Source organism: Silurus meridionalis, chromosome 27, assembly GCF_014805685.1.
Source record: "Silurus meridionalis isolate SWU-2019-XX chromosome 27, ASM1480568v1, whole genome shotgun sequence".
Taxonomy (NCBI): domain Eukaryota; kingdom Metazoa; phylum Chordata; class Actinopteri; order Siluriformes; family Siluridae; genus Silurus; species Silurus meridionalis.
The window spans coordinates 11,066,634-11,354,991 of NC_060910.1; the positions used below are offsets into that span (position 1 = coordinate 11,066,634).

The window sequence follows — 288,358 nt, forward strand, 5'->3', positions numbered from 1 at the left end:
AGATGCTAATAAATGATGTTTGAAGAACTGAGAAATTTACAGTCGGAATGACACAATATAGGCACCCCCTAAAACACGCATGGGCTATTTCAGAATTTTCACACTTTAATGAAAAGGGAATGCATGTTTAATAAAAGAGATTTTCCTTTCTTTGTACAATGTGGCAAAAAGATTAAAAAAAAGTTTTATATTATTTTTTCTTCTGAGACAAAAAGTCTTTTTATGGTGCAAGATATGACAATAACAACCATTATACAAGTCAGTGAACGTCAAAAGATATTTTAAAATGTGTTTAAATGTTATTGTGGGTGTCACTGAATCTGGAAGTAGCTTGACCATAATCTTCCTTTCTTGCAACTTGGATCGGAAATCATTTTTCCATTAGTCAGTATGCCAGTGGGATGTCCCTATGTGTTCTACACTGAGACAGCACACTATAAATGTTTCTTACTTTCATTGTTCCCAGTCCAGTCAGTCACGTCTACTGCTTGCAGCTGAGACCAGAAAGTGAAAGTTTTAACCATGAGCCGATTCATTCTGTTGCTTATGCTTGTGTGTTGGATGTGTACTTCATTGTGCATGGGTACGTCAGGCATCTTACTTTTATTTAATTATTTATTTATTTGTTTGTTTGATTGATATAACTTTGAAGATGTATACTGAAACATATTCCAACCTCAGTGTGTGCCAATTTTTATGAATTTCTGAGCTACAAATAGCATTAGAACACAGAAAGTAAATTAATAAAATGTATCTGGGATTGCTATTTTTTCCACTGCAAAATTAGAATAAAAATGAGAAAATGTACTGTACTAACAAGACGTTCTTTCTCTGTGCTTCAGCGTTCCGAATGGAGAGGTCAGAGCGCTGTCTCTGTAAGAAACTCTACAGGATCCACCCGAAAAAAATCTTTGAATGGAAACTGTATTCTCCTAGTGCTTCATGCAAAGCTTATGAGATTGTGTAAGTTGGTCCAAAACCTGATCTGTCATTTTACTACAAGTGTAGAAAAACCTGAAAGTCTGATTTATGCCTATTTTGTCCTTCTACAGGGTGACGACAAACGCTGGTCGGAAAATGTGTCTCCATCCAGACTCGAAATTATGGAAAGTCATAATAAAAGGAGAGCGTGGACCAATATAACGCCTAAAAGCAAGACTCTGGGTGTCAATGTCTAAGCCCAACATTTAAAAAAATGGTCAACACTGCTGAATTTGATTATATATAAGAATTTGCCCTTATAATACTGCTATGTGTTTATGTTTATATGTATGGTTGAATGTAATGTGCTTGTTCGTGGCAGCTACACAGTTAAAATATTCACAAAACAATATAGCATGGAAACCACCCAGAGCCCCAAACAGCCCAGATAAGTTACATAACTATGCAGATCTCATCATACAGCTGTTGTGTCTGGAATAATCAGTATGTAATTACATAATTGTGGACAACATTTAAACGCAACATTATCCTTTGTCTAAATGCATACCAGCGTTTTTTTTATATGTATAATTACATATATAACATATGTATTTTTAAATGTTATATGTGTTGTGTTAATAAAATTAAAAAAAAACTAAGAAAACTTGTCATCATGAGCATCATTTAGAAATATGAGCAGTCTGAATTGATTTTACTACTCATCTCGAATATTATTCAAACAAAAAAGCTGCATTCCATTAGACGTGGGTCTGATAGTAAAGCATGTGACTATGAGTAGACTGTTACAAAAGGTGCATGAGTTCAGAGTTTACAGTGGCATTGTAAAATACAGTAAGGGAAATCCCAGCTACCCTGCTGCAACGAATGCTATGAATCAGTGGGTTTTGTGCCTGACCTTAGCTTTGATTTGCTTCCACAAGAGAATAAGGGAGCTGTTGTTTTTCAGTAACAGAAACTAAACTGTTCAAGTCAAGTCAAGAGGCTTTTATTGTCATTTCTACTATACACAGTGGTACACAGTACACAGTAAAAATGAGACAATGTTTCTCCAGAACCCTGGTGCTACACTAAACAACAACAAACAAAACAACATAGAGCTACAACACAAGCTACATAAAGTGCATCGAGTGCAACCTGGTGCAAACAGTGCAGACAGACAGTGCAGACAGACGACATAAGACAAGACATAAAACCCTATATAGTGCCGACCAGTAAACCTACTGTATACTTGATTATACAGTACTGTACAAGAAAACTGTAAAAAACTATACAAAATAAAAAAATAAAAAAAACTATCCCAGAAGTGAGTATAAACAGTACAATGTAGTGCAAAATAATACAGCAGCAGTCGAAGGTGCAAAAAACAGCATGTAAACAGTATAATACAATGATAATGATAAATGTGCAAAACAGCAGTTGAGAGTATGATACAGTTGAGAATAATAAATAAATAAATGAATGGTGGTGGATTGGATTGAGATGAGTGATGAGTGTGTTAAGTGTTAAGTCCAGGAAAAATTTTACAGTTCGTTACACACATTTGAGTGCGTGTGTGTGTGTGTGTGTGTGAGAGTTCCGTTTCATTTCTGTGCATTAAGAAGCCTGATGGCTTGTGGAAAGAAACTGTTGCACAGTCTTGTTGTGGCGGCCGAATGCTTGAACCGTTTTCCTGATGGTAGGAGTGTAAAAAGTGTGTGTGAGGGGTGTGTGTGATCGTCCACAATGCTGTGTGCTTTGCGGATGCAGCGTGTAGTGTAAATGTCCATGATAGAGGGGAGAGAGATTCCGATGATCTTCTCAGCTGTCCTCACTATCCTCTGTAGGGACTTGCGGTCCGAGACGGTGCAGTTCCCAAACCAGGCAGTGATGCAGCTGCTCAGGATGCTCTCAATGGTCCCTCTGTAGAACATGGACAGGATGGGGGGAGGGAGGTGGGTTTTCCTCAGCCTTCTCAGAAAGTAGAGACGCTGCTGGGCTTTCTTGGTGATGGAGCTGGTGTTAAGTGACCAGGTGAGGTTGTCTGCCAGATGAACACCAAGGAATTTGGTGCTCTTGACGATCTCCACTGAGGATCCATCAATAATCAGTGGAGATTGGTCGCTCTGTGCTCTCCTGAAGTCCACAACCATCTCTTTAGTTTTGTCCACGTTCAGAGACAGGTTGTTTGCTCCACACCAGGCAGTTAGCAGTTGCACCTCTTCTCTATATGCTGACTCGTCGTTCTTGCTGATTAGACCCACCACGGTCGTGTCATCAGCGAACTTGATTATGTGGTTCGAGCTGTGCATTGCTATACAGTCGTGAGTCAGCAGAGTGCACAGCAGTGGGCTGAGCACACAGCCCTGGGGGGCCCCAGTGCTTAGTGTGGTGGTGCTGGAGATGCTGTTCCCGATGCTGACTGACTGAGGTCTCTCAGTCAGGAAGTCCAGGATCCAATTACAGAGGGAGGTGTTCAGGCCCAGAAGGTTCAACTTCTCGATCAGGTGCTGAGGAATGATTGTGTTGAATGCTGAGCTGAAGTCAATGAACAGCATTCGTACATACGAGTCCTTGTTATCCAGGTGGGTGAGTGCCAGATGAAGGGTTGTGGAGATAGCATCGTCCGTGGAACGGTTTAGACGATACGCAAACTGCATGGGGTCCAGGGAGGGTGGAAGCTGTGTCTTAATGTGCCTCATGACGAGCCTCTCGAAGCACTTCATCACGATGGGTGTGAGCGACGGGACGATAGTCATTGAGGCAGGAGACAGAAGACTTCTTCGGCACGGGAACAATGGTCGTTGTCTTGAGGCACGTGGGAACAACGTTGCTGCTCAGGGAGATGTTGAAGATGTCAGTGAGGACATCTGCTAGCTGTTCTGCACATTCCCTGAGCACTCTGCCAGAAATGTTGTCTGGTCCAGCAGACTTCCGTGGGTTAACTCTGCATAGAGTTTTCCTCACTTCAGCTGTGGTTAGACAGAGCACCTGGTCAGTGGGAGGAGGGATGGTCTTCCTCGCCACCACGTTGTTCTGCACCTCGAACCGGGCGTAGAAGTCGTTCAGCACATCTGGGAGGGAGGGGTCACGGTCACAAGCAGGTGATGTGGTCTTGTAGTTCGTGATCACCTGGATGCCCTGCCACATGCGCCGAGTGTCTCCACTGTCCTGGAAGTGGTTGTGGATCTCAGCTATCAGTGCTGCGGAAAACCATTTTTAATGAGGTCTAGAAATGTACCAACATATAAAGTATGCATGTATTGTTCCACAATAAAAGAGTACAATACAAAAAGAATAACATTTTATTTAGTGATGGTATTCATGTTATTAGAGTATTTTTAATTAATTAATAGGGACAAACCAAGCATGAAAGACAGAATTTATAACAAGGTTATAAAGGTTTAAAACACGCACAACACAGGACACTTGTTCTAGAGCTCATTAATCTGGAAACCAGAACACACTGTAAGAAAAAATGATGCGGACAACGAAGATCGTAATGAAGAAGGAAGTTTATAATAGCGTAGCAGTGACAAAATACATGAAGCACTTTGGGGTCAGAAAGAACCCAGAGCAAACTCTGCCCAGATATTGTATATTGTTCTTTCATTTGAAGTGTAGATATCGTTTAGCTTTTAAATTTAAATGAAGTGTAGGAAATGAGTAAAGGAACACATGGCTGGGCGATCGAGCCGGAGGTAACTGTTGTTTTCACCTTTGCTGGTGCCAGTCCCCCAGAAGGTCAGGCTAGGTTATTGTTTAAATGATAATGATGGTCTCAGACTTGATGGTTTGCTGCCTCTCCCAGACTGATTAAATTAAGACCATGATTAAGACTGATACAACTGAAACTCTTTATCAAACTACATAACTACATTTGATCAAATTTAAGCCGTTTTGCAGGTGAGCTATATTTGATATAGCATGGGGTGGAATCTGAGTTGAGGAAGACTGTAATTCTTACAACACCTAAGTGCTTGGCTTCTCATCCCTTCAGCTCATTTATTTAATGGATCAGCAGTGTTATAAAATGTTGCAATAAGGTTAGACTGTAGTCATGCTGCAAACATATTCTTTGGGTTTTGTGGGCAATATTGAAATATCTGTAGTAAATCTTTGTCTAAATAATTTTGGAGCTTTAGAATGGGTGGTTTTGAATAAATGAACTTTGCCATCATGATCAGATGCCTCACTTTCATGATCAAACTACTACTACTACTACTACTACTACTACTACTACTACTACTACTACTACTACTACTACTACTACTACTACTACTACCACTACCACCACTACCACCACCACTACTACTACCACCACTACCACCACTACCACCACCACCACCACCACTCCACCACCACCACCTCACCACCACCACTCACCACCACCACCACCACCACCACCACCACCACCACCTCACCACCACCACTCACCACCACCACCACCACCACCACCACCACCACCACCACCACCACCACTCCACCACCACCACCACCACCACCACCACCACCACTCCCACCACTCCACCACCACCCACCACCACCACCACCACCACCACCACTCCACCACCACCACCACCACCACCACCACCACTCCACCACCACCACCACCACCACTCCACCACCACCACCACCACCACCACCACCACCACCACCACCACCACCACCACCACCACCACCACCACCACCACTCACCACCACCACCACCACCACCACCACCACCACCACCACCACCACCACCACTCCACCACCACCCACCACCACCACCACCACCACCACCACCACCACCACCACCACCACCACCACCACCACCACCACCACCACCACCACCACCACCACTCCACCACTCCACCACCACCACCACCACCACCACCACCACTCCACCACCACCACCACCACCACCACCACCACCACCACCACCACCACCACCACCACCACCACCACTCCACCACCACCCACCACCACCACCACTCCCACCACTCCACCACCACCACCACCACCACCACCACCACACCACCACCACCACCACCACCACCACCACCACCAATAATAACTACAAAATTGATTTAAAAAGAAATCACATCCAGGTTTATACCTGTGTTCAAATGCACAATGGCCTGTTCTGAATGTATATATTATATATATATACATCTATAATGTATATATTTATAAATTTGTAGATTACAGACTGTTTCTGAGGACAAAAGAATTTCAGTATTTTAGTCCACGAGACTGTGCTACTTGAACAGAAGATGGTGCTGTTTAACTACACAAATAGTTTTCTTATGAAAGTAAAAGAAGTGGAAAGGGGAACTGGTTGAGTTCAACGAGTTGATGACTTTTTGCCCAAAACTTATTTGAATGGTGCACAGTTCCCAATTCTGCATTAACACTAGAATTGTTGCACTTTTTAAGATTCTAAAACACTTTATAACCAAATTGTAAATGTGAAGAATAGAACCTCAGGGCTGTAAACAGTCCACAAACCAAATGCAAATGCATCTCTATAAATGGATATAGTAGTGCAATAATGCTGCAGAGCTGTAAATGTATAACACCCGCAAACACGTTACAGTCAACAGAGTAACGTCTGAGGGTCCTATGCGGCTGAGTTTTTGTTAAAGCACCGTCTTAGTAGGTTATTTTTTAGCCGCATTATTGTCTAATCTCACCCCCACACAATCAAAAATAGAAAGCTAATTAACTGTGAGGGTGAAATTTTTATTTGCATTGTTTACTGCGAAAAAAGTGTGTCACAAAAGTGTATTAGGTTTAAGGTGGGCTATTGAAAACAATGGACCTGTAATTTAATCAGATGTTTCTTTTTTCAGGTCACACTTTTAAGGTTTTTATCTGACTAATCTTCACAATTAACAAGTAACTGAAGCATGATTTTTTTATGGTATTATCCAATGTGTTCTTTAAATGTTAACAATTTGTTCTTGTCAAAAAACTGCCACAAATCAGTTAATGTTTAACATGTACTATATGTACCAAATATTGCGACACCTGACTTTTCCAGCCATATGTGACGCTGTATGACAATTCCCTGTATGAACAGCTTTTGGTATGAATTGGCAAGAAGACTGCACCCCAGGACTCACCATACAACATCACCTGACTTTACAACACCCTTATGACTAAATGAGCACAAATCTCTACACAACCACACTCCAAAATCTACCGGAACATCATTCCAGAAGAGTGGATCTTATTAAAAAACAAATAGGGAATAATTGTGGAATGGGATGCTCAAAAACGCACATACAAATCTTATCCATAACATCTGTCCATATAGTAGATAAAGCCCATTATCTAAAGGGCATCCCAGAGGATAACAAAACTTATTCTGATAATTGATTAGTCAGATGTTTATTTTTTATTTCTTCTTCTTCTTCTTCTTCTTCTTCTACTTCTTCTTCTTTTTCGATTAATCAGAGTGCATGGGGGATTTCTCCTTTAACTAATTCATTAATGCTGAGTTTCTCTTTTCTGTAAAAAAATTTAATAAAATAAACAAACAAACAAACAAATAAATAAAGAAAGAAAGAAAGAAATAAAACAGCACTTGAGTATGCAAGGTGAAGCAATTTGTGTAAATCAGAATTTGTATTGTATTTCGCAGATGGCAAGTTGACAACCAGGCTAAAAAACCTATATTAAAATATAATACAACATTGTTTTACAGTTTCTGTTTAATAAATACACAAATATTTTGTTCATTTGTAAAGATATAAGCATTTATAATAAATTATTATTTAATTGTGTATAATAATTAAATGAATAAATCACATTAAAAAGAAGCATGTGAAGGTAGTAAAGCCGCAGTAAATCAGGTTTTTACATAGAGAAGTTACTGTTGTAGTAGAAAAAATGCTATCAAAAGGGAATGGAACGGAGAAAAGCAGCAAGCTACCAGACTTGATAAAAAAAAAAGGGGAAGAAATGCATTGGTGTACAAATGCATAAGCATTCAGTCGAAACTACAACAGTGACCAAAAATGTGATCGATAACTGCTGCTGTTATTTGCTGCTTTTAGATGTAGTGTTTGTTCACGCGGTTTTAATTGAATCCATCACTATGCTCTGCTTTACATAACTTCCGGGTACAGTTTTCTTAGTTTCCATGAGTTGGGTTTTACATAAAATGTTCTAATGGCTTGGATGACTCGGGACACACACTTTTCCTGCTGTCGGTTCACCCTGTACTGTCTAGCATTTTTGCACGTGGTTGTGTTCTCTTAGCGTTCTCGGAGCGTTCAAACCATTCACTCTTGCTTAATATTGCTATACTTGAAATAAAAAATGCTGAGAAACTGCCTTTAGTTGCTCATTCTTTTGAAATGACAAAACAAAAAACATAGGGGTGCAATGATTTTTGATGCATCTGAGCTGGTGTGTAATGTCTAATCAAACTTAAAACCCTGCTGCAAATTATAATTATAGGATTGACTCACTGCAGCTCAGGAAAATCAGTGTGATTCAATAATCATGTTTTCAGTTTTGATGCTTAGTAACTTCCCCCTTCTGACAAGACAAAAGTACGTCTACCATGGCTACAGGCAGGTAGAAGAAATCTGCAACAAGACTTCATGGCCTTTTGAGTGCATAAATGTACAAATGTTAACATTTATTTTTATTGAAAATCCCTCCCTTAGCATGAAACAGCTAAACACACTCTTGGCACCGTGTCTTAGAGTTTCTCCAAATATTTAGCTAAAATACTTGGCCATGCCTCTTGTAAAACCTCTTGATCCAGTTCATCCCAGATCAGATCAATAGGATTTAGGTGCAGTCACTGGGCAGGCTATTTCATGATAGATAACACTCCAGACAACTGTTCTAATATTTACAGAGCTTGGATAATTTGGATCATTCTCTTGCTATTTGGTGAAGTTGGTCATCATTAGCAGCAGTTCAGACGAAATTGCATGGTGCTGAAGTATGGAATGGTAGCCATGTTGAGTCAGTATTCCTTTTACCTGCTATACCGTCTCTGCTATTAAAAAACAACCCCAAACCATAAAGCTTCCACCTCCATGTTTGACTGTAGGTGTGAGGCAGTCTGCTAACATCAGCCAAAAATGTCCAATTTGGACTCATCTGTCTACAAAACTTTCTCCAGAAATTCACTGTCCATTTCTTTCTTAGTTTCTTGCATATAAACTAAAAAAACATGCATATGTATCAACAAAACCAATAAAGAATTAGGTATGCATGTCCAAAGTAACACTAATAGCTTTGAAACTAATTTGGATTCATTTCTGAGCTCCCATTCATGAATAAATATTACCCTAAATGCATTTATTCCACAATTAAATTCACATGCCATTTTGCACAATTTATCGAATTCTCAGATCCAAAAACCATAAAACTCATCGGCTAATTGTAGCCATAAGATACATACAACATCTATATCCTTATAATACAGTTCTTTTGAATTAGCCTTTTAAGCTGCACTGGAGATTCCTCTTACTGAACTGGGTCAACTACAATCCATGCTACACACTTGATATGATAAACTACATACTATCAATTATAATGGTATGCAGCTAAAATAAATAGTGTTGCTCTATGCGTAAAAGTGTAGCAGGCAACTGCATAATAAGAGATTTACAGTTATAAGCCTATTTTATTAAATGCATTAGACTTTACTATTCTCATAACGGGGTAAGTGATAGAGTTTACACCTTTTTTCATCCATAATTTTCATTTAGATTCAGATCTCCTCACTGATGTGACGTCACCCAACGCTTTTCTGAGTGGATGAGCGAGGGAACTTCTCTCGGTGGGTGCACATTCCGAGTCCCGACCAGGTTAATTCACCGTGACATGATATAATAATTGAAGCAACCATGCAAATAAGCAGTTAATAAATAAATAGAAATTACTATCATTTTTTTTTTTTTTGGACGCCCCGTGCCACTGCCAAGCAGCAATCAAAACAATTTAAAAACTGGACGCACGCTCTAACCTGATTGGTGACTTGCTGTGTAATTGACCATTTAAGTTTTTATCCGCTCATAAATAAAAAGGAACGCTGATTTTGCGAAATGTAGTGGAGTAAAAAGTACAATATTTCACTTTGAAATGTATAGAAGTGAAAGTAAAAGTAAAAAAAAAAGTGAAAAAAACCCAAACGAAAGCACTTGAGTAAAGTACAAATATGCGAAAAAATTACTTAATTGCATTTACTTCGTTACTGTCCACCACTGTATTATTTGAATTTTTATGCAGAGTAGGTTGCCAATTATTTGTTTCTAAAAATGACATTCATGAACACCACACTTTGTGTAAATGCTGAAATAAAGAGAAATTTAAATAAACTCATCTGTATTCAGCTTGATATATGAGGCTCGTTGTTTTTCTAAAACATGGAATGTTCCTACAAAATGTAACACAAAAACATTTTTTTTTAACAAAACTATACTATTCGCAGCATGTGACTTAAGACAGTAAATGTCACAATGCACTTTACATCAAAGGATATATACTCATAGACTTTTTAGTTTTTTACATTTGCAATCCTATAAATTGTTCCCCCGCAATGGTTAGACCACGTCTTTTCACCGTGCAGTACCTTCCACCCACACTTTCCCCTCTCAATACACTCCTTTCCATAGAAATTCTTCCAATAACATGCTTTCATTGCATTTTTTTAGTCAACGTCACTTCATTTTTTACTTAAAATAATGCATTATTACAACTGTATTAGAGGGAAAAAAAAAGAAAAGAAAAATGTAATCTTATTAAAAAATCTAATTTATATATATATATATATATATATATATATATATATATATATATATATATATATATATATATACATACTAATGAATTTTGAATTAATTCATGCACACATAAACTCGGGGCAATTAAGCACAGCCAATTCGACATTGAATTTTTTATTTTTAAGAGATATTGGAAACTGTAGAACCCAAAGGGAACCTACAGAGACACAGGAAATAAGTTTTAAGAAACTCCATGCAATCAGTTCATGATCAGCCCTGAATACTGTGAAGTGACATTTTCTATTTTAACACTGTTTTATATTTAGAGAGATAACAGTAAGCCCAAACAGACACAAATCTCTTTGTTCATTTCTAAGTAAAGAAAAAAGGCGATTTCCTCTTTCCACATTTTTGTAATGTGTTGCAAATCGGCTGACAAATGCAAGTAAGCAGAAAGCTCTAAATGTGCATTTACAGCATGTTTGCCTTAGCTCATGTGCCAAGCTTTAAATTTTAGTATATTAAGTAGAGCACTGCTAGAAAAATATGTGCATTTCACTAGACCTTTCTTTGCCACATGGGTGACAATTACATAACATACAGTTATTATTGTTAAAATAGTTGACAACAAAATTGAGTATACCCTAAGTGAACATGTCAAAACTGTGTCCAAAGTGTGAATATTGTGTGTGAGCACCATTGTTATCCAGCACTGCCTTAATCCTCCTGGGCATGGAATTCACCAGAGCTGCACAGGTTGTTGCTGGGATCCTCTTCCACTTCCACACTGGATGTTAGATACATGGTGCTTCCTCATCTTCCTGCTTGAGGATGTTCCACAGGTGCTCAATAGGGTTCAGGTCTGAAAACATACTTGGCCATTCCATTACCTTCAAGCAAACAAAAACATAAACATGATGAATAGGACACGTGGCTTTTCATGTTTATACGACCTACACCTGTTATCACTTAGGGGGTACTAACTTTTCTTGTCAGTTATTTTGACAATAATTGCTGTATGTTGTTATTTTCAGAGGACAGTAAATCTGTACTGCTGTTTAAGCTGCATATTGACTACTCTAAAATATATCCAAGTATAATTTTTATGGTATGTCCATAGAAGAAATACTACAGTATGTGTGTATATATATATATATATATATATATATATATATATATATATACAGGAGTGCAGAATTATTAGGCAAGTTGTATTTTGAGGATTAATTTTATTTGAGGATTTAATTTGAACAACAACCATGTTCTCAATGAACACAAAAAACTCATTAATATCAAAGCTGAATATTTTTGGAAGTAGTTTTAGTTTTAGCTATTTTAGGGGGATATCTGTGTGTGCAGGTGACTATTACTGTGCATAATTATTAGGCAACTTAACAAAAAACAAATTCATACCCATTTCAATTATTTATTTTTACCAGTGAAACCAATATAACATCTCAACATTCACAAATATACATTTCTGACATTCAAAAACCAAACAAAAACAAATCAGTGACCAATATAGCCACCTTTCTTTGCAAGGACACTCAAAAGCCTGCCATCCATGGATTCTGTCAGTGTTTTGATCTGTTCACCATCAACAGTGCATAATATCATCCAAAGATTCAGAGAATCTGGAAAAATCTCTGTGCGTAAGGGTCAAGGCCGGAAAATCATACTGGATGCCCATGATCTTCGGGCCCTTAGACGGCACTGCATCACATACAGGAATGCTACTGTAATGGAAATTACCACATGGGTTTAGAAATACTTTCAGGAATCATTGTTGGTGAACACAATCCACTGTGCCATTCGCCCTTGCCGGCTAAAACTCTATAGGTCAAAATGAAGCGCAGGCGTTTTCTCTGGGCCAAGGCTCATTTAAAATGGACTGTGGCAAAGTGGAAAACTGTTCTGTGGTCAGACGAATCAAAATTTGAAGTTGTTTTTGGAAAACTGGGACGCCATGTTATCCGGATTAAAGAGGATAAGGACAACCCAAGTTCTCTGATGGTATGGGGTTGCATGTGTGCCTGTGGCATGGGCAGCTTACACATCTGGAAGAGCACCATCAATGCTGAATGGTATATCTAAGAACAACATGTGCTCCCATCCAGACGTCGTCTCTTTCAGGGAAGACCTTGCATTTTCCAACCTGACAATGCCAGACCACATACTGCATCAATTACAACATCATGGCTGTGTAGAAGAAGGATCCGGGTACTGAAATGGCCAGCCTGCAGTCCAGATCTTTCACCCATAGAAAACATTTGGCGCATCATAAAGAGGAAGATGCGACAAAGAAGACCTAAGACAGTTGAGCAACTAGAAGCCTGTATTAGACAAGAATGGGACAACATTCCTATTCCTAAACTTGAGCAACTTGTCTCCTCAGTCCCCAGACGTTTGCAGACTGTTATAAAAAGAAGAGGGGATGCCACACAGTGGTAAACATGGCCTTGTCCCAACTTTTTTGAGATGTGTTGATGCCATGAATGTTAAAATCAACTTATTTTTTCCTTAAAATTGTAAATTTTCTCAGTTTAAACATTTGATATGTCATCTATGTTGTATTCAGAATAAAATATTGAAATTTGAAACTTCCACATCATTGCATTCTGATTTTATTCACAATTTGTTCAGTGTCCTATTTTTTTTGTATTATATATATATATATATATACAGGGAGTGCAGAATTATTAGGCAAGTTGTATTTTTGAGGATTAATTTAATTTGAGGATTTAATTTGAACAACAACCATGTTCTCAATGAACACAAAAAACTCATTAATATCAAAGCTGAATATTTTTGGAAGTAGTTTTTAGTTTTAGCTATTTTAGGGGGATATCTGTGTGTGCAGGTGACTATTACTGTGCATAATTATTAGGCAACTTAACAAAAAACAAATTCATACCCATTTCAATTATTTATTTTTACCAGTGAAACCAATATAACATCTCAACATTCACAAATATACATTTCTGACATTCAAAAACCAAACAAAAACAAATCAGTGACCAATATAGCCACCTTTCTTTGCAAGGACACTCAAAAGCCTGCCATCCATGGATTCTGTCAGTGTTTTGATCTGTTCACCATCAACATTGCGTGCAGCAGCAACCACAGCCTCCCAGACACTGTTCAGAGAGGTGTACTGTTTTCCCTCCTTGTAAATCGCACATTTGATGATGGACCACAGGTTCTCAATGGGGTTCAGATCAGGTGAACAAGGAGGCCATATCATTAGATTTTCTTCTTTTATACCCTTTCTTGCCAGCCACGCTGTGGAGTACTTGGGCGTGTGTGATGGAGCATTGTCCTGCATGAAAATCATGTTTTCTTGAAGGATGCAGACTTCTTCCTGTACCACTGCTTGAAGAAGGTGTCTTCCAGAAACTGGCAGTAGGACTGGGAGTTCAGCTTGACTCCATCCTCAACCCGAAAAGGCCCCACAAGCTCATCTTTGATGATACCAGCCCAAACCAGTACTCCACCTCCACCTTGCTGGCGTCTGAGTCGGACTGGAGCTCTCTGCCCTTTACCAATCCAGCCACGGGCCCATCCATCTGGCCCATCAAGACTCACTCTCATTTCATCAGTCCATAAAACCTTAGAAAAATCAGTCTTGAGATATTTCTTGGCCCAGTCTTGACGTTTCAGCTTGTGTGTCTTGTTCAGTGGTGGTCGACTTTCTGCCTTTCTTACCTTGGCCATGTCTCTGAGTATTGCACACCTTGTGCTTTTGGGCACTCAGTGATGTTGCAGCTCTGAAATATGGCCAAACTGGTGGCAAGTGGCATCTTGGCAGCTGCACGCTTGACTTTTCTCAGTTCACGGGCAGTTATTTTGCGCCTTGGTTTTCCACACGCTTCTTGCGACCCTGTCGACTATTTTGAATGAAACGCTTGATTGTTCGATGATCACGCTTCAGAAGCTTGGCTATTTTAAGACTGCTGCATCCCTCTGCAATATATCTCACTATTTTTGACTTTTCTGAGCCTGTCAAGTCCTTCTTTTGACCCATTTGCCAAAGGAAAGGAAGTTGCCTAATAATTATGCACACCTGATATAGGGTGTTGATGTCATTAGACCACACCCTTCTCATTACAGAGATGCACATCACCTAATATGCTTAATTGGTAGTAGGCTTTCCAGCCTATACAGCTTGAGTAAGACAACATGCATAACGAGGATGATGTGGTCAAAATACTCATTGCCTAATAATTCTGCACTCCTGTATATATATATATATATATATATATATATATATATATATATATATATATATATATATATAGAGAGAGAGAGAGAGAGAGAGAGAGAGAGAGAGAGAGAGAGAGAATTAAGTCAGTTCAAACTTATTTCCAAATGTGTTTAAATATCAGTTTTGTTGCATCTGTGTTGTAATTGTTTTGTAAAGTGTCCAATGCACGCTTCTGAGATTATTGTAATATACAAACCCGATTCCAAAAAAGTTGGAACACTGTACAAATTTTGAATAAAAAGGAAGGCAATAATTTACAAATCTCATAGACTTATATTTTATTCACAATAGAATATAGATAAAATATTAAATGCTGAAAGTGAGACATTTTGAAATGTCATGCCAAATATTGCCTCATTTTGGATTTCACGAGAGCTACACATTTCAAAAAAGTTTGGACAGGTAGCAAAAAGAGGCCGGAAAAGTTAAATGTACATATAAGGAACAGCTGGAGGACCAATTTGCAACTTATTAGGTCAATTGGCAATATGACTGGGTATAATGATCCTGTGTGCAATATTACCTGCAATACGTGCGTAACCATTTACTAGTGGTCTCTTTTTTTTCCTTATTTGTATTTATACATTGTGTTGTGTATATACTGTATACTATAGTATATCTCTATTCTTTTATATATTTGCATTTATTTTTCTTTGCTGCTGTAACAGAGAAATTTCCACTGTGGGACGAATAAAGGTATATCTTATTTAGCTTATAAAAAGATCCTCTCAAAGGGGTTCAGATCAGGTGAACAAGGAGGCCATATCATTAGATTTTCTTCTTTTATACCCTTTCTTGCCAGCCACGCTGTGGAGTACTTGGGCGTGTGTGATGGAGCATTGTCCTGCATGAAAATCATGTTTTCTTGAAGGATGCAGACTTCTTCCTGTACCACTGCTTGAAGAAGGTGTCTTCCAGAAACTGGCAGTAGGACTGGGAGTTCAGCTTGACTCCATCCTCAACCCGAAAAGGCCCCACAAGCTCATCTTTGATGATACCAGCCCAAACCAGTACTCCACCTCCACCTTGCTGGCGTCTGAGTCGGACTGGAGCTCTCTGCCCTTTACCAATCCAGCCACGGGCCCATCCATCTGGCCCATCAAGACTCACTCTCATTTCATCAGTCCATAAAACCTTAGAAAAATCAGTCTTGAGATATTTCTTGGCCCAGTCTTGACGTTTCAGCTTGTGTGTCTTGTTCAGTGGTGGTCGACTTTCTGCCTTTCTTACCTTGGCCATGTCTCTGAGTATTGCACACCTTGTGCTTTTGGGCACTCAGTGATGTTGCAGCTCTGAAATATGGCCAAACTGGTGGCAAGTGGCATCTTGGCAGCTGCACGCTTGACTTTTCTCAGTTCACGGGCAGTTATTTTGCGCCTTGGTTTTCCACACGCTTCTTGCGACCCTGTCGACTATTTTGAATGAAACGCTTGATTGTTCGATGATCACGCTTCAGAAGCTTGGCTATTTTAAGACTGCTGCATCCCTCTGCAATATATCTCACTATTTTGACTTTTCTGAGCCTGTCAAGTCCTTCTTTTGACCCATTTGCCAAAGGAAAGGAAGTTGCCTAATAATTATGCACACCTGATATAGGGTGTTGATGTCATTAGACCACACCTTCTCATTACAGAGATGCACATCACCTAATATGCTTAATTGGTAGTAGGCTTTCCAGCCTATACAGCTTGGAGTAAGACAACATGCATAACGAGGATGATGTGGTCAAAATACTCATTTGCCTAATAATTCTGCACTCCTGTATATATATATATATATATATATATATATATATATATATATATATATATATATATATATATATAGAGAGAGAGAGAGAGAGAGAGAGAGAGAGAGAGAGAGAGAGAGAATTAAGTCAGTTCAAACTTATTTCCAAATGTGTTTAAATATCAGTTTTGTTGCATCTGTGTTGTAATTGTTTTGTAAAGTGTCCAATGCACGCTTCTGAGATTATTGTAATATACAAACCCGATTCCAAAAAAGTTGGAACACTGTACAAATTTTGAATAAAAAGGAAGGCAATAATTTACAAATCTCATAGACTTATATTTTATTCACAATAGAATATAGATAAAATATTAAATGCTGAAAGTGAGACATTTTGAAATGTCATGCCAAATATTGCCTCATTTTGGATTTCACGAGAGCTACACATTTCAAAAAAGTTTGGACAGGTAGCAAAAAGAGGCCGGAAAAGTTAAATGTACATATAAGGAACAGCTGGAGGACCAATTTGCAACTTATTAGGTCAATTGGCAATATGACTGGGTATAATGATCCTGTGTGCAATATTACCTGCAATACGTGCGTAACCATTTACTAGTGGTCTCTTTTTTTTCCTTATTTGTATTTATACATTGTGTTGTGTATATACTGTATACTATAGTATATCTCTATTCTTTTATATATTTGCATTTATTTTTTCTTTGCTGCTGTAACAGAGAAATTTCCCCACTGTGGGACGAATAAAGGTATATCTTATTTAGCTTATAAAAAGATCCTCTCAAAGTGGCGGTGTCTCTCAGAAGTCAAGATGGGCAGAGGATAACAAATTCCCCTAATGCTGCGGCAAAAAATAGTGGCGCAATATCAGAAAGGAGTTTCTCAGAGAAAAATTGCAAAGAGTTTGAAGTTATCATCATCTACAGTGCATAATATCATCCAAAGATTCAGAGAATCTGGAAAAATCTCTGTGCGTAAGGGTCAAGGCCGGAAAATCATACTGGATGCCCATGATCTTCGGGCCCTTAGACGGCACTGCATCACATACAGGAATGCTACTGTAATGGAAATTACCACATGGGTTTAGAAATACTTTCAGGAATCATTGTTGGTGAACACAATCCACTGTGCCATTCGCCCTTGCCGGCTAAAACTCTATAGGTCAAAAATGAAGCGCAGGCGTTTTCTCTGGGCCAAGGCTCATTTAAAATGGACTGTGGCAAAGTGGAAAACTGTTCTGTGGTCGGACGAATCTAAATTTGAAGTTGTTTTTGGAAAACTGGGACGCCATGTTATCCGGATTAAAGAGGATAAGGACAACCCAAGTTCTCTGATGGTATGGGGTTGCATGTGTGCCTGTGGCATGGGCAGCTTACACATCTGGAAGAGCACCATCAATGCTGAATGGTATATCTAAGAACAACATGTGCTCCCATCCAGACGTCGTCTCTTTCAGGGAAGACCTTGCATTTTCCAACCTGACAATGCCAAACCACATACTGCATCAGTTACAACATCATGGCTGTGTAGAAGAAGGATCCGGGTACTGAAATGGCCAGCCTGCAGTCCAGTTCTTTCACCCATAGAAAACATTTAGCGCATCATAAAGAGGAAGATGCGACAAATAAGACCTAAGACAGTTGAGCAACTAGAAGCCTGTATTAGACAAGAATGGGACAACATTCCTATTCCTAAACTTGAGCAACTTGTCTCCTCAGTCCCCAGACGTTTGCAGACTGTTGTAAAAAGAAGAGGGGATGCCAGAAAGTGGTAAACATGGCCTTGTCCCAACTTTTTTGAGACGTGTTGATGCCATGAATTTTAAAATCAACTTATTTTTTCCTTAAAATTGTAAATTTTCTCAGTTTAAACATTTGATATGTCATCTATGTTGTATTCAGAATAAAATATTGAAATTTGAAACTTCCACATCATTGCATTCTGATTTTATTCACAATTTGTTCAGTGTCCTATTTTTTGTATTATATATATATATATATATATATATATATATATATATATATATATATATATATATATATATATATATATATATATAATACAATATATATGTTGCAAGTCTGGAAAATTAGAAACAGGGAAATTCACTTCTATAATCCTTTTGTTTTCACAAGTAATGCTATGATAATAATTATATAATGTTAAATTTAACACATTATTTGGTTGAAGATTAATAAAAGCTTTGTTGTTTCGCAACTTTATACTTCAAGGCTTAAGTTCAGCACTTTAAGTGTTTGCTTTTTTTTTTGCCTCATCCTAATAAAATAGACGGATCAGCATAGTTGGCATCTTTATCTTCCTTATTCTAAAGACAATATAGGAAAAGGCACTTCTTACAAGAGCCCCACCTTTGTAACATGTTGAAACATTATTTGAAAATAATCTTGAATTTCTCTGTGCACAATTTTTGAAGCTTTTTCTTTCGTTACATGCTTCTATGTAAAAGAAGAAAAAGTGCAAACACTGCAACAGGAAGCCAGCCTAAACACAAAACATGAAAAAAAAAACAAATGGGTGTCCTATGAATGCTCATATCTGAACCCTAACCACAAATTTGTGGTAAATATTTTTAACACCTTGTTAACAATTTGAAAATTGTAGACGTATACAGAAATATTGATTTATAAAAAAAATTAGATGATAAAGACATTATTCCTAGAACCTACTGCATTGCATTGATAAACAGCATAAAACTTATCCTTCAGTTATTAGAAATACTTGCATGTAATTAGGAATACTTGCATTTATGGAAAGGAGTGTATTGAGAGGGGAAAGTGTGGGTGGAATGAACTGCACGGTGAAAAGACGTGGTCTAACCATTGCGGGGGAACAATTTATAGGATTGCAAATTTAAAAAACACAACAGTCTATGAGTAAATATCCCTTTGAGGTAAAGTGCATTGCAAGTCATGTCAATCATCTGGAAAAATAAATAAATGTTTCAAAATGCTGAATGGGACATTAAGGACTGTGTTAAGCCTAGTCAGCAAAATCTTTTCCAAAACAAAAAAACCCCAGATATACAGTATATACCTGCCCCTGTCTGTGCCTGCCCCCTTTTCCAGTCAGAGGCTCCCTATTTGGTCTTTCCTCTATAATTAACAGTAATTTGCATTACTTCCTTTTTTGAGCATTTTATAAACCGAGCAAAGCAGCTTGTTCGTCCCAGATCCAGTCTTCTGACACCTGAGACATCATGCCACTCAGTGCCCACCTTCTGCTGGCTGTAACTGCCATCTTCTGCTTTGCCAGCATATATGGTAAGAGACTATTATGCATTTATTTATTCTCATTTGTTTAGTGGATTAGCGATTGCTTGACAACAATTATGAGCAATGGTTTTATAATTCATCTGCAACATTAATAATGTAATTCTGACAGATTTATAGTCATTTGTTATTACATTAAGTGATTGATGATTGCAATGAAATGCTACTTTTTGACGTTTGGAAGACTTCTGCAACTGTGCCTTTTATTGTCTTATGTTTTGTACTTCTTTTTGTAGCTATACCAATGGGAATGACCAGCGGTCACCAGTGCCGCTGTCTAACCACCACAGACGTCGAAATTAACCAACGATGGCTCCAGAAAATGGAGATCGTGCCTGCCGGGCCGCACTGCCGCAACACTGAAATTATGTGAGTCAAGAGTAATTTTATAGGGCATACTTTGGAAACACTGTTTACAATACTTCCAATGTTGCATATCAGTGGACTGATATATTTAATATTACAGAATATGATTTTGAACATAGTCAATTTCAGTCAAATGTTGTGGTGCTATGGGTTTTTTTTTTATACCTTTTACTATATAGTACATGCCAATCTAGTGGTGTACTATTCGGGCTAGCTTAACTAGCATTAGAGTAGCTAGCTTGAGAATTACAATTAATGCTAGGTATAATTGATGACTTAAGCAAAACTTAAGCAAAACTTAACCAAAGTACACCAGTCTATTTCAAAACAAGTGTGTTGGACGTTTATTTGTGTTTATCTAAATTCATTGAATTTTAGCATTCATAGCTTTTTAAAACATTTTTTTTTATCTATTTCCAGAATCACGCTGAAGGACAAAAAAATGGTGTGTGTGGTCCCAGAGTCTCAGTGGGTCCAAAACATCATCAAAAAATTATATAAAGGGTAAATATTTGATACTGGAAATAATTCTGTCAAAAGGTTTGCCAGTATTGTTCAGATACTTAGCAAACATCATACAAGCTTCGGCTCCCATTCAGTTCAAAGTAAAGGCAATCAATCATGTTTCTTACTATTTTAAGCAAAAACATTGATTGATTGATTGATTGATTGATTGATTGATTGATTGATTGATTGCAAATTATGGCAGGAGTCTCAAGGATGAAGTTCTTCACAGTAAAGTCTTCAGGATGGGGCAAATTTTTGGTTCCTCAATAACATGACATTTCTTTTGTTTTATTAACTTCAAAATTTTTGAAGAAAATATACTTTTTACTGCTGTTAAAGCATAGGTGATACAATAAACCAACTTGTATCATGGACATTACAACATTTTACACTTTATATAGCAAACAGTATACAATGTCATTATTTAATAAAATAATAAATGCTAGCTATGGCAACTTGCTGTGGTATAAGAGGTATAAAAAATATAGGATGCACTGCTATCGTGTCAGACTACAGGTTTCATGTGATAGACATTCAGTGGTGTAACCAGGGACCAGTGTATAAGTGACTTTTTCCCTTGTTGTTCAGTAGCTAATGTGAGTTTCTTTTTTACGCAACAGCAAAGGTGTGAAGAAATGAGAAACGCCGCCTGCGCAGCCTGAAGATGAAAGTGAATTGTACAATTTCTCTTTACTCAAAATGAAAGCAAGCTGAGAATCTGATTAAGTATGATTAAGTTGAAACTGATGAAACCTGCTTTTGCATTTTAAAATACAGCTACACTGCTTAAAATGGTTTTGATTTGATGTAATTAATAAAAAACTATTTGAAAAAATTTGAGTGACTACTGAATATGTTTTAAGACAGATGCAAACATATTGGGTCTCTGTTTATGAGAAAAAGTATTAAACTATACATCATTATAGCTTCCATGTAAATCACAAGCACATTGAAAAAAAAAAAAAAAGAAGTATGCACTTATCTCCAATCTATAACTGAGTAAAGAATTTTAGAGAAAATGCAAACATGGATAGACATCCTTTTATAGTACAATCTCTTTATATAAAATAAATAACTTAAAATTTGAGATATATTTAGTCTTGTGTATTAGTATTTTATCACAAAAAAGGATAAAAAAATAGGTGCAAGTGAACAATATTGATATAAATAAGATGTGAAGCTACCAAAGTATAAAATACATCATGCACATTAAAGATTCAGCACAGTGTATATGCAGTGGACTGTTCATAGACTTTGGTTCTTTTATTAATAAAAGCTACAGGAACTTTGTTCTTTTTGCATCTCATTGCTTTGTAAAGTGCCTTTAAAACCGCACATAATACCACATAAAAAATTCATTAAGCAAACACTACACTTTTTTCTCTCAGTGGTACAATATTACTTTGTGCTCAGTTGCTGCTGTTTGTTTATTGTACTGTTTCAACTGAGCCGTCTGGGCATTCTGGTGCTATTTCATATGGCCCAAGTTGTAAAGATTGGTTGATGATCTCATCTTAAATATAAAATACACACTATTGGTGAAAGTTTGCGGACACCTGGTCATAAATATATGTTTTCTGAGCATCGCATTCCACATTTAGTCCCAATTTGCTCTTATATTACCTCCACTTTTCTGAGATGTTCCACTAGGTTTTGAAGTGTGCTTGTGGAGATTTGGACCCATTGTGCTTAAACAGTTTTAGTAAAGTCAGGTACTGATGAGGGTTTGGTGAGGAGGTCTGCATTCCAAATCATCCCAAATGTGTTCAATAGAGTTGAGATCTATTCTCTACATCAGGAGATCTTCCACTCCAACCCATGTAAATCATATCTTCATGGAGTTACTTTGTGCACACGGGTATTGTCATGTTGGAACAGGTTTGGGTTTTCGAGTTAAAGTGAAGGGGAAATTTCATGTACTGCATCCAAAGACGCCCTGTACAATTGTGTGCCTTCAGCTTTGCGATAACATTTTGGAAAAGAGCCACATATGGATGGGAAAGTCAGGTGTCCCAATTCTTTTTTACATAGAGTGTACCTCGATGATCAGAGCCAAAAAAATGCTTTTATTGTTAAAATGATTTCCACTTTCCACTGGTACTTGCTACTGGGAATTTAGCGATAAAGGTTTGTGGACACCTGACCAATAAAATTTGTATGTGCATTTTGAACACTTCATTCCACATTTACTGTGATAATAACGTGCATTTTTGTGGAAGATGTTCCTCTAGATTTTGGATGGTAGATTTGTTTTCATTTAGAAGCAAGGGCATTAATAAAGTAAGGTATTGAGGATGAGGCCTGAGGTGCAGTCAGCATTCCATTAGATCCCAAAAGTGAACAATAGAGTTAATGTCAGATTTATATAGCAGGCGACTTAAGAACTTACAATCCAATCCATGTAAAGCATATATTAAATGGTGGTGTGGTGGGTCATCTCTTATCCCAGAGATCCCTGATGTCTGTGTTACCTTCTGGTTCCCCCTTTTAGCTAAGCTGCCATAGCGAGCCTTGCCGGAGTCCCAACTGCACAGTGACATTAACTTTCATACAACAATAAGTACACATAATAATCTATATCCTTCTCTTCCTGTCACCCCTCTTCTCTCTCTCTCTTGGTTGAGTTAAACATGCTCCTGAGGTTCCAGTGACCACTGTTCCTGCCCCTCTTCCCTCCGCGGATCTTCCCACTTCGTCCAGGCCTGCCTCTGGATAGTGTCCTCTTCATTTGGAGGCCACTCTGTGCAGCTGGACACGGTTTTTCATCAACACCTTGGGTGGTTCCATGAAATTCCGGAGTAAGAACGGGCGCTTTAGATATGGATTTGGACTGTAGTTAATGTCAACAGTCTCCTACACTGACTCAGGACTACAGTTTGCTTCTGATCACCAGAAGTCTGGTTCCTCTCAAGGTTTCTTCCTTATGCCATCCCGGGGAGTTTTTCCTTGCCACAGTCGCCACCGGCTCGCTCATCAGGGACAAACTTACACTTATAAAGAACATGTTCAATTTTTATCACCACATTATCTGTGTAAAGCTGCTTTGAGTCAATGTTCATTGTTAAAAGCGCTATACAAATAAAAATGAATTGAACTGAAAATATCTTCAGGGAGCTCAAATTGGACACAGAAACATTGTCATGCTGGAACAGGTTTGGATCTCCTAGTTCAATGCTACTGTATCCAGAGGCATCCTGTACAATTGTGTGCCTCCAACTTTGTGGTAAGAGTTTGGTGAAGAACCACATATAGCTGGAAATGTCAGGAATATACTTACACTTGTCTATCTAGTGTATAATGGAGTTGACAAACTATATCAGGCTTACCTAAAAAAAAAAAAAAAGACTACATCTTTTCCACACTATAATCATAAACTAACGTGACCACAGTATAGGTTTGGTGACAGACAGCTGTTTTTTACTATTTCAGAATCTGCAGGTTTCCTGGCAGTTTGACACACAGCTGTATAAAGTTTTCAGAGAATAACGTGAAAAACAAAAACCATCCAGTGAGCAGAAGAGCTTGTTTGTGTGAGATTTCAGTTTGAGCTGACAGAAATGCTACAGTAACTCTTTACAATTGTGGTGACTAGAAAAGCATCTCAGAGCTCAAGTCATCAAAGCTTGAGGTAGATGAGCTTTAACAAGAGATAATTAGAATCGCTTTTTTTTGCCTTTATCTTTGATTGGAAACAAACTCAGTGCTCAGAGCCTAGGTGTAGATCCTAAAAAAGATTTGGCCAATGGTCAGACTGTATAAAGGAAAAAAACAATTATTGGTAAAACAGAAACTTAAAAAAAAATATTTTCAGTTACTTCCTATAACTAAATCTATAGACGTTCTTAGAAATGCACAGGGACAGTTTATGGGAAACACAAAAACACACACAGAAAGACATAGAGCAGCTAGGTTAAAATCAGTAGGGCTGAGTTCCTTTTTAATGGTGTCCATTTAGGACATCACAAAAGATTTTGCATAATTTCTGACATTGCAAATATAGGAATCTCTCATCTTGCTTTGTCCCGTTTCAGGCACGTATCTACCATAATCAAAGACAGAGATAGATGGGGGATTTTTGTAAAGTACCGGATGCTACACCAACAGAACATACAATAATGCCATTTTTGTTTTTTTGATTGTTTTGCATAAATTCTTTTACAAACGGCATTTCTTCTATTCCAATGGATAAAACACAAGAGGACATATAAAACATGATTCCTGACAAAAATAGAAAACACGTTGCACACTCTTTTAGTGGGATGTTTTGCTACGTAAAAGACATTTCCATCTTTAAATATATATGTGACAAACACGAACACTGAATCAGTGTAGCATATTTGATCTCAGAACAGACATTCAAGTCATCGACATGGACATGAGAGCTGCTTTTGGATTCAGTCGTTGGTATCAAATGTAGAACCCCAACCCTAATTTTAGTATCAAGCTTTTTTTCTTCTTCTATAATGCTGGAAAATGTACCAGTACAATTCTGTGCAAGGGTTAAAAAAGGAGTGATTGGGGGAATTTTCACTCCTAAGTGACGTCTGTAGAAACTTTGGGATATGTCTGTTAGCGGAGGGTGTTCTTCTTCCATCACTACCTGTGGATGGGTAGGTGCAATCCGTTGAGGGACGATAAGGGAGGGTGGTACTCCAGCTGAGCCAAGAGAGAGAAGTGATCGGAGGGGATGTGCGGATGGGGGCATCCGATGATGCAATTATCCACCAACCATTGGGTGTCCAGAGGACCAAGCAGGCCCAGCACATTCATGTGGGTCTTGGAGAAGAAAATATAATCGATCACACCCTGGAACGAAAGAAGTGATGGCTGTTAAAGAATCGGTTAATGCATTTTTATTTTTATATTATTTATTCATTTATTGAATTATTTGCGAATACCGCTTTCATTATACTACTCAAGTACTGATGGTGTGTGAAAAAGAAGAACTCTACAATACAGTGGTACAGATGCAAATAAATAAATAAATAAACAATGGTGACGGGATAAAAAAATTTGACATCACCAAATTGAGCTAATTGGACAAAAACAACTGGCAAACAGGCTAAAACACTTTTAACCCTTTTTTACACGATATGGATTAATAGCATATCAGCATTCTGGAAGGATTTTACAAGGATTTCTTTGGAAACATCTTAAGGAGCTATCACAGATTCTTCCTACCGTCCGTCCTACCAACATGCAGCGTAAATACGAGAAGTTGCTATAGCACACATCAACAATCAATGCTGGAGAAAATGTTTGCAAGGCAAGCAAAATCAACACATCAGAACTACCAATGTGGTTAAGGTTGAATTAATCACTGTGGTAGATCTGATCAAAATGCAACAAAGCATTTGAGGTTTGCCAGTAGTTGTGTGTGGGGAGCAGGTTTGTGTGTTTGTGCGCGATTTTAGAAACAAGTAGAAACAATATATATCAGTACTTAATAATCATAAGCATAACAAAACAATAAACAGTAGCAAATGAACAATATCAATAGTTAGAAAGACAGCAACTATTTTCAGAAGTTACATTCTTCACTTTTAACACCTTATTTATAAGCTATTTAACTTTGGTAAAGCCGGGAATCGAACTCGCGGCCAGTACGCTAACGACGTCATAACGAATAGCTCACGCATAGCACAAAAAACGAAACATTTCCTAGCGTACTCAATGTTGTCAAAAGGCACAAACAATTTTTGAACGTACATAATGAAAACAATGACACGTCATGACACGCTTAAAATAAAGAGGACAAATAAACAATTATAATCACGCCACCAGATAATATATTTGGTTGGCCCACATAAGCCATATTACTATACAACTTCCCGAAACATAATTACGGTTATAACCCGTAAACAACACGTTAAATATGATCAAAAGCAAATTTTTAGATGCACGCATTGTTGCATTTTGATCAGATGTACCACAGTGATTAATTTTACCTGAACCACATTGGTCACTTCATAACATGAACATTTACCCAGTTTAATGTTCTTGATGAATAGCTACTATTGGTCCTTAACAGCAAGGGATTCTGATGCAAGGCATTGAAAACATATTATAGCCATGAAATCAAAGCCAATCTAACCTAATAGACTTGTGTATGAAGACCTGTATGCTTTACATGGCATTATTTCAATGAGCAAACATAAACAGAACTAAATGATATCCCTGACTGATTAATACTAAGTAGTTTACTCACTTTGGTATGAAAATCAGTATTAAAGAGTACCATGTACTTGTCCTATAATAACATAGATTTAATACTCAAGACAGTATGGAGGACACGGCTTTGAGATTTCAGTGCTGGAGACCCAGAGTCTAGCTCAGGTTTCAGATTTCAGCAGATACTGTATGTATGAGGGTAGAAACCATACTAGAGACCTACAACTCAAGACCAGAATTGGGAAGCCCTGATATATAACACGGCCCTTCACCTTAAAGTCATAGGTGTAATTAGTGTAAGGCATCAGATTGCTCTCATAAGCGCTTTTCAGCTGGAAACTGTGAGTGATGCTGCCGTCCGGTTTGCCGTTCTTGCCGTTGCAGCTGAAGTTGTTCAGGCATTCGCTGTAACGTAGCTCTTTGAAGTCTTTGTGATTTTCGGCGACCCCGCCGTTGCTCAGGTATTCCACCACACCTTCAAAAGCATCACAAGTAACGCATTACAGCGCAATCAAAAGCTAAAATGAATCCAGTTAAGCAACAAGAGGCAATTTTTAAACAAAAAATATTTTAAAAAATTAAATCCAGTTCTAGTTTCATTACAAAAGGAACATGAAATAGAGAAGCACCACAATTTAGAGCAGTTAGTTACACTAGTGGTTTTTATTGTGGTTTGGTTTAGTCAAGTGGGGTCTAAATAAGGCTTGGAAATGTCCCAATATCCAGTAACACATGCCCTTATGTAATACTAAACACCACAAATTGCTATATATATATGGCAAAAGGAAGATTTATAGTCTAATGTACTTTTGTAATTTACTGAAACATGCTGCCTTGCAATAGCTACTCAAATAAAAAAAACTTTTTGTGGTGCAGGAGGTAAACTGGCCTTTCCTTGCCTATGTAAGATCATCTCACATCTATTTTGATCATACCAGAGTCTGGGAGTGAGTTAAGGTCAGCACACAGGACAATAGGAATGGAGCTGGAGTCGGAGCTGGCTGAGGTAGACCCAGTGGAGCTTAATGCACTCTCTACGATGCTCTTCAGCTCTGACAGGAACATGACGGTCTGGATGAGTTTGACGTCCGAGTACTCGGGGTCCCAGTGCATATGAGCGTTAGCCACCAATAGAAGCTGCTTGTCTGTGGGTGCTTTCGAACCTGCAGTACAAAATTAGTACAATATCCTTAAAAAGCACATGGACAACATGAAGTGTTCGAAATCTGTTAAAGGAAACTCCTCATTGACTACAATACTCTTTACATCAGGAGATTCCAGAGCAATCACATTTCCTCCTCCTTCTATCAAGAAGGAGATACAGGAACATACGCACCAGAACCAGTAGGTTAAGGGACAGCTTTTTTCCATCCACCATCACCCTACTGAACTCTACACTACACCATTAGATCACTGTATAAACACTGTATATAACTTCTGTACAATTAAACATTCAATGTACATATTACATACTGTATTTCTTTTATACTCCTCTTTCTCTACACATATTGTGCTTTACGTACTTCTGCTTTTTACTCAATGCCACTATCTCTAATCCATACAACACAGCAGGTCTTACCACAGTCCTGTAAACTTTCCCTTTCACTCTTGCATTCTCTTCTATCACAAATCACTCCTGCTATCACTCTTCTCCACCCACTCCACCCTGCCTGCACTCTTTTCTTCACTTCTCTAACACACTCTACATTACTTTGCATTGTTGATCCCCTAGGTACCTGAACTCCTTCACCTTCTCCACCTCTTCTCCCTGCAACCGCACCACTCCACTGCCCTCCCTCTCATTCACACACATGTACTCTGTCTTACTCCTACTGACTTTCATTCCCCTTTTCTCCAGCGCATATCTCCATCTCTAAAGGCTCTTCTCAATCTGCTCCCTACTCTCAACACAAAACACAATATAATCCGCAAACATCACAGTCCAGGGAGACTCCTGTCTGACCTCGTCAGTCAACCTGTCCATCACCACTGCAAACAGGAAAGGGCTCAGAGCCGATTCTTGATGCAGTCCAACCTTCACCTTGAAACAGTCTGACGTTCCTACTGCACACTTCACTGCTGTCACACTGTCCTCATACATGTACTGCACCACCATCACATACTTCTCTGACACGCCTGACTTTCTTATACAATACCACAACTCCTCTCTCGGCATACTGTTGTACGCTTTCTCTAAATCCACAAACACACAATGCAACTCCTTCTGTCCTTCTCTATTCTTCTCCATCAACATTCTCAAAGCAAATAATGCATCTGTGTTGCTCTTCTTCAGCATGAAACCATACTACTGCTCACAGATGGTCACATTTTCTCTCAGCCTGGCTTTCATTTCTCTTTCCCATAACTTCATGATGTGACTGATCAACTTAATTCCCCTGTAGTTACTGCAGGTCTGCACATCTCTCTTATTCTTAAGGATCGGTACCAGCACACTCCTCCTCCATTCCTCAGGCATCCTTTCACCTTCCAAAATCCTGTTAAACAATCTGGTTAAAAACTCCACTGCTATCTCTCCTAATCATCTCCACGCTTCTACTGGTATGTCATCTGGTCCAACTGACTTTCCACTCTTCATCCTCTTAATCACTGCTCTCACTTCCTCCATACTAATCCTATCCACTTCCTGCTTCACCATCTCCACACCATCCAACCTTCTCTCTCTCTCTCTCTCTCTCTCTCTCTCTCTCTCTCTCTCATTTTCCTTATTCATCAGCTGCTCAAAATACTCCTTCCATCTTCTTAACACACTCTCCTCACTAGTCAACACATTTCCATCTCCATCCTTTATTGCTCTAACTTGCAGCACATCCTTCCCAGCTCGGTCCCTCTGCCTGGCCAATCTGTATAAATACTTTTCTCCTCCCTTAGTGTCCAACTTCTCATACAGCTGCTCATATGCCTTTTCCCTGGCTTTCGCCACATCCCTCTTCACCTGCTGCCGCATCTCCTTGTACTTCTGCCTACTTTTCACATCACTCTCTCAATCCCAATTATGTTTTGCCAACCTCTTTCTCCTTATGCTCTCATTTCACCACCATGTTTCTTTGTCTTCCTTTCTATTTCCAGATGTCACACTAAGGACCTTTCTAGCTGCCTCCATTATCACTTCTGCAGTAGTTGCCCAATCATCCAGCACCTCTTCACCACCACCGAGCCCCTGTCTGACCTCTTCCCTGAATCTCACACTACAGTCTTCCTCCTTCAGTTTCCACCATCTTATTCTTTTTTTTAGTCTTCACTCTCCTCCTCTTCTTCTTCACCTCCAAAACCATCCTACAAACCACCATCCGATGCTGTCTAGCTACACTGTCCACCATCAACACCTTACAGTCTCCAATCTCCTTCAGGTTGCATCTCCTACATAGAACATAGTCCCCCTGTGTGCACCTTCCTCCACTCTTATACGTCACCCTATGATTCTCCATCTTCTTAAAATAAGTGTTTCATCACTGCCATTTCCATCCTTTTAGCAAAATCTTCCACCATCTGCCATTCCACATTCCTCTCCTTAAAGCCATACCTACCCATCAACTCCTCATCACCAATGTTCTCTTCACCTACATGCCCATTGAAATCTGCCCCAATCACCAATCGTTAATTCTTATGTATTACATCTACCACTTCATCTAATTTATTCCAGAATTCTTTCTTCACCTCCATCTCACAACCCACTTGTGGAGCATAAGCACTGATGACATTTATCATCATCCCTTCAACTTCCAGCTTCACGTTCATCACCCTATCAGTAACTCTCTTCACCTCCACTACACTCTTCCTTCAGAATCACCCCTACACCATTTCTCTTTCCATCCACACCATGAAAGAACAGTTTAAACAAACCTCCAATTTTCTTGGCCTTACTCCCTTTCCACTTTATCTCCTGAACACACAACATATCTACCTTTCTCCTCTCCATCATATCAGCTACCTCTCTCCCTTTACCAGTCATAGTACCAACATTTAAAGTACCACCCCGAACCTCCACTCTCCTACACTTCTCATTTACATTTACATTTACGGCATTTGGCAGACGCCCTTATCCAGAGCGACTTACAACTGAGCAGGGGAGGGTTTTAGGACTTTTGCTCAAGGGCCCAGCAGTGGCAGCTTGGTGGTGGTGGGATTTGAACCTGTGGTCTTCTGATCCAAAGCCCAATGCCTTAACCACTGAGCTACCACCTCCCCGGTTACTGATAATAAGTACAAAAAGCAATTTGGACATTTTCAAAAGGACAGACAGACAGACAGACTTCTCCTTTTCCTGCCATCTCTGTAGATGTCTTCCTCCTCTCTTTCAAAGTGTGACAAACATGCAAAAAATACAAAATCACGCTACACCACTGTATATACCTTACTGTACATTCTGCCTAAAATTTTACATAATTTTATATAATATATATATAGTGGACTTATTTAATTAGCTTGCACAGTTTTTAATGTCATAACCTTATAACCTTCTACTTGTACTTCTCAACAATGTCCTCACATCTCTGCACTTCTATAGATTCTGTCTGTCTGTCTGTCTGTCCTTTTGAAAATGTCCAAATTGCTTTTTGTACTTATTATCAGTAACTGGAAAGCATTTACTTAACATTAAAATGTTTTAACCATGTCCATAAGAGACTAAACACCTTGTCTTTATAATTCTTCTCATTTTCACATCAATGACATTTTTCTTCTCTGTTCTGGAATGAACCGGTGGTGGAATGAACTTCCCCTAGATGTCCGTACAGCGGAGTCCCTGGCTATCTTTACGCAAGGGTTGAAGACCTACCTCTTCCTGAAACACTTAAATTAGCACTTTCCAAGTTTGCTTACTGAAAATCATGAGTTATAGTCTGATTTATATTAAGTTTGTAATCTAGTGTACCAGTGTATGTTTAATCATCGCTAGAGACTCAAAGCACTTTTGTACGTCACTCTGGACAAGGACGTCTGCTAAATGCCGCAAATGTAAATGTTTTATTAATTTTTTTATTTGTGAGAAAAAAATTGATATTATTCATCATGATGATGATGGTGCAGATGAAAGCACCATAGTCTCATTTGTGAGGGTGACACATTCCTCAATATCAGAACTGATCATGAGTAATTATCATAATGGGAACTGCTGTGTGTCAGCCTATAAAAGAGTAAAAAAAAAGCATACATAAAGAACTACTTTCACCACATTTCTGATCAAACTGAAGTACCACATTGATACTAGATTGAGGCAGATGATTTCACCAAAGAACTTGATTCTTTCCTGAAACCAAAAGTTCCACTAATAAACCAAGCTGTCAACCGTAATGCTGGTCTACAGACAACAGTTATTTCCTGTGTGGTCACATTATTATAGCGATCTGATGAATCTGATGTGAATGTCAACACTGATTAGCAGAGGAGGTGCTATAAGTGGTTCCTCTGTGGTTCTAAAGCAGGATGATTACCAGAAGTTACACAAAGTGTTAAATGACTCAGTAATGCCTGAGACAAACGGAGCATGTTCACACCTCTTCATCTGATGCTGATCAAGTGTGTGAAACCCGCTTTAAAATGTACAGTTGTCATATATATATGTGTGTAATGACCTAAAAAAACAAAAACAACTTATCAAACAAAAACAAAAAAGAATTCTCCCTCCTCTCCTCTTTTACATTTACAATTAATTTCATTTGAACACAGGTTCAACATGGTTTGAGTTATGAGGGACAAGTAAAATGGGGACTTTTGAGTTTCTAAAATAAAAGAACAAATTTCAAGGAGTGGAAACTGCTTTTCTTTTTCTGACATACTCCCCTTCTACATTTATACACTTATCTTAGAGTTGAACTAACTGGAAAGATTCGGCATAGAAAGATTTGTCGGAAAGTCTGAACCATCTTAGGTAAGCCTAAGGACATGTTGTGCCATCTTGATTAAAGGTCTCTGGAATGGCCTGCGACATGTGCGCCACCTATCGCTAATAGGACACACTAGCCATGTGACCATCACTCTGCTGAACATCTATTAAGGGGAACTCGACTGAACATCTTTGAGATGGAACTCAAAATGCACACTAGGCCTCTACAATAGGGTTTCAGAATTCCAGGAATTTTTAAGACTAGAAACTTTCTAGGGGAATTAACGGGAATATATGAGAATTAACAGGAATTAATGGGAATAAACTGTGAATTTACAAAAATGCCAATAAGAGGGAACTTGAAGATAGTTCTAAAAAACCAAACAATTAAACCATGTCCCCTACTTGCACTCTCCAAAACATAAAACAGATAATGCACACAAAATAATGTCAGAACATGTCCATCATAGCGAGAATTCACATAAATTACATAAATATTACATAGATTTATGTTTAAAACTTCCTTGTGCTGTTTGAGCAATTGTGCAACAAAATTATTAAAACAATTAAATCAAAGTAAAGAAAAAAAAAAAATCTGTATTAGTTTGCATGCATGTCAGCTTATAACCGTACAAAACGTTTATATTTATGTATATGACTGTATGATACATATTATATAAATGTCCCTAAATTTCTAACTAATTCACCTAAAATTCCTGTAATTTCCCATTAATTCCTGGTAAGTTTTCAACTATTTCCAAAATTCACCAGCTGAAGTTCTCACCCCTTTGTGACCCTACTCCGCACCTGACACCAGTGCCTGACCTCAGTAATGCTCCTGTAGCTAAATGAGCACAGATCCCCAATCATCTAGTGACAAAATGCAGTTATAATAACCAAGCAAAGACTAATCTATAATGGGATGTTCAACAAGCACCCATCAGTGTGACTGGTCATGTGTCCACATACTTTTGCTATATAGTGTATGTGGTTAGATTTAGCAAACATTATCCTATTCATCATATAATCAAATAGACAGCGACCACCCCTAACTAAGGTCAACGACACAGAGGTCTGAGGCCTGCTGATGTTACCTACTAATGAAAGCTTTAATAAGAAATGCTGAATTTGTTATTTACTGCCATCTACTGGGAAATAAAACAACTACAATATTAGCAGATGCCACGGAACAAAAAATGGAAAATAACCGTCCATAAATTCACTACATCCTGACAGTTCTTTGTGACCAATAGTCTCTATATAAAAGATTTATTTTAAGTCTTATTTATACAGCCATTATCAATTTGAACAACCACTAATTAGACACTTTAGTTCAATGTCTTTTTCTAAAACTGCTCAATTACTGAACTTATAACCTGGTATTTGGTAAATCCCAGATCAACAGTTATAGAAAGATTCAGTCCAGCCAGTCAGTCACCAACAGTCATGCCACTGATGTAAACATTATCCAAAGCTGGATTTTATACACTGCATAATAACTAATAACATATCTAAACTCCTAATAACGTTCTGGGTGAATTTCTTACTCTATTCCTGCCTGGTTTAAACTGCATGACCCTTTTGTAGGTCTTGATTAAAATCGTTCCACGAGTTATATGCGTACCTCCAAACAGCTCTTTCTTCACCTCTAACAGCACGGCTACTCCGATGTTGTCTTTGGTCATCACCCGATTCAGCATGACCTCTGAGCCTTCCGAGTTGGCCATGGCCACTTGATTAAACTCCACTGTGTGTTTCTGAACCAGTGCAAATCTAAAAATGACCAATTTAAAGAGAAAAAATAAATAAAAGCACTGACATTTCCCCCATAATAATAACAATATAATAACAGCAAAAACATGGACTCACTTTTCTGTTTTGAAGAACACAGCACAGCCGTCCACATGCTTCCTTTCCTGCTCGGACACGAGTTTGGCACGAGACTTCGGACAAAAATACCCGTCATATCCACGCTCCTTTAGAGTTTCCAAAAAAAATGTGTAGTACTGCTCTGTTTCCACCTCCTGCACAAAACCAAATGATTATGCGCAAAAGCTCAGATGCTTCGAGAATAAGGCATAACTACTATATTTGGACAAAAGTTTGTAGACACCAGACCAGGAGATGTTCCAAAATATGTTTGGAGTGTGATTGTGGAGATTTGTGCTCATTTAGCCACAAGGGTTTTAGTAAAGGCAGGTACTGATGTAGTGTGAGAAGGTCTGGGGTGCAGTCAGGGGTTCCAATTCATCCCAATGGTGTTTAATAGGGTTGAGAGATCAGAGAATTACAGCAGGACACTCGGGATCTTCCACGTCAACTCATGTAAAGCATGTTTTCATAGAATTCACTTTGTGCACAGGGTCATTGTCATGCTGAAACAGGTTTGGGTCTCCTAGTTCAAGTGAAGGAAAAATTCAAATGCACATCCAAACATGTCCTGTACAATTGTGTGTCCAACTTTTGGTAACAGTTTGGGGACGAACCACATATGGCTGAAACTGTCAGGTGTCCCAATCCTTTTTGTCCATATCATGTATATGAAAATATTTATTTTACAGCAAATTATTTAAAATTTTTCATGGGCTTTATCTCCACCGAAGCCCATGCCTATAAACTTTAAAATGCAACTTGATTGCCTCGTTGCACTTAAGGGATGCAGAGGAAAAAACTTTTGTCTCATGAATAAAAATAATAACTTGTGTAAAAAAAAAAAAAAAAAAAACACGAATCACTACAACAGTCTCTTAGAAACTGTGTGCTTTAATAATTGTAATTATTAGTTATGGGATATACCGTGATTTCCGGACTATAATGCGCACCCACTGAATTTGACAAAGATTTTTATTTTGAACATAAATAAGCCGCACCTGAGTCTACACTGAAACTAATTAACTTTACACAGGCTTCAATAAAAGTCAGTGTCTGTTACATGGTGTAACGCGTGAAATATGTTGTGGCTTCTTTAAGAGCAGAGCGGCATTTCGGGAATTGCCTGCCTCAACATTTTTCCGGTATTACTGCATGTGTGCAAGACCGAGGAATATGTCCTTTTTATTTTCTGATGCTCATTTCTAAGTTTCTTTGACTAACCCGTAACACTGTTGCCAAGAAAAATAAAAAAGCACGAGTTTTGGAAACCTGTCTGTGCTTATATGATTTTATTTGCAACTGGAGTTAGCGAGCTCTCCCTTCACCCAGACTCAACGCGTTACAACGGCTTGTATCTAAACAGTAGCCTACCAAGAAAGTCATTGTTCACTGTCTTCCTCCTTCCTTTCATAACTATTTCTCTCGGGAGTTTATCTTTTGGCATCGTCGTGCGCTTGAAGTTTGTGAAACCGGGAAAAACCCATGGAAAATTAACAAATAAGCCGCTTCGTTGTTTAAGCCACGGGGTTCAAAACGTGGGAAAAAAGTAGCGGCTTATAGTCCGAAAAATACGGTATACAGCTGTTTTTTTTTTTTTTATGCCGGCTCCTGGCTCACATACCTGCAAACTGATGATGTCAGCATCACAGCTGGTGATCTCCTCCATGATGCCTTTCTTCCTATACTCCCAGTTAAGAGCCCAGGAAGGACAGTAGCCGTACAGCTGCCTTGTTGCATATTTATCACAAAGCACGTTGTAGCACATAACAGTGAAAACAGCTGGAGAAGAAAAATTCAGAATATGATTTTCTTTTCTTCATCATTTAAAAAACGTGTAAATAAAGTAATCACAAGAAATAAAGCACAATAATACAAGACACAAGGAAAAAAACAGTGATGTAGACATGCCCCTGTTATTATAGATTAAAAATTAAACATATACATCAGCATTTACTAAAGTCCAGTTAAACCGTAATTGGATGATCATAAGCAACACAAAAATCCCATCATATTGTGCTTATTAAGATAATAGAATGCAATAAATACTATAAATAACGTTATATATTGTCAATCTACTGTATGGTGCTATTGCTTATCTACTTCACACTATTATACCCAAATCAAGCCACATATGGTGAAATCTTTTGAAAATTTGAGCTATTTAATATTTTATATTTATGACATTTACATGTTCTATTGCTCTTCACTACGATGTTACACCCTCTGTAGTAAACAGGTACATGCACAGGAAGTCATTTGGAAATCAAGTATGTTGGAGGAGCGCAAACAAACAAACAAACTGCAAATAAAGAATTTCATACAAGGGAGAATTAAATTAGAGAGCAATTAGCGTAAGTACAAAGACGAAAGCATTGGGGTACTTTGGTTAGGTTGATAACAAAATTACAGTTTCTATTAAAAGTTTGGAAACACCTAATCTTTTTTTTGAGACACGAGTATCTGCAAGAGTGAAAGGGAACGTTTATAGGACTGTGGTGAGACCTGCGATGTTGTATGGATTAGAGACAGTGGCATTGAGTAAAAGACAGGAAGTGGAGCTGGAGGTAGCAGAGCTGAAGATGTTAAGGTTTTCGTTGGGAGTGATGGGGATGGACAGGATTAGAAATGAGTTTATTAGAGGGACTGCGCATGTAGGGTGTTATGGAGACAAAGCAAGGGGGGTGAGATTGAGATGGTTTGAACATGTGCAGAGGAGGGACACGGGGTATATCGGTAGAAGAATGCTGAGGATGGAGCCACAAGAAAGAAAGAAAAGAGGAAGAACAAAGAGGAGTTTTATGGATGTGGTGAGGGAAGACATGCAGGTAGTTGGTTTGAAAGAGGCAGATGTAGAGGACAGGGGTTATGGAGATGTATGATCCGTTGTGGCGACCCCTAATGGGAGAAGCTGGAAGAAGAAGAAGAAGAAGAAGAAGAATGTCCCTTTTGTTGATATATAACAAATTAGGTAACACACAAGAACTGGACAGTAAATAAAATTTCTGTGGACAGATGAGAGCAAATTGGACATTTTTGCCTCTGAGAGATGAACTTATATAAGACAGAGATAAGGAGATAAGACTCTTACACCTACAGTCAAACATGAAGATGGAGGTTTAATGTTTTCGGGTTGTTTTGGAGCAGGGAAGGTTGGAGACATATTCCGGGTAAAATAAATACTGAACCAACTGGACTGTGGTTACTTCATCATACAGCAAGACAATGATCTGAAGCATACATCCCAGTTCTATAAGTGTTATTTAGAGAACAAACAGTCATTTTGTGTGTTATATATCATGGTATGGCCTTCCCAGTCACTGCGCCAAAATCCTACTGAACTGCTCTGGGATGAACTGGATCGCAAGAAACTAGTGAAGAACATAACTGGTAAGTTTTACAAGAGGCATAGCAAAGTATGACAAACAAACTGTCAACTATCATGCAAGAGGAGAATTTTTCACCGAAAATAAAGTATAGCATCTGTACATTTATATATGTTTTATCAATGTAAAGCTTCATACTGTTAAGTTACATCTCTTACAGTGATAAAACACGGGGTGTTTCCAAACTTTTTTACAAGCAGTGAACATTTAAAAATTTTAAATTAAGTTTAATAAAAATTAACTTTTATTATCTTAAAGGTTTTATGATATTAATCTGGTTTATCTAAAGCGCTTTAGTAAACACACTCGTATAATGACTCTGGCACTAAAAAGTCTTATTGCAGGTTAAATAATATTAAACGCTCACGAAACAAATGCGAAATGTATTTAACGATTTACAGCTAAGAAGCTAACTGTTGTGCTTCTGTTGTTGAACTGGTGCTGGTATAAAAAGGAAAACAATTTCACATAGCATCTAAATACTAACTAATCCATTAGACTTTTTGGATTTTTAATGGATGATTTTAATAAAATACATACTGAAAATGTCTAATTCAGTATTAATGAGACTGTATTTCCCCTGTTTGTTTGGTTTTTTTTTAAAGTGTGCTATAGGTCCTCCCAACAGAGTTTTTTTAGGCTGATGATATTCCAAGTTTGCGATCTAGTGGATCAGTGTTGATACGTCGCTCTGGATAAGGGCGTCTACAAAATGGCATAAATGTAAATGTAAATGCAAATGTACAATGTCAATACAAATGTCAGCAAAGTTATTGTTGAGGAACATATGAAAGAGCTGGCAGAATGTACCTGTGGGCATCGTTTGGTCTCGTTCCCTCAGTGTGATCCAAGGTCTTTGAGGGAGTTGTTCTGGGTGGACTGATTTAAAAAGAAATAAAACCACACACACACACACACCAAAAAGTAAGTATTATTCATGCATAATTATGACTAAATGACCACTTAAAAGATCTGCCCATTGTTAAGTATGTAAACTCATCAACAGAGACATCACCTGCAAGATTGTCTAGCATGTAATTCAATAATTTTCTTGTTCCATCAGGCTCCTGGTAGAGGTTGAGTATATCCTGGGACAGTGGGTTACCTGGGATTATTAAACATCACATTAAAAAATTTGTAAAATGATTAAAGCTGCACATAAGCTTTAATAATATATACAGTGGAACCCCGATGTACGAGATTAATTCGTTCCTGAAAAACGCTTGTTTTCCTATATTATCGTACTCGCATGTTAATTTTCCCATAAGAATTAATGTAAAAGCAATTAAACCGTTCCCCGACCTCGGGCGATCGCTAATTTCAGCCCTTTAGAAAATGTTTTATGCTCAATTTAACACACAAATATACTTGTGACAAAGTATAAACATAAAAAATAATAAATTATAAACAAAGAAATAAATAACTTTTTGTTCTTTATTATTGTACTTACTGTTAAACCACACATGCCATATTGCAGACAAAGATCTCGTGCTTTCCTACAATTTCTTTCTTTATTTCTTTTTATAACCTTCTTTCCAGCACTATCACTACTCTTCTTGGGAACCCATGATGCTAAATTTATAGTGAAATAAAAATAAACACTATAAATAAAAGACAAAAAGCACAATATTCACACAAGAGAACGACAAGAACACACTCGGGACGAGGTCTATGAAGCGAGTGGGCATGAAGCGTGGGGACGGAGGTGACGAGCGACGTGCAGAATGCGTGACTGGAACCAAAGGCGTCAAAAGAAATGCTTGTCTTCACAAAATACTAGTAACTAGTAATACTAATACTAGATTTTTACTAGTAAAACTGCTCGTACACCGATATTCTCATACTAAAAGGCACTCGTACGCGGGGGTTCCACTGTATAGTTTCTAGGTGAAATAGGAAAAGACCTGCCTTTGAGGCCGAGAGTTTGTAAGCGAAACAGTCGCCCAAGTTCGTAAGGCAAAACCCGTAAACAGTTGTTGTTCAAAAGTAATTCCCTGTGGAAATCATGAAAAGAGCTTTATAACATACACAAGAAAGAATTCATCAGGAATCCAATGGTTTTTTTGACTGTATCATTAATTCAGACCATGTTCCCAAACCCATTGACTGTTATAAATATATCAATATAACTGAATTAAACCGCTGTTTTTTTTAGATGTTTTTTTTTTTGGACAGTGACTATAACTGTTATGCTTATATGACATATAAATGGCATACAGTAATCATAACATGTTCATGCACGGCCTTTAATATAAAGCTGTCTCTGGAAGGTACTCGACAAGAGACAGTCTAAATACTGTGATAAGTCGCTCTATCAATCATTAGAGATTAAGCTGTTTGTACTGTATTTGGTTTACTGGCAGATTAAATAGCAAACTTACTGTGACTATTTTTCAGTCTGAACAAGTCCTTTCTGTACATAAATACAATCCTAAACATCCCCTTAATATATGCATGATATTTGCTAGTATAATATAAAAAGTATACAAAAAATATTTAATATCCTTTCATTATTTCATTTCAGCATCATTTCCTACTGGTCCAGCATTCAGGAGATGTGAGCACATGTCGTAAATAATTGATATAATATATCCCAAATCAACTAAATGATAGAATGTTGATTATGCTAAAAACTAAACTCCACGATCTGCTTGTACCTGAGAGACACCATGTTGCCAAGTTCAGCTGGCAGGCTGCGTAGTTTGTTAGAAGACAGGTTTAGATAGACCAGGTGAGGGAGCTTGGCGATTTCAGGTGGAAGTCGGCTGAGGTTGTTGTTGTTGATGTGCAGCGCGGTCAGATGGGTAAGTGTCCATAGCGAGCTGCTCAGGTTTCTCACACGCCCTGTGCAAAATCATTAATGGAAGAATTGAACTTTAACAGAGGTGAACTTTAACAGGCTATAAATAAAAAATGAAGAATATTCTGACATAACAGAAATGTAAGTCGTTTTATCAATTCAGTACAAGTTAGATTTTACATATCTAACAAATGGACTCGAATAGAAAACAAAAAACAGCAGAAGGACTAACCGGTAATCTCTAACTCGGCCCAGTACGACTTCTTCCCACTGGCTGCCTCCTCTGCTGACATGATAGTGTACAGCCTGCGTGGGTCTGGAGGCTCATATTTCTCCTTTGGCATACCTGTTAATCTGAACAACGAAAAGAACATAAAACCTGTGCCATGTGCACACATAATCCATACAAGCTTTTGCTTAAGTCTGCAATCAGACAATAGATAAGACAAACTATGTGTTTCTAAGAAAGTTCATTATACATATTAATGTTTAGTCTCAGCCTTGGATGCTTCAGACCCAGGCCACAGATATGACTGACTCTAGGCATTTACGTGTATACAAAACTTTGAACATTTGTTTAAACAAAATACCGGTGTGGCGGGGTGACGTTACAATAGAATAATTTCACAATATAGAACTACATATTGAACATTCTGCCTTCAAGTGCTGGTTAGATCAACAGTAAAAGAGTTGGAAAAATGGAGAGCTATCCAGGTTAATGCAAGTAAATTATGGGGTGCCACAAGGTTCAGTTCTAGGACCCCTGTTTTTCACAATATACATTCTTCCCTTGGGAAATATTATTAGAAGGCATGGGATTAGCTTCCACTGTTTCACATTTAGCTCCTAAACTTTGGAATAGTTTTCCTGACAGTGTTCGTGGCTCAGACACACTCTCCAAGTTTAAGTGCAGATTAAAGACGTATCTTTTTAGCAAAGCCTACACATAACATACGTCACATATCATAACCTTATGCTCCAATACATCTGATTAAATGCACTTTATCAACTTGTGCTTGTTAATATTATGAACAGCAGCTACGCCCATTCCTCTCCATTGCTTCTCTTTCTCTCCCCGTCTTGAGGCATCCTGAGGTTGCTCCAGCCCCAGTCACGTCCCACCTTATGAAGATTGTGGCCCTTTAAAGAATTAGATGCCAACCTCGCAAACATACCAAACCATCTAGAGATGTACCAGTGCCAATTGGATCCCACTTCATGTGGAGTTTGGACACTAGACCTCCTTGAGTGTTTAAAGGCTCTGGCATAGAGAAGCTGGTGTTGGATCTGTGATGATCGCAAATGTGGAGCTATTTTATGAGTTGATCAGTAGCTCCTGGTTCTATAATCTCAAATGACTGCATAAGACTGTAGAAAGAACATTACTCATAATATTACATTAAAGTGCTCATGGTAGTTCTCACTCTCTGGTGTTTTGTATTGTTTTTAGATTTATAATCACACTCTTGATGTCACCCAAATAAGGATGGGTTCCCCTTTTGAGTCTGGTTCCTCTCAAGGTTTTTTCTTCATAATATCTAAGGGAGTTTTTCCTTGCAACAGTCACATTGGCTGCTCATCAGTAATAAATACACATCATTCACCTTAACTGTTAAATTCTGTAAAGCTGCTTTGAGACAATGTCTGTTGTGAAACGCACTATAGAAATAAACTTGACTTGACTTATAAATACAATCCAAATAAATAAATTTTCCATTACACTGTTCATTATGTAAACCTTTCAACAGCTGGGATTTTGTTAATTCGATCTCGAAAGTGTGTTTATGTACTTGTGCATTACATGCATGAACAAGCAACCTTCTTGGTAATTTACAATTGGGTATTCTGAATTTTCCGAGAAGATGGTATAAAAGTGGAATGTAATATTACGTAAAATGAGAATAAGTTAATGCATGTTCGGACACCAAAAACTTTACAAACTTTTTGCTGGCAGTAAGGTAATAATTCACATCTTGCTAGGAAATCAGAACGGGCTCAAAATACACATAATCCCACACTCAAGTCAGGTTTCATCTTATAAACTGAGGTCTGACATCTGAAAAGCATTGAGGAAAAAAAAAAGTACTTGCATGCATCTAAATGTAGTAATGTATTATATGTGTAATAAAAATGTACTAGGCACAGCAGACAAATAACTTGCAGTCGTATCTCTGTATTTGCAATTAGTTAAGCAGCAGGCTGCTGCTACGCTACAACTGTCCAACTGGTCGGTATGCAAGAAACTACAAACAACACTTCTAAACACTGCAAGTAATTGCCTCATTTGGGAGCAGGGGAAGCTCATAAAGCAGTTTGAGCAATATGAGCTCATTTACTATGCGGCTCTCCAGGAGTCGTTGCATAGCAGAACAAAAAATAGACGCACTTTGACCAGTGCAATCACAGGAGGCAAAATCCACGCTCAGCTTTAGGCCATGTCAAACCTTTCCCCAACAGACTCGTATCATCTGTACACACTGTAACCTGATTGGCCGGATACACACACTGGGCACTAATGCTGGACGACAGCTGAAACCTGATCGCAGGAGTTTCAACAGGTCAGGGGGCTTAAAAACAAGCCCATGTAAAGAGTTATATATAGATTATATATATATATATATATAATATCAACATATAAACTACATATTACTATCAGTAGTCCTTCGCTTACTCTTAGAATCCTATATATGGGTTTGTGGTCTGTTTTTAACAGATGGTCAGCTTTTACCATTGCACATATGCTTTAAATACATTCAGCTACTAAACCTTTAAGATCCACCACATTGTCAGTGGTAAATGTTCCTCAATTTCTAAAACAGGGATGTGATTGTGGATCTGCAAGGCTCTGGAACAAACACACTTATTTCTCTTTGTTATTTGTCAAAATATATGCCATATGTTCATAGCCTTTGGGAATGGCTAAGTGTAGCTCATATGTGTTTGTATGATTTATCTGGTTATTTTTTGTTTTTTTTGATCAAATGCCAAAGTGATTGCCAAGCTGATAGGACTATGTTGACCAGCTGATAAAGTGCTGGAAGAATTTAAAAAAGCAGTTTTGTATTACTGCTGTGAATGCAGGTTATGTTAAATAAATATAATACGACAGTAATAAAGGCTCAAATATGGACTTATCAACAAAAAAAGGTGCAACAAATGATTTATCCCCTTCACTTGAAACAAATAACCTATTTGACTAGTACAGTATTATTTACGAACACAATCAATCAAGGTGTGACCTGAGGAAAAGTGGATTGAGTAGCTGAGAATTCCAGTTTCGCCATTAAGGAGATATTTATAAACCGCAATGGATAAGGATGTCTGCTAGAATGGCATAATTGTAAATGAAAACTGACGTCTGTTTGGAAACGCTTGGTTTCCTATTATCCTGGGGCAGAGCTTCATAAAAAAACGGGGGAGAATCGTTATAATGTTAGATCAACTCCAAGCTGTATGAGGTTCGAGAGCAAAAAACTGAAACACTAATCGTAGCTAATACACCTTTAAAATTATTACTATCTAATTATTAACTAACTACCCTCTGGCAAAAAAATGGTTAAACTGTTGAGCAGCTCGGCCTGTATTTTTTTAATTAAAGCTGGAGGTTTCAGCATGGACAGTTTGACCCACTTGGTATATATTTTGGCAAAAGATAACTTATAACTATGATGGATTTTTCAGGAAAAAATAGAAAGTTGCACTGGAACACACACATTAATCATACAAAGACAATGTAAAGGCTATTTCTCTCTCTCTCTCTCTCTCTCTCTCTCGCTCTATATATATACACACACACTGTATATTACATTCATGGATAAATGTTTGAGGAACCCTGACCATTAAGGTTTGTATGTGCTTTCTGAACATACCATTCCAATGTGAGTCCTCAATTTGCTCCTATAAGAACCTCCACTCTTCTGGGAAGATGTTCCACTAGATTTCGGAGTGTAGTTGTGGAGATTTGTGCTCATTCATGGTGTTAATAAAGTCATGTACTGATGTAGAGTGAGGAGGTCTGGGGTGCAGTGAGCGTTCACGTTCATCCCGAAGATGTTTAATAGGATTGGAGTTCAGAGCTCTATAGCAGGCCATTCAAGATCTTTCAACCCATGTAAACCATATGTTCATGAAGCTGGCTTTGTGCACAGGAGCAGTGTCATAGGTTTGAGGCTTCTACTTCCACTGAAGGAATACTAAATAATGCCATGCAACCAGAGTCTTAAGACTTTTGTGCATATAGAGTCTATGTGAAATTTAAGGGCATGTGCTTAGAAGTTATAAGTGAAATACTTTAAAAAGGAAAGTGGAAGTGAAGACAAAAAGTTTTTTGAGGTTATTTGGTCACCAGCCGAGGCGGGACAGGTGAACTCATACACAGACAGGCTGTTGTACAGGCGAATAAACCCCCAAAACGATACGTTTCTATTTATTTTTTAATATTAAATAACCCGAGAGCATTGCCCAGGTCTCTTCCTGCTGTCTGGTGGTTACAGGACACTTGTACCGTTAGCTAGCACGGCTAAGTCTCTCCTAGGGATCAGTTAGGCAGAGTGACAGCTGCAGGACAGCACACAGCAAACACAAACAGCGTCCTGGAGCTCAGCACTATATGTGTACCTGCATTGGGGAGATGGAAACGCAGAAGCTGAGCTGAGATCTTTCCAGACATGCAGCCGAAGCTCGTCTTCTCCGCTCTTCAGGCTCCTACCCAGACAGCTGGAAGGACAACAATCATGGCTTCGGCTCGACTCGCGTCACTTTTTTTCCCACCGCATCTCGCGTTACGCCCTCGGATTGACTGATGCTTTGTGTAAACACGGAGCGACATTTACCATTGGGTAAAAATCACTCAAGAATGCGCTTTCAACCAATCGTAGCGCGGAAGGCGGGGTCTTCCGGAATGCGGGTGTGTTAAAATAACTCGCTGCATTCCCAGGTTCTGAAATAGCCACTGGGAAAAGTTAGTAAACAGGCAGCACTGTGTTTAATGAAGAAATTAAATCCTACACAATATTATGCAGAATGTTGATGGAAATGGTTGATAGTCCATTTATCTAAATCTTCGAGTTGAGTATATTGAAAATATTATACAACATTATATAATTAATTTCTTTTTGAATGACGCTGTTGCCATAAATAAAGGAAATAGTTTTTTCTTTCATATACTATACTTTTTTCTCGTCTTTTATGCTAATAACAGACATCTTGTGACATTTATCCAAAGTTAAATATCTAAGTTTGTTATATATTTTGTAGTACCGGAACTATTAAACAGCTTATTTTGCGCACACACGGAACGTTAAAACAGCGGCACCGGTAAACATGGCAGCCTCCGCGAGGAGTTTAATGAGAGGTCAGGTTTATAGATTTCTTTCTGTTGTCAATGATATTGGAAACACTTTGTATTTGCACATTTCGTGTCTAATTTAAGAATGAACGCGCCGTTCATCATATCATATATTTCCACATTTATTTATATATATGTTGTTTTGTTTATTACAAGCACATGATCCAGAACCACGAGCTGTCTGACATGCTGCATCCCTACAACGTTTTTTTAATTAATTTTATAATAAATATTGAATGTTTGGTTTTAACAGTGTTGGCTGGGTGTCAGAGACAGATCCTCGTCTCCAGCGCTGCATCTTCTCTATGTCCGTCTCAGAATGCAGCAAGAAGTCATTCTGTGAGGACCTACGCTGCAGCAGCCAAGTGAGCATTCTTTATAGCAGTGTATTTAATAGAATAAAGGGGATTAGAGGGGAAAGCGGAGAGCAGTTATATGTTTCAGTTTGTAAGAACTAAATATACACCAGCCAGGCATAACATTATAGCTGGTGAAGGGAATAACACTAATTATCTCTTTATCATGGCACCTGTTAGTGTGTGGGATATTATTAAGCAGCAAGTGAACATTTCGTCCTCAAAGTTGACGTGTTAGAGGCAGGAAAAATGGGCAAGAGTAAGGATTTGAGAGAGTTTAACAACGGACAAATTGTGATGTCTAGATGACTGGGTCAGAGCATCTCCAAAACCGCAGCTCTTGTGGGATGTTCCCGGTCTGCAGTGGTCAGTGTCTATTAAAAGTGGTCCAAGAAAGGAACAGTGGTGAACCGGCAACAGGGTCGTGGGCAGCCGAGGCTCATTAATGCATGTGGGGAGCGAAGACTGGTCCGTGTGGTTTGATCCAAAAGATGAGCTTCTGTAGCTCAAATTGCTGTAAAAGTTAATGGTGTTATTGCTCGATGGATCAGGACTGTTTTAGCAGCAAAAGGGGGGCCAACACAATATTAAGCAGGTGGTCATCACGTTCAAGCCCCAGTATCGCCAAGCTGCCACCCTTGAGCAATTCTCTTTACTCCCTGTGCTCCAGGGGCACCGTATCATGGCTGACCCTGCATTCTGACTCCGCGCTCTGACCCGTTTAAGCAAGCTGGGATATGCGAAGAAAGAATGTAATGCTGTAATGTATATGTGACAAATAATATTTTTCTGTTCTATTCTATACCTGAATGGTGGTCATAAAGTTACACCTAGTTAGTGTATACATTTTTCTTTCTTATATTTTGTAAAATATAACTGTTTTGTTGTTTGGAAATTTGGACTCGTTCCTTGTTCACTTTTTCCATATTCACTTCACTACGCTTGATGATTTATTTTCTCTCTGCCCATCAGGAGCCGTGTTACTAGGTGATAGCAATGAGAATCGCAGTCACAAGCTTCTAACTTGTACTTTTTTTTAATTTACCAATTTTTGGCATGCATGAAACAAATTGTGGACCTTTTTTTTTTTGCAGGGCGTCTAAGAGGGAAAGAAAAGTCGAAAAGGGGGCGGTGAAGGAAGTAAAGCAAGAAGAGAAGAAGAAAGAGAAACAGAAAATCGACGACACGGGTCGTCATAAGCCGTACGGCCTGACAGCCTGGGAGCCCATCGATGACGTGTATGTAGCGAGACATTATCCCAAACCGGTGTATGATGCGGGTGTTGCTGTGGACATGTTGAAGAGCTTTCCGAAGCTGGATTTTACCCCTGAAGATCAGCCTCTTTTTATTAATCTGAAGCTGGATATGAAACTAGAGAAAAAGGTACACAACACACAATTTGTTCTTTGAACTGGTTCTTTACACAGTAACACAATTCTTTACACATTTATCACATTACCAGACTGGGGGATGCTGAAGGGAGAATGTTTAAAAATATTTTGATGTGATTAGGTGCTTGGGTGATGTGGTAATGTGATGAAATGCTAGAATGTGACAGGAATCATGATCAAGTGAAAAAAAGGGTTTTTAACATAATGGAAAGTTTAAATGTTTTTTTTTTTTTTTTTTTATCCTCAAACAGGCTCTCAGTACAGTAGCATTTTTGTTTCTAAAAAAACTGTTCTTTCCCTTTCCAGAAATCTTTTTGTTACTGTTGAATTATGCATATAAAATAGAATAGAAAAAGAGACTATGTATGTTTTAAAAATACGTTTTATATCCTATTCAAACACCTAAAATGTGGATGTTTTGCAGCTTTATGGAGACACACTGAAGCCCTGTAGCATTCTACCAAAACAAACTCCCCCAACATATTATACATAATCTGATTGTTACAAAAATAACTCCTTTTTTTCTTTTCTTTCAGAAAAAAGTGGACCCCTTTGTTAGCACGGTTCATTTACCTCATCCATTTAAAGCCGATGCGAACAAAGTCGTCGTCTTCACAGAGGTGAGTATCTGCTTGTGTCTGTGCTCTCTGTTCAGCTGAGTGTGATTTTAAATGGGATTGTAAGTGTCCTGATTGTAACAGGGTTCTGTTGTGTATCTGATGGTCAGGTTTTTTTTTTTATGGTTTGTTGTTTTAGGATCCAGAGGAAGCCAGAGTGGCTATAGAGCATGGAGCAGATACAGTGGGAGGAGCTGAACTTATTGAAAAGGTGTGACATGCAAACATTAAAAGTAAAACCTCAAACAAGTTAATCATTTCTCTTTTTAAGAATGTATTAGCTGCTCCAGGAGGGTCTGTAAATCCATCAGTCCACACTTCAATCCATGTTTTAGTCAAATGTTTTTTTTCCAGTCCAAGCTTCAGTTGATGTCAAACAAACAATCAATTAATTATTAAAAAAAAAAAACAATAAACAAGATAATGTGATTACCACCAACTAAATATACATAAACTGCAGCTTTTTTCTTGGGAGTTCTCATAAAAAAGAAATCTGCCTTTTAAACTGCCTTAATTTAAAAAATGTTTATCTTAACTCAAAGAAAAAAAAAAATCATTGTATCAATAAGTTTTGTAGGTTGCATTGTAAAAAGAGTTTATACAGAAGCAGCTTTTGAATGATGGATAGCACTGAGGAAGCTCTTCATTAACACAGTTTTCAGTGTGTTTAAACTTTATTTGTATTTGGTGGTGGCGTTTATGTTTGACAGATATAATACCGAGGAATAATGAATGCAATTATTAACTGCAGAAAAAAACGTATACTGAATTTCAGGTGATATTTCAGTCTGTAGCGGTACTGCTGCTACTGTAGAAACATACACTCACTGGCATTTTACTACATAGCGGTCTTTAACATGGACGATTAATAGAATATTGACTGTGGAAGTAGGAAGAAATGATCAGAAATGTCTTAAATATCTTAAAAATAAAATAGGAAAATGGCCTGTAGTGCTACAATTATATCGTAATTAAACTTCGCTTTGAATGGGAGCTTGTAATCTTTTATATGGACAGTGTACAGATAAGGTAGTGTGAGACAAAGCTATTAAAAATGTCCTCATTCACTTGGATACACTGGTAAACAAATGCTTTAGTGAGCTACTACGTAGCAATAAGCGCTTTATATGGATTTTTAAAAGAATATCATACTCGAGTATCTCATCATTAATTCACACACCACTGCACATGAACACTTTAAGGACAATCACTGAATCACTTGAATTTGTACTTTCAGTATCTGCCATACTCATTCATGTATATACATATAGTTTCATATTTTATACAGTTTATACTTTTTATTTATCTACATTTTTTTTGTTTATTTTTATCCTTAATTCTATTCCTTTTTATGTTTAAATGCTGGACAGTCGTAAAAAGCGTTTTACTGCATGTGGTACTCTGTATGTATGTGTATGTGACAATACAATTTTATTTGATTAAGTTTAGAAACATTATAATCATCAAAATGTACCTTAGACGTGTTGATAAATTACCAGGAGAAGGAATGTGGGATTGCAGTGTTATTAAGTTACTGATCATGTTATAATGACATGGTAATTGTGCACAAAAAGTGGTTTTGAAATGCACTCGTTTATCTTATACAGATGCAATGTTTTCTTTTAAAATATTAATTCCAGCAAGAAGCAGCATTTTATCCAATGCTACTGTAACAGTTTAGCATATCCTCTATTTCCTTCTGATGCATGTTCTAAGCATCGTATAGGCACCTCGTCTCTGTGGAATGGCATTCAAGGGCAGTATTAAATATTTAAGCATAACATTATGAACGAAACGAATTGGAGACACCAAACCGAAGCGACGAAATAGAAACAGCTGTTGATGCCAAACCGATGTCTGGGTTTGTTTCTTGGTAGATTTTGGAAGACGAAATCACCGCAGATTTTTACCTGGCTGTCCCTGACATCGTCCCGAAGCTCCTGCCTTTAAAAAACAAACTGAGGAAGAAATTCCCGAAGAGCAAACGAGGTCAGTGTGTTTCATCCTCTTTTCTGTTGAATGTAAATAAAATGATATCAGATTCTCATTTCCAATGATTCAAATGAGTAAATGATGGTTTGTTTGTATTCGGTTCAGGGTCAGTCGGGGTGAATATTCCTAAGATGCTGCAGTTGTTCAAGAGCGGATACGAGTACATGGTGGAGAGGGAAGCCTACGTCATCACTCAAGTCGGAACGGTAAACCTAAACTTTATAACATAGCAATGTAACCCTAACCCGTAACCCTACTCACATTTTTATAGTATAATCAATTCAGGTCATCTAATAATTAATAATATATAAAGGCTTTCAGGCGTTTGAACATGTAGTAATAGTTACACTCGAACCGAAGCAGGAACCTTAATTATAAATTTAATGTATAACACTTTATTTCACTGAAATGAATGAAAAGGATTTTTTTTCCAAACAGCTGGACATGCCAAAGGAGCACATCCTAGAAAATATGCGGGTCATAATTCAGGACGTCGCCTCCCATAAGCCGGCAGAATTCGGTGAGTTTATCGTGACGGACATTTTGACGGACTTTCCTACAATTAACACTTTTATGAGCAAGAAATGAACATCAAGTAGGTCACACGTCCGACACTATGCAGTTTTTTTTCTTCTATCTATTAATGGAAATGGATCTGGAAAAAAGAAATGCTTTAAAGCAGGACAGCTGGCTGCTTCACACTGATGACTAAATGAAATTAGTTCATTAAAAAAGTACATTATTTTTATATTCATCTGACTCATTTCTAGTCCTGAAATGTGTTTGTAAAGTTCTCTGATGCTGCGGTTAACTCTTCTATAGTAACCGTTGTAACTATAGTTACCGTTCTGTGAGGAATTTTACATGGCGAGCGGAGTGATCGACTTCTGGAGCGTCTCTTATCCAATCATATGAGTGGACGTGCTGTATTAATACTGTTTATGACTTATGAGTTGTGGTATTGTGATGAAACGTATGATCCATTGTGTCGGGGGAAGTGGGAGCTCAGTGGTTTACCCTCAGTGCTACAGGGGCACTGTATCATTGCTGACCCTGTGCTTTGACCCCTGGCTCCTAACATCACTGGGATGTCCAAAGAAAGACTTTCACTGTGCTGTTAAGTACCTGTACATGTGACAAGTATACAGCTTCTGTGTGTTTGTTCAGAGGTGATGCTCCTGTTAATGGTTTTGATGTTATGATTATCTGTTTCTTTAGGCTCCATAATCGAGAGAGCCCTCACAAACAGCATGACGAGCGAGGCTTTACGCATCAAATATCAACCGTTTATACAGCAAGAGGTGAAGGAGGCGTGATTACAGCACCCAGTGTGTGTATATTTCATTGTGTAATGACATGTAATAAAGATTCTCCGAATATGCAACAGTCTGGTGTGTAGGTTTTGTCAATCAGATGTAGGGTTTGATCCTGAGCTTTAGTTCTTCTGTATGTTCTCCTCATGTCTGAATGGATTTCCTCAGGGTTGGACATTTATATCTTTGTCATCCAAATTACTTTCCGATTTAATGACATTGTAGTACCTTCAGTCAGCACCAGGTGGCTTTCTTACGTCACTTGCTGCATCATAACCTGCAAGTATTTAACTGCTCTAATTGACTAGCAAAAGCACTTATTCATAATAACATAATCACAATTGAGTTATTTAATAATTACTTAATTTTTTTTTTACAAATGGGCCTGTGTAAACATTTAAAATGTGTTTATAGATCTTAGCATACAGTACATTTTGGGGATGTTTGTTACATTACAGATAGGTTTATATAAAATAGGTTTATATAAAAAAAAAGTGAATACAACACACACACACACACACACACACACACACACACACAAAAGAGCTTCAACAGCCATGATACTGCATGTTCCTCTCCATAGGTGGCAGAAATGGTCACAAACTCTCATCTTCCTCTCTAGATATTAAGGCACATCAATAGCATATGCTACTATTTTGTGTGAAATTTATGATTGTGTCAAACTCCTACCATCTTTGTATTAATTTGTCTTAGAGCTAGTGCCTGATTCCCTGTCAATGTTGCCAGGTCCATGGATTTCCAGCACTTTCCTACACTTGTGCTTTAGATTAATATACACCAATTCCATAGAATTCACTAATCTGATTTGTAGGAAGCTGTTGATTCATTTTAAAGCAGCTCTGACTGAAATTGCAGGCAAAATAATATAATTCTATAGCAAATACATACACGGACGTGTATGTTAGAAATTTCATATAAAGAGATTTTCAGAAGCTGTGGTGGTCAACAATTATAGCTCTAAAACTAGTGACAGTGCTATGAGAAATTTACTGATTTTTTTTCTGACACGAGAAAATCTTCATGACTAAAGAACAAAAATAATTGATACATTCATTAACAATTATTTACTCAATGTACACCTTGCAGTCTTACAATAACGCTTGAATTGCTATTAATTCTACTAGAGTGATTTGTTGTACATATATTTACATAGTAAAAAATTAAATATGTATTTGCTCTTCTGGTGGACGTGAAAGGCTTTCTATATTTATACAGTTTGATGGCCAATTTTGGCATTTTATTAATTTATTTTTTTTTAACATTTAGTGCCAATTGTTCTTTATTAAACTATGGTCTACTTGCCTCAGTCTGGTACTTGTAGTATATTATTTTGTATCCTATGATACTAGCAATATAATAATAATAATGTTTATACCCATTAATACACTTCCCAACCAATTCATAACATCTATACCAGGGGTGTCTTTCCAACCAAGCAAGTCCACACCAAATTCTAATGGTTTTCATTTTCAGTGGGTGTGTCCATTGGTTGGTTGAAATAAAAACCTGCACCCACTTCCCCTTTGTGGAAAAGATCTGGCACCCCTGATCTTTACAATGTTGGCACTTTTATTTAAAAGAATGCAGATTAAGGGTTTAATTATCTATTGTTGCCCATTGTGTACCTGTGTACTCCCACCCTCATCAACGTTATATTCTTCACATATGCACTGGTATGCTATTAGATCTTGGTGAAATAACTATATCCTGGAATGCTGCTTTATTTATGTCATATGATATGTATATTAGATTGAACACTGGAACCTCAATCTGGGTATTAAGGAAACTATTGAGGGTTTGGTGGATTTATCACGAGGATCTCAGATCCTTTCTCTTGGGAGGTTTGTAGATTAGAAAAAGAGTAGAAAATCCTGAATGATCACCAAATCACTGCCTGGATGACTGAATCTTCACAATAGTGAAAATATTTATGATTATTTATATTGATGCGAATTTTTTTAATAGAGCAGGCGAGTTCAACAGGAACGGGTGCACGAGTGCGCGCGCACGCAATAAACTGGAAATGCATATATGGGAAACACTTTGCACGCGCACACGCAGACAGAGTGGTCTTTAGTGAAAACTTGAATGAGCTTGGATGCAAGCTATAGTGCACTGACTGGTGCACCGGGAGAAGGGGGAAAGGGGGAAGGGGGCGTCCCAATCCTTCATCAATCCTCAACTTCACCTAGGCAGTGTTCAGGGGTCTGAGTCCTCAGCGCGAGCCTTCTCTCTCTCTCTCTCTCTCTCTCTCTCTCTCTCTCTCACACACACACACACACACACACACACACTATAATTAACCAGACTAGCGAGCCTTTTCACTTTGGCTTCACAACCTTAAATCAGACTGGACTTCATTTCCAAGTAGGAACCGAAGTTGTGTGGATAAGTGGCTCGCACCGGAGCGCGCGCCTCGACTTTCACCTTCTCCTTCTTATAGGATTCTTGCAAGCGAGCTTCCTTCTCGAGTCCTGCGTCTGGGGCACACCTCTGGAGACTACGATGTTGCACGACAGTTTGGATACATCCTCCAGCTAGATACTATTTTGTGGTTGTTTTTATCTTTGTTATTTTTTCTTCTTATATTTAATGATTGAACATTTCCGAAAGTCCTAACCATGGACCTTGTGTGGATCGTCCTGATCGCGTGCACTACATTTAGTGCAGGAACCGAAGGTTTGTGTCAAAGTTCGTTTTGCTTCTTCTGTATTACATGCAACGCTTCTACAACGTCGATATCAACAACAACAAAATCGGTGTGTTTGTAAATTTCGAGGTTGTGCACGTGTGCGGTGAGTGCGCGCGCTGTGACGAATACGTGAGCCGGGTCTCTCAAACTACCGCAACATTTTCTAGTGACACCAAACCCCCCCTTTTTTTTTAGAAACCCCGAATGCATTAATCTGACATAAAATGCACGTATTCGAAGTGTGAAAAAAATGAAAGTGTGCTTTATGTGTGTGGCTTTGTTTCCCTAATGAAAAGTAGAGCACGTGCAAAACACACGTTTGCACCCAGTTCAAATCAAACAACGACTTAATCCCATGATTTCTTTTTTACTTTATAACATGCAACATTGGATCAGTTCATGACTCCATTCTACCCTAGAGCTGTGTGCATTCACACTGAAGAAGAGCACTGTATGGTATAGACACTTTTGGGATTTCTTACAGTCTTTAATCAGATTTATAAATAATGCTCCATGATATTACACGCAAGCTTTAAAAAGAACCAAAACTCTTGTGCTTGGTGACTCATGCATGCTAATTTTGATTATTTGCTTTGTTTGCACAGAAAGATGTTGCCACTGCATGTATTTCCTGATTCACTGTCCTGTATATCTTCATCAACAATAGACTAAAGTGTTCCTTTAACCCGAGCAATCTTTCTTTTCTGTCGTTCACTAATAATCTTTACATTTTGATTTGTGTCTGGCAACCTGTGTAGATTTGCTCAAGAAAAGGATGGAATGGGTTGGAAATGTGCTTCAGCATCTACATTCAGTCTTATTATATTTATACACTGCAGTGTTCAGTCACCTGATAAAAAAACATTTAGAAGCTTTAATAGGTTTGTTCATGCTGCCCATATCTGTATGCAAAATAATCAGTTTACAAAAATCCCTTTCAGATAAACATGGCATCCTGTAACAAGACAGCAACTCCATACATTCGGCAAAATGAACAGAAAAATGGCTTGAAAATAACTATTACTTTGATAATCGATAATTGTAAAGAAGAATGGGGAGAGTGTCATAAAGAAAGTGAAATGCAATCTGTTAATATATACTATTTGTTATTGCAGTAATACCCGGTTTATCCCGGTGTTAAACGGACGCCACCCAAAAAATGCTATTTTATATATACAGTGCTGTACTGTATTAACATTTTACTCCATTTTATAATTATTAATTATATTTGTATTAATAAATTTCATTATTCCAACATAAAACTTCATAAAAACAATTCCTTATACATTTTTTGGTCTATGGTGCTATCTGAGAAAGGCCGGGAAAATCAGAGAAACAAATTAGTTATATGGGAAATGCAATTCCACGATTGTAAAGCGGGGGATTACTGTAGTTGTATTGCTTACCTTGTCTACCTTAGGGGAAATTGAACTATTAATTGGTCTATAAGTAGCTGGTAAAATTGCTCTGTATCGTCAATTGTCATAGGGAGAATATTACCCTGTTGTAACCATGCGCCATTTATTTGAGGCGAATCCTAGTGTTTATTTAGGAAAGCATGTTTTTTAAGTTGCCTATAAAGCTTATTATGTCACTAATTGACATGTTGCTTTTTTCCCCCACCCCAACACCCCATGTCCTTACTCATCTTTAGGAGCATGCGTCCACCAAGGAGTCCTGGTTGGGGTATGTATGTGTTAGTTATTGTCTTTGTCGGAATCAGACTGCTGTATCTGGTTTAAGCATGTTCCTGCAATTATCTGAACTTCCAGCTGTAATTGTGTTCGATTTACACAATCTGAACTTGGCCGTGTTAATAATTCAGGAGATGTGCATTATCAGGGCACCGCCTCTGACAGCTGCGGGCTGATAATGTATCAACGAGAAGAGGCCGAATATCAGTGCAGATGAACAGAAGTGCCTCGTGAATAATGAATGCAGGCAGACTTTATGAATGTTAATGGGACAGGGAAATAAGCGGGATTCTATTTCGTGATAAATGGATTACTGTCTCATTGAGAGGCATCTCATTGTGCGCAGGATATTTCTAAATTCTTGTAATTAAAAGTTTGTGACCAGAAGTCTGGTTGGATCTTGAAGCAAGATAACAACTCATCTGACGCCTAAACTCAGCTTTTTAAATATGGCTCATAGCTGAGTGGCAAACTGTGGTCAAGGTTATACCATAAGTATGATGCCACTTCTGGGGAAAAAAAGAGTTTCTTTTTAAATCCCTGAAATATTAACCTCTGTAAGAACTCTACAACATGGTTTCCTAGAGGAATCCCTTTAGAATACATGGATGTCTCATCTAATTATGTTGTAGACCAAAGAAATCTGACTGGTTGTAAGATCTCGAAGATCTTAAACACCTTTTCTTCCTGTGCATTTTTTAAACATGGCTTTGGGATGAATGATAAAATCAAGATCGTAGCACAGACTCAGATCCAATTTTTGGAAGAAAAGGTTCTAACCCTAGATTTAGCATTCTAAAGTTAGAGATTTCTTTTTTTGTAATCCTTAATCCAGAATTGTGGAATTAGTTTGCATATATTTAATAACTAAGTGGAATCTTCAATTTTGACAAATGGTGGTCAAGTCCCAGGCATTTAAAAAAAAAAATTAGTTTAAATGCCATGGTTTTTTTTTTTTTTTCTTCTTTTGAGTAAACATTCCATTTATCATACTGTAGTTCAAAATATGTACCTCTAGAGAACCCATGAGCCTGGTGAAATCCCTGTACCACTGTTTGGTTTTCAAGTTGGAGAACTTTAGTAAGATCAAACTCGTGAGGAACCATTAAAGACAATGTTTGAGACATTTAAACATCTTTTCTAAGTAATATGTTTGTCTGAGAACTGTTTTTGTGGCTTTCTGAGCAGTATAGAACAAAAAAGGAAAAAAAGGAATTGCTTTTGAGCTGCCTTCCTTACTCGTGTTTTGCTTGAAATTTTACTCACCACCTGTTTTTTACTCTGAAATTTACACTACTGGTAACAACTGCTGTTATTCTGACATGGTTTTTAAAATTCTCAGAGTTACTACCCAATTTTCCACAGCTTGTAATGGTGGGCCATGACTAATCCCAGACTATGAAGCTTTGAAATACTAGCAATTAGATTGAAGGTAAATATACAGCAGCAGATTCACTCCTGTGTTGGCTTTCTGTTAACCGATAGCTTTGAGAACCAGTGGTATGCGTCTATAGTGTGCTACAGCTAGTCTCTGACCTGAGAAGAGGGAGGGTTTGTGGAGAAAGAAAGAGGCACGGAGGGGTAGGATGATAGAGGTGGACAGGTGGAGACATGCTCATACTCATTCAGGAAGAGGCCCTTTTCCAGTTCAAAGAGAAAGGCTGCTTAAACACCTGGGGAAGAAGTCAGTTTATACCTATAGAAATAAGGACACTGGCAAGACCAAAGACCTTCAGTTCACCATCAAGTCATTATTGTAGTCTCTGGAACATTGGCACTGATAAAGACTGATAACGAGCAGACATGTTTAAGAGAAGTATTTGCTGAAGAAACTTAACTTCATGTATTGACTGGGCCTAGTACACCATAGCAGAGGTATTCCTACATAGAGAAAGACTATAAATATCTCCTAGTGAAGCAGTACTTGCCCTTTCTGTAATACAACGTACACTGCAGTACAGTACACCGCAACCAAATATAACACTTGTGCCTCGGGGCACAAATTCCTGGCATTGCAAATAGTCATCCTTGAAGAAATCAAAATCTAGGGCACTTGGCAAATAGAACTGTCTAAACAGAGACCTCTGGAAATGACACATGAGTATTTTTTTTATTGGTAAGTTTGTGGTAATTTGGGGCAACCTTTCCAACCTGTCAGGAATTTCACGTTTCTTCTCAGACTTCCTGGAAATTAAAGGGATAGTTTGCAGTTCAGTAGCTTCAGGCAGGCGCATGGGCTTTCAAATGACATGATCTGCTTTTAACTAAAAAACAAACTTAAGATTAAACTTTCTCCAAAAGTTATCAATAATATTAGTGAATGTTCTTGTTTTTTGTGCCACAAGAGAATGAAAATATGGTCAGTAGACAATGAAACTCCAAAAGATGCAGTTGGTTTTGTAGTAGTTTAGTAGATATATTTATTGAGTCTGATCATTTAGGAAGAAGTGTAGTCCAAAAATGTAGTACAGCCAAATTTAACATTATTGTGTGACAAAGTGACAAATCAAGGTACCTTCAGCAGGTCATTTACATTACTATTAATTCCAAACAATTTAAAGTGGTATTTTAGTTAACCCTAAAAACTGTCTGACTTGTACATTTAATTGGGAAAACTGTATCGAATGTAGTAGTAGTACTTTTTAGTTATATTCTCAGTTTAACTTAACTCTTCCTGTTGTAAATTACTTCATGGTTAATCCAGTTCAGCTGTTAAAATCCCATTCTGGACCAGCAGTGAATGCCTCACAGCATTGATGTACCTGATGACTATCCAACCCATTGCACGGATACTTTCTGTAGAGAAAATTAAGGGGTGTTTGACTTACCCTGTGATCATTTCCCACGACTCTGACATCCCAAAGAGTCGTAAAACTGCTTCAACTTATATAGTTACAAGCCCAGTAGCTCAGCATTAGCAAACACCAACTTTGTCTAATAGACTACAAACAAATCAGACAGACATCTTTTCTCTGTCTGTTTGCCCAGAGGCCCTCTGGTTTTGTCTTGTAGTCCATTCTCGGTGTTAAGCCCACAGCCCTTAGCCAGAAATGTTTACACTCTGTCTTTTGGGATGAATAGATTTCCAATTCTGTTTGTGCTTTGTTAGGAGACAAGTCAACATTTTGAGTTTGATTGCATGAAATTCATTGGTATTTGTTTGAACACTAAATAGAATAGATTACACATTCGGATATGCGAGATACTCATATATACAAGGTCCATACACATAAATACATAATATACTGTGAATATAATACTTAATTTAATTGCAATTCTTTGTATCTTTTTATGAATTCTGGTAACATTATCACAAAGAATGATGGATGTGGGCCAAAGTGAAAGACCCGATGTAGCATGTCCTTGAGAAGATTACAGCAAACAATGCTGATGTATTCAACAAGAATTCCTGAGACCAACACTGAAGACTGCCTTAAGCAGCACTTGAACATAATTTTTAGCTTGTGTGCTTCAATCCATTTCATAGGATATCGGATTCTCAGCTTCCTTGTCACGTGTCAAGCCTTTTGTAAAACGAGAAGCAAGCTACGAAAACGGAGAACCGAAGCATCTGCAAAGAATATCTGCTGCCAAAAGTTAACTCAAATGCCACTCAGTGATCCATCATACAGGTGGATGTTTTTATTGTTCTGAGGTTTTTTCCCCCAAATTCAGCAGTATTCACAATCTTACCTTCTGCTTCATTATGAACCATACATGATGGATAGCCTCATCAATCAGGAAACATATTCAGATATATAGTTCTGAACATAGTATGATGGTTGGGTGAAAAAAAACAACTATTGTTTTTTGCTTAGGTACATTTTGGAGATTCCCCAAGTGTAGCTCGCCGTCATTAATCACTTTGAGTTGGCATATGGTTTCCTCTGTGAATACCACAAAGATAGATGATGTCAGAGTGGCGTGTGGCAGTTTCGGGAAGATCAAGATCCAGACCAGGCCTGTCTTTTCTTTCCTTTGTGACTTAATTTATGGTCTTTATTCATGTTCCTCCTTGTTCGTAAAACAAAACAGAACGATCCTTGTTTGGCTTGACTTGAGAAAGAGAAGCAATAACTTCATACCTTAGTTAAGCATACTAAGCATACCCCATAGGAGGTTTTTTGGGGTTGTCTTACTGAAGTATTGGTGAAGGTAATGAAAGATTGTCTAAGCCTGCTCAGATCATCATTTAAGCTTATTGTGTCCTCATCTTCGGTGTTTTCTTAGCATTTTAATATTGTAGAGTGGAGTAAAGCAAAGTGCAGAGTGATTCCTACTTTTGTCTCGTGTCTGTGCCCTGTAGTCATGTTTCAGCTCGTGTTTTTTTAAAACAAATAGCCTGTCTTAAGACACAGAAGGCTCAACTCATCAACCTTTTCATTATCACTGAAGATTCACTGGCAGAATGTTAGGATGTAAATCTGTGAACGAAGCCATCATAGCCAGTTTAACATAACGAAACGAGCCATCCACAGTCAAATTTCAGTGATTTGTATTGGAATCAGCTGCTTCATTGTATTAGTCTCATCTGGGCAGAAAGTAAAACAGGTTTCATATTAAGAACAAATACCATGAATTCTTCAGCATGCGTAGAAAGATTGCACTTGCTTGTGTTTTAGGAATCTTTAGAGAACACTGCACCTCCACAGTGTTTACTCGTTTGCTTCTTTTTGACTTATCATATGCTGCAGGACTCTCGCATTTATTGTGTACATTTTTAACCATTACTGATACATGACTAGAGCACTTAGTGTGTTACTGATTTTCGTGGATAAGATCTGCCACATTTTACGCAAACAATTCCCTGATTTCCCAACACTGTATCTTTTTGAAAACTGAATGAACTTCACCTTAACTTGATTGAGATTGAAATTATATGCATTGCAATAAAACTGAGTATATCGTAGTCCCTCTCAAGTCCTCTAATTAAGACAAAATTCCTTTGCTGGGGGAATATTTGATGCAACGCTTCCTAATCACAATGCACTATTTGGAAACTATGTGAAATTTGACCATGATACAAGTGTAACCTCCCCCTTTCAAGGATACCAGTCACAGGGAGTGAGAATGGAACCGCTTTAAGGCATTAGGGAGTGAATAAAGCACAATGGAAGTGCAGGGTTAAGTGAGAATTCCGGAGGTGAGTGACCCCATGCCATTATTGAACCTCCCACGCTGCTTTTGTGTGTGTGTGTGTGTGTGTGTGTGTGTGTGTGTGTGTGTGTCTGTGTCTGTGTCTGTGTCTGTGTGTAATTTTTTCAGATCAGGCATAGTCATTGAATGCATCATTTTAATCTTTTGTAAATTTTGTCTCTTGATTTAAAAATCTGATGCAAATTTTAGCACTGGAATGTACAGTAAGTGTGGCTTTGGAGCACAAACAGAGTGATTGAGAATTCAGTTGCATTAAATGTTTTAACCTTCCAAAATTCTCCCACACCCTCATTTGGCTTTATGTCGCTGCCTGCATCAGATTTAAAACACTGATGCTAGTCTACAAAGGCAAGAGACCAGCACCCCTCTATCGCTCAGCATTTATCTCATCCCATACTGCACCATACTCCGCTCTGATACTGGCCCTTCTGTGTCTCGGGGCACAAGGAAGACATGCTTCAAGACTCTTTTCTGTTCTGGCACAGGTGGTGAACAAACTTCCACTTGCTGTCTAAACAGCTGACTCACTAGCAGGCTTCAAACCTTCAAGACCTTCCTCTTTCAAAAGTACTCAAATTAGCACATACATTTTGTTGCTTTTTTTAACTATATTTTTTACCAAAAAAGTTTTTGGATGGATGCAAATTTTAGTCTTTTTCCTAATTAACCAGTATTATAATATATTTATTGATAGAGATTCAAATCACTACTCATCACTTTCACTAATCACTTTCATGCATGCGCAAAACAAATCTTATTTTCGGTACAGAGTGAGTATGTTTTCAAGTTTAATAATAATAATAATAAAATAATTTGCTTAAAGTCCAGAACAAACTTGCGTTCCGCCACTTAGTTAAACCCTGAGTTCCTACAGGAACGTATTATGTTCCTCTCGTAAAAAGGATTGCATTCGGTACACGTGTATATTATAAAAATATACACCAACCACGCATAGCATAATGACATTATATCATTATGGCCCGTGAGTGAATAACACTGATTATCTCTTTATCATGGCACCTATTAGTGGTTGGGATATAGCCAGCATAGAATATATATATATATATATATATATATATATATATATATATATATATATATATATATATATATATATATATATATATATATTTGCTAAATTATATTAAAATGTTGTTTGCTTGGTTATGCATAACTATTAAATTTGCCTCTATGCTGTTAATCCATAATTAACTTTTGAACAACTGTGGAATGAAGTTGAGTTTATCCTTATTTGAACTGACTGTGATAAAGTCTCAGCAAGGATTATTTTAGCCGAGCTTTAGGGTCTTCTGTAATCTCAGTTTGTTGATGTGCTTAGATGTAATAATAGCAAACAATTACTCCTTCCCTATTCTCAACAACTTTTGTGTCAATGCGTATACATTTGCTTTATCCTAAGTTCTTAGAATCTGAATCAGCAAAGCTAGCTTCCGTTTGTGGCAACCACACGTTGCCCTTAAGCATTATAGGTGCAGCAAGACATGAATCATTGATCTCAGCAGCCCAGGTCTGACCTAAATAGTGAACTTCAGCTCCAGAGCTGTGTCTTGCATTGGCTGTGTTACCTTTCTTGTAGTTCTGTTGGTCGGCTGTCTGTAGGAAGACTACTTGCAGAAAAATAACTTTACAGCCAGACTATAATGTCACAATTGGATTATACAAGAAAATATTAAATGTTGGTAAATTACACATTACAGGTGTAGCTGTAATATATCTATATTATAGATAATAAAATACACCAAAAAGCAGTCATATGATGTATTTAATCTGGAATGATCTGTACATGCATTTTTAACTCGCTGAACTACACTCCAAACTATTACCACATTGAAGTCCCCCCCCTATCCCTCAGTTTTACAAAATGTAGAATGTCTTGAGTATGTTAATAGGGAAATAAATCTGTCAGTCTGTGTTCAAAATTTTTAAATATTATATTTTTATAAGTACAGAATATTTGAGATTTTGAGTAGGGATGTCACAAAATAGTGGAGAGAGAAAAATGCTGATTTGCAGGCCTAAAAAGATTGATTAGGCCCAGTACAGGTATAGCCTACATACATTTTATGAGTACTATTACTAATCAACATATGCAACAACAAAACCCTTATAAGTGCTTATAAAGTGCTTATAATAAAGATTACATATACTTTGTCTAGGGTACATGGAATGCACGACATTTTTGTGTGTGTGACTCTGACACTCTTTGGCAACATTAATGAAATGTCCAGAAATCTTATCCTATAAGGGGGATAGTACATTTTTTTGACTTATACCAAGGTTGCTTCACTCTTATTAATGCATTTTTGGACAAGAGGATCCCTGCTACCGGAATAAGATATGCTTTTTTAGCCTAAGTATAAAAATAATATATACTTTTTTCCACTGTAACATGATTTTAGGTCAAGAATAATGTTTCATGTCAGACCTACACATGCGGCTAGTTTTTTCCCCCAGTGTCTGTCAGTCTATGGCACAATGCCTCCCGGATGGCTCTCAGCTGAAAATAATGTCCTTGTTCTTTGGCCTGTCTGTCTACAGCCCTAGGTCTAGCGCTGGCTAATGTCCAGGAACCGAGCGATAGCTGATGATTCACACACAGGCAGCGGTGTGAGGCTGGCAGCACTTAGCCTCAGTGAGCTCTCCCTGTTGTTATCTTTTGTACTGTCTCCTTACCGCCTCCTCTGTCATCCGCCTCGGCATCAAAAGAATGCTACAATTAGCCTTCATCAGGTTCCGGTGTATTACAGATGTAACAAACAGATTGTTACAAAGGTGAAACACCTGGAAAGTTGCTGCAAGGTACAAACTATAATTTCCAAGGAAAGAGCTGAGAGCGGAGGAAAATGGTAGAAAGGAAAGGCGGCAGAAGTCTGTCCTTCAAGGGTTTTTCATAAGCAAGCACCCATCTGTCATTAGGTCAGGCTCTGTAGTCATTTCCCAGGCATGCTGGGGGAAAATTGTTGCTGACAAACTGCTATGAGGACTCGTTTCTTTGGTGTAGAAGGTGTATACTTACACACAGACCTGTAAACTTAAGTTCTTGAATGTAGAGATATTTTTTTTAAGGTTATTAATATACAAACTAGGAATAAAAATTTGTGTTAATACCATGTCTGAGCTAGGAATTGCAAAAAAAACACAGATGCCTCCATGCTCCATTTTTGTTAGCAACACACTGGCCATATAAATGTTGATTGTCATGTAGTGAAGTTTCCTCCTCGAAATATTTTAACAAGATAATATGTAAATATGTTGAATAATGCAAAGCACATTCTTATATACACAGCAAAACTTACTTATTTTACTGTTTATGTTAATTTAAATGCTGAACTCAAGGTTGAAGAGACCTTTTTGAAGGTTGAGGTGTGTTTTTTTTTTCGTGTTTGTTTGTTTGTTTTGTTTGATTTTTTTTTATTTTGTTCTATTTCCTAGCAATATAGATATAATTAAAACAGTGATTGTTATCAATGGATTAATCACACTCAATTTAATGAATTTAGTGATTTTTTTTATTCATGCGTGCTGTATGTCTGACTATTCACCACACATGAAAGTTAAAATCTCCCACTCACAACTTTTTTCTTGCGTCCTGTTGGATCTTAGTCATGATGTGCTTTTCTACTGTCAACCAGATGCACTGTGTACCTTTCTGGCAGTCAAGAAAAACTTTTTTTTTAAGTTCAGTATAATGTATTTGTATGTGGACAGTTTATTTCACTTTATTCTGTGAAGCAAAAAGAAAACAAAACACCACATTGTTCATTCTATATTTTGAGAAGGTGTTGATTAATTTTCTCTAACAGCGTAAGCAGTTTTACACACTGCAAGGCAACATTTTTTCCCCACCACAGTTGTATTGATTTAAAAAATGCAAACTGGTTGGCTTTCTGCGCTTAATCGAGAGAGAAATGGATTGGGACATCAGCAGGAGTTTCTGCTTATGAGATTTTGTGAATTTCTACACAATCTATACAGTGCCAAAAGGATCCACTCATGAATTGTTTTACATTCAGTCCAGCTTTATGGGATTTGACAGGAGAACTTTATTATTTTGTCATTAGGTCAAGAATAATGAACACAATGAAAGCACTAGACGAATAAAAATAAAATTCAACTGAATGTTTAGTCTTTTTTTGAGGACATCCACAGACTCAGCTGTTTGGACAGCCAGGGGAAGTTTCTTTCTACCACCTAGGTGCCAGGACAGAGTAAAGCCTTGACGCTATTTTTGCTTCTCTAGGTGTTCTTTTACAATTGAACTTTCCTGCAGTCCGTTAACGGCAATTAATTGCGACATGTTTAAGTGTAAACGTGAACCAGAGTTACAATAGCTGTGTGATGGGACGTTCAAGGCTATTGTAAATATGTACGTCCTGGTAATACAGCATTTGCAAGTGTGAATGACACACAGCCCAGCATGACTGATGAAGGTATGCCAGTGACCTTCCCATTTTTTTGGATGTGAAAACACTACAGAGGTGTTTAAAGAGAACAGCTGTGAGGAGACAGGGTGGGGGCATTTTATCACACGCCTCAGGCAGTTTTCACGCCTCTGAGTCCCATTTAAGAAGCAGTAACGTATTTACCCTAGACGAGATCTGACTTGAAATGATAGAAGTGTGGATTCGGTTCATGTTCATTTGGTCAATTATTTCTCAAGAAGATTAAAAACTATATATTTTTTATTTTGGTTGAAGCTCAATGAGAAATAAACCAGCCGAGCTCAAACTCTCACCGTGCATTTTCAGTGTGCAGGATTAAGCTCCATTTAAAGAGATTTCATTTTTATTATATTTGTATACGAATACCACTGTCATTCCTTGGCATCACATTGATCCTTTATGTCAGGCCTAAAATCCAGACAGTCATTTCACTCCCTGCCCCAGATAGACACCATGACAAAACCAGATTAAGGATTTCTCCAGTCTATGTCTCAAATGGACCCCCCCTGCTTTGCCCTTCCAGGAGGACAAAGAGCTCATTCTATTATCATCCATTAACATTATCATTCCACTATCTCTTTTCTTGTCCCCTGTAAATTAGGGAGTGGTGGAATAGGGGGGAACAAATTCATGTTGATACTCAACAGGGGATCTTGTCCTGATTCTTTTCATTGAATGTTTTGTGTCAACAGAGTAAATTAGAAATGTCACCTTTTGTGAGAAGTTCGCAGCCTTACTCAGAGACAAGCACATAACTCTTTCTTTTCCTGGCTTTTGTGATCAGATTAGGCTGATGAATCATGAGCTTGGTTGAATCTTAGAATATTTTTGGCTATTTGGAAGGCTTATATGTAAACTGTTGTAAATTATGCAATTCGTTGTTTATAAACAGGGTAATTAAGGGGTCAAACTCTGTCTTGGTATTGTTTTTTTATTAACTTATTTTTACGAGGCTGGACAGCCAAAGACGTTCGTTTTGAAATGATTAACTGTCCGTTGTAGCCTCAGATTTCTGTTTCTGGCTGATAAGAGGGCAACCTGATTTGGTTCTGTGCTGTCATAGTCAATCCACCACAAGGTATAATGTGATTTATATTCTGAAATGCTTTTCTGCTCACCATGATTTTATAGAGTCGTTTTACCAACCTATGGGAAAGAACAAACAGTGGTAGTTTTTTGTTGTTTTTATAGTTGCTGTGCATTAACATACCAGAAGATCAGCAGTTTCTGAAACACCAGTCATGCAAATGATCAAAATCACAAAGTTAAAATTTCCCGCATTCTGATGTTCGACACGAACATTTTGACTTAGCGAGGTATTACACTGTTGCCATATTTCTGTTGTTGCTGCTGCTTCATTGAGCTCTGTTATTAATAAAAGGCCATTGCCAACATTGTATTAATGTCTTTTGTAGTTATGCTAAGTTAGTTTGGCTCTAACCTTTGCTATAAAGAGAGACCTATTTAACAGTACAGTTTTGGTAAACATAAAAAAAAGTAATTAGTGGAGAAATCCCCATTTGAAAAACAAAAACTTCTCAGAAGAGCTGAGCTCATTAATACAAAACAGAAAGGTTTAGTTTCAAGGCTGGTTTCCAGGAAGATAATCCAAGTTTGCATGTGCCAGTTTTTTTTATTTTTATATATAAACAATCTAACAGTAATATTGTTGTCAGAGATTGTCCCTTTTCTTGCCAAGAGCAGTATGCCAGCTCGTGGAGAGTTAGCCGGCTTGCAGTGCTACCAGACTTCAGCATTCTATTTCATTATCATGTCATTATCATTGTTATGTCTCCACCCGTCTTATCACTAGTCTATTTGTCTATTCATTTACAGATGTTTCTACACTAATTTTATTAACGTGTGATTAATGCAACTCACATTTCTTTTGGACCATTTTTACAAAAAAATTTTAATAAATAAGTATAAAAGAGGAAAAATTAAAAACTTCAACACAACACACATTTATTTACAACGTCCTTTCTTTACACAGATATATATAAAAAAACTCCAATGAAAAGTCATTTTTAATCACCAAACATTGCGCTAATGATGCACTAATTCACAAATTAAGCACCAAAATCTGCCATGATGCACACATCCGGCATTTAAAACCGTCCGTGTGGAAACATAGCAAAAGTTCCATTTGGTGTCCAGATGATTTACGTAATTGGAAACACCATAATTACTTTAAAACATTTAAAATTGATATTTTGTGTCCTTGCTCTATTTTAGGTTTGGTTGCACTAATAATAAACATATATTTGCATAAAGCATCCATATTTGTCCATGCCCATGATTAAAGCAGCGGTCCCCAACCTTTTTTGCACCAGCATAAAAACTGGTATTTTCTAAATATAATAATAAATGTGAATCCACTGTGTTGTTTTTTGTTCATTTTGTTTGCTTGGGGGTTTCAATTTAGCGGTAATATATTATGTGTTAGCGGCCGGACCCCCTTTAAGAAGGTAGCGGATGGAGGTAAGACATGGGACCGAGGCATCATGACATGCATCAAGAATGAGTCATAGACAGATGTTGCGGAAAGAATCCGGTAATTTTCCAAAATAAAACCGTTCAGAATCAGATAATAAATAAAACAGAAATAATGTAAGTTATGTATTCTTTCTACGCGGCCCGGAGATTAGAGTATTAAAAACTTGAAAAGTATTAATTTAAGATACATTTAGAACAGATACAAATGTGATTAAGTTGCGATTAATACATTAATCACGAGTAATTAACTCATGACAATCATTTAATATATATAGTTATATATACACACACACACACACATGCCATAATTACTTCGTTGTTATTTAATTATAAAAGTAAAAAGTAAAATTTACTAAGAAACTTGATAGAATGTGATTGAGGCTTGATAAAATTTCTGTTTTGCAAAATTCTTTTTAGCGGACTTGGACAAAATTAGTAGCATATGGTTTAATGAGTGAGAGAGTGAGGGAGAGTTTTTGAGAGACAGTTTTGTCAACAGTTGGTATTCAAAAATTGGTATTTAATAATTGGCCAAAACAAGAATCCCTACATAAAAATTATATCCATAATCTTGCTGCATCCACTGAATCCCACACTATTGGATCTACAAGTGTTCCATTCTGAGCATTTAAATAACCATGACTGTAGTGTGTTTTCAGATTAGTCTAATTTGCAGATTAGGCACTTGTGGGAAAAAGTGGGTCGAGGGAAACTGCCCAAAACGGGCATACGTAAAAGGATACGTATGGGATAGATGAGACAAGAGTACTGTAAACCTCCAATATATCTAACAGAAAGAAATGTTTGGAGGTGAGATGTGTGTGAAATCCTTCTACAGTGTGTTTGGCTGGTATGCAAGAAGCAATTGTTGAGATCGTGAAAGAAAATTCTCCCATTCAGCCATACTTTATGTGCACTGTTTTCTAGCCTTTCTTGTCAAGACTCAAATCGATAAAGGATGTATGTGTCAAAAAATGTGGGTTGCAATACCTAGGTCCATCAAAAAGCATGTCATTTAATGCAATTCTTTAGATTTTACTGTAATAGATGAAGCCCAGAGCTCGCAGTGACTTGCTGATCAGGAGGAGAAATGAGAAGGGAATGAGATATTAGGAGATTTTTTATGGTTAGGATTGCCAAACTGTGAACAAATTCGACCTGAGTTCTGAGTTTCAAGCATTCCATAGTTTACTGCATTTAATGTTTAGCCAGAAGCAGTATTGGGTTTGGGGTAGTAAGTAAGGAGGGAAAAACACATGATGACCCATGCTTTTATAGGAACATAATCTATCCAGGGTGGTGGGATACAGCCAGATGTAAAACAGAAATTAATTAATTTTACTTTTCCTTTATTTTTCTCTTCACACAACAGTCCAAGGTTTAATTTTTAATTTGTTAATTAATGCCACATTGCATCCTTTAACCGTTTGTTTACATTAAATGTTGTGTGAGACAAAATACTGCTATCACTTACATCATAGCCGGTATAAAGGCTTTCCTTTCCAGACACACCAGATCATTAATTAATCAATAGAAAGTACTCAAGAGTCAAGACTCAATATGTGAATGTTAAATACGTCTATTCACAGAAAGCTGCACCATATCAATGATTATACTGTTTTTTGTTGTAAAATTGTATTGACATTGTGTACAGAGCCAGTAAATTGCTGCTAGCATTTTTTGGCAAAGTGCAAATAAACATAGAAAATAAAGTTAAACATAATAGTTATATAAATGTGTAGGTTTGTGGTAGTGGTAGTGAGATCAGCTCAGTGCAAACAACACTGTGTGCAAATATTAGGATGCATTGTACAGGGTAATCATATATATATATATATATATATATATATATATATATATATATATATATATATATATATATATATATATATATATATATGTATGTATGTATGTATGTATGACTAGGTGACTGTACATAGATCATGTCTTAATTTGGACAAGTTTGAGAATAAGGTCTTAGGCAGGTAATAGTACAGAAATACAGAAATAGTATCCAGAATGCAAACAGCATTAATAATATACTTTTTTTTTTTTTTTACATGGGCCAAATGTGGCTGATTATGTTTAGATTAAGTTGCGTATCGTCCATAGAAGTCTCTGTAAACAGGTGTTACTATAGAAACAACACTTTCTTAGAACAAGGTAACTGATAGAAACTATGATTAATGTTACAGCCAAAAATAATGTCAGTACTGCTTTTAGAACATTAATCCACATCTAACAGAGCAGCAGTGGCTCAGTGGGTAATGCTGTGGGCTACTGATCAGAAGGTCTGGGATTCAAGCCCCAAAACTATGAAACTCCAAAATATCTGCTCCAGGGGTATGGTACCATGACTGACCCTGTGCTCTGAACCCAACTTCGTTCATTTGTGGTGATATGCAGCAAATAATTATTTGGGCTTAATGCATATGTGACAAATAAATGCTGTTTCACTGGTGTAAATGGCGACATGAGAGACACTTTGTAGCATTATATTTAATACACACATTTATCTGGGTTGAACAAATGCAATGAGTACATCATCTATTATCTATATATAGCACAGGAATGAAGTTTACTTAAAACATTATTGTTTTTAATATACTTTTAAAGGCTTGTTCAAGAATTGGCAAAATCATATAAAGGCTCACAGTGAGGTTAATCAAAGTTGATAGGATAATTGATAAACAGTTATGTATCATTGTTATAAGCCATTTGGCAAGTGTTTACACTCATACTAGAAAGAATGAGACAATTCTTGTTGGTGCTTACTGAAACACTGGCGCTAATCCAGCATACCATCTGCACCTCTTGTGTTTATTCCAGCCAATACACACTGCTTTTAGCCCTGGCATAAATAAAAGCATCAGTTGAGAGGTTAATATCATGTTTCAGACATACACACCATTTTGGTAAATGAGTCATTCTTGAAGAAGAACAGAGTCAAAGGAAATAAAAACAGCTAAGCAACCAAGGCTAGGCTTGGCTGCTAGCTTTGTGAAGTGATGCCAGGGCCTATCTGGCAACTGTTTTGTCTGACCAGGCTTAGTGAGAGGCCTGAGGTTTTTTTGGAGTAAAGCCACAGAGCATCGTAGTGTGAACCCAGGGATTTAAGTAATGCCTGGCACTTCAACATGCCAGGTGACTGCTTCGCTGGCGCTTATAATTGACGCCATGCTCGACTGGCTCTTGAACTTTTGAACTCTGGAACAGGGTCACAGATTGGACCTCGAGCCTTACCATCCTTAACTTATCCCAAAAAAACAATGATTTACATGGTGAAATCCTGAACCTTTTCTCTTTGTAGTGAATAAATAGATAAGCAGGAAGTCACAACAGTGATTTAGTGCCAACATTGTCCAATGTAAATTTCTAATTATGGGCATCTTTCTGGGACAACTAGAACAATTTTTGTTATTAACATTCTATAAATACGCCGCACCTGTCTATAAGCCGCAGGTGTCTACATTGAAACTATTGAACTTTACACAGGCTTTTACGAAAGTCAGTGTCTGTTACACAGCTTGTATCTAAACAGTAGCCTACCAAGAAAGTCATTGTTCACTGTCTTCCTCCTTCCTTTCACAACTATTTCTCTTGAAAGTTTTTCTTTTGGCATTTTCGTGCGTTTAAAAATCACCATCGGTGAATCTTTTCTCCCGATGCCGTGCAGCTCAGAACACAGGTGAAGTGCCTTTTTTCATGCTCGGTTGTTTTCAGCGTGACGAATGATTCGCATTTCCTGTTGCCAGTCCGAGTGAGCGGCAGGTCAAACGTCAGAGGAACATCATCCATATTTATGATGTGGTGCGGCCCGATTCAGTGGGAGCGCATCTGATTTAATATAAATAGTTTCATTGGTTCACCTGAACCCGTTTGGCAATTTCATTGGTCTAATGTTATGGGGCTCAGTTTTTTGTTTTGAAGCTTGTGAAACCGGGAAAAACCCAGGAAAAATCTATAAATTAGCCGATTCGTTGTTTAAGCCGCGGGGTTCAAAGTGTGGGGAAAAAAGTAGTGGCTTATAGTCCGGAAAATACGGTAGGCTATTTACAGTTTCGTTTTTGTTTTGTGTTTTTCACATTCTTAATTCTAATGGCAAGATATACATTATGTGGATAAACGTTTAATAAAACACGAGACCCTCATAGCCACATTTGGACCACATTTGGATTTGGAAGTTCAGCTGAAGAGAAATTGTAATGCTACAATGTACAAAGACATTTGTACGTATCAGGACAAAAACAAATGCATTTTGTCAAGACCCTGGATTTTTTTCTCCAAACGGCAACAAATTCTTGTATTGTCCTAAGTTTTACACTTAAAAAAAAAATTATATGAAATCATACTGAGCAGCAGACACAAAAGGCCTGACTATGAGCTGTTTAATTTATATCGCAAACCTTTCAATTAGATAGACCTCAAGGGGAGACTTTGAAGGGTTTTCCTTTTAGATCTCGGGCACATGAGCTCTTTGCTTTGGTCCTGATATAAAATAATAATAGAAAAGGCTTCAATTAGAATTAGTTTTCAATTAGTTTTATTAAAATTTTCACATACTGGTGGGATGGTTCGGTGTCCACAGACTTAAATTAGCTTAAATCTAATAACATAATTCAGAAAAGTGACAGCTATTGTCTTTTATCAATCTTTTACTGCCTAGAAACCTAAGATTCATATATTTCATTCTAACAGAAACGGAACCTGTCCTTTTACTCTTGTAGCCCATCTGCCTCAAGGGTCAGCATGCTACAGTTGTAAAGAGTAGTTACTAATATATGAAGTAGCTTTTTGGTATTGCATTCAGCAATGTGTTGTGCTCTGCATTTAACAGGAAACACCTCAATATGTTCAGGTAAACCTAACAAACCTACATAAAATAACTTTATTCAATCTGTGAATGTTTACCCATATTAAGCAGTGAAGAAATGACAGATGGCATTATGAATTATTTACTAGTGCTTTTAAAATTCAGCTAGAATTGTTGCTTAGAGCAACTCCCTACACAGACCCTCATCTTTCCCACAGTGAGCTGTTAGGGAGTTGAGCCCATGGTGACATAAACAGACAGCGAGAGGTAGCACATAATTGCAGATAATGTCCAGAACCTGTCCTCCTCTCCTCTCCTCTCCTCTCCTCTCCTCTCTCTCTCTCTCTCTCTCTCTCTCTCTCTCTCTCCCTCTCCTCTCTCCTCTATCTCCATCTTTGTTTGCATAGGCAGTTTAGTGTGCACTTAACTCAGTGGGGGAGGTGAAGCAGAAGGTCAGGAATCTCGCCTGCATTAACATGACTCAGTGCACTTAAAACACACTGCAATTAAAAGCGAGGGATTTGGGTTTTAGGAGATTGCATTCCTGCAACACCGCCTCTGAAAAGAGGACCCTCATCACTCCCCTTATTGGAGACAGAGTCTAAAAACATAAAACTATTAACAGCAAAGCAAAGAGCTCATGTGCCCGACATCTAAAAGGAAAAACCTTCAAAGTGTCCCCTTGAGGTCTATCTAATTGAAAGGTTTGCGATATAAATTAAAAAGCTCATAGTCAGACCTTTTGTGTCTGCTGTTCAGTATGATTTAATATAAAAATTTTTGTAAAAGTGTTAAACTTAGGACAATACAAGAATTAGTTACTTTTTTGAGAAGAAAAATGTCGGGTCTTAACAAAATGCATTTGTTTTTGTCCTGATATAAAATAATAATATTATCAATATGAAATATGTTTAAATAAAAAAATATATAAACATATATAAAAATTTTAATATTTTAAAAATTATATAAATACATATATAATATTAGGTAAAATATAAATGTAATTATTGAGGTCTTTAATACTCCTCCTCTTCATCCTCCTACTATTAGAAGTAATATACTATTACTACTATAATGATAATAGAAACCACAGCAAAGTGTCTTACTTTAATATCCATTAATATCTAAAGTAAGTTACAAGAAGAGACTCCTTCCCGAACCAGTTCATTTAATGTCTCCTTGCAGAAAGCTTCATTTTATTACACTTAGAAAACAACACATTTAATGTTAATAATAAAAAGAAATCTTAGCTTTTGGCATGAATGCCATACTAGTCCTTGTGAAGCAGTTGTTACTATGGTGGCACATCAATTAAAACCTGTGATTTGCCGTGTCGTCTGCACTACTGACAGAGCAGTAACACCTCCTGACTAATCCGATTCATCAACATCAGTGTGATATAACTAGGTGCTCATTCACCTGCCAAAGAGCTTCAAACAGCACCACATTAAATGAACAGGACAGGGTACAAAGATGCTATACACTGAAACTGTCATGACCTCGATTTATGTGAAAATGATTCACAATTTGTAAATGTGGAACCAGTTTAAATTGTTACTAGGACGTAGCATTACTCATTTTAGAGAAGAAAAGATCATTCTTGCTTTTCTGCCAAATGTTTGAGAGTAAACTCACATCTAGGATTTTAACATCCACAGTATTTCAGTTGTTATTAATCATAATGATTCTTAGCCTTGGGTGATTTGTGTTAGGTGTGATGTCTGTTGTAGTTAATGCAGACCAGCGTTTAACATTCCCATTGGTCCAAATTTTTTTTAAACGTTTCATTCTATATGATAATTATGATGTGTAGAAATATTACAGTACTATGCTATTTTGTACATATAGGACAACCCTACTTTATGATTTTAAAGATAGAAACTTAAAATAACTTTTATATGCTGTACTAAGGAGTATTTTATTGTTTTGGAACAAAAAACGTGGAACAGTGTGCACTGTAGGCTAAACTATTCAGCTATTTAAAAAGAGATATTGCGTTAAAATAAATGTTACATTCATTAACTGAATATTATTGTCAATATGGTACTTAGTATTTTGTGCTTTTCAACGATCAATTATTCAAAGTGAGTTATTTAAGCATAAGCTGTACCTATGACCATGAAACCTTTATCTCAAGTTCTCTCTGTTTTGTATCCCTGCCCTTTGGCCATGTTCTCATTGTTTAATTCATGAGAGTTTAGTTAAGCAAAAAAAAAAAAAAAATATATATATATATATATATATATATATATATATATATATATATATATATATATATATATATATATATATATTTATAACATTAATTACATTATTACTAATTAATTACATAATGGTATGATATTACATAAGGGATAGTATGTATTTAGGAAATTTGAAGTAGTTATATATTAATGTTATGTTATGTTGGTATACACAGATACATTTTCCCAACTGGCATTCTTTACAATAAATATCTTTAAATCTGTATCTGAGTCTTACTCTTTATCTTATGTCTATAAGTTTTACACACAGTTTTCTCACAGATAATTCTCCCTCCCCCAAATAGTCCCTGATATCTATTCAAATCATACACTCAGTCTTCATTAATATTCATTAGTATGCTATTAGTCTCAGGAAAAAAGAGACTCATTAGTTGTTTTGCATATCCATATAGGCTTTTTAGATGTCAATATTTCGTAACCTGTTGCTGTTTCAAGCATGCTGATTCACTGTTAATTGCAATGAACCCATAACCAAAAACATGCCAAAAAGTGGTTAAACTGCTTCTAGGTATGTGGGTGTGGATTTATGTGTGAATACAGTGCCAATACGCTGGTATCCCATCACCAATTTTCGACTTGAAGCCTAGTGTTCCTGGGGTAATAGAGTCATATTGACCTTTTTTTCCAGCCCTCTCAATTCTGTCTTGAGAGAAATGGCCTGTTTTGTGCTGTTTGGCCATTTGAAGAACAAATAAAAAAAAGTTTTTATTTGCTGCCCTGCATCAGGAATGGATTTCCTTCAGGGTCTCATCACTTTTCGTTGTGAGTTTGTGTTACAACCCACATTGACTGCTGAGCCATGCAGTATGCAATGTACCCAAATCAGCACTAGTGTACTTCATAACGTCTTTATATGATGGAGTTATTGTCTTTTAGATTAACAAAAAGTAGTTTGGAAAGCACCCTGTATGGGTGATTGTGCTGTAATGGGCTTGTCACAGCAAATTATTTAGTGCTGTATGTTAATGTCCCAATCACAGTGGGTTACTTAAAGATTTGTGACACTAATTTGCACTAAACTGTGCATTTCTGAAACTAAAATTTGCCTTATTTTTTTTTAAAGATCTCGCAATGTTCCTTTTTAAATAACGATCATTTGTTTTGCAATTATCCGAACCATGAACTAAGAAAACTACACATTTCAGAGTGCTGATTCTGGTGTACAAAACATAAAAATGTCTCTCTAAACAACCAAATGTCATTGAAAGAATTCACAGAAAATGCTTTTATGTGTTATTATAATAACATTTTTCTATCTAAGGGTGAAACTTACAATCAGTTTAGAAAATAAGCTTTCTTTAGTTGCCAATTTTGAATAATAGTAAAATCCTGAATGAAATTGTATGCAGGTACTTTATAGATATAATGAAAACTGTGATATTGGTGAGAATCCACTGTTTGGTACTATACCGGTCGAGTTTTTATATAGCAGAAAAGTATTTAAATGATATAGCGCTATCTTTATGGGGGCGCGAATAGCTCACTAGCGATATCATGTGTGCAGCTTAAATATAAGCCAATCCACAGAGACTGCAGCACAGCCACCAGCAGTCATAGCACTGCATCAACAAGAGAAATGAAGCCAGCACTGAATGAAAAAACTACCTATTGTTATTCATTGTGTGTGTGTGTGTGTGTGTGTGAGAGACTTTCACCCCTCTGAACTGATTTGAAGTTTTGGAATTGACTTTGTAAAAACATTTTGCACTTCAACCCAGGGAAAGTTGTGGGTATTTAAAGGGCAAAAGTTTTCACCCCCATGGTAACAGAGTAAAAAAGGCATAGTACAATACAAATTATTAGTGTTGTCAATATTAACACATTAACGCAAAATCATTTTAACTGCTCTACTTTTATTAACGTGCGATTAATGCAACACACGCAACGCAAGTTTTTCACAACGTCCTCTCTTTACTCAGATATAAATAAAAAAATAATAATAAACTACACCGAAAAATCATTTTTAATCACTAAACATTTGTTTTACTGATGCGATAAGTCTCAAATCAAACACCAAAATCAGCCATGGTGCACACATCCGGCAATTAAAACCGTCCGTGTGGAAACATTGGAAAAAGTTTTGTTTTGTGTCCTGATGATTTGTGTAATTTAAAAAAACATTATAACTTTAAAATATTTACAAGTATATTTGGTAACATTTTATTTCAAGGATCAGAAATTAGCCAGTAATTATTGACTATTAATTGCTTTTGTTAATGACTTAATTATGCTATTACATAATGTATGCTATTACAACCTATACAACATGTTCCCTGTTCTAAAATGAACATTTGTTGGTTTCAAATAATTAACAAATGCTGTGCATACAATAAGAAAAGAGAAATGAAATACTGCATTGAAGAACTCAGTCTTTATTGTTTTATAGTTCAACAAGGAAACAGACATCTTGTTATCACAGTTAATTTGCAATTTACAATTTACATATATTTTTAAATGTAACAATTTTAAATAAAATAATTCAAAGTTAAAGTACTTCTTTAGGTCAATTGTAACAAGTATGCACATAGAACAGGAAACACATTTTATATTTATTTCATACATATAAGCTACACATTCACACAGTGAACTGGGAACTTATAAAGTGTGTATTTTGACCTATACAAGCTACTAGTACATTATATTCCTACGTAACAAGGTCATCATTATGACAGAAACAAGTGTCAAGGGGCTATAAGACAAAAAATAAAAGAGTAACCAATAAAGGCTTTATAAATCGTTTGTAATAGCATACACATCCTTAACAATAATTAACAAAAGCAGTTATTAATCATTAATTACTGGCTCATTTCTGATCCCTTAAGTAAAGTGTTACCAAATATTTAGTATTCATGCTCTAGGTTGAGTTTGGTTTCACTAATAATAAACATACAGTTGCATAAAGCATCAAGATTTGTCCATGCCAATGTTGATTAGAGTAGTAATGTATTAATTTAAGGTACGTTCACAACAGATAAAAATGTGTGATTAATTTGCGATTAAATATATGAATTGATTGACAGACCTACACATTATATGACACAATCTTTAATAATTAGGAAAAAAATATTTTGAAAAATGGTTCCCTTATTGTGAAAGGAAACCTATATATGTCTTGTCAATCCCATTTATTTAACTCATTATATATATTGTCTTAAGGTTATGCAAACATTTGCACCATTAAGTGCACAGGGGTGTATCTTTGTGTGTGTTGGGCATATTTAATATCTTCACTTGGAATGATTTTCTTGTAATATACAGTTACAACAAAATTAAAATAGACAACACGTTTTGAGTATGGCGCTAGTGGCAGCTGTATGACTTGAAAGCCGGAACTCTAAAATAATCTTTAGCTCGTGTGGTTAAAGGAGCATCAGAGGCTTTACTAAATATGGATGGTGCTGAATTAAATACAGTGTAACACATGCTTTAGCCATTTATGAAGTGCTGGAAATACTTTTAAAACTTGCTAGTTGTATCAATGATATTAAAATGATTTTTGCTTTATGATGTAATGGAATTTATTATGATTTTAGTATTTCATGACTGCATGAGTTGGCTTTTAGTTAGCTTTTTAGACTATACTGATACGTTTGAGGTTGACCTTTTTGGAAATAGATGGAATAAGCGATCACAGAGGTGGACAAGTATTCAATTTACTAATTTAGAAGAATAAATTAAAGTACAAGCTCCAGCAACATGACTAGAAATGCTGTTCTAGGAAAATAATAAATTTATGGGAATGAATAATAATCCAAATAATCTAACATGGGAATTTGATGATCCTGTTGTGTTGTTATGGCGATTTGCCAACAGAAGCAATTATTATAATTTTTTTTACTTTTTGTCCACTGTGCATTCATTATTAAAATCTTTTCTACAGAAATGAAAATATGTAAGAACAATTTCATTAACAGAAACCTGTGAAGTGCTTTGCATTCAGCATCAACAGTAGATTTCTTTGCATCTCCTGTCAATCCCACCGTTATAGAAAACAAATACATTTTGCTTTGGTTTAAAAGAAAACAAATGCTGGCAGCATTTAAATGATAACACAATTACACTTTTGGAAAACAGAATCCTTTGCAAGCCATGCATTTCAAAACAGTGGCACAGCCGTGCATTATACATTACAATTTCATACAACACTTTGATAGAAAAGATAAGTACATTCTATCAGACTCTAAATAATGTTTAGTAAAAAAGCTTAGTATGGTTTAGCAAATATACTGAGTATAGACATCAACATTATACTTTTAATATATTGTTTAGCTAGCTAGCTAGCTAGCTAGCTAGCTAGCTAGATAGATAGATAGATAGATAGATAGATAGATAGATAGATAGATAGATAGATAGATAGATAGATAGTATACTTGGAACGCAAGTATATTTTTTTGTGAATGGCTAGTATGGTACAAGCAAAGCGTCAGAAACCTGTATAACATAAACTCAGGAGCCCTTTCTATCCTATCACCAAGATGGATTGAAGTAATCAGACCCAAGCAGCACCATGTTCCTGTAGTTACCTGTAATGGGCTGTAATGGGGAAATTACAGCAGTATTCAGAGCCAGTTGGCTTGTATTCAAATGGTTTGACTCCTTCTGTCATTGCGTTATTATTTACAGATTACATACTGCAAATTAGCCAGCCAGCTTCTTTCTGTGTAGTCACCATGCCTGGCATGTTGTCAATACAAATTACTGCTGAAATGAACCCGAAGATTGATCTTCGAAGCCCCAAACAGGGCAGTATATGGTGTTTAAAATCGCTTGAAAAGCACGGGTTATCCACAAACTTCCAGTTCATGCCTCTTTAAAGGGAAAACCAGCCCTACACTCTACCACATTTACTCTGCATTTCATTAAGACATTATAGATCGATCTGCTTCAGGACATTGTATTTTTTTGGCAAATGTGTGGTTCAGGATTGTGAGCTCAAGATTTCAACAGGCAGCAGCTGAGTTTCAGCAGGATTCAGGGTGATTTATTGCTTTCTCACATTCCACAGCCTCGTAGAAAAAGATTAAAGAGGCAAACTTGACATAGGTAACAGTTTTTACAGACTAAGTGCTTTCTTTTTAGCCATAACTCTATGGATTTGAACATTCAGGAGATGGCGATCTCATTTATTCTGACACAAGTCGAACATCTATCTGAAGACCATGCATTTATGATCAACAGACCTGTCTGCATTCTGAGTTATTCAGTAATTGCATACTCCTAACTTACACACCAGCACATGCACTGGCTATCGTGTTTAACCTCTTATTGTCTCAATTGCCTAATATATCAGTCCTTGTTCATAAAACACTAATCCTATGGCAAAATCAAGAGTTTGAAAGACGAAATTTCATTTATGATTATAGGAAAGGTCACTGCATGTTAATAGCTTAAAAGCTTACTACCTTAACGTGAGACAGCAGGGTAATAATTTATTTTAATGCACTGTAATTATCTTTACAATGGTAATGGACTCAACTGGATTGTAAGGAATCAATTTAGGCTTTAATTTTGCTTTTGTCTCTACAATGGAAACGATTTGAAATGGCTGTAGTCAATTTTTGTTAAAAAAGATCATTTAAGAGATTAGAATCTTTCTTTAGCTACCAGTCGTTTATACACAAAGTTTTAACATGGCATCTTGTGGGTTATGACTTATTCTGGCTATAGATTACAAATGATTTCAACATAGCTCAAATCAGTGGATTTATTATATCTAAGTCATTTATTTAAGCTTAGAAAAGTCAGTATATATTAAAAAAAAAATTACATATTTTCACTTATTTAAAATAACAAGAACACAAATCTTCCAGAGGAAATTGGTGTGACCTTTAGGTGTCAGTTAGCCGGGTTTGTTGCAGCTTCACAAATACGAAGTAGAAGAATTAAAAGGCCCTTTTTCCAAATCCAACATTAATATGCTAATAGTAATACACTAAAATGATTAGTGGATATTAGTTTAAACCCAAATACCAAAGACCTGTATTTGTTTATCAAAAGAGCTTGAAAGATTTGTACACTGGAAGTTTATTCTTATACAAAACTAAATTCCTTTGTTTATATTATTTAGGAAGAAAAAATAATTATATTTTATCAAAAAATCAAATTTATAGTTTATAGTCTTTTATATCTACTGTAATTTCATGTTTATGATAAAAAGGTTTTACATCTGACCTATTAAATGACTTTTAGGATTAACCTATGTACACTGTATGGACCTGATTTCTTTCTTGGCATATATGGTTCTTCCCTGAACTGTCACCACAAAGTTGAAGGTACACAATTATATAGGATGTCTTTGGATGTGATAGTATAATTTCATTTTTACTTCACTTAAACTAGGAGACCCAAACCTGCTCCGGCATGACAATGTCCCTGTACACAAAGCAAGCTCAATAAAAAAAAAATTCTTTGCATGGTTTGGAGTGGTAGATAAATAGGAACGACTGCACCCCAGGCCTCCTCACCCTACATCAGTACCTGACTTTACTAACAGCCCTTTTGGCTAAATGAGCACAAATTTCCACACACTCCAACATCTAGTGGAACATCTTCACAGAAAAGTGGAGATTATTATAACAGCAGATGGGGACTATATGCATATGGGGATGTTTAAAAAGCAAATACAGATCTTATGACCAGTTGTCCATAAGATTGTTGTCAATATAGTATATACATCGACCAGGCATAACATTATGATTATCACATTATGACCGGTAAAGTGAATAACACTGATTATTTCTTCATCATGGCACCTGTTAGTGTGTGGGATATATTAAACATTTTGTCGTCAAATTTGACGTGTTAGAAGCAGGAAAAATGGGCGAGTGAAGAGTTTTGAGTAAGTTTGACAAGGACCAAATTGTGATGGCTAGACAACTGGGTCAGAGCATCTCTAAGATGTTCCAAGAAGGAAAACAGTGATGAACCGGCGACAGAAACATGAACGGCCAAGGCTCACTGATGCACGTAGGGAGTGAAGGCTGGCCCGATCCAACAGACGAGCTCCTGTAGCTCAATTTGCTGAAGAAGTTAATGGTGTTAATGCCTGATGGATCAGGACTGTTTTGGCAGCAAAAAGGGACCATCACAATATTAGGCATGTGGTCATAATGTTAAGCCTGATCGGTGTATACTGTTGAGAAACAACTTTTTGGATTTAGATTTTTATGTACTAATCCGATCTTGTGCATTATTTACAAATTTAATGGGCAGTGGAAATTTTATTTGAATTTGCTGGAGCTAATTGGATATTATAGTTGAGCACAGCCGGTCCTATAATATATGAGGTATATTAATCATGCATGGCTTGTTTAAGGAGATAATCTAAACTTATTTATTAACCGAAATGCTGTATGTCACCTACTGTAAAGCGTATGGAAGTTAAACAGTGCAAACTTTCCATTGTGAGCATTCTTGTGTTACAATAACTGTTCGCTCGAGGCGGCTTTTGCTTTAAATCCACATCGTTCATATTTACATTTTGATTCAGAGAGTCAGCTGGCTCTGCCCACTTCAAGCACATCACAGCACCTGCACTCACTCAATTGTTTTGAATAATTTAGCATCTTTTCCTTGTTCCCACATGAGTCTTGTGGATAACAGTCTCCATAGAGAATTCAGTTTAACAAAGTAAAGGTCCGGGTGTGTATGAGAGGTAAAGAAAAATAAAGAAGTTTCTTTTTCTGCTCGTCTATTAAGTTTTACTGCATGAATTATTCACTCGAATGCCTACATTCTGTTGTTAGCACACTCATCTGTTCACATCATGACTCTTAGTTTAGTCCAATTCATCAAACAACTGCAGCTTTGCACTCTGCACTAATTGTGAATGTTTGGAATGTTTATACATTAAAAAAGTTCTGGTGCAATTGGACAGACTGTGTGTTGAGAGCTTACTCAACACACAAAGTCTGTCCAATTGCACCAGAACTTTGTTAATGTATAAATATTAGAGAAACAGGAAGCAAGATGGAGTACAGATGAAAAAAAAGGCGTACACAAGAAGTTAGTAGGCCACACTCGATCTTTATTCTTCTTGTGTACGCCTTTTTTTCCTCCGATGCTCCGTCTTGCTTCCTGTTTCTCCATTTACTTAATCAACACAGTTTGGGATCTAAGTGAATGTAGATGCCTGTGTTGCAGTGTAGCAATGTTTGTTATTTAAAGGCATGATATTAATGCCTACTTCTATATTTAAAGGTTGGCCTATAGTTATAGTTGGTGGTTTTCCAAGGCATTTACAAGGGAATCTCCCGAGTTGATGCCAAGTTCAAGACAGAAATATGGTGCTAAAAATTTTGCTGTGAGTTCATCTTACCATCATTTTTGGAATGCATTACAAACGTAATATTAGACATGTATTTGAATCAGCGAGCCAGTGTGATATATTTTTTTTGGCTGCATCCATTTCAGCTGTTCCGCATCAATTTATTGGGTGGGAAGAAAAATGCCTCTGTGGAATTGTAGTTTCGGTTGGAAACATTAGTCTTAATTTCTGGTCAATTAGTCTGCCAGGCTCTCACAGAGACACCGTGTTTCATTCTCAGCAAGAAAACAGATTGCATTTATGTTTGCATTTACTTATTTGGCAGATAGTTTATCCAGTGTGACGCAGTGAGGCCAAATACAATCCAAACAAAGAGCTGCTGAAGTAATGCAAGTACTGCCAGGCTCGGCCTCCACTGACTGACTAGAAGCAAGCACAGGAGAGTTGTAACAAAAGATGATAGTTGAAGGAGGAGCTACTGCCCAGGAGTGATACAAATACTAGCTTCAAACAAAGCTCTACATTTTCAGCAAGTAAAAGTCAACATGTCAAAGTAAACCAACCTTTAATAGAAAGGCAAGTCATCAGTCACATCGACAGCTAACAGCAAGAAGAAAGAAATCCATCCTGTAACAGTAGTTCATTTATATGGTTTCGTTTGTTTTTGTGTTGTTTTTTGTTTGACTAAAATGTTCTTTAGGGTTGTACTATAACACAAAGCAGGATTTCTCAAGGCTTTTTGAGACTCATTTAATTGTAAATTTCAAAGACCCCCCTCAAAACAAATATAATTTAACAAACATAACTAAAATGTGCAATAATATTTTGTCTAAATATTAGTGCCCTAGGAATTTCTTTATTGCTGGGTTTTCCAACAGAACACAGTAATTTCAAGTTCCATTGTTGATTGAGACTATTTTCTATAAAATGTTTTCTATAAATTAACTATAAAAAGTTAACCTGATCTCTGCTGTTGAAAAAATAAGAAGGAAAGACTAATTACAGATTACAGTTGTCTGTTCACGTTCAGAGCTGTTCATTAGGGGAAGGGCAGCTTACAATGGGGCTAGCACAAGATACAAACATTTCACCAAATGGCAAAAATTCCTTGTGAATGTAGCCTTAAGGATACACCTACGTGCAAACACACACACACACACACACACACACACACACACACACACACAAACACACACACACACATTCAGAGGGATATAGTTAAGTTAAGTTTTGAAGTACCATTTCTGAACCATTACATCACCAGGCATCACTCATCAGTTTGTATAGTGAGGGGAAATGCAACATACAAAAAGTGCTGAAGACCAAAAAATACGTAAAATTCTTCATTATGATCTTAAATTCTATGTAGAGGAAGAAGCTTACAACTTTTAATAAATTGGAGATTTTAGCATCCCTATTTAAAATGTATCTTTCCTCAAGATATATTTGAAAACAGTATACCTTTAAAAATTTAAATGTTTCAATTGTAAATGTACCAAAATATACCCTATTTAATAAATGCACCTTTTTAAGCTTAATTAGGAAAAAGGATAATGTACTTTCAAGAAATTCAAAAAATTGTGAGCACCACTCCAGTGTAAATGCCACATTTTACCACCTAACAGTCTATGTATCTAATGTCCATCAGCTTTCTGAAGCCCATAGTAAGCACTTACTTTCCCAGAAATTTGCATATAATCATTGTAGGTTAGCATTGTGGTGATATACATTAAAGAGAAACCAATTTAAAGTACAAACACTGAATACATTTGAATGTTTTAATCTGTACAATGTAACTGACTGACTTCCTGCTGTGATAAAAACATGACACATTTGTATTTTTAGGTTATTGAACTCATGTATTGACACATTTAGGCAAATAAATTCAGGCAGTGATAATGAAAATTTGTTGTTCACTTTCCTTGTGAACTAAGGCATATACATGTCACCAAAGGGGTTAGATATGCTAGTGTCATCTGCCCCAATTCTGTCATCTAGCTGTCCTCGTTCGCCCTCGACTTGCTGTGTATGGTCACAGCTTCCAGTCCTTCTTAACTCACATTGTATATTGATTGACTCTTACCATGATTGTTTTGACCTGTTGCTTGTTTCCCTTCTTCGAAATGAGAATGTTTGTGGTATTCGTGTTTCCCTTTTTTTTTCTCGTGTTTATAAAATTTGACAAGTTTGAAGTCTTAATTTTTACACCGGCTATGTTCTTAGAATATATCTCATGCATCAATGGGTATTGTACCAGCTGTATATGGTGGAAATAACAATAAAATCCAATTGACCCTTGTCAGCTTTTTAAAAGATTTTTCCACATGAACATTTTATTTATTTTTGAATGCTTTATATACAATGTATTAAAATTGCGATGCACTGTGTATTCTGACATCTTTGTATCAGAACCACCACTTCTTCAGCAATTTGATCTACAGTAGCTCGTCGGTAGGATCGGACCACACGGGTCGGTCTTCACTGCCCCCTGCATCAATGAGGCTTTTCAAACTCGATTAAATCCTTATGCTTCTCCATTTTTCCTGCTTCAAACACATTAACTTTAAGAACAAAATTTTTACTTGCTGCCTAATATATCCCACCCAACAACAGATGTCATTATGAAGAGATAATTAGTGCTATTTACTTTTTCACGGTTCTTGGTTTTTAAGACACGGTTCAGTTCAATTTCAGTACAGTTATGGGAAGAAATGCAAAAACAATTACTTGTCATTTTTTATTAATGGCATTTAATTTTTATTAAGATTTGTAAACAATTGAAAAATTTTTCATTGAATTCCTGCTTGGTTAAATAATATATAAACTAATAGTTTATAATATTTAATAAAAAATACAATTAATTAATTAAATGAATGCAATACACTTTATTTATTATATTGTTTATCGATTAAATTGGCACAAATGAAATGGATTACATGAAATTATAAATGAAAAGACCCCATGTTAATCCCAAAGTTGTTAGACCCGATTTGGGTAATACAGATGTACATATAAGTGTGTGTGAGAGTGTGTGTGTGTGTGTGTGTGTGTGTGTGTGTGTTTTTCATTTAATATTAAATTTTCTAAAAAATATATTTTACTTAACTGTTCTATTTATTTCAGCAGACCAACAAATGTATTCATTCCTTCCATCCTTCATTCATTCACTCCCTCGATATGTGGAATTGTCAGTATTTTCTATTGTTAAGAGAAATTCTTGAAGCTGGACACAAAACACTAAAGAATCCATATCGCTAGACTGTTGTAAAAACTAAATCTGAGTTTCACAATGCTCTAAAATCGTATTTCAGCGCACTAAAAATCCAGTATTTCCAGTATGGAATGAGTGGCCACAGTGAAACTGTGCTAACTCTAGTTTCTTTTTATGCCCTTGGCATTGTTGTGAATGTTTTCAGGTTTAATATTAATAAAAAAAATAGTATTTGTGCTCAAAGTGCAAGTTGGAGACTAAACAAACCTTCGGTCTGTCACTTAATAAATTCATGAGGGAAAATAGATGTTCCGCACATAAAAAGGACTGCCTTGGGTACTTATGTGCACTGTACCATTACAAACCTAATATATATAAAGAGAGAAAGTGAGAGCTAATGATTTGTTCTTTTCTGTGAATGTTTTTTTTATAATCTAGTCTTCATAATTGTCTCTTTTCTAATCGACAGCTGATCGTCTGTACTAATAGTACAGACGATCTGAAATGTAGTAAATGTAGTAATTCACGTTCAGCTCTCAGATTGGTCAGCATATCTAGTGAATTAGAGTGAACAGAGTTTTATCCTTTTTATAGAACATGTACCCAGTTGTGACGTTGTTGAACTGGACAACTCATGGTAACTAGATAGTGACTAAGGCATGGTGGGAGGTGTTTGTTTGTTTTTCTGTGTATTTGTGTTTCTAACTCGCTAAAATTGGATGAGGGTGAATCATTCAGCATCTGCCTGCCCTCGTGCGTGTATATTTATCTGGCTAGTGCCTGATATATCTTAGCAGGCTGGAAATCAAAATACACAGAACAGATAATAGTGTTATATTGAAGTGTATTATTATTTAGCTGAAGTTTAATAGACTTTTTATTTTAAGCAATTATTATTAAGACAAGTGAAAAAAATTGCAACTGGTCATGATGCAGATTTGGATTTTCACCCTAAAATCCCTCAAAAAGATGTCATTTCTTTCTTGAAATTGATTTCTCAAAGGTGCTCCTGCAGCCAAACTGGAACATGGTCTGAATATATATTATGGCGTGACCTATGCCAGCGGTGCTCCCTCTCGCTTAACTTAAACATGTCATCTAGACAGAAAGCAGATAAAGCAAAGGCTGTGTGTTTATCCAGGACATAGAGAAGAGTAAAGCCTAGTTTCACCAGTGATGTATTTTAACATATTAATACAGACAAAGCCTCAAATCGTTTCTTGCATTGACTCTTACATTGCGGATCGCTAACCCCATGAACATGTGGCTTATGATTCAGTTATTCAAAAATCATGTTATTTATTATCTTCTAGGAATGATTACACTATAGTACAATGAATAGGAAAGCGTGGACTGCCTGAGTTTAAAGAGTTAAACATTACTTCATACATTGGCAAGTTTAAAGTCTGTACTAAATATTATAAGAGCATTGAAGATTTTTCTGTCAGTTTTTTATTCCCTCTTCTGAGCTAATCAAACAGTAATATTGCTGCTGTGTAGCAGGTTGACAGGAGGAGTGTTGGTCAGGGAAATCATGTTTTCCTCTTTAGACTGATAGAGACTAGCAGCTGGCAGAAAAAGAGCATTAATTACATTTAATTTCCTCATCACTATCTTGCCAAAGAGTACTTTTGATCCTAGTGGAATCTATTTGGAACTCAATTTGAAACAGAATCCGGTTGAAACACTCTTAATTTATAGTGATATAGTGATTGTGGTGACAGCTTTTCACTAAAACATTTGCTGTGATCTGAAATGTACCAGGCATGCTAGAAACAAATGCTGGAGTTATTTCTTTTCCTGACAGTAAGTCTAATTTTGTCACTCGATCTCTGGCGCCACAGTAAGGTCATGGATGTCAACTAAATGTAGACCAGCAGCCTAAGCGGTTATGTTTAGCGCATGTTTTTTTTTTTTTTTAAGGCTCCTCTCCAATGTATGTTAGCTATGTCTGAAATGACAGTTAGATATGCTGGCTCAGCAAAAATACTGGATAGAAAACCTTTTTTCAGGTTTTATGGAATAATAAGATCGATTCTATTTTGTTTTTGAACCCTACAAAATAATTTGTAATAGGCACATCGTAATTTTACCGTAATTTCCGGACTATTAAGCGCACCCATAAATAAGCGGCACCCACTGAATTTGACAAAGATTTTTATTTTGAACATAAATAAGCCTCACCTGTCTATAAGCCGCTGTCTATACTGAAACTAATGAACTTTACACAGGCTTTAACAAAAGACAGTGTCTGTTACACGGTGTAACGGGTGAAATATGTTGTGGCTCCTTTAAGAGCAGAGCGGCATTTTGGGAATAGCCTGGAAGTTTTTCTCCCGATGCAGTGCAGCTCAGAACACAGGTGAGGTGCGTTTTTTCGTTTCCGTTCGGAAATTTCATTGGTCTAATGTTGCTCAGTTTTTTGGCTTGAAGCTTGTGAAACCGGGAAAACCCCAGGAAAAATCCATAAATTAGCCGCTTCGTTGTTTAAGCCGCGGGGTTCAAAACGTGGGGAAAAAAGTAGCAGCTTATAGTCCGAAAAATACGGTAAATTGAGAAACTGTGAGTGTAAGTAAGGCATAGTAATGCTAAATAGTTTTGCTGTTCTGACTCCTTTTTCAAATCAAATTTAAATTTATTGGACCCAGTGATTGTTTAATTAATTAGAAATTTGAGATTAGAACATGCTATTTATTTTATTTACCTGATGATCACTGAACTGCAAATAACAGTGTATTTGTTTTATGGCTAGGGTTCTTCATAATCATAATTTGTCTTATATATAACACACACAAACACATGCGCACACACACACACACACACACACACACACACACACACACACACACACACACACCTACACACTCCATTAGCTTTTAGTTACGGTATATGTTGCACACACAGAAAACAGCAAAACAGCTAGCTAAGTGGCGGCTCTGTCATAACAGAAAGCAGCCATTTAATATTTATTCACGATACAGACCTCTCATTCATATATAAAAAAGGTGTAACGGTACACAAAATTCACAGTTTTCCAGATAACTCATTTGTTTGGCAGATTTTCCCAGTCTCTCACAGACCAAAACACTTATAGGGAATTGTTTTTATGGAGTTTTATGTAGAAATAGTGCAATTTATTGATAAAAATATAATTATTCATTATAAAATGAAGTTAACACAGTATAGTACTGTATACATAATATAGCATTTTTGGGTGGCATCCGTTTATCGCGGTTTTACATTTATCGCAGTCTGTTTTGGAACGTAACCACCACGATAAAAGGGGATTACTGTATTTTATAAAAAGAATATATTTTATTTTTTATAAAATATTCTAAAATATTATTTTGTATATTATTTAACCAATCAGACATTTTATTTAAAATAGTTTTAAAAATGTAAACTGTTGATATGCACAAATGGTAATAATAATTATCTGTGACAAGCAATTTTATTTTTTGAATTTCTTCCCCCTTCCCCCGACTTAAAAACCGAGGTACGTAGCGAAATGTGAATTTTATGTACCGTTAAACAATATACAATATTCCCTTCATCCGAACAATGAGACCAAACCTGTTCCAGTTTGACAATGTCCCTGTGCACAAAGCAAGCTCCTTTAGGATATGATTTACATGTGTTGGAGTGGAAGTGTGTCTTTTAATATTGTAGTATGTAATAAACAATTCATTTGACACCTATAGTCAACTGTATTTGTGTTAAGTAAACCAGCCATTAATGCATATTAGGAAGTGCAATATTTTGGGGTGAATATAACCTGTAATTACCACCCCTAGCAATGCCTCTGGCCTTGAGATGTTGTCAAACAATACAAATGTGAAGCCAGACTTCTTTCTCTGTAGTTCTTTATATACTTGTGACGAAAAGCAAATGAGTGTCTGTCATTAGTCTCTTAAGTTCTAGCAACTTGCTACCACTTTACCAAATGCCATTCTAAATTTTATTAGCAGTGCTGAATTCCCCAAGGGAAAGCATTCTTCTGTTCTCCATGGACTCCGTTTTACTTGTGCAGCACAGATGGTGCCTCTGTTTCAAATGAGATTCATTACTGTGTCCCATACAGTTTATATTAAACCAAGCGACTCAATTTTACCTGCACAGTTTTGGGAATTACCCATCGTTCTGCCTTCAAACTGTGCTAAAACATCTGTACACAGGTGTTCATACGTGATGCTAAAACGAGAATGTTCATCAAAAAAAGTCTACCCAGGATGGTTATCATTGCTTTGTCATCTAAAAAGAAAGAAATTATTTATAATCGGTGGGATTCTGCAAACTCACATATATCTTAATTGCCATATAAATATGAACAGTAAACAAAATTTGTTTTTAAGATTAATGTCTCATAACGTAGTGTTTTTGGAGCATTGAAATGCTGTCATTAATTTTATTAGATCAGTACCACTTACACAGCAAACAAATGCAATAACAACATAAAATGTACATCAGATCCTCGCTGGCTTTTTTCCACTGGGCTTTTGAAGAGTCTGTGTTCTGTAAGTGTCTGTCTAATTTGGTTGCTGTCAGTGATCTGTTCACATTATTCTCTAATCTTAATACCATTATAAGCATTCAGACAATGCACAAGTAATGGTTCTTTTTTTTTTTTTTTTGCTAAAGTTTGGCATTGGCTATCTTTTGACTTTCTGATGTCAGAAGCACTAATGGTGCGGAATACTGATACGGGTAATAATATGATAACTGTCAGACTTCCCACTGGGAGGACTTTCCATATCACCTTCAGCACACTGCTGCTTTTCAACTTACTGAGTGTCAACATGTCACGACGGACCATTTCCTCCACCATCAAACTACCATATCATGCATTTTGCTTTCTTTCAATCCTCTTTCATATGTTTTCTTTTTAACCCCTTTAACACCATGAAGTGTCTACAGCTCCAGACTTTCATTTCTCACTCTTGAAACACAAACAATTTCTGTGTAATATTACATGCTTTTACACTGTAGATAATGAATAATTCATTATGGTTATTAAAGATTATGTATCTCCTCGGGTCCTCATATCACCACTTGAAAATTTATCCTGAATATGCAATATTGTATTAATTAAAGAACATCATACATTTTTTTTAACCATTTATCAATTCATAAAATGTTCTGAAAGAATCCAATTAACAGTTTAAAGTCCAGGTAGATAAATAAATTAAAAGCAAACAATCCAAAAACGGAGGCATAAATATAAACATTGAACAGCCAGGGGTAGGTGAACAGTGTATATATCAATAAGAGGAGGGCAAAACTGTAAATGGGAGAAACAAAATAGGATCAAAACTTAAAAACATGAGACATGGAACAAGGAGAAAAAAACAGTTTGGTACATGTTAGCTATATCAGTATAAGTATAATACTATGTAGAAAACTAAAAACATGTATTCAGTCATAAACAAAACATGGAAGGGGAGGCAGTTGTGTATGGGAAAACAAATAAACCTCAGGGCCAATGATGAGACAGGATTTGAGACATGGATAAACCAAAACAAATACATGTAGCACTGAAAATAAAGATATGAATGGAGAAATGTGTTCAAGTCGGGATAATCTCTTTGAAGCCACCTATTTATATATAAATATGAATGATCTGCCTAATAAGGCCTTAATTAAATTATTATGACAAAATGATTGTATTTAATTGTATTACTCATGATTTTTGTAAGTGATGTTTATTCACTAAGCAACCCTGAACACCCTTATGTTAATCATAGAAACATCGGCTGCTGTTTCTTTATAATTTAGTGACACATGCTCCAGGAACTGCAATATAACACAGCAGCAGCTTGCACAGATGAGTATGTAGCCATCCCTGAAGCTGTCTATTTATTATTTTTTCTATTTGACTCATTACAGAACAATACGTCATGGAAACCAGACGCTTGTCAAGACTGCACCTGCCACAGCGACGTTGTCATGTGCAAAGCTACGAAATGCCAAAATCCTCAGTGTGACTTTCAAAGGGTAAGGCTGACTTTTTTTTGTTGTTGTTGCTAAAATCGATTATATAAGTGAAGCAGGTAATAGATGTAAGGATGAGTGGCTTGATTGATTGATTGATTGATTGATTGATGGAGTATGGATGGATGGATAGATAGACAGATGGATATATAAGATGGATCGACACAGGAGCCTTTGAGATGAATAAATGGATGGCTCCATTAGCCAGACTGCTCAATACTGTATATGCATGCCTTTCAAAGAGACATGCTTCAAGCTCATTGCATTCCTCTACTGCATGTAATTAAGTGAAAGCAACAGATTTATATTCCATTTTGTACTCCGCTGCACTATGCGTTCAAGTAAAACTTTGCAAAGTCAATCAATGCATCTGGCATCTGTTTTCATGCTTTTTTATTAACGCTGTCGATAAAGCACTGCTTGTCATGCTCAGTGAATCACAGCCCCACCCTGGTATTAAAAATCCGTCATTAAGTCTCACTGTCCTTTTTTAATAATTTTGGAAGTCGATAGTCTGTCCGCCTTCTGCCGCATAGCAATCAACGAGTCACGTCTGGACATTTAAGGGTCTCTAACAATGCTAATGATATTGCGCTAACATAGGGGTCTGTATGTGTTCCCAGGGAGAGCGTTTGAGAATCCCTGCAAACAGATGCTGTCCGGAGTGTTTCCCACAGTCACTCCCCTCCTGCCAGCATCAGGGAGCAGTGTATGGGGTAAGTGACAATCCTGTGGACGGCGCCCAGTAAAACATGCCAAAAGCTTCAGACTAGACTCTTGGTAGATCCTGCTACTTCTCGAGTGTTAAGTGGCCAGTCAGTGCACAATTGCTTTCTTGTTAGCACCCCAGTCTTGTCTAACAGAACTGGCCTCTTGTTGGTCTTTCTTTGACAGGCTGCTTGCTGTTCTGCTTAATATTCTAATGGTGTCGCTTCCAGCCGAGTGGCGTTTACTTAGAGAAGCTGGCTATGTTGGCACAGGGGCATAATTCCGCAGCTAATGAACTTGCCCCATTGTTCGTCCAAATTTTCATAGAAATGCATTTTAGAAGTATGTTTTAGAAGAATGGATCCGAATAAAGACTTATATTTGATCCATTTAAACGAGTTATCGGCAGCCACAATGACTGACAATACCAATATCATGTTCAAAAAGCAAACAGAAACTCTCCCACAACCTCATAACCTCTCTTTCTGTCTCGCTGTCTTCTTGTCCAGCATGACAGCCAGTGGAACGAGTCCAAGTGTTCAGTGTGTACATGTGCCTCTGGGAAAGTGACCTGTGTCCCTCCTGCCTGTCCTCCCCTCAGCTGTGGCAGAGGACAAACTCCGTACGTCCCAGTCGGAGAGTGCTGCCCTAAATGTGCCCGAAATGGAGGTAAGAGTGCAGAATTACTGAAACCTTTCTAAAATGACAGAGGAATTTTTTTAAATAAGTACAACTTTAGCTGGAAATCCTGACAATCATGGAGTTTAGTAGATTGTTGCTAGTAAAATTAAGTCTCTGGGACAGTCACATGTTCAATGTAAAATGTATTCACATGCACATTATACACAGCCTGTGATTCATAACCATACTTCCATGGCATTTGGCAAAAAAAGGTGACGCTTCTTCACCTTCTAAATTCCAGATCAAACATTGCACTCATCCAGGTAAATTATCACTTCCTCATAAATGAAATAGTGGACTGAAAACCTTCAGATTATCCACTCAGCTTGACCTACTATGGTAGCAGAATTGCATTGCTAAAAGATTGACATGGTTCCATAATAACAACTCTCTCATCCAGCTTACATTCAATCAAATGTAGATATACTTACCTTTTGGCAGCCATTATACATGTTTCCTTCAATCCTTGGGGTCTGTAAAGAGACCTAAAGAGACTTTGAGCTGAATTTCAAACAGAATTTACGAGTCAATTTACAATGCCATCATTAATAATTGAGATCGCTGTGTGTGCAATCCATAAATACCTGGTGCACACTTTTTTTCTGCATCAAAATATCTTATCACACTTTCTCACAGAAACAAGAGCAAAGAAACATAAAGAAAGAAAAGGTTTTATTTATGTTAAAACTGTACTATACATCTGTGGGGCCCAATATTGTTCCATAATTGATATGCTCTGTCTCCGAGCTCTAGATCCTGCTCTTTCTTATAAAGTTGAGCATTATTTTTTAACTTGATGTACACACTTTCGCTTCACACTTGTATCTGGAGCAGTCTTGTATCTTGCTTTAATCTCTTGAGCAACATCACTGTGTCCTTATCTGACTCCTGGCTCTCTGAAGCTGAAAATATAAAACAGAACGACAACAATAGACAAATGAAAGTACTTACTTTCACACATATAGTTGCAAATGAATGTAAACATTATAGCATAACTTTTTTCTCTTTTACAGCTTCTTGCTCCTGGGAGGGAAAAGAGCACAGGGATGGAGAGTTATGGAGTCCCAGTCCATGTACAAGGTGTGAATGTAAAGATGGACAGACACAGTGCTCGGTCGCAGAGTGCCAACCTATCACATGCAAGCCGGTAATTACAGAGTCCAAACAGTTTCATTTCCAAAGGCAATTTAATTTATTGTCCTAATTTTATTAGTATTTCAGCTGCAAGAAACAGTGATGTAAAAAAGAAACAGCAAAACGTAAAAAAAATATTGCATTGCTCTAACCAGGCCCTATTAGTAAGTATATCTAATATAATGTAGCTTCACAAACAGTGCATAAAATTGGTCAATGACCTAAAATGTCAGAAAAGATATCAGCAAACATCACACAGAAGCAACTGTTGCTGCTTTAGTGGGTTATAAGGCCATTTCCAAAAAAATAACCCTATCTACATTGAAGTACACCAAATATACCAGGACATTTTTAGGACATTTTTAAACCATTGTGTATTCCAAGGAGTGACATTCTAGCACATTAACCCCAATGTTTGATATGAGAACCGACAAAGAACCTAAGCGCTGAATGTTGAGTTTTGCTGGCTTCTTTACTTTAAATGTTATATCAATTATTTTTAGAAAAAAAAGGCTGAAAGAAACTAAGCTTGTTATCTCAATAAAAGAAAATGCTAGAATGGTGTAGGTTTGCAAAGTTAGAGCAGAAAAAAGTCTAAAAAAGCATTTCTGAAACAGGGACCTGCGGAGTATGAGATGAAATTGGAGATATTTGCTAATAATGCACAGCTCGATTTGGTGGAAATAAAACATGGCATAGCACAAAAATGCCCTTTAACAACTGTGAGATTGAATGGTGGTGAAGAGTTTGTGCATTCATCAAGCTGAAAATAAACTTTTCATATCAATGCATTTTGGATGCATTTATGAAGCTACTGTGTATGAAAGCTGATGCAAGACCAAAACTGGGTCATGCAACAAATCCAAACACCTTTAAACCTTTAAACTTCAAAAACATTTAAGTGATGTAACAAGTTTAAATGTTGGAAATTCCACCAAAATCATGTTATATGTTTATTATGATTATACTTCATTATTACTTAATTATATATTTGTAGAGCCTGGTTGGGACCAGATTAATTTTTTTCTTTAATATATTAGGATTTCCTCCTCACTTTATATGACATGTTATGCAATTGTAATACCCATATAAATCATATTTCTTTGCCCTTTTCAGAATGAAAACCTGGTAATCCAGCCAGGACAATGCTGTCCTCAGTGCATCTCAAACCCATGCATAGCTGGCAAAGAGTACAAGGTACATAGAAAAATATTGCTATTCCAGGTCTTGAGAGGAGAGCAGAGCAGTGTAGAGGGTCAATATTCTTTCAAGACAGAGGCAGCTTGAAAGAAAATGAGGTGTTAAAGCAGCACTTTCTGTGCAGAGCGTTCTCATCATGAACACCCTCTTTTATTTTGTCTCTTTTTATTTTATTTTTATGCTGTTTACTCTAGTAGTTCCTCTACTAACGTTTGCATATGACTCATCGGTTTCTATGATGTACATGTAATTATTGAATCATGTGGTCAGTGATGTGTCATGTCAGTCATAATCTAATGAGGAAAATGAGTTACAGTTGATGAACAAGCACAGTATGAAAGGTTTGCTAGTTTCTGAAGTATATTAATTCTCGAACTCTAAGGACTTTCATCTGCGTGATTTGTTCTTTCATTAATCACGCATTAGATATTAAAGCTGTAATGACTAGCATTTTGGTTACAACTGTGAATAATTATTGGATTTGACATCGGCTACAATAAAACCCTTTAGTATACTGTGAGCAACCTTTTTGAATGATAAAACTGAAGCAATATGTGGCTGATTAGGAAATCTAGAGTTCTCCTTGACAAGGAAGACTGTGAGAATTGTTTTTTCTCTACTCCCTTCAAATCTGAAATAATGTCTTCTCTCACCAGGATGGTCAGCAGTGGCAGAAAAGCAGTTGTACCACCTGTGTGTGTCACCGTGGCCAATCTCGGTGTCACACCGAGAAATGCCACCATCTCCAGTGTGATAAGGTCTTTTAAAAGCTATTACACCAAATGTTTCATCTATTATACACAATAACACACAATAATCTAGTCATGGGCTAGTTTTTGTTTTGGAGTAAAATAACCCACAGTTAAAAAATAAAAAATATATATATATATATTTGCTCTAATTGTAATAACATACCACATTTCAGGTTTTAGTGAAAGGCTTTGTATAGCTGTGTTTGACATGTTTCTTGAAGTTGTTTCTTGTGTTAAATTCATTTTTCTCTGGTCTACCTTTGTGTACCAGAAATAAGTTTACCAAGATTTCATGTTTGAATCCAGATGATTACAGAGGGATCAAAATTGGCAGTTCTTTCTGATGTCTCTTTGTGCTGCCACTGACATGATCCAACCGTGGACATTTGTGAGCTCTTGTATGTGGACGTGGGCAGATACATGCTTTTCTCTAAGCATGCTGCCGTTTGACACAGCATGAGCAGCAGCTAGAAAACCTGTTGCTGGCTACAGGTGTTGAGACAAATCCAGTCGAAAGTCTAGAGCACATGAAAGCTGACTTTTTTCATATACAAAATGGAATAAATTTCATGTAGTAATGACCCTCTAATATCCAAAAGTTCAAACTTGATCTGTATTGTGTGTTCTGTCAGGGTGAGATGAAGGTGAAGCGGCCCGGACAGTGTTGTGAGGAGTGTGTCTCCACCAAAGGCAGCTGCTTATACGAGGGTACAACACGTTATCATGAAGACATGTGGAACGGTACAGGCTGCGAGTTCTGCACGTGCCAGCGTGGCCAGGTTTTATGCCAACATGCCGAGTGTGCCAGGCTGGAGTGCCCAAGGGTAGGAGCACCACATGGTGTATCTATATTTATATACATGGCTTAAATACTCCAAATAGTTATTTTAAATGTTAGACAAGAATATCTAAGAACATGTGCTATAATGCAGCTTTACTTCTGAAGGGATTTAGAATGAATGTTGAAGAGGTTATCCAAGGTGACGACATTGTCAAATTTGTCCAGAATTATGCATGAGGTTTTGCAGACATGCTTTGAAATGTGACCTTTGAAGGATTCTTACATCCTTTAGTGTGCACTTTTCTTTATTATGGTATGGCCACTGAAGTATAACCATATGAGAGACGGGACTGAGGTCAGCTTTCATTAGGATACAGGATGAGTGCATGCTGTGCCTTTTGCCTTTTCTGATCGGGGTCCAAAAATGGAACTGACCTGAATTTTTACCAAGGAGAAACGACTGCATCTCTCTCCAGATTTATATACTGATTTATGTGGCAAATATGAGCATTCACACATCAAGGCATTGAAGTGTTGCAGCTGTTAAGTGTGTGTGACTGGACCAGGATGTGTGTGGAAGATAATGTGAGTGTAATGTATTTATCATTGATGGTAGAATGGATGCATATATCTACTATTTCTAATGAGAAATTCTCAGCATCATAGTCAGCCAGTGTTTGAGTGAGGGTGAGAGGAGAAAGCTTTTATAATATAGTTTCCATTACTAAAGAGATTCGATCTCTTTCAAATAAGGAACAAAGTGGTAATCAAGCAATGTCTTATAGAGGCCTTTCTCGTGGATGAAGCCGACCAGCACTAGCAAGCGGCATAAAATGCTACAGTAATAGATTGCATGTTGCATTATTGCTGTGATTTGACTGACTGACTGATTGTTGATTGATTGATTGATTGATTTTTATTTATTTTTTTACACATTTTTACTGTGTCCTAGGGGGAAGAGTTGCTGTATTTAAATGGGAAGTGCTGCCCAGAGTGTAAACCATCAGTCAGTTCTTGTGTGTATATGCACCTAGAAAATCAGGTTTGGAAAATAAATACAACACATCAGCAATATTATGTGCTATAGTATAAAATATACGCTGTACGTTATTATAAATAATCCAAACTCCTGACAATTATTGTATTCTTCAGAACGAGCAATCCAATGTGAAGAGTTTCAGACGTCTTGCCGTAAGTCAATATTACTTCATACACGTTCCACTGTGTTAGAGATATTTTGTCAAAGATGTGAAATTCCTTTAAATAGTGGTGTCAGGAGATGGTGATTTCAGATACGAGTGTTTCTTAAAGGATTGACATATTTGTGTGTGTGATTCAGAATCTGGAGAGTGTAAGCGATGGTCCGTGTCGGGAGTGCCAGTGTCGGGATGGTCAGGTGACTTGTTACCAGCGCTCCTGTCCCACATGTCCTGTTGGCACACTTGCTATGCCTCAGCAGGGAGAATGCTGCCAAGAGTGCCATCCAGGTGAGATGTGTTTCTGACTGTAAGCTGCAGTTGTACAGATAAAAAATAATGACATTTATGAATGTAATTATTTCCAATTCCAGGACAGCATTGATCTTATTTCAGACATACTTGGGATTTCAGTGAACAGATGGCATTTGACACTAAACAAGAAAGAACATTGCAAATTGCTTGCCACATTGCACTTCACATTAGCATTGCTCTGCTCATGCCAGTATTCACATAAATGTTATTTATGAGTCTGAGTATACAAATGTCTCCGTGCTTACTAAAGTTCACGCGACTTCATGCTAAGGCACCTGTGAGAACTAACAAGAGGCAAAACAACAGAGCAAATGAATCTTGTGCTTGACCGTGGGAAGATAATTGGATTTCTAGTTCCCAACAGAGTTCTTTGAGAAAACAGTCCTTTCCCCCTTTTGCATTCAGCATTCTTCCAATTAATCATACTTGATAGTGGGCAGCATGCATCTGATACATAGCTCCTGCTAGCATGCTGGGATTCTGGTTAATTGATTCATTGCTTGTGATTGTGCACCAGTGTGGACCTCTATTACTTTTTACCTTGTTCTTGAATTTTGTGCAGAACTTTTGTGTGTTATTTGATTAACAATATTTGTTTGTAAATCATGTATATGTTCATGTATCATGGCTGTATCAGTGCCATTTGAGCAGTTTACTGGATTTCACCTTTAAATTGATTACATCTTTAGTTATACCCACAAATGTAAGCATGCCTATTTGATTAACAATATTTTTATTTTATTTTTTTTTAAATTTATGCTATTTTGAATGCACTTACTGTTGTGTAACCGATTTGTGAAATCATTATATGTTCCCATTTTTTTAATTCCTGTGTAGTTATTATTTTAGGACAATGAAAAAGGATTCAAGCAATGTGTTACTGTATAAATCAGCACTGCTTCTGGTCCTACACCATTGAGTCAGCTTATTAAGGTCTGACTCAAAAGTGGCGATAACTGTTATACACACAGCTGGTGAACGTCTGCTGCTGTTGAACATGCAACCAGATATAGTCTGCATCATTACATTCAGCATCCCAGTGTTATCTTGCATTCCTTCACACCCAGTCCAAAAATAAATGACACCAAATAGGTTTGCTGTAAGATATTTATGTGCTCATTATTTGGCAGGGTATTCAATAGTAAAGATAATAATTGTGTTTAGTAGCCGTTTATTTTTTTTTGTTTTTTGCATGGTTTAAAATACACAATATACAATTAATATTATTTCTTCAGCCCCTTTCACTGTATTTTACTTTTGCTATTTCATAGCACAACCAATTAAAATATTTAATTTGGTTAAGGTCTGTGTTAGGGATTAGAGGTGAAAAAGATATAGAGAGTCAGGGTTACTACTGAAGAATCATATAAATGAAACTACCAGCTCTTCATGTATCTTGTTGTAAATCATGTATGTATTTATGTATCATGGCTGTATCAGTGCCATTTGAGCAGTTTACAGTTTACTGGATTACACCTTTAAATTGATTACATCTTTAGTAATACACACAAATGTAAGCATGCTGAACATGCATCAGTTTTTTAAACAGCATCTCTCTCTCTCTCTCTCTCTCTCTCTCTCTCTCTCTCTCTCTATATATATATATATATATATATATAGTGGAATCTTGAAAGTTCGAGTAATATTTCAAAACAGAGTTTGTACTAATAAATTGCATAAAAATGTTTAAATTATTCATTTAATGTAGTAAATAAAACATTTATGACAAGTAATTTACAATTTTTGTTGAGTTTACAGTACAGTACATGTACAATTCCCTTTGAAAAAGAAACCATCAAAAGGAGAGTCAAAACCTCACGTTTGTTTGTTATTCACGAGGAGTCATAGAACGTATGCTCTTTAACTTTAAACTGGTTTTAGTTCTATAGTTTATTATAATTTTTATTCATACAAGTTTGAATTTCCTTTTTGTATGAATCACAAATGAAAAAGGAAGAAAAGACATTGAAGAGCTTTCTTTGCATGATTAGACATCAGTTGCCAGATTTTGGAAAAAGTGGGAAAAGTATTTTTCATAGCTAAATAGCTATTTACAACTGGCAATCCTGGATGTTTAATTTATTGTTGGAACATTAATGTTGTTATTGCAATATGTTTATAATATATTCACAGATTTCCAGACTTCCCCTTTAATATCTGAAGATTTTTCCTCAAGTTTAAAAGAAATCGTTATGAGTTTACCGGCACCAGAGTCCAGTCACCTTGATTTGCTGCTATGAGAGAAGTTGTTTTAATGCGCTGTTATTGTGTGTTTGTGTGTGTGTGTGTGTGTACAGCGGTCCAGTGTCATCCAGACTGTTTGGCATGCTCCACTACCCCGGATCAGTGTAATAGCTGTAGAGACCCTGGAGCTTTTCTCTGGAAAGGACACTGTGTGCACGTTTGTCCTCATGGTTTTTTTCCTAAAGGCCGAGTCTGTGCAGGTACCCTTAAAGAGTTTTTCTTTTATAGAACCTTTCATAGGTTTCAAGGCCATTAGATTGTTTTCTACATTTGTTTCTCATTTGCAGCTCATTTACATTTAACTGTTTTATTATTTTCTCTCTCTCTAATGCTTGTCATTGAAGAGATTCATCTCTCTCCCTCCTTCTCTCTCTCTCTCTCTCTCTCTCTCTCTCTCTCTCTCTCCTTCGCTATCTCTCATTCTATCAACAGCACTCATCTTAGTGTTCACAGCAGTGTTTCAAAACTCAATAAAAAAATCTGTTTCTCAGCCATAAAGCAATCCATGCATGATAAAGGTGTTAACGCCACCTTTTCCTAATGTCTTGGTTCACTAGGTCTGGGTGTTTTAAAGGGTGTGTTTGAAACATCTCAGACCAATTCACATTAGTTTAACACACACACCTGAACACACCCTGAGCCTACATAGTCAGGCTGATAAGCAGTATATGCGTAGGTGTATGAGCGTGACTTGAAAAGAACAGGACAAAACGTGCTGTTTTTCTCTTAAAAATATCCCCTTTTCATTCTGAGGTCAGAGGTTGGAACACCACTTGCTGGGCGTCTAATACACCCCAAGAGTGACCTTGGATTTGATGGCGTAATCACATCACATCAGTTTCTGTCCTGTCCTCTGTTTTTCTGCCGTACCTCCTGCAGTTTGAGTTGAAGTTCAGTGTAGAATAAAAATGAAAAATTGAAATGTTAATTAGGTTGACACAGCAGGTTTAATAGTGTCTCAATCTGTCATGGATATTTTGGTGACTCACACTAATTCTCTTTCTTTCTCTCCTTTTTTCTCTTTTTTCCCCCTTTATACCCCTCTCTCTCATACACACATGCACTTTAAATCTCTTGTGTTGTCTCCAATTGTGTTATGCACTAATTTATTGTCTCCTGTTCTCTCCCACTCTCATTCTCTTTTTCTCTCACTCTGTCAGCCTGCCACCCCTCCTGTGTCACCTGTGAGAACGACTTTGAGTGTACAGCATGTGGTGGGTCGTTGCTGCTCAGCGGTAGGCAGTGTGTGGCCGCCTGTGAGACGGGACTATACCAGGACCACACACAGTGCCTGAGTGAGTGATCTTCCATCTTCTGTGCTTAAAAAAAGAGAAAACCAGAAAGAACCCCACACACATGACAACACACACAGCGTATCTTTTCATAGATGACTATGAAAAAAACCCCCATGCTTGTGAAATGCAACGCTATTGAGTTCTTCATTTATAGCTGTATATAACCAGCTGTTTATCTCAGATATACTGATGGGATTTGTTTTCGAGCTCGAATTCGTTTTATAGCAGGGTTCAAAGATTGACATTTTGAAAGACACATTTTTAAATGTATTCCTGATACGTTCACAAATTCTCACGCAATCATTCGGTTTTCAGATATTCAAATCGCTGTGCTCAAGAGCTAGCAAAACACCAACTTTTGTTTCAGATAATGATATGATATTGAAACCTTGGAGTACCAAATGAGATTGATAGCCATCCGAATTTTTATTTTAAAGATAGATAGATAGATAGATAGATAGATAGATAGATAGATAGATAGATAGATAGATAGATAGATAGATAGATAGATAGATAGATAGATAGATATAAGGATTGGATAGCAAAGATTTTATTTGGAAACCAATGCAAACATAAAGCTAATATTTTGTTAGGAATATTAGGAAGATGTAGAAGAGTAGATAGCTTCTTACATTCATCTAGAATATTCAGTCGTTTCTCTCTCACAGCATGTTTCTCTAACTTGCATGAATATCAAGGGACCCAAACAGAAGCCATGCCTGCCCTGACAAACTAGCAGTCCATAGGCATTTCAATTCAGAAGGGACTGTGCAGCAGCAATGGTGTTAACTGGTGTGTGACAGGAGCATTGGACCAACCAAAAGCCATTCCAGCAGCTTGTTACGCTGTTTCATTTCAGTTAGTAATGAGCTCGGACCAAAAATTGGACTGGTCCTAAATATACAGAGCGAGTGCAGGTAGAATCTCCATCTCAGATGCAGCATTTTAGTGGGTTTAATATGATTGAATGTTAACTGATGGGAAGAAATACACTGTAGCATTTAAATCGACTCAAATTTATTTCTCCAACACGACTGTTAGCAGCGAATACTGTCACTATGCAGCTTTACAGAAATCTCCTCAAAGCAAACTGAGTCTTGGGCATCAGTTATTTTTGGAAAATCTTTAGAAAGCGAGTCGCAAGTGAAGAAGATGGAGGTCGAACTTTGAAACGAATCAAAGCCACAGATGTACAAATGTGTTTGGGATTTAGGGATGGGGAATATATTAATAAAAAAGTATGATATTTTAGTTTTTATGTGAGGGTGAATAACCATCTGAATGAAGTGGAGGATGTGTGTAAAAGCACATCCTGGAGGATTTACAGGATTAGGTTGCCAAAAATATATATATAAAATATGCAAAATTATCAACCATACAAATCATTGGCATTTTTATTATTTAATTTTCATTTTATTTCATCCTTTTTTTTTTTTCATTTCACAAGTCTTAAAAGTATGACTTCATAGTTAGAGTAGCAGCAAGCATATTTTGTTGTGGAAAATGTTTTACCTTTTAAACCAGACTTATTTTTTACTTTATTTTTTACAATAAACAAAAACACTGCACATGGAAATAAATTATTATTGCAAAAATTGAATTTTTATTTTCTTTGTGATTTCATTAAGATGAACTGAAAATGTTCTATACTACAGTGTAGTGATTTAATAAAATTTGGATTTTAGTGTCATGACACCATTTTTATCGTCTGAATGCAAACAGGAATAGTGTTTACTGTTTACTGTTGTTAAACGCTTGTGTCACTAATCATTTTTCGTAATTATTTGAATAACAGCCAATTGTTAGGTAATATTTCATAATTACATTTCAAAACGAACCCAAGTGACAACATGAATAAAAGGATAATTATTAGACCACCTCTTCTCACATCATGTGTCCAATGTAACCATATTTGAAGGATCAATCCCAATTTATTACATCTTTATAAGTTGTCAGTCAGGAGGGACAGATAATTATACATGCACATATGTTTATTATAAGAGATCTCGCAGAACTTGCATCTTCAGCACTATATTCATTCAATCTGCCTGCACTATTATATTTTATGCTGCACTAGGTTTGGGGTCTGTTTCTCAGGGGCTCGCCGCTTTTGAAATGAGGCTTTACACATTAAACAGATTGCTCCTTCCAATGCCAGGAATTCAACAAACAATCCACAATGAAACCTGATTCCCAGGCACAACATTCCCGTAGATGCTGTAGGAATGAAAAATCTTCTATTGGCTTTCAATTTTAAGCAGTGTGAATTAAAGAAATAGCAGAAAAAAATATTTCTGAGATGTTAACAAGCTGTTCATATACATATGATGTTCGTCTAATAGTTTGTAATAGTGATTAAAAAAAATTATCTGTTATGGTGCTACACACTATTCATACTACCATTCGTAGTATTTGGCTGGAGATAAAGTGATAGATGGCGAATTAAGAAACAGGGGAAACTCCAAACTCATCACAACTATACAGTGTGTCTTTATTCTTTTGCTCCTTAAATCCCAAGAACCACCAACAAGGCCAGCGTTCCTAAACCTCTAATACATTACCACCATTTTTGGTTTAGTCTAAACTAATTAATACTTAAATTAATTCCTGTCTATAATTTTATAATGTATTACATGAACTCTTTGGGACTCCTGTTTAATTTTTCATCCGTTTAAGGCCAGCTTTTTATAGAAACTAATCCAAAATGCACAACCTGAGTCAGAAAAAAGTAATTACACTTTTGATTATAGTTGCTGCTAAGAGCAAGGTAATTTAAGGTTAGATCTCAGTAGGTCGTCTATTATCCATGCAAAATCTGGGCTAATTTAGCTTCTAGTCAGCGTTTTCTGTATTAGATTAGATAGACGTCTCACTGTGTGGTTCAGTGGGGACCGTGTGAAAAGAAGGTACTGTAATTGGGCCATGTGTGTGTGTTTGTGTATATATGTGTGTCTGTGTGTGTGCATGTTTTATAAAGCCTGGGTTTCACAGAAAGGTCATCTTTTGTTCCAGTTCACACTGGCATGTAGTCTAAGTCACGCTTCTGAAAGTTCTCACCACGGCTTATCAAGCAGACTTTATCCCTTTGAATAGACGCCGCTCGGATTCTGAATGGCATATTTGACCCCTTTTTCTGCAGGTTGCCATGACTCCTGTTCCTCATGCCAAGGGGCGGGTCCTCAGGACTGTCTGTCATGTGCTGACCCAGCCTATCTGCTGAAGAACGGCTTTTGTGTGGCAGAGTGTGGGTCAGGCTTCTATGTCAGTCAAAGCCAATGTCATGGTAAGCAACTGTTTTAAACATGTCACAGGATTTGTTCATTCTGTACAAATTTGCTGCTTAACAATGTATTATCCTATACCCTTACATGATTTATTGTTTCTTTCCCTAGAATCCACTAAGCGTGTCATTTTATATGAAAAAAAGCAACAAAATCTTATTTTAATGGGACCCAATTAATGAGAAACAGTAGCACTTCAATATTTTTGTTTCTTTTTGTTTTTAGCTATGTCTACTGTTGTTGAATGTGAGTGAAATTATTAACTTCACCATTTACTTTACATTATCATTATCTTCACATTTATTTAAACTGTTTACTTTACATCAGTTACATTACATTACATCTTGTTTTTATCCCTTTTATAATAACAAAATTAAATTACATTTTATATTGGGCAAAAAATATGCGCTTATATATGTTATCAAGAAATCCCCAAACCCTGTGGACTTACCTGTGCCTACAAAAATCTATTCTTTACCTTTGACTGTACTTCTGACACTGATGACTCCTTTCAAAAAGTACATAAATAAACATTTCCTGACTGGAAAAACATCTCCTGACCCCTCACCGTATGGGTAATGACACACTTTTAATTTAAATCTGTTTATGTAGACCATCCTTCCGTATGTTACAATGGAAAGCATAACATATAAGCATGAACTTATTACCGTAAAACTGATATTTATCTTGCTACTGTCTAAGCGGCTGTTATTCAAAATTAATCAACGCGTTCCCCTAATCAGACTTGAGAATTAAACAGATTTATGACTGTAACATATATTATCATGCCTTTTATCACCTCAGACAACTAGCTTGCATGGGCAGTGTTTGCTGTCATATTAACAGTAAAATATTTAAAACTAGCCAAATGTTATAAAATATAAGCATTACAATCGAGACTTTTTTAAGCAACATAGCTATCTTTGTTGAGGCTTACAGTTTGTTGAAAAAAAAAACCGTTTGGGCTATTAATCTTGATCCGAACACTTTTTTTTGACACTGAATAATTCAGCATGAACATTAAAAGCCCGTTTTCACAGGAGCTGATATTTATTTTTTCAAGAACAAAACCTGCATCCAGCCAGATGTTTAGTGTTGCTAGTAACTCAGAATTCCCCAGGGGGCTTAGTTTCAATCATCTCTGGTCAAAAGTAGGTGCACAGACATGCAAGAGGGTCTGTGAAGAACCTTCAGGCTGCAGCGTGACAACAAAATCACGAATGTCAGCTTAAAGACTGAACGTCCGCTCGGATACCGTCAAACTCGAAGAGGTTTAGCGCGTTTATACACAGCTCCCTCGGCAACTGCTGTTGCTGATTTGTGTTGAAGGATGTCATGCTTGTCTGCTTACGTCGCGTGAACACGTTTTGCACCTTGTTTAGACACGCTGATGATGATGACAGCTGTGAAATCTGAAGTGTTATCTCTGTTATTTCTGCCTAGCCATCTCATTTTGTACTAATAAACAATTTCGATTCACTGGAATTTGTTAATGGACATGTGTCTTATGATGCAGCATGCGACTCGTCCTGTGCCACCTGTAAGCCTGATAACCCCAGCTGCAATAGCTGCCCCAGTGCCTATGCACTGCATCATGGGAAATGCATTCCTGACTGTCCGGATCAGCATTACAAAGACAGACACAGCCGCTGCCAATGTAAGTATATTTTTAGAAGGCATCCACAGTAAAAGATTTTGTCAAACACATGAATTTATCAGTGTACATACACAGTATGGACAAAAGTATTGGGACACCTGACATTTTTAGCCATATTTAGTTGTTCCCCAAAATGTTAAAACAGAGTTGGAGGCACACAAATGTATAAGATGTATTTAGGTGCAGTAGCATTACCTTTTACTACAGATCCAAATCTGTACTGGAGATCCAAATCTGTTCCAGCATGACAATGATCCTGTGCACAAAACAAGCTCCATGAAGATATGGTTTACATGAGTCGGTGTGAAAGGTCTTGAGTGACCTACAATAGAGCTCTGACCTTAACTCAATTGAACACCTTTAGGATGAACTAAAATGCTGACTGCACCCCAGGTCTCCTCACTCTACATCAGTACCTGACTTTACTTAAACCCTTGTGGCTGAATGACCATAAATCTCCACAACTACACTCCAGAATTTACTGGAACATATTTCCAGACAAGTGGAGGTTATAACAGCAACTGAAGAATACATTTACAAAAAGCATATATGAATTTTATGGTTAGGTGTCCACAAACTTTGGTCCATATAGTGCACATTGTTGTATTAAAATCTGTCATGCATGAGCTTGAGCTGCACATTTATAAATAAAAATGATATAAATAATAAAATAGGTTGAACACTAATTTGCTCTCATACACTGATTATTGTACACTGTATTTATTTCAAGCTTGTATAAAGAAATGCATTTCATATGACATGATTTATTCCTATATTTTGGCATGTCACTCAGTGTGTCACAGCTCGTGTGCATCCTGCTCTGGCCCCTCGGCGACCCAGTGCTCTTCATGCCCCAGCTCTCTCCTTCTGCACGGTGGAGAGTGTGTAGAGTTCTGTGGAGAGGGTCTGTTCAACAGAGATGGACGGTGTTATAGTAAGAGCTCAGTTTTTACCCTCAGTTATACATGACGTTTAATGAGTAATAATAATATAACACTTCGATTATTTAATTGAGCTAAAGATAAATAGCATTGAGGTAATGTTTGTCTTGAAGACAAAAGGAAGCCCTACAGTACAGGTTATGTAATCTATTGTTGTAAATTATTATGTAAATTATTTGTGTGTCAGTGTCAGGACTCTGAAGATATTTATGAGCGGTAGCAGCTGAGATAAAAAAAATGCAGATGGCAAACATAAACACAAGTTACTGTGCCACAGGGTTGTGTATGAACTGAATTCAAAGTGACAGATATTAGTGACCCAGCGGAAAAGCTAAGCCAGAGATCAAGAGCCAAGGATGCGGAGATGTGTATATCGCAAAAGCTGTATTTACACAGCCAGCCTTTTCCCCCAGCTTTTCTTCTATTTTCTTTCTCACTATGACTCTCTCTTTTTCCTCACATCATATTTTTTCTACTGTCTCTCTATTTTTTGTCCTACTATTCTCTTATTCCTTCATACTTTGTCGCTATCTCTGCAGGTTGCCATGTATCTTGCCGGGCGTGTGTAGGTCCCGAGCTCTCAGACTGTGTACGGTGTGTAAAGCCAGAGGAAGTGCTGCAGCCTCAGAATGCACATGTCTCTTATGGCATGTGTTTATCTTCCTGTCTGTCACAACACTACCTCGACTCAGATCTCATCTGCAGAGGCAAGTACACCGAGCCAAGATCTTCATTTCTTATACGATTCTCACAATGATGTGGGAATTACTCATTTCAAATCAACATACAGCACAATTTGTGATATTTTTAACATTGTGTTAATCAACAAAAGCTCTAATATGAGAATTATGATAATATTGTCAGTATTGCTGTGTGAAATGCAGTGCTTCAGTGTTACACTTGGTTTTTTTAATCTACTATAAATCTTTTTAAAGCTTTAATAGTAAAGGTGTGGTCTCTCTGGACTAATATAGTGAATCCAGATTCTAGATGAAGTTGAAATGTAATTAATTGTCCTTGGCGTCCTGGGAGAAAAAAATGCAACCCATTAGAAGAAACACATATCTACGTTTCGCTTTGTAACTAATCAACTAAGGTGACAGGATGCATATGGTAGAGAAGCATTATTAAAAAAAATGGGTCTCAGTAGGCTAGAAGGCTGTATACAGAAAACTAGCCTAGAGGTGGTTCATAGTGATAAATGTACAGAGAAATTAACGGCTCAGCAAATTGAATGGGAATTGAAGTTGTGTGATTATCAATATAAGAGTTAACTCCAACAATCTTCATGATTGGCAGGATGGGGGTAAGGATGAGGTGTAAAAATGAAGTAGCTTTTCAGTAGATTATTAGTAGCTTGACATGTCCAAAAGCCAGTTATTGCGAGGTCAGTGTTGTGGGAGTACAATTCCACATGTTTAATTCTAGCTAATAGAAAGAAACAGGTCAGCACAGATTGTTTCTAATCTATAATAGAGCTGGTATCTAAGATTTCACTGGCAGAAACCGGGAAATAAAAAAGATTAATAAAAAGAAGAGACGTTTTCAAGCTCAGTCCACATTTGAACTCATGGGTTCTTTGAACGGGTAAAATTTAGCATTCTAGATTTGAATGAGAATAATTTTTTTAGCATTACTTTCCTAGTAATAGAATTCTGCATGGAATCTTACCTTAAGCATGCCGTTTGGAGAAAAGTACTAAAATCCTCTCCCATCTGTAAAGCTTAACAGTGGGAGTATAATGGAATTGAGATGCTTTGCTGACTAAGGACCTGTGTGAATTGCAATAACTGGAAAACAAAAGAAGTCAAAGGGGGTTCCACCTGGCTGAACCTGAGCCAGTTTATAATTTGTGGAGTTCTCTGCTGCTTATGAGGCAATTTGGCATTGAAAAGCATTTCTCCCAAACCCATCCTACAGCACCATATTCTGTGGAACTAATTTCTGTCTTATAAATTACCTTTAAACCAGGCCTGTTCTGGCTGAGAGCGGAGCTAAATTTCGGACCTGAAACGTAAAAAAGACGCTCGAAATTAAGAAACTGGTTATATTTATTGTGTAGCAACATTCTAAACTGAAGGTGATACAAAACCAGAAATGGTTTATAACATTACAAGTCTAAGGAGCATCATCAGCAAAAACAGAGAAATTAGACAGGGAGCTATTTGAAAAGGCAAATCTTGCTTCTGCTATGTAAAAACATGCACGTTATGTTTTTTGTTTTTTAGGATTTGTCTAAGGTTGTGTGTAGGATTCTTAATGGATAAATATTTGCCCCTGGGGTATTTTTTGCTTCATACAGACTTCCTGGATAGGCTTTGATGTTCTAGAAACTTGAGTGGTGCAAGTTACCACTGAGTCATAGAAGGTTTTTTTTCTCACAGATGCATAAACACACCTCCGTCAGACATAAAGACGGCCTGGAATTCGCTTCTCACTGAAATGTCAATGTAATTCATGAGGAGACTTGAAATATAATGCTTGGGGTTCTGCTATTGAAACAACTGACGATTGCATAAATGTATGCATGTAAGCATATAAATTTATAGTGACTCGGATATCGTGGAATGAATTCCCTGCCTACGATCTTAACCAATATGTTTGATGTATGAGGCTTTGGCACACTCCGCTGCACATCATCAACTATGATATTGTAGGCTGTGGACATTCAGCTCTGGGCTACCATCAATGAGTCCACTGTCAGGGTCCACCCTAACCCAATGATAATATGTCCTCTTGACATCAATAGCATCCATTGTGTGAAGCTGCATGCTTAGACAAATCATCAGCTTTCTCCAGGATAGCAGCTGAGCTGTAGGGGTACATATATGAGCTTGTTTGTGTGTGTGTGTGTGTGTGTGTGTGTGTGTGTGTGTGTGTGTGTGTGTGCTGGCAGATCAGATGACACAGTGAGGAAGTTCCAGTGTGTAAATCCTTTTCGTGTTTCCAGTTCAGCAGCTTGTCAGATGACGTGTGCGTGTGTGTGAATATATTAAAACCAAACTCACATTAAAACTTTCCACACAGAACGTAAGAAATTCTCATGTTTGACATACAGGTGCATCTCAATAAATTAGTTGAAGTTGATTTATTTTAGTAATTCAATACAAAAAGTGAAACTCATATTTATATAGATTCATCACACACAGACTGATATATTTCAAGTGTTTATTTCTTTTAATTTTGATGATTATGGCTTATAGCTAAAGAAAACCTATTTGTTCAAAGTGAAAAAAGTTTTGAAAAAATTATTAGAGGCTTGTGGTGTCACACTTTAATCAGCTAAATAAATCCAAACACCTGCAAAGGTTTCCTGAGCTTTTAAATGGTGTCTCAGTCTGGTTCAGGCTACACAATCATGGGTAAAGACTGCTGACTTGACAGTTGTCCAGAAGACGATCATTGATACCCTGCACATGGAGAGTCAGACACAAAAGGTCACCGCTAAAGAAGCTGCCGTTCACAGAGCACATTAATGGAAAGTTGAATAGAAGGAAAAAATGTTGTAGAAAAAGGTGAAACGAAGCCCATTCATTAATTTGAGGAGATTCACAAAGAGTGGACTGCAGACTGGAGTCAGTGCTTCAAGAGCCACCATGCACAGATGTATACATGGGCTACAACTGATGCATTCCTTGTGTCAAGCCACTCCTGAACCAGAGACCACATCAGAGGTGTCTTACCTGGGCAAATTGTATTGAATTACTAAAATAAATCAACTTATTAATGATATTCTAATTTATTGAGATGCACCTGTGCACTATATGAACACAAGTTTGTGGACCATAAGATTTGTATGTGCTTTTTGAACGTCCCATGCTACATTTAGTCCCCATTTACTGTTATAATAACCTTCACTCTTCTGGGAAGATGTTTCACTAGATTTTGGAGTGTGCTTGTGAAGATTTGTGATCATTGAGGGCACACCATAAGGGCATTAGAAAATTACTGATGTAGAATTAGGAGGGCTGGTATGCGGTCAGCATTCTAATTCATTCAAAAGATCTTTACTCAAAATTTTCATGGAGTTTGCTTTGTACACAGGGGCATTGTCATGCTGAAACAAGTTTGGGTCTCCTAGTTCAAGTGAAGGGAAAATTAAACGCCACATATAAAACATTCTATACTATTGTGTGCCTCCAACTCTGTGGTAACAGTTGTGGTAACATATGGCTGGACAAGTCCAAATAATTTTGTCCATATAGTGTATGAAGTTTGATATCATTGCATGCTATTGTCATCTGAAATATATTTTTAATCCACTTATGGTTTATAGATTTTTTCCTCTGTTTCTTTTGTAATAATTCATTGCAAATTACTTTTTTTCATTTATAGACCTTCAGTTTTTGAGGCTTTGAATTAGCACCTCATTTATCAACACATCAATTGAATTTCTTCTAGGGCTTTGTTTATGGCTTTGATTGAATCATATTTCAACTGTCCTGAAAATGTAAATTGATCAATAGGTGAAGCAAAGGAAAAATTAATCAGAAGTGGGCTATGAAATTGTTTTACCTACATCTTTATAGCATCTGTTTGAAGAGCACGGTTTGAAAATGGATTGTATTTAATTTGCTCGCTGTTCTTCTTTGGGGCATAAACTCAAGTATAATTATAGATAGATTATTTCTGCTGCCTGACAGTGTGAGCTGCATAGGTTGGATATTATACTAAAGTGTGTGTGTGTGTGTGCTTGCCTGCATGCCTGTGTGTGAGTGTGAGGGATGAAGAGAAAATGTGACATTTTGCTCGGAAAACACAAAAGGTCTCGTTTTAGTATTAAGCTACATTAATGAACAATAGGGCACTCCTATATTTACAAGAAGATATGTGTTTCTAGTGACAAGATACAGCATGCGTGCTTGTGTTTTTAGTCAAAGCCTTTGTTTTACCCTACCTGACATGGGTTCCCCCTCAAGCACTTTTCCAAAAGGAGCCAGAGCTTGCTGTCGAGTGCCCTTTATATAATGGCATGATATATTGTCAGTAATGGGCATGAGCCAGGCTTAGATCTGTCTTTTTAGCATGTTTGTGTTTGAATGCAAATGACTGCATTCACCATGGATTCTGGATGGGAAAAAAAGACAATTTGTACAGTTTATTTACACATAAATAGAGTTTAAAGATCTTAAAATTCAAGATGACATCCTGCAGTGACACAACAATCGAAAAGACAAATTCAAGGATGAATGAACAGAAAATCTATTTTGCCATGACACTTCTTCACTTTTAACTGTGCAAATAGACTAGAAACAGTTATAAAGGCAAAGGGTGAGCATGCAAGTTTGTAAAGATTATTTGTACTGCACCATGGATTGGTTAAGATGTTGAAATTGAGGTTTATATATTAATAAAAAGTATATGAATTAAGATTATAATCAGCGCTGAATGGTCTTTGCATTGGGCTTCTGCAGTCGCATCTGATGATGTTTCATTGAGGTGTTTATTTCTAAAGTAAATTTTTACTTTAATAAAAATAATAAAAATACATCTGTAAAACTTAAGATGACAATTTTAGGCATTGAATGTTTTAAAAGTCTCCAAATGTTTTGTATCCAGTGCGTAGATGTTCAAACCTTTTGTGAGCAAAAACTCAATGCTGTAGAATATGAGCTGCTTGTTCTCCATGTTTAAACATCTTCTTACTACAAACTTGATTTCCTTCTAGAATGCCACGAGTCATGTTCACATTGCGCATCAGGAAATGCCAACAGCTGCACTTCTTGCCTTCAACCCGGTGTCCTCTACAATGGACAATGCCTTGATCGGTGTCCTCATGGTTTCCATGTCCAAGACAGCACTTGCCATGGTAAGAACAGTCCCAATCTTCTCAGTTTTCTTTAGTAAAACCCATCCCTTATCAAAGCCAAAAGTTTTAAATCAGCTTTAGAAGATAAATGATCCTGTCCCTTTTTAAGAGTTACCTTGACTACCTTCTATTATGAGAAAAGAAATGAACATGAATCAATACGACTACCGAGACACTGACAGCTCTAAAAAGCAATATATGTGGCGGAGTATTGCCGTTTGTCAGTAAGATTCATTATAATGTACGGAGGGGATTGTATTAAAGCTTTTCAGCAACACATGCCAATAATGGGGTGTAATTCCTGATGCGAATCCGGCTCCCTGTACCGCTTTTTGGCTCAGCACTTTAAACATCGTTTAAGAGTCTGTTGGATTCCACGCTGCAGGCATTTTAAAGATGAACTACAAGCCAAGAAGAATCCCACGTACTTAGACTTAATGGCATCATAATTCCTTGTTGGCCACCTTTTGAAGATAAACCATTAAAAATGTTGAGCCAAGGCTAGATAGTGAATGGCTTCAGTGTCAGGCTCATTTAGGAAGGCTAATTGAGCATGCTAACCTCTTTCCAGTTGGGTAACCCAAGTTGATTTGGTATCAGCCCCAGAGATTTTAAATTATTTGCTTGACATTAGTGATGTAAAGGAAAAATCTGTGGCAGTGTGATATTGTAGGAGGAATTTGGCTGGCGTCCATGAGGTCTGTTTTTCCTATACTGAAAGTCCTTGCAAAGTTTTTCTAATGGAAACTTCTTTATCCGATGATAGAACAGTTTTTTCTTGAATATTTCAGTTCTGCTCTCTTCTCACTTCCCACATTTGTGTCATTCCCTCATTTTACCTTCTCCACTGCTGTTCACTGCAACTCTAAACACTTATTAGTATAACTATGCCCTAAGGTGAACACATCTAAAGCACTGTACTTCCACTGACTCATCTCTCTATACATGACCAGCACTTGACTGCACTGCCCCTGCCACAATGTGTAATGTGTAATGTTTTTTGTTCATTTTGTTGGCTTGGGGGGTTTCAATTTAGCGGTAATGTATTATGTGTTAGCGGCCAGAGCAGCCCCTTTAAGAAGGTAGCGGATGGAGGTAAGACATGACCGAGGCAAGCATCTTGACGTGCATCAAGAGTGAGTCATAGACAGATTAGGCAGAGAGAATCCGGTAATTTTCCAAAATAAAACATCGTTCAGAATCCAATAATAAATAAAACGGAAATAATGTAAGTTATGTATTCTTTCTGTGTGGCCTGGTATCAATTGGCTCACGGACCCAGGGGTTGGGGACCACTGCTCTAAGTGATATTAGTTCAAATAGTTGTATGAAAGTTATTGTGCTTACTTTTTTTTTTCAGCTTGCCATCCAACATGTAAGGAATGTTCTGGTCCCTCTCAAGCTGACTGCACAGTCTGCCCATCTCATGCCAGCCTTCACAACGGCTACTGCCGTACCAGCTGCCCTGAGGGACAATACCTAAATGCTGTCGGATACTGTAGTGGTGAGTTACTCACGTTATCACGTTATGGTGCATAATATGCTTGTAATAAAAAGTTGTATTGCTAAGGTCAGGGTTCACCAACCTTTTAAAAACTGAGAGCTACTTCGAGTACTAAGTAATATGAAGGGTGCTGCGTGTTTTGGTTACTTCTGGGTGCTAGTAATTGAGATTATCATGTAATTGGGGTTTTACATTAAGCAGAAAAGATTTTCTTATTTTGAACAGACCTGCAAACGTGCTTTTGCCTTTTTTATTCTTTTTTTTTTTTGGTTGATTCAGTGCTAAACATTTTCTATGTTAAGGGTTCTGTGTCTCAGTTCTTGTGAAAGGTTGTGTCTCAACAAGCATGAAGAATCATAATAGACTAATAAACAGAAAATAGAAAAGGAATGATAACAAGTCTGAACACAGATAAAAAAAGACTAAACTTAACAAAAACAGGCATTTAGATAAAACACAGTAGGTTTGGTTTAAACAAATGGATTAATATATTCAGGTTTCAATTATACCATCTTAAAACGAGATTTAAAAAAAGAGGCTTTTACTGGATTTCTATCTTTTCCTCAGCTCAACTCATTTATTAAGGGATTCCTGGTGGGATTGCTCAGACAGGCACTTTTTATCATTCTTTATAATCAGATGTTCTCATTGAGAATCATCAAGATAATGCTTTATACTGTACATGCTGTGTAAATACATTTTTAATAATATATTAGACTGTTCAGGTTCAGCTTTGAACTTTTTGCATGTTTTCAGAAAGAAAGAAAGAAAGAAAGAAAGAAAGAAAGAAAGAAAGAAAGAAAGAAAGAAAGAAAGAAAGAAAGAAAGGGAAAAAACAATTATCTAATTCTAAGGGCAGTTGTTGAGTGCTTTCAAAATTTTTAATCTATTTTGCATTTGAAATATTTGACTGTAAAAAATATATTTTTTTTATGAAATGAAAACCATAAGAGAATAGGTGGAGTCTTTCAAAAGCATTTTTTATTAAGTTATATATATATATATATATATATATATATATATATATATATATATATATATATTTATTTTATTTTTTCTGAGGCACTTTAAAATAATTATTGTAGAAATATTTTTAAAGGTTATTAAGGTTTTTTTGGCAACCATTTATGATTATAATAACTGAGCCACCTATGTATATACTTTAGATTATGTTTGCTGTGCTGTACAAGCTGTCCAATTCCTTTAAGCAAAAAATCCAGGGATTCTCAACTTTGCTTATAAAAATTTAATGCAATTTATGGAATCATACGAAAAAGATTTTTGGTAATTTTTTTTGTCTACCCCAACACCTGCCCTTAGACTTCCATTATAAGTGAATAAACAGGTTTTCAATTCTTTTCTCAATACATAGGTTCTGACTGTGGTAAACACGCATACATGATAAAAGATAGACATCGGTGTAAAAAGCGCTGGAGTATTCCTTTAAGAGGATTAAAGCTGTTTTAGGACACTGGACAAGGACAAAGGAGATTTTCAAGGTTTCATCATGTTGTCAGTTTTGATCTCGGCTGTTAATCCATTTTAATCCATAATCCATTATATTCATTTTCCTTGTAAGAACACAGAATGGACAAAGTCAAGATTTAAGACTGTAATCATCTCTTCCGTAACCTTCTGGACTCCTTTGTCAGAATGACACGAAAGGTGAAATCTAAACGGTAGTAGACAGACTTTAGAAGAACAGTGAATATTATGTCTGGCACTGTTCTGGCAGTGACATTAAAGCTAATTAGGTGATCTAGTTGCAAGGTGACCTTGGCCGACTGGCATTATGGTAAACAACAGGAAGAGGGTGGCTGTTTAATATTTAAAAGGATGCGGTCTGAAGGGTTTATGTGCAATAAATACTTGGCTGCAGATTTTGAACGACCTCCACTCAACCCTCTTACTCAGAATGGCGTACTTCAACTTTTATAAGTAAAACAGTGCTAAAAATAATGTGTTTAGGACAAATTTGACATATATTGTATATAAATCCCAGTTAAGTCCCTTTTAGTTCCAAATTGTAGAAAATGTCAGAAATTTAAAGTGGTTGAAATTTGAAAATGATATAATAAATGACTGTATACAGAGAGGAACAGTAATATTATTGTATATTATAGTATATTATGGTTCTTTCCCACTTTCTTTTCCCAAAACCCACCTAATTTGTCTGTGTTTTAAGCTGAACTCAGAAACACAAATGCATATGTATTTTTTCTCTCCTTGCCATGAACCTACAAGAAGTTTTCAACAGCTCACATAAATGTTCATATGCCCGTGTTGTCTCTCTTTTAGATGCACACACATTTATGATATGAATCACTGTAATGCATCCATTCTCCTGCTATCAGTGGCTGAGGGCCTGCTTTCTGCCCCTTATCAGATAAGAAACCAGGGTAGAGCATGATGAAAAGATTTTTTTTGTTTGCTGAAAACATCTGTGGGCAAAGTAATGGCTTATTGTGAGACAGAGATTGCGGGGCTGTGATTTCTCACCTTTTTTTTTGTTTACGTTATCAGTTCAAAGCTATATCCTGATGCGTGCATGGGTAAGCGAAAAAAAAAAGTAGTATTTACTAATAATGCACACATTCTTCTCACCTGCAGAGTGTCAGGAGGGCTGTCAGCGGTGCACAGCAGACCTTCAGCTCGGCTCCGGCACTGTGTGTTTGTGGTGTAAAGGCTCTCGGATGCTGCTGCTGGGAGATCACTGTGTGCAACATTGTCCACCGGGACACTACAAATACCATGGAGCCTGCAAGAGTGAGTTTGGCTGATGCTTTTATCCAAAGTAAGGCAAAATCTAACCAAGCGAAGAGTGGAGCAGATGAGAATTAAATGCCCCAAGAGGCCCTAAAATCCCTTTTAATGTCTCTAGTGAGATTTAAACTCACATTAAGACTTCTGTTCACTGTGCAAACACAGAACTCTGAATTATTGAGATTACACTGCATTACACGAACAGATCCTGGACAGGCACAAACACAGAAACGCTGAACACAGACCATCCCAAACACAGAAGCACTTGTCATAGTGAGGCCTAAACAGCTACTGAGTAGAGCGGAGGGCTTTATTAATCCCTGAGGGGAAGGTTGGTGTCACAGCAGCCACAACATGGGAACAACAGGGAACACTAAGACTTAACAGTTCTCAAGATTTTTTAAATGCACAATACAACTTACAATATAGAAAGACCCATAATCAGTCAGTAATGAGAGAATCTCAAACACAGTAACTCTTGTCCTGCAGAGGCTTATGCCCTGCCTATAGAGTGGCCAAAACACATAACCTTTGCCTACTGAAAAACCTAAATGCATACCGTATTTTTCGGACTATAAGCCGCTACTTTTTTCCCACGTTTTGAACCCCGCGGCTTAAAAAACTAATTCTTTCAATACTTCAAGCCAAAAAACTGAGCAACATAACATTAGACCAATGAAATTTCCGAACGAAAACAAAAAAACGCACCTCACCTGTGTTCTGAGCTGCACGGCATCGGGAGAAAAACTTCCACCGGTGGTGATTTTTTAAACGCACGATGATGCCAAAAGAAAACCTCTCGAGAGAAATTGTTGTGAAAGGAAGGAGGAAGACAGTGAACAATGACTTTCTTGGTCGGCTACTGTTAAGATACGAGCCGTTGTAACGCATTGAGTCTGGGTGAAGGGAGAGCTCGCTAACTCCAGTTGCAACAGAAATTATATAAGCTCAGACAGGTTTCCAAAACTCGTGCTTTTTTATTTTTCTTGGCAGCAGCGTTATGGGTTAGTCAAAGAAACTTAGAAATGAGCATCAGAAAATAATAAGGACATAATCCTCGGTCTTGCAAACACGCAGTAATACCGGAAAAATGTGGCGGCATGCTATTCCCAAAATGCCGCTCTGCTCTTTGTCAAATTCAGTGGGTGTGGCTTATATATGGGTGCGCTTAATAGTCCGGAAATTACGGTAACTCCTGCCTACAGAGAAACCCTTACAACTGTAAGGCCTAAACAGTGTAACGTAACGTAGTCCCTTTGATCCCATGGATATAAATTGAATAATAAGGTATTAGAGCATCTGCCAGTCTGACGTGGGTTTATGTAACATCATAATATAGCTTAAAGGCTTCTAAGCATTAGGCTTAACCCAATGCTAGATAAAACTGAAATATGTTGAGAGAAGTAATTGGAACAATTTATTTCTCAATCAAGACGCAACCTTGAATAAACAGCTGCTGCTTCACGAAACAACATAATCACATAGAGCTGATAACCGGCATTACATCTTTAGCAAACAGCTGCTCTCCTCTCTAACATCCGTGTGCAGATATAAAGAAAAAAGCCCTGAATGTAATAGCCTTGTGTATAGCCTTGCGAAGTTTAAAGGTTTGCGCCGGGTGAATGTTTTGAAAATGTCTTATAAAATTGTCCTACATTCTCCTGTGTACTAAATGAAGTTCTATAAAGAAAACCTCCAAGGTATTAGTTGCCAGGCTGCACCAGGCTTTCAGCTTTGAAAATGTAACTATTGCAGTACATTGAGAACAGAGCAGTGTTGAGTCTCATCACAAGTATTCGTGCTTATTAGCAAAGTCAAGTAGCCCGCATCTGGCTTTACATTTACACTTATTTCTTTGGCAGACACTTTTATCCAAAGGACCATAACAGAATCCAGAGCAGAAACAGAGCTGTTAAAGGAGCTGACAGCATATTATTGCAGCAACACTCAGTTTGTTTCAACTATGAAGAGCCACAGCTAAACCCCAAGGGATTGAGCAACACATGCATGCTGTAAACACCAGCCACAAATCTCTTAGTTAATTATCAGAATTGGCCTGATGTTGTCCTTATTCAGTCAGTCAGTCGCAGCACGACTGCTCAAAAAGATTCCTATCACACAACTATAAATCTATGATAGTCTGGGCTAACATCAGAATTCAATTCTTACATTGATGTAGTGAACCAAAAGGAACATTGCCTATTATATCCGAAGTTTCACCAAACCATATTTCTGCTCATGTTTACAATTTCCAGAATGTCATTCATCCTGTGCGGACTGCAGTGAAGAAGGACCTCTGTTTTGTAGTTCCTGTACGGCCCCTAATGTTCTTGCCCCATCTGGTATGTGCACCTCTCGATGCCCCATTGGATACTACGCTGATGAACGTCAAGTGTGTCAAAGTAAGTGCTTCTGTATCCTTATGAATTATGACACATTTACAATATTGTAATTTATGTAAGCTACAGTACATTACTGCTCTGTGTGTGCATTTTATAGAGTGTGACCGTCAGTGTTGGACTTGTGAGATGGCAGGAGTGTGTACGTCCTGCAGGGACCCGGAGAAGGTTCTACTCTTTGGCGAATGCCAGTACGAGAGCTGTGCTCAGCAGTACTACCTCAACACTACGACACACACCTGCAGGGGTGAGATAACATTACAGAAGCATAGATCATGCTCTATTTGCTGAGGCTTTACTGCATATTACAAATATTAAGTCAAAAGCATTTGCAATCTTATCTGTGTAGTTTAGTGATGAACGATATGTAAACTGCATCAAGCTGTCTTGTATGTGAGGGTCATAAATAGAGAAAAGAGTTTGACTGAGCTTCTCCAAAAGCTATCAGTAGGTGGATGAATAAGAATTTGTATATGGTAGTAGCAGTGGTGAAACATAAAGAAAACTACTACTAATGAACAGAAATGAAATGTCTTTGTTACATCAAGCTCACACTAAAGAATATTATTTATGCAGCCCAATTCTGTGCATGAGCTCTATTCACTCTGGTAAGTGACGTGTCATAGATGACATGGTAGTTTTCCTTTAACCCAGTGGTGGATGAAGTACACGAAGCACGTAGTTGAGTAAAAGTAGAGATACAGTGGGTAAAATATTGCTCAAGTAAAAGTAAAAGCGCTCCCTTTAAACTTTCACTTGAGTAAACAAGTATCTGCCTTTAAAAGTATCCAGTACTATGATTTATTATTGCTATAATGTTCCTCTTTGCTTAATCAACTCAGTTTATGTGAAAAGACTCTAATGCACACCAAACTATTAATAGAATTATATTAACGAGTTAAACACTGATTGATATCTATTACTAGAATTCTCAACCCCAAAACCTTATTTTTTAAAAATTGTTATATAAATATTACCCTAAATGAAGTCAAGTAGGCTTTTATTGTCATTCCAACCATATACAATGCAGCACCCAGTACAACGAAACACTGTCTCCCCAGGACCAAGGTGCTATTTTGTACTAAGTTTAATAAAATATTTAGTTTCAGTGCATCACGCAAGAGAGGCATGCAAATTGGAAATTCAAGCTTCTACTTATAAATAATGTATTCTTTAATAATAAGTATCACTAAACGTGTGCATATTTTGAAAAGTGATGGCAAAACAGTTCCTGAACTGGTTTCCTGTGTGTGTGTGTGTGTGTGTGTGTGTGTGTGTGTGTGTGTGTGTGTGTGTGTGTGTGTGTGTATGTGTGTATGTGTGTGTGAGTGGCGCAGGAGAAAGCATGTCATCTTGTGCAGCATAATGATTGTTTTTTCCCTCTAGATACTTTCTTCCAAATCCATATTCATAACAACTTATTTATGGGAATCTTCTCTACAATAGCCCATTATAGTCACAATATCCTGTGATACTCTAACTGTGTTGTTAAAAGCTAAAACACACATTACAGAGCTGTTTGATTTTGGTGGAAATCTTTGTTGTGTGTGTAATGAGCAAAATAATGTCTGCTCTATCATTATTATACAGCCCTAACTGTTTTGTAAGAATTTTGAGCACTTTTTTTTTTTTTTTTTATGCTGAGCCTTTGATGTGAAAGAAATGACTTAATAAGATTTTCTTCTGTTTGGGATTGTCCAGTTCAAAGTGCGCTGGATGCATTTTAGAGAACAGGGAGGAGAGAGATAAAAAGAGAAATTGATTTAGAGTGTTGTTGTAGAATGTTGAGGAGGAAAAGAGAGAGAGAGAGAGAGAGAGAGAGAGAGAGAGAGACTAAAAGAAACAAACAAAAAAAAATATCTGCTTGAAATGTATACAGATCATTTATATTCATTTGTTAAATTACTGGAGCTTTAACTAGCTAGCATGCAGATTAGCTAGCTTGATGAGTAACTACCTCAAGATTCATCAGATAGAATCTGATTTGAACAGATGAATTCTCTGAACGCAGTTCACGCTGGTTGGAAATGTCTAGACTAGAAAAAAGAGATGTACATATGAAGAGAGAAGGGTGAGACAGTATATAAAATGGATTTCTTTACAACCAATCTGCCATGAAATAGAAGAGTAAATGTGTGCAGGGTGTTTTAGATTTGTTTAACCTGCATGAGAGAGAGAGGTAATGTTTTCCTGGATGGGGATGGATCAGTTCAAAAATCACTGTCAATGCATTTGGTTTGATTTTTGTTTTTTGCCCGGGTGATAAAATGTTTGCTGTTTGGAAGAGAGATTCGATGGGCCTGTCTGAATTGCTGACTTTTTTTCTTAAGCAAAACTGCAAACTGGCAAAGACCAGCACATCTCAGGGTGAAATGGGAAAATCTGAGAAGACTAAACGCTTTATAGATATAATGGATAGTGAAAAAAATAAAATAGAAAATGAGTTTGTCTGTTAAAAACAGAATTTAGCTACAAAGACATCCAATGGATTTTTACCAGCTATGAACCTCTTTTCCTTCTTCTTTTTTTAATGAACTTCCCCTTTTTCTCTGCATTGTATCTTTCTATCCTTCGCTCTCATCCTGGCTGTTTTGGTCTGTGTGTGTCTCAGAGTGTGACTGGAGCTGTAACGCGTGTCGGGGTCCTCTCCGCACTGATTGTCTGCAGTGTATGGAAGGTCACGTCCTGCAGAATGGAGTCTGCGTTCCCTCCTGCTCTCCGGGGTCCTACCAGGATGGCGAGAGATGCCTGAGTAAGTGTCTGACCAGATAATACATTTTTCTATATGGATATAAATTCCACACATTTTCTATCTGAATACATTTTAATTTCACTCTCGGTAGTTATGGACTGAAGACAGCTGAGTCTGTGTGTGTAGATGCCAGGTCCAGTGATCTCAATCTGCCAAGTTTTAATAGCAGTGCTTAATGCCAAATAGAAACTGGGCAATTTCTATTTTTTTATTTTTTTATTTTTTTCTTCAGAGTACAATTGTTTATTGTATTTAATGGCACAAATAGGACTAAAAATTTTAAAGTATTTAGCCAAATAAATGATAACAGATTGAGTTATGCAGGCAGTGGTACAGGTCTCCTGAGTATGTTTATATTGTGCTTTAATGTGTGCATAGCTGGCATTGAAGACTACATCATAAGTATAAACATAACATACCAATATTGGTACATAACATACCAACATAGCATACCAAATATGTCAAAAAAAAATGCATTGTCATATTGTGTTGTGATAATCAGTTTTGCTGCGAGAGGCAAGACAAAAGTGCACAAACTAGATATAAGAATCCAAATAATTAATAAAAAAATGACATTTTGAAGAAAATGATGTATTAAAATATAAAACGACTATTTAATTCCCTAAATCATTCAACATATGTGAAATTGTGACTACATCTGTGGTGTCCTTTGTGTCCATGATAATCCCAAATACATTTGACAGAGCAATGCCTGAACACCCAAAGAAGGTCTCTTCCCTCTTAAGATGTATAGAGATACATACAGTCCTCTTGTCCACACTCTAGATTAGCCTAGGATGAAAAAGTTCTGCTGAATACCATCAAGATGTGTATATTCCTCTTTTTTCTCCTTTTCCCCAGGTTGTGATGATCACTGTAAACAGTGCCAAGGTCCTGGACGATGTCTTCAATGCCATCTCCCTTACGCCTCTTTAGATGGCCAGTGTGTGCTGAACTGCGGCAGCCGCTACATTCTCGACACGGCCAAACAGCAATGTGTCGGTGTGTAATTTACAATTTGAATGAGATTTTTCTATCAAATTCAGTTTTAATCAATTTCCATATTCAGCCCATGATAATGCAGCTGTTGTATTTAATGAGCTGAAGCTAAACAGAATAATTATATTGATTAGATGCTGCAAATATCGTACACTGATTGTAAGGTCTTTTCTTTCAGGCAGAAAAATGTCTTATATATATATATATATATATATATATATATATATATATATATATATATATATATATATATATATATATATATATGTATATCTGTATATCTGTATATATGTATAAAAGATTTATACAGTTTTATAATATATATGACACCTATCTATCTATCTGTCTGTCTGTCTGTCTGTCTGTCTGTCTGTCTGTCTATCTATCTATCTATCTATCTATCTATCTATCTATCTATCTATCTATCTATCTATCTATCTATCTATCTATCTATCTATCTATCTATCTATCTAATTATGATTTTTTTGTCCCTGCCATATTTCCCAGCATGCCCATTTAGTTGTGTGGAGTGTGTGAATGTGGGACAGTGCCGCATTTGTGCTGAGAATATGTTTGTTAAGAATGGACAGTGCACACCTGATTGTGGTCGTGGATACTATGCTGACAGGAAGACCAGAGAATGCCACGGTAATGCTGCACTTTAATAAATTTTTTTAATAATGTAAGTTCAATTGTTTGATTTGCTTCCGTTTAGACTGATTTTTTAACATAGCTAAAAAAAATTTATATCCAAAGCCAAATATTACCCTTAAAAAGTCTTCGACACTGCACAAGTTCTAATATATTTCCTTGATTTATTTGATGTTAGTGAATAAAGCCATGGTTTTGTATGTGCATATTAAATTATAATTAAGTATAATTAAAAAAAGAAACAAAGTCAAGGATTCGGATTTATTGATGCTTGGTAGGCAACTCACAGGCATCATGTTGGAGACCAAACATACAATACAATTGTTCATACCATTAATGTAAATAAATATAAAAGTCTATGAATCAATATTCAATCACTAGAATCTCTAGAAAGATCTCTGTTTTTTCACCCAATCATAAATGATCTTAATAGTCTGTTTTTATATGCTGTAGTTTTAATTGTCTAATCTTTTTATGTGGCTGTATTATTGTGAATATAAATTAAAAACATAATAAAAACTGAACACTTTCAGTCACTGCATTTGTGTGGCTATAGTAGGGGAAAAAAAACTTACTGGTATATCATATAATTCATGGTCATCTGTTATACATATAAACTTTGGGTCTGTGTTTCTTTCTTTCTTTTTTCATTTTCTTTTTTTAAGCCAACACTCATGCTCCATCTCTCCACATCAATGGTTCATTTCTGGTTGCTGTCGGTGGAGTGACCCCTCTGGAGCCTGCGCTCCTGTCAGTCACAGACTCAGACAGCCAATCAGAGAGCCTGCTCCTACAACTGGTACAGCCTCCAAGTAACGGCCAGCTAACAGTACTGGAGCACAGACAAGAGAGAGCTCTGTACAAAGACGACACATTCACCCTCACACAAGTGAAAAACAGAGTTGTGCGCTTTGTCCACACTGAGGCCCAAACCAAGTGAGTGGACGTCTGTCATTGCAGTTTTTACTTTCATTGTGGTCTAGTGTTTAGGATGCGGCGCTCGAACCGGGGCCGCAGCGGTGAGAGCGCCGCATCCTAAACACTCAGCCACTCTTAGTGCCGGTCCCAAGCCCGGATAAATGGGGAGGGTTGCGTTAGGAAGGGCATCCAGCGTAAAAACGTGCCAATTCAAACATGCGGATGATCCGCTGTGCCGCCCCCTAATGGGAGAAACCAAAAGAAAGTTACTTTCATTCAAATGTGTAATATTTAGATTTTGCATTTATTTTGTATGATTATGACATGCAGATATTGTACATGTCAGCTTACATTTACATTAAAGTCATTTAGAAGTGATTTACAGTTGAGCTGAGAGATAAGGGACTTGCTCAGGGACCTTACAGTGGCAGATTGACAATGCTGTGTGTGAGTGCATTTATTTAGATAGAAATGTATGATTTTGTACTGGGTCCCCAATTTAGAGGCAGATGTCAAGCGATGTCTGTGGTTTTTTTTCTTTTTAATTTTTTTATATTCACACACTTAAACACAGTTAGCCTTAAAATTGTATAATATTGAACGATTTATGATTTTTGTTTCAGGGCTGGCCAGTTCACTTTGAGAGCGGCGGATCCACAGCTGTTCTCTCTACCTCAGACTGTTAATTTACAGGCAGTGTCTCAGCAGGTACTTGCCCACACACATACACACACCCTCACTCACACAGACTTACACACTCGAAAAGTTACATAAAATACTTGAGTAAGTAATGGTGGTTTGATTGCGAGAGTTCAGGCAGAAATAAAATATGCATTGCAGCGGTCTGCCTGTGTGTGTGTGTGTGTGTGTGTGTGTGTGTGTGTGTAAGATCCTATTCTGATTGAAAGCCTCTTAAACTTCACATAGTGCTAGCCACAGTAACTCACTGGCATTTTGCAAACGAACAGATTCCCTCTTTCTTTTTCTGACACCTTCCTTCCTGCTATCTGATTACATTTCCTAAAAAATATCACTTGCATCTTGCAGTCTCCCGAGGCCTGGCTATGCATCTGTCTGGCCTCATGTAACCTCACACTCATATACACACATGAAGAAACTCAAGCTCTCTGGACTGGAGGTCACTGCAGGATCAGAGGATTGTAACCCCACAAAATATATTACTACCCCTTCTGAATTGATTATATTTGAACCTCTTCCCAGAGCACTGTGAATCTTTTTTATCATTTCATCTTTTGCTGAGGAAGGAGTTATTGCTTATATTTCGTGAACAAATTCCTGCAGGAAGGGCGGGAGGGAAAGAGAGAATGCTGAAAAAGAAATTGTCCAAATTGTAAAATGTTAATTTTTTTCTACTTTGTCCAATATTTTTCCTGTAAATGAAAGCGTGAAATGAAAACCAGGCAGCGGATGAATAAATGAATTTGTGAATTTAGGTTTTCCATGCATGTATTAAACCGTGGAGAAAATGGCACTGACATTTCCAGTTGAAAATAGCGCATAGAATAATGCTGCACATCATCTGTTTGTTTATATTCATCTATATGTACATATAAATTGATGGAGCAGGGTTGTACTCACACACACACACACACACATGCACAAAAAAACCCATTCCACTTAAATTTTTGTCTGCATACAAATGACATCTGGACATGTTGGCTCCTTCAAGACAGTGGACAAGAATGATTATATAATTAAGAATACATCATTATTTAACAACAAACCTTCCCGCAGTTTTTCCTCTAACATTCTCCTGAGGCCTTTAGTTTTCCTCTCTTTTTAAGAGAAATCATCTTTTGAAAAGAAACTTTTACTTGGGGGAGGTGGCATTCTGTATGCGGGGGTCGTCCATCTCTAGTGGTGGATTAATGAGGTAAATGTCATTCGTAACTGTACTTAAGTAGCTTTTTCACATATCTTTACTTTACTGAAGTGTTTTCATTTTGGGATAATTTTAATATTTATTAAAAGTAAGATATTCGACTTTGAAATGTAGTGAAGTTAGAGAGGTACATTTTGCGAATGATTTATTTGAAGTAGTTGAAAAGAAGGTTTTGGGTTAATGAACATTTCCAATAGATTTTAATCAGTGTTTGACTCATTAATATCATTCTCTTAAATAGATTGGTGTGCTAAAAGTAACATTTGAGTCTTTTCACATTAACTGAGTTGATTAAGCAAAGAGTCATGTGACAAAAATGATAGTTGGTCATAATAGTCATGATAAATCATAATACTTTGGATACTTAAGTACATTTATAGTACATTAGAACATTATTTGAAGGCAAATATATTTGTACTTTTACTCAAGTGAAAGTTTCAAGGGAGCAATATTTGATGGGGTAATATTTTACCAAGTGTATTTCTACTTTTACTCAACTTAATGGTTTGTGTACTTCATCCACCACTGTCGATCTCAGATTTTTGTGAATGTTGTTTCTCAAGAACGTTTGTTTCATGGTATTGTGATCATACCCAGCAGATGACCTTGCTCCATCTCCACTCAGCAGATAATTTTTGGAATCAATCCAAACAGAGTCAAGGTCACAGCAATGTCAGACGCTTCCTTCCTAATTTATGTATATTTTAATGACATACAAATTAATAATGACAATGAGACATTCAGCAATTGAGGCATCGTTCTCAATACTGTTGATGTCAAGATCTACTTGGTAGAATTTTTTTTTCAGTTTCATAATTTTTTGACCTGAAATATACAAACATAATAATACACAGATTAATGGATAATCCCAAACATACATTCAAAAAGTTGGAGAGCATATCGTCAGTTATCATCTCAGTGTCAGAACATTTTCCTGAGTTGAAGCATTGTATGCACTAACTTAGGAAGCTATTATTTAGTAATATCTTGACCTTGCTGAAATTTGTACCAAAAAAACTAGTATAAATTACAGGTGAATGTTATAATTTAAACATACAATATCAGGGCAATATGTGCTTCTATATGTGTATAGGATGTCTTTCTCAGAAGACCCAAAATCTGTTCCAGCCTGGCAGTGTCAAAACACGAGCTCCACAAAGATATGGTTTATATGGGCTGAAGTGAAGGATCTTGAGTGGCCTGCTATAGAGCCCTGACCTCAACCCTATTGAACACCTTTGGTATGAATTGGAACACTTGCTTTAAATTAGTACCTGATTTTACTAACTGAGTGAGCAAATCTCCACAATCACATTGCAAAATCTAGTGAAACATCCTCTCAGAAAATTGGATGTGTTATGAGATATTCCAGAAGTAAATAACAATTTTACACATACACATTTTTTTCATTTAAAACAAATTACACACATCATTAAATTTACTTTCACTTACCTGCCATAATGCAGTTTAGATTCATTTATTAAATCAGTTACACAAAATTAGCTCTATTTTCTCAGTCACAGGATCAGCTATGAAGATTATTCTAATTCAGTGAACATTCAGAGCAGATCTCAGGTGGTGATTAAAAATATCATTATTGCTTTACCCCCTTTTTGTTTGCAGAAAACATTCAATATTCCTCTGTTTCAAAGTTTCACTTTTTATTTTCGCATTGTTTATGCTCTATAAAAAAATATCTAAAGGCGATTTTAATTAGCCACTTATCTACTTTCAGTCTCTAGCTGTGAAATGTGGAATAATTCTGGGTGGTCTTTTGCAGCTCACAGCACAAGCCAGTCAGGAAAAGAGATTAACATGCTTCTCCTTAGAGCAAACCCCATGATTTCTCTTCATCTTATTCTCCTTCTTTCCAAAAGTGAAAATTGTTAATAATGGGCCACAATATCAAAGGAAAGGGGAGAAACCAAGTTGAATTATCTTTACTGTTCTTTCATTTTATAATTGAACATTTTACTCATTCACATACAAAAGAATAACTTCAAAATTCTGCTCACTTGACTATAAACACTGCTTCCCTTCTCTTTTGTCTTTAACTAGTAAGCTGAAAGTTCAGTAGCTAATTTACAGAAAAATTGCAAGTTTACAGACATGACAGCAAATATATATATAATGCTATCACTATTTCTACTATCTACTGTCTTTTGTATTAGCAGTCAGCTATATTATCTTGCTAGCTAACATTTGAGATTAGCAGTAAAGCTGTTAGTTACTTAGCACTACCTGCTTGCTTGTTATAAAAGAGGCACCTATCTACTGTCAGAAAAATAAAGCCAGTGCATTTCTTTTTATACTTCAAGTATGAAAGTATTTCAAGTACTTAAAGTATTTTGAATCTGTGTAGCTTTACTTCAGCTTCAGCACAGTGTTTATCAATGAGTAACAACACTTACAATTGTGTAAATAATTAGTTATGCAGTGAAAAATTATTTCCTTGCAAGTGAAGATGATGTGACTAGATATATAAAAAAATTATCAAATTGTTCTCCTTATGAGAAAAATTGAGATGTTAAATAACAAATGAATTAAAAATTAACATTAATCATATTTTGAAAATATTTTGAAAATTTATTTTTTCCTTTTAGAAATGTGCTGTAAAAGAAAATAAGATATTTTCTAATTTCAAATAAGTAAAATATTCTAAAATGGGATTAATAGTTGTATATTTGATTAAAAAACAAAACATTTTATGGTCTTATATTCAACATATATTTTACATTTGAATTTTGGCTTTTGAATATGTGTGTTGCATACTTGATATTCTGAAACGTTTATTGTATTATTACTTATTAAGAATTACCATCACTTCATCTTAAAAGAGTTTATTCCAAACATTCTCCTTGGAATGGTTCTTAAACTATTTTATGGCTCTTTTTTCCCACAGCCACCTGTAGTGGTTACCAACCAACCCATTTACATTGAGCCCAGTGAAGCGTTCATCCTTACTAGGTCTGTTCTTCACATCGAAGACTATGACAACCCTCAAGACGTTCTCATAATGGTTCTGGAGCCTCCCCAACATGGCCGCCTGACTCGAGTGCATGGAGATGGCCAGGTATCTCGTTTTAAGCTGGAAGAGCTGGTGCGTGAGCAACTACAGTACGTTCACGATGGCTCCAGCGGAGAGCAGGACACACTTCTTCTGCAGATCAACGATGGACACAGCTACCAGAATGTCCTCGTCTATGTCAACATTGCTCAGAGGGTAGGTAATTGTTAATAAAAAAGATTGTTCACAATGTCACATAAAGAAGCAGAGGACAGGTGAAAATGCGGACAGGTTTATGTAAAGTGTTTAGATAAATATATGAAAAAGTGTATAAGTACATTAAGTGACAAAAAAAGCATGTATACGAGGACTGTGGAACAACAACAATCATTAAAAGGCATTTATGGCATTTAGCAGACGCCTTTGTCCAGAGCGACGTACGAACGAGTTTGTATCAATGAATACACTAGATTACAAACAGATAACAAGATAAATCAGCCTATAACTCTGTTGACGAAAAATGGTGTGAAACGTGTCACTATATACAAGTGCTTATTAATAGTAAATGTAATTCAGGCACAGAGATCATATGGTGTGACACATGAGGGTGCAGTTGCTAATGGAAAGTGTAGTCTCCGTTCATAATCCCAAACTTGTTTCCACCATTAAAAAATCTTATTTATAATACGGTATAATACGTCTTTGACAGAAGTGCCAGCATTTACAGTATTGCTGTAGCATCTGCAGTTTTGACTACTCACTTGGAGGTACATGAAAATTTGGCTTTTCTGCTCTTTCAGTTAAAGCAGTGGTCAGACAGTTGGCACTTGGCATAGAGGGAAAGCCATTTCTTTGAAGGGAAAAAGATATATTAAATCCATGATACAGTGATTGACCTGTGAATTCAGTTTGGGTGGGGCTGCTATCTCTGGTCAACAAAGGAACAGGATAGAATGTTGTGCATATCATTTATGCTGTTATCACTCAGCCGTCTCATCTACCAACACACAAAAGGGTTTTTGTGGTAAACGTTTTTTTCTCTTTCTCTCTCTGCCTGCTTTTGGTTGTTACAGAAAGTAACCCAAGACTTTCTAAAAACAATCACACTTACACCGTGTTCAAGCTGTTAGTTTCTCAGGATGGTGTCTAGAATAAAATATCTGCTGTATGATTAACAATATTACATCCCGGAAGGGTTTACTTCACACATGGCGGGAAAATAATATAATATATGGACTTAATTTGAGAAAACTACAATTAAATAGTGGCATATGGGAACATAAGGAACATTGCATATTATAACCCTGCTATGAGGCAGTAATGTAGATATTCTACAGGTCAAGTTCAGATGTTAGCTTAATGAAAGACAGGGATATTATCAAGTATTTATTTAGCCTTTATGTACCCTAATAATATCTTAACAAGTCTTTCTAAAATGCCGCAGCATTTTGTATTGCACTTGAGGTGTCTTCACAAACACAAACACACACACACACACACACACACACACACACACACACACACACACACATATACTCACTTACACATACACAATACTATCATCCTTTATTCAGATGCTGTCAGCTTCCGGAACAAGACCAGACACGTGTCGCCCTCAGCCCCGCTGATGTCTAGACTGATAGGAGCGTTTCCCCATTTTGGTCATGGTCCAAACACCACTGTCTCCTCCTGTCTTTCTTTTCATCCCTTTAGGCTCTAGTGCCTTTCTTCTCCATGCTGACTCATGGATCTCCCTTTATATCTATCAAATTACATCTCACCATATAAAATCTACATAAAACGCCATAGTCTCTTTAAAAAAAATTATATATATATATATATATATATATATATATATATATATACTTTTTCGGGTGTTTATTACCAATGCTTTGAAATACACAATAAAGCATCAGACTATGTAAATAAAATCATGAGAGAGACTGCAGCCATAAAACAACAATGGGCCAGCATTTAGCTGATTGATTGCACCTTTAGCTCAGGATGTGAAGGATTTTACCTATGGAACAAGAGCAGGTGCTTATTCAGTTTGTTCACAATGAATAGGGGAAAAAAGAAAGAAAAGGGGGAAAGTTTTGAATTAAATGCAACTAAAAGGTGGGAAGCTTTTGGGCTTTCTGAAGCAAAGCAGGGTGTTTTGTTGGCTGGTAGCAGTTATTAATCCCTGATTAAGGCCAGGAAGGTCCTTGGAAGACTCTTGAAAGAGTTGAACATTTAATTATTTGTTGATTTGAGCAGAGCACAAATTCTGCCAAGTTCAACACATTACAAATAGTTATTTTCTCCCAATGTTCTCCCTAAATCAGTTTAACCTCTACCACATGCATGAGCTCACAGATGCTCACAATTGTGATTGATGGCAAAATTGCTCCCTAGGCCCCCAAAGGATTAACTTGGGAGTCAGTATTCCAGGCTCCTGGCTATAGGGCAAATTTACTTTTACACTCTCAACCAGGAGATACTACACTATTTTTGGTAAAGTTTGAATACATTTTTTAAAAAGCCTAAGAGCTGTTCTTAGAATCCCTGATCTTCTTGAAAACAGTGCACTGGGTCATGCTTCAACAAAACGACCATGGTATTAGATCCACTCTCAAACACTGCATCATTTTTCATATGATTTGTTTAACTCGGCAAAGGTTTTGAAGTTGTGTGGCAGAGGGAAAAGAGTTGCTTTGGTAGTATTCTAAAGAGTTGAATAGAAAATACTTTATTAAAATATAAAACCAGACTTTAATAGTTCAATAACACGGTCATTAGCTCACCTTTGTGTTTGAGAGCACCATGAGAGATACATGTCTCAAGTTCTCCTGCATGGATACAAATCTTTTTATACATTCCTGTCCTAGTCAACCATTTAATCATTAAATTTTGCTGAAGTGAATCGTTTGGGGTGGGAAAAAGCTTTAAATGGGGAAATGTATTTATAAAGTATTTTTGTTCACTAAGGTAAAATGATGACAATGATTTAAATGATGTAAAATGAAAAACACAAAAAAAAATCTTATTTTTGTTTTTTTTTGTTTTTTTTATAAGATGAGTGATGATTTGGTTATATGTTACACCTGATGCAGTTCATCATAGGCCTGATCAATTTCATAAATTGACCAGGATTGATAGAGCAGGGAGCATCTACAGTAATCGTTTAACTCCTGATCTATTTCTGACTAATAAACTTTATATTTTTTGCCATTTTGGACATATTTTGTGTTTTTTCATGCACAAAGACAACCAAAAAGGTTTGTTTTTCTCCCCTGAAAGTAATAATAATAATAATAATACTAAAAAGCAAATGTAGAGATTTGGAAATTCTCTAATTTGAAAGCAAATGTATGATTATAAACTTGGCACCCACACAAACCGAGAATCTTTCCTGTGTGCAATCTTCTTTCTGGCCCAGTATGAAAATAGCCTTAGACTATAGACTTTCTGATTCATCATTGGCTTCACCTCACATTTTTGTCCCACACTATTTTGGGATTTTTATTATAATGCCAAATATTAATTTATTATTAGTCCACATATCGCACAGTGGTTGACAGATTTTTTTCAGGACACACAGTATCTTTTTCACACCTGAGCCAGTGTGTGTCCGTCTGAGTGTAGTTATGTTAGAAGTGCTGCCAAGGCATTTCCCTTGAGCTTTCATCTCACCATCTTTCTGAGCTTTTGATTATCGTCTAAGCAACGGATCATATCAGAGGTGCTCAGATACTCAGAACAGAGACATGAAGTGATGTCTTACTTATCAGGGTGTAGTGGATGTGAGAGATGATGGGCTGTATTTTTCTATAAGTCTAGTTTATATAGTGAATTTCTTTAAGACTAGCCGGTACAACAAGTGGATTTGTGTAGCATAGCTTTCCTACTTTGAAATCCCACTACTGTTCTCTTTTAAATCTCAACACAAATATTTCTTATTTTTACCTCTTTTTATTTCATTTTTTTACCTGCTTTTCTGTGAAAAGTCTTGCGTGTAAAGAAGGAACTACACAAATAAACGAACCGAGGAATTTGTTTGCGTTATGTTCAATAAAATTGACAGCTTTAAGGTTTAGAAGGTTTAAATGTTTCCTTTTGTTTTAAAGCGTCTGCTAAATGCCATACATGTGAAAGGATTTATATAAAATGAAAGTTCAACAATAGTTCATGCAGTGGAGTTCTGGATCAGTAGAGGTTGACTGAATGTGTGCAGGTCATGTGTATTAGCATTTGGTATTTAGCTGCTTTGAGACAATGTCAATTGTTAAAAGCGCTACACAAATAAATTTAATGGACTCATTCAGCCAACTAACGAGCAACAATAATGTTTTTTTCTCCTATTGATTTTATACATTTATACTATTTACACCATATCATAGAATTTGCTATTGACTGATAATATTCCATAGAATCCAATGCAGTAGTGAAGAATAAGATAGTATATTTACTTTTACTACTATGCTTAAGTAAATTATTAAATATCTGTACATTCATTTCGGGAAACTTTTACTTTACCGCAATTCACACACAAAAAAAAAAAATATATATATATATATATATATATATATATATATATATATATATATATTCCTGATACTTTAAAATAAATTCATAAAATGTGATGAATGATAACCTGTCCATAGCCTCACGGTTCTCACAAAAGAGTTTGTGTGGAGTAACGGTACTTCCACTGTGCAGCTGTAACAGTACAATAATGTCCTTCAAAGTAATGATGTGCAGAAGAATAAAATTGCCTTAATGAATAAAGAATATATTTCTGATAGGATTCTTAAATATTTTTGTACTTTAAGTCAAGTAGAAATATAAAAAGAGTACTTACTTTTGTTACTTTTATTTTTACTGCAATAGTAATTGTTCAGGGGGGGTGAATTTCACATTAGTTGTATTTCATTACAGCATATTTGGTTTGTTTCTGTAGAATGGACTTGCTCCTCACATGCGCTCAATCCCTAAGACCTGGGTGAGAGAAGGTGGAATGGTGCAGCTTTCTAAGAAACACCTCAAGGCTGAGTATAAAGGAGCCAGTGATTCTGAGATCCTCTACACCATCCAGTCAGACAAAGGACAGACACAATATGGTACCACACATCACCTCCGACCTCACCCAACTACAGCCACCTGCCTTCTGAGTTTCTGTAAACTGTTCTGTGTACTTCCCACAAAGAAAGTGTCATTTGCAAGATGTAGCTCAGATTATTCACTTAGTTTTTTTTTTTTATCCAGACAATGGACCTATAATGTGGGCAAATGTTCACATTTATGTTGATTGAGTGGTAATATGAGAAATGCACTTCAGCCTATTGCTGTAACCGGTAAAGTTAAGAGTTAGTGGGAATCTGGAAGTCAATAAGTCATAAGTCATGAATATTAACATTAATATTTAAATATAAGATGTTTTTACTCCAAAGATTTTTAACCTGCAAATTTGCCTTTTTGCTGATTGTTAAAATGATCACATTAAATTGCTTATTTTGTTATTGTTTGAAATTAAGTTTAAACTTGCACTCAACCATATTTAGTCGAGGATGCACTGTGTAAATTATACTTTTCAAAGAGAGCTATCATTTCCCTAGATCATATTGATGCCTTGTATTAGTAACTACACTGTTACTATACAAGATTTATTTTTTTTATTTCCTGATGATGTGTGTGTTTTTAGGTGAGATTGTGTTGGTGTCAATGGCAGCTGATGGTCCAGTAGAAGCCTGGCAGGCTTTTCCAGAGGGCAGAGATACAACACCAACCTCTTCATTTACCCAGCGGGACGTAAATGAAGGCACTGTGTGGTACCGTCACTACGGAAGAGGCACTCAGAGAGACAGCTTTCAGTTTCAGGTTGCTACACACACACACACACACACACACACACACACACACACACAACTGTCTTTATCTTTATGTCCTTATTGTCAAAGTTTCTCATATTAAGTTTAAAGAGTTACATTTGTGCCCAAACCTTGATCTATTTGTTTATGATCATTTAGGTGTAAGTTATGTTGTTAAATAAGTTACATTTATGAATAAGTAATGGTATTTGCAACTTTTTTCCATAATGACGATTATACATAAAGTTTCCAGTGTATTTAAAATCAACAAAAAAATCGGTACTTACTTAAATACTCACCTACAGGAACTATCATGCCCAATGTGTAGTGTTTTTTATATTTTTATATAATATATATATATATATATATATATATATATATATATATATATATATATAATAGTCTTGACCATATGAAAGACTAAAAATGTTCTGTCTGATTAGGAACTGTAGGCTAAAAGTAACAATGGGCAAATTTTCAAAACTGTTTGTTTGTCTTAATTAAAGCCTTAATTAAAATCTTAGCTGTTAGCAACACTTTTCATATATTAATTATACATTTTAGAGTGTAAATCTACCTTTTTTTTTCAGTTGCTATCTGACTCATCCATGTGAAGAGATTATATTTGATTGTATTCGAAAGTCTAGAGGCCCAAATGTTTTGTATATTCATAAAATGAATTCATTCATAAAGAAGAACGTTATGTCTCATCACTTCTTAACTATATTTTCTCTTCTTTTCTAATTTTCTAATTTGGAGTTCACTCTGTTCCAGCCTTCAAATTTCTCACTTTTTCTTGAAGCTCTCTCTCGCTACACAATAGTGTGTCCCATATGACCCAATTTAATATTAAATCCAATTTTTTTTTCACCCAATAAATACCCTTGAGAAGTACCTAAAATAGTAGCTGTTCTTGGATCAATTTTTTCCTAAGATTTAACTTATCACCCTTTTTTAAAGGATGTGTTCTTGCAAGAAAAATGATGAACACAGCAGTTTAAAATTGTACGTGGATAAAATGCTTCATTAAATATTTGATGTGTCGGAACAAGACCGAAGCGGTTTCTAACTGAAATGATCATGCCTCTGAGTCTGAATGAAGATAAATGTAGTGATGTGGGAATGACTATCATTATGTGGAATGAGATTCTTGAGAAATGTGTTAATTAATTCAAGCTGCTTTTTTTTACATTCTGCACGTTGTGGAATTGAGATTAAAAACGCTTTATAAAGCATCTATGAATGAACTAACTGAATGAAGAGTATTGACACAGGTATTGTATGTGAACGAACTGAATCACATACGCCATGTTTTTCTCTTAAATATGATGTTGCAGGTGTCTGCTGAGGCTTTTCCAGACACACTCAGTGATGCTCAGACCTTCACGATCGGAGTGATGCCTCAGAATCCAGGGTTCCCTCAGCTCACGCCTGGAGCAGATCTCCAGATCAATGTAATAGACACATCGTAGAGCACATAATCTTGGGTTTAGTTTCACTGAGTGTAAAAGTTTGCATCCCCAATGGCTTTTGGAAATAAAGGGTAGCTGTAATTTACTTTACAATTTGTCTAAATGGACCAATACCTGCTTATAGAATCTGATAGAAAGGAGGCAAAGGATGAAAATGAAAGTTACCAAGAAACACTGATGTTGCCTTCTAAAAACTTTTATTATATAACATTTAGATTTAAAAAAAACTGATTGCTTTCTCAGCTTTTTTAAATATTGAAATTTGATTTATTTATTTATTTATTTTAGGAACATCTTAAAAACATAATTTTCTTCATTATGTCCTGAGGGGATTCAGATTTTTGTGCTGTACTGTGTTTTTAATATTTTTAAGTCATAAAAGGTTAGTTTGAATACATACATTTACCATCTACTCTCAAGAACTAAAGGTATAGAATTTCATGACATTTTTCCAACATCATTCTTCACTGATATACTGTATGTCAAAGGTGTTTGATATTATTTTCCTGAATTCGTTATGGAAAGGTTAATAGACTACAACAAATTTAAGATTGAATAAATTGTGCCAATATCAGGTATTAGACTATTCAATTTGTTTGAATGATACATTTGTTGCCATTTGGATCAAATACATAGTGACTAATCAGATTTAAAAAATATTTTGACACAAGTATAAGTAAAAAATGCGTTTGTCTCTGTTTAATCCATTGTATAAGATGAATATTCTCAAATTAAATAAATAATTAGAGTAATTACTTTAGAACTTTTCATGAATAAAATGCTTCTTGGTATTGGAGTCAGACTTTAAAACCAGTTTGGACTAGACTATATTAAATCCAATATTCATTTTGGTTCAGGTGTTTTATATGTGCCAGGCATTGTGTGTGTTCTCCTGCCTGCTTTTTAGATGTGTAATCAATCTGATTTAATCTCAGAGATCTCCAGACATCATGTGGGTGATTTTTTTTGTTATTGATGGATGTTCTGTATGTGTGTTTGTGTGTGTTTGCATGTGTGTGTGTGTTTGTGTGTATGTGTATGCACACATTTTCAGGCACTGGAAGATCGTGTTACCCTGATAACACCCTCCGCTTTATCCTTCACTGATTCAGAGACGCCAAGCAACAAGTTGATTTACAACATCACCAAGCTGCTACCTCCAGGCCATGGTAACCTGAACCTCTGTTATAGCATAATATGATTCACACCAATAACTCTGACAAACACCATGCCAACTAGCTGTGAAAGGACATTTGAGAGATTACAATAAGTGAGAAATTCAAGAGGTTATTTTCTGCACATGTTTTACACTGAAATTGGTGTTTGAGTTCTTTCAACTAGAGTTCATTTAGTTTCTTTTTGGCTGCAAAGCTGAAGCATAATCTTCAGTTGTTTTTTTTTCATTGAGTTGTAAGAAGTTCCCTATATGTGCTTTTGGAACTGTGGATAACTCTGGTCATTCATTAACCCTTAATCCCCCAGGACCTGTTTGTAGGTCTACATGACATTCCTTACTCTCAAAAGTACATAACTTTCTTATTTGTCACTGTAGTTACTGCCTAATAGGTTTTGAAATCAATAACCTGAAATAACCTGTGGAGGTGGTAGCTCAATGGTTAAGGCTTTGCGTTACTGATTGGAAGCCCAGATATCCCCAAGCTTCCACTCTTGGGGCTCCTGAGCACAGCCCTTAACCCTCAGTGCTCCAGGTGTGCTGTATCATGGCTGACCCTGCGCTTTGACCCCAGCACCTAACATCACTGGAATATTCACTGTGCTGTAAAGTGCATGACAATTATAATGCATATTTCTTTCTTTATTTATTTCAAAAGGTTTGCTGGTTTCCTGTATTGTCAGGAAAATATAAAAATATACAAAGTGCAAAGTGAAACAAAAATGAACACATACAAATATACATACAATGACAGTTTCTCTCAGATGGATTGAAAAGTATTGGACAGCTACCTTTTTTCTTATGGTGATTCAGCATCTCATTGCTCTGGAGATCCATTAAGAATGCTGTTTGTTTGTTTCAGGTACTTTGGAGCATGCTGACAGGCCGTACAGTCATCTTCGCTTTTTTACTCAGGCTGATGTAGACACTGGAAAAATCATCTACAGACCACCACAGGCACCGTCTCATATGCAGGAGCTTTACCAGTACTCCTTTACTGGTAGGTAACTGGAAATATTTCAGAGACTTATAACTTAGCTTTTGAATGCTGTTTTGGTTCATATAAGTGTTAGACATGGTAGATTAAAAATATTGTTGTAAATTATTGTTGGTGTACCTGCAGTAGTAGGAGGAGGAAGAGTAGTAATATTTACAGTAGTAGCAGTACTTGTAGTAGTCTTAAAAGTACTGTTAGTGAAACTATTATTATTGTTATTATTATTATATTATTATTGCTGTTGCTGTTATCATTATCATTAGTAAAAGTAATAGTTGTTTATGATGTATTAGTAGTATAGTAGTAGCACTGATAGCAATAGTAGTGGTCTTAGTACTAGGATTATTATTGGTTGTAGTAGTAGAAATAATAATAGTGCTAATAATTATTATTAGTATAATTATAATATTATAATAATTATTTTGTTGGTGGTGGTTTTGATGATGTAGAACTTGTGGTAGCAGTACTGATAGTAATAGTAGGTGTCTTATTAGTACTAGTAGTTTTATAATAAGTAGTAGTAGTCGTAGTAGTGGTTGGAGTGGTTGTTGTTTATGTTGTATCTGTAGTAGTAGTGTCATGTAATGAAGATACAGGTGAATGCAATCGCAGGTAAAACAGTTCTTTAATAATTCCAAGGCAGAATAAACCAAACATCCTTAAGCAAAATCCAAGTCAAGAGACAAAACAGGGTCAGGTGACCAACAAACAATCTAAACTAGATAACTTGGTCAAACTGCTTGGAAATGTAAGGCATACTGTACAAGACGGAGCAAATCCGTAGTGAAATCCGCAGTCTCTCTTTTAAAGTTTGCGCATTTATGTGTGTGTGTGTGTGTGTGTGTGTGTGTGTGTGTGTGTGTGTGTGTGTGTGGTAAGTCAGTAGCTCGATATACATTTTGTGAGGTGTAGCCATGATTGTAGGCTTTGCCGCTGGCTGAGAATCGGAGAGTTGGGAGTTTTTTTAGGAGGATTTGCTGAGACCTGGCAAATAGTAGTAGGGTTAGTAATAGTTTTATAACCGTCATGCTTTTAAAACTTATTTTTCATAGTATAAATGCTGATATTTTCTCAGTTTTATACACACTTGCTGCACTTATATGAAATGAAGAAAGTAAATACTTACCATAACATTGTAATACTGGGCTTAGAATGCAAACACAAAATGATAGGCTACTGAGTGAAAATTTAATCAGTGTTTAAAATAGCCTTGAACCAAGACCAAGCCTTACTTTGTTTGAAATAAACTGTGTCCTGACTGCATTATTGGCAATTTTAAACAGTTATTGACTTTTGAGTGTACCTCACTGGCCCTGAAAGTTCTGTGTTTCTCCACATCCACACTATTCACAATGTTTCATTTCTGCAGGCCTGCCAGAGTCATTGAACTTCCATTTCACAGGTATATTGCCTCAGCAGCTTTCTCAACTCCCCTTTTCATCTCTTTGTCACTCTCCCTCTTTCTCTCTCTCTCTCTCCCTCTCTCGCTTATTGTATTCATCTCTGCCAGCCTTCAAGCCTTCCTTCACACACAGTAACCTAATCTTTCTTCGGCTTTCGCTTCCATGGTCATTATATGTGGGGCTTGGTCTGGGGGATATGGCTTATTTTTCTTCTTTCATTTTTCTTCCTCTCCGTCTACTTCTATACTATATGGCTCTATTTGTATTCTATCTGACAGCAGAATACAGCCATGTATCCCTTATTCTTACAGGATGGCTGCGAGTTTGAGCCATTTGTCTGGAAATCTTTCTGCGCATTCCTAAAACTAACTTACGACTCGACTGGGGTCCAGATTCCTCAGTCATGTAATTGAAAATCTTTCCTTTAATCTTTGCTGTAGTTAATGAATAATGTATTGTAGTAAATATATGATAAGGGGAATAATGGTATAATTAAATTGAATATTATCTTTAAACCACAGGTGAAGACTGACCTGTTCCTGAAACACTTGAGCTTATTTTCCGTGTTTTTCTTTTCATGCTTTTATGTTACAAAACAGTGTGCAACAATTACTTTCATCAGAGTTTTAGTCTGGTGGAATCTGAAGTTTGCAATGTAGAGAACCAGTGTTGATTCATTCATTGATAGAGACTTTTGTACCTCGATAAGGGCATCTGCTAAATGGCGTAAATGTAAATGTAATTATAAAAGGGTTTGTAGGTACAAATAGTTGCAGCATTTATGTACAAACTGTTGCTATAAGACAGACCATTCAATTATGGGCAAATTATACTTTTTCATATCATTATTTGGAAAAGTTTATTTTATTGTTAGTCAGTTTCCTTGTGACCTGTTTTTGTTTCCCGGCTTGAATTTAGTTTCAATGGAGTAAAATAGACAGTTTCAATGCATGTCTGCAAGCATATATTATACAAATTATCCACTGTTTTTTGTTTTATTGCAAAGTGCACATGGCAATTTTGTTATCTATAAGAGAAATTTGGTCTCTTCTCTGCTGGTCATTTACAGATCTGATGTATAGTGATATACAGTAATATGTATGGGTCTAATGTAAAAGTCAACTCTTGCTGATTTCTCTCTTTAGATTCTCATTTATCCTTCTAACTGATCTTGCTCTCTTTGATATTTTCTTTATGAAAAGTTTATTTTGCTTTTCTGAAAACCCTTCTTTTCCAGAAATTATGATTTTCACAAATTATGAAAATTCGGACTGCTGTGTATTCTTAATTTAGAGGGAAATTCTGCAATATAGTTTTGTTTAACAGTTGTATCATTTAAGCCAGTGCCATGTTACCGTTTATTAGTGTAAGGTAATCTCTTACACTAATTAACTTACATGTTCTAGTATCTGATGGACATCATACTACCCCTGAGATGGACTTTTCCATCCTGCTGTTGACCAATCATCAGCAACCTCCAGTTTTTCAGATCTTGGACCCGGTGCTGGAGGTTAGCCTGGGAGGCAGAGCACCGATCGGTAAAATAAATCTTTAACAACATTAATCACAGCTTATTGTTAACTTGAGTCAAACTGGACAAATTTGTGTAGTATCCAGAGGTTCTTTACTTTGGGTTAAAAATGAATGTGATTTTCACAAAGACGGTGAGAAAAATGAAGTATGATTAATATTGTGATCTGCCCCTCTTTGTAGGTGGTCAGCAGTTGGCAGTAACAGATGCTGACACTGCACCAGATGAGCTAGAGTTTGAGCTGGTGGAAGGTCCAGTGCATGGAAACCTGCTCAGGGTGGATTTTGGCTCTCAGACACCAATGGTTAATGGTAGGCTTTCTCAAACACCATCAATGCTTCTTGTAGAGTTTTAAAAAGGCAAGAGCTTTTAATTATCCAAAGAAAACACTTATAGAACCAAATTGTAAGAGTATATTTTCTGTGGTTTTGAAAGATTTAGAAATTTTGGAAAACCTAATTTAATTGTAGTGTCTATCTGTAGGATTTTTAGAACAAGCTTCCATAAAATTTCCATAAACAACTAAAAAATTAATCTTGGTTCAACTCTGTTCTAATTTTTGTACCAGGTGACACCTTTACCTTCAATGATATCACCAGGAATGTGCTTCAGTATGAACATTCTGGTCTTACCACTGAGGAGGACACCATGATCTTCTCAGTAACAGATGGAATGTCCATGACATCCACCACGGTGCAGGTGACTGTGTTAGAGGTCAAAGGCGATGGCCCGAGACGAGACCCTAAGGCCTTGCTGTCGATGGAAGTGGCAGAGAAGAGCAGCACTGTCATCAGACGTTCACATCTGGCGTATGTGGTGAGTTCCCGTGGATTATGTGGAATGAATTATTTATAATCAGGTGAACTTATTCTTGCTTTTTATAGGTTTTAAACAGTAAATCTGTTTTCAAGCAAGATTTTGAACACTTTATAAGTTCATTTGTTCCATATGTTAATACATCTTCAGGACAATGACTCCTCGGACAATAAGATTCGCATCCAGCTTGTTTCAGTTCCCATGTATGGGATCCTTACCAAGACAAATTCTGCTTCAGACCATGAAGAACTCAATGAGTATTCTTCCTTCAGCATGGAGGACATCAATCACCACAAGATCCGGTACATTTATTACATTAAAAAAGTTTAACATTTACATCAGCATTGCATTGCTTAAAAGGAAAAAAAAAACGTTTCATGCATAAACATGGTTTCTTTTAACAAAGTCAAAACATTATGTTCATTGCTACCTTTCAGCTTATATCAGTTATAGTCATTAGTATTTGCATTACATAAAGATGAATGTACCCCACAACTGATTAAATAATGCCTGCTATTAAAAACTGAGACATGTAGTGAGTGTTGTTTGTGCATAGAAAGAGAAAAATAAAACATTGTTATTCACCCGTCTCATTATATTTAGCACTATTATGTGAATGCGGGGAGACGCAGAGTAAATTAGCACAATGGCCTCAAAATTGTGTTAAGCACTACTTCAATGATGTGCTAAAAGCTGCTGAGATTCTTTTTTCTTTTTTTTTTTTTAATGAAACCCAAAACATATATGCACATTTATAGATACCCAAGCTGAGCTGATAATTGGCTTTAATGCAGCTAAAATAAAATCACAGTAAGTTTCTTTCACAAGTGAAACAAAACATTCGATTTCATTCTTTGGTGTGAAAGTTACGCTTTTAGATTGAAAAAAAAAAAACAAGACTACACATGAATGGTGTATATTTTCAACATATCAATGTTCTTAATTTTTCTTTTTTATTCATACTTTTTTTTAAAGCTGTCAATTAAAAGTAGTTTTAATAACCATTGGATTGTATCAATTAATTAACTATATATTTTTTGTTGCAGTCATTTAATAATAAGTATCTATACAAATACAATTAAATTAATTTGGCACAAATAAATCAATTTTGTATGTGCACTGTAAACAGATATGTTACATCATTTGATACCGGTAACCAGCCCGTCACCGATATTTTCCACTTCATTGTATATGATGCTGAGAACAACCGCCTGGACAACCAAATGTGCACCATTACCATTACAGCTGTGCAGACCAACCATTCTAACACAAAGATCACAAATGACAGTTGCAATCCCAATGTGTTACCAAATAGTACAATTCACTAAAATACAGAGCGCATCATCAAACTATGACTTGTACTATCAGTAAATATTATGCAGTCATCTTCCACCTGCATAATGTTTTACCTGTATAGTATAAAATAATAATACCAATTATTTTTCAATATCAATATGATTTTGCTATAATTGTGCTACAGCCTAAACTATAGCCGGTTTCTGACGGAATACTTTGTTTCTTATATGTGTACAAATTTCTGCCCATGCCTCAAATGATCATTTCTAAATTATGATACACTATTTGTATTACATTTCCACCAGGTTATTCATCTAAGATCACAGAGCAGCAGCTGAAAGGTACAGATATTGACTCTGACAACCTAAAACTCAAATTCACGGTTACTAAAGATCTCAGCGTCGGCACACTTCAGCTTCACAAGGACAGAAACAAAGTCCAGATCTCTGCCAAAGGACCAATCAGAAGCTTCACCCAAGACGACATCAACAAAGGTTTTTCCTTTCTATTAACCACAATTGCATCGCACCACATACTGCATGACCCTAGTTACTGACAAATGTTTATTCATTTGCAAATTACCTATTACTCCTTGGATCTCAATCATGTTAAAGCATATAATTTTGAAACTAAGTATACTTTAAAAAGTTATTCCAGCAGTGTTTTGTAGACAGTTAAGGGTTGTTACTTTCCTACACTGGTTGTAAATTTATTTTGGTAGGCAAACCCAAAGCTGTGGGGCAAATAATCCCAAAGAACACATCTGGCTTGAGCCTTTTCCTTCTAAGTGCTCTATGATTCATTATCATTCATTAATACTATATTCATATTTAATCAAATAGAAAAAGAATAAGAATTATTATGACTTACTGATGGCTCATGGGATTTGTTAGAGGTTTAAATCAAGTGACATATTAATAAGTAATATGTATTTTGTTGCAGCAATGAACAGGATAAAAAAAAGGGTTCTAATGCAGTATTATGTTTATAGCAATTTTTTTTAGAAAATGCTAAACGAGGTTAAAACACAGTGACAGTTTTCTAAAACACGCTCTGAGTCTTAATAAATTCATAATACATAACAGGGTTGTCATGAGAATCAATGTTCGCGCACAAGCGCCTGTGTTTCAGTTACTCAGGTTTGAATTATTTACCAGACATTCACAGTGAAGTGCAAAAGTGCAGCAAGAAAAAGATGAGCTGAAATTAAAATTGCAACTAGTCTCCCTATAAGTGTACAGCTTGCATCAGTACAGATTTATATTTATTAATTTATTTTAACTCTCTTATATTAAAATTGCTGTTGAAATTTGTGATTTATATTCTGGTTGTTGTTTTTTTTAAGTTATATAATGTTTTATTCTAGAATTTTCTACTCTACAAAATACATTAGCAAAAACATTCGAATATTATTTTTAGCTACTTGATCACGTAGGCCATTATCAGGATTATTATATAGATCATATAGTTTTAAACTAAAGGGCCAAAATGACTTTTTTGATTATTTAAAAACTGTACACAGAAAACTATTTTAATGGAAATTGATTCTAAAATATATAAATGAATGGTTTGGTATATGGTACTTACCAAGTCAGGGCCATATAAGAGTATATTGTTTCTGTTGCATCAGGCCTTGTGGAGTATATCCATGAAAAAGGAGAGAGCGGAGGCAGCTTCTCTTTTAAATTCAACCTTGAAGATCCAGAGGGCAACAAAGTAATCGATGAGTCTTTTTTCATCACTGTTCTCGGTAGGAAGTTTTTCTTTCTTTCATTTGTGCTTTTTGGATCTCTTTGGCTCTAAAATTGGGCATAACATTTCTGCCATTCTTTTATTGCACTCAGAGGATAGACTTCCCCCTGCAGTAGTAGTGAATAAGGGTTTGGTGCTGGATGAAAACTCAGTGAAGAAGATCACAACTCTGCAGCTGTCCTCCACAGACCAGGATAGTGAGCCTGGAGAACTTGTTTACCGTATCACTAAACAGACCCAACTCGGCCATTTGGAACTTTCTACTAATTCAGGTATGGACACTAATCATACAGGCCTTAGGATCAAGTGAAGGTTATTATAACAGCAAGTGAGAAATAATTGCAGAATAGTAAATGACAAAAAGCACATTGGGATTTTATGGTCAGATGTGCACAAACTTCTGTCCATATTGTGTATTTGTGTATGTATGTATGTATGTATGTATATATTGAATGAGGACAATGTATTAGTATAACATATGGTAGTGGATAAGGATACAAATTATAGTTATATAACTAATTATAGTTCTGTGGTTCTATTATTCAAAGATTGGGATAACTTTACTGCTGATTCTAATGTTGCAGGCAAGCGCATCAGCACGTTCACTCAGGCTGACTTGGCCTCACGCAACGTGCAGTACGTCCACACTAGTGAAGAAGAGCATTACTCAGATGACTTCACATTCACCGTGTCCGATGGGGCTAATGAGGTACACACACACACACACACACACACACACACACACACACACAAATATGCTAATAAGCACAAGACATGCTCGGACACAAACAAACTCCTGAAAGAGATTAACACAAAGCGAGAGAAGCAATCAGCTGAGCCTGCTCAAGTGGAACACTCTTCTCTGCCAAAGGAAGTGGCACTTCACAGAGATGAGAAGAGAGGGAGAGAGAGAAAGAGAGGGAGAGAGCATGAAAGCACAGAAGTATAGAGCACAGGATCGGCACACCCAATTAGAGCTTTTGATCATAAATGAGCCAAATCTGAATGAGTTAGAAATGGGTTCAATTACGATCTCATTATTTCCTCTTTTCTGGCATAGCTATGCTTTGTCCATTTGTACAGGTGTTGACTGAATACATATATTCTGGTGCCCGGGAAAGGGGGTATGGAGTGGCCAGAGCACGAGAAAGAGCGGGGCGTTCTGACTCTGCCACGGTCACCATCGGCTTGTAGGGGTCAGGGTCTTCCTGCCGCAATGCTGATGAGTCTCCCTCACTTACAAGGCATTGCGAGGGTCCGGCGGGAATTCCTGTTCTGCAACTGCCGTCTTTGGCCTGTAGTGAGAGAAAGCGGGGAGAGAGCCCCTATTAGTCGGGAGCCCGAGGTTCTCCACCTCACTGTCCTCCTGGCCAGTCTCATGTCTTGTAAGGACGCCACGCCTCCTCGTTTGCTGCGCTCCTCTTTATGCTCCCTAGCAAATTGAAGCTTTTTCCGATTAGCCTCAGTGATAAGTGGTTTTCTTAAGGCTACACAGCTGTTTAGTCCCAATCCCTTGAGTTCCCTTTGCATTGTGTGTGTGGAAATGCTCTTAATTTTACTATCAAACATAGCTGTAAGTTCTACTGTTGTTTTTTTTACAATGGTTCCCTACTATCCTTTCAGTTTTTAATAATGCATTGTACTGTTTTTAAACCAAACTTAGTAGTTTCAGCAATCTTCTTAGATGTTTTCTTTGCTTGATGCATGCCAATAATTTGACCCTACTGAAACAGATTATCTTTTCCACGACCATAGAATGTGTCTTCCGACATGGTTGTTTAGGAAATGAGAAGCTACTGACTGACTCAGTTAGGGATAAATAACTTGTTTACAGCTGAAACATTATCATCCATGCAGTAATTATCTAATGGGTAGCCCTTACCTATTTGCTTAGTTAAATCCAGGTAGTGACTTTATTTTTTGGATTTACAGTGCAGCCTCGATACTCGCAGGGGTTACGTTCTATGACCCCTCATGAGTAACAAAATATTGCGAGGTTTTGACGTTCTTGTTTTGATGGTTCCTTTTTCAAGGGGAATTGTACATGTACTGTACTTTAAACTCAACAAAAATTGTAAATTACTTGAAATAAATGTTTTATTCTCTACTTTAAATAAATAATACAATAATAAAGTAGTAAAAGTAGTAAAATAGTTTTGCAAACTCTGTTATAAAACGTTACTCCGATCTTTTGAGATACTCGCAGCTTCTCAGGAACTATCAGATTTTTCCAAATTAAAGACGTTCCAAATGAAAAGTCACGAAATATCGAGGTTGCATGTGTCAAGGTCGCAAGTATCGACGTTCCACTGTATATATATAAAAAGGTACACAAGATTCGGTATGTACCTAGGTTTTTAAGGTTCAAAATGCTAATTATAAAATTGCTTGTAATTTTTTATTAACTTACAATATTATTAATATTTGTGATCATTTACATTTTTTTAAGTTTACATTTTTAAGATAAAATGCCTGCTTGGTTTAATAATATATAAAATAATATTTTATAATAATTTATAAAAATAGAATAAATCAAATTAATGCAGTACATTTTTTCATTATATTAAATACATTGAGTAATCAGTTAAGTTGGCACAAATTAAATTAATTTAATTAAATTAAATTAATGGAATAGTTTTTGTTAGACCCTATTTGTACTATTAATACAAATGTAATACAGTGTGTGTGTGTGTGTGTGTGTGTGTGTGTGTGTGTGTGTGTGTGTGTGTGTATGTTTTAAAGTTTAAAAGGAATACGTGTATATAAAGTATACACAGTACCACTTAAAAGTTTGTTTGGACACTCCTTCCCCTTCAGTGTTTTTTCTTTATTTTTCTTATTTTTAATATTGTAAATTAATACTGAAGTCATCCAAACGCCTTGTTGCCAGCTCATGGCATTAACTCATTAGATTAAGTACAGGTGAATAGGTAGTCACGTGGAATGGTTTTCAGGTCATGTGTGTGCCTTGTCAAGAGTAAATTAGTGACATTTCCTGCCTTCTTAATGTGCTTTAGACCATCAGGAAATCTGAGGAAAGGGTGAGTACAGAGTCAATAGTTCTATTAGTGCTACTCCACCTTCTGTATTCATATTATCCATATTATGGCAAAATCACAGTTAACTAAAGAGAAAATACAGTCCATTATTACTTTAATAAATAAAGGTAAGTCAATCTAAAGAATTTCAAGAGCTTTAAAAGTATCCCCAAGTACAGTCTCCAAAACAATAAAATGCTATGATAAAACAGGCTCTCATGAGGACCATCCTAGGAAAGGAAGACCAGGAGTTTATCAGAATTACCAGCCTCAGAAAACACAGATTTATGTAAATGCTTCTCGGAGTTGAAGTGGCAGACATATTTCGACGTCCACTGTTCAGAGGAGACTGCGTAAGTCAGGCTTCCATGGTCAGCAAAGATACTATTCTGTGGAAGAAAAACAAGCAGAGCAGTCTTGCTTGGGCAAAGAAACACAAGGAATAGACATTAGATCTGTGGAAATCTGTCCTTTGGTCTGATGAACCACCATGTCTAAACCATGTGAACAGACAATACCTACTGTGAAGCATGGAGGAGGAGCTGTGGAGGTGCTTTGCTGGTGACACTGTTGGTGATTTATTTAAAATTGAAGGCACAATTAACCAGCATGACTACTGCAGCATTTTGCAGCAACATGCCGTCCCATCTGGTTCGCAGTGTGTCGTCATTTGTTTTCCAAAATAACAGTGACCCCAAACACACCTCTAGGTAATGGAGTGCTCTATCAGTCACCTGGCCTCCACAGCCACTCGATATAAATCTAGTTGAGATGGTTTGGGATGAATTTAACTGAAGAGTGAAGGAAAGAAGCTAAGTAGTCACCACATCTAGGACCTACTCAAGATTTTTGGAAAACCATTCCAGGTGACTACCTCTTAAGGCTGACTTAGAGAATGCCAAGAGTGTACAAAGCAGGGTTAAATATTCTGGTTTATACACTTGTTTAATTCATAATTCTATACATGTTCTTTCATAGTTTGGACATCTTCAGTATTAATTTATAATGTTGAAAAAAGGAGGGGTATGTGTTGTTTTTTTATTAAAATGCATGAAATTTATTTAAAATATATTCACAACATACCACCACCATGCTTCACTGTAAGAGTGTAAGCCATGTCTAACTTTGTGCAAAAAAAACATTTTCAGCTTGGTAACATCAGGTGAGAGAATATATTCCATGTTTCCACGTTTTCTGAGCCTCATAATCTGATGCTTGTGTCAACCCATAACCCATAAAGCCCAACTATGGCTGTGTGCTGAGGATATTGTCCTGTGAACGGCTTTCATGGACGTTTTTTATTTTGTGAATAATAGGCCCCGAGTGGATACCACAAGTGTTCCTAGTTTGTAGTAAGTAGTTTTGCTTGCAGTGAAAAAGTATAGGCAGTCCAAAACTTTATAATAAAATAAAACATTTAGTACAAAGCCCAGTTTTTAATATTACCCAATTAATATTTTTTTTTTTAAGATGGGTTTTAGTAATGCATTATCACCACACATTATGTGGCCAACTGGACTCATTACATGGTGACTTAAAATACGCAATCTATCAAGCACAGGCTTAGCCAAGCATGACAGACCTCTAATAACATCTCTGTGAGCTTACTGCTGATTAGGAATTTATTTGGAAGTTATTACTGTGAAAATGTAAAATGTATTTGAGCAAATGTGTTTAAGTAAGCAATTAAAAAAATATATGGTTTTACATTCAAACTTATTGCACAGAATAATTTCTAAAATAAAATCATAAAACCCTTTCCCTGTGGAGGTGGATTGGAAGTCTAGTGGGAGCTGATCTTCTGAGCTGAGCTTCTGTAAAACTCTTGAGATGAAAGTATTTACAAGAAGCCTAACTGTTTGTTCAAAACACAAGCATGCATTTGAAGAGGTTTTGGTTGTAGTGCTTGGTTTGCTGGTTGTGCTATGCCTCCAGCTTGTTGAATTCAGAGTGGAAAACTCAAACATTACCCTGGTCTCCAACTTATATGAACAATACTATAGTGTATTTTATACATATTCACAGTGACACAAGAGTGTTGGGTAAATAACTAAAACCAACAATAAATAACATTACATTGTGTTGCAGATTTCACAGACATTCTACATCACTATCCGACCAGTGGACGACTCCTTGCCCATGCTGACCATGTCAGGGATGAGGGTGCAGGAGGGAGTGAGGAAAACCATCACAGAATTTGAGCTCAAGGCAACAGATGCAGACACAGAGGTAAAGCTGACAAAAATAAGAAATATGGCAGCAGATGCTTCAATGAACGCAGTCTTCACATTTTAAATTCTACTTCATCCAAAAGTAGTTAAAGTAGAATACAAAATGTAAAATCAGTTTGTGTTTTTTGAAGCTTAAAAAGAAGTGTTTTTTCCAACAATTTTGAAAAAAAAAAAATAATAATAATAAAAAAGATTTATGGCACAATATCTTTAAAATCTCATCTAGAACATAATTGATCATAATTAGAATGATTTACCGTAATTTCCGGGCTACTAAGCGCACCCAAATATAAGCCGAACCCACTGAATTTTACAAAGATTTTTATTTTGAACATAAATACGCTGCACCTGTCTATAAGCTGCAGGTGTCTACATTGAAACTAATGAACTTTACACAGGCTTTAATGAAAGACAGTGTCTGTTACACGGCTTGTATCTAAACAGTAGCCTACCACGAAAGTCATTGTTCACTGTCTTCCTCCTTCCTTTCACAACTATTTCTCTTGAGAGTTTTTCTTTTGGCATCGGCGTGCGTTTAAAAATCACCATCGGTGAATCTTTTCTCCCGATGCCGTGCAGCTCAGAACACAGGTGAAGTGCGTTTTTTCCTGCCCGGTTGTTTTCAGCGTGATGAATGATTCGCATTTCCTGTAGACAGTCCGAGTAAACGGCAGGTCAAACGTCGGAGGAACCTAATCCATATATATGATGTGGTGCGGCCCGATTCAGTGGGAGCGCATCTGATTTAATATAAAGAATTTCATTGGTTCACCTGAACCCGTTCAGCAATAAAAACCCAGGAAAAATCCAGGAAAACCCAGGAAAAATCTATAAATTAGCCGATTCATTGTTTAAGCTGTGGGGTTCAAAATGTGGGAAAAAGTAGCGGCTTATAGTCTGGAAAATACGGTAAGTTTAAAATACTGTACATTTACATGTTTAATGACTTCGAAATGGTCTTGGTGTTTGGTCACAATACAATGCTTTCAACAGAGACATCACATCAGGTTGGGATGCTATGTAAAATGTAAATAAAAACAAAATGCATTGATTTATAGAACAGGTATGATTCTGTAATGGAAATCACAGCATGGGCTCAGAAACACCTCCAGAAATCATTGTCTGTTAACACAGTTCACCTTTTCATCCACAAATTCAGGTTAAAGCATAACGCAAAGAATAAGCCATATGTGAGGCTGAGGCAAAGTGAGAACCTGTTCAGTGGTCAGACGAATAGAAATTATAAATTATTTTTGGAAACCATATACACCACATCCTTTGGACTAAGGAGGAGAGAGACCATCCAGGTTGTTATCAGCACTTTGTTTAAAAGCCTGCATCTCTGTTGCTATGGGAGTGCATTAGTGCCTTTAGAATGGGCAGCATGCACACCTATGCTGAAAGGTATATACAGATTTTTAGAGCAACATATGCTTCCATTCAGAAAATAAATTTTTTAGGGAAGGCCTTGTATACGTCAGCAAGACAATGCCAAACCGCAGACTGCATTTATTGCACTAGCATGGCATATATTAAGTCATTTGTCGCACCATGAAACAAAAAATACGACAAAGAAAACCCAGGAGTGTTGAGCAGTCGGAATCTTGTATTGACACAAATAGGACAACATTCCTCTCTCAAAGCTTCAGCGACTGGTTTCCTCAGTTCCCAGACATACACAGTCTGTTGTTAAAAGCAGAGCGAATGCTAGACAGTGGTAAACATGACCCTGTCTCAACTTTTTTGAGACATGTTGTTGCCATCAAATTCAAAAGTACCCTATTTATTTCTCATAGTTGTGCATTTCCGCAGTTTAAACATTAGTTTTCTAATGTATGTGACATGATGCGACACACTGATTTTTGACGCCTTCCACCCCTCTGTCTCACTTTCACTTATAGGAGGACTTGATCACGTTTACCATTGTTCAGGCTCCTCGTCATGGCACCATCGAGCGTACCAGCAACGGTCAGCACTACCGGCAAACCAACACCTTCACCATGGACGACATTTATCAGAACCGCATCAGCTACCATCACGACGGCAGCAACTCCCTGAAAGACCGCTTTACTTTTACTGTCAGCGATGGCACTAACATGTTCTTCATCATCGAGGAAGGTGAAAAAGAGGTTAGTCTGAAGACTTGTTCTTTTAAATCACAAAATATTTTCAGTATATTTTGATCTGGAATAATGTCTGTGTCTGTGTACTTTCCGTATTTAGAACATAATATTATTCAGCAGGACCCCTTTTCCCACCTTTGTTCTCACACTGTCTCATAATTGGTTTATGTCTACCTCTCAGCAGTGACTTTTCTCACTTTGGTCTATGTTGGCATTTTGTCAGTAAAGCTGATGGCTAATTAAAACACCTTTGCTCATAGACTGACAAAATGGGAGCTCTGCTGTGACTTTATTTAATTTGAGAGCCTGCAATCTGAGAATAGATCTTGTGAGGTTGTGTGCTAATAGTGTGAACAAGGAATTATAACTTTCAATTGGTACGATGGATTTATATTCATGGTGAATTTTGATTGAATGTGTTCGCTGTTTCAGGGGGTTACTGCTGCACCTCAGAAGTTTAAGATTGACATCCTACCTGTTGATGATGGAACGCCTCGAATCGTCACTAACCTGGGCCTGCAGTGGCTGGAGTATATGGACAACAGGGTGAGATATGACTAAAAGAAAGAAAACTTAACACAGACATCCCTTAAAAATAATGCATTCCCCTCTTGACCACAACAACCATTTTCTCTGTATAATGCAAAAGTTTGTATGCCCTTAAGACAAAATGAACACATTTATAGAAGTAAGTAGTCATTGATGGCTACACTTTACAATTAATAAGGCTCACCAATGTGTGTGGGTCTAATCATCTGTGTGTGTGTGTGTGTGTGTGTGTGTGTGTGTGTGTGTGTGTGTGTGTGTGTGTGTGTGCATGTGTGTAACTGAATAATTAACTGAATAATTGTGAACACTGCGAAACGTCAGTCATAGAAGATCAAGTATCCGATTGAAGGTAATAGGGCACGTTCAAAGTTCAGAGATTGGAGATAATTATGGGCTTGAGTGTTTATCATGTTAATACTAGGGCTGTCAATCGATTAAAATATTTAATCCTGATTAATCACAACTCAATCCACATTTTTATCTGTTATAAATGTACCTTAAATGAATACTTTTCAAGTTTTTAATACTGTAATCAACATGGGCATGGACAAATATCGATGCTTTATGCAAATGTCTTTATTATGAGTGAAACCAAACTCAACATAGAGCATGAAGACAAAATGTTCTTGTAAATGAAGACAAAATGTTCTTGTAAATGTTTTAAAGTAATTATGGTGCTTTTTAATTACGTAAATCATCAGGAAACCTAACGGAACTTTTGCTGTTTCCACGGGGACGGTTTTAATTGACGGATGTGCGCATCATGGCGGATTTTGGTGCTTGATTTGAGACTTGACGCATCAATAAAACAAATATAGATAGTTTAGTTATTAAAAATGACTTTTCATGGAGTTTAATTTTTTTTTTTATATCTGAGTCAAGAAAAGACGTCGTTAAAAATGGATTGAAGGTTTTAAATTCCCCTCTTTCTTATTTATTTGTAGTTTTATTAAAAATGGTCAAATAGAAATGTGCGATGTATTAATCGCGTGTTTATAAAATGTGTTCAAATTTGTTAATTAATTAGTTACAATTGTTGTGTTATTTACAGTTGCATTTTAACAGCCCTAATTAATGCATATAATATACGAAGAAATACTTGTTGACGTGCGATTGCCATCTCAGGTGTGAGTGTGTGGCAAATCTTGAATTAAAACATGAGGTCATCAATTTCAGAAAATGTATCATTATTTTCAGATACTAAGCCATCAATTTAATAGACTTTCCATTGTAAAATCTCAGCATGTAATATAAAATCTTCTCCTTCAAATTACGAGCTTTTGCAAATTTGTTGTCTGACCTTTGGTGATATACGTTTTACTTATACAATCATTGCTCTGGAAATGATTTCCAGACTGTAGTAAATCACAATTAAATCTGCTCACACTCACACCTCCCTGTATTCCACCTTAGTATATTTGGGTCTTGGTGCGTTGGGTGTCGTAGTTGTTTCTTGGTTATCAAAATAAAAAAAATAGTAATAAATAAATAATAATCTTGTTTTTTTCCACTCTGCTTTTATTCCTGCCTCCAATCTCTCACATTTTTTTAGCGTTTAATTTGTAATAGCCACCCCATTCTTTTAGAAATATGTGTCAGTCACGTAAAATATCATTCTGCCCATTCTACTATTTGGTTGAATAATAGTGTAGACTGCTGTTTTGATATCTAATATGACCATGTTGCATTTTAAATCAATGGAAGCATGTTTTTTTAATATAAATGAGCATTAAGAAGTCATGTGGTGTGCAGATTTTTGCATTTAGCTCCATCAAACATTGACATGAACAATAATGGCACTCTACTGCCCCCAGTTGGCTGTAGGAAACATGACTACAATCACATTTTGGTCGTTTATTGCTAAAACAACTGAACAATGCCTCGTTCTGCTTGTCATACTGATCTCTGTGACATTTTGGCATTATTCTAAAATGGCTACTAGGCAACAAACCTTATCTCGAAGAAGGAGCTTCTCACCATTGATCCAGACACTGATGATGGTCAACTGACTTATGAAATCACAGCAGGACCCAGATATGGTTATGTGGAGAGCAAGCTGAAACCAGGAATCCCCATTACCTCTTTTACCCAAGGTAACACACACTATCAGACATAGAGTTAAAAAATAAAAATAAAAACTTTGTATGTACGTAAGCCTTTTGTGTCTGTAAAGATTTTTTCTTAGATTGCTCTTTTTCATGCTTTTTTCATGCAATTTAATACATTTCATGTTTCTTTTTTACTGATTATTGATTAGCAACCTAACAAACCTCATTTTAATTAATATCTTTGCAGTTGAGTGTATTGTATTTTTTTTTTCACAGCGGAAGTCAACCTTGGTGTCATTCGCTATGTTCTAAATGACAATGGTGTCCAGGAGACCATGGACAACTTTAAGTTCCTGGTGAAAGACAGCAAACCCAACATCGTCAGTGACAATGTATTCCACATTCAGTGGTCCCTTATCAGCTTTGAGCATCGCAGGTGAACACTAATACAGACCCCAAAACACAAATACTTTCATAATATGACTTCATCATTGCGTTTAATAGAGCCCATATACATAAACCATTATAATTCTTTATAAAGCTTAAAATCTTTGTAGGTTTGCGAAGTCACCTTATAATACTTGTGTGCTATAATTTGCTAACTATAATCATTTTATTATGCACATGTGCTTTTAATGTGCAGTCTTCAATCTAATAATGATGAAGTGAATGAGAAGTTATAAACCTTAAAACAATATAAAATCACATTGCAAAGACCTGATTAATATATAATTACCTAATATATGTATATATGTATAATCTAAAATATAATGTCCTAATATTTTCACAGCAAAAATATGAGGACACACACACACACACACACACACACACACATACACACATATATATATATATATATATATATATATATATATATATATATATATATATATATATATAAAACACATAGCTTTGTACTTCCTGACAATATGTCAATTAAATCTTTGACATTTTTGTAACTAATCAAGAAGAACGTATTTAAATATTATTATGCACAAATGACATTACTAAATAACAAATATTAATAACTTACTTAACACAAGGAAGAATTGAATTAATTATCTTTTTAATTGACTACTTTATACCCTCAATAATACTACTACTAATAATAATATAATGTGGTATAACTGATAATGAGTCATTATATGTTATAAAGTTATGTATGCAATTAATCACATGTAACTATTAAAAATCACTGCTGTGGTGAATAATTGGAGTTTAAAAAATATATATATTTCAAGCAATTCCTAAAATACTTTTTAAATAAATTATAGGTTATATTAACCTTTACTTGTCTACAAAGATGTTGGACTGGTTATAGAGATTTGTGCTCATGATAGTTGGGGTGCTCATGAGGGCGAGGAGGCTTGGGGTGCATTTAGCATACCAATTCAGCTCAAAGGTGTTCAAGGTCAAGTTGAGGTCACAGCTCTATAGCAGGCCACTCAAGATCTTCTATTCGAAGCCATGTAAAGCATATCTTAATAGAGTTGCCTTCGACCACAGGGGCATTGTCATGCTAAAACAGGTTTGGGTCTTCTAGTTTGAGTGATGGGGAAATTTAATGAATCCACATCTAAAAACATCCTGTACAATTATGGTAACATTTTGGGGAAGAACCACATATGGCTTATCAATATAGTGTATGTAATTTATAGAAAGCTTTGACCTAAATTAAATATACATTATAGGTTATTTGTTGAAGTTTGTATTGTATTGTATGATTAGACTGGTTTTGAATAGTATGTTGTTTGTCATATGTGCAGCTATAATGTAAGTGAGAAGGCAGGGACTGTGGCAGTGACAGTAAAAAGGACAGGAAACCTGAACCAGTATGCCATTGTGCTGTGTCGCACTGAGCAAGGAACTGCCACCTCCACCGCTGGCATCCAGCGCGGAAAACATGACTACGTGGAGCATGCGGGACAGGTACAAAGCCCTAGACCTAATATACTGGCACATATTTAACATTTTTATAATTTTATATACAATTTTCTGTTTTCTTCCTTGCCTCAGTGAAGCACTAGCTTTGTTCTTTATCATATACAGCTCTGTTTCCAAAAGAATTGGGATGCTGTGAAATATAAAATGCAAATAAAATCTGAATTCAATGATCATTAAACCCTATATTTAACACAGGGTATTGTTTAAAAAAGCCATGATGTAACACAGTGGTAAGCATGCCCCCTTTCCCATTTTTTTTAGAATATGACGCTGGAGGCAAATTATGAATTTGCATATATTTTTCAGAAAACAAGAACATTTTGACCTTCTCAGATTTAATATGTTGTCTTTGTGCTATGTTAAATGAAATCAGCCATTTTAAGTCTTACAGCCATTTGCAACTCATTGCGTTGTGTTTTTGTTCTCATTTTGAGCACCATTCCGGCTTCTATGGAAAAACTGTTTAAAAGCACATTCTGTTTAATTAAAGCTAGTTATCCATCCTGATTCTGCAGGTTCAGTTTGACGAGCGCGAGGACACCAAAGTGTGCACCATCATCATCAACGATGATCAGGTGTTTGAGAACATCGAGAGCTTTACGGTGGAGCTGAGCATGCCCGTGTACGCTCTGCTGGGTCAGGTGACCCGAGCCAAAGTGAACATTAATGATACAGAGGATGAGCCCACCTTGCAGTTTGACAAAAAGACCTACCACATCAACGAGAGCAGTGGCTTCATCCACGTTCCCATTGAGAGAAAAGGTGCCATATCATGCTTTTTTTTCCATGATTGGTTCTGTTCATTGTATGAAATGTGATAACAGACAAGAATAGAATGAAATCTTTACTATTTAACTATTAAGATTGTATTTATATAATAGAATGTTAGTAGTTAGAAGGAGTTGTAGTTATTGTTTTGTGTCTTCTTATTTATTTTGTGTTTAACTCACTGAATTATTTGAAGCTACTTGAGTCACACTGGCAATCAATCTAATCAGAGCACTCATTGTATTACTCTCTTATTCTCTTTATCCCTTAGGTGACACCAGCAGCACCGTTTCTGCTCTTTGCTACACCATTCCTAGGTCAGCACGAGGCAGCAGCCTCCATGCTCTGGAGTCAGGCTCTGACTATAAGAGTCGCAGCATGAGCACAGAGAACCGTGTTGTATTGGGCCCTGGGGTCAGCATGTCTACCTGTGATGTCACGCTGATCGACGATAGCGAGTACGAGCCGTCTGAGGAGTTTGAGCTGGTGCTCTCGGATGCTTCTGATAACTCCCGCATGGGGGACATCACAGTAGCAAAAATAATTATTGACGGCCCCAATGATGCCTCTACTGTGTTTCTTGGCAATGCGTCTTTTAGCTTCACTGAGGATGCAGGTCTGTAGTGTTGTTTTTCTTGATCAACTATCACAAACTATTACAGTGGGTCAACAATAGAAATTAAGTTTTAAGAAGGAACCATGTCTCTCTTCATGTAAAGTTGATTAGGTGGCATATCTAGTTGACAAAGCTGATTATATCAGAATGTTGTACCTAAAAAAAGCTGTTTTATCTGTAGGCACAATTGAGATCCCAGTGTTGCGTCGGGGCAGTGACCTTTCCTCTGTAGCATCGGTATGGTGCGCCACTCGTCCAGCTGACCAGGACACTGCCACTCCCGGCGTGGACTACATCCCTAGTTCAAAGAAAGTTGACTTCAAGCCTGGGAAGACTGAGGAGGTATTACAGCAAATCTGCTAGGAATTTTTTGCATTGATAGAAAATTGTACACACTAAAAACACCTCTTTCTTTTTCACCAGACTTGTAGTTTGACCATCATGGATGACATCCAAAACCCCACCATAGAAGGAAAAGAATCTTTCATCGTCTTCCTCAGCTCTCCTAATGGCGCTGTTCTTACGGAGCCTTACGAAGCTTCGGTTTATATCATTGACAGCACACAAGATCGTATGTAAAAAAAAAAAAAATATATATATATATATATATATATATATATATATATATATATATATATATATAAATTCATTTACACTCTAAGTCCTTTAACTTTTCTAAAATAAATCTTAAAACTAAATTTTTTTTACCAGTTCCCAGTATGCAGTTTGAGAAGGTGGCATATACAGTCAAGGAGAAAGATGGAGTCCTGCACATCCCCATCATCAGGACGGGAGATTTGACTTACAAATCTTCAGTACGCTGCTTTACGCGCACCATGTCTGCCATGGTGATGGATGACTTTGAGGAGAGGAGGAATGCAGATGTCTCTCGTGTGGTTTTCCTCAAAGGAGAAAAGGTACCGTTCACTCCAGCTTTTACTTACTCAAGAATGCACGTGATCTCAATGATAAACATAGTAGAAGTTTTTTTGTTTTTTTAATTATCCTGTGAGTGTATTCAGAGTTATGCATGTGTAGTTAATATAGAAATGGCTACAACTGCGGATGTAAAACAGAGGCCTGTCAGCAGTGTTATGTGGCAATACTATATTTCTATCATTTTGAAATGGTTTTTGTTGCGTCGTTTAATAGCAAAGGGAAAAAGCGATGAACTCAACGTTCTGAATTTAAATACAGCTTGTTGTGAATCATCACATTGCAACAAACTAAATTTGAATCGTTCCATTTGCAGGTGAAGAATTGCACAGTGCACATCAATGATGACTCCGTCTTTGAACCAGAGGAAGAGTTCCAGGTTCACTTAGGCACACCACAGGGGGATCACTGGAGTGGAGCCATGATTGGGGTCAATGATATTGTCACTTTGACCATCACTAATGATGAGGATGGTAAGGTTTTTCATAGCAAGTACTTTGCAGATTTTCTTACAGACGTGGGATCTGTATAAAAAGCATTTATTTGGCAAGTTCACACTAAGCTTAATTAGTTTTTATGACTTTTATACAAATCAGACAACGTTGATTGATCTTTATTACTAAACTTATTTGTAGTCAATCACCAAAGTTATTAGGTTAAGTGTTTAAACAGGAACATTGATGGTAGCTTTTCATCCACATTACTGAGGCATGATGCAACATAAAGTAACTACATTGGTGCAATGCTGCCTGGTAATATTTATTTTTATTGTACTATAGTATTGATTTTATTGTATTTAAGTTCCCCAATCTAATTAATTCTCTGTAACATTACATATAACAGCGCCAACGATTGAGTTTGAACAAGCTTCTTACCAAGTGCGAGAGCCTCCTGGTCCAGACGGCATTGAAGTCCTGAATATTAAAGTCATCAGGAAAGGAGACTTGGACCGCACCTCCAAGATCCGCTGCAGCACCCGGGATGGATCAGCCCAGTCCGGAGTGGACTATAACCCTACAAGTCGCGTCCTCAAGTTTAGCCCTGGTTTGTTTAAAAAAAAGTTATTTATTTGTTTAGTAACATTATGGGGTGGTGGTAGCATAGTGGTTTAAAGAATTTGGTTTCGAAGTTTGTAAATTTGAATCCCAGCCACATGAAGCTGCCACTTCTGGGCCCCTGAGCAAGGCCCTTAACACCACAGATGCTCAGTTGTATGAATTAGATAGATTTAAGTCGCTCTGGATAAGGGCGTCAAATGCCGTAAATCTGTGAACTTTCTATAGTTTTTTTCATATAGTATTTTGTGGCCTTTAAATGTCTCCTTTTGATTGTGTCTTAGGTTTGGACCACATTCTTTTCAAGGTTGAGATCTTGTCCAACGAGGAGAGAGAGTGGCACGAATCTTTTTCACTTGTCCTTGGCCCTGATGACCCAGTGGAAGCTGTTCTTGGAGAAATTACCATGGCTACTGTCACTATTCTTGACCAGGAAGCTGCAGGAAGTCTAATCCTCCCTGCCCCTCCAATTGTAAGATTTGAGTTTCAGCACTAAATATAGTGGTTCTTATTTACAATATTACATATTCATAATCTTTCACATTTTCAGTGAATTTTAGTGAATACCCCTGTTCAAGATAATGCTACAAAATTTTTAATGATTTGTAAGGACATTTGTGCACCTGTAATGTTAAAATCATTCTCTCATTCTCATGCAGGTAGTGTCCCTCTCAGACTATGACTCTGTCCAGGAGGTGACAAAGGAGAAGAGTAAGAAGTCTCCATCTCCAGGTTACCCTCTGGTCTGTGTGACCCCTTGTGATCCCCATTATCCTAAATACTCAGTCATGAGAGAACGCTGCGAGGAGGCCGGCATCAATCAGACCTCTATTCACTTCAGCTGGGAGGTTGCAGCACCAACTGATAGCAGCGGATCCAGGTCTCCATTCGAAACTGTCACGGACAACACACCCTACACAACCGTCAACCACATGGTTTGTTCTCAGATATAGTTCCATCTACAGAATGCAACAGTTTGAGTTTTATTTATATGATTCTCTTAAATGTTTTCCTATTAACATGCTATTAGTTTTTTAGCTCCATATAGACAGGTCTTTAATCATATTTAAGTTTAATCTTTTTTGTATTGTTTGCAAATAATATTGTATTTGACCCAAACCAGTAATATCAGAATATGAAAATTATTTAATGAGGGCTTTTGTTTTTCATGATTACACTTTATTACACACAGGTCCTGGACAGTATCTACTTCAGTCGGCGCTTTCATGTACGCTGTGTGGCTCAGGCACGGGATAAGGCTGGACACCTTGGTACACCACTAAGGAGCAATATTGCCACTATTGGAACTGAAGGTTCTATATGCCACACCCCAGTGACCACTGGAACGGCCCGTGGCTTCCAAGCCCAGTCCTTTATTGCGACACTAAAATACCTGGACGTCAAACACAAAGAGCATCCCAACAGGTGGGCAGGTCAAGAAACATTAACAAAACTCAGACAAACAAAATATAGACTTGCAAGAATAAATAACCACAAATATGATTTGCCCTGCAGGATTCACATCTCAGTTCAGATCCCTCATCAGGATGGAATGTTACCTCTGGTGTCCACTGTGCCCCTACACAATCTGCACTTTCTGCTTTCGGAGTCTATTTATCGTCAGCAGCACATTTGTTCCAACCTAGTTACACTTAAAGACCTGCAAGGCATCTCTGGTAAGCAGCGTATACTCCAGGGATAGCCCACAAACCAAAAGGCATTCTATCAAACTCCTAATGTTAATCTTTTGGGTAATCTTGGAAATATTACTCAAAAAGTACTCACTTAACCTTTTATATTTTGTTCTGTTGCCTTTCTGTGTTTCAGAAACTGGCTTCCTGGATGATGTGACCTATGATAGCATATCCTTGGGTCCCGGCTATGATCGTCCTTACCAGTTTAACCCCAACATCCGTGAGCCTAGAACCATCCAGCTCTACAAGCATCTCAATCTGAAAAGCTGCATTTGGACTTTCGATGCTTACTATGATATGACCGAACTGATCGACGTATGTGGGGGGTCGGTCACTGCTGACTTCCAGGTTAGCCACACTAGTACATGAAAAAGCATACAATGTGCACACATTAGCACGTCCTTCTTTATTAAGACTAGTATTTAGCAATAATATGTGTGTCAAACAGCAAAATACTCAAAATCTCTTATCTTTTGTTTAATTGTTAGCAGTACAAACAATTTTTATTGACACCCTAACACATTCATGTGTTTTTGGTGATCCTCAGGTGATTGTTCATTTTCAAAAGCCTAGTGCCTTTTAGAATAGTTTTGGAAGCAGACAATATTTTGACCTAATTGAATTTCAGACATCTTTTTCCCCAATTTCAGTTTTAGAAATTGTTCACCCACAGAGGAAATGTCAGAGCAGAACAAATGGGTCTAATATTTGTCCTGGTTTGCCAAATGTCAAATCTTTGCATTTGATACATTCTGTAAAATTGTATAACTTTGCTTCTAATAAAAAAATATAAATGCTTCATATTTTTTCATGTGAAGTGTTTGCCAGGCTGCCACACATGACAATGTGTGTCACATGAAAGGAAGCCCCTTGTTAAAGAGTAGGACATTTGAATGCCATTTGACTCGTACCCTATGCAGCAGGCTTCTGGACTTGACTATACTGAGATTAATTTGCTTGTGGTCAGTTCGGTAATGGTATAGTTTACGTTTCTGTTTGTTTCAAAAGGTGAGAGACTCGGCACAGTCATTTCTAACAGTGCAGGTTCCTCTCTATGTGTCCTACATCTATGTGACTGCACCTCGAGGTTGGGCCTCCCTCGAGCACCACACAGAGATGGAGTTCTCCTTCTTCTATGATACTGTACTGTGGAGGACAGGTGGGTATCGCGTTAGTAGTAGTTGTAGTGATGCTAACTTTTAAAAATGCTAATTCATTTACCTCATTCACACTAATATAGACTTTATCCAGAATACATGTATTGTCACAGAGCCATTTTATAATTATATAAAAACTTGATATCATTCTAAGTATTTAAATTCTATGTTTAGTGCATATCTTTCTGCTGAAGATAAACGTATCTGTTCTTGTTCGTCCTCTTGCAGGCATTCAGACGGACAGTGTGCTCTCAGCCAGACTGCAGATCATTAGAATCTTCATCAAAGACGATGGACGGCTAGTGATCGAGTTTAAAACGCATGCTAAATTCAGGGGTGTGTTAACATTTTGATGTATTTTATATACAGATTTGTCAGAATCAGAATGTTTAAACAGTGTGTAATTGGTGTATTTTATACATTTGAAGTAAACCTGCGAGTAAAAATCGCACTTGAAAATCTTTTGGCATCTTTGAAGTTGAAACCCCTAGACCAAATACATAAAAAAAAAAAAATTATTTAAGGCTACAATTTATTAAATTTTTAAACATGCACTGAATAGACAGGGGCATTGGGACACTTGACTATTCTAGCCATATGTGTTTGTTAAAACTGTTACCACAAGTTTACAGACACACAATTGTATAGGATGTCTTTGGTGTGGTAGCATTATATTTTCACTTCAGTTGAACATATGGTTTACATGGGATTGAGTGGAAGGTCTTGAGTGGCCTGCTATAGAGGTGTAATAGCAATTATATTTAACACTTTTGGAATGAGTTGGAATGATGACTGCACCCCAGTCCTCCTCACCCAACATCAGTACCTGCTTTAAACACCACCATTGTGAATGAGCCCAAATCTCCATAAGCACACTCCAAAATCTAGTGGAACATCTCCCCAGAAGAGTGGAGGTTATAATATTATTTATTATAAACTTTTGTCTAAATGGTGTACATTGGTCTCTGGTGGGTACTTAAATTTTTTATTCCCCTGTAGAATGCATGGCACAATTAAAACCAAAGTAGATGTGAATAAATGAAACTACTATTCAACTTTTTTTTAAAGGATGTCTAAAATATTATTTCCAAAACAGCTACAATATAGAATATATTATTGTCCTACAGGTCAGTTTGTTCCAGATCATCATACTCTTCCTGGGCACAAGTCTCACTTGATGGCACCGGACCACCTTGGGGGGATCGAGTTTGATTTGCAGCTTGTTTGGAGTGCACAGACCTTTGACTCACCTTACCAGCTTTGGAGGGCCACAAGCTCCTACAGCAGGTACCAAACATAGATCCTGTTCATTTCTACATACTGGAGTTCCTAGCATCCCAAGTTGATGAGGTATTTTATGTTTTCCAGGAAGGACTATTCTGGGGAATACACAGTCTTCTTGATTCCCTGCACGGTGCAGCCCACTCAGCCATGGATTGATCCTGGAGACAAGCCTCTTTCTTGCACAGCCCACGCTCCTGAGAAGTATGTTCTCTCCTAATGAATATATGCTTCATATTGTTTAGCCTGGTGTTACACTAACAGAGAAATAACATGTTCGCTCCCTGCCTGGTTGACAGGTTCCTGCTGCCCATTGCTTTCCAGCAGACAAATCGACCTGTTCCTGTGGTCTACTCACTCAACACTGAGTTCCAGCTGTGCAACAATGAAAAAGTGTTCATGATGGATCCTGCAACCACAGACATGTCTATGGCAGAGATGGACTACAAGGGAGCGTTTTCAATGGGTACGTCTAACTCATTCTCTCCAGGATATTTACTTTCAAATGGAAACTCTTCTTTGTTATTTTTTCTTTTTTTGTATTTCAGTTCAACTGTTTTCAACTGTTTAAGATTGCAGTTGCTCTCACAACCTGCAAAAACCTGTACCAGTTGTAATTAGTTATCAGCTCACAAACTACTCAAAATTACTCTAGGTGCAGTATAAATAAAATCAAGAGAAAAGAGGTGCTTGTGCATTTTAAAGTATATACCCCTAGTTACATTGGATTTTTTTACATTGATGTGCCACAAATAGCTAATAGGATTCAAATATTTTAAATTAAGTATTTTTCACCTTATTGCAACCTGCTTTCAATTCAACAGGTTGTAACTTTCCTTTTATTTACTCACTAAAAAAAGATTCAGTTCCCCCAGTTTGGTTGTCTGCTAAGCTTTTGTGATTGGTCAGGAGAAAAACTGATATTACTTTTATGAAAGGTTTTCTGATCAAGTTTTTGTCGTGACCATGCCAACTTTTTATAACATGCACACCAAAAGTGTAGTTATGAACACCAGTACTATATATATATCATTTTTTATTAAAGTTCATAAATATCAGATCAAATTGGGATACATGAAATAAATTTATAAATAGTGGTACTGTATGAATGCATATGCTATAAGTGCAGTAATGGCTATACTAAATACGCATCACTTTCCTGTGTTCTGTAGGTCAGACTCTGTACGGCAGGGTGCTGTGGAATCCTGAACAGAATCTGAACTCGGCTTACAAGCTGCAGTTGGAGAAGGTTTATCTGTGCACAGGACGCGATGGCTATGTTCCCTTCTTTGACCCAACGGGCACTTTGTACAATGAGGGGCCTCAGTACGGTTGTATCCAGCCTAACAAGCACCTCAAACATCGCTTCCTGATCCTGGTACGTCCACACAAGTCTCTGCACTCTGTTAATTAACATTTAGTGGAAAAGCAGAAATTGTAGGAAATGTCTCTTTTGTTTTTTTCTAGAGTGATCGTTTATAATACAACCTGAATTCAGGAAATGTTGGAAAGTTTTTTAAACACGTATAAAATGGAAAACCCGATTCCAAAAAAGTTGGGACACTGTACAAATTGTGAATAAAAACAGAATGCAATGATGTGGAAGTTTCAAATTTTAATATTTTATTCAGAATACAACATAGATGACATATCAAATGTTTAAACTGAGAAAATGTATAATTTTAAGGAACAAATAAGTTGTAAAAAAGTGTAATATTTCTTAGTTTAAACATTTATGTCCTCTATGATATTCTCACATAGAACATAGAGAACATAACAAATGTTAAAACTGAGAAATTGTACACTTTTATGCACAAATTGTGCTTATTTCAAATTTGATGCCTGCAACATTTCCAAAATTCGGGTTGTAGATTCTTCATTAATCTTCTTTAATTTTCTTTTTCTTTTTTATGTGTTTAAATTTAAATATTTATCATACTTTTTGATGAAAAGCTAACTTCTTTAATAGTTATATTTAATGTTGGGGAACATTTATTAAACACGTTAGTTCCTGTCATCACTCGTGTTATAGCAGCTATAAACAGTCATTCTCACACTAGTTCCTCTCATTTGAAATTGAGAAGATTAAAAAATCCTCTGTCCTAAAGACTCTCCTGTGGCAAAAAGCATCTGACTTCCAAAATTGCACAATATACAGTTTGTCTGTGTTATTAACATATTATGATTCTGTTTATTATTTAAAATCATTATATGTCTTGTCTGTCATACAGGTCTCCTGTGAATGAGACTATAGAAATAATGTCATTAGAGCAAGTGTATTAATTAACCCATAATTTGCCATATAGTCAACATTACATATTGATACCTAATAAGGTTTGAACCAGATATCACCCATTATGTGGCATCATGAAACATACAATGCTAAGCTTCTTGTTGCATTTATAGATATCATTACATTTGAGAGAAACATTGCATAAAATATGATCAATACGGTCTCTAATAGTTGAGAATCAGAATGATGGTCAAACAGTTTTTTTTTTTATCTTCTAGGATCGAAAGCAGCCTGATGTCTGTGACCGCTACTTCCATGATGTTCCATTTGACGCCAGCTTTGTGTCAGACGTCCCCGATCTGCAGTCCGTAAGCACAATGCCTGGAGTGGATGGCTTTACCATGAAGGTTGATGCTCTCTATAAGGTCAGTGGTCAGACTTGGTATTTACGACACAGAGTTTTTCTGAGCCTAACATTTCATGCGTGTAAAATATCCAGACAACAGATTAAAAATTTTGCCCTTCAGCCATTCGCCTCAGTCTGTTAGCTTCTCTAAAGAGCCAAGCCTTGACTTCATGTCCTTGGGGAACTGGCAATGGCTCTGCATCCTATGGTTTAAAGGAATTATTGTGTTTGTCATTGAAACTTAAGACACCCTAATTAACATCTTATATTAGCTAACATCAAGTAGATTTGTTGATAATGTGGTATAATTGTTTCTCATTATTGCATCATCATTTCAGATCTTTTGTATATTTGCCATTTATGTCGTACGCTCTTTTTCCCTTATGTTCTGATAAATTATATCATAGGCTGCTTGGAGGATTCACAGTGTGTATGGTGTAACAGACTGTTTTCCATACATGTGAATCTCAAAGAACTCTTGAATTTTTGCTGGAACTGTGCACTTTGTATTTCAGCTCCTCGTCTTCACACTTTAATGCATATGTTTTGTTGGACTTTTTAAAAACTCCTTCGATCTTGTTTTCCTGTTTCCAATTACTGGCATGAATATGTATTTTAGTTGAATTTTATGGCTGTATTTAATGGTCAAATAGACATCCATTAAGGTGCAATTAACATGGAGGTTAAAGTAAGATCACGTGAACTGCACTTAATAGTGAATGTCAAAGATTTTGCAAGCGACTACAATATGCATGTTGAAATATCTAAAGAAAATATTCTTGTATTTATCACGCAATTATTTTAAAGGTAAAAAGTGCTACTTTTTAATTCAACTCACTTCAATTTTAAATATGCAGGGGAATGTAGGATTATAAGTAATGTCCTTTCTGCAGTCTTATACAGTCATTTGAGATTATGGAACCAAGAGCTACTGATTTTGTTTACTTTGTTTACATTACTTTGTTTGCTGCTGATACTGTGCACAGCCATGTTGTTTTGATGCCACGGTCTCAGCTCAGAGTGGAATCCATTCCAAGTTCTTGACTATTTTGAGTTGAGGGGGTGTTTTCAAAGTTTTTTTAGTCGTAGGGTGGAAACAAATGTCAAACATTACCCAACATGTAGATAAGAGATTTCAATTACACCACTGAAGATCATATATTAGTCATCAAGATTCATATGTTATTCATTTAAAGAAGTAGTTCAGTTTGAATATTTTTGTTTGTGATTTTTCAACTTTGTACCAGGTGGAGGCGGGACATCAGTGGTACCTCCAGGTCATCTATGTCATCGGTCCGGAGTCAATCTCCAGCCCCAGAGTGCGTCGCTCTATAAGCTTAGCATTAAAACGTGACCTGAGCGAGCAATCGGTGCTGGACGAGTCGCTCATCTACGACAACGAGGGCGAGCAAGTAAAGAACGGAACCAACATGAAGGCCCTGAAGCTGGAACTCGAACCCTCGGCCACGTTCGACTCCCACACGAGCGGCTCGGTTGGAGGTGGTGTGGCAGCCATCTTCCTGCTCGTTCTGCTGTTCCTGTCTACTTGCTTACTGTTCAGGAAGTGCCGGAAGGTGGACAAAAGGAAGCCCGTGAAGAACCCCAACATGGAAGAGTATCCTCTGAACACCAAAGTGGAGGTTGAGCGCCTCGAGAAGAACCTGAAGAATGACAAGTGCAATGTTAACCTTCTCAGCCAGAGCGCAGACACCTGGAAGGTCAACGGGGTCAAGGTCAAGCAGGTCAACTTGGAGGTCAAACTACACAACAACCTGAATGACGGTACTGAAGTGTGATCTGTTCAACACACAAGAACGGGAATTAGAGTATTTAATAAGATGCTGTAAACACAACTATTTTCTATTGCTGTCCAGAATAATGCAGAGGTGTTGCTGTAGGAGATAAGTATATTTATACGACCCTGAGTATATGTGTGTGTGTGTGTGTGTGTGCGTGTGTGTGTGTGTGTGTGAGTGTGTGAGTGTGAGGGTGGGGGGGTCTGTTTGCCAGCTATGCAGTGTAAAGAATCATGCAACTGAGCTACCTCAGGAAGATGTCATCATATTAAATGATCTCACTCTAATCTCTGTCTGGTTTTCAGTTGCCATTCATATTTTTTTGTTGTTGTTTATTTGTGTCATTGTTATTGATACAGCAATCAGTGGTAGCTCAGCCGCCTCATCACTTTATTTAAATGCAGGTTTTTTTTGCTGTATTTCACGTTAATCCATTTCAGTCAAATCACAACGAAAGTATTAAGCACAGGTGTACGTGACACACTGTTCTGAATTCGTAAACGATGAAAATACCTTTATAAAGTGCAATTACAGGATGACCTACAGGATGATCATCTCTCATATCTGATTTTTTTTCTTCTACTCTTATCGCTCGATCACGATTGTGCCACACTAACTTTTACCAACTGCGTTTTTTTGAGTCTAAATCCAAATACTGCAAAAACGTTATTATATATTGTATTATTGACGATTGCTTTTGCAAACAGTACTGCTAATTGTTTTTTTTTAAACACCGAAGCCGAATAGAGTGTTTTGTGTTGGACTGTTTCTCCGTCCTGTGTATATTTTCATTTTTTTTACACTGTGGATTTGTTTTTATTTGCTTAACTGCACATACAAGATCCATTAGTATCTGGTGACATTGTTGATGAGAGATTATTGCCATATTATCTCACTTTATTATTATTGTTTTATTATTATTATGTCACGCATATATTATATATGTTTAGTACATTCAATGTAACGTTCTGCACAAATGTTTTTCAGTGTTGTGTTTTATATGATTTTGTTCCATATCACGTTGGTGCTCATGTGAGACAGAGAGTCTGCAGTCAAAGCACAGCATACTGTTTTGTTTCTACTTGTTTGGGGTTTTTTTTGCCCGTTTTCGCAGAATGCAGTGCCTATAACGCAGAAAAGAGAACGTACGGTGCTATGAGTTGTAAGAAAATGATGTAATGCCTGTAACTATGTGCCTTTTTAGTAATAAAAAAATTTAAATCTGTAAAAATCTTTTAACATTTATGATCTCTTGTTTTTGTCATTTTTAATTCTTTCTGTTCTGTGCTGTGGGTGTGAGTTTGTGAGCATTTTTCTAGGAATAACTTTCAGGACTGTAGTCAGTCTACATACTGGCAGTAGATTTCACACCGCTTTCATCAGGAAGTAGGTCCCATTAAATATTTTACCAATGCGAGAATGAATTTGTTTAATCGTGGTGCAGGCTGAATACATGAATAAACAAAAAGGAATAAGAAATCATTTTGACAGGAATGCTAGCTTTGCTGTTAAGTCTGCTTTCATAAAAAAATCAAACCAGTCCTTCATTTTAGACATCTTGGAAAAAAAAAAATGCAGCAATGACTTCTAGTTACAAATAGTTTGAGATGAAACACAATTGACTTTTTAAAATTACTATAAACTTGCAACAAACAGCATCATGAAGACCAATCAGATTTCAAAATAGCACCATTAGAATGGGATGTCTGTATGTTCTTCTGTTCTATATATCATCAATTATTCCAGAGCCATGAACTCTATCATAAACGTGACTACCTACATACATGATACTACAATGATAAAAAATATTCCATCTTATATTGCATATTTTAGTTATATTAAGCATGCAATTAGATGAATAACAATTTATCATACTTCAGGCAATTACATAATTATTAATATTAAAAAAACTATAAATTATGCCAATAGTAATCACCACTGTAACAGAATCTATTCTCCATATTGGTGATGATTAACCAACAGGGGGCAGCATGTTCTCAGACTCAGAAAAGGAACATTTTAAGTCTCAGGTTTTCCTTTGTGAGGCTCACTTAGAGGGACAGTCGTGGTCACGTGATCACCCTTCAATATTATGCCTTTTTATTTATTTATTTATTTACGAGCCAGAACTGGTAACTTGATACAGGTATAAAAACTGCTTCCTCTTTGATGGGATGGTTGATGTTCCTAGATGTGGAACAGACCTGGTTTATTTACAGGATGTTCAAGTATATATAAGACATAATTATAATTTTTTACATATATATATATATATATATATATATATATATATATATATATATATATATATATTTTTTTTTTTTACAATAGTGTGTATCCTGCAACAATAATTCAAAGCATGAGCAGTGTGAGGAGGAAGTGCTAAACCATACAGGTTGCTAGGCTGATGGGTCTAGATACAAATTCTAGCAACAGTATATACATAAAACTAACATTTAAACATACCAAATAAAAAGAATTGAGGTTGTAAAACTACAACAATAGTAGGACTTTAACAATCGACATGTATTGGTGCCCATGACATTCTGGAAACCTTTGCTTTTTGTTCTTGCTTTTTATTGTTCATTATATTTCAGAGAACTTTCTCCTGATGTTCCCAGAACAGTAGCCGGTAATTTACAAAAAATATACTGAAACTCAACCTTTGGTGAATTTCCAGTACTTCCTATTAGAGAATATTACAGAAGTGTTTTTAGGGGGTAACAGCAATAATTATAAACAACCTATGGTGAACTTTCAGAACTTCTCCGAAAAGATTATTACAGGAACATTTGAGAAACTTGAGAAAGTGAAGTAAGAGAATGTTACAGGGAACATTATTATTAACATGTTGGGTTGTGGTTACAAAAAAAAGGACATTAAAGCAAACTTTGTTAAAGATTCCTTGTGTTGACTTTCTTTACTGAAATATAATGATCTCAGAATGTTATAAGACCAAAAAAAAAAAAAAAAAAAAGACGCCAAATGCTTGAAACAGTCTCTGTATTTTCTCTGCTGGATGCAATAATGCCAGTAAACCAGACATGGTGCAATGGTGGTGATCACATAGATGCATAGTTCTCGAAATGGGGTCTGTGATGAATATCTCATGTTAGGCTTAGGGTTAACCATGAATGCATCATTTCATGTATTTTTGCTTACATTTGATGGATGTTACTATCACCCAGTATCAAGTTATTATAGTGGTAAACTTATTTGCAAGAAAACCTAAAAGCAATGTGGTTATTAGTGACATTAATGCAAAATAATCTACAAACAAGTAGAAGATTTAAACTTCAACCCAACAGGGAAATTTCATTGAATTCAGGAAATGCTGTTCATTTAGCTAGATGTGTGAAAAGTGTAGAAAAGGAAACATCTGATGGTGTCATGAACTTGATTAATTAACATGAGGATGTATAATATTGTTCTGTGCAAAGATAATAATTCTTGCATGGAAGTTGTTTTAATCTGGAAAAAGTGCACGATGGCAAAGGAGAAGTTTGAGAGGAGCTGATATGGTGGATCAAGCCCTGACCGTCCTGTTTAGAACAGATCTGGGGACAACTTTGATTCCTCATCTATTTACTTTGGGTGGTCCACCAAAAATCAAAATGTGTGTGTGTGTGTGTGTGTGTGTGTGTGTGTGTGTGAGAGAGAGAGAGAGAGAGACTGCGATCAGGCAGACGGTCAGCTGCGACGTCCCATCAGAAAACGGAGCGTGTGTTCACACACCAATCGTTACAATAGCACGGCTCGCTCGCGCGCGCGCACGCACGCGCACTTTCGGAGTTTGGTTGGCGCGTGCTGAGCCACAACAAAACCCTCCCACTTCCCTCGGTCACCGGAGTTCCGGAGTTTTTGGTGGAGGAGCGAGTGGAAAAGCCAGGTTATGGTCGAAATAAGCGGCGTTCGTCGCCAAGCTCGGCCCAAGCCGCGGGTCTGGACTCTGTAATGCCCGCTTTATGACCCGAGCTGTCGGTTGAAAAAGGGCGTATTGTGTGTGTGTGTGTTGTTTAGGCGGGCTTATTGCAGCGAAGGAGCTAGGAGCTAACTCCGGACGGGGAAGTAGGGAGGCGTTTTCTCTCGTTAGCTCGCCGACCGTTTGCTCAACACACACCCACTCGAGTGCTGTGAGCACGAACCCGGGCCAGGCTGAGTGTTCTGACCCGCGCACTTCTTCTCAACGTTTTGCTGTTAGCTACCTGGGGGGGGTTCTGCCGTCAGTCCGTGGGTGTTAGTAGCTGCCTAGCAATCCGCTGTGTGGCGTAAGGAGCGCAAAGAGCGGTACGGTAACGGCGTAAGATACGCTAAAGGCGGACCGTTGTTCGGCTCGAGCCTGGAGGAAGACTACCATGGTGTTTAAGTGACCTCTCGCAGGATTCGAAGAAAAACAAACAAAGAAAGGGTGGAGATGAGCAGATAGGAGTGGTGAAGTGTTGGTTTTTTTCGTTTGGGACGGAATCTATTCGCTTTAAAGAAGCAAGAATGAAGAAGTTTTCGCGTATGCCGAGGTCGGAGAGCGGAGGACTGGGAGGTGGCGCCGGCTCCGGTAGCGGGGGCAGCAACTTCATCGGGAGAGTGTTCGCTATCGGGAGATACCAGGTCACGGTGGACGAGCTCATTGCGGAAGGTAAAGACGGGGGGTGGACAATTCACGTATTAAGTGTTTTCTTGTTGGAAACATTAATACACAGCGTGGTTGAACGCTTTCCTGATTAATAATGCAGGATACTTGCGTTAGTATTTAATTATCCGTTAATGTAGTTTAGCCTTGAGCTTTTTAACCATCCTAGTTTCTTTAAAAACACCCCTTAATATCCCGAGGTGTGAACTGGTTACCTGCTCCCTCTACTCCACCTGCCAGCTCTTCACACGAGGTTTATCTGTGATCTCAATCCGCTTTAACAGCTGCTTCTCACTTGGCAGCTCTTTCTGAATAATTGATCATGTTTCTATCTAAGAAAAGAACAACAGTTTAGACTCTAATATGCAGCCATGTTTTTCTTAGTAGCTATAAATTATTCATTTACTACAAACAGTGAAACTTATGTAGGTCATAGATTCTTCCAAGGAAAAGAGAAGTATCCAGTAATCACTTGTCACCTTCACAGGAACATTTGGAGCGTTCAGTTATTTGAATAGGATTAACGAAGTGGAAAACATGATCCGGGAACACAATGTTCATCTAATCATTGTCCTGAAATTATATTATTATATACAAAACCTCATCCTATGATGGGAAAATACATCCAGCATTAAAGTATATAAAGAAGTGTGTACAGGAGTCCACGATTAAGCCAAGAATGCTGAAAAGCTAATGTAATAGTGTAAAAATACACCAGTATATTATCATTTCTATTTATTGCATGTTAAGCCTAATAGATGTAAATCATAAACATAGTAATCCAAGTCACCAGAATGATTACAAGTTTGGAAAGTTCAGTATCCTCGAGGATGAACTTTGACCTCTGTCTTCCTAGCATGTGGCCATCCTGTTGTTGCAATCCCACGCACGTCAGCTGCTTGGCCTTCATGAATCATGAAGTCAAATCTCTGACCACACATTTGTCAAATTCCCGTTTTAGCAGCCAAGAGCACAGGACAAATATTTTCCTCTCCATCATTTAATGAAAGCAATCCGGAGCCCATTTGTGATGTCATGTTTTGTTTTTTGTTTTTTTGCACATTTTGTGTGTTGTGTGAAATGACTTCAGAAGTATTTAAAGCAGTCGTGTTTTTAAGCACTTCATATCCTGGATATGATATTTGATCTTAAATTGACTTGCAATATGGCAAACATAATGACGTGTCGCATGATCTTCGGGGAGAATGTAGCTCAGTGAGATATTAAAATACATATTTTACATGTAGTTTTTCCCTGTTTTGCATACAGTCTCAGCAAACAGAGAATCTTCAAGAACTTTGTTCAGCTTCATGATGAACGTAAATATGATCTAAAACAAAATAAGTTAAATAGTGACTTTTTACTGTGAAATTTCAAGTGAATATTTCCTCCCTTGCTTGCAGCTGTATTTAATCTCTGTGTGGGCTTGCTCTTACTGTACATTATAAAAATGATTAACCAACTACTTATAATCTTTTCCCTATAACTCTGTAAGCCTGTGAAGCTTTGCGTCAGATGCTCTTTCACTTAAATCCAGACTGTGTTCAGCCCTCGTCTTTTTCATGTAATGCAAGCAGCAGAGTTTTCCTTTTCTGAAAAAAATTTCGTTTTGTGTGTTTCCAGCTAAAGAGTCCCTACACTGTGAAACCTGCTGACTGCACACTATTGTGAAATATCTTTGCCAGTGCAGAGCTTGAGCCACACAAACATCTGTGGAGTTGGACTGAGTCTTGCAAGTTCCTTTTTCTCGATTCCTTCCTCCTTTTGCACAATCAGGGGGATGTTAGAGCCAAACAACAATTATAGCTGATTCTTTTGGTTCATGGTTGTGTGTTTTGAGCATTTTATGGAGTTTTCAGACTAGTTGGATCGCTTTGGCCAGTGCAGATACAAAAAAAGGCATTTTGAAGAAACTCGGATTAATATTAACAACAAAAAAAAAATAATATATATATATATATAAGTGGGAAAATTAATTAATTAATTTATTAGCTTGTGAAAGCTCCCATGATTGGTTGGCCAGAAACCTAAAAAAAATAAATAAATACACCTAAAGTAGTCGTCCCCTAACCGGAACGCTTGCTATCACCATTGTCACCATTCTGAGCTGTGCTGCTTTTCTCTTCTCATTGCACATAAAATGCAGGTCTGACCAGCAACTTTTGTATACATTGTTGAATTCAACTGCATGCAGGAGACACGGTTGTGCGGGAAACGTTTCGTCAATGCGCCGTAATACCTGTGTTCATTTTATTGCCTTTGTATTATCTTTTGTAGCTGATGGTTGGATTTAGTGGATACTGAAGTTACAGCATAGAGGTGCATCACATGATTATATGTGCATAGCAAATAAAAACATGTCTCAGAAAGTCAATTAGGTGCGGCGTATTTCTTAGACACCGGTGAACACTTCATAAGCAGGTTACTGTACAAGCAACCAAAAAGGCTCTTACCAGTCATAGTGGAGTCGGAGCACAGGAATGGCTATGATTAAAAGGCCTTGCTCAAAGCCCTAATAGTGGCAGCTTTGTGGGGGCTTAAACCTCCAACCTTCAGATCAGTAACCCAGAACATTAACCTTTTAATAATAATAACTAAAAACCTCTACGCAGCTTGTCCCGGGTGTTTGGGCAAATTATTTATTGATCATTGAGCTGTCCATCGTTTGTATAATTGCAATACAAAGTACTTTATTTTAAACACAGGAATGCAGCATATATGTTGTACACGGTTTTACTCATTTGGAACACAGTAGATAACACAGCTCTGACACGGGCTCTTTTTGCTGGATGTTCTGCAGCTGGAGCATGTGACACATTTTAAGGTCATGGCCTTAGGTGTATATATTTGTGGCCCCTGTACTGGGGACGTCTCTGAATTATGTCTGTGCAACACTATTCTCTTCGAGTTAAGCAGCATGCCAAGATCCGCAGAAGACTTTCAGCCGTTTGTTCAGTGTAAATTTAACATAGGTTTAATCGTGCTGACATCATCTTCCTTTTCTATCATAGACTTGTCAGAGCAGATGTGAAACTCATATATGTTTTATTAGTCATCCTTCACTTTAATGCAGTCTGACATGTTTATCGCTTTCCTGATTAATTCGTATAAACCCAGTTGCATCTGACGGCATGATGATAACTTTTCCAGTTAGTGCAGTTGTTGATTATGAATGGGCAGCTTGGAAATGTGGCCGAGTCAAAGCTGAATTCTACATTATCTGCACGCCATGCTGGAGATGAATGGGAGGATTGTGTGTGCTTTTGTCTTGTTCTAGCAGCTTATAAAAGAATGCTGGTACGAAGCAGCACGCTGTGCCACGATGGAGCTCACTTCCTTTGTGTTTGCTCACCAAACCCCACTGTTTTTGCTTCTCTTATGACCCTTAAGCCCGATTTTGTTATTTAAACATAACTTTAAACATAGTTTTAAAGCATATATACTCTGTGTGTGTGTGTGTGTGTGTGTGTGTGTGTGTGTGTGTGTGTGTGTGTGTGTGTGTGTGTAAAATATATAATTCAAGTCACAGGATTATACCAATAGCCTCATTCTAATGTTACTGGGGGTTTTATATTATATAGTGAATACTTGATATAATCTAAGATTTTGTAGCAGTCACTTAAAGCTATAAGCAGTTAAAGATTTAAAGCTGTTTCAAGACGCAATTTCGTTTAGTTTTGTCTCATTAATTTGAAAATTATATTTTATGGTTGTTAAATCTTCGAAATATTAACAAGAGTGGGTGACGCATTTCCCCATATTAAATATATGTATAATTATAAATAAAAAGAGTGACCATGTAGAAAATTGTCCTCATTGGTAAATTGCTTTTGTATTAGAAAAAAGCAAAACTTTGGGGTGTGGTGTTTTTTGGAGTGTAATCAGTTGCAGGTTCGTGGTAACGTAACCCTTTTTTTCATCACGTTACCCTCCTGTTGATTATTTACCTATTACCGTTTTGTCTTTTATTATTGTGTTTTTATTCCTCTCACAACCAGCCGGGTTTGGATTTAAACGTTTATCCGCTCGAGTAATGATGCCTCTGCTTTAGTTACGTAACATATTTAACACTCTACAAGTGAAACACTACTACCGTGCAGTAAGCACTGCAGTAACTGGGTGAGATGGTAAATAATAGTGTAGCGCTGGCTGCAGAAAACAAAGCCACTGATGATTAAAACCGAACTGCTGCTCTTGGAATTGTGAGAAATAAACTCGGAATTGTGAGAAATAAACTCGGAATTGTGAGAAATAAACTCAGAATTGTGAGGAAAAAAGTCAGAATTGGGCAAACTTTTTTTTTTCCATGTGGCAGAAATGGGCTTCCATAGTGTTTACCTGTCCAGTGCACGCCAGAATTTAGCAGGTGGTGCATCAGTAATAATGGTCCATGGCCATAATATTATGCCTGATCGGTGTAGTTTTAAACCTTGAACATATAATTTAATATTTGCACTGCTCATGTATTTCTATACACAGAGCTGCATACTGTGCCATTCATTATCTCTTTAATGGTATTGAGATCGCGAAAAAATTCTTTTTGTAGCCACAATAAACACAGAAGTATACATGCTAAAGTCGGAATTGCAAATAAGATTCAGGCCAAATAAAACGTCAAAGGTTTCAAAGTTTGAGATCGTTTCAAACTAAAACATAAAGAAAACACCGTACAGTGCGTTTAAGTTATTCAAAATCGATTTTTATATTTTTATGATTTTTCAAAAAACTATATATTTCTATTTGCATTTTGATGTAATATGTCGATGGCACTAAATGGGTTTAGTTTTCACCGATATTCTTGTTTGCATTTTCATCAATAAAAATGTAAATTCTTCTAAAAAGAAACAAATCACTTGTACATTTTATAAGACCCGTTTTATTTTCTCGTGTGTATATAGTATCGCTCTTTAATAAAGTACTTATCTAATTATAAATAATCAGTAAAATACTCGATTACTAAAATAATCAATAGCTGCAGCCCTAAATTATAGTATTCCTAGTCATTGTGGTTTAAATATTTGTTGTTGTTGTTGTTAGTCTTGTTAAAGCTCTACCAACCCATTGTGATCTAAGTGTGTTTGCATAGCTGTTGTGTATATAGTCCTAAATTGTTTTTCTCTTCCAAGAGATTATGCAATGACAGGGAGAGGCCTGAATGTCTGAGCGTGTGGTTTGGAGATGTGCACAAGCACAATACTGGTGGTGTCTTAAAACAAACATGTTTGTATCTACTGCCAGGAGTATTAAAGCAGGGGGCCATTTTGGTTCATGGTGACTTCAGCAGCAGGGGGATGTTGCTGCATTATTCAGCTGACCTTGAGTTTTTCCTTTCTCAGTGACCAAACAAAGAAGGGGATGTAGCTTCAAAACCTCAACCTTCAAATGAGACACTGTGTGAAGGCCAGTTTTGATAACGAACATCTCACACTGCAGTTAATGCACTGGAGCATCTGGTTCTTGTATAAGTCTAAGTGCACACTTGAGACTATGCACAGAGAGAAGAAATGTTATAATATTAGTTATTAATGAACTATAAAGTACTGCAAATTCATTCAATTCAAATTCAGTGTGCAGCTTATTGCAGTCCTCTTAAAAATACATCAACATACAGCCATTACTGTCAAAATCGCTGCCAACAAAAGTAAGTTCATGTTTTTGTCGGCTTGTCAGGACCATACAAATTTGTGTATCTTGTATTAGAGCAGTTAAAATTTGGTGCTTTGAGTACATTTCTCTCATACTGACCACTGGATGATCAACATGGCACCTCATGGTCAAGACTCTGAGGATTCGAGAATTAGAATTGTTGCTCCCCTCAAAGGATATAAGATGTTTAACACACTGAAACTGAGTTACAGTACAGTGGCCAGGGTCATACAGAAGCTTTTCAAGACACGTTCCATTCAGAACAGGCGTCGCAAGGGTCCGTCAAAGTAGTTGAGTCCTTGTGTTGTGCATCAGGTGCAGAAGCTGGCTATAAAAAACCGTCAAGCATGGTGGTGGTAGCATCATGGTCTGGGGCTGCATTAGTGCTGCTGGTACTGTTGACCTGTGGTTTATTGAAGGGAAATGTGGATTCCATCATGTACTGTGACATTCTGAAGCAGAACGTGATGCCCTCCCGTAAGAAATTGGGTCGCGCTGCAGTTTTCTAACGTAATAACGACCGCAAACACACCTCCGTGATAACTGGCTTGGTGAAGGAGAAGATAATGAAGTAGGCAAGTATGTCTCCAGATAATTATTTTTCAAATATAGTGCTGTTACTTTATAGTTTATAGTCATTATAGTGTTTAACACTTTGACGACTTGGGACTTGTTTTCAAGGTTTCGCACAGTTACTCAAAATATTTCCATTTCCAGAAAATTGTTTCTGTCATACTTTTTCTCTTGGTTGGAGATTAACCTCACCTGTACCTCGTAGGAACTGTTGCTGTAATCATGAAAAGGGTTTCGTCCTGATCTTAGCACTCACATTATTTCAACACGTGTAATACTGTTTGACTTTTAGTCCTTATGCATACTGCGCTGATTCAGAATCACACTCCTTGTTGCGCAGAAGTGAAGCAGTTCACTTAGTCAGTTTCCTGCTAAAGTAATCAAGTCAGGATTTTTTTCCTTTGTCATGGCCACCTTGCTGTAATAGAAATCGAGATAAAAATATACAACAATTTGTGCTTTAGAATTCCTGCAGTACCAAATGGGGCATCTGTCAGTCCTTGAATATTTCGGTGCTTTTTGGTTTGAATCTGGAAACCTGTCACTGTCATCCATTTTCTTTTAATGACAGTAAATCCCCGCTTTTCCGCGGCTCGAATCTCACGCCCCCCGTTTTTTTTCCACAAAACTGATTTGTTTAGCTTAATATTTGTATAGCATCATAGACCAAATAACTTATAGGGAATTGTTTTTATGGAGCTTTATGTTAAAATTATAAAATGTATTCATAAAAATATAAATAACAATTATAAAATGAAGTAAAATGTTAATACAGTACTGTATACATAAAATAGCATTTTTTTGGGTGGCGTCTGTTTATCGCAGCCTTTCGTTTATCGTGGGCGGTTTTGAAACGTAACACCGCGATAAACGGGGGATTACTGTAGTCCAAATCACTATAATACGACATGATGATTGAGGCTCTAATAAGCCAGTGTTATATAATTATATGAACTTTCCAGATAGTGTATAAGATGTTTTTTTTATTTTTTTTATTATAATTGGATTGTGTGCTTAAGATCATGTTGTAATTATGAAATATATTGTGCTTTTTTTTCTCTTCCCTTTTTCAGCCAGTTCTCATGCAACATCACAATTCACTAATGGTGTCATAAGATAAGATGTCAGGGAAGTGAACGTAGCATATTCAGGAAGTAATGGTGTGGACCGCTTCACGCCTCAGCAGATTAGTGCAGAAGATATGGAAATATCTAAACGATTTCAGTATTTTTAAGAACCATCATGGCTCAATCTTTTTTGGGTCCTCTAAGATTTGACACACTCTTGACAGCAGTGCTGAAGTTGATATAGAATATGTGGAAGACTCAAGGCAAGGTAGTTGCCCAAGTGCCAAGAGAATCTTGGTTTTACAGTGATTAACACACACATACACACACTCACCCCGCGGTGAGAAAATGGGTCAATCAAGTCTCTGCTAGCGATAATGTTTCTATCTCGCCCTGTGCTTCGGTTTAGAAAGGTTTCTTAAATGATTTACCTGTCGAAGCACTTGTCCTCTCAGGGTATTGAGCATAACATAACCAAGCAGACCTAATTCCTTTTGTCTAACCGAGTTTCTCTCACGCTTGATAAGCCTCGGAAAGCATTCGTTTCCCTCTATTTCTAGAATCTGACCTGGCCTGCTTCTTTTTCTGAACAATGCACATTAATCACAAGAGGATCGGATGCCACTAAATTTCAGGGGTTTCTTTTGAGGGATTCTGTTTTCAACTTCAGAGCACGGATCTCATGATGGCAGGTAGAAGGTATTATAATAGTTCTTATCATTATTAGTATTTCAGTATTAAATTTTTTTTTATGGCATCAGCATCACCGTTCAAATCCCAGGCATATAATAATGCACTTGTACAAATATTCTGTTATGTCTGTAAGAACTTCTCATTCATGGGAACTCATATAGTGGATTGTTGCAGACATTATCTTAGCTCATTTTAAATGGAGATGTAAGTATCCTCTGGAGATTTTCTGCCCTGGGAAGGTCTTCGTGTATGTGACTCGGAAATCTTGACGTTGTTAGTAGTTCCAAGCCAAAAAAGCTAAATTGGCTGTGCGCTTAGGGCCGGAGTGGTGGAGTGTACGCTCTTTTCTGTTACTCACAGCAACACTAGCCACAACTGGGCATCTTTTGTGATCACGTATGTGAAAGGTCAATAGCACATATATGACAATTAATCCATCACCATTTTATTCTTTACGTAATGCTCATTTTGTTCATCTGTTTAGATCGATATTTTAGAGGTCACGTCTAAAATGCTGCAATTTTCTGTGTATTTTTTAACACATTTTTTTACCTGCTTTTTGACCCAGCCTAAACATTAAGGCTCACAAGAAACTTCAGCAACAAATCATTTCCAGATGTAAACGCAGCATTAGGGGAAAGAGCAGAGTCCGGAAACAGAAGATGAGTTGTATTAATTCTTCCTCCCTGAAGAGGTTTGTTAAATGCAGCTCATGAACCTCTTTAGCTGTAAGTCTAAACATCAAATGCTCTAGTGCAAACAGAGCTGTTCCAGTGAGTCAAAGAATGATCGAATCGTTTTTGCCACCAAAGTCATTCCAGGACATCAGTAATCTCTCTCTTGTTGAGTTTTATTTAGTTTGCCATTTGGCAAAGCATTCGGATCACAACTATTTTAATGCAGTAGTGACCAGGTTTTTTTTTTTTTTTTTTTTGGCCTTGCTTTAAGCATCTTATCATCATGTTCTATAGCTTGGAGGAGTACAGAGCGGTTATCCAGGTTATTCACATGACCTTTCTTTTCTGTGCCTGAGCGCCACAGTGATGCTAACCAGATGCTCTGGAGTTCTTTGATACTAGCAGTTACTGACATGTTTTCAGTAAAAAGAAGAGGATGAACTCCCTGCTAATCAGTCACCTCCTCAGAGACAACTTTGCTTAGCACTGGGAACAGAAACTTTATGGTGTGCTGCTTAGGAAGTATGCTGTCATGGGGGTTTATGTAAAACACAAAAAAACCCTCGTCTAAAATCCCACAGCGAGCCACAGTGTGTGTCTTTCTAGCAGATACTGGAACTCCCCAAATTTTTGCTTCATGTTTGTAGTTTGTGTCAGATATTTGTTCAACATTTGGTGCACAATGACTCCTTTCTTTACGGTCCATCATTCAGTTTTGTTGATCGTCAATTAAATCACTTGAGCTTCACTAAGACTCGTAATCTTGCGAAAGTAAGCAGGGAAGCCTGAGAATATTATTAAATGCTAGCTTATTTGTTGATTTCTATAACTTAATTTCAATTGAATTATGTGTTGGATGAAGGTTTGGATAAACATTGCCTTGGAAAAACCCAATCTTTATCTGTCCAGTGATGACCAGTTTGTGTCCAGTGTAGCCTCAGATTCCTGTTCTTGCTTAACAGAAGAGCCTCAATTGAGAGTTTGTGCATTTATTTACTTTTTTGAAGGCGTTTCTCTGCTCGCCGCCGTTGTAAAGAGTGGATATTTGAGCTGGGCTTCCTGCTTGTCTGCGCGAAACCAGTTTGGCCGTTTTCTTCTCATCTCTTATTTCAGCAAGATGCTTCTGCAGAACTGTTTTTCTCCTGCATTATCACGTGTAGATTCTAAAGACTGCTACGTGTTTATGAAAAACCCACAAGATCAGCTGTTTCTCAAATACTTCAACCAGCCTTTTTGGTGTCACAATCCATGCCACAATCAGAGTCACATTTCAGATCATTCATTTGATGTTTGGTATGGAAATGAACTGAAGTCTACATCTGCATGAAAGGCTGATTTTGATCATTGCACGCATCAGCATGTGTGCATTCGTTCCTATTAAACACAGTTTTTCTGCCTAAAAAGAAGATATAGTAGAAATTATAAATATCTGACTTTATGGTTAAAGTGTCTAACAGCTATTTTACAGCTTAGCTCTGTTTGGTGCAGGATTGAAGGGGGATTAAGGTACTTTATCATACCTCTTCTTTGATTTTAAAGATGAGTTAGTAGTATATCATGCCAAATTTGGAGGAAGTTATGGAAAACAGTCATGCACTCCTGATGATCATGTTACAGCGTTCAGTCATGGCCATGTGAATAATAATTCCATTTTGTTCCATAATTCCTATAATGTTGCTCTTGCATTGGTTAGGCTTTTGTATTGTATAACTAGTGTCTTTTCTGTCCCTGAAAGACTCGCGATGTGAAAAGGCAGTACTTCCACATTTATTTGCCTTATTTTAGTACAGCGATGTTACTCGCTTCTCTCTGTGCTTTAATTCACAAGTTTCACTTTTTATCTATTAGCGTTGCAGAAGAACATTCTCACATAGACATCAATCTTCAGCAAAATATTAAAGGCAGATTCTTCCCAACAAAACGGTCGTAACTTTCCAAGAGGATGACAGTCATCCGGCTGTGCTGTCAGGGGAAACCATCACTTCGTACAGAATCTCAAGTGTACACCAAAAGTGAGCACGACTCTATTTTTAGCACAAGCATGCATTCAGGCAGATAAGGTTGTGAGCATCATTGTGGTGTAACTTTTGCTTATATGGGAAACCGATTAAAAAGTGTTCTATAGCAGATAATTTTAAAGTTTAGGTGGGATTGTTTTAACTCGTCTATTAGTGCAACCACACGAGCAAAAACAGCAAGGTTGTTTTTGTTGGTTTATTTTTTACATCGTCATGCTCATTTCCAAACGTGGGTAAAAGCAGTCAAGTGCATCAAACGTCATGGCAGATCGCATACTGAGATTAGGTAGCGTTAGAAAATATAAATGAAATAACTATTAACTACATGTGCATGACTTCAAAATGTTCAATCCTTCAAAAGGCATACTAGGAATTTTATTTCACTGTTATTTAATCATTGTGTTTACATGAATTTTCTGGTATTCGGGCGCACTGATATTAAACTTGAGTAAATATTTATTGCGGGGAATATATATCGTATTCCGCGTAGTTTAATGGAGAAAAATTCTGCAAGCCCAAACGTCCTTGGAAAAGTCAAATGAAATGTGTCGCCATATAAGAACTTGACTATGAAGAGCGGTTAACAGTATTCAGCAAAGCCAAGTCTGTATTTGGTGTGACCACAGCTTGGTTTTCAAAATGCTTCTGTGGTTTTTAGGTACACAATCATGCAGTTTTATAAGGAACTTAAGATGGTAAATTTTTCCAAGTTTCTTGGAGAACCTGCCACAGTTCTTTCACAGTTTTTGGCTATCACACTGGCTTTCCCCCTCTCAAGTAAACCACAGTTTCCATTATGGTCCTATTTGAAAATTGGTCTATTAGATAGCACTTTATTTTCCATAATAACATGCACTCTATGGACAAAAGTTTGTGGAAGCCAGAACATAAGATTGGTATGTGCTCTTCTCTTCTAAAAAGATGTTCCACTAGATTTTGAAGTGTAGTTGGAGAGATTTGTGCTCATTCAGCCACAAGGGTGTTAGTCAAGTAAGGTACTGATGTAGGGTGAGGAGATCCTGGGGTGCAGTTAGTGTTCCAATTCATCCCAAAGGTTGGGTTAATTTCAGAGCTCTATATCAGGCCACTCCAAATCATGTAAAGCATATATTTATGGAGCTCGCTTTATGCACAGGGGCAATGTCTTGTTTCAACAGGTTTGGGTCTCCTAGTTTAAGTGAAGGGAGAATTTTTATATCACTATATCCAAACAAATCCTATGCAATTGTGGGCCTCCAGTGTTGTGGTAGAGGAGGAACCACACATGGCTGGGAAAGTCAGGTGTCCCAATACTTTTGTTCTGATAGTGTATGAGTATTTCTTTCGAAGTTTTAACTGTGCATATATTTTTTTGTTGTTGTTGCTGCACAAGTCTTTTGTTCAGTGCTGTTGTGATAATTGTTGTTCAAATTATATTTTAACAGGATAAATGTTAACATTTCTGATTCCCAGCAGATAAACCCTGGAAACAAACGCCTAATAGGTGCTTCAATAGTGATTTGCTCTTGTGCTAATAGACATGTTGACGTTAAATAGTGTTTGCAGCTGCATGTCAAAGGCGATTATTTCAGTTGAGGAAGAATCCGTGTGGAATACAGAGCTCTATGGGGCCTTTTCTCTGTCTCGTGAGGCATTCCTATGGAGACGTGGAAAAAGCCAGGCTGCGTCTCACCGGGTGCTGAGGGCCGTGCTTGTTGTTCTTGAGGGGACACCTTACTCAGTTCCCTCCTGAATTAATTGGCACTTACCTACCCTTTTCCAGACGTGTTAATTTCACATCTTTAACTATACTGTTGACATTCAAAGTTTCCTCATAATGAGCTGCTATGGGAAACTGCTGGTGTTTTAGTAAACACAATATTCGAGAAGTGATGAGAACATGTTTATGGGAAGTACTTGCAAATAAGATGCAGGGGTAGACAAATCATATATTAAATAACAAGCCCAAGGTTTTGTGCCTAGGCTCAAGTGTTTCACCAGTAATCTAGTTAATTATTTTAAGTGCATTAATGGTCTAAAGTGAAGTGAACATGTGCGAGATGCCCTGCGCTTACATTAGGCTTTAAAGATATTTTTTGCATCTTGCGAATGCGTCTGGGGGATTTTTTGTAGTGTTTGTCATAACAATTTAGCAACGGAATTCTTTTTGCTTTTATGAAATGAACTAACTTTCATCCTAATCTGTCCAGTCACAGTTGTTTTAGCTGTTCTATTCCAGCCGTTGTGTTTCGTGCATCAGGCAGTGGGGTTCGGAAGTATTTGTGTTTGCTGTAGTCACTGCGTTGAGTTGCGTTACAGCAGCTGTTTTAAACAGCAACACCCAAATGCCTTTTGTGGAAAGTACTAAGGAATATGTTTTTTATCTCTCTCTCCCTCTCTCTCCCTCTTTCTCTCTCTTTCTCTCTCTCTCTCTCTCTCTCTCTCTCTCTCTCTCTCTCTTACTTGTATTTACTTTTTTTTTATATAAATCATGTAATATGTAATGTGATTGTAAGGCTGGAATACTGATTTGTTTTACTTTCTACTTGAAAAGCCTGGTCTTAATCCAAACTGTTCTGTTTCAGTGATCCTGTGCCCATTGTAGCATAAGATTCCTGAGAGAGAGAAACCTGAGTAATCTACATCGATTGTAGCTTAGCCACCTCAAAGTTCAATGTGTTGCATGTACTGGGTTGCTTTTCCACTTATCACTGTGGTTATTTGGTTACATGTTTTCTGTCAGCTCAACCCGGTCAGGCAATTTGCCTATGGTCTATCTTCTTACTAAAGGCATTTTTACCCCAACATTTGCCACACACTGGTTATTTTTTGTCAGTGAGGTGAACAATTCAAATAATCTGTAAATAGTTTGAGGCGATTAGTAATGCAACTTCAAACGCTTGTAGGGGTAGTTTCTCCAAAAGCTTGGAGGCAGGGAGAAGAGCAGTGCAGCAGGACAGCCTATGTGACAGATGATATCATGGGCCGGAGAGAGAACATCTGCGTAAATGCCTGATTAAAATCCACTGATCCATTCCTCTGCCCACTGAAGCTTGTCTAATGATGCAAGGATTTAAACACCATTTTTTTTCAAGATGGATTTCGTTTATTTTTTCTTGTTCTTAGTCAGTGGTTTCTCTCTGTTTAGCTTTTGGATATAATGGGGACTTAAATATCTGATTGTTTCTGTATTCGAACTACATTGCTGTGTCGAACTAGCACAGTTCATATATCAGCATTAGAAATCATGTATCTTTCATATGGAAAAGTTTGTTATTGAGCGTGTTGATCAAACTACAAAATCTGGTTCCAAGATTCTTCTGCTGCTGCCTCAGGAGAATCTCCACTTAAACCTGCTTGGCAACACACACAGGGTTTATTCATACGGGTGCTCCAGTGTTGCATTAGCCATAAAGCCAGGAATCACTGCCTAAGTTGGATTCGGTACATTGCTGCAGAAATGAAGGCTGCTGCACTCTTTTCTGTGCATTTCATCAATAATTTCTGTTGTCCCCCAAGGTGTTATTGATGAAACTGGCTGAATGCACTTGTCCTGCTGTTAGACCTTGGACAGAAAATCCTTTCAGCAGAAACTCCTTGTTCATGAATGGCTCTTCTGGCATTGGTCCTCTTAAATGGGATTTCCCTCTTTCCCTATAAAGTCTCCGCGTCTGTCTTCAGCCCAACAAGCTCATCTTCTGCTATTGTGGCCATGCTCTGCCCTATAGTGCTGACTGTTAATGAGGCTGCTAGGAAGTCAGCACTCTTCTGGTGTGCAGGACACATTAGTGGATTTCAGGTGAGGCATTTTATTGTTTAACTGGAACTACATCATCCGCAGAGACTCCTAAACACTTTGGCACGCGCTCTTAAAGGATGCGATTGACACACAGAAGTGCAACACTGAGCTGAGTGTGAAATATTGTAGTCTGTCACAGGTGGACAAATCACACATTTATTATTAGCTGGCCTGCAAGACAAGTCAAAGCTCCAATGTGTTCCCCAGACTATCATAATGAAAGGAAATTAAAATAGCAAGGCAAAAACATAATGCAATATGGGTAGCTGGTTAGTAAATTATTACAGACTAAAGGAAATGAACAGTTCTAAGATCATCAAGCAGATCAAGTTTGCGCCGTCAATGAAAAGATTTCCAAATCATTGGCCATTAGTTTTAGTTGAATGCTGTGATGCGCATTACACGTCACGACTAAATTCAAATCACACAATCTGCTAATGATTTGTCCTTTTCTGTGTTGTTAATGATGAACTGATAACTTTACTTCCTGTTTTTTGGTACAGCAGTGATCAGTTTTTGGCTATGTTGCTGAACAAGCTCAGAGTTATAAGAATGCATATAAGAGTATAATCTACAAATAAACACTGATATGTATTTATGTCTTATTCACAGGACAGTAATTTGCCCTCATTGTCCTATGACTGTAGGCCCTCTCTTTCCAATCAATTCTACACTCCTTACACTCCCGTTTCCTCAGAGTTAATAAGGCATGCAGTGCTTTGTCTACAGAAAGCACTCTAGAAGAGTGGGAGGAAAATTCACAGCACAGTGATTTATCGAGAACTTGATCCTGGAGCATATGGACTCTATCCGAGGGCGAGCAGCGCCACTGGGACTGAGAATGCTCCAGCTTTCTAAGCCACTTGCTGTCCCAAGACTCTTCACCTGTGGGACCGTAGACAGACACGTGACAGCTGTGTGTGTGTGTGTGTGTGTGTGTGTGTGTGTGTGTGTGAGGGAGGGAAGTTGGATTGTAGGATGGTGGAGGCTGGGAGTGAGGTTTTCCAGGCTTAGTCTAAAGAAATTGAGTTAAGCGAGTTGTCCTGCCATAACAACAATCTTGGGTTCTTTCCACTTATCGTAATCTAGAGATGACAAAGTAGAGCTCATTTAGAAGTTTCAGTAATTCAAAAAGGAGCAATTTCGGACTTTTTCTATGCAATTTGTGTTATCCCATCTATAGCGTCTGGCTCTAAGGAAAAAAAATATAATTTTGTTTTGTTTACTTTGTGGTTTGTTTGTTCTGCATGCAACTAATCAAACCAAAAAACAACCTATATTTCCTTAGAGATATGTAGGAGCAAATAAAGTTGGACTTAAGGCAATAAAGATCAGTCAGTGAAACATTTGTGAACAAATTTGTTGTGGAAATTGTAGGAAAAAAATGGTATCACAATATCTTTCCAAATAAAAGAATAGGTTTAAGAAAGCCTTTGCCATAAACTTCTAGTATTTTTCACCTAGTTGTTTTAAGTGATTGTGCAGAAAAAAAAAGGTGGCGCTTTAAGAATAAAAAGACCTGCGGTTTTGCATACCTGCGGCTTTTGTCTGCCTGATAAAGTTATAAACATGCTAAGAGTTACAGCAGAGGTAGCAGTGCAGCGTGATTACAGCAGTTACAGGTCATGCAGCCTAAGGGTTTCAGTGCAAAAGGTTGCTGTAGATATAGGAGTCTAGAGGGAGGGCGTTTTTGCAGCACTTTTGCCAAGTAGGATGGAAAAGCACTGAAGTGAGGAAGCTGATCAGGTAGACCTTATTAAGCAGAAATACATTTTTCAAACTGAAATACACACAAATAAAGAATTGTTGAACATGAAAAACACAGGCAATCATGAGCATGGAGAACTGAGAATCTGTGCTAAATAACTTATTAAATTATCATATAAGTAACTACTTTAACCTGACCAGCATCCACAACATGTTTATTTGTTGGAAGAGGCTAAATAGGTGTGCATTTGATCATCTGAATTGCTCAGATATGTGCGTGAGAGATACACGCGTGATCACAAAACTTGGAAAATAATGGAAGTGGAAATGGAAAAATGTTATTTAACTCTGACCCTGTGTTGGCTGTGTGCCCCTGCATGTGCACTCTATCGCACATACCGGTAACACGTGCTGATAACAGTCCAATACAGAGATTTTATATAATAAATCTATTAACAAAACGTGCGAAAGGAAGTTCCGTACCTCAGTATGTGGTGAGCAAATTATGTATTTTGAGTTCATGGGCAATGTAAAACTCAGTTGAAGTTAAACGGCTTTGAATTAGTTGTAACTTCATGCCGAAGATGACTATTTCCGTGGTTCTGGATGCCTCACTTAGCAAAACAAATGTGCGGAAATCATGGTGGCACATGCAGCTGCTCTGCTGGACAATTGGTATTAAGATAAATAAATCATTTGGGTTTGTTTTTTTTACTGACTGCTCTTCAGAGATTTCAGTCCCCACCAAGTTTTCTTGTTCCTCATTTATATGCTGCCGATAAGCCTAGTTAGATGAGCACATGTGCGTTGCGACACTGGAGGAACAAAACAAGACCTCACACCCAGGACATGCTGAGGTCACATACTGCATTTACATTAAAGCCCCAGCTTCAGTTTTTTAAAACTACACTACATAGAAGGTTATTTTAGTTTAAGTTTAGATGTTATTTAAATAAAAGAGAATTCAGAGAGTGTTTTCTCATTTTGAGAAGCATGTTGAGAATTTCACGGCTTCAAACACAATAGTTCCTTTCTTGCAGTTGAATGAATGAAACAGCTTCTGATCATTTTCTTGGAGACTTGGACCGTGAAAGGGGTTTTCTTAGTAGCTAAGCTTTGATTTAAATGGAAGAAATACTGCATGTGTACATAGCCACTGAAATGCTCAATCGTGTGTCTCACTTGTTTTGTCCATTAAAGTCAGTTTCTGCTTAATCAGTTTGCTACTTAATTACTGATTCAATTAAATCATCAGCTTCAGATTGCAGTTTTGGGCTGGAGATGTTCGTGTCTGAAAACACAATTTGATTCATAATTGTGATGACCATCAACTTGGATCGTTTAAATATTTATTGTTTATCAATCTTTAGAATTGACAAAAAATAATTACTTGGGTAATGAGTTTAGTGACATTACAGTCACTGCTGTGAGTATTTGTGTCAAGCCTACAGTGCTTCTGACCTGGTTACACTTCTCTAAACCATGGTCCGATTTAGGTCAAGGCCAAGGCTGCTAGTACTTTTAGCTTGGCAACAGCACGGTAAGCTTCCTGTTTTTGGATCAAAGCGACTCGACTTTCACGAGACACTTTGTGATACCATGTAGATTTTTTTCTCTGCTCTGCCTGTAGGCTGGGTTTTATGGGTATGCCCAGGATTCTTGTAAATTCCTGGAGCTGGTGACTTCCTTTTCTGGAAAACATTTCCCCTTATGAGATTTAGACCGCTTTCCATTTAAGCATTTCATGTCAGGTGCTTTTGTTCTTGTTTATTTAGGATGGGTAATGTCTATATGCAAATTGCTGAGTGGAATTTTCCATCTGCCTAAACAGTTCACAGATTTCAAGATGTGAAATTTTGGGGACTTTTCACACTATAGTCTGTTTGTTGAGTCCAGGTCAGAGTGCAGATGAGACATTTGACACGGTTCAAACGAGAAAAAAACAAGTGGTGGAAATGTATAAAAATGGCAGTAATTACCAGACTACATGGTGTTAATGGGAAATAAATGATTAGATAATTGTATAATACATTATTATTATAATTTTTTTTTATAATTAAACACACCATACTGCAATTCTCCTTCAGCTGAGTTTGTGCATCACGGTCAGTTTAGAAGCAAAAGAAAAAGAAAATCATGCAAAATGCACATGGTTCACTTGCTGAAGATAATACAGGGGTCAGATCAAATCATGCTCGGCTGTAACGCGCTGTTTAAATATGGCACCCGACCAAACCATTTGTCAGGAAAACCACAGTTTACAGTGTGTTTAGTTTGGAGAACAGAACACTAACATTTCGCACACGGCTGCTGGCATTCACCCGTACTACAATCCACTTCTGAGTGCACTTAAAGCAGATCATAACTTTTATTTAAACCAGTTGGGTAGATTTCAAGCTTTTAATAGTTCTAGTAATGGTCCATCCAGATGTGTTGAGAATGAAATAGGTGAATTCTGCACTCCCGTATAATAGGAATATTCTGATTTCTGTGCAGAATGTCAAGATCATATAAACTCCAGCCAAAGTACTAGAGAGATTGGATTTAGTGATTTGTCAATCACTCATACCTTTATCTACATCGATATGTTAACTTGAAACTGTTGGGAAATTTAGGCTATAAGCTTTGTGAATTTAAATATGGTTGGCGCTGTGTGTTCAGAATGTAATATGGCCGAGACCGAGACATGATGTTTAGGTTGGGGAATGAGCATGCAGCTGCTCGGTCACCCCTGACACATTTTTTTTTATTTCTTTTTTTGCTGTGCGAGATGGAGCACTTTTGCTGCAGAGCATAACTTGGGGTTTGCCTTGCCTGGGTGCTAGACTGTGTGTGTGTGTGTGTGTGTGTGTGTGTGTGTGTGTGTGTGTGTGTGTGTGTGTGTGTGTGTGAGAGCACGCGCTTGCTTGCATGCGTGCGTGTTTGTGTGCATGTGTGTGTTGTATCTGCAGTCTGAGTTGATTAGCTTCTCACTGTAGCATACAGAGAAGTTTATCTCCTGAGGGGTAACGACACAAATGTGCAGCGCAGTTTGGCTTGTGCTGGCCTGGCTTGTTATCGTAAAGTATAAATAATTCAGCAAGCAGAGCCATGTTTTGCGAAATAGAAAAGAAAAAAAGCTGCTGTTAAAAATAATTAAAGACACAGTAAAGTTTGCTTGGTGCATGAATACAATCTAGCGTAGCTAACTATGGTTACCGAAGCCTTGCATGCAACGCAGTGCTTTAAATCGGAATCAAAAAGGCTGTGCAATATCTCGCAGATAAAAGCGTATTCTCACTCGCTTACTTTTGAATCACTTAACTGTAGCAGGTTGCTAATTCTTGCAGCAGGTTGATGAGGATTCACGATGAGCTCTAGGTCTTTCTTTATTACAGCCTCTGTGCTTAAATAAAAATTAAAAGACCTTAAACTGTAGATAATCCCCCAATCCCACATCCACTTTAAATTAGATCCCTATTTTAACCCGATCACAGACATGATGCGATACCAAAAAAAAAAAAAAAAAAAAAAGCAGCATTAAGGGTCTCCCTTTTTTCCCAGGTCTGTCCTGCTGGCTCCAAATATGTTTCCTATTCAGGTCAGCTAAGAGAGTTTGTTAGGCAACAAGCACACCATTGTAGGCTCCGCTTTGTGGGTCCCACAGTGTGACTCAGCTTGGCGTTAATGAGAAATGGCTGGCAGTTCAGATGCTGCTACGGTTCATTCATCCCTCCTCGAATGGGCCAGACCTTGTGGAGGCATGGCTGACTGTGCCATCGTTTGCCTGTTCCTGAGATCACTGAGTTCTCTGTGTGAAAGCTTCACATTTCAGATGGTGGTAAGAAGCACTAGTTTGATCAGAGAATTTTCTTTTTTTTCCCTCCCTTTTTCTCAGGGGATGGTGTGTCCTGCTTTCACTTCTCTATTTTTCCTCTTTCAAAAACATTCTTTATATAATCTGGATAGAGTCCAATTATACATTATATGTAAAAAAGTTTGTGCACATCCTTCCATAATATTCTTGTGGTTTTTGAACATCCGTTTCCACGTTTAGTCATCAATTTGCTGTTGTAGTAAACTCGACTTTCCTGGAAAGATGTTTCACAAAATGTTGTGTGTGGTTTTGAGGATTTATAGTCATTCAGTCACAGGGGTGTTAGTAAAGTCAGGTACTGATGTAATGTGAGAAGGCCTGGGGTGAACTCAGTCTTCCAGTTCATTCCAAAGATGTTCAATAGGGTTTGAGGTCACATCTCTATAGAAGGCCACTTAATATCTTTAACTCCAACCCATTCAAACCATTTCTTCTTGGAGCTTGCTTCATGCACAAGAGCATTTTCATGCTGAAATAGGTTTTGGTCTCCTAGTGTAATTGAATAGATTTAATTCTACCAATTCCAAAGACATCTTGTATAACGGTGTGTCTCAAATTTAGTTGTAACAGTTCAGGAGGAACCACATATGGCTGAAAAAGTCAAGTGTCTTAATACTTTTGTCTAACGATTATTTTCATAATCGATTAATCAGACGAATAAAAATAATTAAAAAAAACTATTTTTAACCCAATTTAGGGTATTTATGTGTAAAAGTATATGTAAAAAAAAATGCAAAAGCCACATATTGAGTTTAATTTTAATTAACTTTAATTTTGACATTTTGAAGCATTTTAAAGTCGCTGCTTGTTGAGGAGTGCATGGGGGATTTCTCCTTTGAACAAATTTACTCATGCTGAGTTGTTTGCATAATCAAATGCTGTTTTGATTTGAAACAAAGTGAAGCAATTTGTGTAAATCAACATTTGTTGTTTTCAATGATAATTGAATAGTTGAAGTGGCAAGTTGACAGCCATGCATAAAAAACTCACTATAAAAAAAACAGAACATTGTTTTGACAATTTTTGTTTAAAAACATAGGCATTTTGTTCAGTTGTGAAGATATAAGCATATAATTAGATTGTGTATAATAATGAAATGATATATCCATAAATTAAATATACAAATATTGAAAATAAGCACAGAGTAAAGAACAGAGTAAAGCCGCAGTAAATCACATTTGAAAACAGAAGTTACAGTTGTAGTAGAAAAATGCTATAAAAAGAGAATGGAACGGAGAGAAACGAGCTACCAGACTTAATAATAAAAAAAAAGGATTGGTGAACAAATACATAAATATTCGTATAAAACCACAACAATGACAAAAAATATAATCGTTAACTGCTGCTGTAATGGCTGCTATTATATTTAGTGTTCGTTCGGAAGAGTTTAATTGAACCCATCATGATGTTGCGAGTGAGGTGTTTGCTAACTTCAGGACAGTCGCATCATCGGGTGGCGCAAACAGTTTACACAATAGCACTTCATTAAACTTCACCATTTTCACATGATAAGGATTATAGAGTTTCTGCTCACCGTGCTGACGTTTCGCCCTCATCCATGACACCAGTATGTTTTCTTTTCATGTGCTCGTGCATCACTGGGGTACTCCCGTGCCACACAAACTCCGCTTTGCATTGCTTCCAGGTAGAGTTTTCTTTATTGTGTTTAATATAAAACGCTCTCATGACTTGGGACGCACACTTTTCCTTTCTGACGTTTAACCCTGTACTCTCCGCCATTTTGTGTTCTCTTACTTGAGCAGCCCAACCAATCGATAACGGCATTTGTTGACAACAAATTTCATTATCGATTATTCTGGATTTTATCGATTAGTTGTTGTAGCGCTCCTTTTGTCTGTATATTGTTGTTTACAGTTAATAAAGGCTGGTTTAAAGTTTATGGGCATGTCAATAAAATTTAAAGGAACTAAAACCATTATCCATTTAGTCTCCTACAAAAAAATGTTTATCAGAAGCTGATAAAAGTTTTGAATGGCATCGTGCTGAAATCTGTTTGTAGTCATGGTAACTGGATTTGTGACTTATATTTTGACACTCATTCAAAAGCTTTCAGAAACAAATGAATACCTTTATGTGGCCATAATGTTTGAAAACCTTTTCCTGAAAAGTGAACATTGTAGTTATATGGTATGGTCTTGGAATATTGACACACAATACGGCCAAAGGGTTGTAGATATCTGGCCATCAAACCTGTAACTTTGATGTCACAAATTTAAAGGCACAGGGGCCCAAAACATTTTAGCAAAATAATGTCCCTGTGTACAAGAGTTTGCTCGGTGAACATGTGGTTTGCCACGGTTGAAGTGGATGTTAAATGGGTTGTAATTTCAAGTTAATTCCTCTGGTTTTGGAATGGGATGGGACTTTGCACTACATTAAACATAATTATAACTGGAAGTAATTAAGTGTTGACTTTTGAACAAACAGGTGTTCACTGTCACAAATTACTGTGGTAAAAGAAAATATTTCTGGTATTTGCTGTTATTGGGAAATAAACTTTACTTCACTGCGTCACTATACTTTCATTATTTGCCTATAACATATTTACCAGTGCCTTTACTAACCTCTCAGACAGATACAAAACGTAATGTCCTCCTAAAATCAATAAGTAGTTTAAAGATGAAGTCTATACTGTATAGCTAAATAAATGAGTCAAGACTGGGGCAGGATTTGGAAAGTGCTGAAGTCAACCTGACATCTCTTGTGCGTGATTTCTCCTTAGCACTCCTTTCCTGTATCTTCAGCAGGTAATGAAACTTTAGCATGGCTAATGGAGTGGACTCGTCTGAGTGTGGAAAAGATGTGTCCTCTGTAAAATTAATTCATATATCTTGCACAACAGCTGGCTTGGACTTTGACATTAGCTTTGTGTATTGCTGTGACACACATTTCTAATAGCATCACGTGCATTTGCTTTGTGCGTTTGTGTTCCTAGGGGGTTTCTCCATGGTGTTCCTGGCACGCACCCACAGCGGAGTACGGTGTGCTCTGAAGAGGATGTATGTGAACAATGTACCTGATTTGAACATCTTCAAGCGAGAGATTATGATTATGGTAAGCGGCTTTAATAAGCAAAACCTGCACATCATCTTATACAGAACACTCAGCACACCATGAACTTCACAACACAATATTTAAAACAAGATGTTTCATTATTTATACCCAGTATGCACAATCTTTCAGAATGCTTGATGGTGTTTGTGATAAAATGTGTTCAATTATCATTTAAATCATATTGATTTTATTCTCATGAATTTGTAATGTGAACTTCCTCTTTGTTGGTGTCCTTCTCAACCTCACCTGCTCCGTTTGTCTAAACAGAAAGAGCTGTCAGGCCATAAGAACATAGTGAGCTACTTGGACTCCGTCATCAATGCAGTAGGAGACAGTGTATGGGAGGTTCTCATTCTTATGGAGTACTGTAAAGGTCAGACTCTCTGCTTTATTCATTTATTAAATATAGTACCCATCTTTTTGCCCATCAGATTTTTAATTAAACCATAATTAACTAATTAATAGATGGCCTTCTAAACAGAGTTCAATTCCCAGCACCACCAAACTGTCCCTACTGAGCCCTTAAGTAAGGCCTTTAACCCTCAACTGCTCTTTTGTGTAAATAATAATTGTGTCGCTCTGGATAAAGGCGTCTGCCAAAAAGATTTTCTTTACCCTTTTATAATGGCTGTAATCAAATTGTTCATAATATGTTTTAGTTTAAGCTCATGATTGCTGTTTTTTTGCCAGATAAACAATGCTGTGAGTTAAACATGCAAGTAAAATAAATCATGGCAGTGCTTAAAATCACAATAGTCATGCCCTTCCTCCCCAGCGGGTCAAGTAGTAAAACAGATGAACCAGCGGCTGAATTGTGGCTTCTCTGAGGCCGAGGTTCTCACCATCTTCTGTGACACTTGTGAAGCCGTGGCCAGACTGCACCAGTGCAAAACTGCAATTATCCACCGAGACCTGAAGGTACTACTCAGTACATGGAGATTTAGAGTAAAATATAAAGAGGTTTAGGTGCCAAAATCAACAATCCAGGCCTGCCAACATATTATCTTTTAAATCTTTGTTAATATTGGCATACACTTCAATTATTGATGTTTGTGTAGGCTGAAATCTATACAGTAGTCTCTGAAAGTCTTTAATATTGACACCACACACACACCGCCGACCCTTAACTCATTAGTAATTGTGTGTCTTAATTGTCTTCATTGTCCTTTTCTGTCTTTCTGTCAAGGTCAAGGAGGAATGTTCAAAATTTATTAATGATGCCACCAAACAATACTCTAAATATCGCAAAAACCCATCTGCTCTTAGTTCTTTAATCTGCTCTGTGTATTTATACATAAACGTTGAGGGAGTAAAAGCCAAAAAGAGGAAAATAAATGCACTTTGCCCCTGACCAGTAGTTGTGCTAACTGACACCAGGCCTTATTTCCCAGGATGGTTATTCTCTCTCAAAAACGTTCTTAGCCACAGATTTTAGGACAACCCGAACATGACACGCTTATTAGGCTCAGCCTTACAGGATCAAGGACCTGTTCTGTCAGGCAATCGTGAGCCCTCCACTCTTGTCTGTCATCAGCACTCCTCAAACACTTGTCTTAATGCAGGTGGAAAATATCCTCTTGAATGACCAAGGGAACTATGTGCTGTGCGACTTTGGAAGTGCCACCCACAAAGTGTTGCACCCGCTCAAAGACGGCGTGACGGCTGTGGAGGAGGAGATTAAGAGGTAAGCCCATGTTTATGTTATGGAAGTGACATATGAAAATGTTGACTTATTTAATGGGACTTATTTAATACTTCATGATTTTAGTCACGAGGAACGGCTAAGTGGAACTGAATTACTTTCTAGTCGTCTTGTTTTTTTGTTGTTTTTGTTGTTTTGTTTTTCCCAGGGTGGCTTCTGACATGAACATATGAGTTTCAATCCATTTTTATTTTATTTTATATAATTTATTATTGATTTTCTTTTTTTTTTTTGCTACCAGTCATAATGTAAAACATTTCTCTTTTGAGCTGAAGCTTAGAAACTATAATGCATTTGTTTTAATAGAAAATATATTTTTATTTTATTGTTCAACATTCAAAACTTTGCACATAATAGCATGCAATATATATATTTCCAATCAATTGCATATTTATCCACTAGTCACCATTAATGGAGCAAAACAAGACAAGAGCACATGGAATTTAAACAGTTGTTAAGAGAAAATTATTTCTTTACAAACCACTGGCTTCACATTATCAGCACCCTCACAATTAAAGCTCCTCCTGTCCTGGAGAAGATAACAAAACCAATGAATGTCTGACAATGACAAAGCTGGAGACATTCCTCTATGTACAGAAAGTGTAAAAAAAATAAAATAAAAAAATAAAGTGCTTTCAAATATTTTTTTCTTCTTTGTTTCCATTCTGACCACAAGTTTTCAGTATGGCTCTGGTCCAGAGACATAGATTAAATAAATCCATGTCTCTGGACAGAATACATATTATTATTATTATTATTATTATTATTTTATTAAATTTTATTTATTTATTTATTTTTATTTTTTTAAAGAATGTCTGAGTTGCATGTTTGTCTTATCTTCTTGAAAGTGTTATATATGCCAAGTTTGATCCTCCTGGCAGAGAGAACCATGTTTAAAGCTGGTTAAATATATAGCCTGAAATATCCTGGATTTATGATGTCCTCTGTCTTTGCAAGAGTCTCTGATCCACCAGCCACAAAACAGCCATAAAGCAGCAATGATGCACAACCACACTTCCCTCCGAGTTATGTTATGTCATTTATCAGGAGTTGGTGTGCTGGTGGGGAACGCAAACTAGAAAGAACCTTTGATCCTCTCTTCTTTGTGTGCAGGTACACAACCCTGTCTTATCGAGCCCCAGAGATGATTAACTTGTACCAAGGGAAAGCCATTACAACTAAGGCTGATATCTGGGTAGGAACAAGCACCTACCCGCCCACACACACACACACCCCCTTTCTGTTTTTTGGTGTCTTCTTTAAACTCACTGTTATGCTGAAGATCTGGTTTGGTGAGGCAACAACACAAACTCTGAAGCCAAACCGGTTTCTTTCAGAAATTAGTTTTTTTTTTAATGGGGAGGAATTTTCTCAAAAGAATTGCTTATTTTTGTTCTTTGGTCATAGAAAAAAAAAAAAGTTTTGCCAAATCGCATGTGTGGGATTTGAGACTAACATTGACCACAGTTCCTTCCTTTATAGTTTTACAATTTGAGGTGCACATTTTTTCCCCCCTCAAGTTTGACATGGTCTTGTAGCCATTAATGGAATTTCATTTAGTGTGTTATTTAATTTTCAGTTTAATTCATTTGTTTGGTATGTATAAATATAGTGGGAGCTCAGTGGTTAAGGTGCTGAGTTACTGATCGGAACGTCGGGGGTTCAAGCCCCGGTATCGCCAAGCTGCCACTCTTGGGCCCTTCAGCAAGGCCCTAGACCCGCTGTGCTCCAGAGGCTTCGTATCATGGCTGCGTTTTGACTCCAGCTTCCGTGCAAGCTGGGATATGTGAAGAACGCATTTCACTCTGCTGTAATGTATATGTGACAAATAAAACTGTTCTATATTATAGAGCCCATGTACCACGGGGGCATAGGTGGGCCATGGAAAAATCGTCTGAGGACTGAGTTTTTGTCCACATAACTTTGGTGGACAAAATGTTTTGTTGTAAAACTTTTTCTTCAGAATGAATTTTGTTTTTGAATGAATTTTAGCTTGTACTAGTCACGCTTCTTAGCGAAAGAATGAACAGAACATTGAAAGAACGTCAAGGACCAAACTAACCCACAACCACATCTATTCCTCAGTATACAGTATTTGTTTATAACTTACTGTTCTGTGGTGCCGTTTGCCTCCACCCATGATGTTCTAATACACCCTTAGTACAATTTCTGTAATTAGTAATGTAAACAATGTTTGAAATCGATACCAGAAGTCATGAGACATAACTTTATATGTTTGATATTTAATTCAGTTTTCAATATTATTATTATTAGTTAATGTAATGGTCATGGAAATAAAGTTTCAAAGTAGTTGTGCTTCCCTATGTAGTTCATCTGATGGACATTTGCTGATTTCCTGGTGCTGCTCTAAAGATAAATGTGGTGGCCTCTAAGCAGAAAGCTTCCTCTTTTTTTTAATACTTGATGCAAGGCAGGGAGCTTGCTGCTCCACACTCCACTAACCAAGCAAATGTCTTACAAGAACTAGATACAAGATTAAATCTCTCAGGAAGTTCAAATGCTTTATAATGGTCAGTGCCTTAGCCTAATGGTGTTTGTTAAAGCAGGCATAGATCAGTAAAAGAAGTGATTTTAAAAATGTGAAGAATTGTGTAGTTGATCCATGATGAAGGAAGCCTAGTGCTTGTTTCTGTACTTTCATGGTGGTCAGTGTGCACTTTGAGGCGAGATCCCTTGTTTGTTGTGGTGCAATTATAAAGGAGTTTACATTTCACTTTCTCTACCTCTTCTCTACCTTAGGCTCTTGGATGCTTGTTGTACAAGCTGTGTTTCTTCACACTTCCTTTTGGGGAGAGTCAGGTCGCCATATGTGACGGAATCTTCAGCGTTCCAGATAGCTCAAAGTTTTCCTCTAAACTGCACTGCTTAATCAGTAAGTGCCAGTGCATGTCTGTCAAATCATATATCTCTCCATGCAAAACTGTGTCTTTGATTGCACATCTGGCAACTGGAAGGAGCTACATTTAAAACTTAAAGGGTCAGCCGTCGATAATATTTACTGTGATTGTACTGCCACCTCCTGGTAGTTATAAAACACTGTCTTTTCAGGTGTTCATTCACTAATCCTTCCATTCACATTTTCTTACACTGGGTAGAAATAATGTATGGAACAACTAAAAAAAAAATTCTCAGCTTTATGTAACTTAGTGTTTTATTTTCCATAATTGTAGGATATATGTTGGAGCCTGATCCAGAGAAAAGACCAGACATCTATCAAGTCTCTTACTTTTCCTTCAGACTAGCTGGAAGGGAGTGTCCAGTGCCAAATCTATTTGTGGGTTCTGTCATTATATTATAGAAGCATTACATTCAAAATTGCATGCCAGTTTGCAATGACGGTGAATTTTCGGTTTCTGTTGTGCAGAATTCCCCCATTCCCACCTCGCTGCCAGAGCCACTAACGGCCAGTGACATCGCTGCTAAGAAGAGCCAGACAAAAGCTAGGTATATCAAATTGCACACTGTGATTTTTGTTTAAATATTACTTTAGTGAATTCTGTGAATTTTGGGTAACTAAAAAAGCAACAGCTTTATCTTACATATGAAAATAGTGATATAATAAGTAGCATCATTTAAGATTGTGCTGAATTTGTGAATGATTTTTATTTTTATTTTTGCAGAATAACAGATTCTGTTGGGCCCACTGAAACCTCTATTGCTCCGAGGCAAAGGCCAAAAGCAGCCAATAGCAATGTACTGCCACTGCCCAACTCTGTAACCCCTGTGAAAATGAGTGTCCCACCTGGGACAGTCAGCAACGGCCAGAAACGTATGTCTTTGTTCTTTGTGTGTTTGCAGGGTTTTTGTTTATTTGTTTTGTTCAAATTGCTCTTGTGTATACTTTGTGTATACTTTATTTTAGAATTTGTCTTATTTACTGAATTTAGTAGACAAAACTATATACAGACACTCCCCACTTTACGAACTCTCGCGGATACAAACAAGCCTGTCCTCAAAGTGAAATTTGTTTGTAGTTGAAAAAATTCAAAACCGGAGGAGAGCCGCCGCGAGCTAGTCATCGACGTGACGAGTCTACATGATGCCCACTGGACTCGGGGCGAATGTTCTTTTTTTTTTATTTTATTAATTTTTATTTATTTATTTATTGTATACAGAATTCTTTTTATTTTGATTTGTTTTAGTATATTTTGTTGTTTACTTGATAATATTCATAGCTCTCACATCATTAGGAGATATGCGTAGTCAATAACGAATACAGTAACAACTTGCGAACAAAAATGAATGGTATGAACGGTCGTTCGGAACGTAACCTGTTCGTTAGGTGGGGAGCGTCTGTATCTGAGACACGTTTAGCATTAAACCCTTACAGTATGGCGGTGGTTGTGTTTGTGGCTTTATCAGCCCAAGGAAACGGGCAACAGGCAGCTGTGCAGATGCAGAGCAGCAATCAGCACAACAGAGTGTTACAGCAGCTACAGCCTGGAGACCTGAGACTGCAGCAACTCCATCAACAGCAACCGCAACAGCAGCAACATAACGTGCAGCACCAGCAACAAGTTAGTCCACAGCAGCTACAGTACATTCAGGTAAGGCAGTGTAGGGGATGAATAAAGCTGTTGGATTTTCGAGACTGTTCATTTCTTTGTAAGGGGGTAATGTTAGATACCAATTTGTATATTAGGTAATAAATTAACTATGAGTTTGTGAATATCATACACTATGTTCTTTCACGTGCTTGGGTTGCTAATAATTTTATGATCAATCTTTTTTTCTTTACATAATTTGCTTTCTTGTACTATTCAAGCCATGTTTAACAAAACCCCTACTGGCAGGTATTCAGAATATGTTATGATGTGTCAAAATAGCTGGCAACAACACCCTAAGTGATAACAGCTGTATGTCATGTGACCATGCAAAGCCACATGTCCTATTCATCATGTTCGTGTTTTCGTCTGCTTGACAGGACCATACAAATTTTAGTATCTTGTATTCAAGCAGTTAAAATTTGGTGCTTTGAGTACAATTCTCTCATACTGACAACTGGATGATCAAGAACTCTGAGGATTTAAGAATTAGTCTCATCAGACCACCAACAATTCTAAGATACAGTGGGGGAATTAATGATTTTCTTTTGTTTAATTTTTTTTTTTACAAATAAATTAACTGTCTATATTTGTTAGGTTTATTTTAACAGAGAGACAGAATATAAAAAAAATAAATCCATAAAAAACATTAAAGAAAGTTTATAAATTAACTATATTTAATTGAGTGAAATAAGAATTTGATCCAGTACCAAATTGGTTGGTAGGGGAGCAAAAACTTATTTAACTTTATCAAATACAAAATAATTTATATCTAATATTATTATATATTTTTTTTAATATATATTGTTTCTCTCTCTCTGTTAAAATAAACCCACCATAAAAATTCGAGACACTTCATTTCTTTGTAAGGGGTAAATTTGCTAAATCAGCAGGGGATCACATCATTATTATTTTCTTATTTTCAGGAATCGTTTCAGCCCTAGTTCTGACGTTCACTTAGGGTGTACTCACTTTTGTTGCCAGTTATTTTGACAATAATGGCTGTATGTTGAGTTTCCGAGGACAGTAAAACTGTATACAAGCCACACATTGACCACTCTAAAATATATCCAAGTTTCATTTCTATAGTATTGTCCCTTGAGACGACATTCTAAAGTGGTCGCTGAAATGTGAGGGGTGTAATAACTTCTGAAAGACTTTTTGATCCTATTTATCTTTTATCCTATTTATAAATGGACAGTTGACAAAGGTAGAAACTTTTTTTTTTTTGTGTGCAGTTCATACAATGAAACCTGAAGCATGGCATGATGCTTCTCCTGTAGTTATTTCTTACCTGACCCCACAAGTATTTCTCTATATTCACTACTTTGGCAGGTTTTGAAAACAAATTGTAAGGATCTCTTAGATCATTGTAGCATTACAATGATGTAAGTGGCCAAACATGTTTCAGCATGAGAGTGTCTCTTTAAACAAGTGAATTTCATGGTAACATGGTTTGCCAAGATTAGAATGGATGGACTTTAGTGTGTCCCATCATTAGGATGTAGTAGAATCCCACTTGTGCACCAGGCCTCTTTGCCTGATACTGCTAGAAGTTCCTGTCTTGCTAAATTAATCTCAGTGAAATATTATAAACCTCAAATATACAAATAATATATTACTGATATAATCATATGATTAGATTAGTAATACATTCAAGGTCTCGAAACCTTGTAATTAATAAAGACTAAATGTGTAAGCAATCACTACAGCAGTACTATAAGCATTATTTTTCGGTTTGCTCAAAGACCAAATTATTTTTTGCATGCATTTGAGTGTTCACAGTCCTATAATATATACTGCTAGACTGAACTACATACATATCATATAAACATACATATAAATATCTCATCTCTGAACAATATATAATCTATAAAAAGTTGCTTCAGTTGCCAATGTAAATCACTAGGAGGTGGGGTGGTTATTGTGTACACACAATTGAACTTCGATTAGTACATTCTGTCTTGTATTAGTGAAAACAGACTGTGCCTAAAGCGGACTGTTGGGCACGGCTATTCTAGATAAGTTTTAATATTAGCGTGCTTCATGGAATGTCCCACATGTTAATTGATTTAGTGTCGGATTATTGACTCTGGCAGAGTTTTGATTTTAGTTATTTCAGGCACACACAGACAGATGGCAGCATGGGCCATGCTTTTGAATGAGTACCAGACAGTATTTGGGAGTACAGCAGGTGGTCATCTGGTTAATTGTGTATTACTCTGTTAATGGGATAGACGGCCTAACACAGCTGTCTTACGACTGCTAGAAAGCAGCTTTCTCTCCTCGTCCGTTCGTGACCGGGACATGTGTTCGGTATTAACTGAACGGGGCTTATCCCTGATCGGTTCTGCTTTATTTATTAAAAAAGGATCAGCATGTTTTTATTATTTTCCATCAGGGTCAGTAATTAAGGTCAAGAGCTGTGTGTAATAATAGAAATCTGTGTTTGCTCTGTGTGATTTCTGTGAATACAGTATTGCACATATTGCAGATCCAATTAAAGCCTCAATATATGCGTTTCCTCATAGACGTTCCGTCTTTCCTTTTGCCTCATTTAGCAGTATCGGGCCATGCAGCAGAGCATCCAGATGCAGCAGCAGCAGCATCAGCATATGCTTCAGCAGCAGATGCTAATGCAACAGTCCGTATATCAACCACAGCAGCATCATTATGCAACTCTGGTGAGTACTCACACATTTACACAGCAACCCAAATTCTTTTAAAAGAAAAAAATAGCCAACATTATAGCTTAAACTAATCTAATTATTAATATTTATTAAGAAGTCATCTTAAACATCTGTTTATTGAGTTTGGTTATTGGTGTACTAGAGTTTAGTACCTTTCGATAGAACATTGTCATGAGTGCTGGGTTGAAACACCAACATGTGAATGTATGCAGATATTATTCACTTAAGAAAAGTCCAGTTGGATGGCAGCGCTCTGCCTCAAATACTAATTTGGCCGCCTGCACGCCATGCAAAAGCTCTTTGTGCCAAACGGTTGCTGAGTCCAAGTCGATGCCAGTCGGTCGCATCCATCAGTAATTCCTCCAGAAACGTATTTACGCTAAACACGAAGGCGACGCAACCAGGCTTCCTCTAAATACATAATGTTAAGGCGGCACAATTTTTAGCTCATTTTCCACCGAATGGTTACCATCTGTTTAATTTCAGCTGCAATCTGCTCCGTGCAAAGCCATCAGGGGATTGAATGGGGGTGAAATCGACCGATTCTCTGTGTTAAATCGTAACATATGAAGCAATTACACTGTAGGGAAATCTAAGCAGTTACCCATCACTCTCTCGCTGTCTTCGTGTCCTGAACGGTCACTTTGAGTTGAAAAGGACCTGGTGTACTTTTTCCTTTTTGACACCAAGCATTTGTGGGAGCTGTCTGAAAAAACCCTGCCTGTGTGAAGTAGATATCGAAAAGGCGTATTAAAGTAAATGAATTTGAATAATTCATCACTTCAAAGTGTATCTGATGCCGTCCTTGTCGATGGATGTTTGTGTGTCTGTGGATGTTTGTGTGTGTCCTCACATGTAGGTCACACAGAATCCCACAGTCCCAACTCTGTCATTATAGTTCATTATACTCATATTATGAGCCTCTTTTTCCTCAATAACAGATCCATCAGTATCAGCAGGCGTTTGCTGGCCAGCAGCCGTGTGCGCCAACACAGCAAGTCCCCTACGTTTCCCCCCTAGAGTTTCATACATCACTGAGCGCCTATAATCCGGCTGGAGCTTCACCTGTGGATGCCCCCTTCAGCAACACAAGGTAGTATCTCCACCTCCTTTCATCACTGGACTTTGTCTGTAAAAAAGGCTTTTAGTAACAATACACACATTTTCTCCACTGCAGAATGACCGTGCCTAGTTCAGAGTTGGTCAGTCCGTCTCTTCAACCCGTGAGTAACCCGCCTGACATGTCTCGCTGGAACCCGTTTGGAGAGGACAACTTCTCGAAGCTCACTGAAGAGGAGCTGCTGGATAGAGAGTTTGACCGTCTCAGAGCAAGCAAGTGTAACACATCTTTTTTTCATGGCAGGCCTGTCGACTTTCATGCACTTTGCACAAGAGCTATTCATGTTAACATTATAATACACTGTTCCCGAGCCTTCATTTAAACATTACGTTTCAGTGCATGTTTCGTTTGCTCACGTGTAGCATATGGAATATATTCAGCATATCATTACTGAAAAAGATTGAAGGTCATATTTAATTCAGTGTTGCCCTGTGCCTGAAATAACACACTCTTTCTCTCCAGCAGATAAAGTAGAGAAAGCAGCAAGCTTGCAGGCAGGTGGCACAACCCTGCTGCCAGAGGACCCATTTGGCTCTGTGCCCTTTGTGGCCAACGCAGGCAAGTTCTAGAGGCTATGCCCCAAATAAAGACTCTGACCTTCTTATTGTCCCCCTTCTGCTTATATACTCTCCACCTCCTCAACTTCCCACTGAACCTTTCTGCTCCTACTCTCTGGATTTACTCCAAGTCACTTCTGGATCCGGGAGTGAGGTGGGATCGGAAGTCCAAAAAGTACAGAGATGGGCTGATGAGTAAGATGAACAATCAGGCCCTGTAAGCATGACACGTAGGAAAATGTTACATAGCAATAGGAATAGCCTTTACAGACTGCAAAAATGTGTATAATATATAGGTCTCTTTTTATACACTGAACTACATGACGTAGACTGCATCACGGTTTGTAGTACTAATATTTCTACTTTTTTTTTTTTGTGTGCGCGTGCGCTACGGGAAAAGGACCACGCTTTTTGTATCGCAGCAATGAACAATGTAGTGCCTCCATGCTTTTTAGCTTGCCTTTGCCTTTGACTTTTGTTGGGGAGGCTTCTGCACTTTATTGTTATAGGACAACAACTTAATTTTCTTAAAAAAAAAAAATAACATCTCTAAACAATTTAGCTGTGTACCAAAAGCGTCAGACTATTTTATTAAAGCAGCACATCGTAGGACTAAAATTTGTGCCACTTCAGTGTAGGTAGGGTTTATGTTTCAAATACGCTCATTTTTATTATTGAGTTAAAAGGAATGAGTTTTGGGAATCCATGAATATTTCAGCCACAAGTAACTTTATATTAGTGAAGTCTAACGTATTTGGTTGCACTTCATCATATAAAGTGCTGCTAATAAAAATTTTGGATTCATTCATTTTGGCAGTTTTTACTCTCAATTGCATCAGTTTGGCATGAAAGAATAGTCCAAACCGTTTTTTTCACTTATATTAAAAGCTACATATTTTGTGTCTCAATTAGTAACTTTTTTTTTTTTTTTTACTTCATGTTGATAATTGTGGCGAAAGCCAGGATTTCTCAGGTACACACTCATGGATCTCACTTAATGAAACATTTCCAGGGATCTTCATAGCCACTGTGTTTACTTGTTCTGAACATGCCAATTTTGCATGAAGTTAATCACAAGTTTCTCTCCAGTGTTAAAATTGGCTTAGATTCCCTCATTGAGCCTTATCCCTATTTTTTTTTGGTTTTTTTTTTTTACTGTGAAGATACTTTGCGTTGCCAATTTATGGAACGTTGGCAGATTCATTACGTTAGGATGAGTTTAGACACATAATCAGAGGACTGTTGGAGCTGTGTAGGGATTTCTTTATCTTTTTTTTTTTTATCATCTCAAAATGTGATGCTTTGCTATGTAGCCTATGTGTGTATGCATTCACTTTTACTTGTTCACTTGTTACTTTGTGCCATTGAACCAGGCTGTGTCTGAGAATGCATGCAATTTGTTACAAGAAAAGAATCGTACACATGCTATACTTCATTGCTGCTTTCTCATTCATTCATTCATTCAAAAAAAAAAAAACCTTTTACTGACCAAATACTGAAGTCGCTTTAGTAATTACTCAATGGGAGATATTTAATAACCTACTAACTTTGTGTGCACATACAAACATTCTCTTATCAACTATTGCAGTAGGAATACCTGTTAATTCATGCTATTATCCAGTCAACCAATCACGTTGCAGCAAAGGAACTAAAAAAAAAACCTGGAGATGCAGTATGCTAGAGTCGATTTCTGTTTTTGCTGTGCATGATTGGAGTGGAAGCTGAAGTGGCTTCATTGGCTGTAGGCCATCTGTCCTGGTTAACTGTTTATTCTGAGATGCTTTTCTTTTAACCATGATTGCAGAGTGACTACTTCAGTTACTGCAGCCTTTCTGTTAACAGTCACATAATTGCCCACAGAAGTGCTGCTCAGTGTGGTTTTTTGCACTTTTTGGTGTAGACCTGTCTCTAGAGACTGCAGGAAGGGAAAAGCCCAGGAAAGTACCCTTTGACATGTTCGATTTCATATGATGACTGGATAATTGCATGAATGAGTAGGGTAGGTGTTCCTAAAAAAAATGGCTGCTGAGTATGTTGTATGTATTGTACTGGTAATTTAATAAGTCGACAGGGTGAGAAGGCTGGATTTCTCAGCACAGATTTAGGTTACTCTTGGATTAATCTGTATCGAGGATTCTTTTTTTAAAACCCCATGCTACATATAAGACGTGTGCAGAAAATAGTACCTCTGACGTATCACCTCTTTTTTTTGTTTGTTTGTTTTTTTGTTGTTTGTTTTTTTACCAAAGGTAAGTTAGAAAATCCATGTTCTAGATTCAGAAATCTTTTTTTTTATTATTATTTTGATTATAATTCTTTCATCTCATCTTGTTTACTTCAGTTCTGTCCAGCATCAGAACATAAATGGTACATGTTTTATCTGATGTGGTAGATAAAGACAGCCATTCTCAGAGACATCTTGGTCTAGTGGGACACTTTTTGAAATTTATAAACGATAGAGGAAAATACAATGTGATCTGAGCCATATGTTACACCAGAAACATTCATGCACATAACAACAAAAAGGTACATTTCTGTGGTAAGTTAAGAAAAAGAAAAAAAAAAAAACAGCAAGTGAGATTAAGGGCTGTTTTGTCGACTTCATTATTAGGTGTCGGCTCTGTTCTATGTCCTCGTGTTGTCTCTGAAAATAAGGGTGTAGTTTAGCCCTAAGGGATTCGTTTATTGTATCCACTCAGCTTTCAGTGTTTGAAGATTGTTGTTGGTGCAGAATGGCTAATAATTGTTACAATGTTATAGCACACCAACAATCATGATGGTAGAATTAATGTAATACACCCATTCTGCCATTTAAAGATAATGTGCTGTGGTGCTTTTGGGAGTCCAAGATGCTTCCTAGGACAAATATTTATAATCGTACAGCGGAAATATAGGACAATAGGCTTTTCACACACTAATTATATATATATATATATATATATATATATATATATATATATATATATATATATATATATATATATATATATATATATATATATATATAAAATAAAGCATAGTTTAACAAGGTGTTCAGAATGTTCTGTTCTCTTCAGACAGAAATGTAAATGCTCATGTATCATAATGTAAACAATGTATTTCTTTACAAACTGCTAATGATGAATAAAATGTATCCAAAAGCAATAAACACTTTGTTGATTTTGTTATAAAAGTTCCGGTGTCTCGTGGTCTGAATTCTGTACCACATAAACAAGATGTTTGTGATATGGTGAGCATGGCTGTCTTTATCTCATACATCAGTCAGAAAATGGCATTAAGCATGAAATGGACTTATACCACAGCGCAGATTTATTTTTCTACTGTAATTTAAATTGCAGATTTATTTTAATGTGCTCATTTTAATACACGTTTCGTGTGGTAAATTCTATAGTAGGTCAATCACAGAGGGGTTCAGAGTAAAATGTATGATCACTAATACAGTAACGTTTTATGAGATGTGTAGTAAATAGTTTCCCTACAATCCTTTTTTTCTGGCTTTTTATCTCCATAGGGAGGAAAAGCAGAGTCTGATGAGAGAGCGAATGGCTTATTTTTGAGCAATAATAATAATCGTTCTTTATATATCATGAAAGGAAAAATGCTGTGGTATAAGAGAAATCAGGGTGGTAACCCCCCTCACTGATTTATTTTCCCATGCGTGCTCACCCTGTCATGTTTTATTGCTTAATAAGTCTCAGTCCAGGAATTTCGAATGAGTTTTTAAAGCATTGTTGTTTTATAGCCAGTTATTGAGTAATGCCATGTTCCAGTTCATGTAATAGCACATTTTTAAAATCTGAAGAATTCCGTGCATTTTCGGAAATTTCGTCCTGGAAGCACTTCCAAATTTGGTGAATAGTAAACGTAAACAACCCGAATGTATATTTTATACACCGCCGCTATATACACATTCATTATCCAATCCTAATATCTTTTTAAACTGTCCATAGGAGTCACATGGTACATGTGTACAAGTCCAATTATTCGTTTTCATATAACAGGGGCACAGAAAACACAGCAGCCAGTTGAGCATCTGCTGACCTCAGAGAAACGGCCCCATGTAATACGTGGGTAGTCGTCGTAGTGTAATCTCATGTCCCTGCAAAAGAACATCACGCAATAAATTTCCAGCTTTAGATCTCATATGATTAAACTTGCACTGCCCTTGAAGTACCTGCGTTCTGAAATTTCAGCGTAATTACAAAAAAAAAAAAAAAAAATAAGGTTGTAATCTCAGTAGTACAGGCAAAACAGATGCTGTGTTCGACTTCTGCCCTGCTTTCATGCCAACTGTTGTTTTAAATAAATAAATAAATTTGAATAAATAAATCCGTATTACTTTTTCACTTTACCCCCTCCAGCTCGCTTAGCTCACCCTCCTTTCTAAACTTACTTGCAGATAACACTATGTTTGGCTAACCCTTTGTCTAGTCTTGCCAGTTTGGAGAGTTTAGATGGTAACAGATTTGCAGATCTGCCTGCACAGCATGAGGTATGGCTCTGACCAGCTATACTGAGGAGTAGAAATGAGAAAGAAGTGGTGCAAATTGGCTCAGTATGTTTGTGTGCATACATACACACACATTTTATGTGTATATGTATGTATATGTGTGTGTGTGTGTGTGTGTGTGTGTATATATATATATATATATATATATATGTGTATGTATATATGTATGTATATATGTATGTATGTGCGCACATGCACAATGTATATGGGGACGTACTAAACTATCCTGTCCTATTTGCGAGACATGTTGCAGAAACTGCTGATCTCCAGGGAATTTAATGCACAACTTTCTCTAGCATTTGCACAGAATAGTATGAAAAACAAAAAAATGCTGTCATAATACACTCTAGAGACTGTTTTGCATGAAAATCCCAATTATGGAAATATTCAGACCAGCCCATCTGGTACTAACTGTCAAAATGTAAAAAAAAAAAAAAAGAAGCATGTCCTCTACCCCAGGGATATAAACATTCCCTGATGTCTGATGATTTTATGCATTGCACTGCTACACCATAATTGTGTAGGTATAACGGTAAACGGATCGGTAAGTGTCTATTATACACAAACCACAGTATTGTATTCCACATTGACATGGAACTCAGAAGCATCTTTGTTGCTCGTACTGATTTGCTGATGGACCCGGTGTAGGCATACATCTGTTTAATAAGTATTTGTCATTCATTACATTTTGTCTTTGTTTTAGTCTGCTATTTGTAATAACAGCTGTTTACGTGAGCTTCACAACAATATTGTAGAATAAACTTGAACAGGATTTTTTTTAATCCTACTTTTTCTGTTCTTGCCACTGTAACTTCTAGTTTTCAAATCAATCCACATCCCATCTCCAACATTGAGATGGTGAACGGCCCTCATTTTTTTCCAGGTCCTATCTTGGTGTTATAACATGGACACTGTAGACTTGCAGACCCTAATAAATGCTGCTGTGCTCATCCCAGGACTCACAAAATATTCAAACTGAACCACTGCTATTCAATGCTGTTTGAAACCAGATCGAGTGATAGTATATTTTATACTGTAAAGTCAGTCAGAAGAAGATGGGCTTCGCTTTGAGACTGGTTCCTCACAATGCTTCTTCCAAATGTCTCTGGCAGTTCGCACTTTTTCATGCTTATTAGGGGTTTTCTTTAACACTTTTATGGGATTATAATATCATTTGCATATGATTTGACCTGTTTTCTTTTTCTTTCTTGTTTCTATCAGGACCTAGTCCTCACACAGAGCAACAAAACACAGAGTCTGGTCCTGCTGCTACTGTTGCCACTGATGCATCTGTTCTTGAAGTTGATGTCCAGCTAGCAACTACGAGAGAACAGAAGCCTGTGAAAAAAAGCAGCTCATCTAGTCCACTGCCTCATAAAACAGGGGAAGAATCAGAGAGTGACTTCGAGTCGGATCCTCCTTCACCCAAAAGCAGTGAAGATGAGGAGGGGGGAGAAGAAGAAGAAGGCCTTAACAGTGAGCATGACACTGAGCCTGAAAACCTGGGCCAGAGGCCACTGCTTATGGACTCTGAGGAAGAGGTTGAGGAAGAGGAGGACAAACACAGCTCTGACTCTGACTGTGACCAGAGGAAAGTGAAAGTCAGTACTAGAAGACTGCAAGGAGACAAAGGTTCTGTCTTTATTCAGGGAAATGTCAGCAGTGAACCTGAAACTGATATAATCACCCCCCCTGACTCACCAAGTGTTGCCATGACCAGTTCAAGTGAAGTGGATGTATTTGGTGCAGTGCCCTTCATTGGTGGTAATCAGCCCAGAACACCATCAGAGAGCATAGATGTCTTTGCTAAGGCCCCCTTCAGACAGGCAAGCCAGGAAAATACAGCAGAAGAGATAGATGTGTTCATCAAAGCTCCCTTTAATAGAAATCTGTCCAAGTCAAGCAGAAGCAGTGATGCTCCCTCTGGACAGACACCCCCAATCTCTCCAGCAAGTGTAGATGTTTTTGGTTTCTTGCCCTTCCAACCCAGCCACACAATGCCCACCTCCACAAGCCAGGAAGACGTATTTGGCCCAATGCCTTTAGAGGAGGCCCAAAGCCCACAGCAGCAGAAACTAAAGCAGCGAAGCCTTCAGAAACTCTCCTCACGCCAGAGGCGCACCAAACAAGAGGCCAGCAGTGGTAATGGAAAGCGCCACCATGGTACCCCAACAAGTGGGAGGAAGAGCAACAAGTCCAGCTTCCGTACCCCAGAGCGTGCACGGCGGCACAAGAAAGTGGGAAGAAGGGATTCTCAAAGTAGCAATGAGTTCCTTAGTGCCTCTAAAGAGAACATTAGCATCAGCATGGGAGAAGTGAAAGAGAAAGGGGCACCTTTGCCTTCCGAAGATGCCGTGTTGGATCCCTTTGGTGCCAAGCCTTTTCATCCACAAGACAGTGTTCGACACCCAGGGCTGGGGGACAACAAAGCTGATGCCAACTCGGCCAGTGGCAGATCACGGACTGGCTCTCTGCAGGCCACGTTTGATGGGAATAAGATAGATGACTTTGGGGCTGTGCCCTTTACTGAAATGGTGGTCGAAAGCAGGCCTCAGCAGCCCCCACAAATAGATCTTGACCCTTTCGGAGCTGCACCTTTTCCCTCGAAGCAGTGAATGTCTTGTCTTCCGGCACACACACACACAAGAGTGCACTTGCACAAATGCTGCTACTTTATGCAAAGTCAAAACCACACTTTGAAATGTATCTAACAGATGGCAGCTGTGTGAAGCGATCTCGGGCTGTGGCCCAAAAGATCACAAGCCTTTGTTCTGGTTAAAAACCGGATAACAGCTTTTTAAACCATTAACACCGAACTTGACATTTGAGTAAGATTTTTTTTTTTCCTGAACTTGACTTGAATCTATGTATGGATTGATTTTTTTTTTACGCCTTTTTTGCATTACCCGATTGCTGAGTAGCCGATTATGCTGCATCACAATGTTCTTTAAGAAATATCAGCACAAAGGTGACGATGACCTTTTGAGTTTTTTTTTTTTAAACCCCTGATTTAGCAATGAATTGATTCTATGCGCGTGCTCAATCACGGACCAATTATCAATGGTCCTGGTGTAGGTTGTTGCTTCCTGCATGATCTACGTGATAGGTCAGTTTCACACCATATTGCCTTATATGGGTATGCTTCACCTTCCTTATTGTACCTCAAATACACAAATGGCTGTTTTGGAGCCTTTGTGTCAACAGAATCATTTGGGTTGGCCACCATTATTCTTATTTCATGTACCATTTTTCTATGCATAGTGCATAATTTTAAATGCCCACCATTGTTTTCACCCAAAGTCCTAAAAAGAGATACCCAACAAAATTATACACAGCTTTATCACATGAAATAACTTTGGACTGGTTTGGGGTTTAGTGCTGGAAGGTTTCACACAAAGTAGACATACTCCTAATGTTATATTTAACCCATTAATAAACAGATTTCATTCTGCATACTCGTACATTTGGAAACGCCCTACAATCAGACAGGCCACTTCAGAAAGGGAAAGGACATGTAGGTTGTCATTGCGAATGTATTCTGTTCAATTTTAATGTGTACAGAATAAGGAGTTCAACTCGACTAACACAAGACAAAGCATATAAACATACACACAATTTAACTGGAACTGAGGAGAGAGTGATGTTTTTACAGAACATATAAATGGGACAAAGACTTTTACAGCACAGGGGACATCACTGACTACAGAAACAGTTTTAGCTTCTTTTATCAATTGACCAACTAGCATTGCAATATTTACTGTCTTTATTTTTCTTATTTGTTTGATTTGTCTTGCTACACTGATCTCTAACAATGCAATAAAATGTTGAATTCTTATTTAGCAACAGTCTTAATTTTGTTATATATGTGTGTATATAGTGTTATTTAACAAACTTAATTAAAGGAATCTCTCCAAGTAAAAAATGAGAATATTGCTAGGACAGCCATCTTTCTTTAAGACTACAAACTAACACGGAAATTGTATGCTTTTTGTTTTTTTCCAGAATTACCTATAATAACTGTGGAAAAAAAATAATATTGCACCCAAAACAGTTTAAACAACAAAAATTGAGAAAAAACAAGTTACATTTTAAAAAGCTGCAATAGTACAATTTCTTTTGCAGTAAAAGGCAGATGTCTTATTAATACAAAAGATTTTTTACTTTTTTTTTTTTTAAGGTCCCATTGTATATTATAGCTTATGGAAATCCTTAAAAAAAAGTCAGTGCTACAAAGAACCTCATGTAACGTACGTTTTGTGGATTTACAATTAGGTACATTTTTGTTTTAAAAAAGGGATCGTGGTGACAAATTTCCCCATATTGATATCACGGTGAACTAACAGCAGTTGGTTTCATTTCCTCCGAAGATTTTAAGCTCCAATGTTGCAGCATCTTTGGTATAATATCAAAATACCACTGGGCAGTTTATGGACAACACATTTGCAAGAAATATCTTTAAATATTAAACAATCCTCGTATATTTCCCTCTACCCCACTGAAAGTTAGTGAAACAGCCTCATCGTTTCTAATAAAAGTACTGATGATGATGAACATATGCTTATCATTCACTGAGCCTGATGGAATAGTGATGAATACTGCATTGCCACTCTGATGTGTTTTTGAAAAAAAAGAACTTCACATCTCATCAGCTACAGTAGGATGGTCCTATCATTCACTTTAAATGCATCGGATAAAATTGCTAGGCACTTTTCTACAGTATTTACAGAACTAATTGTTTAACAGGACAGGAACCTAATACATTTGAGACTCACTAAAGACTCTCATAGTGACCAAAATGGCCTGTAGTCGTGATTAGCATTAGCAACAGAGTCAGGAATTAATCTCACCTGATATACAATCGCTTGGCAAAAAAAAAAAAAAAAAAAAAAGCTGTGCGTTAAACAAAGTTCCTCTCTTGTGAATCATATTCCAGTTGTGCGTCTGTCTCAGAGCTGATGATTCTGCCCTAAGCATGCTGGAGGTAGTCAGGGCAAGGGTGTGAGTGTCTGTAGTTAGTGATGAACAGTGCAGACTGATGCCACCAGTAGAACATGAGCACCACCAGTATGTGCCAAATCTGGTGGCTCGAGCCGATGTAGTTCAGCTGACCTGTAGGTAACACGACATTGGAATAGATCATGTATCGCAATCAAAACCCACCACAGTAATAGTGCGTATAGATGATCGGAGTTTTGCTGACTGAAAAAGTGCTTCGTACAAATGAGAAGCATTTTTAGCATACGTTTTTGTATGGGTACAATGTGATCAGGACAGGTTTGGAAACATCCGTAAAAAGAAATTATCCCCATTAGTGTATCACGTTTCCATTTTGTCACCTCTTGCACTTATTTAACAAACAGGCAACAATTCTCAGCACTTTCTAACAGTCAGCAGGTTTTTCACTAAACAAATGTCTTAAGGATCGCACTATTAGCACTAGCACGCATTTTCAGCTAAAAGTTACACCCCCCGGTCTATTTTTCCCCACCTTCTCCAGGAGATAGTAAGGTGAAAAGTAAAATAAATAAATAAATTACATTACATTCATCATTTGGTTAAAGCATTGTACATTTCACAATTTGTACAAAATTGCTGTGGTATAAGGGATAAAACATTTTGGGGTATTTTAAGAAAAGGAAATTTGGAGCCATGAATGGGTGAAGTAAAATAGCCATTTTTTTTAAGGAAAAAAAAAAAGACGTCTCCAATTTTTGAAGCCGTTCCTGTGATTGATACATGGAGGTGGGGAAAATCATCCATGAGCACATTGTCTTTTGTAACCAAGCATACTGTACATGAAATATAATTATTCACTGATGTCGACTGGATACATTTGACTATTATATACTTTGTCTCCCATTTTACCTGGAAAGTAGCGCTCTGGAACTTTGGAGACATAAAAGATGAAGGCAACTGTAGCAAGCAAATACAATATGAGCACTCTGGGAATAAAGTCCTACAAACAGAGAGAGAACAAAAAGAATTTAAGAACAATTTGAGATCATAAATTAAATTGCCACATTGTAAAACTATAGCAGATGCAATGGATATTGTGTGTTCAGTAATATATACCCTGATCAGGCATAACATTATGACCACCTGCCTTATATTGTGTTGGTCCCCCTTTTGCTGCCAAAACAGTTCTGACCCATCAAGCATTTACTTCTTTAGCAATTTGAGCTACAGGAGCTCGTCTGTTGGATCGGAACACATGGTCCAGCCTCCGCTCCCTACGTGTATCAGTGAGCCTCGGCCGCCCACGACCCTGTCGCCGGTTCACCACTGTTCCTTTCTTACTTTTGATTAATACTGACCACTGTAGAACGGAAACAGCCCACAAGAGCTGCGGTTTTGGAGATGCTAGACTCAGTCGTCTAGACTTCACAATTTGGCCCTCGTCAAACTCACTCAAATCCCAACTTTGAGGATAAAATGTTCACTTGCTGCCTAATTTATCTCACTCAATAACCGGTGTGTGAAGAACACTGATTATCTCTTCATAATGGCACCTGTCATAATGTTATAATGTCAACGTTATGCCTGGTCAGTGTATACATCTTTCACTCTAATATAATAGATCATTTGCTTTGTCCATTTCATCGAGTCACTAAAATGTTAGATTCATAATCATTACATTTTACAATGCCAATAAAGTGAATTCTCATTCAGAATGTACTGCCACCCTGCTGCTTTTAAATACCTGCACTATTTCTGAGCTGAAACCTCCACTAAGCCAGATCCAGTGGATGGTAGGGATGAGGCCGTAGGCCACTACAGAGCAGAAGATGACGGAGCGCAGCTTCTGCCACTTCTTTGTCAAGTAAAGTGGGTGTATCTGGGCAAAGAACTCCGCTAGGGTCATTGCCAGAACCATAACCAGATACACCTGCCGCCAGTACTGAAAAACATCAGAGAGCAGAGAATGTTAAAATATACACTGACAAATACACACCACACACTGGAAACTATACAGTATAAACACAACGGTAAAGAATGAAGTGGCCTACAGCGGTTGGAGGATCTTGTCACTGGGTCAACACTAGAGAGTGGTTTTGGAGAACAGAACAGTGACCAAAGTGCTGAGCGTTATAGACCGTGTGTCCCACCCAGTACATGCAAATTATCATGTTTGGCTGATGAATTAATTCTGTTAGTTCAACTGATTTACCATGTATGTATGTATGTATGTATGTATGGATTTATGCTCTTAATAAACTTCCTTTTGGAAGTACAACAAAGCAGTACAGCCTAAATAAACTTCCTTGATTTCTGGATAGAGAAAATGATTGTGAGAAAATGCAAGAGAGATAGAAAACAGTCTCTCTTTCTCTTGGGGGACTTGGCTGATTGAGTAGTCACCCAAAAAGCAGAGCTAAACACTTGGCAGGGGTAGAGTGGAGATGGCTCACCCACGTGTGTGAATGTCATATGGTGGGGAACAGGAGTGACGGAGCGGGTCCTCGAACATGGCCATCTGCTTTGGGCTGGAGCAGATTTCCGCCGCATTCTGGGGCACAATAAGCCAGCACTTCCAATATGTGGGGGGAGGGTGTGTGCCGCGAGTATGTGTGCGCAGAGCGGCGTGGCCAATCGCTGCGGCCCTCCGCAAAGAGCAAGTGGGAGTTGGGGGGTGGGAGGACGAGAGTGAGCAGCCTGCTCAGGATGTTCCAGATCCAAGTTTCTCTGAAAGCTCTGCTCATCACTTGCTCGAGACAAAAGATACTCTGTTCACAGCCAAATCTGTTTAGTCAAGTAGTACTTTAGAAGAGAAACTCTAACAAAATATTGAATGCAAGTTGCATCAGAGAGAGAGAGAGAGAGAGAGAGAGATTACACACATCACATATACAACAGTTACACTACAGTGTTCCTGTGCACTATAGAAATAGTTTCAACACGTACTAACTTCATACACACCACCTACAGGATCCCACGCACGTGTTTTCCTACACAAACGCTTGAACTCTTGCTCTGTATCTGTTGCACAGGTACCGTATGCCCACAACAAAAGCAGGCCGACCATCTGCTACCACACCGCTTTGGGACGATGCTTCTCAGGCCAACTAATTAATCTACCCCAGTCTGAATCTCACCCCACAAACGCGTACATACACACACTGCAGGCACAGTGTAAACACTCATCTTTTCATGTCAATCACATGGGACTGCTTATTTCTGTGTGAACTGGATTCAAGCTATTTCGCAGTAGTACCCATATCCAGGCTAGTGACACGAAGTTAAATTCATCCAATTGCATTGTCATTTGTAGGTGAGGCAACACACAATCCATAAATATCTAGCAGTATGTGACTTGATTATTGTTTAGTGGTCGAGGTAAGATCAAATCCCAGAACTATTAAACACTGTTTGATAATATACAGTCAACCCCCGATAATTTGCAGTTAACAGCAAGTTGCGGATTATCTTAAAAATCGCATGAACTTTGTTTTAAACTATGTTTTTACTAACAAATTTCCTACTTTTTAAAAACACATTATTGTATTAAAGTCAGGTACTGATGTAGGTGAGGAGACACCTACATGACCTGCAGTCAGAGTTCCAATTTATCCCAAAGGTGTTCAGTAGGGTCGAGGTCAGAGATCTATAGCAGGAGATCTTCCACCACAAACCATGTAAATCATATCTTCATGGAGTTGGCTTTGTGATCAGGGGCATTGTCAGGCTGGAACATGTTTGGGTCTCCAAGTTCAAGTGAAGTGAAATTTTAATTGTGTGCCTTCAGCTTTGCGATAACAGTTTTGGGAAAAAACAGCATATGGCTGTAAAAAAATAAAGAAAAAAATAAATTAAATAATTAAAAATAAATAAATAAATAAAAGGTGTCCGAATGCTTTTGGCCATATAGTGTATATGTGATAGCATTTGCCATTGATGTTTGGGCTCACAAATATAGGGAATATTTTCTCAGTCAAATATTTCTGAGCATTTTAGGTATTTTGGTCTTTTCTCTCCCGCTGTGACCAGCATATAGAGTCGTGTCAGTGACATGCGATTTCTTCCGTAGTGTTTCAAATGAGAGTGGAAAGAAACAAGCAAATGCAAATGCAAATGCACATGAACTCAGATGAGAATAATCTTTTTCTGCATTCGGTCTTACAGCACTGTTTGGCGTGTTATGTGTTATCTATATCTATCTATACGTGTCAAGTGAAATCAACTGGTCGGTTTCCTGTGTTCTTTAAAACCACCTCAAAACAGTTTCACGTAGTGCAATAAGAGAAGCACTGCTTATGTCACTAATGCGTTCACTATACTTTTCTAGCCTGGCGCAAAGGTGTCACATTATAACATGTTTTGTACTGCTGGTTATGTAAACAGTGTATCAAATGTCACAATGCTCCTAAAAAAAACCCCAACAAACCAGATGTACGTTATGTTACGTACGTTATTGCAGTAGAAGGCGTAGAAGACACCTGGAACGTAGCAGCCCAACGTTCCGATAGAGACCCCTGCGTAATCCAGTGCCATCCAGCGCCGGCTGTTTTTTTCCGAACGGTGACAGCAGAACAGGTGATATCCCACTGAGCACAGCATGCACACCTAAACAAACCAGACTCCATGATTAGACTCCATGTAGGCCACTTAAAAATAAAGATATTTAACACGCCAAGTTCATGTTTTCAAACAAGCGCCCACTGAATTGTGAATTTCAATGCAATGCAATATGTATCGCCCACAGATCAGATCATTCAATTATGCGATTATCTTAAGCCTACCTAGCATGCACACAGTTATATACGAACTGTGATCTTGTTTTTCTCTCTCCGATTATTCTGGCATTATCTTTCGAAATGTATGTTCTGGGAATTAACACAGTCTCTAAGCTACATCCTTATGCTTGAGAGAATAAGTGCCAAAGTAGGAGGAAGCTCTAAAACTACTGAAAATAGAACTATGGCACACTAGCAACTACAAATATCCGATTAGCTGACTTCAAAAGGTAACAAATTGAATAGAATATGTTGTGCTACTCGGCCATAACATACTCAAGCAAAAATCTTTAACTGCTTGAAAACCTAATACACAATTCATTCATGGGGGAAAAAAATGACTCTGATATTTTAGAAATTCCTTAAAAGGTTCTTATGATGTGTTAATCACAGAGCACATGCGAGCCAAAGGTAAATAAACACACCTGGAAGCAGAAGAGGCTTATAGAGTAGATGACATAATCTTCTCTGGAGGCTCCGGCCATAGGCAGCACAGCCACCATGTCGTACACTCCCAAGGAGAAGAACAGGAAGAACCCGAGCAGGTGACTCCAGATGTTCACAGTCTCATTGGAAAGGATGAAAAGACTAGAAAGTAAACAGGATTATCAGTTGGAGAAAGCCACAAACTTACACGGTTTATTCAGACAATGTTTGGCTAAATTTGAAAAGATAAATTATTAAAATTTGTGATGACTCAAAATGTGAAATCCCATCAAAATAATTGATAAAGTCATGCAATATGCTCCGTCAAAACTTCTAGTTTCTTCATATTGTATTGAATCACTAGCAACAATGCACAATTCCAATAATGAGTTACAGTTTAGGGATTTGGAGACTCTCAAATTGTAATAGATCAGATATGACGTTTTTCAACCTGAATTTACTGACCTATTTTATACAATGAATATGTGCAATTGTTATTTGAGGTTGTTGCATTGTACCATGCCATCCTCCAACTTTTAGGTGAGCATTATAGTAGCTCTCCAACTGCAAAATTTTCTGACATTGCCAGAACGGTCTCCTTTGGTTTTCGTTGGAAATGGCATGCGTGGCAACTCGCTTTTTTTGATAACCGAAACCACAAACCACATGCTATGTTCATAGATTTCTTTTCACAACGTGCGATTTTTGTCTGTGGTGTCAAAATTCAACTAAAAAGTTGCACAATTCGTATTACCTACATTTACAGATACAATGACCTATTGACCACTCAAAATGTCCTAATAAAAGCTGGTAATAAAAAGAAAAGAAAGAAATCAAAATAATTTCTAACGCTTTCACTTATACCCAGAACAAATGGATATTTATGTAAAACTCTCACTTTTGTGCTTATGTTTTGAATCATTACAACAAAAAATAGAAAGAAAAATTGTGATTGTGGATATCACACATCCGTAGCTCAAGAATGTGCAGTTAGATCTATTCAGGTTACTGTCCGTCTATAATCTCCTGGTGTATATGTCAGTTTTCTTACGGTTCTCCACGTTTCTCAAACATCCCAAAAACATCGCTGGGACATGAACTTAATACACTACATCACTCCTAGATGTGAATAAGCAAACACCACCCTAAAAGCTTTCTATCAGGTTTCTATCGTGAAAGCGTTTATCATGTATTTTTGCGATACCCAGGCAAATTAATATCACACATAATATAATAATGTGTTAAATTTAGCATATTCGAAGCTTGAATGAGCACATTGTACTTTGCTTTTTACTTCTGCAGGGGTGATCTGTCAAGAGTCATAAATGTCTAGAAGAATAGATGGTCAGGATTTGAGATGGTTTCCTTGTTAGAGGGACAGGATCAGGCCAAGGCCTGGACCAAGAATAAATCATGTTACTAAATAGTGATGATGGGGTTCTGCCACCATTATTTTATCAAACTGGAAAGAACCTAGCTGTTTGAAGAAAATGGTGGTGGATGGGTAGAGAGAAAAGGTATTTTTGGACCGATACATAATTGGGTTAATAGCGGACTAACGAGTTCAATTTACATTTTAAAACCAAGTCAAGCTGGTTCAGGTATAGTAGGCAATAGAGAATTCTGGCATCTCTGCCAATTAGGCTTAAACTTATCTATTAAACTTATCTATTACATCCTGTTGTGCTCCTATGCACATGCTGTAGCACACTGAGGAAATCTTTACATTTATCCTATTTGACAGACGCCCTTATCCAGAGCGACTTAAAACTGAGCAGGGGAGGGTTAAGGGCCTTGCTCAGGGGCCCAGCATTGGTGGTGGGATTTGAACCTGTGACCTTCCAAAGTCCAATGCCTTTACCACTGAGCTACCCCCTTAACCACCTCCAGTCTTTCTCTCTCTCTCTCTCTCTCTCTTGCTGAAGGACCTTTTTATTTAAAAATTGTGCTTTATGCACCTTTTTCTGTTTGCTTGAAGGCATTAATAAACTGCAGTACTAATGTTCAGCAGCAATGACTTTTTTCCACATTTTTTTCCCACATCATATCTTTTTGCAAATTATAGAGTAGTATTAAAAACAGTATCAATAACTACCAGTATCGATAAACGGTAGTGGTATGGATAAAATGGAAACAATACCCATTCCTAGAGGTTTGGAAAATTATAAAAGATGGGTGTGAACAGGTTGCAGAATAAAGACTGTGCATTGGCTGAATGAATGAATGAATGAATGAATGAAATAAACAGCCTGATCGATCAATACAGAGAAAATCCTTGCATAGTACAAGTACAAAGTACAAAGCAACGAAATGCAGTTCAGCATCTACCAAAAGTGCAAATAGTTGCAATGTGCAAACTGACAAGGGCACATAATTATAAATAACAAATAAATATAAAAGCTATGGTCAGTGAAAAGTCGGTTTCTTTTGTTTTTTTACTTTTGCTATTAATTTTCCATGACATTCCTGAAGAAATACATGCCTGTGGTTTTCTCGATCTTGTGTAATCTATTCACTTACCTTTTAATACACAGTCTGGAGGTGAGGTAAGCTCTGTAGCCGTCAGTGATGTAGGGGTTCTCCCTCAGAAAGCCTGGCACTTGCTCATAAGTGTACAGTCTGATTCCTCTGGGCACAAGCACAGGCCAGTACTGATAACTGCCCAGCTCGATGTACTGCGTGTTCTTCAACACCTTCGCTGAAGGCATCGTGGATTTCCACAGTTACGCTACATAGAGCTGAAACACAAGTTCACACGTGGATTACTCAAGTTTATATATATATATATATACACACACACACACACACTCCTTTCTTTCAATGCCACGTAGTCAGATAGCTCGATTAGCTAAAATAGAGCTAGCAAAACTAATCCTACCAAACATTTACTGTCAAACTCAACACATAAACACGACTTTTAATATGATTATACCTAAGTGCATATTTACACTAAATATATCGAGTTAAGTCGTTTCCTACTATACACCATTTACGGCTAACTCTAAACCGGGCTAATAGCATTAGGCTAAAACTAGTTTTCAATGAACGTCGTGTAATGCTAATCAGCGTTAGCTAAGGTAAAAATAAATAAATATACGCATGACCACGGGTTATCTTTTCTACCTGATAAAATAAATTCTACCAAATAAAAAAAACACCCCAGGGACAATCCAACAAATATAGTACATAGTTATCATGCTAATTACCGGAGACTCCCATTGCTAGCATAAGAAGATAGCTTGTTATTTCAGTTTTATTAAACACAAAACACAATATGCTCACTTTATGGCGTGGTTACTTACCACAGAATTAGCTAAATGTTTGTACCAAGTAGTCCATTTGTATATATTTGTGTGGAGGTCATTATAAAAATCCTAAAGCTCTTCCCCGGGTGAAAGCTAATCTCATCATAGCCGACAGTTCAGCTGTAAACTCGCTAGCTAAATGCTAATTGAGGCGGTGTGAGGTACAGCAGGCTACATACACTACAGACCTGCATGTGTATCAGTGCTATAGATAGTGTCCACTCACTGATCCTGGTGTATTCATCACCATGTAATGTCTCATAAATGCCCTAAAGCTATTCGCATTTATATTAATTTCTTTGATGTCATAATAGTCATGTCATAATCCAGAGTGATTTACATTTGAGCAGTTGAGGGTTGAGGGCTTGTTGAGGTTTAAGGGCTTGTTCAAGGACCCAGAAGTGGTAATTTGGGGGTGCTGGGATTTGAACTAATCACCTTCTAATCCAAGGACCAAAGCATTAAACACTGAGCGATCACTGACTGTGCAATGCTACACTACAAATAATTTAGAGACTGACCATTGAATCTGTATGTGGTTAAATTCTTATCACAATATAGAAAGAATACAATTATATAGGATGTTTCAGAATGCTGTAGATGTGTTCCTTTGCTGGGACTAAGAGGTCTAAACATGTTTCAGAACTGCATGTTTGTGCACAAAGCAAGATCCATGAAGACGTGGTTTTAACAGGGTTCGAGTGGAGGTCAAGTGATTTGAACAGAACCCTGACCTAAACCTCTTTTAACATCGACTAAAACTCGAACACTGACTGCACCCCAGACCTCAACCTACACTGAACTGTAAATCTAGTGGAAAGAGACGAAGAAGAGTGGCGGTTATTATAACAGCAAAAAGGATCTATGTTCAAAAAAGATTACAATATAATATAAGATATTGATTCTTAATATATATATTGATATTGGCGACTTCTCTGTACCACGAGCCTCAACACTTAGTGACCCTGTTCTGTGACATGGTCTCAATATGAGCTACTATGAATTTGGTATGTAACAACAAACACAAAATATTATCAGGAAACCACTGTGTTCAAGTGTAATCTCTTTTATTAAATTTTTTACAAGTTTTTTTTTAGATTTCAAAGTTCAAATGTCATTCAAACATATTGAAAAGTGTACTTAAGTAGTTTAAAGTTATTAAAATGTCCAAGTAACTGAGCCAAGAAAAATATACAAACATAGCATTTAGGTGGACTATTAGAGTACTTGTATTGCAAGTTGCATAACTTTCTACCACAGGGAAATGGTCATAAAATTTGGCTCTTGCTAGAAGAAAACTTTCCCTGTACCATTCTTTTAATTGCAGTAGGAAAAGGGCCAGAACAGGACCAATTTATCTTTTGTTAACTGTCATGAAATAATTGCTTACCATTTAATGACTTCACACTCTGCTGGTGTGCAAGCTTTCTCTGTGTTTTTGGATGTCTAATTATCCACATGCTATCTGCTCTTCTCAAAACTCTGGGAAAGTATAAACAAATCTACATTACCATGGCAAAGAATCAGCTTGCAAGACCATATACAGACCTACTGCCTGTCCTAAGCTCTGGTTCTAAGGTCCTTATCGTTACGTTTCCCAGAGAGTCCATCAAATTATTCCACTGACCTAAGCAGAATTTTTCAGTCAAGCACCTACAACAGATTTACAAGCATTCATCAGCAAGTATGCTCCTCAAGCAATTCATTTGTGCATTAATGCTTTAAAGTGAACCCCTGACTGGAAGGCTTTTTAAATGACTTCAGCTCAAAAAAGCATGATTTTTCACTGACTACACATTGCCTCCACCTGACAGTTCCAGATTTAAAAACTCTATAGTCGTTCTATTTTTTTTTCAATTTAATTAGGGCTGTAGCGATCAATTATTTTAGTAATTGGAACAATTATTCCAACGATTAATCGAGTAATTAGATAATAAGTATTGCGTGATGGAGAAGTACAGTATGTGCCTGCATTTTTCAGCATTGAGGACACCATTAAAGAGCAATACTAAATATACAAGAGGAAATAAAACAGGTCTCTTAAAATTAACTAGTAATTAGTTTCCTCTTTGAAAAATGAACATTTTATTGCTGAAATTTCATACAAGAACTTTTGTATAAACTATTTGACTTTCTTTTTCTTAATTATTTCTTGTAAACATCCAACATTTCTGCATGTCGGCCTGAAGTTTGAAGCTGTTGGAACAAGATGAAGAAGAGAAGGCCTCTTTCATACTCCGTCTCCTCCAGAGCTGATTGCTAGACAGAGTTTTCTCCAGGAATCGGAGGCTTAGTGTGATACCATGCAATTCTCTTGATTGTAGACTATTTAAATTTTCAATGTGTAAAACTTTCTGGCACTACAGAATAATGGTCCTTGGGAAACACAATGCTCCCTATGTAGATCAATGGACTAAACAAAGCATACAGGCAAACATTTGCCTAATTTTCACCTGATTTACCTTATTTGTATTCAAATTACTCGAAGAATAGGTTTAGCCCTACTTTTCATATCTCACATCATAATGCCTCATGGATCTTGCCTGTCTCTGACACTAACTGTGTCTAAACAAAGTTCCATCCGTTTCTGATTGTGTGACCATGTTTTAAAAGCTGGGAAAAAAAAAAAAAATGAGACAGGATGGAAAAAAGAATTAATTTGTATAACACAAATCAGAAATGTGTAACAGATGAACCTAAATAACCTTTTCTGATAGTATGTTTGGAAAAAGAGTTATCAGACATTTTTGAACATTACGAACAACATAATTTTTTTATATTACCATATTATCTTATCTTATGTTATTTACAATTAAGCCTGCTGAGTTTCTGTGCATACAGTACAGTATTTCGACTGTGTTCATCTGATGGTAAACATGGCGATGGGAATGGGAAGGGCTGTGAGCCCTCTGCTGGCCAAACAATTCACCCTTCTTCACAATAATTTTGATGCAGGGATGCAAGACATTACAACTTTTATTTAAAATAGTAAAACAGCATATACAACTTATACAATAAAACTATACACATGAAACCTAATAGGTTAGGTAAAACCAAGAAATTATATTAAAATTACCCTGCAAAATCTTAGAAAGTGTATATGGAGTAGACATTACAAATATATTTAATGCTGCATTAAGCCACTGTGCAAAAACAGATTTCTTTTTTGGCTGCTGATAAAAAAAGATTTAAAGAAGTACAATGATGTGGCAGATAGGTTAGCTTCCTCAAAGCTCTAGGATTCATATAATCAGACACAATTGTCTAAACTTTCTTTGTATGCTCTATTGTTAAAAATGATTTAAATTAAATGCAAAATGCTTGTGCAAATCACTTTTGATTGATTCATAACATTAAATCATGTATCTTTATTACATAATGAAATCAACAACTGAAAGCTGGCGCGGACCGGTTCTAGCATTACAATGCCCTATATACAAAATCCATTAAGACATGGTTTACTACATCTACAGGTAAGTTTGGTCATTCGCTCTAATGCCATAAGGGTTACTAGGGTCTCTAAGGGGTCCTCTCTGCTTGTTATACACTGTACCAGGAGTAAAATCACTGGGTCACAAAACAATGTGGTCACAACTAGCAACATCAGCTCACAGGAACAGTATTACCCCTGTCTTTTAAAGCTCTGAACTGAGAGTCTTCTGTCAACACAGGTTTCCACCAAGATATTTTTTCTTTCACTCTCAGGTGGAAGCACAAATGAACCACCTCAGAGGCACAAATCACAGTCTTCCCTCAGATTTTACACCCAAGATAATTGCCTTCTCATGTGGGAGTGTGTTCTTCATTAACACTCCTAATTCACCTTTCAGCACATTGCTCTTCAACAGGCTGTCAAATGCTCTGCCAAGACAATTTGCCCAACTCAGACAGTTATACCATGGCAGCTACAGAGTGCTATCACAATTTTTCTTCCAGTGTCTTTGGCCTCAAATGTCGCCTAGAAATATGTTTAACAATTTTCAAACGTAATTGTGAACCCAAAGAGAACAGCTAATCATCTAGTAAAAACTGTACTTCCACACCCACAATAAAACAATAAATAAACCTAAAAACAACCTGCTAACACTGTTGCCATTTGGTTATTTGGATCTGATTTAACACTTGATCACTGCATGACAGGAATTATATTCAAAATAGTGATTACATTTCCTGTTAAACAATGTTGCCTTAATGCTATAATGTACTTACTATTGTTGATAATGACCTTATGATCCACTGAAAGTCAACATGACACCATGAAATCCTACATCTCAACCGGTAAAACAAATCATTGGTGAAACAAATATCTGCATGTGAATCTGTATTCTGATTTAAACTTGTGGATTTTACCCAAACCAGGTTTTTTATTTAAATGAGACACCTATGATTATTCCATAGAAACTCTGGAAACCACTGAAAACCCAGGAGTAGAGGTAGAATGATCTGTGAATTTTGGCGCTGACAGTTTCTTAAACTTAGCTACATCATTCATGCTCACACCTTTTAGACCTGCACATTTTTTTTCACTTGTATTTCATGAAATATAAACGAACAAATAGAATAATTCAAATTACTCTAACCAATTCCTAGTAGATTTTTTTAGCAAAAAATTGAGCAAAATTGTTTTTTGTCTAAAAACACCCTAAGAAGAAGCATTTATTTGTCACTTATACATTATAGGGTAGTTTAATTCTTTGCATATCCCAGCTGATTCGGAAGTGAGGATCAGAGTGCAGGGCCAGGCATGATATGGCACCCCTGGAGCAGATAAAGTTAAGGGTTTTGCTCAAGGACCAAAAAGTGAGAACTTAGCAGTGCTGAGGATTGAACCCTGGACCTTCCAATCAGTATCCCATTTAAAAAATGAGTGAATAAATCCTGTGGATGAATGTGGTCTTTCTTGGTCCTGTGAACTTCATATCTTGACATACACCTCTAAACTCCAAAGCAAAAAAAGCAAGCAAGCAAACAAAAAGCAGTGTACTATTTATATCTCTATTTTTCCCCACTTAGAATACATGACCTGTGTATTACAAATACCATGTTTTTATTTTGTATGAAAGGCACAGTTAAAATGTTATACGAGTCCCAAATAAATAATCGACTCTGTACTTCCATTCAGATTCAGCTAAACTTTATTCATAAACCTGACTCCACGATACATGATGCACCATGCTGACATTTACCCTTTTACCCAAGTTACTCTGATAAAAATCCTTTGCTTCTGTTGTTCTGATTAAAATAAGGAATCCCACCATGTCCTGACAGCAACCTCAACTGCAAAGTCCCCTCCAGATGTAGCAGAGGCCAGCATAAATTCATGCTGGGAAACACCACAAAAAAGCTGTCTAGCCTGGCAGTAGCCACCACCATCCCCCCAAAACTCTCGTCAGATTTATTTATAATCTCCGCCAGGAGACATCTGCTGTGGACAAGCCACAGTTTGCACAAAGGTTGTGTCAACGGTTTCGTTGCAACTTGTTCCGAAGTCTGGCTCATCGTCATGAGACTCTCCAATAGGATGGGTGTCATGGCCGATCCAGTTCCCTACTGTCTGATCGCTACGATATGGAGGACAGAGAGAGGCTTCAAGGCGCGAGTAGCTAGGCTTGCTGTTTACTCGATCTGAATGCTTCTGTTTGTTTGGTGTCTGAAGTCTGGTCATGGGTTTATTTTTGGGACGGCTGACACACTAGGGCAGATCAGAAGCTGGACGATGTGTTCTGCTGTGACGCTGCTTTCTGAGCCTAGCATAGCAGCAGGAGGTCAAACAAAAGTCTTGATGTAAAATAACAGAGGCAGTACCTTTTTTTTTTTTTTTTTTAAGGTAGGCCTGCAATTTCTGCGCTAATAGGAGAGTAAAATGCCATCTAAACTGCCTTTCTTGAAAAGTTAACTTAGCTACAAATTCTTAAATGAGCAACATAAATCATTTTGTAGAAATGATCTATAAATGATCAAATAAATATATTTTCTATTTCTTTCGATTCTTATCTGATAACCTGTCTGTGTAATCCGATCCCAAAACACAGAAAATAGTTGAAAATGGATTTTCTAATTGTTCTAGAAAGCATCAGTCAGCGTTTTATGGTTACGTAATAGCTAATATATGCTATTAGCTAATAATGTAGCTAATATTAAGGGCATCTTTACACATTGTATTCTTCATTATATTCTCTATGAAATGTAAACTAACCTTTATTCATGTATAGCACTTTTAATAATGTACATTGTCTCAAAGCAGCTTTACACAAATAAAGCTGTAATTAAATAATGATTTTCTGTCATCTGTTGAAATTTTTATAATGCTGATTTAGACAATGCCTTAATTGATTGAGTAAATAAAATACAAAAAATTACTTAATGTATGGTCTACACATTTTCAGGGCCAGGAATCAGGAATATCCTAACTAGTAGTTAGCATTATGGGGAATACTGATCAGTTAAGTATTACAATCCAAATTTCAGTCTCAAGAGTGGCCACTCTTATATGTTTGGAAAAGTTTTTATTACCCCCACATACCCCCACCAGCTCAACTCTATTTTGTACATGCAAATCATATACATTTTCTCACCTATTGGTTCATTTTACATTTCCTCCTTATTTACTGTACAATTATCTCTCTGAGTGTGAGTTGCACCGTGGATATAGTATGTAATTTAAGAGATAATAGTTGTGTGCTGTAGGACTGATATTTGGCTGTACCACACCTCTTAATTGTCAGATTAGATTAGATTAGATTAGATTAGATTAGATTGCATGAGATAAACACATAACGTTTACAATGTGAACAATATAATAATTAAAATATATCATTTTCTAATCATGATATTGATATGATTAATACATGTTAAATAAAAAAATAAGAGTAGTATATTGAAAGATAAGTACATGCTCACATCTGTCCTGTAGATGTCACTCTGCAGCCATAATCAGATTTTTTTTCAGTCTATAAGTGCAGGATTTTAGTGGGATATTAGGATATTAACCAAGTAAAGGGTTCACAAATTTTGTTTAAAAAGTATTCTGTATTTAAAGATCTTAACTTCTTTAGGGTCATGTCTCATTAAAATGACTGGCATAGAGTACATTTTCGCCTTATATTCATGAACTCAGTCACATAAGTGTCACAAATGTATGTGAATATTCATAAACACTTATTCTAATAGGCATTGACTGACATACAGACCTCTTAAAAACAAGTTATGTCACCTGAATATGACATTTATGACAACTGATAAATCAAAATAAATATTAAGATTAATTTTAGCAACATTTTAATAATATTTCTATTAATGCTCTTTTTGGGATTTTGGAATAAAAGACCAAAGATTTCGAGATATAGATTGTATTCCATTGAAGATCTATCTATCTATCTATCTATCTATCTATCTATCTATCTATCTATCTATCTATCTATCTATCTATCTATCATCTGTTTAAATGTTTTAATCTATAAATGTCTAAAGGCTCATTATTTGTAATAGTTTGTTAAAAAGATGTACATAGCCTATGTTATCCACTAGATGGTACTATAACAACTCTTTCTGCTATCTTGCCAGAGCTTTCGATCACCACCTCTCTCGCCAAACACCTTTAACAGTGTCCTCACTCTTAAAATATCTTAATAAACTAATAAATACTGTATTGTAAATATTGTAAAATGATCAGATGGTGGACTCCCCAAACTGGATGTATTCATTATGAACTACAATATCAAATGTGGGCAAGCAAAAGTGACTGATGGATTATAACAGCTCTTTGGGAAAAGCCCAGGGAAGAGAAATGACCATTCAATTTAAACTTATAAATCAATAAAAATTATTTATCATGTTGATGTATCAGCAGTTGAAGGACTTTTATAAGATCCATTTTAAAATAGAATTAGTTCAACCTATACCATCAGTACATTATATGAATAAGTGATATGCATTAGAGAATAATTATTGATTTTAAAAGGCATATATACATAGTCGTTATATTGTTCTTTTTTCTTTCTTTTTTTTTTTTTTTTTTTACATTTTTCTTGTTATATAATTTTTTACTTGTTTAATTTATAAGTTTTAAAGTGTTTACATATGATTTAAAATGGTTCTACATGGAAGATTATTATTTATATAAATTATTTTATAATACAAATCAAGTAAATACAGATGAAAAAAAAAAATTGGTTCACACTATGGTTTTGTTAATCAGTTTAAATTATTGTGTCTACATAATTTTTTATATACATTTGTATATGTACTGAAGTGATTTTTGGATTGTATCTGGTCCACTAGTTGAAATACAGGGCTTCCAACATTTTTATTACTCTCAGCCCCATTTACAGCTTCATGCTTAAAAAACAGCTGCCAATATAAACAGATCTGAAATTTAAATATTACCTGTTTGATCACCAGTTTGTTTGGCTGCGAGATTTTCATGGTTGTTTTTTCTCCAAATACAGTGATCTCATCGCAAATATTTAAAAATGACACCTGGTTTCAAAATCCATGAAAAACAGATCAAGGGACTTACACAAGGATAAAAAATAAGGCAAAGGAGAGGGCTGTCTTGGCATGTGGGGGTTTCTCAAGGTCATGGCTGAAGATCTGTGTATGGGTGAACTAGGCTAGAAGGGGAGAACTAATGAGATTTTCTTTCCCTCCTTCGCTCTGTCAGTGTGGCATCACCTTGCAGGCCCTGTCAATCCACAACCTTTCATCATTGCTGAAAAGGACAACAAGACGAGGTGGGAAAAATGAGAGAAAGGGATAAAAACTGTTTATTTTTTTAACAGGACAGTTAATTTATTTGGACTGGGTGTAAAAGGACATTTGCATGGAGACGCTTTGGTGATAACGGTGAGGTTGTGACATCCCCTGCTGAATATGCTGAGCTCTCTCTAACCTCTCATCAAACACCATGATCTTTATGGACTGTATCATATTGTGCCGTAATGTGCTTTATTGTCCACAGAATAAGCTTTTCTTAAAAGTAATTGGAAAGCTGGAAATGGCTGCTATCGGCTGATTTTTAAATACATTATTTCTGAAATGTGGCCTGGGTAATGACCCTGTCGGTGTAAAACGTAAGATTTATCTTGGCAGAGGAAATTGATCCATTTCACCTTTGTCTAATGGAAATTTTTATCAGGGATTATCTGTTTATGTAAATGAGCGTTGCCCTGGAACAGGGAAATAAAAGGAACTTGAGGGGGCAGTTAATCTAACACTTGACACGTCAATGTGGACATAATGCATACAGAGTGCTCTCTCTCTCTCTCTCTCTCTCTCTTTCTGGGGGTTGGGTTGAGTATTGTAATACCTCTTCATTACCATATAAAGAAATTGCTAAATCGCCATCCGCACTAATAGAGACGTTACATAGCTCCGGGTACAGGAAAAAAAATCCCTTGCCCTTCTCTTTAAAATTATATTTTGATCATATTTTTTCATATAGTGTACATATGTCATGTCTTGTGTTTACCCTTATGCTACCAGGCAGCTCTGTTTGCCCACCCTAGATGCTTTGGGTGTAAATTCAAGCTGAGGCTCCATACATCTTCAAGTGCATTTGACTTTTATTCAGTGGCCTTTTAGACCTCAGGCCTCTTCAAAACCTCATGAAATGTCATAGAGCATAAACATTTGCAGATCTATAGCTCAGCCTGAAGCATCATAGTCCATGTTGTGGGCAATCCATCCTTTCACTTGAAAGGCTTTTATGTGGTAGCTGTCGAGTATTTGACAGAGTAGTCACTCAAAGAAAAGCAGCAAGGATTGACAAGGCCCTGGCTTGTGTTTGTGGCGTGTGGCATTGTTTTGGAAATGGCGGTAGGTTTGGGTTTCAGGCAAAGGTTCTACCTTTTACCTTCGAATATCTGACTTGTAGTAGGACGAATGGCTAACGACAGTTTCGCTGGGCAATTTTTGCTTATGTTCCTGTTGACCAGTGAAATAGCAACAAGGGTGTTGCGCTTTTTTTTTTACTTAGAATACTATTACCTAAGTATTTATCTTTGGATTTTACATTAAATGTTAAAACACATTTGATCAAGTTTCTTTTATTTCCCCCAGGACCATTTTTCCTTCCTGTTTTCCTGGGATATAAATATGAGCTTGCATAAATGTAAAATCTTTGCTATCCGAGATCACTCGGAAAACAGACAGATATTTTTTTTAACTAAACACGTCAATGTAAATGTATTAAAATGACTAGAACTTAACTAGAACTTTGTATTAACAAATATGTATTGTATTAATTAAGAGTAAAAACAATCAATTACAATAAACATTAACAAAGTAGAAAAGTAAGTCAACATGTTTTAATTAATGCTTGTTCAATTATTAATATAATATATAAAACTGTTTTTAGGTCTAACGCACATTCTGTATGTAACCCAAATCTTGCAGGAAACAAACGTGCTAAATGCTTCTAATCTTCTGTCAACATTGTTATTACCTCATAAATGTTCATTAGGGTGCTGGCTCACATTGTCATATTCGGCTTCATTTTACTCATTAATGGCAGGAAAATTCTTAAATGTACTGATCATTAGCCTTGTATAGTTTTCAATTGAAATGAGCAATGCACGAGTATGCCATATAATTGTTAGTAATGTTGTTAATGTCATTTAAGGGTATTAATGCAGCATAACAATGAATACAATCAATGATTTAGCAGGATTACTGGGACCACCCAGCAAAGAAAGATGATTTTTTAACTTGTATGACGATCAAAAGGTGTCAAAATATCAACACTTAAATAAAAACTGCCATCATTCACCTGTACTTGTAAACAGACAGACAGTAAGAAGAATGAATAATGTCACTTGTCTGCAAATGTAGGCCAGAGAGAAGCATTTGTGGGACATCTGTCTTAAAAACACTTTTGATAACAGAGAGTACAAACCCAGGGAATTGGCTTTGAAGGCTGGAACTGACTAAATGCACAATATGAATAAATTAGAAAATAGGTACATGAGCGTATGTGAGGTGTAATTTAATTCATGAATGAACTTCATGTGTTTTATGATCAGCTGACACATGATGTCCTATAACACTGTGCTGGTGTATGCATGTAGTGTCATGTTGGTTACGTATGTATGTTAAGTATGTTCACAGGTGCTATCAAGTCCTGGAAAAGTTTTGACATACATTCTGTAATACATATGGTGAAAATATGGCAATAAATACATTGTAAAAAAAAAAAAGGATATATATATATATATATATATATATATATATATATATATATATATATATATATATATATATATATATATATATATATATAAGCTACAAAATAAAAACATTTCTATCTCAAAAAGTATCCAAGTTGTCTCAAAAGCTTGCCTTATACTGACCTGCTGCAGCTACACCACACTTTCTACTTCTTTTCAAACTGATTTGAAATGACAGTATGAACTCTGTATTGCTCACTCCTGCTGTGTGGGGAGGTTTTTTGTGCAATTACATGAGCTTTAAACTAACAGGAGCATTAAAAATGAATCCTGGGTAGCAAATAGAGTATCCCCACTCTTCAGAGATCATATGTGTCCTAGAGGAAGCCTGTGACAGATGTTAGGAAGAGATATTCCAACACACACACACACACAGCATCATGAACAGTTTGATGTCTGACTTAATCCCCATTTAATGCACCTACTGTCAATTACTAAAGACCAAAGCACACTAGGCTGACAGTGATTTTATTGCAGTTACCTGTCCCCATGCCACCCAGGGGAATGATTAATTTTTAAAGCTACAAAACGGGAGCAGATCTGGCTTACAAATTGTTCATTTTAATGATTCCAGGCTAAACGTTTTTTTTTTTTCTAAATTGAATATACATTTGTTCAGCTGGGGATTTAGTATGTTTTTGGATTTACTGAAATTAATCCCTTATTAGTCATAATGATATATGCAGTGTTTTATTATTCTATATTCTTCTTCTTCGTTTGACTGCTCCCATTAGTGGTCCCCACAGCGGATCATCCGTCTCCATACTACTCTGTCCTCTTCATCTGCCTTTTTTAAAACAACTACCTGCATGTCTTCCCTCACCACATCCATAAACTTCCTCCTTGGCCTTCCTCTTTTCCTCCTTCCTGGTGGCTCCATTCTCAGCATTTTTCACTTCTCTAACACACTCTCCATTACTTTGCACTGTTGGCCCCCAGGTACCTAAACTCCTCCACATTCTCCACCTCTTCTCCCTACAACCGCACCACTCCACTGCCCTCCCTCTCATTCACACACATGTACTCTGTCTTACCCCTACTGACTTTCATTCCCCTTCTCTCCAGCGCGTACCTCCACCTCTCCAGGCTCTTCTCTACTTGCTCCCTACTCTCACCACAAATACAATATCATCCGCAAACATCATAGTCCATGGAGACTCCTGTCTGACCTCGTCTGTCAACCACTGCAAACCACTACAAACAGGAAAGGGCTCAAAACCAATCCTTGAAGCAGTACCACATCCACCTTGAAACAGTTTGTCGTTCCTACTGCACACTTCACTGTGGTCACATTGTTCTCATACATGTCCTGCACTACCATCCCATATTTGACACCAGACTTCCTCATACAATACTACAACTCCTCTCTCCACTCTGTCGTATGCTTTCTCTAAATCCACAAACACATAATGCAACTCCTTCTGACCTTCTCTTTACTTCTCTATCAACATTCTTAAAGCAAATAGGTCATCTGTAGTGCTAATCCTTTGGCATGAAAACATACTGTTGCTCATAGATCTTAGTGACCTCTTCTCTCAGTCTGGCTTCCACTACTCTTTCCCATAACTTCATGGTGTGACTGATGAACCTTATTCCTCTGTAGTTACTGCAGGTCTGCACATCTCCCTTGTTCTTAAAAATTGGTAGCAGCACACTCATTCTCCATTCCTCAGGCATCCTCTCACCTTCTAAAATCTTGTTAAACAATCTGGTTAAAAACTCCACTGCCATCTCTCCTAATCATCTCCATGCTTCTACCGGTATGTCATCTGGTCCAACCAACTTTCCACTCCTCATTCTTTTAATTGCTGCTTTAATTTCCTCCTTACTAATCCTGTCCACTTACTGCTTCACCAACTCCACACCATCCAACCTTCTCTGTCTCTCATTTTTTTTAGGGTTAGAACAGTTTAAACAAACCTTCAATGTTCCTGGCCTTACTCCCTTTCCACTTCGTCTCCTGAACATACAACATATCTACCTTTCTCCTCTCCATCATTTCAGCTACCTCTCTCCCTTTAACAGTCATAGTACCAACATTTAAAGTGCCAACCCTAACCTCCACTCTCCTCCTTTCCCTGCTGTCTCTGTAGACGTTTCAGTTGAATTGAATTGCATATCATGACATTCACAGGTGTGTATTCTAGTGTTTTCTTAGATCTGTTTTGACCATGACCAGGATAAAGTTGTTAGTCAATACAAATGAATGAATTAGGAAATATGCTACTTAAACCTGGGCTTGTTTGGAGGGACTGGGGTGGCATCAACCCTCAGTGAAATTTGGCTGGCCACCATATGTTGTGACAGTGGCAGATGATACATTTATATTGCTGTCAGTTATCAAAGTATGTTGTACAAATTGTTATACATGTACAAACTGGATATTTGGTTATGGTTATTGGCTAAATGCAATGTGGATGCAGTTTGGTGAAAATTCAAAAATTCACAGCAAGTATAAGGACACCAGCTGAAGCCACTATGAAATTCTGAACCGTGACAGAACCATAGCCAATTATTCCAGATGCTTAGAATTTTGCTCAGCACAAAGCTAATAAAAGATACAAACCCAGCTGTTACAACAAAACTGTCTAAGACATGGCAGACCATATGCAAAACTCGACTAATAGTACCTTTTAACCTGTCGAATGATGGCTATGATTAGATGAAATAAAGGTACTATTTAAAATACATTGAGGACAACATTATTTTTTATCATTAGTTAAAATGTCCAAATATCCTTTTGCCATTGTTGAAATAATTTTCTTTTTTATACATTTATACATACTCAAGTTTTCCTGATACATAATTTATCGTCATTGACAGGGGTATGATTTTTCTACTGAATTTTATTCGATAACCAAGGATTTGTGTATGAGAGTGTTAGTAACACATCAAAAAATAAACCTTTTCCAAACAGAGGGACAGCAACTGTCCAAACCTGACCATGTGTAATTAATCTACTGGGTCAATCTTTCCAGTGTTACATTACACATATAAAAATATGTACAATATGTATAAAACACTGGACATATGGTTGTCAACAATGTTTTGTGTAATACAGAGTGAAATATTTGAATTCATCAGTGTCTCCCATGATTTAAAAGGAATGGGGCTAGTAATTGTACCAATCACACGAAAGGTTCATTTGAAATTGAACAAAATCTGACCATATAGTCATCAGGCATTTCTATATTTCAAGCCATACATTTGATCATGATAATGTATCTAATGTATCTATTGCTAATGACACAACACTCAGTGATAGTATGAGTTATACAATAGAGAGTCCTAATTTGAATTTGTTTGTCCAGTTGTTTTATTAAAAAAAGTATATATATACACACACACACACACACACACACACACACACACACACACACACACACACACACACACACACACACAAAAATATGTATAAAATGTTACCATATTATGATTAATTTATGGTAAGTTTTGGAACTAAACAAACTAATTTCTGAGTGGACCATTAAACCCTCGATGATGATCATCTTCTGTAGATTCCCCATATTCCTGAATTCAACTGCACCAACTGCTTGCTACTACTGCAACACTTCCAGATGCAGGCTATTACTTAGCCCTCCTTGGCTCTGGGCTGCCTTGCTATCCCCCACTCAACCCCTGGGTGTCAAAGTCCCGTCCTGTTGGTAATTTGTTGCTAATCAGCTGTCAGCTCGCGAGCGATGATGAGGCGATCACAGCGCGGCGGGCGGGAAGGTAATGGCCTTAAAAGTCACAGAGTCAATGTCAATGGGATCACTCGGATTCAATCAGGGAGCAGCCATGACGGATGGCGCCCGCTGCCATAACCACTCATTTTGAGCTCAAGCATCTGGGCCCTAGTAAATAACCATCAGAGGGTGGGTCCAAGGGACAGGTCATTAGCCCTGAGAAAAATAAATATCGCTCCTCGTGCAACGGCTGCAAGTCATTTAGCACAGACTAGGAAATTTCACCCTAGATTAAATATGATGAGGCAGTAGTAGTCGGCACTGCGTCTCGGTGACATGGACAGGGAAATTTTTTACGTGGGACTGCCCAAGAAAGTAATACGATTTTAAAGAGTTGATGTGTTTGGTTGAGGGGTCACAGCTGAGAGATATTTAGCCCTCTTGCCCCTAGTATACAGTGTCAAGATAACAAGTATGAACGGGACAGGTTATATTTTGTCCTATGTAGTCAGGATGCATTTCTAGATGCATTGACCAGTTTATAAGGTCATGGGACATCGGAATGACTCTTTTCCCCCTACCTTGTCTCTCTCATTCTTTTTCTATTTAAAGAAGGAGAATGATAATTAGCTAATTAAGGTTTCCAAGGATTTCCAACTATTCAGGTTTTCAGTAACTTTGCACTTCTGCTACTAAATCACAGGGCAAGTTCTTTGATCCTCATCACGCACACACTCCTGCCCCAATGATGGTCTTAATTTTTATGTCACTCTACAAGACCCTACCATCCTCACATTCACAATTGTCCTAATTATTTAAGGATGAACTTTAGAGATGGTACATGCCTACCATCAGGTAGAGTGCCAAAAGACAATGTGTAAATGACCCTGGTGGCTTTCAGCTGTCATTAATCCAATTAATAGTAATGACTTGAATCCATCACTCGCAATCTTAATATAAACATTATCATATTAACCTTTAAAGTCAATTCAGAGTCTATCAACATAATTAATTTAATCAATGTGAAAGTGGGAGTTATCTGAATAATTGATATAATTCTTGTAGATATGAAATATTCATATTTCCTGATTGCAAGCTTCCGCTAAACGGTGCTGGAATAGCAAGTGTCTCCTTCCGATCTACACATAGCGAGAGAGTGGGAGAGAATGTAAGATGTATCTGCAGAGCAAAGGACCTCAGGATCGTAGGACTGACCTTCATGCAGTGGACCGCCTTCACAGCTGAGTTCCTACATTGTTTCAAATACAGCAAAGCCATGGCCGTATATCTCTGTGCTTTGTCCCAGTTCCCTCACTCAGCAACTCTGGGCAAGGCTTCATTAGGTCTAATGTTCCCTTTACAAGCCATTCTCTGGTGGCTATTCACAGAGAACAGGAAAATGCACTGACCTGTGTGTAAGGCAAAGGAGTAGGGAATAGGGTGTTCCTGATTTCCTGGTTGGCGGACACTTGAAGAATGGGTTTCTTTAGTTTAGACAGTATTAGAGACAGGGATTAGAAGGTCAGAACTGCATTGTCTAGTAAAGGAAAGAACATCCGCAACTTCATGATTTGGAATTCTACAAAACCCTGAAGATTCCTTCCAAAAATGTTAAATAATATATTAATAACATTAATACATCTCACACAAACTTCAACAATTATACATGTTCTATTAACACAACATGTTTATGTGGAGCCCTGTGTAAGTTTTAACAATATTAACAATAATGTATTATAATGCATTAATTTAAACCTTGCAGTCGGAGCTGTGAAGCTGCAGAGAAAACAAAACACCATTTAGATTGATTTAAGCATTTAACTTGGCTGTGGTATGACACCAAATAACAAACACCATGAAGGTAATGACGTGCTACTTCACTTTACAATAATTCTTCTCATATAGTGGATAAAAGCCCTTTTAGGGAACCTTGTATTTTGTCCTATTTAAAGAAATCACATTGGTCTGTAGACATGCACACAAGAAAGCAAACGCACACTCATTGGGTCTTTTCACACTTCAGATTTTTTAGGACCTGAGTCATTTCCAGTGAGAGTTTGGAATGTTTTATGCAGTGCTAAAGCTCTTTTTTAAACCTGTTGTGGTTCAGGGACCAGTCTTTAAACACACCATCTGTGAAAGATACCGTTTTAGAAAAATATGATTCCATATAACACCATAAAGCATTCCACACTTTGTCTTAATAGTCTTGAGGCTCTTTGTTAACAGTAAACTCATGTAAACTACTAACATGTCAAGGGTCAAAAGTATATGATTTGAACATCCTATTCTAAAACCATAGACATTAATATAGAGTTAGTTTACCTTTGTTGCTATAATTATCTTGTGTCCTTTATAAAGGCTGTACATTATATCTTGGAATGTAACTATGAACTATTTGTGCACATTTAACACGACTTTTTAAACAGAGGCACTTTCATGCAGAAACATTTTTTAAACTTTGCGTTCCAACAAAAGGAAAATCAAAATTCTACAGCATCCAAAATGCATTTCAAACACTGTGCTTCCGAACTCATTGCAACAGATTGGGGAAAGTTCCATATATTTTTGGCCATATTTTAGGTATTTTTTGCTAAAACAAAAAGGATAAAAAAATCTATTAACATTGCCTGGGATGTCTGTGTGCACTGATCATGTAAAGGGCCACTGTATCAAACACAGAGGTAAAAACAGGTAAATGCTAATGTGATTAGCTTACTCAAATGATTCTTTGATCAGAAAACAAATAAAAAATTCAAAACCTATTGAACCCATATTTATATTGGGATAAACATAAATGCACACACACACACACACACACACACACACACACACACACACACACACACACACACACACACAGAGTCCAGCAAGGACACACCAGAAGCAGGTGCTCTGCCCAGGTGGAAATTCCAATGATGGACCTGGCACGGACAGATGGGTCAATGCAGGTCATAAGTCCACAAGCAAGGCCTCACTCAGTCATTGTCTTTCCCTATCTCTCTCCCTTTCGTGTGCACACACGTATATATACACACACACACACACACACACACACACACACACACACACACACACACACACACACACACACACACAGTGCCTACTTGTTGCCAACTCATTAAACAGGCCATTAAGAAATCCTCCAAAATCGATGCGCCAAAATAAAACTTATCTGCTCGTTTCGGGAAGGATAGATATCATTAGAGAGTAATTAATTTGTATTTTGTTCCTGTGCTCCCCGCAGGGCCCAGAGCTTTTCCACCTTGCAGTGCCAGACAGACTTGCTGGAGGTAATGGCATATATTTGTCTGAGTTTTAGCAACGGCCAGTTCCCTATTACAACCTGTCAGCCGCTAAAAAAGCACCTCAGCTGGTGCTTTGGACCTTCAAAGTAACACATTGTTTCACAAAATAATATGCAGGCTGGGAAGAACTGCTCACTTTTTAATTTACACTACGCACACTGAAAAGTCAAGGAAAGATATATATATATATATATATATATATATATTTTTTTTTTTTTTTTTTTTTTTTAGTTTCCTCCTCGTCTGGCCACTTTTGATTAGGCGAAAGTGTTAAGAGTCTGGCTGCTAGATAACACATTCCGGATCTTCACACTCCTCCGTCCACAATCAATCAGCATGCTACAGTGTTGATGCCGCTCCATCTGCTAGCCCTAGCGCCGTCCATATAACAAACGCTTGTCAATTTAAGCTGTTTTATTGACTCATCTGCTGAGTTAGGCTTTGATCACAATCCCCCCCTTCTTTCTCTCTCTCTCTTTTTCTCTCACTCGCTCTCTTTTTTATGAATACATTTTCATGAATACATTACCAGCTCCTCTCACCCATGTGCTGGGGTGTTGTTTCTCGCAGTTAATCACTGGGCAGATAAATCATGCACATATTTGGTGTCCATCTGCTGGGAAGGTGCTGCATGCATGCTCCCCCTCACCTCCTCACCCCCCTATTTCTCTTTCTCGCTCTCTCCATTCGCACTGATGGACAATAACAGCAGTGAAAAGCACAGGGACGTGCTGCCAGCAGGTTACACCTCTGCATTGGCACACACTTTCTTAAGGCCAGATTTTGGTGGTGGTAAGGAGATGGTGTGATGGAACAGAATATTCTTTATTATCTTTATTAACGCCCTAAATGCACAGGAGCAGTCAGCAGCGTCCAGATTTCTCAGACTTACAAATACACAGCTTTCCAGTGTTTAAACGAACACTGTTTAACACATGCATCCTTCGTGGCCTTTATATATTATATAGACAAAAGTTTGTGGACACTTGCGCATTAGATTTATATGTGCTTATTGAACATCCCATTCCACATTTAATCCCCATCCCAAATACATCTAGGAAGATGTTCCACTAGATTTGGGTGTGTGCTTTAAGAGATTTTTGCTCATTCAGCCACAAGGGTGTTAGTAAAGTCATGTACTGATGTAGGGTGAGGAGGCCTGTGGTGCAGTGAGTGTTCCAATTCATCCCAAAGGTGTTTAATATGGTTTAATAAGCTTTATAGCAGGGAAATCAAAATCGTCTACTCCAACCCATGTAAACCATAACTTCAAGGAGCGTTGTCATGCTGGAACAGGTTTGGTTTACCTAGTTCGAAAGAAGGGAAAATGTAATGCTACTACGTACAGAGGCATCCTATACAATTGTGTGCCTCCCAACTTTGTGGTAACTGTTTGGAGAAGCCATAAAATTCATGCAATGAAAAAATTCACTTTTGTACTTATGTCTAATACAAATTTTAGGCTACATAAATGTTTCCCTAAAAAGTACTCTTTAATATTTAGGAGCACTTAAAAAGGAATTTAAAACTATTAAGAATAGCAAAAGGTGGCAGCACTGAAACAGAAAAGAAATGCGCACACATCATACCAAGATTCAGTAATGATAAATGAAACTTTCATGACTATTTGCTTGATTGCATTATATACCTGCATCAAGATGAATATTTTACCCCAAGCTGAGAATTTAAGGTATTTAACCTCCAGCTCTCAGATGTTTCCTTTTTTGCTGCATCAGTTGTTTTCTATGCAGTGATGCTGATGATCTGAGTGTAAAGCAATGTGAGAGTTGGCCGGAGTTGGCCCAGTAATGATGGATGCACTGAAGGCAAAGGTGATCCCCACTGCATGCACTCTCAGACCCTTAGAGCCATGACATTTTGTATGTGATGGAAAGATTAAAAACAGAAAGGGGGATGTAACGATATCATAGCAATGTGGCATGTAAGATCGAAACCAGAGCGCGAAAATGAGAACACAACTGAAAGGATGCTCACTTTTGAGAAATGGAAAATGGTGTTAGGGATTGAAAGCAGAATTATCGTTGGTTTAACACACTGACGAAAGCCCCATTACGTTAATTATACATTTGGTACTTTGATGTCCAATAGTCATTAAAGATTCAATTGGGTCTGGAAAAATTAATAGAGCATTAATCAACATGCGTTAATTAGCTAATAACATGTTAATTATATCGGGTATTTAAAGTTCAGAGACGTGTAATGCTTAGCCTAGCGTGGAGCCCTCGGTGCTCAGGCTCAACTGTCACCAGATCTGTGTCTGTACCAGCAAATTAAAATGAAATAGAAGCTTCAATTAGCATGTATCTTCTTTGTCCTTTTCTGTGTCCTTTTTTCAAGCAAGAGGCCTTCTCCACTGATCAATCACACAACAGAACAAAAAAAAACATGGCAATAAATGACCGTTTGATCGCTATTGCAGCTGGCCATTTTAAACAGCCATATGCTCGCTGCTTCTTTTGACACTGGGATGTAAATACAAAGCGGCAAGCAGGATGGAGAATGGCAGAAAGCCAATATGAACGCATGTTCTTGAGCATCCCGATCAGTGAGTTATCTCAAGAGGGTGTGGGAGCTGTAATGTGAAATCAATAGGCCCTGGCAGAATAAAACGCTTGACCTGAAGTTCCATTTTCTTCATCCTCGCCTTTTGTGAGTGGACCATGTGATAAAGGGCATGGTTAATTTTAGCCACTATTACATATGTGAAAGCAATATGTGTTAATCATTTAGTTATTTTACTAATCCACAATTCCACCTGTAATGTGGTGAGAATGAAAAAGGCATTGAGGTATTGGAGAGTAATTTTTCAGAATTACACGTGTTTTCCCCATATGTAATTGCTTCAGTGGTAATGTTACTGCATAATAATTAGCTATGAGCAATGTGACATTGTATAGTTCTGATTTATTTAAATCCGAAGATTGCACTTTATCAGGCAATCCAGTATAATTTTTGTTGGTCTCCCAAAGATGATGCAATGGCACCAATACAATAATTCCCACTTCTTCCATGCAATAGCTTTGCACCACATGACGGGCTCTGAGTCGCCAAGACCGATATTTCACTCTCTTCCCTTGGTCACTTCTGTTGCAGGGTGTGCGTCCACAGATCAATACTTTTGATGGAAGGCAATAATCGGCCCTATTAAGTGACAAAGGTTTACTCTGTAACAGCTGGGCTGGCGAGAGACCGGAGCTTGTCTGACTAATGAATCGTGAAACAATCAGGCAGTAGCCATTTGTGTTTAGATCTGTAAATATGGCGCGGTACAAGTGCCAGACCATCGCCGGAGCTCCAGCTGGGGCCACAGATGGTCTGGATTCAGAGCAGTACTGGAGCCGTTAGCTTCTTCGGCCCACACCGCACCTCTGCTGTCGCTGAGTGACAACTTCACTTTCACACTAACTTCCTTGTATACCCTGTGCCAGGGAGCCAAGATTTCTTAAAGTGGCTGACAGGTTCTCTAAGCAAGGGTGTCCCCAGAAGGATGCAAGCAGGGAGAGAGAGTAAGAGAGAACAGGAGACAAAAAAAAAGCTGTGATGAAGAGCAATGTGATCTTGCTATTTAAAGACATGATCACCTAATTAACCTTGTAGGGCAATGACTAATTCGGACACGTCGCAGACTAGAACCATGGCAAGGTCTGCAATAAATCTCATTAAGTAGCTTTTTCTCAAACATGAACACCCATGTTGGAGCTTCACTTGCATACGGTCATAAGCGTGCATGTTGATTTTGTTCTAAGAACTGAAAATATAGTATTTACTCTAGTTATCAGTCTGACTGAAAACCAGCCTAATTGCAAACAATGGATTGAAACATTTGAACTGGCTGTTAACCACTGTTTCTGTTCGTCCACACAAATAACAGTGAAAGGTTGTGGAACTAGTTTAGTCCACGCAGGAAGACAGACTCAATGAAGATAAAAAAAAAGATGAAATAAGATGTAAGATGTATTTAAGCTATTTATAAGGCAAATGAACCACTACTAACATCTAGAAGGATGGGTTTTTAGAACTGTGTTTGATTTAGCACATTAAGTGGTTTTAGAGAAACACTGCTGTTTTGTGTAATAAATATAAGCTTGTATATTTTTATATATATTTTATTTATTTTTATCCAAGACATGGCACTGCTCAAGAAGCAGACTAGCACTATAATGCAATTTCTTCTTTACAGTATGACACAACATGAAATAAAAGAATGCTGTATGAAAAATATTTTACTGTAACTCCAGATTTCTAAACATAAAGCAGAACAGCTTCTGAAGCAGATTATGGTAATTATTTAGCAGACGGCAGCTCATCTACCCAAAGTCCACCTACTGCACTGTGAAAAAATTGGCTGTAACTCGAAACTGTGAAACATAGTATTGTAAAGTACTTTACTATCTTACATAATATAAAACACCATATATTCCAGCATATTTGCTCATTTGGCTGATGCTTTTAAAATTGAGGCAAGATACAACTAAACAGAAAGGTTTTACTGAAGGACTGATGCATGGTAGTTTGTCAGCACTGAGATTTTAACATTTGAACTAAAAACCTTATGTGGAATGCGAATGCGGTGGATAATAAGCTATTTTATATTGCATAAGATATAAGTATAATGTATGTATATTTATATATTTATATGTACATTATATTCTTGTGATGTACTTATTTTATTATGTATATTTATTATCTTATCTATTTAACTAAGTAAAAAAAAAAAAAAAAAATATATATATATATATATATATATATATATATATATATATATATATATATATATATATTATATATAGAATGCATATATAATATTAAAAAAGCTATTTTTACCATCCACTCATTAGTTATTTATCCAGACCTTAGTTAGCAAGGAAGTTTAGGCATCTTGACTTTTATCCACAAATCGGTTAAAAAAAACTAATAATTTGGACATTTTGGACATTTCTTTAAGATATCTGGATGAGTCTTGGGGTTACAATGAAGTCACTATATGTAGCCTGTTTAAAGCTGAAGAGCTCTACTGCTAAATGAAATGCTGAATATGAAGAGACCATTTGGCTGGCACACACCAAGCATCAGGTGAAGCAATATTTATTGGTACCCAATGAATATGACCAGGTCAGCCGCTACATTCATTTCACATCAATAACAATACCAGCAGGAGACCTGCTGTCCTTGCCTTTCTCTGTGTCACACTCTCTCTTTCTCCAAGCCTTCATGAATATAGAATCTGCCCAATGAAACTTTTCACTGCGTTAACTGTCGTGACCCCACACGGCCAGGCAGAATGACTTAACTAAGCTGTCAGGTCTAATCAAGCCAATAAAAGGATCAGATAAATGTTTATTACATTGTGGGAAAAGATAATTTCTATCCTGAAATTGAAGATGACCTTTCTGGATAATTCCTGACCACCTCTTTTTTTTTTGAGGCAGATAAATCAGTGGTTCTTTGTTTGAAGCCGATGTGGTGGAACCTTACTGATGCTGGACATAAAATGTTCTGACCTCTACTTCTGTCCCAATCTGAGATTCTGTGTGTTACACTCAGATTTACAAAACTACCTTAACATAAGGGTCTAGAGTTCAAAATAGAAAATATCTATGTGCCATTCTGAGGGCCATAGCTTGTGTATCTGAGTTGATTTCAGTTCATGCTATTGAGCAAAAACTAAATAAAAGTATGTATTTATTACTGTGGCCCAACTAGTGGGAATGTAAAAAAGTAAGGAATAAAACATGATGAAATTTACTTTTATAAAAAAAAACAAAAAACAAAAACAACCTTTTTTTTATAACATAATTGCCTGTTTTTTGTGTTTAATTTCTCTTATACTACATTGTAATGCACCAAAAGCATACTTGTATACATTTAGAGTTCAATTCAAAAGAAGTGGTGATGACTTTTCCATTGCAAAAAAAATCTTGCTGACTGTTACAAAGCACTGCTATTGGTGACTGTTTGCATCATTCCTCCTACTCAAGAAATTATTTGTTAAATAGCAACACCCTGTTAAAATTGTTTATTATTAGTTTTGGATCAATAAGATAAACTTTTTATCTATAAAATCTTTAAAACAGCCAGTGCAACAGATGCACATTTCCTGGTGCAGACTATTAACACCTTCTAGCCAATCAGATTTGGGAATTCAACAGTACTGTATAATATATATACTGTATATATATACTGTATAAATTCAGAACAATCAGTTAGGATATAAATGTTTATATATGAATGCATTATGTTGTGTCTACATTTGGTTTAATTTCAAATGGATGAAGACAAAATCAACTTTTGCTTAACTCAAGTCCAGCATACAAGATGAGGAAAAGAGAGGAAAGATTTTCTTGGCATGTGGAGGCCATTAGATGTGTGCAGGGGGCTGTGAGATGTTGTATCACTTTAATTAGCATTGTAGCTGAAGGGCTTTAGTTATAGCTCTTATGATCTAGAGAGTCTTCTATAGACGCTTTTGTCATGCTTGGCTTGCTTTTCCAATACGTGCATCAAAATAGCATATTATAGATCAGATTTGATAGAGCTTGTTGTGGCCTGGAAGGTATTTAAACCTGCATACTGACTGGAAAGTTAATTTATATAATGTTACAGCCCAAGGATTAATTATAATGTAAAATGGGACATCAGCTATTAATTTAACATGGTCTAGGTGGTATACATTGTTCTGTTGATGAGAATATTGTTGGGACAATGTCAAAAATTGAGTAAACAAGAGCACATTGGAGAAAAAAAAACCTTTCAACAGGGAAGACGTTGTACAGATTCCATTCAAACTACTGAATTAACTGAGGGACAGAATGTTGTTTTGGCTGAATAATGGCTCTCAAGTTCAGAGTGGTACCTGCAATTTACGTGCTCATTGCTGCACTGTTAGCACATAGGGGCTTATTAGACATTTATTTATAATGTTTAATATGAATTAAAACAGTGAATACAGCAACTAAATGGCAACTAATCGATCTGCACATGTCCAAACCATCTCAATCTCGCATCCCTCACCTTGTCCTCAAAACGTCCTACATGCACTGTCCCTCTAATAAACTAATTTCTAATCCTGTCCATCCTCATCACTCCCAATGAAAACCTCAACATCTTCAGCTCTGCCACCTCCAGCTCCACCTCCTGTCTTTTACTCAATGCCACTGACTCTAAATCATACATCACAGGTCCCACAGTCCTATAAACTTTCCCTTTCACACATGCAGATACCCTTCTATCACAAATCACTCCTGCTGTCACTCTTCTCCACCCACTCCACCCTGCCTGCACTCAAGTTTATATAATATATGAGTTAATATGGATCAAGGTTATAAATTAATTTTTATTTTGAACCTCTACAGTGTTTTATAGTCATATTTCATACAATATTTTATATTTTTTTACAGTCACTTTATAGGACAGTGACAGGACTGTTTAGTTGTATCTTGGTTAGTCATCATTAGACTAGGATTTTCTTTTATGTCAAGATAAATAATAATAATATTATTTAAGATTAGATTAATTAGATTAATCACTGTCAAGTCTGTTCAATGTGACTGTACTGTACCATATGATTAAGAATATACTGTTGTTAGATTTGTATCATGCCTGAACAAAAACTTAATTCTTGGAGAGGTTTCCTATGCGATCTGCGGTGCCCCTGGTGTCACACAGAATGGCGCATATGTTCTTCTTCAGTTTAATGCAGATAACAGACAAGTATATATACACAGTGGAAAAACCCTAACCTAAAACTGTTCCTGATTGGGTATGAACACATGGTAACCAGAGATGTGTGAGCCCAGACAAAGACATTCTGTATAACTTACATATTTGCTTTGTAAAGATCCTATGGACACTGAACAGTTAACATAGGAATGTGTGTTTAGAGTGTGAGTTTACTAGTGTGAGGCCCATCTTATAACAACAACTAAACAATGCAAGTTTGTAGTAAGTAAAATTTAACTTTGAGTAAATCAAATAGTACAGTCAAGTAAATATCAACTTAATGTTTCTGTTGACATTTCATTATTTAGACCTGAAGTTAATAAGATATGCTTATGTCATCCTGGTTATGTCATTATTTCTGTAGGATGGCCTTTTCAAACACACACACACACCACACACACACACACACACACACACACACACACACACAAAGGTCTTTACTATCATTATATTTTGCATTACAGACCACATATGCAATAGATTCTGTATGAGATCTAATCTAAAGAGCACATTATCTGCATGCCTAAGGTATGGACATATTTCACTAATAGTGCACAGGAAATAAAGACTTATGGAAAATCAAATGAGGTATGAACCGCCATAAGCCCAAAGACAGCTATTCCCTTTGGAAAATCGTATATTTGCTAAAGATAAATCCTCCGGAACGTAAAATGTCCCCGTGTACTTGACCCCGCACCATTATCTCCTCTATGCTTGAACTCTCCTTGAACTTAGAATAAGCACTTCACAAGTGGATATGGTCACCTCTTTTGCATCCAGTTATTCTAGCTCCAATTTTCTGCTTAATACTGCAATTACCTTGATCTACGACTGAAGTCACCCTTTCGTGTATTAATATTGGAATCAGCACATTTATGGAAGGAAGCACCTGACTGTGACCCTTGCTTTTGCTTCTTAATATCCTGATTAATTGAGAAAATAATTAATTGACTTGGAGACTGGACAGTCCAAGTAGATGTCTATTGATGCTTCATTTTTACAGTGTTCTATAAACTGGAACATTCAGAGACAAGACAATTTCATAATGCTATAGAAAAGAATGCATTTTGTTTCATATACAATTATGCAATTACAGTAAAACTCCAACTGCTATGTGGTTAAATGTGTATATTTACTCATTCAAGCTGACCACTTATGTCTAACACTACTCTACAGACATGCTATACTTAATCTATACTTAAGTGCCCTGGAACATATTATGTTGCATAGTTTTCTTATTCTTTTTTTGGTGTAAATATGAGCTTTAAATTTCTGCTCATATAAAATGAATTTCTGTGTCACGGTCAGGCTCAGTGTCATAAAGCTATAAATCTTGCAGTCCATATGCTGCCTCTTCAGTCGTGTCCTCCGGCAGCATTTACTACAGAGTGAGACACTTTAATACTGCATAATAAAATGACACTTGAACTTTATGTAAGAGCATCACAAGGCCCAACTTGATACATTTGTGGAAAATGATAATGATTAAAAGGTAAAAAAAAGTGTCAAACAAAATGCTTTCACTGTCCTTCAATAGAGAGAGAGAGAGAGAGAGAGAGAGAGAGAGAGAGAGAGAGAGAGAGAGAGAGAGAGAGAGAGAGAGAGCAAGCAGAAAGCACTTCACCAGGAGATAAAAAAACAGATGGCCACCCTCAGCAAGACATGAGTAGAGGAGATTTGAAAACATCTTGGGCCCCAGCAGCTAGTAGGTTCTGAGTCTGCACAGCTTCTGCAAGGGCAAGCAAAACAACAATGCCACGCTAATGAAGAATGCTCCCATCCAAAACGATCCATCATAATGGCACAAATAGATAAAGAAATTAATGTATACTGTGCCAAATGTCCAAATGCGCAATGAAGACAGTTAGCTATTTATTTATTTATTTAACTTATAACTGGGCTAAAGCAAATAATTTTGTCAACAATTTGTAACAAAGTACAAATTTTAGGAAAACTGAACTGACTTAAATATATAGATTTATGATATACATTTTAAATTAATACATTTATCCTTATAAATGTATCCCTAATGAGCAATCTAGAGGTGACAGTTGCAAGGAAACCTTCTTGAGATATTGTGTGCTAAAAAGCTTTAAAGGATCAAGACTCGAAATGGGACATACTCTCATCTGAGTGACACCAAATATTGTGGGTAAATAAGTATGTATAACTGTATACTGTAATCAAGACATGCATTATAGATTTAATATGATACAAAGTCCACTGAGTTGAAGTTACCAAATGGTGGAAACTTGAGTGCAAAACTGTTTGCAGCATTTGTAGCCCAAAGCCATCTTCATGGATTCTTAAGGGTTGCCTCCACAGTAACCCTTACATAACCATAACCATAGCCTGTTAATATGAGGGCTTCCAAAAAATGAGAACTACATTGAAATGAGCATTACAATGAATCAGAATGAACCTGGAAGGTCTGTAGAGCAGAGCCAATTTGCCACCAATATGCTACCAATGCAATACTACCAACATTATGGCTCTAAGTAGTGCCCCATACCTGATATTCATTACATACAGACAAGGTCTTAATAATCCTCTTAGCCTCTCTATTACCAAGTTATGTGACACATTAGAGATGATATGGATTTACTATATAGCAACTCACCATATCATCTCTAATAGGATTTTAAGTTTACCAATAGCATATAATACATTATTTTCATATTCTATAGTATTATAGGCTATTGGTAAACTTTATACACCCGAAGCTATGCCTACAAATACACTTCATTGCCAAAAGTATTCGCTTGTCAGCCTTTACATGCAAATGAACTTCGAGTAACATCCGATTCCTTTCACTGGAACTAAGGGGCCAAGCCCAACTCCTGAAAAACAACCCCACATCATAATTCCCCTCCACCAAACTTTACACTTGGCACAATGCAGTCAGACAAGTAACCACCACCCCAAACCCAGACTCGTCCATCGAATTGCCAGACAGTAAAGCATGATTCGTTATGTGACTGGTGTAGAGTCCAGTGGTGGACTGCATCCACTGCATCCAATGCTTTGCATTGCACTTAGTGATATAAGGATTGGATGCAGAAACCCATTCTATGAAGCTCTTTACACACTGTTCTTCGACTGATCCGAAGTCCACATGAAGTTTGGAGGTATGTAGCTATTAACTCTGCAGAATGTTGGCGACCTCTGTGCACCATGCACCTCAGTGTAAAATGATACAGTGAAAGAAAATCCTGTTACATACAAAAAACTGAATAACAGCATTTTCCTATTATGTTTGAAATATTTCATGATTTCATTAAAATTCAAGGCTGGTTTTCTTTGTAAACTCAGACACGTGTGACATGGTATTACAAGTTGTTTAAATATTGCATCACTGGAAAAAATAATGTTTTTAAACATGATGGTTTGGCAGGTAGCTGTTACAATCTTACTTAAATTATTGTCAAAAAAATTACATTGGCTATAAAGGTCATTTGCAGTTGTGCATGGAAAACCAAATCGAATGTGAGATTTACACAGGAAGTATGCAAACTACACATCAAGCGGGAAGTGTTACAAGGTAGTGTGTTCTAACAGACGGTGAATCTCTGTGTCACAGGGAGTAACTGAGGTCACCAGAGCACATGCTGCACAAAGCAGTGTCATTATTTACACAAATGAGGATGACCCAAAATTTGAGGGTGATAAAAACATTACAGGCACAGCTGGTACACAGACATAAACAAGCATACAGTTAGACTAAACAGCACCAACATAAAAGAACCTGAAACACAAACATGGAATGTACTGTATTTTTTTATTTGTTATGTCTACACTTGACCTAATTATTTTCATTAACCAAAAAGAAATCACTTGGGCCTTTCATTTTCCAAGTCCTCACAGCATTTTGTGAAAAAATATGCATTAATTCTCATAGGAATCCAGAAAACATTTGGTAACCACATGGAGAGTAAAATAGAGAATGCTTAAAAAAACAGACAAATGTCATACTGTACATAGCTACAGCTTTGTGCACATAAATTAGTGCCAAAGAAAAAAATCCAGAAAGACATATTTTCCAAATGTGTTAATATAACACTTATTTTGTAGTGAAAGTTAGGTTACAGTAAATGCCAAATAGGGAATTATGTAGTCAAAGAATAGATGCCTGAGTTATTTTTCTGAGTTTATACAGTGGCCTATAAAAGTATTTATCCCCTTTAAACCTTTCTTATATTTTGTAGTGTAAAATTCTGGAAGTTAAAGTAATTGTAATGACATATCAAACATTTGGGTTATCCAACAAAACACAAGAGGACAGGAATATATATATATATATATATATATATATATATATATATATATATATATATATATATATATATATACATTCAGAGGAGCAGTGTGGAGCTGAGCATATGATGATATTAAAAAAAAATTGTAACACTGGTTGTAAAGGTGCAAAGAGAATGAAAAGGCAATAAAAGTATAAAAAATAGTTTGGAATTGTAAAACTAAAAAAGCATTGTACTGTGAGTTATTAGTGAAACCAATATCATAAAGCATGGGGACAGAATATTCTTGTAAACATTTTAAAGTTATTATTGTGTTTTAAATTACGTAAATCATTAGAAGACCAAACAAACTTTTGCTATGTTTCCACACGGATGGCTAATGAGGTGATACCGGAGAAACTGTATCTATTCTAGCCTTTATGCAGATTACATAATCAGAGGATATTCGTTCATCTATGACATTTTTAGCTTTCTATTCATATATTTATTTATGTTTATGAGACAAGTATTCACTGAGATTCAGGTTGTTTTATTTATGTGTCTGTGAAGAGAGATGACAGAGACAGCGAAGGCAGAGAGCACATCCTGTCTGTTTTCTTTATTTTACAAAAGCAAAGCATTTTGTTGTTATTATGAGTGTATGAGGAAAAAATGCCACAAAAACACCCCGGCCCCCAGAGGGTTCAGTGTGTGCATCATAGCGGATTTTAGTGCTGATTTGAGACTTGCCGCATCAATAAAAAACAAATGTTTACTAATATAAACATTTTTTTTCAGTGGAGTTATTTTTAATATCTAAGTAAAGAAAGGACATTGAGAATAAATGTGTTGCATTGAAGGTTAAAGATTTTGCTTCTTTTATATTTATTTATTTATATCTATAATAAAAACAGTCAAACAGAAATGTATGCTACATAAATCGCACATTAATAGAATTAGCAACGTTAAAAATTTTTACGTTAACTCTGTAATTTTGACATCTCTAATAAATATATTAATACAAAACCAAATTCAAATGTTTTTACCTAAAGAATGTATCAAGGCTGAACATCCACCAAATAGAACACGAGCAGAGAAAAGATGATGATGAACAGGTGATCAGGAATGTCTCTGTTCTCAGTCATGTTTATATCACTGACTTCTTCTGTCTCATCCATGGGATCCCCAGACTTCTTTTTGCCTTCTGCCTTGCTCATTGTTAGCTTCATAAACTAGCCTACATCTGTGGTGTGTGAGAGCCAGGAAATGATAAACCAGTGGTAGATTGAAAAAAGCTATGCAATGACATTTGATGGGCTGAAAACCGTGTACAATGAAAATAAAAATAAATGTAATTTTACCAAACAGATTAAAACAAGCATGGTTTGAAAATGTAAGTAGAAGGTACAGATATACCAGAAAAATCTACTTAAGTACAAAAACGAAGTATTTGTACTTTGTTACTTCCCACCTCTGATTATGCGTCTAATTAACCCCATATTTATTTTGCAGCAAGACAACAATTCCAAACCTACAGCCATTGCCATTAAGAACTTCAGCATAGAGAAGAACAGGAAATCCTGGAAGTAATTGTTTTGGCCCACACAAAGCCCTGAAATCAGTGTCATCGAGCCTGTCTGAGATTATATGAAAAAACAGAAGGATTTGAGGCAGCCACAGAAGATCTATGTCTACATTCCCCAAGATATTTTAAACAACCTACTTGCTAAATTCCTTCAAAAACTGTTCCTAGAAGTACAAGTGTGCTTAGAAGAATTGATGCTGTTTTGCAGGCAAAGGATGCTCACACCAAATATATACAGGTAGCCCCTGAGTTACAATGGACATGCATTACAACGACAGCATCATAACATAAAAGCCGGACCCATTCTGTTTCATTGTTTGTCGATGCCAGTAAGAAGGAGAGAGACAAGCTTGGTCTTTGAAGCACCAAACACACAGAAAAAAATTCATGCTCAGAGACAACTGAACTCTGTTGACTGTTGGTCGAGAGTAAGACATCTCACAAGGTGGGAGATGTGTACATCCCGGCAGCATCCCACCGTATTGTATGAAATTTAAAATGCCATGCAAAAATGTAAATATTTTTTTCATTTGTTCGTATCCCTATCATCATTGCAAAATAGAAATATTGTAAGTCAAACCATCTTAACTCAGGGACTATGTGTACACACACACACACACACACACACACACACACACACACACACACATATATATACAGTCATCCTAACACTTCTTGATACTGACTCAATTAGTGCGATGCTCTATAAGATATATATTTATTTCTTTAAAAAATTACTTTTATTTAAGCCTTAAATAACTGGTTACTGGCTTCAGACTAATTTCCTAATTTCCACTGTACACAATCTGGTGTTTAGATTATTCTGGTAAAAATTCTGTTAGTCAAAGTGAGCATTAGCATTAATAATGAGGCCACATCAAAGCTCAGAAGAAAAAAAACAGATGGAGCAGATACAGGAGGTCCACATATTGCAGTGGAGATCAGACCATGTTTTACCAATCAGATTTTGTATCTCCAGGGAAAAACTAAAATTCAGATTCAGCACTAACATAGAGGACCTTGGTTTAACATTTTGCTGGAGATGCATGCCCACTCACCGCCCAAAGCTTGCACTTGGTATCCTGGCAAGCTGCTCGGTTTCACAGACTGATGGTCTCTCCTAAGGCAATACTTGACCATGGATCACACACACACACACACACACACACACACACACACACACACACACACACACACACACATGCCAATGATTTTATTTATTAAAAAATCAGATAAGATTTTGCTTAAACACTTAAAACACTTAAATTACTTATATGTGTTAGACAGTTTCATGACTGTATAATAAATACTTCAAGTTTCATTTTAATTATTGATTTTGCTTACAGTCAAATTTTTTTTTGCTTATTCAAAATCAAATAACAAATATTTTACACACACATAAAAAACAAACTATTACGAGCTCTATTTGCATGCGAACCCTTACAATACCACATTTCAAATGCATTGTATCATTCATGACCTCATGCACACACACAAACATTTGTCTCCTTTGCAGTCTGTCTCCTTTCCCGGTCCGGCAGATCTGTGCCTATAAACACCCACTTGTTTTTTTTTTCATCCTTGTTTTTTCCCCCCTCTTCTCACAACCAAACTGTTCAAGCCTCTTGCCTGCCAGTCAGTCAAGATGGCCCCCGGCCTTGCAGCCAATCCGGCAGTCTGGCATGAAGTAAAGGATGGCAGGCCAGCTGATCTGCTCCCGACTCCCTTCATCTGCTCTTCTGGAAACTTTTGGGATGAGTGCAAATTTCCAAGAGCTTACCGGTCTACTAGGCTAGAGTATTTTGAGGGAGTCGGGAAGAAAGGAAAAAAAAGCCTGCAGTCATCTATGAGCTAGAGAAATCTGTTGCTTGATAACCCTGCTACAACTGTATTGCTTACAAAAAACAATATCAATATCAGAAAGAGCTGTGGGTGAGCACAGTTTTCTAGGGTCTGGATTGGAAGCTGAAGCTAAACAGCTGAAGGACATGTTAATTGTAGTTGCCTCTTGGATTTGCCATGGTATTGCATGGTGCTGTAGATGAATAAGTATTTATGTGCAATAGGAGGATCCGTCATTTTATAATGAGATGAACATCTTTTAGAGGCTAGTTTGAAGAAGTGGAAAGGTAAAAATCTGAAAACTTTGACTTTTAGAAAATAAATGCAATCATTAATCAAACTTCTACCTTCCCCTACCTGGAGAGCAAAAGAAGTGCTCTTTAGGGGGAGGGTGTAAATAGATTATGATAAAGTGCTTGAACCACCGTGTGTGGCAGTAGGAAGGAAAGGACCCAACAGCAGTTTAGGCAACAATTTGGGATGCAGCTGCTGTTTGATTTAATGTTGTAATTGATAGACTCTATCAGTCATTAGCGGGAACAGAATGAAATCTTAACTACCATCATTATGGCTTCCTAATTGTTGCATACCATGCAGGGTGGCTTTTCTTTTTCTCGTAATAAAATTACAATCATCAGATTTATTCAGTTTGTTAAAACAAGAACGACATACATATAACAATCATTTTCATAAAAAATAATGCTTAATAATTATTATTACTCTTTGATAATAAATGCACTGTCTAAGAATCTACAGCAATAGTGAACTTTCTGACTAGCCTAATTGCTGAGATCTCATCAAATACTTAACTATTGGAAAAAAAAACCTTATCATTCACCAAGCTTACTATGTGGGAGTAAACTACAGGACACACTCATGTGCTCAGAAAGTGTTTATTAGCATTAATCCTGTATTCACCCCAGTTCCCAAAAGACACAATTAAAAAAACTAGCAGAATTTGCAAAGGCAGTACATGATTGAGGGCAATGCTTACAGCATCATTAACAGAGCTTTTGCTACAAATAGGTCTTACCTCTGGTATTGTTAGTTAAATCTGTGAAGCAGCTAAGTTTCTTTGGGCTTACTGGTTGAGGAACTAGAATGGTTGGGATATGGGCTGAGATTCAAGGCCACCTTGAAAATATCTTCCCCCCCTGCAGAGGAGCCTGGATTTTAGCTGCCCGCAAAGCATAAAAGCTGAAGGCAAATAAATCTATTTGGTATATGTTAAGTATTTATGAGCTAATGAGCCTAAAAGGCAGTTCAACATGCCTAAGTGCAGCATTCAATTACTTTCTTAAAGCATGCTTAATAATAATAGTTTCGGGGTTCAAAATACTGGTTAGATGGTAATAAGAAAAAGGTAAAAACATGAAAAAAGTTAAAACATAATAAGGTAATTTTCATCGTACTCACTTCACATATCAATGCCAATATTATATCCCCTCATTACTACAAACTGTTTACATGCTGTTTTTGCACATCTTGCTTGACTGCTGCTATTGTTTTTTTTGCACAAACCATTTTGTTTACATTTTGTTCAATTACAATGTTCACTCCGTACTCGGTACTCTTTTACACACCGCACTGTGTAATATACAGCAGGTTTACTGGCGGTGCTATTTTGTGTTTTGTGTATTTGTCCTATAAAGTGTCTTGTGTTGTCTTGTAATGCCACACATTGTTATATTGCGTTTTGTATAGTATTGATGGTTTCTATAATTGCTATGTGATAGTGGTGGTATTAAGAGGTGGATTAAGTCCCAGGTACCAAATGCACGGCCCGCCATTGCTTTTTATAGAAGACTAGGAATCTGCATAGAGGACTGAAAGTGTAACTGGAAAACCAGGAAAAGATTTGCAAGACTGGCCATTTGCACAGAAGCCCAGGAGTCTGAACAGAGGACAAGAAATCTAAATGGAGAACTGGCAATCTGCATGGTAGAAAGTAAAAATTGCATGAAATGGTGCATCTGTAATTTCTCTCTCTCTCTCTCTCTCTCTCTCTCTCTCCCTCTCTTATTTTGATGTGAATCCCTCTTAGCTCTCTGGCTTCATTTGCCAGCCGAGAGCACTTATAGTCATTATTGTCCTTCAGCTTCGGTTGACTGAACTCTACCTCATCACTGGTGCACATGGTATTATGTTTTGAGGGTTGTTATGGTTGCTGTCCAGATGCTGACACCATGTCAGCGTGGCTTCGGATGTTGTGGAACCACCCTGAGAGGTGTAGCATCGCAGCCTTTAAGCTGACATTCTGATATTCTATACTTCACCATCCCCATAGTCATTGTTTCTGTAATAATTCAAAACCGCAATAATTGTCTCCATCCCATTATTTTACAAACTGCACTGCATGTTGCCTACCCACCCACAGCCTTTGTCTCTTCCTCAATCCCAAAACCTGTGTCAGTTATCGAGGGGTAATATAACCATGCACACACCCACGTTGGGCAATCGGAAGGTTAATCGACAGGCAACGGCTGTGGAGTCCCATTTATCAGTTTCTATTTATCTCTCCTTGGGAGGTGGCAGGTTTACTGTAAATACCTTCTGTCCCTCTAATTTCCTAATGATGGGGATAATGATGGAGAATGGTGCAGTCATTAGCTGCGACCAGGCTCTGTGCATCACTCTGTCAGCTCTGTCTCTCCCAAGCCCACAATGAGAAGTGATGGAGCCCAGCTGTTCTCACACACACACACACACACACACACACACACACACACACACACACACACACACAATGGCAGCATGACCACCAGAAACCAGCAGCGAACTATCCAGCCCGGGTGGCCAACAAAAGGGTCCCCAGATAGAGGACTGATGATGGCTCAGAATCTAAGATATAAGCCTTCAGGCTTTTTTCTCACTTTTTTTAATTTTACGTCATTTACATTGTGTTCTTTGGGGGATTAAACTCTTAAGAATATTAATGAGCTAAAGTGATACATTTTTATTTATATCACCATAATTACAAAATTATTAATTGCATTTTTTTATATAATATGCTTTTAGATGGTTATTGACATTATTGTATGACTGGACATAAAACAGTCTTGGTATTGGAGAAAATGTAAATACTCCTTTTTATTTTTATTATTAGCAATTTATACAGTATTTATTGAAACAGAAACACAACCGCTTCAGACACCTCAGGATCCTTTTGATTGCAGTTGTGTGTGTGTGTTTGCTTAATGCTAATAATGTATATTTTTAATAAACCTAAACAATTAAAAGATCTATCAAATTAAATTACATTTAGTTTATACTTCATAAAACTAAATTAACAAAGGACATGAATCTCTCCTGGACTCACTTCCACTTTGTCTCTATACCCCCCACCCTGCCTCCTATCTCTTCCTGTCTATGAGAAACAGTCTTTTGTCTGGCACCTGCTTTAATTGGTAGTCAGCACCACGTGTCCTGCTCTCAGCCTTGCAGAACATGTTACAATTAGAGCTGATGGCGAATTAGCCCTTTTCTTTCCAAAAGATTAATTTGGGAGTGTGTCAGATCAGGGAAAGCTTCTTTATCGTGTGCTATTATGTAGAGTAGAAAACAAATAAACAAATAAATACGTATGTAGATAAATAAATAAATGCAAAAGTGACATTTTTGCACATATGAATGACTGAAACTGAATACATTTCTAGACAATCAAATGATTTAACTAATTGCTATATAAGCACAGGTCTTTTAGGCAAAGTGCTGGTGTTAATACATAAAAATGATACCAGTGCTAATTCTTATACATAAACCAGTGGTTCTTAACCTGGGTTCGATCGAACCCCAGGGGTTCGGTGAGCCAGTCTCAGGGGTTCGGCGGAGGTCAAGACACACACCCTACTCATATGATTCGTGATGATGCCCCGTTTAAGAAGGATTCGGTGGATGCGCATATGAAACTGGTGGGGGGTCAGTACCTCCAACAAGGTTAAGAACCACTGACATAAACTATTTCAATGCTAGCAGTAATGCATAAACTGATCTCATGTTAGCTCTAACCAAAATATTTCTAGTGCTAAACGTAATACAGTCCTAAGTTCTTTTTTTTCTACAGGCGAGTTTTCATATAATGACTGCTGACACCAATAAGTTGTCACAATAATGCCTGTTACCTCCATCACCCCCTTCTCCAAAGGCCTCACACCTGACCGCCACTAGCTACAGATCATCAGCTGACTGCGAGTCCTCGCCTGTTCTCCTGTAAAGACCTTGAGATCTCTGCACCTCCAGCCATGCAGATCAGTAGCTGGCATGAACTTGTCAGAGCAGTAACAAGATCCTGTGTGACTGGGCATCACTGGAGATGTCAGGCCTGGAGCTGGAGGAGAATGGACCTGTCTGGATAAGCACCGGTAACTGAGGCAGATCTGCCTCTACTTTACTAACTCAACTTATCTGCTTGAACTAAGAACCAAGAATGATAGCATGTCCCAAACTGTTTTATAATTTTTTTGTGTATTATAATAACTTTTAAAGGAAATTGTGCTGTAGTAATCCAGATAGGTTGATATTACTTTACTTTAATATTATTACCTTTAAAGATTTTAATTAAATTCCAGTATCCAGGTTTTTATAGTATGTACATGTTTTTTACCAATAAATTTAACTGTGCCGGGATTGTGGAAAAAAACGATGATTCTTACTACAATATTTATATTTTGTCCTTTTGTTCTATAGAAAAAAAATATTTTTTTAAAGATTATTTTGTGTTAGAGTATTAAAAATGGTAGCTCAGTGGTTCCGTTAAAATTCACTTGTTCAATTCCCTGCACCACCAACTTTCCACTTCTGCTCCTTTGAGTAATTCTTCACCCTTAATGACTAGTTGTATAAATAAGATGATTGTAAGTTGCCCTGGATAAAGGCACCTGCCAAATGATGCAAATGTAAATGTAGTATGTATAGTAAATGTAGTATGTGTAGTAAGCATACACTTGCTATTAAATTGATAGTTGTTTTAAAACGTTGTTTAATACTTGATATTATACTTGTTTTAATACGTCTATTTATTCATAATGCTAAGTAACAAATTCAACAACTCTGAACTGTTTTAATCAAACAACTTGCATACAAATAAGGTTGGAAAAATGTATCTCTGAGTGATCCACAAATACAAGTTAAAGCTTTATCCTGCAAAGATGATGTGAACTTGATCCAGAAAAGCCTTCGACTTAAGAGGAGCGTGACCATCTTGTTCACGCATGTTATCTGCTCTCAGTTAAAAAGCATGCATCTCTGTTGGTATGGGGGTGCATTAGTGCCCTATTGAAAGGGCAGGTTTCACATCTGGAAAGGTTTTAGAGCAACATATACTTCCAACCAGACCATGTCTTTTATAGGGAAGGCCTTGCATTTTTTAGCAAGACAATGCCAAACTGCATAGTGCATCTACTACAAGTTTCCAGTTTCAAGTTTTATTTGTCATATGTACAGATGTACAAAGATGACCCACGACTGTTAAACAGCTAGAATCCTGTATCAGACTTGAATATGACAACATTCCTCTTTTGTCCCCAAAATTTGAGATTTTCTCAAATTCTTTGGAATTGGAGTTGTATAATTTCACCTACCGTATTTTTCGGACTATAAGCCGCTACTTTTTTCCCAGGTTTTGAACCCCGCGGCTTAAACAACGAAGCGGCTTATTTATGAATTTTTCCTAGGTTTTTCCCGGTTTCACAAACTTCAAGCCAAATAACTGAACCCCATAAAATTAGACCAATGAAATTCCGAACGGAAACGAAAAAACGCACCTCACCTGTGTTCTGAGCTGCACGGCTTCGGGAGAAAGAAATTATTTTTTTAAACGCACGACGATGCCAAAAGATAAACTCCCGAGAGAAATAGTTGTGAAAGGAAGGAGGAAGACAGTGAACAATGACTTTCTTGGTCGGCTACTGTTTAGATACAAGCCGTTGTAATGCATTCAGTCTGGGTCAAGGGAGCGCTCGCTAACTCTAATTGCAACAGAAATCATATAAGCACAGACAGGTTTCCAAAACTCGTGCTTTTTTATTTTTCTTGGCAACAGCATTACAAGTTAGTCAAAAAAACTTAGAAATAAGCATCAGAAAATACTAAGGACATAATCCTCAGTCTTGCACACATGCAGTAATAGCGGAAAAATGCGGCAGCAGGCTATTCCCAAAATACCGCTATGCTCCTAAAGGAAGCGCAACATATTTCACCCGTTACACCGTGTAACAGACACTGTCTTTCGTTAAAGCCTGTGTAAAGTACATTAGTTTCAATGTAGACATGTAAGCGGCTTATAGACAGGTGCGGCTTATTTATGTTTAAAATAAAAATCTTTGTCAAATTCAGTTGGTGCGGCTTATATATGGGTGCGCTTTATAGTCCGGGAATATAGTAAACGTTGTTACCTGATTAAAAAGTATAGCTCATGGAGTTTTAGTGTACTTTAGTTAAAATGTCTTAGAAATAATTAGAAACACTTGCAACTATAAACTGTATCATCTGATTTTTATGAAGTATGTTCTCCTTTTTAAACCTTTTCTTAAAGGAAATTATGTAATTTATCAAGAAAATAAAATCCTGTTGCCTTTAACCCAGTGCCTCATTTATGGAGAAAAAACTGCAAAAGAGAAAAAAGAAAGAGGAAAAATTGTCTGAATTTGGTTAACACATTTTTTTAAAGCCTGGGAGATAAGATGTGAAGGGCTGAGAGAGGAATATAAAGCTGTATGGTAGTTTAGCTTTTTGTCAGCTTGCAATTGATTTGACTCAAAATGATGACTTACTGTAGATTTGTAATGGAACATATTTAATGGCACACAGTATAATGAGCTTGCATGCACAAACTGCTCGCTTCAAGCTCTGATGGCTTCATTGAAAATACGTGCTTGGAAAGCTTTAATATTGGTGAGACAAACTGAAATCTAATGGTGTTTTTGCTCACTGCAGATGTACTATTATATGTCAGTGATCCTAAAAGGTTTTTTTTTTTAATGAAATGGACATTGCAAGTGCATACTGTTCCTTTTCACGATCATCTACTATGTTTCTAGTTTTCCATATTTTGCACATCATTTACAAAATATAATCAGCCTTCTGAAAGACTGTACACTTCACTGGTGATGGGTGCGGAAAACATAAAAAAAATTGTGCTTGTTCGTGTCCAATGAAGCATGTCAAAATGTCGTGATAAGAAAATAAAAAAATAAAAAAATTGTGCAGATGGGTCTAATAATATTTGCAATATGAATCTGAATATAGTTTTTTCTTGTTGTAATAAACAAATTCCTACACTGTTACTCAGAACAAAATGGTCTACCACATTAATGACCTAATATTGGTTTTCAAGCTATCAAAACCAGTCATGGTTCATAAAGAAAAAATTCCTCAAATATAAGGAAAAGAGGGTACTGTACCTTAAAATAGGGTTTTTATCCAGGTCAGGAGCCTGCCTGCTTTAAAGGGTTGGTAAACTGGGTGGGTTGCCAAAGGCTGGATTTTACTGGCAAAGATCCAGTAAGGATTGGTTGGATGAGGTTGGCTTGTTGTCAGCTCACTTGTTTTCACTCTCCTTTAGCTGTAAATGATCCTAAAAACACATGACACTACTGTAAAAAAGATACTGCTCACTTACATTAGATATCATTACAAAATTATTTATAAAGAACTAATTGATGCTAAGCCAGTTTGGGACTTGCAGTATCAGCAGCCTGTCAAGATTATTACAAGTCACACTGAACAAAATGATACAAATATCTATTACAGATTGTGTAGTAATAAATTCTCAAAGTTAGTAAATTTATTGAAGATTCTATAAAGATTGAGCTGTTGATTAAAAACAACTACTATTTTTCTTTCACTGGAATCAGAAAATGATGGATAAACCAAAACATTCTTCAGTGTAAGCATGAGGTGGTAAGGATTTTTAATGTCAATTAGCATGTTTCATTTAGGTTTTGCCATTGCTGTTACTGTGTATTTTCTGTACTGTGAGTTTACTCCTATATCGTGATCCTATTAGGGGCTTTAAGATGATCTTCGTAGCAGCGGTCACATTCTGATGCTTTAAAAAAATAGTTTGCATTGGCACTAATGAGAATGTCACATTATGCGGTTATTAAGTCTGAATATCACAATACATGATTATTATTATTTTTTTTTACGATGCATGTTTCTTTCTGCAACAGCAAGAATATGTTCATAAACTTGTAAAGTGTAAACTCAGTATGTACAATCTGTACATTTAAAATAAGTACAATTTGTACAATACGATAAAGTGTAAATGTTAGGGTTAGCAAATAATTTGTTTTGTTGCATTTTAAAAAAATAAATACAAAATCTAAATCTAATTGGGCAATGTATACTGTACAAAGCATTATTTGTGATTGATCTGGAATATTTTGATCAAATAATACCTTTGTACAAATAACTTTCTTGCTTTAATTCTGTATGATTTGTATTACTCATCACTAGACCGAAGGCCAGAAGCCACAGGTTCCATAGATTAAGACAAGGGAGTTCTCTTGACCTTTTCGCTGAAATGCCACATCGTTTAATGTGCACAAACATAATTAGACATGATAGTCAACTCATGCAGTCTGATCACCCAACCGATTGCAGGCGTTCATTAGCTGACTTTTGGATATCGGGGGCATTATAGGCTAACGATGGCAAATGCTGAGGAACGGGTAACATTGTTTTTCATTCTTCATTGGGCTTTTTCACTCCATCAGACACACAACTGTTGCTTTTGCTCAGCACAACATCGTTAATGAGGGGATGTTGACACTGGGTCCAGTTAGACATCGTCAGGAAAATTAAGCTCTCTCCAGGCTAACTTGGCTCGCGATTTGCTCTGACATTTACCATTAGCTCCGTGCTGAATTGGACAAACGAACAAAAGCAGAAGCCCCCCCACCAAAAAAATATATATACACAAATCATTTCCAATTAAACGAGGTATCAAACAGAGAATATCCTTGCAGGAGATTTTACGGGCTGTGCACGGCAAAAGGTCAAGCTTCAACTGTACAGGGGCACAGGCAAAGATCTGATTATGACTAATGAGCTCTTTCCTTTAGACAAAATTAGCTGCATTACACAAAGGCCCTACTCACTGCTAGTCATGCCAAAGTTACAATATTTGTGGACAGACATAAGAGAATGGGTGATCCAGGTTTATAGTCAAACCTCGCTTTGATATGTCAGGGTTTGATCTGGGAAGAAAATCTGGAAGATTTCCTTGTTAATTGATAGTTGATCCAATGTGTTGAATTTATTAAAATGTTTGAAATAAATAACGTTGGATAAATTATTACACCATTACAGCTTATACAATGATGTATGTGGCTTTCTCAAACTTATAACTGTTGTAATAGAGATTAATACAGTATATCAATATGGTTTTACTATTATATAATCATTTTTAAGCACTAAATTTGTTTTTAAATCGTGGAGAAAATGTTATAGTGCCCTTTTAACCAGAGTGGATTTTGAGCGGGGAAGCAGCTGTGTCCTTGCTCCCAAGATACACGCATGTGGTCCTGTATTTGTAAGTGTTTATGGAGGAGAGCAGCCGAGATTGTCTGTGACAGCAGCGAAATGAGGCTAACAAACAGCCTAATGGGAGCGAGGCAGGCACGCGTCCGAGTTCCCACTGAGAGGCACTATATGTGCCCTTCCTGCCGCAATAATCCACTTAATGGGAGTCGGTATACTTAGCTGCACATTGCCACTGAGGCCGGTTCAAATGTACAACGGCAGACAGCCAGAAACAGGATCCACTCAGTGCCAATAGGGCAAAAGGAAGCAATTTATCTATTAGAAAATAGCAAAACACAAAAAAGCATATTTAATTAATATGGAATTTGGCTCAGCTTTTGCTTCTGGATGACACAGAGACCATTTACAATTTATGCCTTGTGCCCTTATGGCATCTGGATGCGACACTAGCCCACTTGATTTCTGCAAATAAGCTCCAGAAGTGATTTAAGATGTGTCTCACAGTAGCGTCTCCAACTCTGACTCAAGTCCAGTTTTGAGCTTTTTCATTACCCTGCAGGAATCTTTGCTAGAGGCCAGAAGTACACACAAGAGCCAAGACGACAGCCTCTACAGCAACTGTGCTAATACTTGCTCACCAAAGGAGCTTCAATTACTTCCCAGTTTAGACTGGCAAATGCCAGGCCAACTCACAGGATTAATTCACAGTAGAGAGTTAATACTGGCAGGGATTTCTGGTGCTGAGGTGAGTCTACTTTTTTTGCCACAACATAATAATGAATCTTACGATGAACCTATGGATGGCATAAACCTGACTGTGCCGCACAATAAGCACTTGAACTGACTCAATATCTTGCATGGAAGATGAACACCATGAGGATGGTCTGGAAGAGACACCTTTTGATTTTGGAAAGGCCCTCTCTCACTATCCCTATTTCAGTACCTCCCCCTTTCGCTCTCTCTTTCTCTCTCTCATTCCTGGCAGGCTGGGCAGCCATAAGGTGGGGTGGTGCCTGAGGATAATGGCAGCAGAAGGCGAAGGAAGCAGACAGCTGGCAAACGCTGCCCCAATATGTTTCCATGAAAGAGGCGAGGAAATTTCAGAAGACGAGACGTGCACCCGGACGACACGCTCAGCGGTGAAAAGAGAAAGATTAAAAAAAAATAAAATTAGTTAACATCTTGCCCGTTTCACCCCGCGATGCACATTTTGGCATGCAAAAACTGATTGCAGAGCCTATCTACATTACAAAAAGAAATTGGGGAAAAACGTACAGTTAATGAGGAGAAATCATGTATCGCCTACTGCAGCTAATTCAGCTAACACAGATGTGGTCCAGAATTATTTAACCCCCTCTCTAGAAATTTCCTTTCTGCCTGGCATCATGGTTGATGCTCCCCTTCTTTGGAAGCATATTGTGAATCTGAAATGCAAATGTCTTACTTTTTTTCAGTCTCCAATCATGCTAGTTCTAATGAGGTGTAAAATATGTACATTAATGACAGAGAGTTATTTAGTTCTAGGGGAGCACTAATTGCTCCTAATCATTGCCTACATCCATCTGGTTACATGCGAAAAACAAACCACTTCATCCTGCAGGCTCATTAGACTTCTAGTAAATCACTAAGTAAAAAAAAGAAAACAGCCCACATATTGATCTAGCATTATTTATGCACAATTGTGTTCTACTTCGTACTGAAACAAGTGGGAGACATTCTTCCTGAAACTGCTGAAGACAGCTGAATATTCATACAAGTGCTCCAGGAATTATACAAGAATTAATGCATTTACTAGAAATAAAATTTGATAATTGCATAGATTGTTGGAAAGAAAGAAAAATATTGTTGGTATAGCCAAACTTTACGAACTGTGGGTACTTTTTGAAATTCGTGTCTTTACTAAAATGTTAAAATGACAAATACTATCTAGAGGTTTTTGTTTTCTGTTTCTTGCAATCCTAAATAAGAAGAAATTGTCATATCACTGCTCTTTAATGTGTGGTAAATAGATTTAATTATTAGGAATATAATCAACATAATCAACAGTTGAGAGAATTCAGTGAGCGAGTGAGATAGCTGTTCACAGCTGTAGGGTACCAATAGATTAACCAACAAATTAATTTAAAAGTGAATTTATATTGATAAAATATGGATCAAAATACTACTCAGCTGCACATCCCTGGTATATTGTCACCCCACTGCACATTTTTAGTTTCAGACAAATAAATACTTTCTGTGAAATTGTGAGGCAAACCAGATTGTTTTTTTACCGTTTTTCTTGTCGGTAGCTGTCTGTCTATTTCCACCATCACATGATCTTTTCTTACATCCTCCACTAAAGAAACTTTTGAGGGATGTTTGTTTAACATTTATGTTAATAATGATCTGAAACTGTGGATGTCTTCTGAAATCACACAGCATGCAAATTTAAATAGTGACTCTTAAAGGGTAAAATGCCCAATAAATAATACAGTGTCAGTTATTCACATGTTCTCTGGTTTATTTGACCCAGTAGCAACTCTTCTCATGACCCAGTGGTTGGGGACCTCTGACAGAAAATTCACTACACTCAAATCCAGGGCAAATCCCCTCCTTAGAGGCTCCTATTTTCTGTTGTCCTACATTATTACACAGGTATAAAAAATTTGAGTAAGCTCATTAATCTGACAGTCAGAGTCGCTGTTATAGAAAATGAATAAACAATATTTAGAATTGAGAATGTAACAATTCTGTGATATAAAAAAATATATACTGTTTACTCACACAAAGCATTTAACATATAACAAAAACCATAATGCTAATATACACTATACATCGACCAGGGATAACTTCATGGCCATTGATTAGGCATAACATTATAACCAACTGCCTAATATTGTGCTGGTCCCACTTTTGCTTGGAAAACTGGTCAAGCATTACATCCTTAACTTCTTCATTAATTTAAGCTACAGTAAGTCGTCTGTTGAATCGGACCACACAGACCAGCCCATGTCACCGATCACCGCTATTAATTCCTTGGACCACTTTTGATAGATACTGACCAGTGCAGACTGGGAACAACCCACAATAGCTGCAGTTTTGGAGATGCTCTGACCCAGTCGTCTAGCCGTCACAATTTGGCCCTTGTTAAAGTCACTCAAATTTTTAAACTTGCCCAACTTTTCCTGCTTCTAACACATCAACTTTGGAAGAGCATAGAGCTCTGACCTCAAGCCAACTTTAAAAGCTAAAAGCTCTGTGTTAATGCCTATGGTTTTGGAATGAGCACATATGGGTGTGATTTGTGAATCCTGTGACTTGGAGTGGCATGAACAATTTTATATAAAAAAACATTTATAATTTCATAACCTTTACATATTATGTGTGGCAAAAGTTAATGATGTGTGCATGCATTATTCATTTCTAAATGTCATGATCGGTTATATATTTAAGCAAAAACTTTGCAACATATTTATTTTACTAACCAATAACTACACATATTTGTGTGTGCGTGTGTGTGTGTGTGTGTGTGTGTGTGTGTGTGTGTGTGTGTGTGTGTGTGTGTGTGTGTGACTAACTGCATCTAAAACCCTAACAAAAACACAGACTGAAATTAAATCCCCGGTGGTGTCCTCACATATGTCCTTGTGTATTTTTAGTAAAAATGGTGAAGCAACGACACCATATTTGTATTTTCAGTCTGGACTACTGCACCCAGCATATATTTTCTGACAAATGCTATGAGCAAGCCAGTGACGGCCACACTCTGGAGCTCTACATCTGTTGGGTCTCATTATTATGCACAATGCCCAGAGCTAACACATTCCCCAGTTGCCCTAAAACTGTGAGTGATCCTCAGCTAGCCAGCACTGACAGCACACACCACTGTACTGTTTAACTCGAGCCAGTGGCCTATTCCCTCGAGCAACAGCTGTCCTTTAGCATCGACTATGCTAACTTATCCGTAGACAACAACAAGATAGGAACACGAGTGTCAACATCTTAGAACTTTTAACATGCCTGAGCACTTCAGACTGCTTCTTTCTCCCAACAACAAATAAAGCGGCAAAAATTAACATGCAAATCAATTCTCCTCTTTGTTTTATTCATTTATTTATTTATTATTGAAGCACATCCATGACAGTGTTGCTCTTGAACTGTGACACAGATTACAGGAAAGGATGCAAATGAGCAAAGAGGAGAGACTAGAACACAACAAATGCACGCTAACTGAAAAAAAACAAACTTTAAAGATTACCTTGAGAGGGGGACAAAGTGCTGTTCACACACGGGGAGATTAGAGAGCAAGCAACTCAAGCAAAGTCTTCTTGTACCACCTAAATAAAGCATCTCTCCCAAAGTGTCAGAGCGCCGTCTGAGCACTAGCACTTGGTGCCACATCCCTGACCTACAACAACCTACAACAAGTTCAACATTCACTCCAAAAAGGCTGGAGGGCAGAAAGGAGGCACTAATTAGGGAGGGGAACATGGATGACGAAGTCCCGCAAGTGGTGGCACACGGTTGGAGAGTATACTGAACCTTCTCATGTAGGTCAGCGTGAAGCTTTTAGCAAGGCCATGCATATTAATGGATCCCCCTCTCTTTTTCTGCCTCTCTCTCACACCCACACTGACACACACACATACATAGGAGAGAGAACCTGCCGTATGGCTCTGGAGGCTCTGGGTAAGTTAACTGTGGGCTTTTTTCAAAAACATATGCATTGCAAATTGAAATTACGGCTGGATACTCAAAGGTCCCTCTAGCATTCGTCGCCTAGCGCACAATCAATGGTGTATTATAGAAAATGAATGTTGAGCTTGTTGAGTCTAAATTAATTAGTGGTGTTTGGAGAGATGAGCATGTTTGGTACAGTAACTTTGAATATCTTACAATGTTTAAAAGTTTATGGAACAGTTAACTAGAAATTCACATTATCCAAATTATGAACATTTACAATGAATGGTTTCTGGTATTCCAAATGCTTTATCTCAACTATAGGTGGACCGATATGGGTTTTTCTCTGGCCGATGACGATATTTAAAAAAAATCAGGGCATCTAATGGATGATTTCTTTGACTGATATATTTGGGCAACACATCTAAAATGGGTAAAATGGGAACGCAGACTCTTGACATTCTTGCTCATCTTTGCAACTTAGCAGACATGATTAAAGAAAGCAACACAAATCTGTGAGTAATAATCATGGCATGTGTAAACGCTAATTGCTTTACATCTTCACAGTTCTAGCTCTTCGTGTTTCCCTGTTTGTACACCGAATACAGATTACTGCCACCTGCTGGTATGGGAGAGTTATGTTCACTCACGCAAGAGCAGAACGTACACACACGGTTTGGTGTGTCAGATGCACGTGCCTAATAATCAGCCTAATTTGCAGCATAATCCGATCAATTGATTTTTTTAAGGCATTTTTAATTAATCAGCATCAACTGATCGACTAATCAACCTCTAATATTTATAAATATTAGGATTTTTATTAGAATGGATAGGTAAAGGTAACAACTTGTTCAGTTTCCCAGCAGAAGAAAATCTGAGACTGTGTTAAAGAAAGACACATGAGACAGGGTGTTAAATAAAAAACAAATGTATTGATTATTTATAATGCAAAAGAAAACCTGCACGTATCATAAAAAGGTTATGATAAAATCTATACTTTCATTATATATGAATAAATTTTCTACAACAGCGAAAGCTTGATTCTGATGAAAAAAAGGTTTTAGTTATTTAAGTCTGATGGTACAAGTAGTTCCGGCTGTAAAAAGTAATTAGGACAATATTAACTCGTGGTTTTAATAAATGATCATTTCCATAGTAACAGCTACTGTATGTAAACAATAAACAGACATAATCAGAATCGAATCGTAAACAAATTGAAAATAATCACTAATAATGACTTTAATTTTATAATTATTTTAAGAGAAGCCTTGATAAACAAAAAATTGTTATTGATGGAAAATCGCTGTAATATTTGTGGTAACATGCTTAAGACCATAGAGGTGGTGCTGGTGGGTACTTACTTTTTTAAAATATTGTTTGTCTTTTAATAAGACTAGGTCGACCCAGCAATGGTTTTCATTCTCAGGTTCTTCTAGAAGGGGTGGCTTCAAACAGAACACCTCGTCACACGGGTCGAGCTGATCGAAGAAAGTGTTCCTCAAGTTGCATGAAGCGATTTGGGACGTTGACACCCGCCTTGTGGACACTGTCCTCCCTGCTGTGATAAAGTTCGTCGGGAGGAAAGTAGTCCATCCAAATTTCCTGTTTTTGTCTTTCTCTGTCTGAAGAGGAAAAAAAAAAAACACACTGAGTCACAAAAACTACTTTCTCTTAGAGCAGTTCCTCAAGCACACAGGTGAACAACTCAACCACTAACTAGGGCACAGTTCAGGCTACAGGAAGCATTTCTACCCACTTATTATTTTCCATTGTGCCCATTCAATATTTTGCAGGCAGATCAAAATGCAAACTAATAATAAAAAAAGTTCAAAAATATTTAGTGATATTAGCTAGCTAGACTAGCCAGCTAGCTAATCTTAGTTTCGCTAATGTTTGTCTTTGATCTAATAATTCGATTGTAGTCAGCTTTTAGACAAATAAAAACTAACTATATAAATATATTAATGCATTTAATAAACTCTTAGTACACGTTTGGCATGGCGCTAATTATTATGTATCCAATAATAATAATTTGCTTTGTTTATAAAATCTGTTTTAAAATTTTTAAAACAAACAAACAAAGAACCCACAAAACCCTTGTCACTAATAAATCACTATTCCAGGGGCATTTAAATTCCATTTTATTAAATGCATTAGCTTATACTATTGTCATAACAAGATGAGTGGTAGAGCTGCATGCACACCTTTAGCAGATTAAAAACGTATATTTTAAGCAAAGCCTACACATAACATACGTCACATATCATAAACATGTGCTCCAATACATCTGATCAAATGCACATTATCAACTTGTGCTGTTAATATCATGAACAGCAGCTATGCTATTTTCTCTCCACTGCTTCTCTTTCTCTCCCCATCCCGAGGCATCCTGAAGTTTGGCCAGCTCCAGTCACGTCCCACCTCATGAAGATTATGGACCTTTAAAGAAATAGATGCCGAACTCGCAAACTTCTCGTACCACCCAGAGACGTACCAGTGCCAATTGGATCCCACTTTATGTGTGGAGTTTTGACATTGGACCTCCTGGAGTGTTTAAAGGCTTTGGCATGGAGGAGCTGGTTTTGGATCTGTGATGATCGAAAATGTTGAGCTATTTTATGAGTTGCTAAGTAGCTGCTAGTTCTTTAACCACAATGACTGTATAAGACTGTAGAAAGAACATTACTTATAATCTTAGACTCCAGTGCTCATGTTAGTTCTCTCTCCAGTGTTCTGTATTGTTTAAAGACTATAATCACACTCTTGATGTCACCCAAATGAGGATGGGTTCCCCTTTTGAGTCTGGTTCCTCTCAAGGTTTCTTCCTCATGACATCTAAGGGAGTTTTTCCTTGCCACAGTCGCCACGGCTGCTCATCATGGATAAATGCACACCATTCACCTAGACTGTTGATTCCTGTTAAGCTGCTTTGAGACAATGTCTGTTGTGAAAAGAGCTATAGAAATAAACATGACTTGACTTGACTTTACTATTTGCACATTTCCATCCTACTTCTTTCCTATTTTTTTTTTTAATTGGGCTCCTGTAGATTTAGACCTTTTTGTCATCCAAAATTTTTATTTGGATTCAGCTCTCCTTACTGGTATGACATCACTCCAGGTCTTGTTAGTTCTCCCACTGGAAACCCTGATGGCTGACGTCACTCAACCCTCGCCTATCCTTTCTGAGTGAATGAGCAAGGGAACTTCTTTCAGTGGGTACACATTCCGAGTCCCGACCAGGTTCATTTACTGTGACATGATATAATATTTCACATGTATGTCCTCCACCGGATTCACAGCTAGGCTGTGGATCTGACATCCTAGGATACTGTGTAAATAACACTTTGCTGGACCCTGGAGGGTTATTGTATGGTGCAACATAGCGATATGTTAATGTTAATGTTTATGGTGATTGGTCATTTTACTGTCTGTAAGATGCTGGTTTTACATCTGAATTGGTTATCTTAAAGAAGAAGTGTTAACGAACAATGGTGTCATTAACCGTTTTGAAAAATATTGGCCAAAAAGAAAGATCTATCATCCGATGCCCATTATTAAAAAATTCTGAATATCAGCTGATTTATCGGTCACGACGATATATTGGTCAACCACTAATCTCATCCACCTTACTTAGCTGGGTAGTATTCCTATAAATTCTGCATGAGATGTGCATTTGAGATCATAAAAGTATCACAGCTTTTGATGTAGAGGAAACGTGCTTCTTTAGAGTCAGGGCAGGATAACACACTTTGAGTAAAGTGCTATCTATGCTCCTACACATACATAAGTTTACTGACACACACAATTGGCTAGTGTTGCTGTGATTAACAGGGAAAGAGCATTGCATTAATCCCACACTGGGACTAAGGAGTAGTTTTGCTTATTTGGCTGTCAGTCATGGGTGTCTGTGGTGCTGTTGGGATTCTCGCAATCTCATAACGATTAGGTGAACTCTTTTTCATGGTTGTGACACTCCCTGCATATCTAAAAGTAAATGTAAAAATTTCTATGCACACCATACCTTTTTATCTCTTACCAAATGTAGCCTACTTTTATTTATTTATAAAATAAACAAAAAAGAAATAGGTTTTGATGACAACATGGGCTCTAATCATCCACTGACTTCCACTCTAATCATGACACTGACATCCACTGTTTACAAATGGCACATTCAAATTTCAAGTTTATTTCTATAGCGCCTTTCACAATGGACATTGTCTCAATGCAGCTTTACAGAATTTAAGAATTTAAGGGAATTATGTGTATTTATCCCTAATGAGCGGCCTGGGGTGACTGTGGTAAGGAAAAACTACCTAGATGAATGAGGAAGAAACCTTGAGGGGAACCAGACTTAAAAGGGGAACCCATCCTCATTTGGGTGATAACATTGCTCCTTTTACCTTGTCACAGAAGAAAATCCAAGTATGACCTAGGATTGTTAAATGTCCATCACTATTATTATCTTTTTATTTTTTGAATTAACTGTAATATTAATTATTTGAAAACAACTGCTATTGGGTACTTGCTGTATAATATAAATGCTCTACATTGAGCTGGATAGTATGTCCAGAGATGATTTTGAGATGATTGTCCAGCATGATTTTCAGACTGCCGCAGCTTGTACATCAGCTCATGCTGACATAGAGAGTCTTGTGCGACTGCTGCTTGTCTGAGCGAGTCGCCTCGTCGTGTGTTTATATACTTACCCAGCTTCTGGCAGATGATGGCACGCTGGCACATATCTTCAGCTACCCCTCATGCTCTGTTTGTCCCATTGTCACTTACCCTCTGCTTTGTTTATTCTGACTTTGTTAATCTGTGCCTTTCCCTCCCCTTTAAAGTTGAACTCTGGGATATGTGATGTGCATCAATGGTAATCAAATAAGTTGGGTACTGTGAGAGGTCTGCACATCATCAACACTAAACTGAGTGTCAGAGTGCAGCTGTCACATTACATGCCAAGAGAAAGTGCAGTCTGCTGCTCTAAGCAGTAAACTGAAAAAGAAAAAAAAATTAAGGGGACAAAAAAAGCGAAAAGTTGTTTTGTGTGACCTAAAAAGCACCAACACTTTAAGCTTTAACCTGGAGAGCCAATAAGCAATCAGCATTCTGTTCCCATTTGAACTCTTTAACCAATTAAAATGGCAGATTGGAGTAAAGATTTTAACATGCATGAAAAATGGCAGATTAGGAAGGGAAAGAAAAGAAATATCACGGCTAATTATGCGGTCAACGGTCTGCCATGATGCCATTGTACCTTCCGTTTAATTTGCACATAAAACTGCTCCTTTATACTGGTGATGTTTTAGATCTTGTAGTCAGGGGAAAAAAAATCCCACAGCTTTCAAGTGCCTTGTTTTAATGAGTCCACCGAACATTTGGAGAGCTGTTTTTGCGATTGAAAGAAAATCTGCAGCACCAATCCTTTTTTTTACTTTATAATGAGGACATATAATTAGTATGCATTAGTATTTCATTGGAATTTAGTCACTGTTTACCTTGCTTCAACCATGTTGCTATAGGGTTGTGATAATGAGTGCAGTTTAGGAGTTCATGGCTTTGTTGCAAAAAAGGCAATTATTTATTTCAAGCTCGGGTGATCAAACTTTGTAGTGTCAAATGTGAATAATCAAATCATCCAATATGTACTAGGTCCTTTTTAAAAAGATAAAAAGGAATATTATTAACATATCTTTACATACACAGTTTAAATAATCCCTATTTTTTACTCATGGCCTAATGTGTAAATAGTAAATAATATGAACGATATGAAAAACAAAATAAAAAGGGAGGAACTGTATCATAAAAGCATTAAACATAATGAGACATGCAGTTATTGGAAAATAACTAATGAAAGAGGTGGTGATGCAATTAGTAAACCACAATGGATTATTATCTAGCATCCACCATGCAAGTCCCTATACAAACACTAATGATCTCAGAGCTACTCTTATAGAAAATCACCAACTGAAATTGAAATTTAAAAAATATATAATTTTTTTTATATGTGATATATATTCTGTCCAATCAATAAATGGCCTCACAGCTGTCAATGCATTCAGTATCAATGTAAAAACCAAGGAATCAGGTCAAAGCACTGCAGAGCTTAGAGACAGGATTGTTGCAAGGCACAGATCTTGGGATGTCTGCAAAAAATCGCTGCCACACTAAAGATTTTCCTTCATAATTGCCAAATAGAAGAATTGTGGCACAACTAGGACTCTTCCACAAACAACCATAACTGCAGCCCTCCATCGATCTTGGCCTTATGGCAGAGTTGCTATATGCCTCTCTTCAGTGCAAAATCTTTTTTTTTTTCAGTGCAAAAGCCCACTTGGAGTTTATCAACAGGCAGCTGAAGGAATCTTAGACTGTGAGGAACAATATTCTCTGGTCTGATGAAACTAATATTTATCTGTTTGTCCTCAATTCTAAAAGTTATGTCTCGAGAAAACTATGCACCACTTATCACCTGCACAAAGCCAGCTCAAAAGTGAAACATGATGGTGTCACCATTATTCTGTGTTTTTTTTATCTGCAGCTGGGACTGGGAGACTGGTCAGGCTTGAGGCAAAGCTAAAAAGTGCAAAGTACAGTGATATCCTAAAAAAAACCCTGTGTCTTAGAGTGACCCAGATCCAGAGTCCTGACTTGACCTGACCCTAGTGAACATCTCTGGAGAAACCTGAAAGTCCCTGTCCACCAGCGATGCAACCAATGCAGATTGAGAGGATTTGCCATGAAGAATGGCAGAAAATTCCCAATCCAGGTGTACAAAGCTTGTTACATCATACCCTAAAAGACTTGAAGCTGTAATTGCTGCCAAAGGTGTTTCAACAAAAGTACAGAGTTCCAAATACTTAATCAGACATAATATACTGTATCATGTGTGCATAAGAAATATATGCAAAAGTAAAAAAAAAAAAAAAAAAAAAAAAATGAAATAAAATAAAAAAATTAAGAGGGGTCCGAATACTGAACAATGTATATATTAAGGGTGTGCAATGCAATACTTTTTATGTGCAGAACATAGTCCCTCAGGAACCTATTAAGTGGCGTACCGCAAGTTTGTTTAGTAGAACTTATCTTTAAGGAATTAAATATTAAATGTAAAACACACACACACACAAACACTGCATACATACACATATATATATGAACATTTCTTATGTTCAGGACATGGTTTCTAAAAATTTCATGGTTTTCCATAACACCATAATACTACTACATGGTACTAATGGTGCCATAACCTAATGCCACCACCTTTTCTTTCCTGAATTTTTTTAACACAATTTCTGGGCCAACCTAAAAAAAAAAAAAATCCTCTTCTGCCTATCTTTTTTTTTTTTTATCCATAAATACTTTGCTGATTTTTGCAGTGCTTGCCAAAAACGCAGCTCATCCAAGCTCATTTGCAGCAAAGTCCATTATGATCATCACTTTCGGTGATGAATTCCCCATGACGGTGGCGGCGCTTGCCGCAGCCTCCACACGTAATGACATTCTGCTCTCACTGGCAAAGCTCCCATGCAGATAGCTCACTCTAAACTGTGTGCTTGACAGACAGCGTGGGCCTGCAAAGTCTGTGAAGAGGGTATCTGTCAGTTTTAAAGGGGCAGAGGGTGAGTTATTCAAAAAACATTATGGCAAAACAGCTCGAGGAAAACACAATTCAGCTTGCAGCCAGGGATGCTGTGCTTTACAGAGGGTTCAAGGTCAGCGATGCGTATAGCAATGTGTTAAGGTCAGCACAAGGTTGAATTTAGATTTTTTTTCTCTCTTTCAAAAATCTACCCTGAGAGCAATGTTCCAGCTATGAACTAGCAACATGTTACCACCCACTGCTATTCAGGGTAGAACTTTGATAGTGCAGCAGGCTCAGTGTTAAGCCTAAGGCTTTGGCTGTGCAGTTTCAGTAATAGAAGAAGACATCTTGCATACCTGAACTGCGAGACTTGGCTTTTTTGCTCATCAAGAGAAAAGAAAATGAAAAAATAGAGAAAAGAAGGAAAAACAGCTTTATAAGCATCAGGCTACCAGTGATGGGAGAAATTAAGTTTGATGCTCCATGAAACAAAATGTGGGCCGTGGCAGTGGAGGCAGTGGGCTGATAAAACAAAAAAAAAAAAGGACTACATGACAGTCATTCCATCTGAAATAAAACAGTCTGTGGACACAGTAAGCTTATCTTGTCAAGTACTGCATGTCTCAGCAGAACAGAGTCCTCGGTGAGGGTGGAGAACTGGAGCAGCTGCCTGCTATCATGGCTCTATTATCAGAGGTTAGCTCTTATAAACCTGAGGGATCAATGCCTCATGAGTTAGATACTGTATTACATTTGGATACCTGGGGGTTTTGTAGAGCAGCCAAGAAAATAGGAATGTATGAAAGAAAGTCAGGAATAGTCTTTAGTCCGTATAAGTATTTGCAGGGTTAACATAAAGTGACTAGTATAAATATTACATGAATAAATAGGTGAAATATTAAAGAGATGCAAACATAGAGGACAACATTTTTAGTTGTACTTTGACAGAGGGCTTATAATAGAATTACAGAATTACAGTACATACGCTCCTGGGTGAGAAGGTATAAAGGTTTCAACTCATTTGTCAAGATATTAGCAAGAATTAAACAACAAGTGTACATGTCTGATCTATTAATCCTGCTTTCAGTGATGGCCTTAATATTATGCCCTAATTCGAGGTAGATAACCAAATATGACTAATCTTTTTAGGAAGAACTCATAGAAGATATTTTTTACACCCACAAATTACTTTTAATTTTACATCAAACATTTTAATCATTATCATGAGTTTATTTTTGTGTGCAAGAATGGTAAAAAAGTATATTTCCTTTTTTCTAGCTTTTCTCTCAACAGTTTACAAAAGGTTGCATGAGTGCATTTCTATGCATTTTTCTGTGTTATTCTTTGTTAAGCTTTTTTTTTTTTAGATTAGTTCAGGTAAATGAATAAATTAAAAAAGTTTCCAACAGTTTTTATTAAAATGAATTACTTTTGATGCGGTTTATATACTCTATGGTCTTGCCATTGTTTTTTGGATGTACATTGAATTAATCTCATCAAAGATGTATTGAATTAATCTCATCACTGTACTTTTTGAAACATTACATGCATAGTCTATAATGTGTGTGCAGTATGTACTAATAAATAGAATTGTGCTTTAAAGTGGTGGTTTTGTGGTTGAGTAAATTCTACTGAGTGTATTACAAGTTTCGAGAAGATTTTATTAGCCTTTGGGTTAATTTTGCTATGCAAATCCATCAAACCTCATTACATTATAAAGTTCAAAGTTCTTCATTCAGACCTATTTTTTAGTACTGATGTCACGGTTTACTTGAGTGTAACCCTGTTCCCTGAAAAAGCGGGAACAAGATGCTGCATCTCATAACGATATGGGAGCATTCTTTGTTCGACTAGATATAAAGCATATGTGTCAAACACACCAAGTATTTGGCTTAAATAACCTTGGTGGGTGATGTCATCTGAATTTGTGCACCTGTGAGGCTATAAATAGAAGGGACACGGACACACCTTCAGGATAAGCTTTTGTCTGAAGAGACGTCTGGACACGCCCACAGAGCGGCAATGAGGCGTAGCACCTATTGCACAGTGTTACACTCAGATGCAGAGACGTTCCCTATCAAATGCTACACTCGATGCTGCTGCATCGCATACTTGCTGCAAGGAGACACTTCTTGCTAGAGTGTTGGAGGATGCAACCCCCCCTGGTTAAATAGGCCCTAACTCCTAGAGGTAGAGCTTGACCACTCTTCTTGTAGGCTAGGGCAATGGCATCCCTTACTCAATGTGACATTGTTTGATTAGGCGCAGCCACCCCCTGGTTGTGGCTCCCATAGCATATGAAAAGATGCTCTGTTTTATGCCACTGGCTAGTGCAGTGGACATAAGTCTAAAGAGTAGGTGAAGTCTCTCTCACTGGAGGAGTTAAAGGCTTTAAAAAAAGACCGTCTGTATGATTGAGAATGGAACTTTAGAAAGATAGTTAGGGTGAGGATGCAAAATATCTGTGACTAGTCCAGGGTCAAAGTTTTGACAGGATGACAAGACAGATAGAGCCTGCAAATTATGCATTATCTTCACAGAAGTCATAGCCATAAGAAAACCTACCTTTAGAGTCAAAAACGTGACAGGTGCTGACTCTAGTGGTTTAAATAGGTCACAACCAGAGCCTCAACCACTACAGTTAACCCATGCAGGGACTGTTCCTTTAGTGGTTGGCTTAGTCGCTCCATTGATGAAGTGGACGCCCAGAGGGTGCTTGACTACAGAGGGCCCTTTAATTAGAGCAAATAATTTTTTTGCAGAAACTTCAGCACTCAAACAACTTGGCAGTAAACTGGGCTTGCATAGTGTGTCATACACCAGCCTCAAAATCACACTATCTGAGGGCATAGCTTTTTCTAGTGGAGGGAGCCCTAGTAATGTCTGTATTACACAGACCCTGAAAGTAGCAGAATCTGTACCTGCAGAAAATTTTCCTTGCAGAAACTTCAGTGCTAAAACAACTTGGCAGTGAACTGGTTCCGCATGGTGTGTCATAAGGCTCCTAGGAGCAAAATGATTGTGGGGAAATGCATGAAGAGGCAGGCTGGCCCAAGTCTTGCCATTGCGTCCAAACCCAGAGGTGCTAGAAGAGCCAACTGGTCACTCAACACCAGCTCCATCAGCAAGAAAGCCCAGCAGCATCTGTGCTTCCTGAGAAGGCTGAGGAATGCCCACCCCCCATCTTGACCTTGTTCTGCAGACACCATCAAGAGCATCCTGAGCAGCTACATCACTGCATGGTTTGGGAACTGCACCGTCTTTGATCGCAAGACACTACAGAGGACAGTGAGGACAGTTGAGGAGATCATTGGAGTCTCTCTCTCCCCTCTATCAAGGACATTTACACCACACGCTGCATCCGCAAAGCCAACAGACCCTTCACACACACTCTTCACTCTCCTACCGTCAGGAAAGAGGTTCCAAAGCTTTCAGGCCCTCACATTCAGACTGTGCAACAGTTTTTTCCTTCAAGCCATCAGGCCCCTCGACAAACAGTACTAAACTCTACCGAACTCTCACAAAGATTCACTTAACTGTGTGTTACTGAACTGTTACAACCTGAACTCAAACACACACTCAATGCTCATTTCAATTTATACACATCTATGGCTTCAGCACCACCCATTTTATATTATTTTATTATAATTATATTATACTGTTTACATGCTGTTTTGCACACCTTTTAATTGTAGCTCTTGCTGTTTTTGCACAGCATTGCGTTTACATTTACAAATACACTGTTTATAGATCTCTTTTGCACAGTGTACTGTATCTACTTTATTATGTGTTTTGTGCAGCTGTCCCACAATGTCCTGTATTGTCTGTTTGCACTAAGTTGAACACAATGCACTTTATGTGGCTAGTACAACTTAGTCCTTAGCTCTGTTTTCTGTTAGGTAGCTTTATGCTGTGTGATGTAGCTCTATGTTGTTTTATGTAGCACCAAGGTTCTGGAGAAATGTTGTCTCATTTCATTGTGTACTGGCATCAGGTTTATATGGTTGAAATGACAATAAAAGCTTCTTGACTTGACTTTCTGAAGACACATTTTGGACACAATGTGGTCTCTGAAGACAAAGAAACTAACTATTCTTCCTGCTCTAATACTAAAGTAACGGCGACTGAAGGTGACACTCTATTTCACTGAGGGCACCTTCCAAATCCAAGCAACCAAGAATGTCCTTCTCCTAGAGCTGACAATTGATGGTGGTCACCAGGTGGGATATGCTATCCTAACAGTCTGGAACTCTTGTGAATTATATGCTGATAGATATAAACAGCTGTTATTCTTGGTAATGGAAAGCAATTAGAAACATCTGCACACTTGGCGGTGAGCGATGCCTTCCTGAGTTGCCTGCTTCCCAGGTGCCATTGGGAAATAATTACATCATTGAGACACTGCCGGTAAGCCTCCAGGACTGGTACTGATCTGTGAAGAACAAGAACAGAGCTCCTCCTTTTCTGGACAAAGAAAGCAAGTGTTCAAAAGTTTCCATTCCCAGAGTACAATACACATGGACAAACAATTTAATAATTATAAAAGAAAATAATAAACAAAATGAAAGGGTTTTACAGCTAGATTTAAAAATGTGATATTGTCTGGTAAAAGTCAGTACTGTTGAGTTTTAAATTCTGATTGCTTATTGATTC

At 37.2% G+C, this 288,358-nt stretch overlaps 6 protein-coding genes and 2 long non-coding RNA genes across 10 annotated transcripts; 5 read left to right on the plus strand and 3 right to left on the minus strand.

Moving 5' to 3' along the window:
* Positions 1–464: 464 nt before the first annotated feature.
* LOC124380799 lies at positions 465–1,571 on the plus strand. The gene is made up of 3 exons (XR_006924731.1): positions 465–583; positions 843–963; positions 1,053–1,571. It is a non-coding gene; the product is annotated as an uncharacterized LOC124380799 (long non-coding RNA).
* An 18,235-nt stretch (positions 1,572–19,806) lies between these two features.
* On the plus strand, positions 19,807–21,672 carry LOC124380816 (interleukin-8). Its single transcript, XM_046842083.1, has 4 exons — positions 19,807–19,940; positions 20,186–20,318; positions 20,736–20,819; positions 21,443–21,672. The coding sequence occupies exons 1-4, from the start codon at positions 19,877–19,879 to the stop codon at positions 21,459–21,461; spliced, it is 300 nt and encodes a 99-aa protein (XP_046698039.1). The 5' UTR covers positions 19,807–19,876; the 3' UTR covers positions 21,462–21,672.
* Positions 21,673–24,732: 3,060 nt separating this feature from the next.
* cnot6l (CCR4-NOT transcription complex, subunit 6-like) lies at positions 24,733–45,687 on the minus strand. The gene is made up of 12 exons (XM_046841815.1): positions 45,508–45,687; positions 41,123–41,244; positions 40,748–40,934; positions 39,999–40,084; positions 39,106–39,195; positions 38,901–38,969; positions 36,329–36,486; positions 34,705–34,859; positions 34,460–34,608; positions 27,929–28,156; positions 27,266–27,468; positions 24,733–25,628 (listed from the first exon to the last, which is right to left on the minus strand). The coding sequence occupies exons 2-12, from the start codon at positions 41,232–41,234 to the stop codon at positions 25,419–25,421; spliced, it is 1,647 nt and encodes a 548-aa protein (XP_046697771.1). The 5' UTR covers positions 41,235–41,244; positions 45,508–45,687; the 3' UTR covers positions 24,733–25,418.
* Positions 45,688–46,130: 443 nt separating this feature from the next.
* On the plus strand, positions 46,131–51,979 carry mrpl1 (mitochondrial ribosomal protein L1). The gene is made up of 9 exons (XM_046841816.1): positions 46,131–46,243; positions 46,491–46,602; positions 47,688–47,976; positions 48,521–48,604; positions 48,741–48,812; positions 50,479–50,590; positions 50,699–50,799; positions 51,032–51,113; positions 51,812–51,979. The coding sequence occupies exons 1-9, from the start codon at positions 46,213–46,215 to the stop codon at positions 51,907–51,909; spliced, it is 981 nt and encodes a 326-aa protein (XP_046697772.1). The 5' UTR covers positions 46,131–46,212; the 3' UTR covers positions 51,910–51,979.
* Positions 51,980–54,190: 2,211 nt separating this feature from the next.
* fras1 (Fraser extracellular matrix complex subunit 1) lies at positions 54,191–173,257 on the plus strand. Its single transcript, XM_046842250.1, has 70 exons — positions 54,191–54,606; positions 56,274–56,305; positions 92,867–92,974; positions 93,595–93,687; positions 94,189–94,348; positions 95,374–95,507; positions 96,611–96,691; positions 97,351–97,452; positions 98,079–98,270; positions 99,180–99,269; positions 99,380–99,418; positions 99,567–99,714; positions 102,036–102,182; positions 103,143–103,277; positions 106,417–106,560; positions 108,075–108,215; positions 109,009–109,149; positions 109,696–109,863; positions 114,825–114,965; positions 116,326–116,469; positions 119,080–119,235; positions 121,488–121,634; positions 121,732–121,878; positions 124,243–124,383; positions 125,245–125,385; positions 125,890–126,030; positions 126,699–126,969; positions 127,575–127,659; positions 131,757–132,077; positions 136,804–136,963; positions 137,545–137,720; positions 139,048–139,164; positions 140,237–140,351; positions 141,219–141,356; positions 142,723–142,755; positions 144,163–144,294; positions 144,470–144,598; positions 144,856–145,103; positions 145,254–145,405; positions 146,233–146,417; positions 146,705–146,893; positions 148,030–148,149; positions 148,244–148,423; positions 148,736–148,860; positions 153,278–153,418; positions 155,322–155,549; positions 155,976–156,089; positions 158,035–158,185; positions 158,417–158,576; positions 159,907–160,069; positions 160,600–160,846; positions 161,124–161,468; positions 161,650–161,810; positions 161,892–162,039; positions 162,180–162,385; positions 162,721–162,877; positions 163,248–163,448; positions 163,744–163,931; positions 164,119–164,394; positions 164,652–164,884; positions 164,975–165,135; positions 165,287–165,501; positions 166,162–166,312; positions 166,539–166,646; positions 167,438–167,597; positions 167,679–167,795; positions 167,891–168,057; positions 168,764–168,969; positions 170,103–170,249; positions 171,478–173,257. The coding sequence occupies exons 1-70, from the start codon at positions 54,549–54,551 to the stop codon at positions 172,024–172,026; spliced, it is 11,247 nt and encodes a 3,748-aa protein (XP_046698206.1). The 5' UTR covers positions 54,191–54,548; the 3' UTR covers positions 172,027–173,257.
* A 2,262-nt stretch (positions 173,258–175,519) lies between these two features.
* On the plus strand, positions 175,520–218,726 carry bmp2k (BMP2 inducible kinase). 3 transcript variants are annotated; one of them, XM_046842106.1, is made up of 16 exons: positions 175,520–176,659; positions 199,625–199,743; positions 200,011–200,116; positions 200,519–200,661; positions 201,306–201,427; positions 202,559–202,640; positions 204,206–204,338; positions 204,637–204,740; positions 204,831–204,910; positions 205,087–205,235; positions 205,829–206,013; positions 208,572–208,694; positions 209,642–209,793; positions 209,878–210,038; positions 210,283–210,378; positions 216,109–218,726. In XM_046842106.1, exons 1-16 carry the CDS (start codon positions 176,515–176,517, stop codon positions 217,500–217,502), a joined length of 3,294 nt encoding a protein of 1,097 aa, XP_046698062.1. In that variant the 5' UTR covers positions 175,520–176,514; the 3' UTR covers positions 217,503–218,726. The 3 variants fall into 3 exon arrangements, with proteins under 3 accessions (XP_046698062.1, XP_046698063.1, XP_046698065.1); XM_046842107.1 differs by having other exon boundaries at positions 175,521–176,659; positions 209,878–210,032; XM_046842109.1 differs by having other exon boundaries at positions 175,657–176,659; positions 209,878–210,032; positions 210,286–210,378.
* On the minus strand, positions 218,417–228,575 carry paqr3a (progestin and adipoQ receptor family member IIIa). Its single transcript, XM_046842110.1, has 7 exons — positions 228,347–228,575; positions 227,565–227,782; positions 225,044–225,206; positions 224,293–224,448; positions 221,588–221,785; positions 220,753–220,843; positions 218,417–219,996 (listed from the first exon to the last, which is right to left on the minus strand). Exons 2-7 carry the CDS (start codon positions 227,750–227,752, stop codon positions 219,854–219,856), a joined length of 939 nt encoding a protein of 312 aa, XP_046698066.1. The 5' UTR covers positions 227,753–227,782; positions 228,347–228,575; the 3' UTR covers positions 218,417–219,853.
* A 27,290-nt stretch (positions 228,576–255,865) lies between these two features.
* On the minus strand, positions 255,866–277,965 carry LOC124380853. Its single transcript, XR_006924741.1, has 3 exons — positions 277,480–277,965; positions 269,374–269,546; positions 255,866–256,040 (listed from the first exon to the last, which is right to left on the minus strand). It is a non-coding gene; the product is annotated as an uncharacterized LOC124380853 (long non-coding RNA).
* Between the last annotated feature and the right edge of the window lie 10,393 nt (positions 277,966–288,358).

What these genes read in the sequence shown, in the direction of transcription:
- LOC124380816 (XM_046842083.1), top strand. Translation starts at nt 19,877, where the DNA reads ATGCCACTCAGTGCCCACCTTCTGCTGGCTGTAACTGCCATCTTCTGC. An exon ending in CTGCTTTGCCAGCATATATG is followed by an intron (nt 19,941 to 20,185) that starts GTAAGAGACTAT and finishes TTCTTTTTGTAG; the next exon opens with CTATACCAATGGGAATGACC. An exon ending in TGCCGCAACACTGAAATTAT is followed by an intron (nt 20,319 to 20,735) that starts GTGAGTCAAGAG and finishes ATCTATTTCCAG; the next exon opens with AATCACGCTGAAGGACAAAA.
- cnot6l (XM_046841815.1), bottom strand. Translation starts at nt 41,234, where the DNA reads ATGCCAAAGGAGAAATATGAGCCTCCAGACCCACGCAGGCTGTACACT. An exon ending in ACAAACTCTCGGCCTCAAAG is followed by an intron (nt 39,196 to 39,998) that starts GCAGGTCTTTTC and finishes TAATAATCCCAG; the next exon opens with GTAACCCACTGTCCCAGGAT. An exon ending in GAAGAAAGAGCTGTTTGGAG is followed by an intron (nt 28,157 to 34,459) that starts GTACGCATATAA and finishes TTTGTACTGCAG; the next exon opens with GTTCGAAAGCACCCACAGAC.
- mrpl1 (XM_046841816.1), top strand. Translation starts at nt 46,213, where the DNA reads ATGGCAGCCTCCGCGAGGAGTTTAATGAGAG. An exon ending in AAGTCGTCGTCTTCACAGAG is followed by an intron (nt 48,605 to 48,740) that starts GTGAGTATCTGC and finishes TTGTTGTTTTAG; the next exon opens with GATCCAGAGGAAGCCAGAGT. An exon ending in ATTCCCGAAGAGCAAACGAG is followed by an intron (nt 50,591 to 50,698) that starts GTCAGTGTGTTT and finishes TATTCGGTTCAG; the next exon opens with GGTCAGTCGGGGTGAATATT.
- fras1 (XM_046842250.1), top strand. Translation starts at nt 54,549, where the DNA reads ATGGACCTTGTGTGGATCGTCCTGATCGCGTGCACTACATTTAGTGCA. An exon ending in CTCAGTGTGACTTTCAAAGG is followed by an intron (nt 92,975 to 93,594) that starts GTAAGGCTGACT and finishes ATGTGTTCCCAG; the next exon opens with GGAGAGCGTTTGAGAATCCC. An exon ending in CAGAGATGGACGGTGTTATA is followed by an intron (nt 109,150 to 109,695) that starts GTAAGAGCTCAG and finishes CTATCTCTGCAG; the next exon opens with GTTGCCATGTATCTTGCCGG.
- bmp2k (XM_046842106.1), top strand. Translation starts at nt 176,515, where the DNA reads ATGAAGAAGTTTTCGCGTATGCCGAGGTCGGAGAGCGGAGGACTGGGA. An exon ending in GTGGAGGAGGAGATTAAGAG is followed by an intron (nt 201,428 to 202,558) that starts GTAAGCCCATGT and finishes CTTTGTGTGCAG; the next exon opens with GTACACAACCCTGTCTTATC. An exon ending in GTCCAGTGCCAAATCTATTT is followed by an intron (nt 204,741 to 204,830) that starts GTGGGTTCTGTC and finishes TCTGTTGTGCAG; the next exon opens with AATTCCCCCATTCCCACCTC.
- paqr3a (XM_046842110.1), bottom strand. Translation starts at nt 227,752, where the DNA reads ATGCCTTCAGCGAAGGTGTTGAAGAACACGCAGTACATCGAGCTGGGC. An exon ending in ACGCCTTCTACTGCAATAAC is followed by an intron (nt 221,786 to 224,292) that starts GTACGTAACATA and finishes GATGTTTTTCAG; the next exon opens with TACTGGCGGCAGGTGTATCT. An exon ending in TCCAGAGCGCTACTTTCCAG is followed by an intron (nt 219,997 to 220,752) that starts GTAAAATGGGAG and finishes TGTTACCTACAG; the next exon opens with GTCAGCTGAACTACATCGGC.